This window comes from Anastrepha ludens, chromosome 5 (assembly GCF_028408465.1).
Source record: "Anastrepha ludens isolate Willacy chromosome 5, idAnaLude1.1, whole genome shotgun sequence".
NCBI classification, from domain to species: domain Eukaryota; kingdom Metazoa; phylum Arthropoda; class Insecta; order Diptera; family Tephritidae; genus Anastrepha; species Anastrepha ludens.
In genome coordinates this window covers 35,568,798-35,853,435 of record NC_071501.1, presented here as the reverse complement: position 1 = coordinate 35,853,435, position 284,638 = coordinate 35,568,798, and the positions used below count along the sequence as shown (strand labels likewise).

General features: G+C 34.3%; 57 protein-coding genes and 5 pseudogenes across 57 annotated transcripts; 27 read left to right on the top strand and 35 right to left on the bottom strand.

The window, feature by feature from the left end:
- Positions 1-3,684: 3,684 nt before the first annotated feature.
- Positions 3,685-13,992, bottom strand: LOC128864649 (pickpocket protein 11-like). The gene is made up of 6 exons (XM_054104406.1): positions 13,505-13,992; positions 11,864-12,169; positions 11,322-11,785; positions 11,032-11,200; positions 6,404-6,510; positions 3,685-3,897 (listed from the first exon to the last, which is right to left on the bottom strand). Exons 1-6 carry the CDS (start codon positions 13,990-13,992, stop codon positions 3,791-3,793), a joined length of 1,641 nt encoding a protein of 546 aa, XP_053960381.1. The 3' UTR covers positions 3,685-3,790.
- A 10,153-nt stretch (positions 13,993-24,145) lies between these two features.
- On the bottom strand, positions 24,146-31,995 carry LOC128864648 (pickpocket protein 11-like). Its single transcript, XM_054104405.1, has 6 exons — positions 31,508-31,995; positions 29,841-30,146; positions 29,278-29,741; positions 25,873-26,041; positions 24,452-24,558; positions 24,146-24,258 (listed from the first exon to the last, which is right to left on the bottom strand). Exons 1-6 carry the CDS (start codon positions 31,993-31,995, stop codon positions 24,146-24,148), a joined length of 1,647 nt encoding a protein of 548 aa, XP_053960380.1.
- Positions 31,996-32,446: 451 nt separating this feature from the next.
- LOC128864647 (pickpocket protein 11-like) lies at positions 32,447-49,374 on the bottom strand. Its single transcript, XM_054104404.1, has 5 exons — positions 48,737-49,374; positions 40,971-41,716; positions 40,708-40,876; positions 34,931-35,037; positions 32,447-32,619 (listed from the first exon to the last, which is right to left on the bottom strand). Exons 1-5 carry the CDS (start codon positions 49,372-49,374, stop codon positions 32,447-32,449), a joined length of 1,833 nt encoding a protein of 610 aa, XP_053960379.1.
- Positions 49,375-60,604: 11,230 nt separating this feature from the next.
- On the bottom strand, positions 60,605-61,027 carry LOC128864465 (histone H2B). Its single transcript, XM_054104137.1, has one exon. The coding sequence runs from the start codon at positions 60,974-60,976 to the stop codon at positions 60,605-60,607; it is 372 nt and encodes a 123-aa protein (XP_053960112.1). The 5' UTR covers positions 60,977-61,027.
- Positions 61,028-63,311: 2,284 nt separating this feature from the next.
- On the top strand, positions 63,312-69,477 carry LOC128864646 (uncharacterized). Its single transcript, XM_054104403.1, has 2 exons — positions 63,312-63,661; positions 69,121-69,477. The coding sequence occupies exons 1-2, from the start codon at positions 63,362-63,364 to the stop codon at positions 69,451-69,453; spliced, it is 633 nt and encodes a 210-aa protein (XP_053960378.1). The 5' UTR covers positions 63,312-63,361; the 3' UTR covers positions 69,454-69,477.
- A 5,392-nt stretch (positions 69,478-74,869) lies between these two features.
- Positions 74,870-81,032, top strand: LOC128864645 (uncharacterized). Its single transcript, XM_054104402.1, has 2 exons — positions 74,870-75,219; positions 80,665-81,032. The coding sequence occupies exons 1-2, from the start codon at positions 74,920-74,922 to the stop codon at positions 81,007-81,009; spliced, it is 645 nt and encodes a 214-aa protein (XP_053960377.1). The 5' UTR covers positions 74,870-74,919; the 3' UTR covers positions 81,010-81,032.
- A 5,397-nt stretch (positions 81,033-86,429) lies between these two features.
- LOC128864644 (uncharacterized) lies at positions 86,430-92,596 on the top strand. Its single transcript, XM_054104400.1, has 2 exons — positions 86,430-86,779; positions 92,229-92,596. The coding sequence occupies exons 1-2, from the start codon at positions 86,480-86,482 to the stop codon at positions 92,571-92,573; spliced, it is 645 nt and encodes a 214-aa protein (XP_053960375.1). The 5' UTR covers positions 86,430-86,479; the 3' UTR covers positions 92,574-92,596.
- A 5,393-nt stretch (positions 92,597-97,989) lies between these two features.
- LOC128864643 (uncharacterized) lies at positions 97,990-104,129 on the top strand. The gene is made up of 2 exons (XM_054104399.1): positions 97,990-98,339; positions 103,785-104,129. The coding sequence occupies exons 1-2, from the start codon at positions 98,040-98,042 to the stop codon at positions 104,127-104,129; spliced, it is 645 nt and encodes a 214-aa protein (XP_053960374.1). The 5' UTR covers positions 97,990-98,039.
- Positions 104,130-106,837: 2,708 nt separating this feature from the next.
- On the bottom strand, positions 106,838-107,249 carry LOC128864383 (histone H2B). The gene has a single exon (XM_054104015.1). The coding sequence runs from the start codon at positions 107,208-107,210 to the stop codon at positions 106,839-106,841; it is 372 nt and encodes a 123-aa protein (XP_053959990.1). The 5' UTR covers positions 107,211-107,249; the 3' UTR covers position 106,838.
- A 2,300-nt stretch (positions 107,250-109,549) lies between these two features.
- LOC128864642 (histone H4-like) lies at positions 109,550-115,689 on the top strand. The gene is made up of 2 exons (XM_054104398.1): positions 109,550-109,860; positions 115,345-115,689. The coding sequence occupies exons 1-2, from the start codon at positions 109,600-109,602 to the stop codon at positions 115,687-115,689; spliced, it is 606 nt and encodes a 201-aa protein (XP_053960373.1). The 5' UTR covers positions 109,550-109,599.
- On the bottom strand, positions 112,620-113,031 carry LOC128863439 (histone H2B). Its single transcript, XM_054102598.1, has one exon. It carries the CDS (start codon positions 112,990-112,992, stop codon positions 112,621-112,623), a length of 372 nt encoding a protein of 123 aa, XP_053958573.1. The 5' UTR covers positions 112,993-113,031; the 3' UTR covers position 112,620.
- A 2,708-nt stretch (positions 115,690-118,397) lies between the features above and the next one.
- Positions 118,398-118,809, bottom strand: LOC128864313 (histone H2B). The gene has a single exon (XM_054103918.1). The coding sequence runs from the start codon at positions 118,768-118,770 to the stop codon at positions 118,399-118,401; it is 372 nt and encodes a 123-aa protein (XP_053959893.1). The 5' UTR covers positions 118,771-118,809; the 3' UTR covers position 118,398.
- A 2,300-nt stretch (positions 118,810-121,109) lies between these two features.
- LOC128864640 (histone H4-like) lies at positions 121,110-127,253 on the top strand. Its single transcript, XM_054104397.1, has 2 exons — positions 121,110-121,420; positions 126,909-127,253. The coding sequence occupies exons 1-2, from the start codon at positions 121,160-121,162 to the stop codon at positions 127,251-127,253; spliced, it is 606 nt and encodes a 201-aa protein (XP_053960372.1). The 5' UTR covers positions 121,110-121,159.
- LOC128863438 (histone H2B) lies at positions 124,180-124,591 on the bottom strand. The gene has a single exon (XM_054102597.1). It carries the CDS (start codon positions 124,550-124,552, stop codon positions 124,181-124,183), a length of 372 nt encoding a protein of 123 aa, XP_053958572.1. The 5' UTR covers positions 124,553-124,591; the 3' UTR covers position 124,180.
- A 2,708-nt stretch (positions 127,254-129,961) lies between the features above and the next one.
- Positions 129,962-130,373, bottom strand: LOC128864310 (histone H2B). Its single transcript, XM_054103913.1, has one exon. The coding sequence runs from the start codon at positions 130,332-130,334 to the stop codon at positions 129,963-129,965; it is 372 nt and encodes a 123-aa protein (XP_053959888.1). The 5' UTR covers positions 130,335-130,373; the 3' UTR covers position 129,962.
- A 2,301-nt stretch (positions 130,374-132,674) lies between these two features.
- On the top strand, positions 132,675-138,857 carry LOC128864639 (uncharacterized; annotated as a pseudogene).
- Positions 135,745-136,156, bottom strand: LOC128863364 (histone H2B). Its single transcript, XM_054102492.1, has one exon. The coding sequence runs from the start codon at positions 136,115-136,117 to the stop codon at positions 135,746-135,748; it is 372 nt and encodes a 123-aa protein (XP_053958467.1). The 5' UTR covers positions 136,118-136,156; the 3' UTR covers position 135,745.
- Positions 138,858-141,522: 2,665 nt separating the features above from the next.
- LOC128864328 (histone H2B) lies at positions 141,523-141,918 on the bottom strand. The gene has a single exon (XM_054103939.1). It carries the CDS (start codon positions 141,893-141,895, stop codon positions 141,524-141,526), a length of 372 nt encoding a protein of 123 aa, XP_053959914.1. The 5' UTR covers positions 141,896-141,918; the 3' UTR covers position 141,523.
- Positions 141,919-144,230: 2,312 nt separating this feature from the next.
- On the top strand, positions 144,231-144,596 carry LOC128863260 (histone H4). The gene has a single exon (XM_054102350.1). The coding sequence runs from the start codon at positions 144,281-144,283 to the stop codon at positions 144,590-144,592; it is 312 nt and encodes a 103-aa protein (XP_053958325.1). The 5' UTR covers positions 144,231-144,280; the 3' UTR covers positions 144,593-144,596.
- A 2,704-nt stretch (positions 144,597-147,300) lies between these two features.
- Positions 147,301-147,696, bottom strand: LOC128863259 (histone H2B). Its single transcript, XM_054102349.1, has one exon. It carries the CDS (start codon positions 147,671-147,673, stop codon positions 147,302-147,304), a length of 372 nt encoding a protein of 123 aa, XP_053958324.1. The 5' UTR covers positions 147,674-147,696; the 3' UTR covers position 147,301.
- Positions 147,697-150,008: 2,312 nt separating this feature from the next.
- LOC128863261 (histone H4) lies at positions 150,009-150,370 on the top strand. Its single transcript, XM_054102351.1, has one exon. The coding sequence runs from the start codon at positions 150,059-150,061 to the stop codon at positions 150,368-150,370; it is 312 nt and encodes a 103-aa protein (XP_053958326.1). The 5' UTR covers positions 150,009-150,058.
- Positions 150,371-153,078: 2,708 nt separating this feature from the next.
- LOC128864335 (histone H2B) lies at positions 153,079-153,474 on the bottom strand. The gene has a single exon (XM_054103949.1). It carries the CDS (start codon positions 153,449-153,451, stop codon positions 153,080-153,082), a length of 372 nt encoding a protein of 123 aa, XP_053959924.1. The 5' UTR covers positions 153,452-153,474; the 3' UTR covers position 153,079.
- A 2,317-nt stretch (positions 153,475-155,791) lies between these two features.
- Positions 155,792-156,153, top strand: LOC128864326 (histone H4). The gene has a single exon (XM_054103937.1). It carries the CDS (start codon positions 155,842-155,844, stop codon positions 156,151-156,153), a length of 312 nt encoding a protein of 103 aa, XP_053959912.1. The 5' UTR covers positions 155,792-155,841.
- Positions 156,154-158,861: 2,708 nt separating this feature from the next.
- LOC128864334 (histone H2B) lies at positions 158,862-159,257 on the bottom strand. The gene has a single exon (XM_054103948.1). It carries the CDS (start codon positions 159,232-159,234, stop codon positions 158,863-158,865), a length of 372 nt encoding a protein of 123 aa, XP_053959923.1. The 5' UTR covers positions 159,235-159,257; the 3' UTR covers position 158,862.
- A 2,317-nt stretch (positions 159,258-161,574) lies between these two features.
- LOC128864638 (uncharacterized) lies at positions 161,575-167,757 on the top strand (annotated as a pseudogene).
- Positions 164,645-165,040, bottom strand: LOC128863241 (histone H2B). Its single transcript, XM_054102317.1, has one exon. The coding sequence runs from the start codon at positions 165,015-165,017 to the stop codon at positions 164,646-164,648; it is 372 nt and encodes a 123-aa protein (XP_053958292.1). The 5' UTR covers positions 165,018-165,040; the 3' UTR covers position 164,645.
- A 2,668-nt stretch (positions 167,758-170,425) lies between the features above and the next one.
- LOC128864348 (histone H2B) lies at positions 170,426-170,808 on the bottom strand. Its single transcript, XM_054103963.1, has one exon. The coding sequence runs from the start codon at positions 170,795-170,797 to the stop codon at positions 170,426-170,428; it is 372 nt and encodes a 123-aa protein (XP_053959938.1). The 5' UTR covers positions 170,798-170,808.
- A 2,324-nt stretch (positions 170,809-173,132) lies between these two features.
- LOC128863309 (histone H4) lies at positions 173,133-173,498 on the top strand. The gene has a single exon (XM_054102420.1). The coding sequence runs from the start codon at positions 173,183-173,185 to the stop codon at positions 173,492-173,494; it is 312 nt and encodes a 103-aa protein (XP_053958395.1). The 5' UTR covers positions 173,133-173,182; the 3' UTR covers positions 173,495-173,498.
- A 2,705-nt stretch (positions 173,499-176,203) lies between these two features.
- Positions 176,204-176,586, bottom strand: LOC128863308 (histone H2B). The gene has a single exon (XM_054102419.1). The coding sequence runs from the start codon at positions 176,573-176,575 to the stop codon at positions 176,204-176,206; it is 372 nt and encodes a 123-aa protein (XP_053958394.1). The 5' UTR covers positions 176,576-176,586.
- Positions 176,587-178,910: 2,324 nt separating this feature from the next.
- Positions 178,911-179,272, top strand: LOC128863310 (histone H4). The gene has a single exon (XM_054102421.1). It carries the CDS (start codon positions 178,961-178,963, stop codon positions 179,270-179,272), a length of 312 nt encoding a protein of 103 aa, XP_053958396.1. The 5' UTR covers positions 178,911-178,960.
- A 2,709-nt stretch (positions 179,273-181,981) lies between these two features.
- Positions 181,982-182,364, bottom strand: LOC128864350 (histone H2B). The gene has a single exon (XM_054103967.1). It carries the CDS (start codon positions 182,351-182,353, stop codon positions 181,982-181,984), a length of 372 nt encoding a protein of 123 aa, XP_053959942.1. The 5' UTR covers positions 182,354-182,364.
- Positions 182,365-184,688: 2,324 nt separating this feature from the next.
- LOC128864637 (uncharacterized) lies at positions 184,689-190,828 on the top strand (annotated as a pseudogene).
- On the bottom strand, positions 187,760-188,142 carry LOC128863307 (histone H2B). Its single transcript, XM_054102418.1, has one exon. It carries the CDS (start codon positions 188,129-188,131, stop codon positions 187,760-187,762), a length of 372 nt encoding a protein of 123 aa, XP_053958393.1. The 5' UTR covers positions 188,132-188,142.
- A 2,709-nt stretch (positions 190,829-193,537) lies between the features above and the next one.
- LOC128864024 (histone H2B) lies at positions 193,538-193,920 on the bottom strand. The gene has a single exon (XM_054103494.1). The coding sequence runs from the start codon at positions 193,907-193,909 to the stop codon at positions 193,538-193,540; it is 372 nt and encodes a 123-aa protein (XP_053959469.1). The 5' UTR covers positions 193,910-193,920.
- Positions 193,921-196,254: 2,334 nt separating this feature from the next.
- On the top strand, positions 196,255-202,415 carry LOC128864636 (uncharacterized; annotated as a pseudogene).
- Positions 202,416-205,098: 2,683 nt separating this feature from the next.
- On the bottom strand, positions 205,099-205,470 carry LOC128864343 (histone H2B). The gene has a single exon (XM_054103957.1). It carries the CDS (start codon positions 205,468-205,470, stop codon positions 205,099-205,101), a length of 372 nt encoding a protein of 123 aa, XP_053959932.1.
- Positions 205,471-207,792: 2,322 nt separating this feature from the next.
- Positions 207,793-213,945, top strand: LOC128864635 (uncharacterized; annotated as a pseudogene).
- On the bottom strand, positions 210,872-211,243 carry LOC128863156 (histone H2B). Its single transcript, XM_054102131.1, has one exon. The coding sequence runs from the start codon at positions 211,241-211,243 to the stop codon at positions 210,872-210,874; it is 372 nt and encodes a 123-aa protein (XP_053958106.1).
- Positions 213,946-216,630: 2,685 nt separating the features above from the next.
- LOC128864360 (histone H2B) lies at positions 216,631-217,002 on the bottom strand. Its single transcript, XM_054103983.1, has one exon. The coding sequence runs from the start codon at positions 217,000-217,002 to the stop codon at positions 216,631-216,633; it is 372 nt and encodes a 123-aa protein (XP_053959958.1).
- A 1,648-nt stretch (positions 217,003-218,650) lies between these two features.
- On the bottom strand, positions 218,651-230,773 carry LOC128864634 (histone H3-like). The gene is made up of 2 exons (XM_054104396.1): positions 230,218-230,773; positions 218,651-219,073 (listed from the first exon to the last, which is right to left on the bottom strand). The coding sequence occupies exons 1-2, from the start codon at positions 230,617-230,619 to the stop codon at positions 218,663-218,665; spliced, it is 813 nt and encodes a 270-aa protein (XP_053960371.1). The 5' UTR covers positions 230,620-230,773; the 3' UTR covers positions 218,651-218,662.
- Positions 219,336-219,731, top strand: LOC128864782 (histone H4). The gene has a single exon (XM_054104541.1). The coding sequence runs from the start codon at positions 219,394-219,396 to the stop codon at positions 219,703-219,705; it is 312 nt and encodes a 103-aa protein (XP_053960516.1). The 5' UTR covers positions 219,336-219,393; the 3' UTR covers positions 219,706-219,731.
- LOC128864779 (histone H2B) lies at positions 222,416-222,787 on the bottom strand. Its single transcript, XM_054104538.1, has one exon. It carries the CDS (start codon positions 222,785-222,787, stop codon positions 222,416-222,418), a length of 372 nt encoding a protein of 123 aa, XP_053960513.1.
- On the bottom strand, positions 224,419-224,901 carry LOC128864773 (histone H3). Its single transcript, XM_054104531.1, has one exon. It carries the CDS (start codon positions 224,839-224,841, stop codon positions 224,431-224,433), a length of 411 nt encoding a protein of 136 aa, XP_053960506.1. The 5' UTR covers positions 224,842-224,901; the 3' UTR covers positions 224,419-224,430.
- LOC128864780 (histone H4) lies at positions 225,094-225,489 on the top strand. The gene has a single exon (XM_054104539.1). The coding sequence runs from the start codon at positions 225,152-225,154 to the stop codon at positions 225,461-225,463; it is 312 nt and encodes a 103-aa protein (XP_053960514.1). The 5' UTR covers positions 225,094-225,151; the 3' UTR covers positions 225,464-225,489.
- LOC128864778 (histone H2B) lies at positions 228,173-228,544 on the bottom strand. The gene has a single exon (XM_054104537.1). The coding sequence runs from the start codon at positions 228,542-228,544 to the stop codon at positions 228,173-228,175; it is 372 nt and encodes a 123-aa protein (XP_053960512.1).
- A 108-nt stretch (positions 230,774-230,881) lies between the features above and the next one.
- LOC128864781 (histone H4) lies at positions 230,882-231,277 on the top strand. Its single transcript, XM_054104540.1, has one exon. The coding sequence runs from the start codon at positions 230,940-230,942 to the stop codon at positions 231,249-231,251; it is 312 nt and encodes a 103-aa protein (XP_053960515.1). The 5' UTR covers positions 230,882-230,939; the 3' UTR covers positions 231,252-231,277.
- Positions 231,278-233,958: 2,681 nt separating this feature from the next.
- Positions 233,959-234,330, bottom strand: LOC128864777 (histone H2B). The gene has a single exon (XM_054104536.1). The coding sequence runs from the start codon at positions 234,328-234,330 to the stop codon at positions 233,959-233,961; it is 372 nt and encodes a 123-aa protein (XP_053960511.1).
- A 1,634-nt stretch (positions 234,331-235,964) lies between these two features.
- LOC128864633 (histone H3-like) lies at positions 235,965-242,337 on the bottom strand. The gene is made up of 2 exons (XM_054104392.1): positions 241,782-242,337; positions 235,965-236,400 (listed from the first exon to the last, which is right to left on the bottom strand). Exons 1-2 carry the CDS (start codon positions 242,181-242,183, stop codon positions 235,990-235,992), a joined length of 813 nt encoding a protein of 270 aa, XP_053960367.1. The 5' UTR covers positions 242,184-242,337; the 3' UTR covers positions 235,965-235,989.
- Positions 236,663-237,058, top strand: LOC128864787 (histone H4). Its single transcript, XM_054104546.1, has one exon. The coding sequence runs from the start codon at positions 236,721-236,723 to the stop codon at positions 237,030-237,032; it is 312 nt and encodes a 103-aa protein (XP_053960521.1). The 5' UTR covers positions 236,663-236,720; the 3' UTR covers positions 237,033-237,058.
- On the bottom strand, positions 239,742-240,113 carry LOC128864776 (histone H2B). The gene has a single exon (XM_054104535.1). It carries the CDS (start codon positions 240,111-240,113, stop codon positions 239,742-239,744), a length of 372 nt encoding a protein of 123 aa, XP_053960510.1.
- Positions 242,338-242,445: 108 nt separating the features above from the next.
- LOC128864786 (histone H4) lies at positions 242,446-242,841 on the top strand. Its single transcript, XM_054104544.1, has one exon. The coding sequence runs from the start codon at positions 242,504-242,506 to the stop codon at positions 242,813-242,815; it is 312 nt and encodes a 103-aa protein (XP_053960519.1). The 5' UTR covers positions 242,446-242,503; the 3' UTR covers positions 242,816-242,841.
- Positions 242,842-245,524: 2,683 nt separating this feature from the next.
- LOC128864775 (histone H2B) lies at positions 245,525-245,896 on the bottom strand. The gene has a single exon (XM_054104533.1). The coding sequence runs from the start codon at positions 245,894-245,896 to the stop codon at positions 245,525-245,527; it is 372 nt and encodes a 123-aa protein (XP_053960508.1).
- A 1,634-nt stretch (positions 245,897-247,530) lies between these two features.
- On the bottom strand, positions 247,531-253,903 carry LOC128864632 (histone H3-like). The gene is made up of 2 exons (XM_054104391.1): positions 253,348-253,903; positions 247,531-247,966 (listed from the first exon to the last, which is right to left on the bottom strand). Exons 1-2 carry the CDS (start codon positions 253,747-253,749, stop codon positions 247,556-247,558), a joined length of 813 nt encoding a protein of 270 aa, XP_053960366.1. The 5' UTR covers positions 253,750-253,903; the 3' UTR covers positions 247,531-247,555.
- LOC128864785 (histone H4) lies at positions 248,229-248,624 on the top strand. Its single transcript, XM_054104543.1, has one exon. It carries the CDS (start codon positions 248,287-248,289, stop codon positions 248,596-248,598), a length of 312 nt encoding a protein of 103 aa, XP_053960518.1. The 5' UTR covers positions 248,229-248,286; the 3' UTR covers positions 248,599-248,624.
- Positions 251,308-251,679, bottom strand: LOC128864774 (histone H2B). The gene has a single exon (XM_054104532.1). The coding sequence runs from the start codon at positions 251,677-251,679 to the stop codon at positions 251,308-251,310; it is 372 nt and encodes a 123-aa protein (XP_053960507.1).
- Positions 253,904-254,011: 108 nt separating the features above from the next.
- On the top strand, positions 254,012-254,407 carry LOC128864790 (histone H4). The gene has a single exon (XM_054104549.1). It carries the CDS (start codon positions 254,070-254,072, stop codon positions 254,379-254,381), a length of 312 nt encoding a protein of 103 aa, XP_053960524.1. The 5' UTR covers positions 254,012-254,069; the 3' UTR covers positions 254,382-254,407.
- A 4,689-nt stretch (positions 254,408-259,096) lies between these two features.
- LOC128864631 (histone H3-like) lies at positions 259,097-265,474 on the bottom strand. Its single transcript, XM_054104390.1, has 2 exons — positions 264,914-265,474; positions 259,097-259,532 (listed from the first exon to the last, which is right to left on the bottom strand). The coding sequence occupies exons 1-2, from the start codon at positions 265,313-265,315 to the stop codon at positions 259,122-259,124; spliced, it is 813 nt and encodes a 270-aa protein (XP_053960365.1). The 5' UTR covers positions 265,316-265,474; the 3' UTR covers positions 259,097-259,121.
- Positions 259,795-260,190, top strand: LOC128864789 (histone H4). Its single transcript, XM_054104548.1, has one exon. It carries the CDS (start codon positions 259,853-259,855, stop codon positions 260,162-260,164), a length of 312 nt encoding a protein of 103 aa, XP_053960523.1. The 5' UTR covers positions 259,795-259,852; the 3' UTR covers positions 260,165-260,190.
- A 103-nt stretch (positions 265,475-265,577) lies between the features above and the next one.
- On the top strand, positions 265,578-265,973 carry LOC128864788 (histone H4). The gene has a single exon (XM_054104547.1). It carries the CDS (start codon positions 265,636-265,638, stop codon positions 265,945-265,947), a length of 312 nt encoding a protein of 103 aa, XP_053960522.1. The 5' UTR covers positions 265,578-265,635; the 3' UTR covers positions 265,948-265,973.
- Positions 265,974-270,659: 4,686 nt separating this feature from the next.
- Positions 270,660-276,932, bottom strand: LOC128864630 (histone H3-like). Its single transcript, XM_054104389.1, has 2 exons — positions 276,528-276,932; positions 270,660-271,082 (listed from the first exon to the last, which is right to left on the bottom strand). The coding sequence occupies exons 1-2, from the start codon at positions 276,888-276,890 to the stop codon at positions 270,672-270,674; spliced, it is 774 nt and encodes a 257-aa protein (XP_053960364.1). The 5' UTR covers positions 276,891-276,932; the 3' UTR covers positions 270,660-270,671.
- On the top strand, positions 271,335-271,730 carry LOC128864791 (histone H4). The gene has a single exon (XM_054104550.1). The coding sequence runs from the start codon at positions 271,393-271,395 to the stop codon at positions 271,702-271,704; it is 312 nt and encodes a 103-aa protein (XP_053960525.1). The 5' UTR covers positions 271,335-271,392; the 3' UTR covers positions 271,705-271,730.
- A 217-nt stretch (positions 276,933-277,149) lies between the features above and the next one.
- On the top strand, positions 277,150-277,533 carry LOC128864792 (histone H4). The gene has a single exon (XM_054104551.1). The coding sequence runs from the start codon at positions 277,193-277,195 to the stop codon at positions 277,502-277,504; it is 312 nt and encodes a 103-aa protein (XP_053960526.1). The 5' UTR covers positions 277,150-277,192; the 3' UTR covers positions 277,505-277,533.
- The last annotated feature ends 7,105 nt before the right edge of the window (positions 277,534-284,638 follow it).

Here is a 284,638-nt window from a genome sequence, read left to right as displayed (position 1 = left end):
TCCAAGATTTGGCGTATTGAGAATATTTGGTCGATGGTGGACTTTCCAGGTCTGAAGCCACACTGATAAGGTCCAATCAGTTGGTTTACGGTGGGCTTCAGCCTTTCACACAATACGCTCGCTAGAACCTTATAGGCGATATTTAGAAGACTAATCCCGCGGTAATTGGCACAAATTGCAGGATCGCTCTTCTTATGGATTGGGCAGAGCACACTTAAATTCCAATCGGCAGGCATGCTTTCATCCGACCATATTTTGCATAGGAGCTGATGCATGCACCTTACCAGCTCCTCGCCGCCATGTTTGAATAGCTCAGCCGGCAGTCCGTCGGCGCCCGCGGCTTTGTTGTTCTTTAGCCGTGATATTGCTATTCTCACCTCGTCATGGTCGGGTAACGGAACTACAATTCCGTCGTCATCGATTGGGGTATCGGGATCTTCACATTCTCTATGACATGCGCAGCTGTCATTGTTTAACAGGTTCGAGAAGTGTTCCCTCCATAATTTAAGATTGCTCCGTACGTCAGTCACCAGATCGCCGTCTTTGTTCTTACAGGAAAACGCCCCGGTCTTAAAACCTTCTGTAAGCCGCCGAACTTTCTGGTAGAATTTTCGGGCGTTGTTCCTATTGGCCAGCATCTCAAGCTCCTCGCACTCACGTATTTCGGCCTCTCGTTTCTTCTTTCGGATAATACGTCTCTCTTCCTTTTTCAGCTCTCTGTAGCGATCCCACATGGCTCGCGTTGCGCCCGATCGCAGCGTGGCTCTATAGGCGGCATCTTTTCTTTCTGCGGCAGCATGACATTCCTCGTCGTACCAATTGTTTTCTCGGGCTCGCCGGAATCCGATTTCTTCTTCGGCGGCGGTACGTAGGGAACGAGAAATGTTGCTCCATTGCTCGCGCATGCCGGTTTGTTGGGCAGGGCTTTCGGAGAGCAGGAGTGAGAGTCGAGTGGCGAATCTTCTGGCTGTCTGTTGTGATTGCAGCTTTTCGATGTCGAACATTCTTTGCGTAGGTAGATGTACGTTTTTTGCTGCACAGAGGCGGGTGCGCAGTTTGGCTGCAACAAGGTAATGATCCGAGTCGATGTTGGGTCCTCGGATCGTACGTACATCTAATACACTAGAAGCGTGTCTTCCATCTATCACAACATGATCGATCTGGTTTCGCGTTTTTCGATCAGGAGACAGCCAGGTAGCTTGGTGTATCTTCTTATGATGGAATCTGGTGCTGCAGACTACCATGTTTCGGGCCCCGGCGAAGTCGATCAGCCTCTGTCCGTTACCGGATGTTTCGTTGTGCAGGCTGAATTTTCCGACTGTGGGACCAAAAATTCCCTCCTTGCCCACCCTGGCGTTGAAGTCGCCAAGCACGATTTTTGTGTCGTGGCGGGGGCAGCGCTCATAGGAACGTTCCAAGCACTCATAGAAGGAATCTTTGGTCGTATCGTCCTTCTCTTCCGTCGGGGCGTGGGCGCAAATTAGCGAGATGTTAAAAAAACGCGCTTTGATGCGGATTATTGCGAGACGCTCGTCCACCGGAGTGAACGACAGTACTTGGCGACGAAGTCTCTCTCCCACAACAAATCCGACACCGAATTTGCGCTCCTTTACATGGCAGCTGTAGTAGACGTCGCAAGGTCCTATGTTTTTCTTACCTTGCCCCGTCCATCGCATCTCTTGGATGGCAGTGATGTCAGCCTTTACTCTCACGAGGACATCAACCAGCCGGGCAGAGGCACCTTTCCCATTAAGGGACCGGACATTCCAGGTGCATGCCCTCAAATCATATTCCTTATTTCGTTTGCAGGGGTCGTCATCAGTAAAGGCAGTTCTCATCCGAGGCTTTGTACTTCTTTTCATTGGGGGGGATTTTTAAGTGGCGGGTCCCAAACCCGGCGCACAACCAGCTATCCTGGAATGCTTCGCCTTCTCACGTTAGCTCACTCCCGAACGGGTGTTCGGAAGCTAACCAGAGGATACGTGGGCTAATCCCGAACGTTGTGAGCTGCTTGAACCATATGTAGAAGAATCGTCCTGGCCACTCCCAAGTGAATGGCGATCAGTAACTTTCCCCACTTGCGTGGACTTCTACACATGGAACCATCCTCCAAATAAATTATAGAAGTTTAATATACGTTATCTCCTTTTTAAGCCTTTTTTGGGAGAATACAAATAAAAAAAATAAATAAAAATAATAATCATAACCTATGGTATATTCAAAAGAAAAATAAGTTTAAACTCCTAGATAAATACAAATACAAATGTATGTTAGGATAATGCTAAACAATCTAATTTTATCATAACTTTGTAAACTCCTATGTTAAAATGATTTGGGCAATAAATGAAATGAAATGAAATGAAATATTTTGTGACATTCAAAGTTAAAGTTTATTTTTTTAAATTCAATATGATTGGGGAATTATCTTCCCAGAACAATTCTGTATTAGTCAACTTACTTTAAGAAGCAAAACATGCGTCTGGATTTTTAGTTTTTAATTATTTTAATTTTCAAATTATTTTTCGAAATGAATCCCGCTATACTGGTATTACATTCAAAATATTCCGAAATTTCGACATCAGCCATATCTGCTAATATTCTGTGTGCCTCTTAGCTCGCCCCAGGTCGTTCGCAAGTGTTCGAGACTACCCATTTTGTGCTTCTTTTGTCGTTTTTCGGGTTGAGATAGATAATTTGTGTTGCTCACTAGCCCCAAGTCGCCCAGGAAAATGGTTCGGGTGAGTTTGTGAAAATTGTCAATTGAATAGACAACTGTTTTATGTAAGAAGAAGAGGAGCTAAAAATAACACCAAACAATAAGAAATAGCTTTGATGTTTTGCTTCAGCTGAGAAATCGCGATATGGGGAATGCAAAAGAGGCGCCCAAGGGGATAGATTACCAGGTTTGGCCAATCCACTATAATGAATAACGAAATTGCAAAAACGACGGCGAGTATCGTATTTTTACTTGAGAAGAAGTAAGATACATATTTAAAATTTTAAGGTCGATTTTGAGAATATATTAATTTTTTTGGTGGGCGTGCTTCTGGCAAACATTCGATATGTTGAAGTTTCTACCCTCCATATCATATATTCTGATTGTGAGTGACTATCATTCAATTGGCGCAATTTCAAGAGTTCACTAAAGGTATGAAGCATCAAATAATAGAAAAAGATTTTTTATAAATAGGGGCTTCACAGGCCATGGCACACCTTCAAGCGTATTTCTGTCATGAAAAGGTATCTTGTTCCACAAATTGAGAGGCCTACCCTTTTATGCCGCCTCCGCTGCTGTTCGGCAGAAATATACTCAGAGGCTTAACACCACCTCCCGAGTGGCGACTGCTATTTGGTAAATCTTTCCGATTATTCATTGGCTTTCTAAAAATCGAATCAAGAAAAAATTTTCGCTCCTCGGTTTTTAAGATCAAGATGCCTAGTAATTATAAAATGATAAAAGAGCAGGTGAAAATATTTTTTTTTTTTGCATTTTTTTATATTTAGTAAATCGGGAAGTAAAATGTGTTCGATGGCAGAATTAAGAATTAAATAACGAAACCAATACAATCCCCTTCTCGCCCATATAGTCAGCGACTAGAGAGAAACTTTAAATTTAAAACCTACTTCTGCTACCGGGCACCCTGTATGTAGTTACATTTATGGCATATATGCATAGGTGTGTTTTTAAAAATTTCAATTTTTTTTTATTTATTTAAATACATTTTTTCTTAATCTAAAATTAGATTTTTTAATTAAAATTTAATTTTTGTTTTTATTTAAATTTCAACTTTCAATTTAATAAATTCAAAAGTGACCTAAAAGTAAGAAAGTAAATAAATTCGAAAGCAGCCACTATGCTAAAACCCATTATCAATCCTAAAAGACCGCCAAAAGAGCCTGAAATAAGAGAAAAGAGAGAGAGAGAGAGATACGAGTTCAATTTATCACAATTCTGGTAAATCTTGTAAATAATTTTAAAATATGTTCCAGAATCACATACTACTATGGGCAAAAAGTAAGGTGAATGTATTTGTCAAAGTTCGCGGGACTAAAATTTCGCTCTAGCTATTTTTTTCATGAGTTGGCAGCACTGTTAATAACATCTGGGCCAACTTTCATGTGAATGTCATTATCATTAATATATTTACGCTTGTGTTTACCAAACGACCAAGAGTGCATTTTTCGATTTTTACAATGTCTGATTTGATTGAGCAGAGAAGTGGCATCAAATTTAGTTTGCGGAATAAAATTTCGGCTGCCGAAACATTTAGCATGTTGTAGAAGGCATTTAGTGATTCGACCATGTCGCAGAAAATGTTTATAAGTGGTACAAAGACTTCAAAGAGGGTCGAGAACGTGTTGATGGCTTGGAGCGCTCCGGACGACCATCGACGTCAACAGATGACCAACACGTCAATAAAGTGAAGGAGTTAGTGCTCAAAAATCGTCGGTTGACTGTTAAAGACCTTACTGATATGATCGGAATATCAGAAGGATCTGTGACAACCATTTTGAAAGACCATTTGGGCCTACGAAAAGTCAAATCTCGTTTGGTACCGAAAACTCTCAATTTCTTCGAAAAAAGTCGTCGCGTTGATGTGTGTGAAACAATGCTTTCAGACTATCAGGACAAGCTCAAATGCATCATTACGGGAGATGAGACTGGGATTTATGCTTACGACCCTGAAACAATCGACCAATCAGGCGAATATCGTGCTAAAGGCGAGGCCAGACCGAAAAGAGCACGTCAAAGTCGTTCAAAAATAAAGTTCATGATGACAGTTTTTTTCGATATTCGTGGTGTGGTGCACTATAAATTCCTTCCACCTGGCCAAACTGTTAATAAGGAATATTATTTGAGCGTTATGCGTCATTTACGTGAAGCAATTCGTCTAAAAATACCAGAATTATGGGCCAACAACTCTTGGTTTTTGCATCACGATAATGCACCGTCTCACACTGCACTCGTTCTTCGTGACCATTTCGCCAAAAATTCCACGCATATCGTACCGCAACCACCGTATTCGCCTGATTGGGCTCCGTGTGACTTCTGGCTATTCCCAAAACTCAAGAGACCATTTCGGGGAACGCGTTTCGAGTCGATTGAGGAGATAAAAGCTGAATCGAAGAAGGTGCTGATGGCTATACCGGCATGTTTCGGGGATTAGAAAAATCGTTGGCATGAGTGTATTTCATCGAGAGGGGATTATTTTGAAGAGAATGAAATTGATTTACAAAAATAAATAAAGATTTTTCATTTTACAACCAAATTCACCTTACTTTTTGCCCACAGATACGTTCGAGTATTGCCATAAAAATACAGATTGGTTGAAAAGTATTGGAAACAATACCCTTTAACCGATAGGGGAATCTAAATTTATATCTCATTTTAAATAATATCTCCTCCTTCATTTGAACACAACAAATTTAATTTCGATCTGAGTAGATTCGAATGAGTGGTCTTCTTTGTTTATAAGCCTCTTGTAGTTGACGCATCAGTGTATTTTTTCTCAATGGCAACAACCGAATATAATGAAATAAGAGAGTTCCCGTTAAATTGAAAAATAAAATTAAAAAAAAAATTGAAGCATCGATGAGTTTAAGAGTTTACTAAGAACTTTTTGTTTATAGATTATTTTCGTAATTTCTGTTTTAGTGAGAGTAGCATTTTTCACTCTTTTGGAATATAAAGTTTTGGGTTATATTCCAATTCGTAAAGGTTGTTTAACAGATTCCTGCTCTGTGGCAGTACAGTTCCAAATAAGAAAAACTCACACACATAGGTTTCGTTAAAACTACGTAACTCAATTTATTTGCTGTGTACTCTTTGAAGAAGAAAACGCAAGTAAAGAAATTTCAATTGATGCTACATTTAAAATTTTAATATTTGGAATTGTACAGAGTTGCATGAATATGTGGATTGATTCAGCGTTGCATTTGAACAAAGGTCCTAATAAAGTTGGTTTTATAGGAATTCTTCAACTTTTTTGTTAATTACTTAGTTAAGTTATTTACTAAGCAAATTATATTTCTTATTATTTTTTCATGATTTGTTTCTTTGCTTGTTTGGTTATGTATTTTTTTTTTTTTTTTTTTTTTGTTAAATCATTTTCTTTCAATTTGGGAAATTTATTTTCTTTGTGCTAAATTAGATAGGGTGTATATGCAGTTGTAGTATCTAGGTGATCTTCTAATTCGAATTATGTTTTATTAGGAGGATTGCGAGCTGTTGCTCAAACTATTTTTTATGAAGTTAGAATGACTTTGATTTTATTATGTTTTGTTTTTATAATTGGAGGCTATAATGATTTAGACTTTTTTAATTATCTAAATTACATTTATTTTAATTTAATAATTTTCAACCAAGCTGTATGCCTCTAAGATGTGATCATTAAATATTTACCAAGTGACGACAACCAATCTTGATATACATCCTTGCGATGGCGTTTAGACATCAAATCGCTGAAGAAGACGTGTAAGATTGTCTGTTCATTAGCATTGACCGATTCGCTGTGGAAAAGTATTGAAAATGTTTAGCTCTTGAATTGTACATGCAACCCTAAAATACATACAAATGCTGTATTATATACATATACATTAGACTGGCCGCAGCTTGTATGGGAAAAATAAAAATTGAAAATCCAAAAGTTTTCGGGTCGTAAAACATGAGGTTAGATGCAATAAAGAACGGTATATTTTTTCAGCCCGATCCGATGATGTCTAACCGTGCCCATTTGATCCCAAAGTATGGAAAATTGGAAAAAATCACAATATTTACTAATATTTTTTCGTTTCAAATTTTTTTGTTCGAATCTTATATTTTTTGATGTGATGCGATTTTAATTAATGATCTTGTTTACTTTATTGCGGTATGGCCCAATTTATATCGCGAAAGCCACCTGACAAAAGGCGCTTTCAGCACACATAACTGATTAGTGATACGTGGAAAATATGTCACCGTCAGTTGAATAATAGAAATTGTGTTTTATGAACGGTGTGTTGAGCCAGCTGCTAAATGAAATAATTATTTTTAAATTTTATGCAAAGGTACATTTTAAATAATTTTTCACACTTCACTATAATAATAAAAATAAAAATTTGTTTCAACACTTTGGTGATCACTAAACTATTCATCAACTGTTGTGTTCGCTGAATACGCTAAACGTTTGGAATTTTTACTCGACATTTGAATTAGTAGGCTTTGACATTGCATTCTTATTCAATGTGAATTTTTTTCTCGATATTTGAATTGGTAGGCTATGGCATTGCATTTTTATTCAGTTTCAGTTGTCTTATGCGTTTAATAGTACAAAAGTAATTAGTTAGTGAAAAAATGAGTTCAAAATCATTATCAGGCATTCCGAAAAAAGATTACGTTCTGAGCAAAAAATATTTCTTGTGGGTGAATGTGAAAGTGTTATTTTGGGGACCAAGTTGCCATCAATGAAACAGGTGCTCCAATTATTGTTTTACAAAATGAGGCACGAAAACTTGACTTTGGAAAGCAGTATGAAATACACGATTGGTGCCACGATTGAATTTTTGAAAAAAGTTAAAATTCCCACGGCGCAAGAAAAAAATTGTATTAAAAAACTTAAAAATCTTTACGAGGAATGGAGAAATTTACAAAAATATTCCAAGACTCCTAACGAAAAGTGTCGTAAAAATGAAGCAGAGTTTAAGGATAAAATTGAAAACTTTATATTTGACATTGCAGCCATGGATGCCCTAGGTATACCGAAAATGCAGGAAGATAAAGACTTTCTTTTGCTCCAAAGAAATAGAGGACGTCCAAGTAGTATGTATGGGGCCGATACTGTACTCACAAGAAAAGAAAACGCAAAGAGCAACGAATGGAAGAAGAAAGAAAGCGCGTTGAAAAGCATTTAGTTCATAGTAAGTTTATTAAAGTTAAGCTTTACTGGTTCTTTTTTTTTAATATTTGAAGACTCTGATACCGAGGATGCTGAAAAGGATATTTCAGCTGGCGAAGAAAATGCAGCAAAAGATATGAATGAAGGCGAAGATACACACGGAAGTAACATTAATTTACTACCGAAAAAGGCAAATCGAGGAAAAATTAATTTTATTGATGATAGAATGCTTGCATGCATGGACAAATGTAACCTCTCAACAAGAGATGCCATGCATTTGGTGAGTGCAACGGTTGCTGCCTTCATAAATACCATGCAAAATGTTAATGGAACGCCGTCAATAAAAATGGAAGATTTAATTCTTAATCGAACAACATTACATTCGATGAGGAGAGATTATCGTCGCAGACAAGCTCAAGAGATTATTAATGGATTCAATGTAATGGGTTTACTGAATATGTTTATAAGATTTTGGATTATTGACCTTTCTTTTTACTTGTTTGTAGATTCCCGAAAGATAGATTGTTTCTCGTTGTCACAGGAGAAAATATGGAAAAACTGCTGGGGATACCAAAAATTGAAAGTTCAACGGGCGATGCAATAGCTGCAGAAATATATAATTTTTTGTGCAAGTGGAAGCTCGATGATTTAGTGGAAATTGTATTTGATACAACAGCTGCTAATACGGGAGTTAATAATGGAGCAGCGTTCTTGCTTGAAAAAAGGTTGGGCCGAAATCTACTTTTCTTTCCCTGTCATCACCATGTTAGTGAGTTGCTAGTCAAAGCAGTGTTCGAACTAAATTTTGGCAAATCATCAGCACCGGAAGTTCCCTTATTCAATCGTTTCTCTAACAGCTGGAAAAACATTAATTCTAAGTCATTCAAAAGTGGAATATCGGAAAATGAAGTTCGGAAAGTCTTTACAATAGCTGAAGTGGAAATATTTAAGAATTTTCGTCTAACTGCATTAAATAGTCACCACACTCGTGCCGATTATAAAGAATTACTACAACTATCGTTGCTCTTTGTTGGGGAAGACGTACCAAATTTTTCACAAGTACGGTCACCTGGTGCAACATCACACGCAAGGTTTATGTCGAAGTGCCTATATTGCTACAAAATGTTTCTGTTTCGCGAACAATTCGTGTTAACGACTTCAGAGATAAAGAGTCTAAGAAGCGTTTGTATTTTTTTAACCTGCATCTACGTTCCATATTGGTTTCGTTGTGTGGATCCAATAGCTGCTCCACGAAATTACCTTAAGCTCATTCAAGATGTGATTGTATATTTCGATAAGAATGTATCCAATGCCTTGTTACATAAAATTAAAAATCATTTATGGTATTTGTCGGAAGAGGCGGTTGGCCTTTCATTTTTTGTGCGAAAAATGGTGGAAGCAATTACTAGCGATAAACAGAAGGAAGATGCTGTTCCAAAGAGAGTTGTAGCAACAATGTCAGAAATAACGCTTTACGGCAGCAAGAATATAAATGATTTTATTTGATCAAGAACTAAAACATTCTTTACCCGCTTAGGAATTGAAACAAGTTTTTTGGAATCAGATCCTTCAACATGGCAAGAAAGTGAAGACTATATAGCGGGAAAACGAATTTGTCAGCATTTGTCTGTAGTTAATGACACTGCAGAGAGAGCATTGAAATTGATCACAGACTACAACAGATCGCTTACTTATAGTGAAGAAGATAAACAGTACTTACTGCAAGTTGTTGAGCACAGGCAATTGTATCCGTCTTACACCAAAACATCTCTCATTACAACAATCAAATTCTTTAATTAAAATTTTATTAAATTAAAATAAATTATATAAATAAAGTTAAATTATATACATATTAAATTAAATTAAATTATACAAATTGGAAACAAAAAAAAATTTTGTAAAAATTGTGATTTTTTGAAATTGCCCATACTTTGGGATCAAATGGGAACGGTTAGGCATCATCGGATCGGGTTAAAAAATTACACCGTTTTTCATTTCATTATTTCCCGAAAATTTATGGATTTCCACAAAAAAAAGTTACGGCCAGTCTAATATACATATATGCTATAATATATATTCAGCTAAAAAATCGTATATTCTCCAGTTCAAGCAGTTCAAGTAAGGCAAAGGTTGACATTTTTGCATCATTCTTCTCCTCCGTTAATGCTTAGGCGCTGATAAGCGAAATATAAGGTGGGCCATGTAAAATTTACTTTTTGAATCGGCTATAAAAAAAAACTAATCAATATTTTTTGAAACTTTTTTTTTTATTTTAAAGATTGAACATTGTCATTTATGAATGAAAAATAATATCGTTCAAATGACTGCCACGACTGGCTTTACAGTTGGCCATTCGATCAACCCAATTTTTAAGCACATTTTCGATTGTTTGGGCTCCAATTTCATGAATGGCAACTTTGATTTCGTGTTTTAAAGCATTAATCGTCTCTGGATGGTTTGCATAGCATTCGTCTTTAACGGCTCCCTACAAAAAATAGTCCAACGGGCTTAAATCACAGCTCCGAGGCGGCCAATTGATATCGGAATTTCGGCTGATTATTTGGTTTTCAAAAACGGTAGCCAAAAGTTCGAGTGTAACTTTGGCAGTGTGACAAGTTGCACCGTCCTGTTGAAACCAAATGTCGTCCATGTCATCCTCTGCAATTTTTGTAAACAAAAACTCGTTGAGCATGTCACGGTAACGCTCGCCATTTACTGTAACCGCGGAAGAAGGAGAGGACTCACCACTTTGGAAATAGGTTTTCAATATTTTCCAATTTTGTTCAAGCGTATAGCGTCCCATTTCGTAAATGTCAAACCTTTAAGTAAATTATGAACACATCTGACGTGTCATTTGTGTTACTATTCTCAAAAAAATAGGTGGTTCAAAAAGCAAACGCTATATGGCCCACCCTGTATTATAGCATATTGATTTAATGCAACTTATGGCCACACGCTCGTGCACCGTTCCTCGCTCGTTGCCCTTCTTTAAACAGCAGCGTTAATATATGTATGTATGTGAAAGAGGCTTTGGTCTAACAATTTTCTAATTTATTTATAGTTCTATCTCAGAACTCAAAAGTATTTTTTCGGCAAAACTTGTTAGACCGTTTTTTATTTAAATATTTTTTCACATTTCCTCTTTCAAAAAACTTACTTTCCATAGCGCTTCGTAGAAACATATCTCGAATCTAATCGTCCTCTAGTTAATTCTGATGGGTACGAAGCAAATTCGCAGTCCGGTAAGCAGCCACATGGAAATTCGTGAGTTTTCTGCAACTTCATTAGTGTTCGATTGATTGTTGGTATACCCAATGTGAAAATATCTAAAAATCAAGATAATTAAAACTAATAAATTGCTTGAGTCCAATTTATTTATTGTATATAGTTCAGTTATTTAATGGGGTTGGTGAACTTGTAAAAAAATTCTATTGCAACTCTGCTTACCTCTCGTCTTCATAATGCAGGGCATTTGACTCAAGTCACAATTCCGAAAGCTGCCATTATTCGGTAAACCCATAGGTATGCAACCACAACGATTATAGAGAATGCTTAGACGACACTCGGACATGCAATTGATAAATGTATAACGTTTCATCAACAACAATTTCCTTTCGTGGGGCAATAAACAGTTGCGCAATTTACTATTCACTTTCTTAGCGTCATTCGACGCATATGTCGATTCGGGACTTATGCGCACGAAACTTTCATGCCCCGAACTAACTACTTTTTTACTAGAATTTTCATCCGGTAAACTGTACGGTCTATGAAGTAACAAACGAAAGCCGTAACTGCTTAGATAAGTGCCGAAATAATCATTCACCATGGTATTGAGTTCAAGTGTGAGTCCGGTGGAATAACCACAGCCGCTAACGCGATAGGGGTCTTTCGGAATTTGATATGCGATTTTTCTGAAGTGAAAAATAATTATGTTGGAAATATAGAAAGAAGTAAAAAAGTATGTAAGAACGAGTGAAAAGTATACACACCTTCGAAAATTAGTAGTGGGACGTCCGTAATAGTTAAATGAGCAGCAGGCGCTCTCCACAGCCTGAATTGGCTGAAAGAAAAGATCGCAACGTGCGCCACTACCCTGCCACATACATTTCGTTATCATTTCCCTACAATCGGGTGTGAGTTGTAGAGTTAATTTAGACAGAGTTATATTGTTAGCAGTAAGAACTTCGTCGAGAGTGCGGTAATCTTCTATTGTGTAATCTACGGCGAAGCTGAAGGGCATTGTTATGCGAAAAAGGCTTAAAAGTTTCTCTTCAGATACATTTGAGGGGCGTTTACTGAAAATCGAAGAATGAATGCGCGTGTGAGTATAAGTAAATAAATGTTTGTGTGTACATAAATGCTATCAGCAGTGGAATGGTGGTGCAAAATTAATCATCGTATTTTGATTTTGATTCACTTTTTTACTGATTCAGTTAAATTCAATTTTTATTAATTAATAAAAATGATTTGGAGTGATGGAAATATTTACTTTGACCATTTGCTTCCATTGCTTCTTTGCTTAGTTGTTTGTATACTGAAGCTTTCTAGTTCACAGGTGCGAAATTTGATTGACGTACGACGCTATTCGCGAAAATTATAAATCTTCCGATAGGGAAATTAACTTGCCCAAAAAATATAACCGAACGTTGAAGGCGTAATCTTCTATTCTATCATTCTTGAATGGTATGCGTATCTGGAACTCTGCTCCAGTTTCAATTCGCAGCAAGAATAGTGTGTTGCATTCATTTTGCACTAACTCATACATGATATTACACTGTAAGTATTGATTACTACTGTTTTCTTATTATTTCCAGTTGTTTTATGGATATTCACCTACAACTTGTAATTTTCTCTACTTATTTTATTTGCTATAGTATAAAAGTTCAGTTCATGATTTTATTATTGTAACAAATTGTTGAAGTATATATGATATATACATATACATATAGGTATATCTATATATATATAAGTTAAACAACCCCTTCATTTCACCGTTTTCCGTAATTGACTCCCTGTATGCATATAATATATGTAAGTAAAAGTTATTTAACATAAGAGTTTACACTAACATTAACATTAGCATTTAAATGTATACGTACATAATTATTGTTGTGTGCCGTAAGCATTAACAACAGTGAAGCGCTCACATTTGGGATTTGCAGGTGAGCAACACTGTTAGGTGGATGTGTATGCTAGATTCTATAACATAATAATTTAATATTTTTTATTTTTTGCCTAAGACAATGGGAAGCCAATCCGAAAACAAAATTTCCAAAAATCGGTACAGCCGTTCTCGAGTTTTACGAACAGAAATGAACGTATGCAGCACAGCAAAATGCTTTTTAATAGTTTGTCGCGGAAATACTTGTAGTTCATAAAAATACATTTTTGAAAAACGATTTTTCTTTCGGAAAAGTGCATTCATTATTTTAGACTGACATTTTTTTTTTGTTTCTTGAAAAATTAAAAAAATCCAACAAATCAAAAATAACCAACTTTATGTAAAGCACAGTTCACTTTGTGAGGAAGCACTAGCATTTCATAGCTGATAGTGTTAGTTTTAGAAAATATTTGTTTGCACGAAAAAAAAATACTGTTTGCATTTTGATGATCACAAATTTTTCACTTACAAGGTTTTAGCCAAATTCATTGCACTTGTTTTCGATATCTTATTTAAATTGCAAATGGTTACTGCCGGAAATGGTATATTCCAAGTGGGATAATGCGCAGTCTCAATCACCGTCACGGTAAGGTCCTCTCGATTCGAAAACCATGAAACAGTCACCAAAACAATCGAGATGATAATCGATACAATAACAGTGGCTATCCAAAAGCGACGCTCATTCGCCGTGGAACCTTTGAGGGTGATATAATTGAAGCCATGCAGCGATGTGCTATTGCAGTAATTGCGGAGATTTTCTGCAAACCAATGGCGTACTGCCGAAAAGACGGCCAACTGACCGAGTCGTGACACTTTGCGTTTTCTTTCCTTAGTGTGATTATTGTTGGGCGTGGCTTTAGTTGATTCAACCAACTTTTTATGCTTTGAATGATGTTTTTGCACATTAAAAACACGATTACGCCGCTGACTGAATAATGAATTGTTAAAGGTGGGCATTTTTTTTTTCGCTTTAATAAAATATTTGTAGCAAAAGACAAATTTTGACCGCAATGCGCACCGGTGTAATGATAACTGAGCGGATAGGGTAATAATTAGTGTGTGTCTATAGGATTTCATTAAACTTAGTACTTTGCTGAGTTAATTTAATTATAGGCAATAAAAGTTAATAAATGGATTTTATATGAAAGCACAAATGAGTGTATGTGTGTATGAAAAGGTTAAGGAAGTGCGGCATCAATTAACATTAAAGTGTATTCACATATTTTTGGCTTCAAGGGGCAGCTAATGATTGAGCTTGAACGCATTCAGACTTTACTAGGCGTGCTGCTGTCGCTATTTCCAAACAAGTAATGGCGTAGGAAAAGAGAAATAGTAGATTATTGCTTTTAATGATACACTTTCAATTCTAGGTGTCAACTACTTGTTTATATTCAATTAATATCACTTTCCTAATGTGCCCGTCGTAGTAAGCTCCTTCTCATCAGCAAATTACACAGGTGGTGCACAAAAGTGCTGTTGTAGTAAATACAAAGGCCAGCCGAATATTCCACCAAATTGCCTAATACCTATGCGTTATATATATATATATATGTATGTTGGTGCGTGATTACCATTCGGAATTCACAGGGAGAACGTAGGTTCGAATCTCGGTGAAACACCAAAATTAAGAAAAATATTTTTCTAATAGCGGTCGCCCCCCGAGTGTACTTCTGCCATGAAAAAGCTCCTCATAAAAATATCTGCCGTTCGGAGTCGGCTTGAAACTGTAGGTCCCTCCATTTGTGGAACAACATCAAGACGCACACCACAAATAGGAGGAGGAGCTCGGCTAAACACCCAAAAAGGGTGTAAGCGCCAATTATATATATATAATATATATAATATAATATTTATATTTTTTAAATGAGGAGACTACGCCTTAGACCAACTATTAAAATAAAAAAAATGTAGTATTTATTTGAAGATTTCTGATATTTTTTTGTGTCGACGTGGCGCAATAGCCAAAAAATAATAACTGAATTTTATTAATGGCTCTTCGAGATCATTAGTTTTTTGATCTACAGTTTTATATATGGCTCCGAAAGGCAGTTGGTTTGTAATAAGGGGCTTTTTTATTGTAGCAAATTTCGCAGGATTCTTATTACCTCATGTGGAACAATTTTTAAAATGGAGCAAAATTTTCACATACTTTCACAAGGAAAAAACTGTAAGAAATCATCTCGTAATGGTCAAAATAGAGATTTCTGTCTCTCAAAATTACTTTTTATTTAGAATTTCTCTATTCTAAAATGTAAAAAATAATAAATAAAAAATAATAATAAATAATAAATTACATAAATAATAAATAAAATTAAATAACTAATAAATAAAAAAGTATAAATAATAAAAAATAGATAAAAAATAATGAATAATGATTAAAATATAAATAAAAAATAATGAATAATAAATAAAAGTAACTAAGTAACAAGTAAAAAATAATCTATACTATTAAGGTGAATGTCTGTACGTTGTCCGCGCATCACTACGAAACGACAACACCAAATGACGTAAAAATTTTTATACATTCATATTTTCACCCAATGAAGGTAATAGGCATGTTTTTATGATGGAACTCCCTTCTCACAGCCCCCAGGCCGCGCCACTACTCTCATTCGTCACTGATAATCGAATATTTGCTTAAATTTAATCTTAAAAATCTTAGTTTTTCCTATTTCCCGCTATTTATAGCACACTCTAGATTTCATAGTCCGCATAAGCTGTTCAACTATGACCCAAATGCAAAGTTCAAAAACGGTTTGAGATAGAAAATTAATAAAAATAATTTTGCTTGATATTTTTCTGATTGGTTGTTTTGATTTTATTCAACGAGGCATAGCAACGGATGCTGGGTTATGTAATATTATGGCTATTAATAAAAAAATATTTTATATGAAATTATTGTTTGTAATTCTTTTATATACATATCCTAAATCCCTCAAAACTACAACTACGCGAGCGGGGCCGCGGGTTAAGGCTAGTACATAATAAATAACAGATAAAAAATAATAAATAGAAATATTTATATAGATAATAAATAAAAAATAATAAAAAAAACTAAACAACTGATAAATAAAAAATGGTAAATAATAAATAATAAAAAATAAATAAAAAATAAAAAATAATGAAAAAAATTAAGAAATAAAAAATATAAATAAAAAATAATGAATAATGAATAATAAATAATAAATAATAGATAATAAATAAAAAATAATGAATAAAAAAAATAAATAAAAAAATGTACAATAAATAAAAAATAATAAATTATAAGAACACTACAGCAAAAATGGACAAAGTTGAACAATGGTCACGAATTCCCATACAACCCACGAAAACTAACGACGCGAAACTGTCGCACTTATGGCTAATTAATAAAGGAATTTCCACGGAAACAGAAAATGCTATATTTGCTATGTAAGGTGGAGTAGTACCCAAGCAAAATTATGTAAAGTACGTCATCAGACAGCCCAATGCTCCGGAAGACATATGTCGTAGATGTGGCGGCCACGGCGAAACTCTAAACCAATTCTAGCTGGGTGTACTCTATTAACAAACTCTTCCTACCTTAAACGGCACAACGATGTTGCAACTTGCGACTTGTTCAAAGGTACGAGTTTGCCATACCAATGCATGAAGATAACCCGTGCACAGAGAAAATCAACCTTCGAATTGGGGTTTGACATCAAGCGGCAGTGGAAATTAAGAAATTAAAAAATTATATAGCCACTGATCATATCGGCCCACGCACTCGTTCACGTATATCTGACGGAAAACCTCAAGAAGCACAAATTGGAGAAGCACCTTATCTATGACCTTCAAAAAGCGACTCTGCAGAATTCTTGCCACTTCATAAGAAATTTCCTTCAGTAAATTAGTAATACATATTTATTGTTATATTATTTACACCTATACCTAATAGTTCTATTTTAATTTAGAGTACGATAGTATAAAAGCTTATTAAAACAATGTGAACATTTGACTTGCAGCAAAGCTGCCGCCAAGTTGTGTAAGTGTCTCCCAAAGAATGGGATGTTTGTTGTTAAACTTAAATCGTTGCATTTTAAATAACATACTATCATAAAAATAAGAAAATATTCGTATAAACGGATCAACTTAATTTTTAAATAGAGATATTTACCGAACTTTTAATAATTAATTGGTTCTCCATTTTTATTAGTAACTTCAAAAACTCGTTTTGGCATTGACTTCACTAAATTTTGCAGCAAAGTACGGTCCCAATCTTTCCACGCTTCTCAATCATCAATTTGAGCTCTAGTACAGTCTTATACTGGCATCCTTCACTTTTTGTGTCCTCATGCATTCGCAGAGGATTCAAATTGAGTTTGCATGCAGACCAATTCATAATCGGTATGTTGTGTGCTCTTCAAACCATTTAAACGATTCTTTGGAAACGTGAATGGCAGCATTATTTTGTTGGTAAATGACGTCTTCATCCATTTCATCATCCAAAAATGAGGTAAGAGCGTCGTCCAACAATTTACTGTATATTTTAGAATTCATTTTGTTTGACTCAAAGCAAATATAGGGTCGGCCATGTAAAATTTGCTTTTTGAATCGGCTATAAAAAAAAAAAATCAATATTTTTTTAAACTTTTTTTTTATTTTAACGATTGAACATTGTCACTTATGAATAATATCGTTCAAATGACTGCCACGACTGGCTTTACAGTAGGCCATTCAATCAACCCAATTTTTAAGCACATTTTTGATTGTTTGGGCTCCAATTTCATGAATGGCAACTTCGATTTCGTGTTTTAAAGCATCAATCGTTTCCGGATGGTTCGCCTAGCATTTGTCCTTAACGACTCCCCACAAAAAATAGTCTAATGGGCTTAAATCGCAGCCTCGAGGCGGCCAATTGATATCGGAATTCAAAAACGGTAGCCAAAAGTTCGAGTGTAACTTTGGCAGTGTGACAAGTTGCACCGTCCTGTTGAAACCAAATGTCGTCCATGTCATCCTCTGCAATTTTTGGAAACAAAAACTCGTTGAGCATGTCACGGTAACGCTCGCCATTTACTGTAACCGCGGAAGAAGAATAGGACTCACCACTTTGGAAATAGGTTTTCCATATTCTCCAATTTTGTTCAAGCGTATAGCGTCCCATTTCGTAAATGTCAAACCTTTAAGTAAATTATGAACACATTTGACATGTCATTTGTGTTACCATTCTAAAAAAAAATAGGTGGTTCAAAAAGCAAACGCTATATGGCCCACCCTGCATTTGAAAATGTCCCCCTCACCATAACGCTGCCACCCACCAAAGTTTATTTTTGACAAACATTCGCCGTTGTTACGCGAATCGTATAAATCCACTGTACGAGTCTGGGCCATGGGTTGCATTTTTTTTTTTTTCAATGGAGAACGCGACATTTTCCCCCTGAGTTTTTCACTGTATGTGTTTTTGGGTGAACTCTAAACGCGCTTGTCTGTGATACGTTTTCAACACAGGCTTGCCACCGTTTTTTGCCATCTTACATACTCTGTGCTGCGTAAAATTTTGCGATGGGTCGGGTTGTCACTGCTTCTCTTTTATTTGTGTCGAATTTAAAAAACTTTTCGGGGCTTCCTTTTTAATTTGGTTTACTTGGCGGTTGGTTAGTTTTTATTGCATTTCGTAGGCTTTCTGACGCCATAACTCTTGCCTTTTTTAAAAGAGCTCACCACTGCCTCTTATCTTCCGATTTTTCGTCTAATCTATCGCTTTTCAGAATCGTTCAGGTAATTTTCCTTTGGCATATTGATAAAATTCTTAAAATGCATATTGATAAAATAATTTTGCATTTGAACTGTTAAAAAAGCTTATCAATTGTCAATTTAATCCAACAAATTGTTATTTTTTTTTATTCACTTCAATGTTTTCGGCTTTCTTATTCAAGTGTGTTTATATGAATGTGTTTTTATTTTTAGTATGGTATTTAAAAAGCGACGGTTTAAGTATAACGACAACACCAAAACTTTAATTTTGCATGTCATCTAAATTTCCGTTAGTTTGACGAGCAATATGAGTTAGAAGTTGTTGTGAGCAATGCATTGAGAGAGAAGGTAGTAAAGCTAAAATGAAGAGCGCGTTTATACGAACATATGCAGGCAGCATCAAAAATTTTAAGTTTTTATATTTTCACAGATTTATTCCATTTGTTCACAAAATAGCGAAACATAGCTGCGCTGTTTCCATTTTTTTAGAGTTAGAGCAAACTCTAAATGCAAAAAGTAATTTCGGGCTACTCAACGCACATCCGAGTATAGGGCTAATTTCACTTTAGATGTCTTATGTTAGCTGTTGGGCTAACATAGTTTATATGTACATATATCATAGTACCCTTTCCGCTCACTTTGCCGAAAGGTTTCAAATATCGCGTAATATTAATTGCCGATGTTATCTTGTTGTATGCAGTAACCAAGAATGATAGAAAGAAGATTGCTCCCATCAGAGAGTTTGCTGAGTTGTGCAGTATTGCCAACCATTTGCTCTTCGCAATAAATTAAGTGCTTTTTTATACCGAAAACGCGAAAATTTTGAAGTTTCGTGTTTGTTTATTTTTTTTTTAATTTAAAGCTACCGAAACTTTAGGTTAAAAAAAACTGTATTATTATACAAAAGAAGGTTAAAAAAGGTCCCTCTGAGAAGATTTTAGTGTTAATGAAAATTAGTTGGTTTTTATAAAATTTGATATTTTGAAAGTGTGAATTTAATTTTTTGCTCCTTTTAAGGTTATGGAAGAATATTAAATGTCCCTCTCTCAACTCTTCTTAAGATTGAAAACTTTTTACGCATTTTAAAAGGCGTTTGAATTTACTGAATGCGGATTAAAACCATAGAGGTGTAATCGTTTCTTCCGGCCATCAATCCTTAGTGGGACATAGGCCATCAGAAGGTGTATTCATTATAAAAATAAGCAACAAAATACCAGAAAATACTAAAGAAACCATACTGACATTTTTACAAAAAGAGTAACTTATCTAGTTACATAACCTCAAATATAGCAAATAAGTCGTTCCCTTAACAAAAGAGTCTGGCTTGGCAAAAATAACATATAAATTAAATTGTACATAAGCATAACACATTTATTAAAAAAAAACGCACAATCTAAAGACAATTTGTCACGCATACAAAATTCTTTAAATGATTCAATAAAAATTTGGTATTTTATATTCTTTAAATGGGCATTTTAGTGCGTTTTTATATCCAAAGTCAGGCAACACTGCAGTAGCGAGAGAGAGATTTGACTGCCGAAAGCAGAAGAACACCAACAACGCCTGCAATCGCGGGCAATGCCACCAGATGTTAAAAAAAGTGAAGCTAAATAAAACTAAGTGAATTATTGAACTAATTTAAAAAAAATGTATATTTTACAATATTATAAACATTACTTTTAATTAGAACAGGCTAGAAAAATGTCATGAAGAATGAACTAAAACTCTCAGACTAAATAACAAAAAAAAATGCTAAATCAAGTTACGAAAATGGTAATCTGGCCATACTGGAGCTAAAATCACATAACTCGTTGTCAAATTCGCTGAGAGCACAGTAACGGGACCACGATAGGCGCCATCTCATTATTCTTTCCATCATGAGCAGTAACATCATTGCAGATAGTGTTGTTGTTTTGTAGTTATGAAGCTCATGTTAGTCAATTCGACTAATAATTAGCATTTACGTAACTTTCAGCCTTCTGTTAGCAACATTTTGTTCTCGAATTAGAGAACAAAAAAAGCTTGGGTTTTTGCAATAAAAACATATGTAAATATGTGGAGAGCACACAAAGGTAACGTCTGTGACAACTGCTATTAAAATGAAGAAAGTATAATTTTATATTTTTTAAATTTATTTAATTTTTAAATTTAATTTTATTTTTTTATTTTTGCGTTTATTTCTTTTTTTTTTTCCTTACGGGCGTATATTTTAAATTTCAATATTTAAAGTTTAAATAATAACAAAAGGACAAATATTTTATTTTATTATACTTAGAACAAATAAAAGTAAAAACATATTAACTCCTTGTGGTCGTATGCCTACTCTCAGCTACCACAGCAAGGAACTATACTAATTTTATACTGTATTTCTTTCTAGAGTTAAAAATCTTGGTTATCCTTCATATTCTTACATGACATGCATCACTGCTCTTTCAACGGAAATTAATAATACGGCCGCAAAGGGTTCAACCTTTGTTGTTGATCGTTGCTCAAGAACCGTTGCTCAGGCAAACTTTCGTTTTTGTAGCTAACTAATACACTTATAAATATGTTTCTATGTATAAGTACATTAGGGCGCTGCTTATTTTTGAATCTTCGAAAAGTCGGCTCATCAACTCGCCATTTACTTTTATGAACCTAAGTAATGAACGCGTGATTTTTTTTATTTTATTTGGATCGACATTCAGAGGTTGCTACCCCACGTGCCGAAGTTTGAGAAAACTTCTACATTTGAATTAGTTATATGAACGTGATAAATAATCCCATTGAATATCATCTGACATAGCCGTAAGTTCTTATATACTTAACGAAATAGTGATCGGGCCAAAAGAAGTAAGCAAAAAAACTCGTATTTTTTATTTCGTAAAGAAATGAATGGTCATTTAATTTTCACTATACAGCTTATCTTAGTTTTTTGATGTAGCTAAAAACCAATTAGAGTGTTTTTAAACAATAACAATTGACTAAAAAATTTCGCGGAACTAAATAATGATAGGACCAAAAACAATAAATGTATAAATTTTATAAAAATTAACCGATTAAAATTAACGCCAACATTTTAATATTTTGTGGATGTTAGTTATGACTTGCTGCAGTCATCATGGCATTTAATTTGCCTGCTTTTTGGCGATATTTCGATCCATTCGACCGCACTCAGTTCGGATTACATCTTTCAATTGTTTAACATTTTCTAATTGTCGTCCATTGTTGAAAACTTGTTTTGATAGGATGTTCAAAAGATTTTTATTTATCCCGAATAAAGGTTTGGACTACAAGCTGGCCAATCTAATAATAGACTACCATGAGACTTAAAAAAACCCTAGTTCTTTCGCGCTGTGAACTGCTGCGTTATCCTGTTGAAATATCCATTCGGATTCACTTACTTTATATACGAAATCAATAAATACCTCGTCCAACAGCTCTACATATGTATTTTTTGGCATTCATTTTTGTAGAATTTACGCAAATGGAGGCTTCCCATAATACCCAATAGCAGTCCAAATCATTAGCGAATCGCCGCCGAAGTTTCGATTCATTGCGTTTCTTTAGCTTTCCGCTTGTCGTGTCAATATTTTTTATGATTTTCGGGACCATCAAGACAAAACTACTTCTCGTCAAAAAATATTACCCTTTGCCACTCTTCGTCCCAAAACTGGTATTTTTCTGTAAATTTAAGCCATGCTTCTTTATGGCGCATTTTCGGAGTGAGATTAATGTACTCACGTTCTGTCTGCTTTTAAAATGAGTTAAATACGTCTCACAGAAACAGGGCCGTAGAGAGCATATCCGGGCCCCGGGGGAAAATTGCAAATGCGGGCCCTTTCCAATGTTGTCTAATTCATATAAATACGTATAATCTCGAGTCCGGTCCCCTCTGAAAACTCCGGGCCCGAGGGGAAAAGTACCCGATCCACCCCCCCCCCCCCCCCCCCTCTCGTCGGGGGACGTTGAAGTTAAGTGAGTGCTCAATTGCATTTAAGCAGGCTGTGCATTTTATTCACAGCAAGCCGACGTATTTTTCTTAAGTCTCGTTGAGAAATTATTGATTTTCTGCCACAAATTTTCGTCTCCTGTTTTCTCCATAAATTTTACCTAATTTTAAATAATGAAGCACTGCATTTTGTGTCTATTTATTTTTGTGGACCCCACCAAAACGCAGTCTTGGGTATTAGAGTGTTAAAAACAACAAATGACTCTATAACTGTTTCGAACGGCAACATTGTTAAGGGGTCCTGGTGGTCTAGAATTTAGAAAAAATAGATATTTTCTTATATTTCGAAAGTATAGACTTTTAAGAATTTACTGTCAAATTTTTGGAAGGATATTCCTAGTATTTTCTATTCTACAGCCGATTTAGCAGGTAGAGTCAGATTCGTCACGCGGTCACTCCTATGTAAAACTTTAAACTCAACTATCTCAAACTACCAGGCCGAAGCGTTATCAAAAAAAAAAAACTATTCAACCGAATCGTCTGAAAATTTAATGTATTGTTCACAACATCAATGGCTATCGCCCGTACTAGAATCATATTATTATTTGAATTATTTGGTATCCAAAACTGAAAAACCCCCGATTTTTAGAGTGTCAAATTCAAAACCGCGTCATTTTGTAAATTTTTTATTTTTATTCTGGTACGGGACATAGCTACAGTCGTACTGATTAATATTTTTTTGAGGGTTTTGTGCGTCAGATAAATATAAGAGCCAAAATGGACAACACCATCTAGTTCAAAATGTTTCCATTTTTGTATGTAAAAGAAGTTAGATAAAAAGCCTAAAAAACTTAAATACCTAAAAAAAGCCTAAAAAAAATAAATTTTTTTATTGTAAAAAAAATTACTGAAAATGCCCTACCGGGGTCACTTAATCGCTTCTGCCAATAATAAAATAAGCTAAAAGTTCTAATAGGTTGCCGTTATATGGAAACAACTGTCAAAAAGTTGTAATAGAGTGTAACAAAACCAAGAGTTTTTGCTGCATATAGTCGAGAAATAGTATTTCATGACTGGCCTCATCATTATTTCCCTAAGTGTATCTGTCCACACAAGTATTGGCACGCCCCTGTCAGCTGTGATAAAGAGCGCACTTAAGTTCGGTTTTACCGGGCATTGCGTTTCACGTCGTTTCACATCCGCTATTAGCAGTAGTACTTCTTATCCTTCCTTAAAATAAAAGTTTGTTTTATGTCATATTAACCTTTGTTTTTATTTCATACTCGGAAAAATCCTAAAAATAATAACGTTAAAAATGCTTAACGTTGATTTTTATCTTAGAATCGAATAAAAGCATAAAAAGTGGCAAAAATTAAAAAAAAAAAGAAAAATTATTGGTTAAATAAGAAGCACCCTAATATATGAAGACTCATACTTTACAAGTTTTTATTTCTTAATTAACTCTCAGCCATCATTACAATAATTAAAGCTCGGTCTGAATGTAAGAAAGTATAGACACTCGAAAGCAGTCACTAAGCTAAAACCCATAATTAATCCTAAAAGTCCACCGAAAGAAGCTGAAATGGGAGACAAATAAAAAATTGAATTAACCATAATTCAGTTAATTCTTGTAAAAATTATTAAAATAAGTTTCAAAGATGCATAAAAGTTACTTTCGAACATCTACAGATTTTCAAGGCTTTTAAGTCCTTTCTGTGAATGCTCGATTTCTTGTGCAGATCTTTTAAGAAATTATTATTAAATATTTACCCAGTGACGACAGCCAGTCTTGGAATACATCCTTGCGATAGCGTTTAGACATCAAATCGCTGAAGAAAACGTGTAAGATTATTTGCTCATTAGCACTGACGGATTTGCTGCGGAAGAATATCAAAAATGTTTAGCTGTTGAATTGTGCTTAGGTACTATTCTAAAATATTATAAAAAGTTTATTTATATTTATATACATTTTTGTGATTATGATAATAAATATCCGAAATAGCTAATAAAGGTACCAGAAATGTCGGTTTTTATTATTATTATTTATTGTTTTTATACCGTATCGAGGACTTTTAGCGCTACAACAAAAGTTGTTCATTCCTGCCGAGTCCTCTCTAAAGCCTTTGGCTGGTTCCATGTTTACTAGAGAGCTGTCAACTGCTTGGAATTCAGATTGAATAGCTCCGCGCCAAGAACCCTCAGCTGGCCTAAAAGGTTACAATAATATTCAGAAGTAATCCACAAACAAAATTTCTTTCGCTTCCCAAAAAACGGGTGCTAGCACCTTCTTGCCCGATTTGTTTCGGAGTCGAAGAACCAAGTTCACACCATTCTTTAGCGTCTTGTTTTAATTTAGGATCATGGCGATAGACCCAAGTCTCATCTGCAGTGATGAACAAAATCTACTTTATTCTTTCGAAAACGCTCTAAATGTTGTTAAGAAAGTCACATTCTAATGTGTTTTTGTTCTATTCCAGCTTTCTGAAACCCAATACGTTAGCGAAAATATTGCTTATACTACCCCATGAGATGCCTAGGGCTTCTATTAAATCTCTTTCAGTCACTCGACGACTTCTTATACTTTTTCTACGATTCTTGTAGCTGTTGCTGTTTTTCGACGTCCTTGACAAAAAGTCTTTATAAACTTTCAACAATCATTCATAAATTTCCTTCGCTTTTAATCTTTGCAAAAATAAAAATTCAATCACTCCACGAACTTGATTTTTCCATTGTAGAAAATACTGTGATATGTCGATACTAAATGGCTTGTAAACATAGAATAAGTTGACAGATTGAGATGAAACTTCACATAGGTACGTTCGTACCTAAATATAGGCTAGTAGCAGTGCCCTCTCTTATGGAACCGCAAAGCTTATGGGGCAACCTAGTATGCACTTTGCAAAACCTAACATATTTTCTAATTTGCTTTATTTTCTCATACCCTTGGCAGTGATAAGTGCACTGTATGTTGTTAAGAGAACATCCCAACTTCAACACCCTTTCCGCTAAGAATATACGTATTACAATTGAAAGCCCTCTAAATGAAGCATTTCATTCGTTTCGCATTTTTTACGCGCTTAACTCAACGCAAAAGTTTTCTTACACTCAAATAAACTTTCCCAAACTGGTTTCATTACTTAGTTAAATTTATTTTTTTGTTTCAAATTATTTCTTAACATAATTTTACTTACTTTTCACGCCGTCTAGCAGTAATCAATTTCGAATCTAGTTGCCCCATAGTTATTTCTGAGGGATAGTTATTAAACTCACAATCCGGCAAGCAGCCACATGGAAATCCGTCAGTTTTTTGCATAACCGTTAGTGTTTTATTGTTTGTAGGTAAAGCCAATGAGAAAAAATCTGAAATTTAATTGTATGTATGTTTTATTGCTTAGAGGATCCTAATAAAATTGCAAAAACAAAAAAAAACACCATCGATTGGGCATTTAAATACATTTTGTACTGCAAAAATTGTTAAATTTTTTAATTATTGCTCAACGGGGTGCTGACGCGAATATACAGCCTATCCCACTCAACTATCAACCTCATCTTCAGGTGGTACTACTTGTCTGAGCGAGTGAGGCTCTACCCACTGAGCACAGGCGGCTATTCACATTAAACTCTTCAGTTTACTGAAACCACAACAGATAATAGAAACCAAACGGATCCTGCGCCTTAGCTGAAATGAAGTTAAGGGATTGCCGCAAAGCAGACCCGAATGGCAGAAGTTAGGTGTGGCCCTATGCTCCAGCTTGAAACTTTAGGGATTGATGATGAATTGAAATAAAGGCCTTTCTGATTTGTTCGTATTGCAGTTCAAAGTTTTCTCGTTGCAAAAGGTTATCAGATTCGAGGTGCTCTTTCTAATGGGGTTTTTCTGACAGATCACGCGTGGCCAGTGTCAAACTAAATACATAATTTTTTTAGTACTCGTTGACATTTCATCATGAAAAGACTTACGCCTCAGCAACTTTTAAAAATCGTACAATTATATTTCGAAAATCGACGCTTTGTGAAAAGTGTTCAGACCAACTTCTGGTACTCAGCGATGAGTTTCATTTTTGGCTTAATGGGTACGTCAATAAACGAAATTGCCATACTTGGGATGAAGAGCAACCCGAAGTCATTCAGAAACAGCCATTAAAGCCATTGAAAACAATTATTTGGTGCAGTCTATGGGCTGGAGGAATCGTTGGCCCTTATTTCTTGAAAGACGAAGCTGGCGCCATTGTACCAGTGAATGGCGAACGCTATCGCGACTTTTTGGTACTGGAAATTGAAGCCCGTGATCTCCAACAAGACGACGGGCGGCGCTACTTGCCATATAGCCAGACAGCCCGTGAAATGTTGGATTTACTGCGTCATAGTTTCGGGGTGCAATTTATCTCTCGCCTCAGACGATGGTGGATTGACCACCAAGATTGTGTGATCACACATTTGGTCTTTTATTTGTGGGGGTATGTACAGTCTAATTGTTTTGTGGACCAGCATCGATTGAGGCATTGGAAGCCAACATTACTAAAGTTATTCACGAGATACCGACTGAGGTCCTACAGCGAGTCATACAAAATTAGTGTTTATGGATGGCCGAATTACGGCCCAGTTGCGGCCAACATTTGAAAGGGATTATCTTTAAAAAATAAATTTAATTTCGGTCCAATTTCTGTAATTGAGGTGCAAAACTCGAATTTTATGATGTTATGTAAAAGTGAAAGTCATTAAGGAAAACCAAGTTTGCGTTAAAAATCTTAACCTAGGATGACCTTCGGAAAAATGTGAAGTATACATATGTTCTACTCAGTAGTGATGCAGCTGAACTTAAGTCTACGGCTACCTGACCACTGAAGCGTATTTCACGCTGAGTTAAAAGCCATAAAGCAGACAACGTTGTGGACCAGGAACTCGTCTGTAGAGAGTCAGAGTAGCAATTGAATGTATAGCTTTTCTTAATGAGCTGGCTAAGCAGAGCATCTCGAATATTTTTTGGGTTTCTAGTTACAGAGACGTTTCTGTAAATTTCATTGTAGGTGAGCTGGCTAGGAGAGAAACTAATCTGAAATCAGTCGATTCTACCCAATATGCGGGCGCCGTAGCCGAATGGGTTGGTGTGTGACTACCATTCGGAATTCACAGAGAGAACGTTAGTTCGAATCTCGGCAAAACACCAAAATTAAGAAAAACATTTTTCTAATAACGGTCGCCCCTCGGCAGGCAATGGCAAACCTCCGAGTGTATTTCTGCCATGAAAAAGCTCCTCATAAAAATATCTGCCGTTCGGAGTCGGCTTGAAACTGTAGGTCCCTCCATTTGTGGAGCAACATCAAGACGCACACCACAAATAGGAGGAGGAGCTCGGTCAAACACCCAAAACGGGTGTACGCGCCAATTATAAATAATAAAAGTTCTAGATAAGGTCGGTCAACATCACGCAAACCAACTGTAGGTAAATCACAGAGTCCACTTGTGATATAACTATAAAGGGAGATGGAGATGACATGGGCACAGAACTTAGACGCACCTTCTAGCTAAGTCAGGAATTGGCTAATGGGAACAAATGGGAAACGTTTGGAGTTTCCTTCAGAAGGCCGCTCTCGCCAGAACGTAATATTGGTACCAAAACGGTATTTTCTGTATAAACTCTTACTTCATTGAATAGCTAGCAGACTTGGAATGTCAGCCATACACAGTATTTTATCGTTTATGAGACTTGCCCTGAAATTAGTGGTATCCCAATGAGTCTCCAGATCTAAATGGGGCCCTTGTACACCCTTATGGAGAGTGGCAACCAACCTGCCCCGAAGAACACGAAACGGCGATACATATCCCGGTTCAATGCACGCGGTTCATTAATGAGCGAAATATGCTTGAGAGAGCGTTTGGTGTAAACATAACTGAGTCAAAGTTCAGGCACAGATAGAGGCATCAGAAGACGAACCTATAGCAGGAAGCTGGCTATAAATATGGTGGACCCAGACGAGGGTGAATAGAATTGGCCCTCCCGAAGTGATGCCAAAAATAGTTCCGGGAAGGTAGAATCCCCAGAAGAGGAGGAGAGGTTGTTTTAGTGGCCACACCAATCAACGCAGTAGATGGCGGTCGCTGTAAGTGCAAAGCTTTTGAGCCCTACCTCACCCACCAATAAAAAAACAAAATAAAATAAACGACATGTGCAGAGGCCGCAAACATATTGAACATCCTTTAATACGAGGAATATGCCCGTAGATCGTAAAAACAGCTCGTTAACGCATGTACTCACACGGACTGCCCGACATACTGATTAACGATGAGCGTCTGGGAGGACATACCGGTTGAGTTGCGTTTAAGTAACACCCACGACTTCGGCCATAGGCTTCCTCTCCTCTATATAAAACAAAAACGTACCATAACCTAACCTCACAAGCAAAAACAAAATTTCATAACACCTCAAAAAAGTTTGATAAATTAAAGGCAAACTGGATACCCAATGAGAGAAATCGATATGCCTTTTCTAAAAATCAAAATTTTTCGATTCACGCATTTTCAAAACCAAAAATCTTTTCAAAACTATTTAACTGAGATAAGCAACTCAAAATTCTATTACATTAACTCCTTCTTACCTCTCGTCTTCACAACACATTGCATTTTATTCAAGTCACAGGTTGAAAAGCTGCCATTATTCGGCAAATCCAAAGGTATGCAACCACAACGATTATAGAGAATAGTTGTACGACACTCGGACATGCAATTGACGAATGAATAACGTTGCATCCAAGACAACTCCCTTTCGTCGGAAAATAAACAACCACGCATTTTGACATCAATTTTTCTAATATCATTCGTCGCATATGTCGATTCGGGATTGATGCGCACGAAAGTTTCATGCCCGGAACTAACAACTTTTGAATCAGAATTTTCGTCGGGAAAATTGTACGCATCATGAATTAGCAGACGAAAGCCATAACTGCTCAGATAAGTGCCGAAATAGTCACTTGCCATGGGATTGAGTACAACAGAGAGGCCGGTGGCATAGCCGCAGCCAGTAACACGATATGGACGCTTCGGAATTTGATAAGCGATTTTTCTGAAACGAAATACGAATATGAAAATGAAAATCATGTTGAAATGAAAAATAGAGAAAGATGAAAAAAAGTGTGCCATTATATGAGTAGGAAATACTTACCTTGGAAAGTTATTGGTTGCCCGCGCATAATAGTTAAATGAGCAGCAGACACCCTCCATGGCTTTAACGGGCTGAAAGACACTGTCGCAACGCATACTAGTGCCCTTCCATATACATTTCGACATCATTTCCATACAATCGGGTTTCAGTTGTTCAGTTAATTGCGACATAGTGATATTGTTAGTGGTAAGAATATCTTTGAAAATGCGCAGATCTTCTTCTGGGTGATTTAAGGCAAAGTTGAAGAACATTGTTAAGCGAAAAAGACTTAAAAGTTTCTCTTCAGACACGGTTGAGGGACGTTTACTGAAAATCGAGCAAGGAATGAGTGTAAAAGATAAATCCATAGAGTATATGTGTACTTATGCATACAGTCTGCCTACAAAGAAGAGAAAGAATAAGCGAATGTGAGTAGATTGCATTTATTGATGTTGCTCATTCGTCAAATTTGCCAAAAATAAAATAACGGTATTCGGAAAGCGCCACCTTCTATATCCTCTATATCGTGCATATCTCAGATGTAAGAAATAAACTTATACCAAAATACCTAAAACTCAAATTGTAGTGGATTCCAGAAAAACACCAATCTCCCACCAAGCTGCCAAACATATACATACTCGTACATAAATGACTTATGTCTAACTGTAGAATTTCAATATGGTCTGATATATTAATACATTTCATATAATTATATACTTCAATCACATTGTCAAAGGTAACATTGTTTAATAGAGTGGATGGTACCATGTTCCAAATGCAGTGGTCCGTTTGGTGGTTAGTGTTGGACAGAGGTCTAGGATGTGTTGGATTGAGAGATGCCCTCCACGAAACTGACAAGTCCGGGAAGGAGAGCCGAGAAAAAGATGTTCGTGGGTTAATTTAATATGACCGAGTCTCAGACGTATGAAAGTGGTGATCTAGTGTTTGGAAAGAGAAGTTGGGAATAGGAATTTTTACAATCAGGGTTTATAAGAGTGTATGGATGATTACATTGAGACCATGCAACCTTTTTCAAGTGGGAAGAATGGAGGTTGATACATAGTTTTAAGGATGTCATTCGAGGAGATTGTGTCGAATGTGATGGACGGGTTGGAATATGTATATTTGGCTGCTGCATCAGCTTTTACATTTCCAGAGATGTCTATGTGGCTAGGTGTCCGCAGAAGCTTTATTTTGTGAGGATATTTTATTAATTTATCCCTGATTCCTCAAACGATGCGATTACCATTAAATATATTTTTTAGCGCTAGTCCAGAACACCACGTTTTCCTTTAAAGGCTAATTGGTTATAGCTAATAAGGGTGTTTTTAGAGATAAACCACATTAGACGTTGTGTTTATATAGTTTTGTAAAAAAGAAGATAGAACTATTTATCACATTTGTATTAAAATGAAGGAACAATTTATTACTGTGATGTTAGCGATCACAGTATTCTGTATTAAGAATTTGAAAATGAAAAAGAAGATATTAATACAGAGGTACTATAAGTATGTTTAATGAAGGATATATGAATATGTATAACAAAGTTAAGGCCTAGTTGATATAACTTCATCTAAAGTAGCTTTAGGATTAATTTTCATAAGCTAATTTGTCCTAAATAAATAAATGTATAAAGGATTATGTAAAAAATATTAAATGCATATTTTCATCTTTAATTTTCCACTTACAGTATTTTAGCCAAAATCAATGCTTTCATCTTGGATATCTTATTGAAATTGCAAATGGTTACTGCCGGAAATGGTATATTCCAAGTGGGATAATGCGCACTCTCAATCACCGTTACGGTAGGGTTCTCTCGATTCGAAAACCATGAAACAGTCACCAAAACAATCGAGATGATAATCGATACAATAACAGTGGCTATCCAAAAGCGACGCTCATTCGCCGTGGAGCCTTTGAGGGTGATATAATTGAAGCCATGCAGCGATGTGCTATTGCAGTAATTGCGGAGATTTTCTGCAAACCAACGGCGTACTGCCGAAAAGACGGTCAACTGGCGGGGTCGTGACACTTTGCGTTTTCGTTCCTTAGTGTGATTATTTTTGGGCGTGGCTTCACGTGATTCAACCAATTTTTTATGCTTTAAATAGTGTTGTTGTATATCAAAAATACGATTATGCTGCTGACTGAATAATGAACGCTTGAAAGCGGACATATTTTTTTTTTTTTTTAAATTTAATAAAATATTTATAGAATGAGACAGATTTCGACTGGAGTGCGCGCCGGTGTAATGATAACTGAACTGGCGGCATAACAAATCTTTTATTTTCTCGTTAATCCCTCAAAAAGTTAGTACATATTTTGCCATGTCAATTTAATTGTAGACCATAAAAGTAAACTGTCTTGTATGTTTGCAGTCATGAGCAGTGGCAATTTGTGTGGCTGCCAATTACTGTTACACGCACCAATTAATGTAGTACATACATATCTCTATACGTATATTTTTCTGATAGCAGAGGACAGTTAGTGATCCAAATAGGCTGCATTGAGGTTTGTCTAAGTGTGCTATTGCCTTCATTTTCAAAGAAATAACGGTGCAGGGAAAGCAGAAATATTCGTGTTGGTAGTGCTACTTTTTCACTTCTTTCATTTCTTTGTACAGTTTTTTATATTTTGTTATTTCTCCGCCTAATGTTATTCCTTTTCTGTTCGGTTTGATGTTGATTTGTCCTTCGCGTGAGCCAATTGCACATTGGCCGCACGAAAATGAAGAACATTATTTCAAACCCGGAAATGAAGCTATAACCCATGTACAAGCTGGTTATTCCACCAAAAATGCCTGTTAAATAAATAGTTTTAATTGAGTAATTAAGTTAAATGCAAATTTAAGTATCTGTTTTCAAATTAAGGTTCAAGTATTCCACTAAGGCTGCCTATTTCAAAATTAAAAAAATTGATGTTTGTTGTTCTAAATGTTGTTATAACACTCTTTGTCCTATTGGAGAATATTTAGGCATAGTGCCAAACAAGAATGATGAATCTCCCCTTCAACCTTTTTTTCATTGCTAGTCCTTTCAAAACAAAAGTGATGAGTGTCACAAGCATTGAAATACCAGGGCTTCACTAAACATAGTAAAAGTTCATGCTTTTTTCTTATTAATAAGAAATCGTATGTAAAAATGACTAATTGTCGCACTTTGATCGAGTATTTAGAGCTTCGTCAATTCAATTCAATATTTGATAATGTGCCAACTTACCGCATAAGAGTTGCGAGAGAATGTCTGACAATAAGCAAACTATTATTTCTTTTAAAAAGTATACAAATTTAAAATTTTAAATTTTAATAATCTAGGACTAGCAGCTCAAGGAAGGCCTTCGGCTAGCGTGTTTTGTTTTTGATTTGCGATTAATTTCGTTGCGCCATTCGCCATATTCGCCTAGTTTGGCATCCTGCGACTATTTTTTATTTCAAAACTGCATTGGGCGTCATGATTCGGCTGAACGCAGCATTCCTCAAAGGGCATTTGTCATACATCTACATTTTACTTTTACAGCTAGACTACTTATTCTTCTTCTTTTTGATTGGCGCTATAACCGCTAAGCGATTTTGGCCGAGTTTAACAAAGTGCGTTAGTCGTTTTTTTCTGGTGCTAATCGGTGCCAGTTGGACACACCAAGTGAAGCCAAGTCCTCCTCCACCTGAACGTTCCAACGCAGAGGCGGCCTTTCTTTCCCTCTACAACAACCAGTTGGTACTGCATCGAATACTTTCAGAGTTGGAGCGTTTGTATCCGTTCGGATGGCATGACGCAGCCAACGAAGCCGCTACATCTTTATTCGCAATGCCTATGGCGTCGTAATGCTCATACAGCTCATTGTTCGATCCCTTGCGATACGTGCAAAGATCCAAAAATCTTCCGCAGAAACTTTCTCTCAAACACTCCAAGGGACGCCTCGTAGGATATTGTTATCGTCCAAGCTTCTTCGCCATAGGCCAAGACTGACATTAATATCCACTTATTATATACATATACATATATATAATTGGCGCGTACACCCTTTTTGGGTGTTTGACCGAGCTCCTCCTCCTATTTGTCGTGCGCGTATTGATGTTGTTCCACAAATGGAGGGACCTACAGTTTCAAGCCGACTCCGAACGGCAGATATTTTTATGAGGAGCTTTTTCATGGCAAAAATACACTCGGAGGTTTGCCATTGCCTGCCGATGGGCGACCGCTAGTAGAAAAATGTTTTTCTTAATTTTGGTGTTTCGCCGAGTTTCGAACCTACGTTCTCTCTGTGAATTCCGAATGGTAGTCACACACCAATCCATTCGGCTACGGTGGCGTAAAATTCATCATCCAATGACTTATTACTTTGCTCCGCCTTGCATGTGTAAGCAGTTTTTTTTTGTTTTAACAGAGATGGGAGATAGAGCCCCTACTACTTTGACTTCTTTGAAAGATTTCCCTACAGTCTTAAGTTCTTCAGTTCGAGTGTTCTCTTCCAAATCCACATCCACTTCCTCTGCTTTATTTCAGTCTGGATGGGTAACTGCTCAGAATTTGCCTAAAGCTATCTGTTGTTCTCGGCCATCAAATCCACAATAAACGTCTTAAGCATTTGTTGACAAAAGCTTGCAGCTTATTTGCGCGAAAGTCTGTCATGAGTCAGGTTTCACAGCCATACAAAAGGACATTTGGAAAATAAGCAGCTTTGTATGTGTAGAAATCGATATAGAATTCCATATCTTTTTCAGCTAAGCAAGCTCCACGCGCGCCATTAGCGTCATTAAAATTTCAAGTGGTGAGGATACGAATCCAAGTGAAAGAATTTTGGTCAACACTCTCGCAGTAGTTAATGTTATTTTTGTTATTTGATAAGCCCAAGGTGCGTGAGTATAGATCGCTCCTCTAAGTTAGAAACTGTCTCAATTGCTCCAAATTGTTTCACAAATCATATTATGGCGAGAAGGTGAGCTAAGGTAGTGGATTCGGTAGTGGATTTCCGCAGTTTTCATATGTAATCCGCCGTAATTAAATCTTATTTTCCCCACACGACAGTTGCCGCTATAGGGGTGATGAAAAGCGTGCTAAAATAGGCTGCTTTATGGGGAAACTTGATACAATTTTTTTATTACGTTTACTCACCGAAATACGTAAGCCAACTATTGTAGACATCCAGTCGAAAGCGGTCACCAGACATATTCCCGTAGAAGAGATGTACCACTATATGATCTTTCAATTCAATACCGCGGCTATAGAAAAATTTATAGCAGATAAATAATACATCAAAATTTAGGACATGTATCTACTATACTCATATATCAAGCTAATATATACTACTGTGGGCAAAAAGTAAGGTGAATTTGGTTGTAAAATGAAAAATCTTTATTTATTCTTGTAAACCAATTTCATCCCCTTCAAAATAATCCCCTCTCGATGAAATACACCAACGATTTTTCCAATCCCCGAAACATGCCAAATAGTCCATTTCCGGTATAGCCATCAGCACCTTCTTCGATTCAGCTTTTATCTCCTCAATCGACTCGAAACGCGTTCCCCGGAGTGGTCTCTTGAGTTTTGGGAATAGCCAGAAGTCACACGGAGCCAAATCAGGCGAATACGGTGGTTGCGGAACGATATGCGTGGAATTTTTGGCGAAATGGTCACGAAGAACGAGTGCAGGTGGAAGGAATTCATAGTGCACCACACCACGAAAATCGAAAAAACTGTCATCATCACCTTTATTTTTGAACGACTTTGACGTGCTCTTTTCGGTCTGGCCTCGCCTTTAGCACGATATTCGCTTGATTGGTCGGTTGTTTCAGGGTCGTAAGCATAAATCCAAGTCTCATCTCCCGTAATGATGCATTTGAGCTTGTCCTGATAGTCTGAAAGCATTGATTCACACACATCAACGCGACGACTTTTTTCCAAGAAATTGAGAGTTTTCGGTACCAAACGAGATTTGACTTTTCGTAGGCCCAAATGGTCTTTCAAAATAGTTTTCACAGATCCTTCTGATATTCCTATCATATCAGTAAGGTCTTTAACAGTCAATCGACGATTTTTGAGCACTAACTCCTTCACTTTATTGACGTGTTGGTCATCTGTTGACGTCGATGGTCGTCCGGAGCGCTCCAAGTCATCAACACGTTCTCGACCCTCTTTGAAGTCTTTGTACCACTTATAAACATTTTGCGACATGGTCGAATCACCAAATGCCTTCTGCAACATGCCAAACGTTTCCGCAGCCGAAATTTCATTCCGCAAAACAAATTTGATGGCACTTATCTGCTCAATCAAATCAGACATTGTAAAAATCGAAAAATGCACTCTTGGTCGTTTGGTAAACACAAGCGCAAATATATTACTGATAATGACATTCACATGAAAATTGACCCAGATGTTATTAACAGTGCTGCCAACTCATGAAAAAAATAACTAGAGCGAAAATTTAATCCCGCGAAGTTTGACAAATAAATTCACCCTACTTTTCGCCCACAGGTAAATATATAAATGCGGTCACACCCTTTATCGGGTGGTGTGCGTTTTGATGTTGTTCCACAAATGGACAGAGCAGCAGATGGTTTTTTATGAGGAGCTTTTTCATGGTAAAAATACACACGGAGTTTAGCCATTTCCTGCCAAGGGGTGATCCATATTAGAAAAAATCTTTTCGATCATTTGGCGTTTCGTGCCCGGAGATTTGAATGCAGGTATTTCCGAATGGAATGGTAAACATTCGGCTGTGGCGACCGTAGAACTCACTTTATAATTAAGTGCGCTACTCTATTAAACATAAAAACTCTCGAAAAGGCAGGGATTGAAATATAAATTTATCGAAGAGAGAGCCAGTACTTTCTAACCTATTGACTAATAAAATGTTTAAGCAGATTCCAAACACCTTTACCTGTATAAATAGGCTATTCAAATGGTTAGTCTGTGTTTTCTTGTTGAAGGCGTTTGAAAGGCTGATTATTCTGCTTGAAATTCCTCGGTGGCAAATGTCGCATGTCCAATACGCTTATTGTAGACGCAAATCAATAAAATCGGCCCTTTACAACATTTTTAATGATATAGAGTCATCGCTATCTCGAAAAGAGCTCCCAGTGGGTGCCTTCCTCGACATAGTGGATGCTTTTAATAATGTCCTCCAGGAGTTAATCAATAAATCTCTGAATTTACTGCGGTTTAAACCGGTTTATCAAGATTATCTATAATATAAAATGCTTAGCGACAAAGCTGTCGAGACAGAATAGAACAGTGTATCTTTCTGCCGACGGCTGAGTGGGGCACTCGAAAGGCGGGGTTCTCTCACTGATACTCTGGATTGTCATAGTCATCGACTTCCTGAAGAAGCTTGGGGGAAGTGGATGCCAGGCGATTGCACCCACAGTCACCCATATAACTGCCACATTGTAAGGAGAAAGTTTCTGAATGCTCTGTGCGGGTTACCTAAATGCAGTTGTCAAATAAACCGCAGTCTGCTCAACCATCGTCAATATTGGGTGCTCCATTAATGCCGCCTGGTTGGGTGAAGCAACTGAGATCAATCCTGTCTTATATGGCTGTAGAGGCGCCATCAGTGAAAGATGAACCCTCTTACCTAGGGTCTCTTTTGATTCTAAAATACTATTCCGCAACCAATTATGTTGTATGGATTCCCCATCTGACGCAACTCGCTGAAGAAAATAATGTTAAGAAGGTGGGAAAAATCGTAAATCTACAATCATGGGAATAATTGGAGTGCTTTGGACCACTCCTACTATAGCGCTTAATGCAATCCTAAATGAGTAGCTGTGGACATTGCAAGCAAGATTGACACTGCACGAGCCACAATCAGACTGGGCTAAAAGCATATTAGTAGCATAATTTTGAGATCACCCGATGAACAGCTATGCTGGCCGCTGCGGGATATTCGCTATTCATATCCCCTCAACGGAAAAGTGGGTGGCTTGTAGCATTACCTAGGACCTGGTGAATTATAGCTGGGATGGCTCGAAGCTGAATGTAGGAGTTGGTATATATTCCAAGCAGATATAACCGCAATCAAAGAAGCAGTTAATTGTTTGATCACTTGTGTAACAACTGTCAAGGAAGTAAACTTTTACTCCAACAGCCAGCAGGCAATTAAGGAGCACTCAAAATTAATCGGGGAATGCCTGCCTCTTTTTCCGACCGCATCCGAATGCATTGTAGAAAAACTCTGGCCATCTGAGTTAGTTAGCCAGGGCTGATTTCCCCGCAAAATGAGCGCATTGGAGTTCCCTTGACTGCAGTTTACTTCTGGAATGGCGGATGAGTTAGTTAGCCAGGGCTGATTTCCATGCAAAATGAGTAGATTAGAATTTCTTTGACTAACTATGGTTTGCTCTTAGAGTAGCGCACTTCGTGTCAATTCAGCGAGTACTGGGAAAGCATACCAACTTGCAAGGTCGCCAACAAATTTTGTTCTCTCTCAACTCTTGAATTGTGTAAGTGCCCTTTCCGGACATAGTCCATTAGGCATCCGCACGGTGCAACTTGACATCAATTCGAGTTCCTATTGCAGTGCTGAATGAGGTGAATCATATGTATCTGCACTTTCTTCACATCTGTTCTGCTTGCGTGGGGCTAAGACCATGATGCCGGTTCTCAATGTTTTGCTACAGGGATAGCAGGTTCAGGACTTGCACACATAGCGGTTAACACAACCGTAAATAGTCATCGCTCGGTCATTTTTGTATTTGTGCTTTGTATTTATCCCAACCGTTAGTGGTTAGCGACTTGATCTTTGTAGCCGCTCCGTACTTTAGTCCCGATCGCAATTGTGTATTTGGAGAAGCAGAGAAAATAGGATAACCCTAGGAGGAGGAGGAGGAGCGGGGGCCTTTACAGTCAAATTCACCCCCCAGCACGAGGAAAGCTCCACGTGTGGACCACGTCAAACTCGACCAAAGTCTGCGATATTACCGTGCTTAGATCGCGGAACCTCATTTTGATGAGAGCTGTTCAGCATAGCCGCCACAGTCATTTAATTGATAGTAAATTCACTACTATTTAGAATAATAAATTTATGTCTCAAACATAATATTATGAGAGGGGTTCAATAAGTACCTGTGTTAGAAATGAGAACCTCATTTTTTTTTAATTTTAAAAAGACACACTTCACCCAAAAATAGGATTTGTTGGACTTTCCGAAATACGCCTCTGTCTCGGCGATGACTTCGTCGTTTGAACTAAATTTTTTTCCCGGGAGTCATTTCTTCATGTAAAGACCAAAAAAACGTCGCAGGGCGCCAGATCAGGTAAATACGGGGGGTGCGGGAGCAATTCATAACGCGATTCATGTAGTTTGGAGGCGACAACTCCGGATGCAAGTGCTGGTGCGTTATCGTAGTGGAACAGTACCTCCTTTTCGCCAAATGAGGCCGTGTCTTCTTAAATTTTTGTCAAAGCGGTCCAATAACTCACTGTAGTATTGTCCAGTGATCGTTCTTCCTTTTTCTGAAAAACCCATGAGGACGACGACGTTCGCATCCGAATAAATCGTCGCTATGGCCTTTCTGGCCAGACTCACCAGGAGAAATCCATTGTTTGGATTGTTGCTTAGCTTCTGGTGTGCAATGCTAGTTCAGCTGTCATCAACGGTGACAACTTGAAAAAATTCCATTGGACCTCGCTTATATTGCTCCAAACACTCCTTCGAAATTAACAGCCGCATCCGCTTGTTGTTGTTTGTGCACCCATCGGGCCGACAATTTTTTCATCGCCATCTTATCATGTAAGATATTAATTACCGTTCCGGTCGACACACCTATGTATGGCATCTGTTATTTCGTGCACTTTCGTTCGTCGACCAGCGTGAGTCATGTCGTGTACTTTTTGAATGATTTCTTCGGTAATCACGTCTGTCGGAAGTCCTGTTCACCCCTCGCCAAAAACAGATGTTCGTCCACGTTTAAATTTGTTGAACCAATACCTAACTGTACAGATGGCAAAGCGTCCCCATATACAGCATCCAACTTTGCTTTTATTTTCTCGCATTTTTTCCCATCCAAAAACAAAAAGCGAATTACCCAACGATACCACTATTCTACTTCTTACTCGAATAGCTGACAAATTCAAACTAACCTATCAATCAGTCTGAAATTTATTTTGCCGTCGTTTGATAGATATCCGCACACGATGCTAAGCTAACTTCCCTCAGAAACGCCCTCTGTCATCAAACACGAGTACTTATTGCCCCGCCCTCGTACTTAATTTGAAACTTAAAGCGAGTCGGGTTAAGTAAAGTGGGAGTCTAGATTTTTAATAACAAAGTTTGTAAAAAAATTTTAAAAATTATTCATGAAGCTATGAGGTAGGCCAGAACCTATGTATGTTAGTTATTCTGGAATTAGTTACGGGCCTATGTGTCATCACTATTGATCAGTCAATTTGGTTCAGCCTTAGAGAATCTGAGGTCTGAAATCGTTAAAAATATAAGTGTTTGGCGCTTACACCCTTTTTGGGTGTTTGGTGATGCTCCTCCTCCAATTTGTGATTTTGATTTTTTTTCTATAAATACAATTTTACATCGCCTCTGTAAGGCAGGTGATTCAAGAAGGAAATCATTACCCTTTTTTCATAGCGAATACACTCAGATGTTTGCCATTGTCTGCAGAGGACCGACCGCCATTAGAAAAAACTTTTTCTATTAATTAGAGTTTTGTGCCCGAGGCTTGGGACCTGTGCACCTGCGAATGTTAATCACACACCAACCAATTCGGCTACGGCGGCCGTCTAGTTTCACTTATGGCAAAAAAGATATTTTCTTTCGATTCTCTGATTGTTTTATTTCGATTTCGAGTTGGTCTAATAACAAACTATTTTGTTGCTACTAATTCCAATCCTCCAATAACAAAAATAATAATGAATTTTTAATAAATTTTGGGACTTACTAGAATTCCAGTTCATTCATAGAATAATTCCTATCCAAAGTAATTGTATCGAATTGTGTTTTGTATCGCGTGAAGCTACACTTCGGATAACAGTCGCAAATGTATTCTTCGGCATTGAGATTGGTTTTATAGTCCATACTGCTATTTGATAACATTTCCGTGAATTTATCTGCAAAAACGATTGAGAGTTTGTGAAATGAGCTGGCAAATATTTATAAGATATAATTTAAGAACCTACTGCAATATTTCCTTCCCATACTTACCAGAATTAGCGAGGACACAGCTCGCGTTCGTCAATGTGCAAATGGCCCAATTGGGCGCACGTGGCCATAATGGTGGCACACATCCACAAAGCTGCAACATTCTTTTGCTGCGACACTCGGCAAAGCAATTTGTTTGTGTGTATTTAGAAAATGTGATCAATTTATATTCATTAGGCATATAGCAACGACGCTCCTTCAAAGCGTATCCTCCGACATATTTAGTGGCATAAGTGACCAATGGTGTGAGATGGATATGGATATTATCGCGAATGAATGCCTTCTGATGTTTCGAATTCAGCGCAACAAATTCGAAAGGCACTAGAGCAAATATCTCATAGCCAGCCAATTTATGTTCTGAGGCGTAGTAGTCGTCTGCCTGCGGATCGATCAGCACTGTTAAACCCCATTTTTGGCCATACATATTCGAGTGTTTTTTCAAATTTTCCTGTGATTTATATTTGTTAATGACCGCCTCATAATTGAATAAACAGCAAAAGCCATGTTGAGTAGGTACGCGTTGAAAAAGACGATTACACGGACGGATCTGACCATGTAATTTGCACCTCAGTAGTTGACTCTCACAATCTGGAGAAATTTTTCTTAAAAATTCGTAGACTGTATAGTTTTCGTTGTTCAAAATCGTTTGCATTAAACGATGGTCAGTAGACTTGGCATTTACGGGCAATGTGCTGTATAGAAAGGATCGAACATGCGGGCGTATTTGCTCAGCTGCTTCCGGGCTAAAGCTGAGAGAAAAAGGGAAATTTATTTAATATTTTAGATACTAGTAAGTTATAGTTTTTAATGGTATATTTCCTAAAATAGTTTAGGTATCGGGGTGAATAATTAAAAATAATATTAGTTAAAATTATTGGACATAGGGAAGAAGAAATATAGCACATGGACTGAAAAGTCCCGGACCCAACACATAGAAAGCACTAGTTTTATTGCATTCACCTCTTTTACAGTTAGTACTAACCTTAAGAAAATAAAACAGCTATTTAAATTTCCTGATATTCTATTCATTAGTTCGTGAGTTATTGTGCTAAGAGTGACGCTACTTTTGTTACTTTTATCAAATTTTATTTTGGATAAAAAAAAATTGTGTGCTTTAATTTTACACTGCCTCTTGATGGGTAGAAATACCGTTCGAACAAAGCAATGGCTTGAAAAGTGTTATCATCAGAAACAACAACAAAACGATGGTTTGCTGACTTCAAACGTAGTCGTAGAGGCACCGATTATCCGATGATCAACGCAGTTGACGTCCAAGTGAAGCAGTAACACCAGAAAACATAAAAAAAGTCCACTAAATCGTTTTGAATGATCGAAAAGTGAAGTTGCGTGAGTTAACTGACATCGGCAAAGATATCAAAAGGACGTCGTGGCTTTATATTGCATGAGCATTTGACTATGAGAGAGCTCTGTTCAAAGTGTGTACCGCCTTTGCTCACTTTCGAGGCAAATCACCGTGTCACAAGTCAATCAAGACAATGGCAAAACTACATGAATTGAACTTCAAATTGCTCCCACACCCACCGTATCCGCCAGATTTGCCTCCCAGCGACTACTGGCTGGTAAGAAATTTCGTCCGAATGAAGAGGTTATCACTGAAACTGAAGCCTTTTTTTTTTGAGACAAAAGATAAATCCTTCTACAAAAGTGGTATTGAAATGTTAGAGCGGCGCTGGAATGATTGCGTTGTTCTTGATGGAAATTACTTTGATGAGTAAAGCAAGTTTTGAACAAAACAAAACGCGTTTTCTTTATTAGGCCCAGAACTTTTAAGCCCATGTGTTATAAGTTGAAGTATTTAATTTATTTGGGATTTACTTCGCTGAGCTAAGATGCCATGGGGAAAAGAATTCGGAAGGCCAAGATCAGACCGTTAATCGGCTTTCCGCGAATTCGAAAGAGGCAGCTGATTGGTTGAAGTCACCGGGGTCATGACAGCGGTTTGTTTACGAAAAAATTGAGATTGTATTGGTAATATATGAAAAATAAAAATCAACATAGTCTTCTTTCATGTTACTCCGCCTGAATGGCGACTGATTGGAAGAGTGTGTGAATACGTGTGAAATGAGAAGTGAGAACTCGGCTGCCACGTGACACGATGACATGACAGCAGTTTGGTCAAAGCTGGCTCTATCATCCTTATAAAATGCTACGAGTTAAGGTCAGGTGAGTTGAGGTGAATTCTGGTGAGTATAGGTCAGGTGCAAGGATGATAGATACCAGGTTTGCTCGTTAGGTATGATGAAAAAAACTAATTTTTGAAGGGAACTTTGGATTCTACGTCATCCGCTTTGTATTTCACAAAGTTTTGCTTTAGTTTTGAACTCAAAAAATAATTTTCATTTCTAAAACAAAAAATTTCGCTTTAGAAATGAGGTATATTTTCGATAAACTCGAAAAATAATCATTATATTTTATAAAAAATAGGCATCATTTTTATAAAAAAATAGTCATCATTTTTTTGGAAAAAAAAAATACGTTTTTCATGAAAAAATAATGATTATTTTTGATCAATCAAATACTACTTACAAAATAATTATAATCGCTAAGCAAAAAATTACCTTCGAAAAACAAGTTTTATTTTTGTTAAAAAAAATATACATAACTCGGTGTATGATTGTATTCTGTGAGCGATTAATAAAAAATCGAAATGTGGTGCTTAATAATAGTATTTATAGAAATCGCTAAACAATTTTCAAAACGTAAAAGATGCACAAAGAGTATTAAAGATCGTTTGAAAAGTCCGTGCAAAGTCAGAGAGATGACACTACTGGTGCTTACCGAGGTTATGTTTAAGTAGTAGCATCTCTTGGAAGAACACACATCCAGTTTCAGCGAGAACGATCTATATCTGGGTGTTAGACATCCCTTTAAGTCGAGGAAGTCGAGTGATTTTCCTTTTCCATGACGACAACGTACCAGCTCAGCAGTTATGGGCGCAAAATTATTGAAAATAGGATTCCAACTCGTTTCACATTCATTCTTTTCTTCAGACTTGGCTCTCTGGAATACCTCGAACGACTATTTGTGCCCGAATTTGAAGCAATGACTGGCGGAAAAAAATTTTTATTCAAACGAGGAAATGATTGCAGAAACGAGTGGCTATTTTTCAGACATGGACAAATCCTATTATTTGGATGGGATCACTTAACTAGAACAGCGTTGTACGAAGTATATAAGCCTAAAAGGAGGTTATGTCGAAAATTAAAAAAAGTTTGCCACAAACAATTAAGTATCTTTTATTTTTGCACGGACTTTTCAAACGACCCTCGTATGTATATTCGAAACTGTTCTACAATATTTGAAAGCATTTAATTATTTTTTTATTGAAAAAATTTAAATTTCAAAATAATTATCCTATTATTTTCCGTTTCGGGTTTTCATATATGTATTTATTTAACCCTTTTGCATCACTCGACGGAATAATACTCGATCAAAAACTCTCTCTTATCACCTAGAACGGAATAATAATAAATAAATGTTTTTGTTATTTGTGGAAAATAAATAATTTTGGTAATCCTGTAACATTCTTTTTCATTAGAACAAACAGTAAACGTCTTGTCGACGCAAGGTATTTTGAGTACATCGCGCGTTTCGAGCGGTGATGCAAAAGGATTAACCAATTTTCTACCGCCGTTGCGTTTTCACAACAGCAACTTTGAACCTTTGTGGCTACAGTAAAAAAAAAGATATCTCTAAAATGTTATATTTTATATTGTAATTTGGACTTTTGACATTATAATTATGCTCTAAGATTTTTTGTGTGCGGATTTGTTCCAAATCAGGATAAGTGTAGAAAAAAGTGTGCAAAATAATAACTTTTTCATAAAACTGTTTGAGAACCAAAAATAGTTTTTTTTTACGTTTTCTACTAGTTTCTTAAAAATAAGATATGAAATAATAACATTATCATACCAGCTGCTAATGCAGCTGAAGTTTTCTTGCAAAAATAAACTCCTAAAAACAGGTATTGCGAAAACGCAACGCTGGTTGAAACGATTCATATGACTTCAACGTTTTGATGACATTATTTTTGGCGGGAAAATTGATGTTTATGTCATTTTCATATGGCAATTTGTACCATAAGTGCTATTATTTTTATTTGTGCAAGTAAAAATACATTTAGAAGAATTTCGTTGAAAGCTTTTATCGTTTTGGTAAGACTAGTGTGCTCTTGATATTTTTTGTCAAAATTGTGTACCCTTAATTAATTCTTTATTGAAGAGTAATGGATCGCCGACGTTTTTTAATATTGGGGAAATAGAATCCTACATAAATACTTCGAGCAGTGAGGATGAAGGCGAAGTAGTTTCAGCTAAACGAATGAAAATTGTTAAGCCTATTTCGAAAAAAATAACTTCTGTCGTATATATTCCACCAGCAGATGTTGATGCTGTAAGTGACGAAGAACTTATTGACGATAATGAGATGATAACAGAGGTACCAGCTATGACGGATGGTTGTGGAGAGTTGGAGATCGAACATGAATCAGATGTGGAAGATTTTGCGTCGCCACCGTCATGCTTAGTTGGAATACCTGATGGTGGATCATCCTGTTCTGCAAAAACAACTAGGTACACAGCAGAAAAAGATTTCGTTACACCAAACTGGAAAAAAACCAAACGAATTGATTTTAAATTTGGACCCTCTGACGAATCAGGTGTGGAATCTTTAAAAAGCAATATTGTTGATTCTATGAGTGAATCTGAATATTTTATTCCTATGATAATTTTTGGCTCATAAAATTTTTCTTTCAGGTGGCAAAACACCATTTGAATTGTTTCTGCAGTTCTTCGACGAAGAAATAATGGAAATGCTGGTCGTGAATACAAATATGTATGCTCACCAAAATAATATCGTAGTGGATATTAGCAAACAACAGATATATCGTTTCATCGGAATTTTGATACTAAGTGGTTATCATAAAGTACCTCACGTTGAACATTATTGGAGTACACAGCAAACACTTGGTATACCTATAGTAAAGCAAGCTTTATCACGTAATAACTTCCAGTTGATCAAAAGAATATTTCATCTAATGGACAATTATGGCATTGATGCCACAGACAGATTTGCTAAAGTTCGTCCACTTATTGATGCACTGAATCGGAAGTACATGCAGTTTGGAGTTTTTGAAACGTTTCTGTCAATTGATGAACAAATGATACCATATTTTGGTCGACATTCGTGCAAAATGTTTATTCGTAACAAACCAATTCGATTTGGTTTCAAGTATTGGGCTCTTTGTTCAGACACCGGTTATTTATATGCAGTAGCACCATATGGAGGATCGAGTGTACCTTAAGACAAGAATGTAGGCTTAGGCGCTTCTGTTGTTCTATCATTGTTAGAAAACGTTCGAAATGCAGATAACCATGCCATATATTTTGATCATTTTTTTCGTCATACTATTTGTTTTGTTTGTTGAGTGAAAAACGTTTCAGAGCAACAGGAACTGTAAGATCAAATCGTCTTAGAGGTGCAGAGAAATTGCTAAGCACTGGGAAAAAACTGAAAAAACACCAATACGACTACTGCTCCGAGATAAATAATAAATTATTTGTTGCTTGTTCGCAAGATAATGCAGAAGTAACAGTCATTTCTAATTTCAAGTCTGTCGACCCACTAGCTGTCTCACAACGTTGGTGCAAAGCCGAGAAGAAAAAAGTATCTATTGAACAACCTGGACTTATTCATGACTACAATCAACACATGGGAGCGGTAGACCTACATGATAATGCCGTAGCTAACTATCGCGTTGGTATTCGTGGAAAAAAATGGTTGTGGCCGTTATGGACTAATTCAGTCAATAGTACCACTGTTAATGCATGGAAAATTCATTGCCTGATTTGTAAGGCAGAAGGAACTCGCCATATGTCTCAAATTTCTTTTAAAACTGAAATTGCAAAATCTTTACTTTTATATTGTGAAGAAGTTTCTGATGAAATAAGTGATTCATCAGACATCGAAGAAGCAGAGAGACCAGTCCATTTACCTCGCATAAATGTTCGTGATCAATCCGTATGGAAACCTAGCAAACCAGGCACCAAACGTAAAAGATGTGCTATGTGTCACTCACAAACTGCTTATGAATGTAAAAAATGTAATTTGAGATTACATCCAAAATGTTTTGATGAATACCATACAGATTTAGGAAATAAGAAAAAATAATGTTTTTTTTTAAATATTGCAAAACTATTACATTGTAAACTTAACAAAATACAACTACAGTGAAACCTCCCCTTGCGGACACCTCCAATAAGCGGGCACTCCCCATAACCGGACAAAAACTGAGGAACCAAGCTTTATGTTGTGTTTTTAGAACGAATTCTACTCTAATAACCGGACACTCTAATAACCGGACGCGGACACTTTTTCTCATTTTTTTTTTGTTCTAATCACCTCTCGAAAGCGGACGCGGACCTCTCGGTAACGGACAAGCAAAATATATTACTGAACAAATGTGAAAGAAAACAATAAAAACCCCTCATAAGCGGACGCGATACTCTAATCCGCGGACAACAAAGATAGTAGATAGACACTAGTTGAAATAAAAAAAGAATACATAACTAAACTAAACACACGAATCTACATGCTGAAACATGTGAACGTGTAACGGGATCCATGTGTAACAATGTGTAGCTTTTAGCATGAAAAGAACAGAAATTTTTGAATAATTTGATTTGTATTTTGCAAAACTTTTATATTGTGTTAATTGTTTCAATAGTGAAAATGTCACAGAAAACGAAAATGCTTTCCATTACGGAAAAAAATGGACGTATTAAATGTGGTTGATAAAGAAAATTTATCTGTTCGTGCTCTAGCAAAGAGGTTAGTACTACACAAAATTTTAAATATCTTTTTAACAGGTTTCGTTTTGTTTTGCTTTTCAAGGTTCAATATTGGAAAAACCCAAGCTGCCACTCTCGTGAAACAAAAGGAAGATATTAAAAGAATATGGATGGGCGGTGATAACGTCAACAAAAAGAAAAAGTTCTAAAACGCCAAGACTTTAGAATGTCATCTTGAAAACCTTTTTCTGAAGCATAAACAGGAAAATCTACGACAGACTACGGTATATGAATTTTTGAAGCCTAAAATACAAATATGTTCAATCAAATATGTATATTCAAATGTGTAAATATATTTATTGTTCCCAATATAAAAATGTGCATACATACATATACATATATATTTTTCAATAAATATGAAAAAAACTCAACGTACCATAAAAAAACATAAAAAACTTGTTTAAAGAGGTGGGATAGTAATTTTAACTTAGAGTTTTTTTCAACCCCCATAAGCGAACGAAAATTGTGGAACCGTGAGTGTCCGCTTGTGGGAGGTTTCACTGTATATTAATAAAGAGAATTCAAAAAAATACCCAACTACAACTCTGCGTAAGTTATATTATTTCTATGAATAAGATCACAGCGTTTCAACCAGCGTTGCGTTTTCGCAACAGTCTGTCCTGGTGCATCCGGAAGACCTATCGGTCTGAAAATTTGTAAAGGTGATCAGGAGTCCTTTAATACCAACCATACAAAATTTCACGCAATTATCTACACGGAATCTATTACCGGTAGAAGATGGGTTAAATTCAAGTATTTCTATTCCTAATTACATTATAGTCTAAATAAACAAAATAAAATCTCAGTTGAATTGAGATTTCTTTTCGAACTGCTATTTATATACAAATCAGCTTCACCATTGCTCATCGACATGTCATGTCCTTTGCATCTCATACTCACTCTTTATTTAGCAGTTCATTAAGATTCTTCTCCGAAATGCGATTAAAATTACATAGCGCAACAGATGGGAAGGATGAACCCCAAACAGTGGCTGTTGTAGTTTCCACATATAAAATAGTTGGATCATCGGCATTCAAATTTACTGACTGCATCAAAAGCGTTATAGACATCACAATCATAATGCACAAAATGAAATACCAAAAAATGCGTTGCCATGTTGAGGCGCCCAAGAAGTTACTAAAACCGTGTAAGCTTGTCACCTCACAGTAGATTTCGAAATCAGTCTTTGGTCTACAATTGTCTGTTCGATTTTCAGTGTGCCAATAATTGACTACTTTATTCTTCACTTTACTCGTAAGGGACTTAGTACTTCCTGTTTTTTGCTGAGCTGCCGTTTCACTTGCTTTTACACTATTCACTGGCTTCACTTTTAATACTCGTTTCCTTGTTTGTTTCTCCTTCAGAAGACGCCATCGTTCACGTATACTTGACTTTAAGTCGACGTCCTGTGAATGCACTCCATTAAATTGTGAGAATTCTTTAGTTTTTTTCGGTCTTAAATAATCATCAAAAATTATATAATATATGGGATCAGTATTATTTTGCGGTTGCGCTGCTGCTGATTTTTTTGCTAACATTTTGAGTTCCGCAATCGACAGCCAATGAAACTAAACTAGAAACTAAACTGCTTTCATACCATACGAAGACATATTAAATATTAGGAGTCGATTCTTACAATTTTAAGGAACCGCCTTTTCGGTGTTGTAAGAATTGTCACAAATAAACCTTCCGCACAAAAAGGTGTACTGTACAACATTGCGCGCCTGAAAGTAGGCTTTCAGAACAGCGACATTAATGAGCGAACATATGCGTGCAGTGTGAAAAAAAATGTAAACATATAAATTATAGTTGCGTTCGATAACACAAAATATTGTAATGGTTCTTTCTAATTTATTAAGTAGGCGTTCGATAACGTCAACAAAAATTATCCCTCAGATCCAAATTTTGAGAACAAAGTTAAAGTTTGATGCAAAAGAGACGTTCACTTTGTGCAATTGGCTAAAACAAACTCAGTTTTTGTCGAATAAGATCTTTTGTGCGCTTCTGCTTGCAGTCTGACTTGCGCCGATTTGGTGATTGCAGTTTACAATAAAAAACGATTAAGTGCAAAGTATAACCAGTGGCGGATTTACACTAAGTGCCAACGGTGCCTGCGCACAGGGCGGCAGATTCTAGAAGGGCGGCAAAACTAGGAGAAGAAAATTGGGAAAACGCTTATGGAGAAAATAAGAAGCTGATCTCGGATTAGTTTCTAACAGTTAGTGAAAGTTTAGACATTCATCTATGCGAGAAATAATTGTAAGAATAGAAAAGTTTATTTCTGAACGTTAATTAATCGTGCACGCAGAAATAATCGTTATCTATTGTTATATAGTACGTGGCCCACAATACCCGCCAGAGCGATTTTATTCATTGACTTCTCTAGGGCATACAAATTGATTTTATTCGCAATAACAAAAATATTTCGAAGCTGGAGAGAGTCCGGTTAGCGCAAATGTGGCGCAAGATGTAACTGAGAATGCTATAACGAGACAAAAAGCTAGAGTACTGAGGATTCAACTAGAGAGACTTGAGATAACATTCATGCACATTCTTCGGCATTTTTTACTATCACGATTCCACGCGGTTAGTAAAAGATTACAGAAAGTTGAAATCAACATTACTGATGTAGTTAATGACTATCGTGGACTAATAAAAGTAGTAGCAGATACAAGAATACAATTTGAAGTTTATGAAAAAGAAGCGTTGAAAATGTCAGAGAGTCAAGAATATCAGACGACTGTTTCGAGAAAAAGAAGAAGAAAGTTACAAGCTGACGAATCAAGAGATGGGGAAGTTCAATTGACAGGAAGCGATAATTTTCGAGTAAATACCTTCAATATCATACTAGACAACGTTGATTCAGAATTGAGAAAGAGAAGCCAAGCAGGGCAAAGAGGGCAAAAAGTAAAGTGAATTTATTTGTCAAACTTCGCGGGATTAAAATTTCGCTCTAGCTATTTTTTTCATAAGTTGGCAGCACTGTTAGTAACATCTGGGCCAACTTTCATGTGAATGTCATTATCAGTAATATATTTACGCTTGTGTTTACCAAACGACCAAGAGTGCATTTTTCGATTTTTACAATGTCTGATTTGATTGAGCAGAGAAGTGCCACCATGTCGCAGACCAATCAAGCGAGTATCGTCTAAAGGCGAGGCCAGACCGAAAAGAGCACGTCCAAGTCGTTCAAAAATAAAGGCCATGATGACAGTTTTTTTCGATTTTCGTGGTGTGGTCCACTATGAATTCCTTCCACCTGGCCAAACTGTTAATAAGGAATTTTATTTGAGCGTATGCGTCGTTTATGTGAAGCAATTCGTCTAAAAAGACCAGAATTATGGGTCAACAACTCTTGGTTTTTGCATCACGATAATGCACCGTCTCACACTGCACTCGTTCTTCGTGACCATTTCGCCAAAAATTCCACGCATATCGTTCCGCAACCACCGTATTTGCCTGATTTGGCTCCGTGTGATTTCTGGCTATTCCCAAAACTCAAGAGACCACTCCGGGGAACGCGTTTCGAGTCGATTGAGGAGATAAAAGCCGAATCAAAGAAGGTGCTAATGGCATGTTTCGGGGATTGGAAAAATCCTTGGCATAAGTGTATTTCATCGAGAGGGGATTATAAATAAAGATTTTTCATTTTACAACCAAATTCACCTTACTTTTTGCCCACATGTGTATGAAAGGTTATACGAGAAATTTTCAATGATTACTAATTTTGGAGGTTTGAATTTCAAAGAGCTTCGTGAAAGATCGGAATATTTGAGAAAAGCTTATACTTCAGACCTTGAGATTTCATTCACTGACGAAATGATTCATTTTCACGCGTACTGTTCTGAACGAAAAATAGAACGTAACTCGTCATCTGATTCTTCTGCGGTCGAACGAATTATATACTGAGTTTCCAAATGTGGAGATAGCATATCGAATATTTAACACATTAGCGGCAACAAACTGCAGTGCAGAACGTTCATTTTCATGTCTGAATAGAGTAAAAAATCATTTGCTGCGTTCAACAAGTCTGAAAACCGTCTGAATAGCATTGAGTCTGATTTACTTGAACGCTTGAATTGTGACAATTTAATACATCAGTTTGCAGTACGAACAGTCTGACGTGTTCGCATTTAAGGTGATGTGTCAAAACTTGATCTCATAAAAGCAATCATTCCTTTTTTTGCTCATCTAATAAAGATTGATAATATGTTTAAGCAAGTATGCTGTTCTATAGTTTCAATTGGATTCTATTATTTAAGATGTTCTACTATATTTTATGCTATTTATTACATTTTCTTGGCACCTAATTTATAATTAAACAATAAAATTTTGCTCAACAATAAAGGTTGAAATACATCAAATATTATTCTATAGCCTGTTAATTGATGGATAAAACTACCCAAAATTTGTTTTGTTACACCTGTTTATTGTGTAACGACGATTTTCTGTACTACAATACAAATACGCACACACAAATTTAAAAAATTAGGGCGGCATTCTTCATGGTGCACAGGGCGGCATTTTGTGTAAATCCGGGACTGAGTATAACAAAAACATTCGTTATACAAGCCAATGTACTTATAAAAAAATACCTTTTTTTTGTTCGTTCCATTCAGGCCAAAAAGAAAATTCGGTACATTTTACAGTTTTTCTTTGATAAAGGGCGAAAAAGCAAATGTTAGGCCGCTTAAATTGTGAATCTGCCTTAAATTGTGTTTGGTGCCGATGTTGTAACAGCTAATTACGTGCAATTTTGGTTTCGTCGATTCCGTTCTGTCGTTTTTTTCTCATGCTAACTGGCGCCAGTTGCATACATCAAATGAAAGCAAGTCCTTCTCGACCTGATATTTCCAACGCATATTTCCTCTGTTATCACCAGCTGGTACTGCATCATCGAATACTTTGAGAACAGAAGCTTTTGTATCCATTCAGTCGATATGACTACGACAGCGATGCCGCTGCACAATGTACAATATTATCAGCTCTTTGAATATATAAACACGAATATATAAACACTTACAGTTAGTAACATAAATAAGTATACAGGAGCCTGATTTATGGAATTGTTTGACGCTAACGCTTTCCTTAATGCATATGTAATCAAAATATTTTACACATGGTAATTGTGTACTGGGATAAGCTTTCATATGCGCCTTAATTTAGCTGTAAATTTTAGATACCGTTATCCAAACTTTGCTTTGTCGTTGATGCCAGCCAAATTTATGTCACAAAAGTTAGTTTACAGCAAACATTGTTCAGTTAGCATAACATTTATTTTTACGCATTGATTACATTTTTAGTAATGGCACCAAGAGGAAAAGAGCTTTCTGATGATTTAAAAAAACTGATTATAAAATATCACAAGGAATATAAACCATTGCGAGAAATCGGTTGTTTGATAGATAAAAGTTTTGCTACAGTTCAAAAGATTGTGAATAAATATAAAAGTGCCGGAAACACCACTAATAAAGAGCGTTGTGGCCGTCCGCCGCTCTTAAGTCCCAGAGAAAAAAGCTTAGTCGTACGAAAAATCAGGACAAACGCCAAAATAAGTGACCCCAAATCTGAAGTTGAAAATGAGCTTGGAAAACAAATTAGCAGCCAAACTATTCGCCGGGTTTTGCATAGTGCTAGTTATCATGGGAGCAATGTTGGGAAAAAATCCTTCGTGACTAGTGTCAATCGGAGTAAACGGATTTCATTTGCCAAAGATCATGAAAAATATGACCAAACGTTTTGGAACCAAGTCATATTTTCTGATGAGTGTAAGTTCAGTATCTGTGGATCTGATGGCCGTGAAAAAGTTTGGAAAAAAGTTAACACGGAATTGGATCCAAACAATATGACCGGCACTGTGAAGCATGTAGAGGGCTCTGCGATGGTTTGGGGATGTATGGCTGCAAACAGGGTTAGAAACTTGGTATTTATCGAAAATATTATGACCGATATGGTTATTTAAATATTTTGAAAAATAATTTAAGAGAAAGCGCTACGAAATTAGGCCTTGGAGGAACGTTTATCTTCCAGCAGGATAATGACCCGAAGCACACATCCAACATTGTACGAGAGTAGCTGTTATACAATGTGCGAAAACAGCTGAAAACACCGCCACAGTCCCCCGACACCGACCCAATCGAACATTTATGGGAACATTTAAAGCAGCAAATACGTAAACATCCGATTAGAAATAAGGAACAACTGAAAAACGTCCTTCAAGAGGAATGGAATAAAATACCACCAGCTGTAACTGAAAACTTGGTGAAATCAATGCCATCACGACTTAAAGCGATTGTAAAGTCTAATGGTTAAATAAAAATAAAATAAATAATTGGCGCGTACACTTCTGTTAGGTGTTTGGCCGAGCTCCTCCTCCTATTTGTGGTGTGCGTCTTGATGTTGTTTCACAAATTGAGGGACCTACAGTTTCAAGCCGACTCCGAACGGCAGATATTTTTATGAGGAGCTTTTTCATGGCAGAAATACACTCGGAGGTTTGCCATTGCCTGCCGAGGGGCGACCGCTATTAGAAAAATGTTTTTTTTTATTAATTTTGCTTTCACCGAGATTCGAACCAACGACCTCTCTGTGAATTCCGAATGGTAATCACGCACCAACCAATTCGGCTACGGCGGCCGCCATCTAATGGTTATCCTACCAAATACTAGGATTTGATTTTAATTATGTTTTTGATTTCACAGATTAATAATGGTATGAACTGTATACTTACTTCTGAGACATGAATTTTTATAAAGTTTATTATAAAAATTTTTGTATTTCATTCATGTAAATAAAACACAATTTTGTTATAACTTAGGTTGTTTGAAGGACTCGATTGGGGCTTATGGAAACGCGGTAAAAATTTGCACACTAAGTAACTCAAACGAAGAAGAAGGCATGTATCCCTTCTTAGGAAGGTGCCCTGTGCTGAAGGAAATCAGACAAAGATACTTAAATTCAGAGAAGCTAAACGACGCTGAAGTAATATAAAGCGTTTTTCAGTAAGAGCGCTTCAACTTTTTTTTTTAATAAAATACAAACGGTTTGACTTTTTTAACTAATTTTTATATTTTTTATTTTTTTATTATCGAGTTTGAACATATACATTTAAGTATGAAATTCGATTTCTTTTACATGACCACCGCGTGCACGTTTTACGAAGTCCAATCGTTGAACCCAATTTTCGACCACTCTTTTGCATAAATCGGCCGAAATTCCAGCAATTTCGCGTTCAATATTGGCTCTGAGCTCACAAATCGTCGCCAGCAAGTTACTGTAGACCAATGACTTCACATAACCCCAAAACGGGACGGCTTGTTAAATGGACTGTAAAATGGCCGTATGCTCTTAAAGTAGCAGCAACAGAACGATTATTTTCATAAAAAATTTGCACGATTTGCAATCGTTGCTCAAGTATGTATGTAGCGTTCCATGATGAAATGTATACTAATGAAGTTTACAAATGACAAGCGAAAAATAAAAAATATTGCGTCGTTCGCCCTCCCTATCGGAAAAAAGTTGAAGCGCACCTATTGAAAAACGCCTTATATATACTAAATGGCCAAAATTGGAGAACACTAACTGGTTTCATATACTCAGACTGGCACTATAGAGATTTTCTTATAGCAGAGTTCCATTATTAATTAATTTAAGAGCTGTGACAGACAACTTCGCTTTTGTCACAAACATATTTTTTATTTATTTCTTTATTTACTTTAATATATTAAATGAATTAATGTAATATATGAATCAAATCAATTGTTAAGCATTATTTTTTATAAATTAAATAAAGAATTCCCTTACTACTACTACATGTCGATTGTCGCATTAAACGAGAACTCAAGAGTTAATAGTTTGAGTTAAAACTTTGAAATTACATTAACAAAAACTTATTAAAAAACGCGAATATGTCTTTTGAGTATTTGGCTTATGACTTATCGCGTGGAGTGAGCCCTTAAACAGTGGATTGATGTTTGCTTCGGGATGTGGACAACCCATTCATTTAACTGCAGGGGAGTTCCAAAAACTATTCCAGATAACTCAAGACTTCACCGAGTGACTAATTTCTCAGGTTGATAGTCATCTCAAAAGCTCCAGAATAATACCGATTTCAACTGATAAACTGATGATATCCTTATTTCAAATAAATATTTATTTTATCTTGCTTCCTTTGTGCAAATATAATTGAAAAAATACTCCAAATTCAACTTACCTTGGCTAGAATGACCTTCTGTTATTCTTCTTTGCGCTATTCGCTAATTTTGGCATTTAATTTGACAAATTCTGTAGAGATATCATCAAATATTATTACAGAGTATGGTTTAACATTTTCAGGCGTTGGTAGAGATTGAATTGATAAACATTTTATGTCTTTAGATTCTAAATCATTTCTAATACTCAATTTATTAAATTGGATTATCATATCTTCTAAAAATTTATATTTTTCTTGATAGCAAGTTTTTGAACAAATTATTATATCAGAATAATAAATCTTTGATATACATTTGTTTTTTTTTAATAATACATTTGTTTTTCCACAATTACTTGGCCCACAAATAATTGCTCTTATAATATTTGGAAATAATTCATTTAATAGCACCGAAGGCCCTAGTAGCCAGTGTGCTAATTAAGTTAGGGTTATATTGTATAAATCCCCTACAAATAATAATAAATAAATAATTCATTTAATCTTTTTATTGTTTTATGAGCATCAAAATTTTTCATTGTTAATTTAGTTTTATGATCTAATTTGGTAACTTTTAAATGACCTTTCATATATTTGTTTTGCGAATCATTTAGAAACTTGTAAATTTTAGATAGATTTTTTAATCTATATATATAAAAGAAAGTAATGTTAGTTACACTATTTATAACTCGAGAACGGCTGAACCGATTTGGCTGAAAATTGGTGGTGAGGTAGCTTAGAATCAGGAGACGGACATAGGATACTTTTTATCCCATTCAAACGCGTTTCCGTGAAGTCATTATAAAATGTGGTATAACAAAAACGCATCTGATATGGAATAATAAAACGCAAATGACAGCTAAACGTAATTTTGATATGGTTAAGTAGAAAATTTGATAATATAAATTTTGTCAGAAATATATACAATAATAACAGTAATTTGTATTCTCTTCGAATCATCATTATCAATGCCGCGACCAAGACGATCGAATCTTTCCCGACAAAGCCGTAATGCAAGAAGAATACGAAACATTGCGAATGAAACGACTGAAGAAGCACAAGGAATTGCCCGTGAAGAGTGCCACGTTAGTATGGCTCGACTTCGTGCTTCTCAATCACAAGAGCAAAGCGAGGCAGCCCGTGAAACGGCTCGGTTGGCAATGCGAAATCGTCGAGCGAATAACACAGATCAACAAGTAGTTTTAGTAATTCAAACGAATGTACCACTGTTGAATCGCCAACAAAAAGAAGTTTATGAAACATTAATGAAGGCAATTGACGATAGAAATGGTAGTTTATATTTCCTTGAGGCCCTTGGTGGAACTGGTAAGACATTCCTCATGTCAGTAATTTTAGCCACTGTTCGTGCGAGATCCAACATTACGCTTGCAGTTGCTTCTTCTGGAATAGCAGCCACATTGTTAGAAGGATGCCGTACGGCTCATTCAGCATTAAAAGTGCCGTTAAATGCCGAAAATCATCATCTGGGACGAATGGTGCATAAACGTGCATCAGAAGCACTTAACCGAGCATTGAAAAATATACGCACTGGCTCAAGATGTTTTGGAGGCGCAATGATTTTACTGTCTGGCGACTTCCGCCAAACACTGCCAGTAATTCCAAGATCAACGGCTGCTGACGGAATAAACGCTTGCCTCAAATCATCGAATCTATGTCGCTATGTGAAGAAACTTCAGCTGACAACAAACATGAGAGTTGCATTACTTAATGATACATCTACTGAAGATTTCTCTGAGCAATTACTGACTACCGGTAATGATCGAGTACCAGTCGCCGAATCGAGCAGATTGATTTCATTTCCTCAGAATTTCTGTAACTTAGTCTCATCGAAAGACGAACTTATCAATAAAGTATTCCCAAACATCATTAATAACTACAAAAATAATGAATGGTTGAGTGAGCGAGAAATTTTAGTGGCTTAGAATAAAGATCTAGATGACCTAAACTGCATAATTCAAAATGATATCATTGGAACAATGCATTCATTCAAATCCATTGACTGTGTAACAAATGAAGATGAAGCCACCAACTACCCAATTGAATTTTTAAACTCCTTGGATGTGCCTGGCTTACCAACGCATAATTTACGCCTAAAAGTTGGCTCCGTAGTAATCATGCTTCGAACCATAAGCCCAGTAAAACTCTCAGCAACGGTACGCGTTTGGTGGTAAATAAATTGATGAACATTGAGATTTACGCGACGATACTCAAAGGAAAATTCGAAAGTGAAGAAGTTCTCCTTCCCAGGATCCCGATGATCCCAACCGATCTTCCGTTTGAGTTTAAAAGACTTCAATTTCCGATCCGTCTTACATTCGCCATTACCATTAACAAATCACAAGGCCAATCCTTGAAAGTTTGAAGTCTGAATCTAGAAAATCAATGTTTCTCACATGGTCAATTATATGTGGCATGTTCACACGTCGGAAAACCATCTGCGATATTTGTTCTTGCACCTGATAATAAAACAAAAAATGTCGAGCATCACAAGGTGCTTAACTGAAGAGTGCAATCTATTAAAGCTTCATTGAAATACTTGATTAATAAAAAAATTAACTTAATAAAATCAAAAATCTGCTTTTTTATTGCCTCTAGGGCGGAACAAAGTTAGCCGGGTCAGCTATAAGTATAAAGGTTGGTATTCAATAGTTATACTAGCCTCGTATACCACATATGTTCTTATTGTACATAAATTTTCATAGGTTTAGGTTTATGCATATAAATGTTGGGGCACCCGGCTGCTGCAATGATTCTCAAATTTTCCAGCAGTCGTTCTTAAAGCAAATTCCTCAAACCCCTCTTCTCAGCGAGGGGGAACCGACGTTCTATACTCAAGGCCGCAACTTCAGCGCAGAACACAAACCAGACTCAACCGCTCAGAGATTGTAAAAACATGTTTTTAAGTATTCTAAATAGAAACATTTATACCCGCCAATGATATGGTGTCCGTTACTGTCACACCTCCACTTCTACTTGTATGTAGTAGTCTGATAAAAGGCATGTACACCAAGGAATGAATGCCAACGATAAAAAAACAAAAAAAAAAAAAAACACATTTCCCGAGCAACCCTTCGGCATGTGTATCCGACGCTCTTCAATAGTATAGCACTCGGTGAGCATAGCGCCAAAGTCAATATATATGAAGGTGACATATTCATTTGTTGAATTAGTAAATTCAGTGAATTTTAGTGAATTAAATAAATCTTAAAGTTTGTCATATAGCAGCACTAAATAGCACTGGAACGTGAGAATTTGATTATCATCTTTTCGCTCTGCTTCTCAAATTTTAAACAGAGTTAAACAACATATTGAATTCCAGAAATTATCTTTATTTACCAGTGCTCTATTGGTATAGTGCGTACAGTGCATAAAGTGAGTGAAGTGTTTAAAGTGTATAATACATACGTGGAATTTTAATTGAGGTTTTAATCTACAATATATAAATAAAGATGTCTGATTCAGTTGCTGTTGTGAATGTAAGCTCCCCAGTAGCTACTGCTGCTACTATTGCTGAAAAAAAAGTTGTTGCCAAAAAGGTTAAGGCAGCTAAACCCAAAAAGCCGTCGGTTGCCCCTACCCATCCACCAACACAACAAATGGTCGACGCATCAATTAAGAATTTAAAGGAACGTGGCGGTTCATCACTTTTGGCGATTAAGAAATATATTAGTGCGACATACAAATGTGATGCCCAAAAATTGGCACCATTCATTAAACGCTATTTGAAATCGGCTGTTACAAGTGGCAAATTAATTCAAACCAAAGGAAAGGGTGCGTCCGGTTCATTCAAACTATCAGTTGCAGCTAGTAAATCAAGCGAGGGAAAATTGAAATCAAAAGCCGTAAAATCAGCAGAGAAGGTTAAGGCTAAAAAGAAGGCAGCAGATAGTGGTGCATCAAAGAAAAAATCATTGAGTAAAGTCAAAAAGGCGGCAAGTGGTGAGAAAAAGGTAAAAAAAGCTGTTGCCAGTAAGAAAACAGCTGAAAAGAAGAAAACTGAAAAGGCTAAGGCGAAAGATGCAAAAAAGGGTGGTGCATTAAAAGTGAAACCAACTAAAGCCAAATCTGCAACTGCTAAGCCAAAAGCAGCTAAAGCAAAAGCAACTGCTGCTAAATCCAAGAAGTCTGCATCGAATAAAAAGCCAGCCGCAAAAAAACCTACAGCAGCAGGTAAAAAGTAAATAATTTACGGTGTTTGTAAGTGAGTTACAAACGGAACCTCATGGTTAATTAATAATAAGCCCTTTTCAGGGCTACAAAATCTCTTAACAAAAAGATCAAAAGTGAATTTATTCCTTACAGTGTGTAGAAAACATTAAAAAAATAAAAACCAAGTAGTTCAACAAACTCAACAAAAAAATCATATTTAATAGACTAATGAAACCATATGAACATATTCTTCAATATTAAGAAATTTTAAAATTAATTTCAATGTGCATACATATGTAGAGATATATTAATGAAGACATTTTTTCATTCTCTTTGTTAATTTATATTTTATGGCCCTGAAAAGGGCCTTGTTTTGTTAATATATTTATATACCATTGGTTCAGTTGGAAAAATTATTTGGAACTGGTATATTTGGTAACAGCTTTGGTACCTTCACTGACGGCATGTTTGGCCAATTCACCGGGCAAGAGTAAACGTACAGCAGTTTGAATTTCGCGACTGGTGATGGTTGAACGTTTGTTATAGTGAGCTAAACGCGACGCTTCCGCAGCAATGCGCTCAAAGATGTCATTCACAAAACTATTCATAATGCTCATGGCCTTGGATGAAATACCGGTATCAGGATGTACTTGTTTCAACACTTTGTAGATGTAGATAGCATAACTTTCCTTCCTCTTACGCTTTTTTTTCTTATCATTTTTAGTAATATTCTTTTGAGCCTTACCGGCTTTCTTTGCTGCTTTTCCACTAGTTTTTGGCGGCATTTTAATTTCTTCACAACTTTGATGATTTTATGATTTTATTTTCACTCACACTATTTGTCACTTATTATACCTACCATGTGTCGTGTGCAGGCTTAAGTGTATATTTTCCGACCAACTCTTCGGCGAGACAATACGAAGTAGTAGTACACGCACGATGATCAACAGCACAGTATAAGGGTTGGTGCTCAGCATAGCGAGAAAGTATATAAGCAGCGCACATTTTGTGTATCAGTGAATAGTGTGCTTATACATTGAGTATAATACAGTACAGTGCTTTTTAGTGTAGTGAAGTGAACAATCTATAAGAGTGAAAATGTCAGGTCGCGGTAAAGGTGGTAAAGTTAAGGGAAAGGCAAAGTCCCGTTCAAATCGTGCTGGTCTTCAATTTCCAGTTGGTCGTATTCATCGTTTGTTGCGCAAAGGCAATTATGCTGAGCGTGTTGGTGCCGGTGCTCCAGTTTATCTAGCTGCAGTTATGGAATATTTAGCAGCTGAAGTTCTTGAATTGGCTGGTAATGCTGCTCGTGATAACAAAAAGACAAGAATCATCCCACGTCATTTACAATTGGCCATTCGCAACGATGAAGAATTGAATAAATTGTTGTCCGGCGTAACTATTGCTCAAGGTGGTGTTTTGCCTAATATTCAAGCTGTACTTTTGCCAAAGAAGACCGAAAAGAAAGCATAAAGTGAAAAATATAGGCGAATTATAATTATAAATACCGACGCAAACAAACCGTCCTTTTCAGGACGACAAAATACATTTACAAAGAGATTTAAATAATTTCTCACTAAATGTGTTATTTTTTCATACATATTATCGAATGTGAATAGACGCATGTATATTTGCGCCAAAACTGCGGCATATAAACTGGTTATGTATACATATTCATTCATACATGTGTATACATTCCTACAGACTGTACTAAAAAACGCTCGTGTATAAATGATGTGGAGTAGATAAAGAAATGCATATGTATGTTTGTACTACGTACATTAACGAAAACACAAAAATATCATATATGTTTACGCATAAATATTCCAACAAAATGTTTGATCTTTTTCGTTAAACAAATTGTGGTCCCGAAAAGGACCGTTTTTTTTATAATAGTTTTCTTATTCATTTAATATTCTTAATAAAGAACGTGGCATCCCATTAGGTGTATTATATGTTTATACATATTACCGAATTGCGCCAAAATTGCTGCTTATAAACTGGTTATGTGTGCATATACCTACATAAACGTGTATACATGCATGCCAACTATACTTAAAAGCACACGAGTAGAAACGATATGGAGTAGATAAAGAACTGTATAGGTATGTACTACATACATTTACGAAAACACAAAAATATCTACACATAGAGGCTATTCGTAAATTCATCACTGCGCTGCATAATATGATTATTCTGCACTGCCACTGCTAATCAGCACACATCTGTTGCATCAGCCATTTTTATGATTTGTGTTTTGCTACTATTTGCGCACAATATACTGCATTGTTGCATTTTCGACCACTTATGAGTTGCGGTGTTGCCAATTTTTGCATTTACGAACAGGCCCATATATATGCATAAATATTTCAATAAAATTTTTCATCTTTTTCGTTTAACAAATTGTGGTCCTGAAAAGGACCGTTTTTTCGTAAGTTTTCTTATTGATTTAAGCACGTTCACCACGAATACGTCTAGCCAATTGAATATCTTTTGGCATAATTGTAACACGCTTAGCATGGATGGCACACAAATTGGTATCTTCAAAAAGACCAACCAAGTATGCTTCACTTGCTTCTTGTAGAGCCATAACAGCAGAACTTTGGAAACGTAGATCAGTTTTGAAATCTTGCGCTATTTCACGAACCAAGCGCTGGAATGGCAATTTGCGTATCAATAATTCGGTACTCTTTTGATAGCGACGAATTTCACGCAACGCCACTGTACCTGGACGATAACGATGTGGCTTTTTAACTCCACCAGTTGCTGGTGCACTTTTGCGTGCAGCTTTTGTCGCCAATTGTTTACGTGGTGCCTTTCCACCAGTCGATTTTCGGGCTGTTTGCTTTGTACGAGCCATTTTTCGCTACTCACTTTATTATTTTCTCACACTTGAACACTATAGAACACTGTACACTGTACCTATAACAAATTGTATGACGTTCACATCTTAAGTAGCAATTTCAACTAATACGTTTCACAAGTCCATGTATTATGTAGGCATGTGTTGAAGCGAGATAGATGTATGGTGTACCTTTTGTCTTGGGTATTGCAGTTGTGAGATTTTGGTATAAATAGATGTGCTCTCGCTTCTGTTATTTCATTGGTGGTGAAGTGTTACAGTGTTAAAGTGTTAAATTCTTACTTGTGCAAATAGTAAATATCAAAAAATGACTGGTCGCGGCAAAGGTGGTAAAGGTTTGGGAAAAGGTGGTGCCAAACGCCATCGCAAAGTTTTACGTGATAACATCCAAGGTATCACTAAACCAGCTATTCGACGTTTAGCTCGTCGTGGTGGTGTAAAACGTATATCTGGTTTGATATATGAAGAAACTCGTGGTGTTTTAAAAGTATTTTTGGAGAATGTTATCCGTGATGCAGTTACCTATACTGAACATGCCAAAAGGAAAACAGTTACAGCTATGGATGTTGTGTACGCTTTAAAGAGACAAGGCCGTACTTTATACGGTTTCGGCGGTTAAATAATTTCTTGCGTACATATTTAAAAAACGGTCCTTTTCAGGACCACAATATTCTTTTAACAAAGATTCAAAATTTTGTACAATTAAAATTTTAAACAAACTCACAATTCTGTTGTGATTCTATATTTGATGTGCATGAGTACATATGTACATTCTCATTATACAATTAACACGTTCGCGGACGTGAATGCTATAGCATTCAAATTTTAAAGCCAAGTTTTATTCATTTAATTTCATGTAACTTTAAGTTTTTGTAATTAATATACATTTTAAAGTAATGACCACTTGATTCATTAAGTACTTTCATATAACAGTTAAAATACGATATTCTGACTACAGTTATAATACATGTGTAATCAGATTTAGGATATTACAACTAGTTTCAAAAATAATTGCCTATCTATTTTTGCAGCTTCCTGAATTTTTAAGTGTCCGCGAACGTGTTAAATAGATTATGGCTGTATTTTAACACCCAGGCCTCTAGCCTGATATATTTAATTGTTAAATAATTTTTTTCGCTACATAAATACAACTTTTTAAAAATATATATGTAGTTAAAATTATATTTTCATATTTATATTTATTTCTTTAACTTTGGAATACAATCATACTCTTACTACCTTTGCCTTTTGCCTTCGCCAAGCATACAAGTTGTATACGTGTATGTAAGCACGTATGTATGTACATATGGGAATTTTGTACCTTGCTTTGACATATATTGCAAACTTTTTAAAGAAAAAGTTAAATTTTTTTATAAAGTAAAATAATATTTAATTAATTAAATAAAAAATTTTGTATGCACACATATATATATATATATATATATATATACATATTTAAAAATGCGATTGATTAGTGAATATTTGCATTAATATAAAAAAATTAAATATTATATTAAAATAATTCACATTAGTGAAATTTATTTATTTCATTACCATCACTCATTTCAACCAAAATTAAAGTTTTCAATATTCATCAAAATATTGGATTATTTCATGCATCCAACTAACGCCACTGAGAATTGCTCTGGTGATACCATGGAGATATTTAATTTTATTTTTTCAAGCATATTATTTTAAGTAATATATAAAATAAACTGTTCAGATGATTGATAATTTGATATATTTTATATTTTCAATAGTAATAATTGATTTATATTAAGGAGTTTTAAGAAAATCGACTAAAACTAGCGAAAATGTAATATTTTGAGTACAAAGTTTCGACTAAAACACTCGTTACAAGAAAAATATTGACTTTATTCCAATTTAAGTATATTGATATGGAAGTGATACATGCATACTATCGTTATAGATATTCATTTGTTGAATTAGTAAATTCAGTGAATTTTAGTGAATTAAATAAATCTTAAAGTTTGTCATATAGCAGCACTAAATAGCACTGGAACGTGAAAATTTGATTATCATCTTTTCGCTCTGCTTCTCAAATTTTAAACCGAGTTAAACAACATATTGAATTCCAGAAATTATCTTTATTTACCAGTGCTCTATTGGTGTAGTGCGTACAGTGCATAAAGTGAGTGAAGTGTTTAAAGTGAGGTTTTAATCTACAATATATAAATAAAGATGTCTGATTCAGTTGCTGTTGTGAATGTAAGCTCCCCAGTAGCTACTGCTGCTACTATTGCTGAAAAAAAAGTTGTTGCCAAAAAGGTTAAGGCAGCTAAACCCAAAAAGCCGTCGGTTGCCCCTACCCATCCACCAACACAACAAATGGTCGACGCATCAATTAAGAATTTAAAGGAACGTGGCGGTTCATCACTTTTGGCGATTAAGAAATATATTAGTGCGACATACAAATGTGATGCCCAAAAATTGGCACCATTCATTAAACGCTATTTGAAATCGGCTGTTACAAGTGGCAAATTAATTCAAACCAAAGGAAAAGGTGCGTCCGGTTCATTCAAACTATCAGTTGCAGCTAGTAAATCAAGCGAGGGAAAATTGAAATCAAAAGCCGTAAAATCAGCAGAGAAGGTTAAGGCTAAAAAGAAGGCAGCAGATAGTGGTGCATCAAAGAAAAAATCATTGAGTAAAGTCAAAAAGGCGGCAAGTGGTGAGAAAAAGGTAAAAAAATCTGTTGCCAGTAAGAAAACAGCTGAAAAGAAGAAAACTGAAAAGGCTAAGGCGAAAGATGCAAAAAAGGGTGGTGCATTAAAAGTGAAACCAACTAAAGCCAAATCTGCAACTGCTAAGCCAAAAGCAGCTAAAGCAAAAGCAACTGCTGCTAAATCCAAGAAGTCTGCATCGAATAAAAAGCCAGCCGCAAAAAAACCTACAGCAGCAGGTAAAAAGTAAATAATTTACGGTGTTTGTAAGTGAGTTACAAACGGAACCTCATGGTTAATTAATAATAAGCCCTTTTCAGGGCTACAAAATCTCTTAACAAAAAGATCAAAAGTGAATTTATTCCTTACAGTGTGTAGAAAACATTTAAAAATTAAAAACCAAGTAGTTCAACAAACCAATATCATATTTAATAGACTAATGAAACCATATGAACATAGCTCTGGTATTCTTCAATATTAAGGAATTTTAAAATTAATTTCAATGTGCATACATACATACATATGTATGTATGTAGAGATATTAATGAAGACATTTTCTCATTCTCTTTGTTAATTTATATTTTGTGGCCCTGAAAAGGGCCTTGTTTGGTCAATCATTTATATACCATTAGTTCAGTTGGAAAAATTATTTGGAACTGGTATATTTGGTAACAGCTTTGGTACCTTCACTGACGGCATGTTTGGCCAATTCACCGGGCAAGAGTAAACGTACAGCAGTTTGAATTTCGCGACTGGTGATGGTTGAACGTTTGTTATAGTGAGCTAAACGCGACGCTTCCGCAGCAATGCGCTCAAAGATGTCATTCACAAAACTATTCATAATGCTCATGGCCTTGGATGAAATACCGGTATCAGGATGTACTTGTTTCAACACTTTATAGATGTAGATAGCATAACTTTCCTTCCTCTTACGCTTCTTTTTCTTATCATTTTTAGTAATATTCTTTTGAGCCTTACCGGCTTTCTTTGCTGCTTTTCCACTAGTTTTTGGCGGCATTTTAATTTCTTCACAACTTTGATGATTTTATGATTTTATTTTCACTCACACTATTTGTCACTTATTATACCTACCATGTGTCGTGTGCAGGCTTAAGTGTATATTTTCCGACCAACTCTTCGGCGAGACAATACGAAGTAGTAGTACACGCACGATGATCAACAGCACAGTATAAGGGTTGGTGCTCAGCATAGCGAGAAAGTATATAAGCAGCGCACATTTTGTGTATCAGTGAATAGTGTGCTTATACATTGAGTATAATACAGTACAGTGCTTTTTAGTGTAGTGAAGTGAACAATCTATAAGAGTGAAAATGTCAGGTCGCGGTAAAGGTGGTAAAGTTAAGGGAAAGGCAAAGTCCCGTTCAAATCGTGCTGGTCTTCAATTTCCAGTTGGTCGTATTCATCGTTTGTTGCGCAAAGGCAATTATGCTGAGCGTGTTGGTGCCGGTGCTCCAGTTTATCTAGCTGCAGTTATGGAATATTTAGCAGCTGAAGTTCTTGAATTGGCTGGTAATGCTGCTCGTGATAACAAAAAGACAAGAATCATCCCACGTCATTTACAATTGGCCATTCGCAACGATGAAGAATTGAATAAATTGTTGTCCGGCGTAACTATTGCTCAAGGTGGTGTTTTGCCTAATATTCAAGCTGTACTTTTGCCAAAGAAGACCGAAAAGAAAGCATAAAGTGAAAAATATAGGCGAATTATAATTATAAATACCGACGCAAACAAACCGTCCTTTTCAGGACGACAAAATACATTTACAAAGAGATTTAAATAATTTCTCACTAAATGTGTTATTTTTTCATACATATTATCGAATGTGAATAGACGCATGTATATTTGCGCCAAAACTGCGGCATATAAACTGGTTATGTATACATATTCATTCATACATGTGTATACATTCCTACAGACTGTACTAAAAAACGCTCGTGTATAAATGATGTGGAGTAGATAAAGAAATGCATATGTATGTTTGTACTACGTACATTAACGAAAACACAAAAATATCATATATGTTTACGCATAAATATTCCAACAAAATGTTTGATCTTTTTCGTTAAACAAATTGTGGTCCCGAAAAGGACCGTTTTTTTTATAATAGTTTTCTTATTCATTTAATATTCTTAATAAAGAACGTGGCATCCCATTAGGTGTATTATATGTTTATACATATTACCGAATTGCGCCAAAATTGCTGCTTATAAACTGGTTATGTGTGCATATACCTACATAAACGTGTATACATGCATGCCAACTATACTTAAAAGCACACGAGTAGAAACGATATGGAGTAGATAAAGAACTGTATAGGTATGTACTACATACATTTACGAAAACACAAAAATATCTACACATAGAGGCTATTCGTAAATTCATCACTGCGCTGCATAATATGATTATTCTGCACTGCCACTGCTAATCAGCACACATCTGTTGCATCAGCCATTTTTATGATTTGTGTTTTGCTACTATTTGCGCACAATATACTGCATTGTTGCATTTTCGACCACTTATGAGTTGCGGTGTTGCCAATTTTTGCATTTACGAACAGGCCCATATATATGCATAAATATTTCAATAAAATTTTTCATCTTTTTCGTTTAACAAATTGTGGTCCTGAAAAGGACCGTTTTTTCGTAAGTTTTCTTATTGATTTAAGCACGTTCACCACGAATACGTCTAGCCAATTGAATATCTTTTGGCATAATTGTAACACGCTTAGCATGGATGGCACACAAATTGGTATCTTCAAAAAGACCAACCAAGTATGCTTCACTTGCTTCTTGTAGAGCCATAACAGCAGAACTTTGGAAACGTAGATCAGTTTTGAAATCTTGCGCTATTTCACGAACCAAGCGCTGGAATGGCAATTTGCGTATCAATAATTCGGTACTCTTTTGATAGCGACGAATCTCACGCAACGCCACTGTACCTGGACGATAACGATGTGGCTTTTTAACTCCACCAGTTGCTGGTGCACTTTTGCGTGCAGCTTTTGTCGCCAATTGTTTACGTGGTGCCTTTCCACCAGTCGATTTTCGGGCTGTTTGCTTTGTACGAGCCATTTTTCACTACTCACTTTATTATTTTCTCACACTTGAACACTATAGAACACTGTACACTGTACCTATAACAAATTGTATGACGTTCACATCTTAAGTAGCAATTTCAACTAATACGTTTCACAAGTCCATGTATTATGTAGGCATGTGTTGAAGCGAGATAGATGTATGGTGTACCTTTTGTCTTGGGTATTGCAGTTGTGAGATTTTGGTATAAATAGATGTGCTCTCGCTTCTGTTATTTCATTGGTGGTGAAGTGTTACAGTGTTAAAGTGTTAAATTCTTACTTGTGCAAATAGTAAATATCAAAAAATGACTGGTCGCGGCAAAGGTGGTAAAGGTTTGGGAAAAGGTGGTGCCAAACGCCATCGCAAAGTTTTACGTGATAACATCCAAGGTATCACTAAACCAGCTATTCGACGTTTAGCTCGTCGTGGTGGTGTAAAACGTATATCTGGTTTGATATATGAAGAGACTCGTGGTGTTTTAAAAGTATTTTTGGAGAATGTTATCCGTGATGCAGTTACCTATACTGAACATGCCAAAAGGAAAACAGTTACAGCTATGGATGTTGTGTACGCTTTAAAGAGACAAGGCCGTACTTTATACGGTTTCGGCGGTTAAATAATTTCTTGCGTACATATTTAAAAAACGGTCCTTTTCAGGACCACAATATTCTTTTAACAAAGATTCAAAATTTTGTACAATTAAAATTTTAAACAAACTCACAATTCTGTTGTGATTCTATATTTGATGTGCATGAGTACATATGTTCATTCTCATTATACAATTAACACGTTCGCGGACGTGAATGCTATAGCATTCAAATTTTAAAGCCAAGTTTTATTCATTTAATTTCATGTAACTTTAAGTTTTTGTAATTAATATACATTTTAAAGTAATGACCACTTGATTCATTAAGTACTTTCATATAACAGTTAAAATACGATATTCTGACTACAGTTATAATACATGTGTAATCAGATTTAGGATATTACAACTAGTTTCAAAAATAATTGCCTATCTATTTTTGCAGCTTCCTGAATTTTTAAGTGTCCGCGAACGTGTTAAATAGATTATGGCTGTATTTTAACACCCAGGCCTCTAGCCTGATATATTTAATTGTTAAATAATTTTTTTCGCTACATAAATACAACTTTTTAAAAATATATATGTAGTTAAAATTATATTTTCATATTTATATTTATTTCTTTAACTTTGGAATACAATCATACTCTTACTACCTTTGCCTTTTGCCTTCGCCAAGCATACAAGTTGTATACGTGTATGTAAGCACGTATGTATGTACATATGGGAATTTTGTACCTTGCTTTGACATATATTGCAAACTTTTTAAAGAAAAAGTTAAATTTTTTTATAAAGTAAAATAATATTTAATTAATTAAATAAAAAATTTTGTATGCACACATATATATATATATATATATATATACATATTTAAAAATGCGATTGATTAGTGAATATTTGCATTAATATAAAAAAATTAAATATTATATTAAAATAATTCACATTAGTGAAATTTATTTATTTCATTACCATCACTCATTTCAACCAAAATTAAAGTTTTCAATATTCATCAAAATATTGGATTATTTCATGCATCCAACTAACGCCACTGAGAATTGCTCTGGTGATACCATGGAGATATTTAATTTTATTTTTTCAAGCATATTATTTTAAGTAATATATAAAATAAACTGTTCAGATGATTGATAATTTGATATATTTTATATTTTCAATAGTAATAATTGATTTATATTAAGGAGTTTTAAGAAAATCGACTAAAACTAGCGAAAATGTAATATTTTGAGTACAAAGTTTCGACTAAAACACTCGTTACAAGAAAAATATTGACTTTATTCCAATTTAAGTATATTGATATGGAAGTGATACATGCATACTATCGTTATAGATATTCATTTGTTGAATTAGTAAATTCAGTGAATTTTAGTGAATTAAATAAATCTTAAAGTTTGTCATATAGCAGCACTAAATAGCACTGGAACGTGAAAATTTGATTATCATCTTTTCGCTCTGCTTCTCAAATTTTAAACCGAGTTAAACAACATATTGAATTCCAGAAATTATCTTTATTTACCAGTGCTCTATTGGTGTAGTGCGTACAGTGCATAAAGTGAGTGAAGTGTTTAAAGTGAGGTTTTAATCTACAATATATAAATAAAGATGTCTGATTCAGTTGCTGTTGTGAATGTAAGCTCCCCAGTAGCTACTGCTGCTACTATTGCTGAAAAAAAAGTTGTTGCCAAAAAGGTTAAGGCAGCTAAACCCAAAAAGCCGTCGGTTGCCCCTACCCATCCACCAACACAACAAATGGTCGACGCATCAATTAAGAATTTAAAGGAACGTGGCGGTTCATCACTTTTGGCGATTAAGAAATATATTAGTGCGACATACAAATGTGATGCCCAAAAATTGGCACCATTCATTAAACGCTATTTGAAATCGGCTGTTACAAGTGGCAAATTAATTCAAACCAAAGGAAAAGGTGCGTCCGGTTCATTCAAACTATCAGTTGCAGCTAGTAAATCAAGCGAGGGAAAATTGAAATCAAAAGCCGTAAAATCAGCAGAGAAGGTTAAGGCTAAAAAGAAGGCAGCAGATAGTGGTGCATCAAAGAAAAAATCATTGAGTAAAGTCAAAAAGGCGGCAAGTGGTGAGAAAAAGGTAAAAAAATCTGTTGCCAGTAAGAAAACAGCTGAAAAGAAGAAAACTGAAAAGGCTAAGGCGAAAGATGCAAAAAAGGGTGGTGCATTAAAAGTGAAACCAACTAAAGCCAAATCTGCAACTGCTAAGCCAAAAGCAGCTAAAGCAAAAGCAACTGCTGCTAAATCCAAGAAGTCTGCATCGAATAAAAAGCCAGCCGCAAAAAAACCTACAGCAGCAGGTAAAAAGTAAATAATTTACGGTGTTTGTAAGTGAGTTACAAACGGAACCTCATGGTTAATTAATAATAAGCCCTTTTCAGGGCTACAAAATCTCTTAACAAAAAGATCAAAAGTGAATTTATTCCTTACAGTGTGTAGAAAACATTTAAAAATTAAAAACCAAGTAGTTCAACAAACCAATATCATATTTAATAGACTAATGAAACCATATGAACATAGCTCTGGTATTCTTCAATATTAAGGAATTTTAAAATTAATTTCAATGTGCATACATACATACATATGTATGTATGTAGAGATATTAATGAAGACATTTTCTCATTCTCTTTGTTAATTTATATTTTGTGGCCCTGAAAAGGGCCTTGTTTGGTCAATCATTTATATACCATTAGTTCAGTTGGAAAAATTATTTGGAACTGGTATATTTGGTAACAGCTTTGGTACCTTCACTGACGGCATGTTTGGCCAATTCACCGGGCAAGAGTAAACGTACAGCAGTTTGAATTTCGCGACTGGTGATGGTTGAACGTTTGTTATAGTGAGCTAAACGCGACGCTTCCGCAGCAATGCGCTCAAAGATGTCATTCACAAAACTATTCATAATGCTCATGGCCTTGGATGAAATACCGGTATCAGGATGTACTTGTTTCAACACTTTATAGATGTAGATAGCATAACTTTCCTTCCTCTTACGCTTCTTTTTCTTATCATTTTTAGTAATATTCTTTTGAGCCTTACCGGCTTTCTTTGCTGCTTTTCCACTAGTTTTTGGCGGCATTTTAATTTCTTCACAACTTTGATGATTTTATGATTTTATTTTCACTCACACTATTTGTCACTTATTATACCTACCATGTGTCGTGTGCAGGCTTAAGTGTATATTTTCCGACCAACTCTTCGGCGAGACAATACGAAGTAGTAGTACACGCACGATGATCAACAGCACAGTATAAGGGTTGGTGCTCAGCATAGCGAGAAAGTATATAAGCAGCGCACATTTTGTGTATCAGTGAATAGTGTGCTTATACATTGAGTATAATACAGTACAGTGCTTTTTAGTGTAGTGAAGTGAACAATCTATAAGAGTGAAAATGTCAGGTCGCGGTAAAGGTGGTAAAGTTAAGGGAAAGGCAAAGTCCCGTTCAAATCGTGCTGGTCTTCAATTTCCAGTTGGTCGTATTCATCGTTTGTTGCGCAAAGGCAATTATGCTGAGCGTGTTGGTGCCGGTGCTCCAGTTTATCTAGCTGCAGTTATGGAATATTTAGCAGCTGAAGTTCTTGAATTGGCTGGTAATGCTGCTCGTGATAACAAAAAGACAAGAATCATCCCACGTCATTTACAATTGGCCATTCGCAACGATGAAGAATTGAATAAATTGTTGTCCGGCGTAACTATTGCTCAAGGTGGTGTTTTGCCTAATATTCAAGCTGTACTTTTGCCAAAGAAGACCGAAAAGAAAGCATAAAGTGAAAAATATAGGCGAATTATAATTATAAATACCGACGCAAACAAACCGTCCTTTTCAGGACGACAAAATACATTTACAAAGAGATTTAAATAATTTCTCACTAAATGTGTTATTTTTTCATACATATTATCGAATGTGAATAGACGCATGTATATTTGCGCCAAAACTGCGGCATATAAACTGGTTATGTATACATATTCATTCATACATGTGTATACATTCCTACAGACTGTACTAAAAAACGCTCGTGTATAAATGATGTGGAGTAGATAAAGAAATGCATATGTATGTTTGTACTACGTACATTAACGAAAACACAAAAATATCATATATGTTTACGCATAAATATTCCAACAAAATGTTTGATCTTTTTCGTTAAACAAATTGTGGTCCCGAAAAGGACCGTTTTTTTTATAATAGTTTTCTTATTCATTTAATATTCTTAATAAAGAACGTGGCATCCCATTAGGTGTATTATATGTTTATACATATTACCGAATTGCGCCAAAATTGCTGCTTATAAACTGGTTATGTGTGCATATACCTACATAAACGTGTATACATGCATGCCAACTATACTTAAAAGCACACGAGTAGAAACGATATGGAGTAGATAAAGAACTGTATAGGTATGTACTACATACATTTACGAAAACACAAAAATATCTACACATAGAGGCTATTCGTAAATTCATCACTGCGCTGCATAATATGATTATTCTGCACTGCCACTGCTAATCAGCACACATCTGTTGCATCAGCCATTTTTATGATTTGTGTTTTGCTACTATTTGCGCACAATATACTGCATTGTTGCATTTTCGACCACTTATGAGTTGCGGTGTTGCCAATTTTTGCATTTACGAACAGGCCCATATATATGCATAAATATTTCAATAAAATTTTTCATCTTTTTCGTTTAACAAATTGTGGTCCTGAAAAGGACCGTTTTTTCGTAAGTTTTCTTATTGATTTAAGCACGTTCACCACGAATACGTCTAGCCAATTGAATATCTTTTGGCATAATTGTAACACGCTTAGCATGGATGGCACACAAATTGGTATCTTCAAAAAGACCAACCAAGTATGCTTCACTTGCTTCTTGTAGAGCCATAACAGCAGAACTTTGGAAACGTAGATCAGTTTTGAAATCTTGCGCTATTTCACGAACCAAGCGCTGGAATGGCAATTTGCGTATCAATAATTCGGTACTCTTTTGATAGCGACGAATCTCACGCAACGCCACTGTACCTGGACGATAACGATGTGGCTTTTTAACTCCACCAGTTGCTGGTGCACTTTTGCGTGCAGCTTTTGTCGCCAATTGTTTACGTGGTGCCTTTCCACCAGTCGATTTTCGGGCTGTTTGCTTTGTACGAGCCATTTTTCACTACTCACTTTATTATTTTCTCACACTTGAACACTATAGAACACTGTACACTGTACCTATAACAAATTGTATGACGTTCACATCTTAAGTAGCAATTTCAACTAATACGTTTCACAAGTCCATGTATTATGTAGGCATGTGTTGAAGCGAGATAGATGTATGGTGTACCTTTTGTCTTGGGTATTGCAGTTGTGAGATTTTGGTATAAATAGATGTGCTCTCGCTTCTGTTATTTCATTGGTGGTGAAGTGTTACAGTGTTAAAGTGTTAAATTCTTACTTGTGCAAATAGTAAATATCAAAAAATGACTGGTCGCGGCAAAGGTGGTAAAGGTTTGGGAAAAGGTGGTGCCAAACGCCATCGCAAAGTTTTACGTGATAACATCCAAGGTATCACTAAACCAGCTATTCGACGTTTAGCTCGTCGTGGTGGTGTAAAACGTATATCTGGTTTGATATATGAAGAAACTCGTGGTGTTTTAAAAGTATTTTTGGAGAATGTTATCCGTGATGCAGTTACCTATACTGAACATGCCAAAAGGAAAACAGTTACAGCTATGGATGTTGTGTACGCTTTAAAGAGACAAGGCCGTACTTTATACGGTTTCGGCGGTTAAATAATTTCTTGCGTACATATTTAAAAAACGGTCCTTTTCAGGACCACAATATTCTTTTAACAAAGATTCAAAATTTTGTACAATTAAAATTTTAAACAAACTCACAATTCTGTTGTGATTCTATATTTGATGTGCATGAGTACATATGTACATTCTCATTATACAATTAACACGTTCGCGGACGTGAATGCTATAGCATTCAAATTTTAAAGCCAAGTTTTATTCATTTAATTTCATGTAACTTTAAGTTTTTGTAATTAATATACATTTTAAAGTAATGACCACTTGATTCATTAAGTACTTTCATATAACAGTTAAAATACGATATTCTGACTACAGTTATAATACATGTGTAATCAGATTTAGGATATTACAACTAGTTTCAAAAATAATTGCCTATCTATTTTTGCAGCTTCCTGAATTTTTAAGTGTCCGCGAACGTGTTAAATAGATTATGGCTGTATTTTAACACCCAGGCCTCTAGCCTGATATATTTAATTGTTAAATAATTTTTTTCGCTACATAAATACAACTTTTTAAAAATATATATGTAGTTAAAATTATATTTTCATATTTATATTTATTTCTTTAACTTTGGAATACAATCATACTCTTACTACCTTTGCCTTTTGCCTTCGCCAAGCATACAAGTTGTATACGTGTATGTAAGCACGTATGTATGTACATATGGGAATTTTGTACCTTGCTTTGACATATATTGCAAACTTTTTAAAGAAAAAGTTAAATTTTTTTATAAAGTAAAATAATATTTAATTAATTAAATAAAAAATTTTGTATGCACACATATATATATATATATATATATATACATATTTAAAAATGCGATTGATTAGTGAATATTTGCATTAATATAAAAAAATTAAATATTATATTAAAATAATTCACATTAGTGAAATTTATTTATTTCATTACCATCACTCATTTCAACCAAAATTAAAGTTTTCAATATTCATCAAAATATTGGATTATTTCATGCATCCAACTAACGCCACTGAGAATTGCTCTGGTGATACCATGGAGATATTTAATTTTATTTTTTCAAGCATATTATTTTAAGTAATATATAAAATAAACTGTTCAGATGATTGATAATTTGATATATTTTATATTTTCAATAGTAATAATTGATTTATATTAAGGAGTTTTAAGAAAATCGACTAAAACTAGCGAAAATGTAATATTTTGAGTACAAAGTTTCGACTAAAACACTCGTTACAAGAAAAATATTGACTTTATTCCAATTTAAGTATATTGATATGGAAGTGATACATGCATACTATCGTTATAGATATTCATTTGTTGAATTAGTAAATTCAGTGAATTTTAGTGAATTAAATAAATCTTAAAGTTTGTCATATAGCAGCACTAAATAGCACTGGAACGTGAAAATTTGATTATCATCTTTTCGCTCTGCTTCTCAAATTTTAAACCGAGTTAAACAACATATTGAATTCCAGAAATTATCTTTATTTACCAGTGCTCTATTGGTGTAGTGCGTACAGTGCATAAAGTGAGTGAAGTGTTTAAAGTGAGGTTTTAATCTACAATATATAAATAAAGATGTCTGATTCAGTTGCTGTTGTGAATGTAAGCTCCCCAGTAGCTACTGCTGCTACTATTGCTGAAAAAAAAGTTGTTGCCAAAAAGGTTAAGGCAGCTAAACCCAAAAAGCCGTCGGTTGCCCCTACCCATCCACCAACACAACAAATGGTCGACGCATCAATTAAGAATTTAAAGGAACGTGGCGGTTCATCACTTTTGGCGATTAAGAAATATATTAGTGCGACATACAAATGTGATGCCCAAAAATTGGCACCATTCATTAAACGCTATTTGAAATCGGCTGTTACAAGTGGCAAATTAATTCAAACCAAAGGAAAAGGTGCGTCCGGTTCATTCAAACTATCAGTTGCAGCTAGTAAATCAAGCGAGGGAAAATTGAAATCAAAAGCCGTAAAATCAGCAGAGAAGGTTAAGGCTAAAAAGAAGGCAGCAGATAGTGGTGCATCAAAGAAAAAATCATTGAGTAAAGTCAAAAAGGCGGCAAGTGGTGAGAAAAAGGTAAAAAAATCTGTTGCCAGTAAGAAAACAGCTGAAAAGAAGAAAACTGAAAAGGCTAAGGCGAAAGATGCAAAAAAGGGTGGTGCATTAAAAGTGAAACCAACTAAAGCCAAATCTGCAACTGCTAAGCCAAAAGCAGCTAAAGCAAAAGCAACTGCTGCTAAATCCAAGAAGTCTGCATCGAATAAAAAGCCAGCCGCAAAAAAACCTACAGCAGCAGGTAAAAAGTAAATAATTTACGGTGTTTGTAAGTGAGTTACAAACGGAACCTCATGGTTAATTAATAATAAGCCCTTTTCAGGGCTACAAAATCTCTTAACAAAAAGATCAAAAGTGAATTTATTCCTTACAGTGTGTAGAAAACATTTAAAAATTAAAAACCAAGTAGTTCAACAAACCAATATCATATTTAATAGACTAATGAAACCATATGAACATAGCTCTGGTATTCTTCAATATTAAGGAATTTTAAAATTAATTTCAATGTGCATACATACATACATATGTATGTATGTAGAGATATTAATGAAGACATTTTCTCATTCTCTTTGTTAATTTATATTTTGTGGCCCTGAAAAGGGCCTTGTTTGGTCAATCATTTATATACCATTAGTTCAGTTGGAAAAATTATTTGGAACTGGTATATTTGGTAACAGCTTTGGTACCTTCACTGACGGCATGTTTGGCCAATTCACCGGGCAAGAGTAAACGTACAGCAGTTTGAATTTCGCGACTGGTGATGGTTGAACGTTTGTTATAGTGAGCTAAACGCGACGCTTCCGCAGCAATGCGCTCAAAGATGTCATTCACAAAACTATTCATAATGCTCATGGCCTTGGATGAAATACCGGTATCAGGATGTACTTGTTTCAACACTTTATAGATGTAGATAGCATAACTTTCCTTCCTCTTACGCTTCTTTTTCTTATCATTTTTAGTAATATTCTTTTGAGCCTTACCGGCTTTCTTTGCTGCTTTTCCACTAGTTTTTGGCGGCATTTTAATTTCTTCACAACTTTGATGATTTTATGATTTTATTTTCACTCACACTATTTGTCACTTATTATACCTACCATGTGTCGTGTGCAGGCTTAAGTGTATATTTTCCGACCAACTCTTCGGCGAGACAATACGAAGTAGTAGTACACGCACGATGATCAACAGCACAGTATAAGGGTTGGTGCTCAGCATAGCGAGAAAGTATATAAGCAGCGCACATTTTGTGTATCAGTGAATAGTGTGCTTATACATTGAGTATAATACAGTACAGTGCTTTTTAGTGTAGTGAAGTGAACAATCTATAAGAGTGAAAATGTCAGGTCGCGGTAAAGGTGGTAAAGTTAAGGGAAAGGCAAAGTCCCGTTCAAATCGTGCTGGTCTTCAATTTCCAGTTGGTCGTATTCATCGTTTGTTGCGCAAAGGCAATTATGCTGAGCGTGTTGGTGCCGGTGCTCCAGTTTATCTAGCTGCAGTTATGGAATATTTAGCAGCTGAAGTTCTTGAATTGGCTGGTAATGCTGCTCGTGATAACAAAAAGACAAGAATCATCCCACGTCATTTACAATTGGCCATTCGCAACGATGAAGAATTGAATAAATTGTTGTCCGGCGTAACTATTGCTCAAGGTGGTGTTTTGCCTAATATTCAAGCTGTACTTTTGCCAAAGAAGACCGAAAAGAAAGCATAAAGTGAAAAATATAGGCGAATTATAATTATAAATACCGACGCAAACAAACCGTCCTTTTCAGGACGACAAAATACATTTACAAAGAGATTTAAATAATTTCTCACTAAATGTGTTATTTTTTCATACATATTATCGAATGTGAATAGACGCATGTATATTTGCGCCAAAACTGCGGCATATAAACTGGTTATGTATACATATTCATTCATACATGTGTATACATTCCTACAGACTGTACTAAAAAACGCTCGTGTATAAATGATGTGGAGTAGATAAAGAAATGCATATGTATGTTTGTACTACGTACATTAACGAAAACACAAAAATATCATATATGTTTACGCATAAATATTCCAACAAAATGTTTGATCTTTTTCGTTAAACAAATTGTGGTCCCGAAAAGGACCGTTTTTTTTATAATAGTTTTCTTATTCATTTAATATTCTTAATAAAGAACGTGGCATCCCATTAGGTGTATTATATGTTTATACATATTACCGAATTGCGCCAAAATTGCTGCTTATAAACTGGTTATGTGTGCATATACCTACATAAACGTGTATACATGCATGCCAACTATACTTAAAAGCACACGAGTAGAAACGATATGGAGTAGATAAAGAACTGTATAGGTATGTACTACATACATTTACGAAAACACAAAAATATCTACACATAGAGGCTATTCGTAAATTCATCACTGCGCTGCATAATATGATTATTCTGCACTGCCACTGCTAATCAGCACACATCTGTTGCATCAGCCATTTTTATGATTTGTGTTTTGCTACTATTTGCGCACAATATACTGCATTGTTGCATTTTCGACCACTTATGAGTTGCGGTGTTGCCAATTTTTGCATTTACGAACAGGCCCATATATATGCATAAATATTTCAATAAAATTTTTCATCTTTTTCGTTTAACAAATTGTGGTCCTGAAAAGGACCGTTTTTTCGTAAGTTTTCTTATTGATTTAAGCACGTTCACCACGAATACGTCTAGCCAATTGAATATCTTTTGGCATAATTGTAACACGCTTAGCATGGATGGCACACAAATTGGTATCTTCAAAAAGACCAACCAAGTATGCTTCACTTGCTTCTTGTAGAGCCATAACAGCAGAACTTTGGAAACGTAGATCAGTTTTGAAATCTTGCGCTATTTCACGAACCAAGCGCTGGAATGGCAATTTGCGTATCAATAATTCGGTACTCTTTTGATAGCGACGAATCTCACGCAACGCCACTGTACCTGGACGATAACGATGTGGCTTTTTAACTCCACCAGTTGCTGGTGCACTTTTGCGTGCAGCTTTTGTCGCCAATTGTTTACGTGGTGCCTTTCCACCAGTCGATTTTCGGGCTGTTTGCTTTGTACGAGCCATTTTTCACTACTCACTTTATTATTTTCTCACACTTGAACACTATAGAACACTGTACACTGTACCTATAACAAATTGTATGACGTTCACATCTTAAGTAGCAATTTCAACTAATACGTTTCACAAGTCCATGTATTATGTAGGCATGTGTTGAAGCGAGATAGATGTATGGTGTACCTTTTGTCTTGGGTATTGCAGTTGTGAGATTTTGGTATAAATAGATGTGCTCTCGCTTCTGTTATTTCATTGGTGGTGAAGTGTTACAGTGTTAAAGTGTTAAATTCTTACTTGTGCAAATAGTAAATATCAAAAAATGACTGGTCGCGGCAAAGGTGGTAAAGGTTTGGGAAAAGGTGGTGCCAAACGCCATCGCAAAGTTTTACGTGATAACATCCAAGGTATCACTAAACCAGCTATTCGACGTTTAGCTCGTCGTGGTGGTGTAAAACGTATATCTGGTTTGATATATGAAGAAACTCGTGGTGTTTTAAAAGTATTTTTGGAGAATGTTATCCGTGATGCAGTTACCTATACTGAACATGCCAAAAGGAAAACAGTTACAGCTATGGATGTTGTGTACGCTTTAAAGAGACAAGGCCGTACTTTATACGGTTTCGGCGGTTAAATAATTTCTTGCGTACATATTTAAAAAACGGTCCTTTTCAGGACCACAATATTCTTTTAACAAAGATTCAAAATTTTGTACAATTAAAATTTTAAACAAACTCACAATTCTGTTGTGATTCTATATTTGATGTGCATGAGTACATATGTACATTCTCATTATACAATTAACACGTTCGCGGACGTGAATGCTATAGCATTCAAATTTTAAAGCCAAGTTTTATTCATTTAATTTCATGTAACTTTAAGTTTTTGTAATTAATATACATTTTAAAGTAATGACCACTTGATTCATTAAGTACTTTCATATAACAGTTAAAATACGATATTCTGACTACAGTTATAATACATGTGTAATCAGATTTAGGATATTACAACTAGTTTCAAAAATAATTGCCTATCTATTTTTGCAGCTTCCTGAATTTTTAAGTGTCCGCGAACGTGTTAAATAGATTATGGCTGTATTTTAACACCCAGGCCTCTAGCCTGATATATTTAATTGTTAAATAATTTTTTTCGCTACATAAATACAACTTTTTAAAAATATATATGTAGTTAAAATTATATTTTCATATTTATATTTATTTCTTTAACTTTGGAATACAATCATACTCTTACTACCTTTGCCTTTTGCCTTCGCCAAGCATACAAGTTGTATACGTGTATGTAAGCACGTATGTATGTACATATGGGAATTTTGTACCTTGCTTTGACATATATTGCAAACTTTTTAAAGAAAAAGTTAAATTTTTTTATAAAGTAAAATAATATTTAATTAATTAAATAAAAAATTTTGTATGCACACATATATATATATATATATATATATACATATTTAAAAATGCGATTGATTAGTGAATATTTGCATTAATATAAAAAAATTAAATATTATATTAAAATAATTCACATTAGTGAAATTTATTTATTTCATTACCATCACTCATTTCAACCAAAATTAAAGTTTTCAATATTCATCAAAATATTGGATTATTTCATGCATCCAACTAACGCCACTGAGAATTGCTCTGGTGATACCATGGAGATATTTAATTTTATTTTTTCAAGCATATTATTTTAAGTAATATATAAAATAAACTGTTCAGATGATTGATAATTTGATATATTTTATATTTTCAATAGTAATAATTGATTTATATTAAGGAGTTTTAAGAAAATCGACTAAAACTAGCGAAAATGTAATATTTTGAGTACAAAGTTTCGACTAAAACACTCGTTACAAGAAAAATATTGACTTTATTCCAATTTAAGTATATTGATATGGAAGTGATACATGCATACTATCGTTATAGATATTCATTTGTTGAATTAGTAAATTCAGTGAATTTTAGTGAATTAAATAAATCTTAAAGTTTGTCATATAGCAGCACTAAATAGCACTGGAACGTGAAAATTTGATTATCATCTTTTCGCTCTGCTTCTCAAATTTTAAACCGAGTTAAACAACATATTGAATTCCAGAAATTATCTTTATTTACCAGTGCTCTATTGGTGTAGTGCGTACAGTGCATAAAGTGAGTGAAGTGTTTAAAGTGAGGTTTTAATCTACAATATATAAATAAAGATGTCTGATTCAGTTGCTGTTGTGAATGTAAGCTCCCCAGTAGCTACTGCTGCTACTATTGCTGAAAAAAAAGTTGTTGCCAAAAAGGTTAAGGCAGCTAAACCCAAAAAGCCGTCGGTTGCCCCTACCCATCCACCAACACAACAAATGGTCGACGCATCAATTAAGAATTTAAAGGAACGTGGCGGTTCATCACTTTTGGCGATTAAGAAATATATTAGTGCGACATACAAATGTGATGCCCAAAAATTGGCACCATTCATTAAACGCTATTTGAAATCGGCTGTTACAAGTGGCAAATTAATTCAAACCAAAGGAAAAGGTGCGTCCGGTTCATTCAAACTATCAGTTGCAGCTAGTAAATCAAGCGAGGGAAAATTGAAATCAAAAGCCGTAAAATCAGCAGAGAAGGTTAAGGCTAAAAAGAAGGCAGCAGATAGTGGTGCATCAAAGAAAAAATCATTGAGTAAAGTCAAAAAGGCGGCAAGTGGTGAGAAAAAGGTAAAAAAATCTGTTGCCAGTAAGAAAACAGCTGAAAAGAAGAAAACTGAAAAGGCTAAGGCGAAAGATGCAAAAAAGGGTGGTGCATTAAAAGTGAAACCAACTAAAGCCAAATCTGCAACTGCTAAGCCAAAAGCAGCTAAAGCAAAAGCAACTGCTGCTAAATCCAAGAAGTCTGCATCGAATAAAAAGCCAGCCGCAAAAAAACCTACAGCAGCAGGTAAAAAGTAAATAATTTACGGTGTTTGTAAGTGAGTTACAAACGGAACCTCATGGTTAATTAATAATAAGCCCTTTTCAGGGCTACAAAATCTCTTAACAAAAAGATCAAAAGTGAATTTATTCCTTACAGTGTGTAGAAAACATTTAAAAATTAAAAACCAAGTAGTTCAACAAACCAATATCATATTTAATAGACTAATGAAACCATATGAACATAGCTCTGGTATTCTTCAATATTAAGGAATTTTAAAATTAATTTCAATGTGCATACATACATACATATGTATGTATGTAGAGATATTAATGAAGACATTTTCTCATTCTCTTTGTTAATTTATATTTTGTGGCCCTGAAAAGGGCCTTGTTTGGTCAATCATTTATATACCATTAGTTCAGTTGGAAAAATTATTTGGAACTGGTATATTTGGTAACAGCTTTGGTACCTTCACTGACGGCATGTTTGGCCAATTCACCGGGCAAGAGTAAACGTACAGCAGTTTGAATTTCGCGACTGGTGATGGTTGAACGTTTGTTATAGTGAGCTAAACGCGACGCTTCCGCAGCAATGCGCTCAAAGATGTCATTCACAAAACTATTCATAATGCTCATGGCCTTGGATGAAATACCGGTATCAGGATGTACTTGTTTCAACACTTTATAGATGTAGATAGCATAACTTTCCTTCCTCTTACGCTTCTTTTTCTTATCATTTTTAGTAATATTCTTTTGAGCCTTACCGGCTTTCTTTGCTGCTTTTCCACTAGTTTTTGGCGGCATTTTAATTTCTTCACAACTTTGATGATTTTATGATTTTATTTTCACTCACACTATTTGTCACTTATTATACCTACCATGTGTCGTGTGCAGGCTTAAGTGTATATTTTCCGACCAACTCTTCGGCGAGACAATACGAAGTAGTAGTACACGCACGATGATCAACAGCACAGTATAAGGGTTGGTGCTCAGCATAGCGAGAAAGTATATAAGCAGCGCACATTTTGTGTATCAGTGAATAGTGTGCTTATACATTGAGTATAATACAGTACAGTGCTCTTTAGTGTAGTGAAGTGAACAATCTATAAGAGTGAAAATGTCAGGTCGCGGTAAAGGTGGTAAAGTTAAGGGAAAGGCAAAGTCCCGTTCAAATCGTGCTGGTCTTCAATTTCCAGTTGGTCGTATTCATCGTTTGTTGCGCAAAGGCAATTATGCTGAGCGTGTTGGTGCCGGTGCTCCAGTTTATCTAGCTGCAGTTATGGAATATTTAGCAGCTGAAGTTCTTGAATTGGCTGGTAATGCTGCTCGTGATAACAAAAAGACAAGAATCATCCCACGTCATTTACAATTGGCCATTCGCAACGATGAAGAATTGAATAAATTGTTGTCCGGCGTAACTATTGCTCAAGGTGGTGTTTTGCCTAATATTCAAGCTGTACTTTTGCCAAAGAAGACCGAAAAGAAAGCATAAAGTGAAAAATATAGGCGAATTATAATTATAAATACCGACGCAAACAAACCGTCCTTTTCAGGACGACAAAATACATTTACAAAGAGATTTAAATAATTTCTCACTAAATGTGTTATTTTTTCATACATATTATCGAATGTGAATAGACGCATGTATATTTGCGCCAAAACTGCGGCATATAAACTGGTTATGTATACATATTCATTCATACATGTGTATACATTCCTACAGACTGTACTAAAAAACGCTCGTGTATAAATGATGTGGAGTAGATAAAGAAATGCATATGTATGTTTGTACTACGTACATTAACGAAAACACAAAAATATCATATATGTTTACGCATAAATATTCCAACAAAATGTTTGATCTTTTTCGTTAAACAAATTGTGGTCCCGAAAAGGACCGTTTTTTTTATAATAGTTTTCTTATTCATTTAATATTCTTAATAAAGAACGTGGCATCCCATTAGGTGTATTATATGTTTATACATATTACCGAATTGCGCCAAAATTGCTGCTTATAAACTGGTTATGTGTGCATATACCTACATAAACGTGTATACATGCATGCCAACTATACTTAAAAGCACACGAGTAGAAACGATATGGAGTAGATAAAGAACTGTATAGGTATGTACTATGTACATACATTTACGAAAACACAAAAATATCTACACATAGAGGCTATTCGTAAATTCATCACTGCGCTGCATAATATGATTATTCTGCACTGCCACTGCTAATCAGCACACATCTGTTGCATCAGCCATTTTTATGATTTGTGTTTTGCTACTATTTGCGCACAATATACTGCATTGTTGCATTTTCGACCACTTATGAGTTGCGGTGTTGCCAATTTTTGCATTTACGAACAGGCCCATATATATGCATAAATATTTCAATAAAATTTTTCATCTTTTTCGTTTAACAAATTGTGGTCCTGAAAAGGACCGTTTTTTCGTAAGTTTTCTTATTGATTTAAGCACGTTCACCACGAATACGTCTAGCCAATTGAATATCTTTTGGCATAATTGTAACACGCTTAGCATGGATGGCACACAAATTGGTATCTTCAAAAAGACCAACCAAGTATGCTTCACTTGCTTCTTGTAGAGCCATAACAGCAGAACTTTGGAAACGTAGATCAGTTTTGAAATCTTGCGCTATTTCACGAACCAAGCGCTGGAATGGCAATTTGCGTATCAATAATTCGGTACTCTTTTGATAGCGACGAATCTCACGCAACGCCACTGTACCTGGACGATAACGATGTGGCTTTTTAACTCCACCAGTTGCTGGTGCACTTTTGCGTGCAGCTTTTGTCGCCAATTGTTTACGTGGTGCCTTTCCACCAGTCGATTTTCGGGCTGTTTGCTTTGTACGAGCCATTTTTCACTACTCACTTTATTATTTTCTCACACTTGAACACTATAGAACACTGTACACTGTACCTATAACAAATTGTATGACGTTCACATCTTAAGTAGCAATTTCAACTAATACGTTTCACAAGTCCATGTATTATGTAGGCATGTGTTGAAGCGAGATAGATGTATGGTGTACCTTTTGTCTTGGGTATTGCAGTTGTGAGATTTTGGTATAAATAGATGTGCTCTCGCTTCTGTTATTTCATTGGTGGTGAAGTGTTACAGTGTTAAAGTGTTAAATTCTTACTTGTGCAAATAGTAAATATCAAAAAATGACTGGTCGCGGCAAAGGTGGTAAAGGTTTGGGAAAAGGTGGTGCCAAACGCCATCGCAAAGTTTTACGTGATAACATCCAAGGTATCACTAAACCAGCTATTCGACGTTTAGCTCGTCGTGGTGGTGTAAAACGTATATCTGGTTTGATATATGAAGAAACTCGTGGTGTTTTAAAAGTATTTTTGGAGAATGTTATCCGTGATGCAGTTACCTATACTGAACATGCCAAAAGGAAAACAGTTACAGCTATGGATGTTGTGTACGCTTTAAAGAGACAAGGCCGTACTTTATACGGTTTCGGCGGTTAAATAATTTCTTGCGTACATATTTAAAAAACGGTCCTTTTCAGGACCACAATATTCTTTTAACAAAGATTCAAAATTTTGTACAATTAAAATTTTAAACAAACTCACAATTCTGTTGTGATTCTATATTTGATGTGCATGAGTACATATGTACATTCTCATTATACAATTAACACGTTCGCGGACGTGAATGCTATAGCATTCAAATTTTAAAGCCAAGTTTTATTCATTTAATTTCATGTAACTTTAAGTTTTTGTAATTAATATACATTTTAAAGTAATGACCACTTGATTCATTAAGTACTTTCATATAACAGTTAAAATACGATATTCTGACTACAGTTATAATACATGTGTAATCAGATTTAGGATATTACAACTAGTTTCAAAAATAATTGCCTATCTATTTTTGCAGCTTCCTGAATTTTTAAGTGTCCGCGAACGTGTTAAATAGATTATGGCTGTATTTTAACACCCAGGCCTCTAGCCTGATATATTTAATTGTTAAATAATTTTTTTCGCTACATAAATACAACTTTTTAAAAATATATATGTAGTTAAAATTATATTTTCATATTTATATTTATTTCTTTAACTTTGGAATACAATCATACTCTTACTACCTTTGCCTTTTGCCTTCGCCAAGCATACAAGTTGTATACGTGTATGTAAGCACGTATGTATGTACATATGGGAATTTTGTACCTTGCTTTGACATATATTGCAAACTTTTTAAAGAAAAAGTTAAATTTTTTTATAAAGTAAAATAATATTTAATTAATTAAATAAAAAATTTTGTATGCACACATATATATATATATATATATATATACATATTTAAAAATGCGATTGATTAGTGAATATTTGCATTAATATAAAAAAATTAAATATTATATTAAAATAATTCACATTAGTGAAATTTATTTATTTCATTACCATCACTCATTTCAACCAAAATTAAAGTTTTCAATATTCATCAAAATATTGGATTATTTCATGCATCCAACTAACGCCACTGAGAATTGCTCTGGTGATACCATGGAGATATTTAATTTTATTTTTTCAAGCATATTATTTTAAGTAATATATAAAATAAACTGTTCAGATGATTGATAATTTGATATATTTTATATTTTCAATAGTAATAATTGATTTATATTAAGGAGTTTTAAGAAAATCGACTAAAACTAGCGAAAATGTAATATTTTGAGTACAAAGTTTCGACTAAAACACTCGTTACAAGAAAAATATTGACTTTATTCCAATTTAAGTATATTGATATGGAAGTGATACATGCATACTATCGTTATAGATATTCATTTGTTGAATTAGTAAATTCAGTGAATTTTAGTGAATTAAATAAATCTTAAAGTTTGTCATATAGCAGCACTAAATAGCACTGGAACGTGAAAATTTGATTATCATCTTTTCGCTCTGCTTCTCAAATTTTAAACCGAGTTAAACAACATATTGAATTCCAGAAATTATCTTTATTTACCAGTGCTCTATTGGTGTAGTGCGTACAGTGCATAAAGTGAGTGAAGTGTTTAAAGTGAGGTTTTAATCTACAATATATAAATAAAGATGTCTGATTCAGTTGCTGTTGTGAATGTAAGCTCCCCAGTAGCTACTGCTGCTACTATTGCTGAAAAAAAAGTTGTTGCCAAAAAGGTTAAGGCAGCTAAACCCAAAAAGCCGTCGGTTGCCCCTACCCATCCACCAACACAACAAATGGTCGACGCATCAATTAAGAATTTAAAGGAACGTGGCGGTTCATCACTTTTGGCGATTAAGAAATATATTAGTGCGACATACAAATGTGATGCCCAAAAATTGGCACCATTCATTAAACGCTATTTGAAATCGGCTGTTACAAGTGGCAAATTAATTCAAACCAAAGGAAAAGGTGCGTCCGGTTCATTCAAACTATCAGTTGCAGCTAGTAAATCAAGCGAGGGAAAATTGAAATCAAAAGCCGTAAAATCAGCAGAGAAGGTTAAGGCTAAAAAGAAGGCAGCAGATAGTGGTGCATCAAAGAAAAAATCATTGAGTAAAGTCAAAAAGGCGGCAAGTGGTGAGAAAAAGGTAAAAAAATCTGTTGCCAGTAAGAAAACAGCTGAAAAGAAGAAAACTGAAAAGGCTAAGGCGAAAGATGCAAAAAAGGGTGGTGCATTAAAAGTGAAACCAACTAAAGCCAAATCTGCAACTGCTAAGCCAAAAGCAGCTAAAGCAAAAGCAACTGCTGCTAAATCCAAGAAGTCTGCATCGAATAAAAAGCCAGCCGCAAAAAAACCTACAGCAGCAGGTAAAAAGTAAATAATTTACGGTGTTTGTAAGTGAGTTACAAACGGAACCTCATGGTTAATTAATAATAAGCCCTTTTCAGGGCTACAAAATCTCTTAACAAAAAGATCAAAAGTGAATTTATTCCTTACAGTGTGTAGAAAACATTTAAAAATTAAAAACCAAGTAGTTCAACAAACCAATATCATATTTAATAGACTAATGAAACCATATGAACATAGCTCTGGTATTCTTCAATATTAAGGAATTTTAAAATTAATTTCAATGTGCATACATACATACATATGTATGTATGTAGAGATATTAATGAAGACATTTTCTCATTCTCTTTGTTAATTTATATTTTGTGGCCCTGAAAAGGGCCTTGTTTGGTCAATCATTTATATACCATTAGTTCAGTTGGAAAAATTATTTGGAACTGGTATATTTGGTAACAGCTTTGGTACCTTCACTGACGGCATGTTTGGCCAATTCACCGGGCAAGAGTAAACGTACAGCAGTTTGAATTTCGCGACTGGTGATGGTTGAACGTTTGTTATAGTGAGCTAAACGCGACGCTTCCGCAGCAATGCGCTCAAAGATGTCATTCACAAAACTATTCATAATGCTCATGGCCTTGGATGAAATACCGGTATCAGGATGTACTTGTTTCAACACTTTATAGATGTAGATAGCATAACTTTCCTTCCTCTTACGCTTCTTTTTCTTATCATTTTTAGTAATATTCTTTTGAGCCTTACCGGCTTTCTTTGCTGCTTTTCCACTAGTTTTTGGCGGCATTTTAATTTCTTCACAACTTTGATGATTTTATGATTTTATTTTCACTCACACTATTTGTCACTTATTATACCTACCATGTGTCGTGTGCAGGCTTAAGTGTATATTTTCCGACCAACTCTTCGGCGAGACAATACGAAGTAGTAGTACACGCACGATGATCAACAGCACAGTATAAGGGTTGGTGCTCAGCATAGCGAGAAAGTATATAAGCAGCGCACATTTTGTGTATCAGTGAATAGTGTGCTTATACATTGAGTATAATACAGTACAGTGCTCTTTAGTGTAGTGAAGTGAACAATCTATAAGAGTGAAAATGTCAGGTCGCGGTAAAGGTGGTAAAGTTAAGGGAAAGGCAAAGTCCCGTTCAAATCGTGCTGGTCTTCAATTTCCAGTTGGTCGTATTCATCGTTTGTTGCGCAAAGGCAATTATGCTGAGCGTGTTGGTGCCGGTGCTCCAGTTTATCTAGCTGCAGTTATGGAATATTTAGCAGCTGAAGTTCTTGAATTGGCTGGTAATGCTGCTCGTGATAACAAAAAGACAAGAATCATCCCACGTCATTTACAATTGGCCATTCGCAACGATGAAGAATTAAATAAATTGTTGTCCGGCGTAACTATTGCTCAAGGTGGTGTTTTGCCTAATATTCAAGCTGTACTTTTGCCAAAGAAGACCGAAAAGAAAGCATAAAGTGAAAAATATAGGCGAATTATAATTATAAATACCGACGCAAACAAACCGTCCTTTTCAGGACGACAAAATACATTTACAAAGAGATTTAAATAATTTCTCACTAAATGTGTTATTTTTTCATACATATTATCGAATGTGAATAGACGCATGTATATTTGCGCCAAAACTGCGGCATATAAACTGGTTATGTATACATATTCATTCATACATGTGTATACATTCCTACAGACTGTACTAAAAAACGCTCGTGTATAAATGATGTGGAGTAGATAAAGAAATGCATATGTATGTTTGTACTACGTACATTAACGAAAACACAAAAATATCATATATGTTTACGCATAAATATTCCAACAAAATGTTTGATCTTTTTCGTTAAACAAATTGTGGTCCCGAAAAGGACCGTTTTTTTTATAATAGTTTTCTTATTCATTTAATATTCTTAATAAAGAACGTGGCATCCCATTAGGTGTATTATATGTTTATACATATTACCGAATTGCGCCAAAATTGCTGCTTATAAACTGGTTATGTGTGCATATACCTACATAAACGTGTATACATGCATGCCAACTATACTTAAAAGCACACGAGTAGAAACGATATGGAGTAGATAAAGAACTGTATAGGTATGTACTATGTACATACATTTACGAAAACACAAAAATATCTACACATAGAGGCTATTCGTAAATTCATCACTGCGCTGCATAATATGATTATTCTGCACTGCCACTGCTAATCAGCACACATCTGTTGCATCAGCCATTTTTATGATTTGTGTTTTGCTACTATTTGCGCACAATATACTGCATTGTTGCATTTTCGACCACTTATGAGTTGCGGTGTTGCCAATTTTTGCATTTACGAACAGGCCCATATATATGCATAAATATTTCAATAAAATTTTTCATCTTTTTCGTTTAACAAATTGTGGTCCTGAAAAGGACCGTTTTTTCGTAAGTTTTCTTATTGATTTAAGCACGTTCACCACGAATACGTCTAGCCAATTGAATATCTTTTGGCATAATTGTAACACGCTTAGCATGGATGGCACACAAATTGGTATCTTCAAAAAGACCAACCAAGTATGCTTCACTTGCTTCTTGTAGAGCCATAACAGCAGAACTTTGGAAACGTAGATCAGTTTTGAAATCTTGCGCTATTTCACGAACCAAGCGCTGGAATGGCAATTTGCGTATCAATAATTCGGTACTCTTTTGATAGCGACGAATCTCACGCAACGCCACTGTACCTGGACGATAACGATGTGGCTTTTTAACTCCACCAGTTGCTGGTGCACTTTTGCGTGCAGCTTTTGTCGCCAATTGTTTACGTGGTGCCTTTCCACCAGTCGATTTTCGGGCTGTTTGCTTTGTACGAGCCATTTTTCACTACTCACTTTATTATTTTCTCACACTTGAACACTATAGAACACTGTACACTGTACCTATAACAAATTGTATGACGTTCGCATCTTAAGTAGCAATTTCAACTAATACGTTTCACAAGTCCATGTATTATGTAGGCATGTGTTGAAGCGAGATAGATGTATGGTGTACCTTTTGTCTTGGGTATTGCAGTTGTGAGATTTTGGTATAAATAGATGTGCTCTCGCTTCTGTTATTTCATTGGTGGTGAAGTGTTACAGTGTTAAAGTGTTAAATTCTTACTTGTGCAAATAGTAAATATCAAAAAATGACTGGTCGCGGCAAAGGTGGTAAAGGTTTGGGAAAAGGTGGTGCCAAACGCCATCGCAAAGTTTTACGTGATAACATCCAAGGTATCACTAAACCAGCTATTCGACGTTTAGCTCGTCGTGGTGGTGTAAAACGTATATCTGGTTTGATATATGAAGAAACTCGTGGTGTTTTAAAAGTATTTTTGGAGAATGTTATCCGTGATGCAGTTACCTATACTGAACATGCCAAAAGGAAAACAGTTACAGCTATGGATGTTGTGTACGCTTTAAAGAGACAAGGCCGTACTTTATACGGTTTCGGCGGTTAAATAATTTCTTGCGTACATATTTAAAAAACGGTCCTTTTCAGGACCACAATATTCTTTTAACAAAGATTCAAAATTTTGTACAATTAAAATTTTAAACAAACTCACAATTCTGTTGTGATTCTATATTTGATGTGCATGAGTACATATGTACATTCTCATTATACAATTAACACGTTCGCGGACGTGAATGCTATAGCATTCAAATTTTAAAGCCAAGTTTTATTCATTTAATTTCATGTAACTTTAAGTTTTTGTAATTAATATACATTTTAAAGTAATGACCACTTGATTCATTAAGTACTTTCATATAACAGTTAAAATACGATATTCTGACTACAGTTATAATACATGTGTAATCAGATTTAGGATATTACAACTAGTTTCAAAAATAATTGCCTATCTATTTTTGCAGCTTCCTGAATTTTTAAGTGTCCGCGAACGTGTTAAATAGATTATGGCTGTATTTTAACACCCAGGCCTCTAGCCTGATATATTTAATTGTTAAATAATTTTTTTCGCTACATAAATACAACTTTTTAAAAATATATATGTAGTTAAAATTATATTTTCATATTTATATTTATTTCTTTAACTTTGGAATACAATCATACTCTTACTACCTTTGCCTTTTGCCTTCGCCAAGCATACAAGTTGTATACGTGTATGTAAGCACGTATGTATGTACATATGGGAATTTTGTACCTTGCTTTGACATATATTGCAAACTTTTTAAAGAAAAAGTTAAATTTTTTTATAAAGTAAAATAATATTTAATTAATTAAATAAAAAATTTTGTATGCACACATATATATATATATATATATATATACATATTTAAAAATGCGATTGATTAGTGAATATTTGCATTAATATAAAAAAATTAAATATTATATTAAAATAATTCACATTAGTGAAATTTATTTATTTCATTACCATCACTCATTTCAACCAAAATTAAAGTTTTCAATATTCATCAAAATATTGGATTATTTCATGCATCCAACTAACGCCACTGAGAATTGCTCTGGTGATACCATGGAGATATTTAATTTTATTTTTTCAAGCATATTATTTTAAGTAATATATAAAATAAACTGTTCAGATGATTGATAATTTGATATATTTTATATTTTCAATAGTAATAATTGATTTATATTAAGGAGTTTTAAGAAAATCGACTAAAACTAGCGAAAATGTAATATTTTGAGTACAAAGTTTCGACTAAAACACTCGTTACAAGAAAAATATTGACTTTATTCCAATTTAAGTATATTGATATGGAAGTGATACATGCATACTATCGTTATAGATATTCATTTGTTGAATTAGTAAATTCAGTGAATTTTAGTGAATTAAATAAATCTTAAAGTTTGTCATATAGCAGCACTAAATAGCACTGGAACGTGAAAATTTGATTATCATCTTTTCGCTCTGCTTCTCAAATTTTAAACCGAGTTAAACAACATATTGAATTCCAGAAATTATCTTTATTTACCAGTGCTCTATTGGTGTAGTGCGTACAGTGCATAAAGTGAGTGAAGTGTTTAAAGTGAGGTTTTAATCTACAATATATAAATAAAGATGTCTGATTCAGTTGCTGTTGTGAATGTAAGCTCCCCAGTAGCTACTGCTGCTACTATTGCTGAAAAAAAAGTTGTTGCCAAAAAGGTTAAGGCAGCTAAACCCAAAAAGCCGTCGGTTGCCCCTACCCATCCACCAACACAACAAATGGTCGACGCATCAATTAAGAATTTAAAGGAACGTGGCGGTTCATCACTTTTGGCGATTAAGAAATATATTAGTGCGACATACAAATGTGATGCCCAAAAATTGGCACCATTCATTAAACGCTATTTGAAATCGGCTGTTACAAGTGGCAAATTAATTCAAACCAAAGGAAAAGGTGCGTCCGGTTCATTCAAACTATCAGTTGCAGCTAGTAAATCAAGCGAGGGAAAATTGAAATCAAAAGCCGTAAAATCAGCAGAGAAGGTTAAGGCTAAAAAGAAGGCAGCAGATAGTGGTGCATCAAAGAAAAAATCATTGAGTAAAGTCAAAAAGGCGGCAAGTGGTGAGAAAAAGGTAAAAAAATCTGTTGCCAGTAAGAAAACAGCTGAAAAGAAGAAAACTGAAAAGGCTAAGGCGAAAGATGCAAAAAAGGGTGGTGCATTAAAAGTGAAACCAACTAAAGCCAAATCTGCAACTGCTAAGCCAAAAGCAGCTAAAGCAAAAGCAACTGCTGCTAAATCCAAGAAGTCTGCATCGAATAAAAAGCCAGCCGCAAAAAAACCTACAGCAGCAGGTAAAAAGTAAATAATTTACGGTGTTTGTAAGTGAGTTACAAACGGAACCTCATGGTTAATTAATAATAAGCCCTTTTCAGGGCTACAAAATCTCTTAACAAAAAGATCAAAAGTGAATTTATTCCTTACAGTGTGTAGAAAACATTTAAAAATTAAAAACCAAGTAGTTCAACAAACCAATATCATATTTAATAGACTAATGAAACCATATGAACATAGCTCTGGTATTCTTCAATATTAAGGAATTTTAAAATTAATTTCAATGTGCATACATACATACATATGTATGTATGTAGAGATATTAATGAAGACATTTTCTCATTCTCTTTGTTAATTTATATTTTGTGGCCCTGAAAAGGGCCTTGTTTGGTCAATCATTTATATACCATTAGTTCAGTTGGAAAAATTATTTGGAACTGGTATATTTGGTAACAGCTTTGGTACCTTCACTGACGGCATGTTTGGCCAATTCACCGGGCAAGAGTAAACGTACAGCAGTTTGAATTTCGCGACTGGTGATGGTTGAACGTTTGTTATAGTGAGCTAAACGCGACGCTTCCGCAGCAATGCGCTCAAAGATGTCATTCACAAAACTATTCATAATGCTCATGGCCTTGGATGAAATACCGGTATCAGGATGTACTTGTTTCAACACTTTATAGATGTAGATAGCATAACTTTCCTTCCTCTTACGCTTCTTTTTCTTATCATTTTTAGTAATATTCTTTTGAGCCTTACCGGCTTTCTTTGCTGCTTTTCCACTAGTTTTTGGCGGCATTTTAATTTCTTCACAACTTTGATGATTTTATGATTTTATTTTCACTCACACTATTTGTCACTTATTATACCTACCATGTGTCGTGTGCAGGCTTAAGTGTATATTTTCCGACCAACTCTTCGGCGAGACAATACGAAGTAGTAGTACACGCACGATGATCAACAGCACAGTATAAGGGTTGGTGCTCAGCATAGCGAGAAAGTATATAAGCAGCGCACATTTTGTGTATCAGTGAATAGTGTGCTTATACATTGAGTATAATACAGTACAGTGCTCTTTAGTGTAGTGAAGTGAACAATCTATAAGAGTGAAAATGTCAGGTCGCGGTAAAGGTGGTAAAGTTAAGGGAAAGGCAAAGTCCCGTTCAAATCGTGCTGGTCTTCAATTTCCAGTTGGTCGTATTCATCGTTTGTTGCGCAAAGGCAATTATGCTGAGCGTGTTGGTGCCGGTGCTCCAGTTTATCTAGCTGCAGTTATGGAATATTTAGCAGCTGAAGTTCTTGAATTGGCTGGTAATGCTGCTCGTGATAACAAAAAGACAAGAATCATCCCACGTCATTTACAATTGGCCATTCGCAACGATGAAGAATTAAATAAATTGTTGTCCGGCGTAACTATTGCTCAAGGTGGTGTTTTGCCTAATATTCAAGCTGTACTTTTGCCAAAGAAGACCGAAAAGAAAGCATAAAGTGAAAAATATAGGCGAATTATAATTATAAATACCGACGCAAACAAACCGTCCTTTTCAGGACGACAAAATACATTTACAAAGAGATTTAAATAATTTCTCACTAAATGTGTTATTTTTTCATACATATTATCGAATGTGAATAGACGCATGTATATTTGCGCCAAAACTGCGGCATATAAACTGGTTATGTATACATATTCATTCATACATGTGTATACATTCCTACAGACTGTACTAAAAAACGCTCGTGTATAAATGATGTGGAGTAGATAAAGAAATGCATATGTATGTTTGTACTACGTACATTAACGAAAACACAAAAATATCATATATGTTTACGCATAAATATTCCAACAAAATGTTTGATCTTTTTCGTTAAACAAATTGTGGTCCCGAAAAGGACCGTTTTTTTTATAATAGTTTTCTTATTCATTTAATATTCTTAATAAAGAACGTGGCATCCCATTAGGTGTATTATATGTTTATACATATTACCGAATTGCGCCAAAATTGCTGCTTATAAACTGGTTATGTGTGCATATACCTACATAAACGTGTATACATGCATGCCAACTATACTTAAAAGCACACGAGTAGAAACGATATGGAGTAGATAAAGAACTGTATAGGTATGTACTACATACATTTACGAAAACACAAAAATATCTACACATAGAGGCTATTCGTAAATTCATCACTGCGCTGCATAATATGATTATTCTGCACTGCCACTGCTAATCAGCACACATCTGTTGCATCAGCCATTTTTATGATTTGTGTTTTGCTACTATTTGCGCACAATATACTGCATTGTTGCATTTTCGACCACTTATGAGTTGCGGTGTTGCCAATTTTTGCATTTACGAACAGGCCCATATATATGCATAAATATTTCAATAAAATTTTTCATCTTTTTCGTTTAACAAATTGTGGTCCTGAAAAGGACCGTTTTTTCGTAAGTTTTCTTATTGATTTAAGCACGTTCACCACGAATACGTCTAGCCAATTGAATATCTTTTGGCATAATTGTAACACGCTTAGCATGGATGGCACACAAATTGGTATCTTCAAAAAGACCAACCAAGTATGCTTCACTTGCTTCTTGTAGAGCCATAACAGCAGAACTTTGGAAACGTAGATCAGTTTTGAAATCTTGCGCTATTTCACGAACCAAGCGCTGGAATGGCAATTTGCGTATCAATAATTCGGTACTCTTTTGATAGCGACGAATCTCACGCAACGCCACTGTACCTGGACGATAACGATGTGGCTTTTTAACTCCACCAGTTGCTGGTGCACTTTTGCGTGCAGCTTTTGTCGCCAATTGTTTACGTGGTGCCTTTCCACCAGTCGATTTTCGGGCTGTTTGCTTTGTACGAGCCATTTTTCACTACTCACTTTATTATTTTCTCACACTTGAACACTATAGAACACTGTACACTGTACCTATAACAAATTGTATGACGTTCACATCTTAAGTAGCAATTTCAACTAATACGTTTCACAAGTCCATGTATTATGTAGGCATGTGTTGAAGCGAGATAGATGTATGGTGTACCTTTTGTCTTGTGTATTGCAGTTGTGAGATTTTGGTATAAATAGATGTGCTCTCGCTTCTGTTATTTCATTGGTGGTGAAGTGTTACAGTGTTAAAGTGTTAAATTCTTACTTGTGCAAATAGTAAATATCAAAAAATGACTGGTCGCGGCAAAGGTGGTAAAGGTTTGGGAAAAGGTGGTGCCAAACGCCATCGCAAAGTTTTACGTGATAACATCCAAGGTATCACTAAACCAGCTATTCGACGTTTAGCTCGTCGTGGTGGTGTAAAACGTATATCTGGTTTGATATATGAAGAAACTCGTGGTGTTTTAAAAGTATTTTTGGAGAATGTTATCCGTGATGCAGTTACCTATACTGAACATGCCAAAAGGAAAACAGTTACAGCTATGGATGTTGTGTACGCTTTAAAGAGACAAGGCCGTACTTTATACGGTTTCGGCGGTTAAATAATTTCTTGCGTACATATTTAAAAAACGGTCCTTTTCAGGACCACAATATTCTTTTAACAAAGATTCAAAATTTTGTACAATTAAAATTTTAAACAAACTCACAATTCTGTTGTGATTCTATATTTGATGTGCATGAGTACATATGTACATTCTCATTATACAATTAACACGTTCGCGGACGTGAATGCTATAGCATTCAAATTTTAAAGCCAAGTTTTATTCATTTAATTTCATGTAACTTTAAGTTTTTGTAATTAATATACATTTTAAAGTAATGACCACTTGATTCATTAAGTACTTTCATATAACAGTTAAAATACGATATTCTGACTACAGTTATAATACATGTGTAATCAGATTTAGGATATTACAACTAGTTTCAAAAATAATTGCCTATCTATTTTTGCAGCTTCCTGAATTTTTAAGTGTCCGCGAACGTGTTAAATAGATTATGGCTGTATTTTAACACCCAGGCCTCTAGCCTGATATATTTAATTGTTAAATAATTTTTTTCGCTACATAAATACAACTTTTTAAAAATATATATGTAGTTAAAATTATATTTTCATATTTATATTTATTTCTTTAACTTTGGAATACAATCATACTCTTACTACCTTTGCCTTTTGCCTTCGCCAAGCATACAAGTTGTATACGTGTATGTAAGCACGTATGTATGTACATATGGGAATTTTGTACCTTGCTTTGACATATATTGCAAACTTTTTAAAGAAAAAGTTAAATTTTTTTATAAAGTAAAATAATATTTAATTAATTAAATAAAAAATTTTGTATGCACACATATATATATATATATATATATATACATATTTAAAAATGCGATTGATTAGTGAATATTTGCATTAATATAAAAAAATTAAATATTATATTAAAATAATTCACATTAGTGAAATTTATTTATTTCATTACCATCACTCATTTCAACCAAAATTAAAGTTTTCAATATTCATCAAAATATTGGATTATTTCATGCATCCAACTAACGCCACTGAGAATTGCTCTGGTGATACCATGGAGATATTTAATTTTATTTTTTCAAGCATATTATTTTAAGTAATATATAAAATAAACTGTTCAGATGATTGATAATTTGATATATTTTATATTTTCAATAGTAATAATTGATTTATATTAAGGAGTTTTAAGAAAATCGACTAAAACTAGCGAAAATGTAATATTTTGAGTACAAAGTTTCGACTAAAACACTCGTTACAAGAAAAATATTGACTTTATTCCAATTTAAGTATATTGATATGGAAGTGATACATGCATACTATCGTTATAGATATTCATTTGTTGAATTAGTAAATTCAGTGAATTTTAGTGAATTAAATAAATCTTAAAGTTTGTCATATAGCAGCACTAAATAGCACTGGAACGTGAAAATTTGATTATCATCTTTTCGCTCTGCTTCTCAAATTTTAAACCGAGTTAAACAACATATTGAATTCCAGAAATTATCTTTATTTACCAGTGCTCTATTGGTGTAGTGCGTACAGTGCATAAAGTGAGTGAAGTGTTTAAAGTGAGGTTTTAATCTACAATATATAAATAAAGATGTCTGATTCAGTTGCTGTTGTGAATGTAAGCTCCCCAGTAGCTACTGCTGCTACTATTGCTGAAAAAAAAGTTGTTGCCAAAAAGGTTAAGGCAGCTAAACCCAAAAAGCCGTCGGTTGCCCCTACCCATCCACCAACACAACAAATGGTCGACGCATCAATTAAGAATTTAAAGGAACGTGGCGGTTCATCACTTTTGGCGATTAAGAAATATATTAGTGCGACATACAAATGTGATGCCCAAAAATTGGCACCATTCATTAAACGCTATTTGAAATCGGCTGTTACAAGTGGCAAATTAATTCAAACCAAAGGAAAAGGTGCGTCCGGTTCATTCAAACTATCAGTTGCAGCTAGTAAATCAAGCGAGGGAAAATTGAAATCAAAAGCCGTAAAATCAGCAGAGAAGGTTAAGGCTAAAAAGAAGGCAGCAGATAGTGGTGCATCAAAGAAAAAATCATTGAGTAAAGTCAAAAAGGCGGCAAGTGGTGAGAAAAAGGTAAAAAAATCTGTTGCCAGTAAGAAAACAGCTGAAAAGAAGAAAACTGAAAAGGCTAAGGCGAAAGATGCAAAAAAGGGTGGTGCATTAAAAGTGAAACCAACTAAAGCCAAATCTGCAACTGCTAAGCCAAAAGCAGCTAAAGCAAAAGCAACTGCTGCTAAATCCAAGAAGTCTGCATCGAATAAAAAGCCAGCCGCAAAAAAACCTACAGCAGCAGGTAAAAAGTAAATAATTTACGGTGTTTGTAAGTGAGTTACAAACGGAACCTCATGGTTAATTAATAATAAGCCCTTTTCAGGGCTACAAAATCTCTTAACAAAAAGATCAAAAGTGAATTTATTCCTTACAGTGTGTAGAAAACATTTAAAAATTAAAAACCAAGTAGTTCAACAAACCAATATCATATTTAATAGACTAATGAAACCATATGAACATAGCTCTGGTATTCTTCAATATTAAGGAATTTTAAAATTAATTTCAATGTGCATACATACATACATATGTATGTATGTAGAGATATTAATGAAGACATTTTCTCATTCTCTTTGTTAATTTATATTTTGTGGCCCTGAAAAGGGCCTTGTTTGGTCAATCATTTATATACCATTAGTTCAGTTGGAAAAATTATTTGGAACTGGTATATTTGGTAACAGCTTTGGTACCTTCACTGACGGCATGTTTGGCCAATTCACCGGGCAAGAGTAAACGTACAGCAGTTTGAATTTCGCGACTGGTGATGGTTGAACGTTTGTTATAGTGAGCTAAACGCGACGCTTCCGCAGCAATGCGCTCAAAGATGTCATTCACAAAACTATTCATAATGCTCATGGCCTTGGATGAAATACCGGTATCAGGATGTACTTGTTTCAACACTTTATAGATGTAGATAGCATAACTTTCCTTCCTCTTACGCTTCTTTTTCTTATCATTTTTAGTAATATTCTTTTGAGCCTTACCGGCTTTCTTTGCTGCTTTTCCACTAGTTTTTGGCGGCATTTTAATTTCTTCACAACTTTGATGATTTTATGATTTTATTTTCACTCACACTATTTGTCACTTATTATACCTACCATGTGTCGTGTGCAGGCTTAAGTGTATATTTTCCGACCAACTCTTCGGCGAGACAATACGAAGTAGTAGTACACGCACGATGATCAACAGCACAGTATAAGGGTTGGTGCTCAGCATAGCGAGAAAGTATATAAGCAGCGCACATTTTGTGTATCAGTGAATAGTGTGCTTATACATTGAGTATAATACAGTACAGTGCTCTTTAGTGTAGTGAAGTGAACAATCTATAAGAGTGAAAATGTCAGGTCGCGGTAAAGGTGGTAAAGTTAAGGGAAAGGCAAAGTCCCGTTCAAATCGTGCTGGTCTTCAATTTCCAGTTGGTCGTATTCATCGTTTGTTGCGCAAAGGCAATTATGCTGAGCGTGTTGGTGCCGGTGCTCCAGTTTATCTAGCTGCAGTTATGGAATATTTAGCAGCTGAAGTTCTTGAATTGGCTGGTAATGCTGCTCGTGATAACAAAAAGACAAGAATCATCCCACGTCATTTACAATTGGCCATTCGCAACGATGAAGAATTAAATAAATTGTTGTCCGGCGTAACTATTGCTCAAGGTGGTGTTTTGCCTAATATTCAAGCTGTACTTTTGCCAAAGAAGACCGAAAAGAAAGCATAAAGTGAAAAATATAGGCGAATTATAATTATAAATACCGACGCAAACAAACCGTCCTTTTCAGGACGACAAAATACATTTACAAAGAGATTTAAATAATTTCTCACTAAATATGTTATTTTTTCATACATATTATCGAATGTGAATAGACGCATGTATATTTGCGCCAAAACTGCGGCATATAAACTGGTTATGTATACATATTCATTCATACATGTGTATACATTCCTACAGACTGTACTAAAAAACGCTCGTGTATAAATGATGTGGAGTAGATAAAGAAATGCATATGTATGTTTGTACTACGTACATTAACGAAAACACAAAAATATCATATATGTTTACGCATAAATATTCCAACAAAATGTTTGATCTTTTTCGTTAAACAAATTGTGGTCCCGAAAAGGACCGTTTTTTTTATAATAGTTTTCTTATTCATTTAATATTCTTAATAAAGAACGTGGCATCCCATTAGGTGTATTATATGTTTATACATATTACCGAATTGCGCCAAAATTGCTGCTTATAAACTGGTTATGTGTGCATATACCTACATAAACGTGTATACATGCATGCCAACTATACTTAAAAGCACACGAGTAGAAACGATATGGAGTAGATAAAGAACTGTATAGGTATGTACTACATACATTTACGAAAACACAAAAATATCTACACATAGAGGCTATTCGTAAATTCATCACTGCGCTGCATAATATGATTATTCTGCACTGCCACTGCTAATCAGCACACATCTGTTGCATCAGCCATTTTTATGATTTGTGTTTTGCTACTATTTGCGCACAATATACTGCATTGTTGCATTTTCGACCACTTATGAGTTGCGGTGTTGCCAATTTTTGCATTTACGAACAGGCCCATATATATGCATAAATATTTCAATAAAATTTTTCATCTTTTTCGTTTAACAAATTGTGGTCCTGAAAAGGACCGTTTTTTCGTAAGTTTTCTTATTGATTTAAGCACGTTCACCACGAATACGTCTAGCCAATTGAATATCTTTTGGCATAATTGTAACACGCTTAGCATGGATGGCACACAAATTGGTATCTTCAAAAAGACCAACCAAGTATGCTTCACTTGCTTCTTGTAGAGCCATAACAGCAGAACTTTGGAAACGTAGATCAGTTTTGAAATCTTGCGCTATTTCACGAACCAAGCGCTGGAATGGCAATTTGCGTATCAATAATTCGGTACTCTTTTGATAGCGACGAATCTCACGCAACGCCACTGTACCTGGACGATAACGATGTGGCTTTTTAACTCCACCAGTTGCTGGTGCACTTTTGCGTGCAGCTTTTGTCGCCAATTGTTTACGTGGTGCCTTTCCACCAGTCGATTTTCGGGCTGTTTGCTTTGTACGAGCCATTTTTCACTACTCACTTTATTATTTTCTCACACTTGAACACTATAGAACACTGTACACTGTACCTATAACAAATTGTATGACGTTCACATCTTAAGTAGCAATTTCAACTAATACGTTTCACAAGTCCATGTATTATGTAGGCATGTGTTGAAGCGAGATAGATGTATGGTGTACCTTTTGTCTTGGGTATTGCAGTTGTGAGATTTTGGTATAAATAGATGTGCTCTCGCTTCTGTTATTTCATTGGTGGTGAAGTGTTACAGTGTTAAAGTGTTAAATTCTTACTTGTGCAAATAGTAAATATCAAAAAATGACTGGTCGCGGCAAAGGTGGTAAAGGTTTGGGAAAAGGTGGTGCCAAACGCCATCGCAAAGTTTTACGTGATAACATCCAAGGTATCACTAAACCAGCTATTCGACGTTTAGCTCGTCGTGGTGGTGTAAAACGTATATCTGGTTTGATATATGAAGAAACTCGTGGTGTTTTAAAAGTATTTTTGGAGAATGTTATCCGTGATGCAGTTACCTATACTGAACATGCCAAAAGGAAAACAGTTACAGCTATGGATGTTGTGTACGCTTTAAAGAGACAAGGCCGTACTTTATACGGTTTCGGCGGTTAAATAATTTCTTGCGTACATATTTAAAAAACGGTCCTTTTCAGGACCACAATATTCTTTTAACAAAGATTCAAAATTTTGTACAATTAAAATTTTAAACAAACTCACAATTCTGTTGTGATTCTATATTTGATGTGCATGAGTACATATGTACATTCTCATTATACAATTAACACGTTCGCGGACGTGAATGCTATAGCATTCAAATTTTAAAGCCAAGTTTTATTCATTTAATTTCATGTAACTTTAAGTTTTTGTAATTAATATACATTTTAAAGTAATGACCACTTGATTCATTAAGTACTTTCATATAACAGTTAAAATACGATATTCTGACTACAGTTATAATACATGTGTAATCAGATTTAGGATATTACAACTAGTTTCAAAAATAATTGCCTATCTATTTTTGCAGCTTCCTGAATTTTTAAGTGTCCGCGAACGTGTTAAATAGATTATGGCTGTATTTTAACACCCAGGCCTCTAGCCTGATATATTTAATTGTTAAATAATTTTTTTCGCTACATAAATACAACTTTTTAAAAATATATATGTAGTTAAAATTATATTTTCATATTTATATTTATTTCTTTAACTTTGGAATACAATCATACTCTTACTACCTTTGCCTTTTGCCTTCGCCAAGCATACAAGTTGTATACGTGTATGTAAGCACGTATGTATGTACATATGGGAATTTTGTACCTTGCTTTGACATATATTGCAAACTTTTTAAAGAAAAAGTTAAATTTTTTTATAAAGTAAAATAATATTTAATTAATTAAATAAAAAATTTTGTATGCACACATATATATATATATATATATATATACATATTTAAAAATGCGATTGATTAGTGAATATTTGCATTAATATAAAAAAATTAAATATTATATTAAAATAATTCACATTAGTGAAATTTATTTATTTCATTACCATCACTCATTTCAACCAAAATTAAAGTTTTCAATATTCATCAAAATATTGGATTATTTCATGCATCCAACTAACGCCACTGAGAATTGCTCTGGTGATACCATGGAGATATTTAATTTTATTTTTTCAAGCATATTATTTTAAGTAATATATAAAATAAACTGTTCAGATGATTGATAATTTGATATATTTTATATTTTCAATAGTAATAATTGATTTATATTAAGGAGTTTTAAGAAAATCGACTAAAACTAGCGAAAATGTAATATTTTGAGTACAAAGTTTCGACTAAAACACTCGTTACAAGAAAAATATTGACTTTATTCCAATTTAAGTATATTGATATGGAAGTGATACATGCATACTATCGTTATAGATATTCATTTGTTGAATTAGTAAATTCAGTGAATTTTAGTGAATTAAATAAATCTTAAAGTTTGTCATATAGCAGCACTAAATAGCACTGGAACGTGAAAATTTGATTATCATCTTTTCGCTCTGCTTCTCAAATTTTAAACCGAGTTAAACAACATATTGAATTCCAGAAATTATCTTTATTTACCAGTGCTCTATTGGTGTAGTGCGTACAGTGCATAAAGTGAGTGAAGTGTTTAAAGTGAGGTTTTAATCTACAATATATAAATAAAGATGTCTGATTCAGTTGCTGTTGTGAATGTAAGCTCCCCAGTAGCTACTGCTGCTACTATTGCTGAAAAAAAAGTTGTTGCCAAAAAGGTTAAGGCAGCTAAACCCAAAAAGCCGTCGGTTGCCCCTACCCATCCACCAACACAACAAATGGTCGACGCATCAATTAAGAATTTAAAGGAACGTGGCGGTTCATCACTTTTGGCGATTAAGAAATATATTAGTGCGACATACAAATGTGATGCCCAAAAATTGGCACCATTCATTAAACGCTATTTGAAATCGGCTGTTACAAGTGGCAAATTAATTCAAACCAAAGGAAAAGGTGCGTCCGGTTCATTCAAACTATCAGTTGCAGCTAGTAAATCAAGCGAGGGAAAATTGAAATCAAAAGCCGTAAAATCAGCAGAGAAGGTTAAGGCTAAAAAGAAGGCAGCAGATAGTGGTGCATCAAAGAAAAAATCATTGAGTAAAGTCAAAAAGGCGGCAAGTGGTGAGAAAAAGGTAAAAAAATCTGTTGCCAGTAAGAAAACAGCTGAAAAGAAGAAAACTGAAAAGGCTAAGGCGAAAGATGCAAAAAAGGGTGGTGCATTAAAAGTGAAACCAACTAAAGCCAAATCTGCAACTGCTAAGCCAAAAGCAGCTAAAGCAAAAGCAACTGCTGCTAAATCCAAGAAGTCTGCATCGAATAAAAAGCCAGCCGCAAAAAAACCTACAGCAGCAGGTAAAAAGTAAATAATTTACGGTGTTTGTAAGTGAGTTACAAACGGAACCTCATGGTTAATTAATAATAAGCCCTTTTCAGGGCTACAAAATCTCTTAACAAAAAGATCAAAAGTGAATTTATTCCTTACAGTGTGTAGAAAACATTTAAAAATTAAAAACCAAGTAGTTCAACAAACCAATATCATATTTAATAGACTAATGAAACCATATGAACATAGCTCTGGTATTCTTCAATATTAAGGAATTTTAAAATTAATTTCAATGTGCATACATACATACATATGTATGTATGTAGAGATATTAATGAAGACATTTTCTCATTCTCTTTGTTAATTTATATTTTGTGGCCCTGAAAAGGGCCTTGTTTGGTCAATCATTTATATACCATTAGTTCAGTTGGAAAAATTATTTGGAACTGGTATATTTGGTAACAGCTTTGGTACCTTCACTGACGGCATGTTTGGCCAATTCACCGGGCAAGAGTAAACGTACAGCAGTTTGAATTTCGCGACTGGTGATGGTTGAACGTTTGTTATAGTGAGCTAAACGCGACGCTTCCGCAGCAATGCGCTCAAAGATGTCATTCACAAAACTATTCATAATGCTCATGGCCTTGGATGAAATACCGGTATCAGGATGTACTTGTTTCAACACTTTATAGATGTAGATAGCATAACTTTCCTTCCTCTTACGCTTCTTTTTCTTATCATTTTTAGTAATATTCTTTTGAGCCTTACCGGCTTTCTTTGCTGCTTTTCCACTAGTTTTTGGCGGCATTTTAATTTCTTCACAACTTTGATGATTTTATGATTTTATTTTCACTCACACTATTTGTCACTTATTATACCTACCATGTGTCGTGTGCAGGCTTAAGTGTATATTTTCCGACCAACTCTTCGGCGAGACAATACGAAGTAGTAGTACACGCACGATGATCAACAGCACAGTATAAGGGTTGGTGCTCAGCATAGCGAGAAAGTATATAAGCAGCGCACATTTTGTGTATCAGTGAATAGTGTGCTTATACATTGAGTATAATACAGTACAGTGCTCTTTAGTGTAGTGAAGTGAACAATCTATAAGAGTGAAAATGTCAGGTCGCGGTAAAGGTGGTAAAGTTAAGGGAAAGGCAAAGTCCCGTTCAAATCGTGCTGGTCTTCAATTTCCAGTTGGTCGTATTCATCGTTTGTTGCGCAAAGGCAATTATGCTGAGCGTGTTGGTGCCGGTGCTCCAGTTTATCTAGCTGCAGTTATGGAATATTTAGCAGCTGAAGTTCTTGAATTGGCTGGTAATGCTGCTCGTGATAACAAAAAGACAAGAATCATCCCACGTCATTTACAATTGGCCATTCGCAACGATGAAGAATTGAATAAATTGTTGTCCGGCGTAACTATTGCTCAAGGTGGTGTTTTGCCTAATATTCAAGCTGTACTTTTGCCAAAGAAGACCGAAAAGAAAGCATAAAGTGAAAAATATAGGCGAATTATAATTATAAATACCGACGCAAACAAACCGTCCTTTTCAGGACGACAAAATACATTTACAAAGAGATTTAAATAATTTCTCACTAAATGTGTTATTTTTTCATACATATTATCGAATGTGAATAGACGCATGTATATTTGCGCCAAAACTGCGGCATATAAACTGGTTATGTATACATATTCATTCATACATGTGTATACATTCCTACAGACTGTACTAAAAAACGCTCGTGTATAAATGATGTGGAGTAGATAAAGAAATGCATATGTATGTTTGTACTACGTACATTAACGAAAACACAAAAATATCATATATGTTTACGCATAAATATTCCAACAAAATGTTTGATCTTTTTCGTTAAACAAATTGTGGTCCCGAAAAGGACCGTTTTTTTTATATATTAATAGTTTTCTTATTCATTTAATATTCTTAATAAAGAACGTGGCATCCCATTAGGTGTATTATATGTTTATACATATTACCGAATTGCGCCAAAATTGCTGCTTATAAACTGGTTATGTGTGCATATACCTACATAAACGTGTATACATGCATGCCAACTATACTTAAAAGCACACGAGTAGAAACGATATGGAGTAGATAAAGAACTGTATAGGTATGTACTACATACATTTACGAAAACACAAAAATATCACACATAGAGGCTATTCGTAAATTCATCACTGCGCTGCATAATATGATTATTCTGCACTGCCACTGCTAATCAGCACACATCTGTTGCATCAGCCATTTTTATGATTTGTGTTTTGCTACTATTTGCGCACAATATACTGCATTGTTGCATTTTCGACCACTTATGAGTTGCGGTGTTGCCAATTTTTGCATTTACGAACAGGCCCATATATATGCATAAATATTTCAATAAAATTTTTCATCTTTTTCGTTTAACAAATTGTGGTCCTGAAAAGGACCGTTTTTTCGTAAGTTTTCTTATTGATTTAAGCACGTTCACCACGAATACGTCTAGCCAATTGAATATCTTTTGGCATAATTGTAACACGCTTAGCATGGATGGCACACAAATTGGTATCTTCAAAAAGACCAACCAAGTATGCTTCACTTGCTTCTTGTAGAGCCATAACAGCAGAACTTTGGAAACGTAGATCAGTTTTGAAATCTTGCGCTATTTCACGAACCAAGCGCTGGAATGGCAATTTGCGTATCAATAATTCGGTACTCTTTTGATAGCGACGAATCTCACGCAACGCCACTGTACCTGGACGATAACGATGTGGCTTTTTAACTACACCAGTTGCTGGTGCACTTTTGCGTGCAGCTTTTGTCGCCAATTGTTTACGTGGTGCCTTTCCACCAGTCGATTTTCGGGCTGTTTGCTTTGTACGAGCCATTTTTCACTACTCACTTTATTATTTTCTCACACTTGAACACTATAGAACACTGTACACTGTACCTATAACAAATTGTATGACGTTCACATCTTAAGTAGCAATTTCAACTAATACGTTTCACAAGTCCATGTATTATGTAGGCATGTGTTGAAGCGAGATAGATGTATGGTGTACCTTTTGTCTTGGGTATTGCAGTTGTGAGATTTTGGTATAAATAGATGTGCTCTCGCTTCTGTTATTTCATTGGTGGTGAAGTGTTACAGTGTTAAAGTGTTAAATTCTTACTTGTGCAAATAGTAAATATCAAAAAATGACTGGTCGCGGCAAAGGTGGTAAAGGTTTGGGAAAAGGTGGTGCCAAACGCCATCGCAAAGTTTTACGTGATAACATCCAAGGTATCACTAAACCAGCTATTCGACGTTTAGCTCGTCGTGGTGGTGTAAAACGTATATCTGGTTTGATATATGAAGAAACTCGTGGTGTTTTAAAAGTATTTTTGGAGAATGTTATCCGTGATGCAGTTACCTATACTGAACATGCCAAAAGGAAAACAGTTACAGCTATGGATGTTGTGTACGCTTTAAAGAGACAAGGCCGTACTTTATACGGTTTCGGCGGTTAAATAATTTCTTGCGTACATATTTAAAAAACGGTCCTTTTCAGGACCACAATATTCTTTTAACAAAGATTCAAAATTTTGTACAATTAAAATTTTAAACAAACTCACAATTCTGTTGTGATTCTATATTTGATGTGCATGAGTACATATGTACATTCTCATTATACAATTAACACGTTCGCGGACGTGAATGCTATAGCATTCAAATTTTAAAGCCAAGTTTTATTCATTTAATTTCATGTAACTTTAAGTTTTTGTAATTAATATACATTTTAAAGTAATGACCACTTGATTCATTAAGTACTTTCATATAACAGTTAAAATACGATATTCTGACTACAGTTATAATACATGTGTAATCAGATTTAGGATATTACAACTAGTTTCAAAAATAATTGCCTATCTATTTTTGCAGCTTCCTGAATTTTTAAGTGTCCGCGAACGTGTTAAATAGATTATGGCTGTATTTTAACACCCAGGCCTCTAGCCTGATATATTTAATTGTTAAATAATTTTTTTCGCTACATAAATACAACTTTTTAAAAATATATATGTAGTTAAAATTATATTTTCATATTTATATTTATTTCTTTAACTTTGGAATACAATCATACTCTTACTACCTTTGCCTTTTGCCTTCGCCAAGCATACAAGTTGTATACGTGTATGTAAGCACGTATGTATGTACATATGGGAATTTTGTACCTTGCTTTGACATATATTGCAAACTTTTTAAAGAAAAAGTTAAATTTTTTTATAAAGTAAAATAATATTTAATTAATTAAATAAAAAATTTTGTATGCACACATATATATATATATATATATATATACATATTTAAAAATGCGATTGATTAGTGAATATTTGCATTAATATAAAAAAATTAAATATTATATTAAAATAATTCACATTAGTGAAATTTATTTATTTCATTACCATCACTCATTTCAACCAAAATTAAAGTTTTCAATATTCATCAAAATATTGGATTATTTCATGCATCCAACTAACGCCACTGAGAATTGCTCTGGTGATACCATGGAGATATTTAATTTTATTTTTTCAAGCATATTATTTTAAGTAATATATAAAATAAACTGTTCAGATGATTGATAATTTGATATATTTTATATTTTCAATAGTAATAATTGATTTATATTAAGGAGTTTTAAGAAAATCGACTAAAACTAGCGAAAATGTAATATTTTGAGTACAAAGTTTCGACTAAAACACTCGTTACAAGAAAAATATTGACTTTATTCCAATTTAAGTATATTGATATGGAAGTGATACATGCATACTATCGTTATAGATATTCATTTGTTGAATTAGTAAATTCAGTGAATTTTAGTGAATTAAATAAATCTTAAAGTTTGTCATATAGCAGCACTAAATAGCACTGGAACGTGAAAATTTGATTATCATCTTTTCGCTCTGCTTCTCAAATTTTAAACCGAGTTAAACAACATATTGAATTCCAGAAATTATCTTTATTTACCAGTGCTCTATTGGTGTAGTGCGTACAGTGCATAAAGTGAGTGAAGTGTTTAAAGTGAGGTTTTAATCTACAATATATAAATAAAGATGTCTGATTCAGTTGCTGTTGTGAATGTAAGCTCCCCAGTAGCTACTGCTGCTACTATTGCTGAAAAAAAAGTTGTTGCCAAAAAGGTTAAGGCAGCTAAACCCAAAAAGCCGTCGGTTGCCCCTACCCATCCACCAACACAACAAATGGTCGACGCATCAATTAAGAATTTAAAGGAACGTGGCGGTTCATCACTTTTGGCGATTAAGAAATATATTAGTGCGACATACAAATGTGATGCCCAAAAATTGGCACCATTCATTAAACGCTATTTGAAATCGGCTGTTACAAGTGGCAAATTAATTCAAACCAAAGGAAAAGGTGCGTCCGGTTCATTCAAACTATCAGTTGCAGCTAGTAAATCAAGCGAGGGAAAATTGAAATCAAAAGCCGTAAAATCAGCAGAGAAGGTTAAGGCTAAAAAGAAGGCAGCAGATAGTGGTGCATCAAAGAAAAAATCATTGAGTAAAGTCAAAAAGGCGGCAAGTGGTGAGAAAAAGGTAAAAAAATCTGTTGCCAGTAAGAAAACAGCTGAAAAGAAGAAAACTGAAAAGGCTAAGGCGAAAGATGCAAAAAAGGGTGGTGCATTAAAAGTGAAACCAACTAAAGCCAAATCTGCAACTGCTAAGCCAAAAGCAGCTAAAGCAAAAGCAACTGCTGCTAAATCCAAGAAGTCTGCATCGAATAAAAAGCCAGCCGCAAAAAAACCTACAGCAGCAGGTAAAAAGTAAATAATTTACGGTGTTTGTAAGTGAGTTACAAACGGAACCTCATGGTTAATTAATAATAAGCCCTTTTCAGGGCTACAAAATCTCTTAACAAAAAGATCAAAAGTGAATTTATTCCTTACAGTGTGTAGAAAACATTTAAAAATTAAAAACCAAGTAGTTCAACAAACCAATATCATATTTAATAGACTAATGAAACCATATGAACATAGCTCTGGTATTCTTCAATATTAAGGAATTTTAAAATTAATTTCAATGTGCATACATACATACATATGTATGTATGTAGAGATATTAATGAAGACATTTTCTCATTCTCTTTGTTAATTTATATTTTGTGGCCCTGAAAAGGGCCTTGTTTGGTCAATCATTTATATACCATTAGTTCAGTTGGAAAAATTATTTGGAACTGGTATATTTGGTAACAGCTTTGGTACCTTCACTGACGGCATGTTTGGCCAATTCACCGGGCAAGAGTAAACGTACAGCAGTTTGAATTTCGCGACTGGTGATGGTTGAACGTTTGTTATAGTGAGCTAAACGCGACGCTTCCGCAGCAATGCGCTCAAAGATGTCATTCACAAAACTATTCATAATGCTCATGGCCTTGGATGAAATACCGGTATCAGGATGTACTTGTTTCAACACTTTATAGATGTAGATAGCATAACTTTCCTTCCTCTTACGCTTCTTTTTCTTATCATTTTTAGTAATATTCTTTTGAGCCTTACCGGCTTTCTTTGCTGCTTTTCCACTAGTTTTTGGCGGCATTTTAATTTCTTCACAACTTTGATGATTTTATGATTTTATTTTCACTCACACTATTTGTCACTTATTATACCTACCATGTGTCGTGTGCAGGCTTAAGTGTATATTTTCCGACCAACTCTTCGGCGAGACAATACGAAGTAGTAGTACACGCACGATGATCAACAGCACAGTATAAGGGTTGGTGCTCAGCATAGCGAGAAAGTATATAAGCAGCGCACATTTTGTGTATCAGTGAATAGTGTGCTTATACATTGAGTATAATACAGTACAGTGCTCTTTAGTGTAGTGAAGTGAACAATCTATAAGAGTGAAAATGTCAGGTCGCGGTAAAGGTGGTAAAGTTAAGGGAAAGGCAAAGTCCCGTTCAAATCGTGCTGGTCTTCAATTTCCAGTTGGTCGTATTCATCGTTTGTTGCGCAAAGGCAATTATGCTGAGCGTGTTGGTGCCGGTGCTCCAGTTTATCTAGCTGCAGTTATGGAATATTTAGCAGCTGAAGTTCTTGAATTGGCTGGTAATGCTGCTCGTGATAACAAAAAGACAAGAATCATCCCACGTCATTTACAATTGGCCATTCGCAACGATGAAGAATTAAATAAATTGTTGTCCGGCGTAACTATTGCTCAAGGTGGTGTTTTGCCTAATATTCAAGCTGTACTTTTGCCAAAGAAGACCGAAAAGAAAGCATAAAGTGAAAAATATAGGCGAATTATAATTATAAATACCGACGCAAACAAACCGTCCTTTTCAGGACGACAAAATACATTTACAAAGAGATTTAAATAATTTCTCACTAAATGTGTTATTTTTTCATACATATTATCGAATGTGAATAGACGCATGTATATTTGCGCCAAAACTGCGGCATATAAACTGGTTATGTATACATATTCATTCATACATGTGTATACATTCCTACAGACTGTACTAAAAAACGCTCGTGTATAAATGATGTGGAGTAGATAAAGAAATGCATATGTATGTTTGTACTACGTACATTAACGAAAACACAAAAATATCATATATGTTTACGCATAAATATTCCAACAAAATGTTTGATCTTTTTCGTTAAACAAATTGTGGTCCCGAAAAGGACCGTTTTTTTTATAATAGTTTTCTTATTCATTTAATATTCTTAATAAAGAACGTGGCATCCCATTAGGTGTATTATATGTTTATACATATTACCGAATTGCGCCAAAATTGCTGCTTATAAACTGGTTATGTGTGCATATACCTACATAAACGTGTATACATGCATGCCAACTATACTTAAAAGCACACGAGTAGAAACGATATGGAGTAGATAAAGAACTGTATAGGTATGTACTACATACATTTACGAAAACACAAAAATATCTACACATAGAGGCTATTCGTAAATTCATCACTGCGCTGCATAATATGATTATTCTGCACTGCCACTGCTAATCAGCACACATCTGTTGCATCAGCCATTTTTATGATTTGTGTTTTGCTACTATTTGCGCACAATATACTGCATTGTTGCATTTTCGACCACTTATGAGTTGCGGTGTTGCCAATTTTTGCATTTACGAACAGGCCCATATATATGCATAAATATTTCAATAAAATTTTTCATCTTTTTCGTTTAACAAATTGTGGTCCTGAAAAGGACCGTTTTTTCGTAAGTTTTCTTATTGATTTAAGCACGTTCACCACGAATACGTCTAGCCAATTGAATATCTTTTGGCATAATTGTAACACGCTTAGCATGGATGGCACACAAATTGGTATCTTCAAAAAGACCAACCAAGTATGCTTCACTTGCTTCTTGTAGAGCCATAACAGCAGAACTTTGGAAACGTAGATCAGTTTTGAAATCTTGCGCTATTTCACGAACCAAGCGCTGGAATGGCAATTTGCGTATCAATAATTCGGTACTCTTTTGATAGCGACGAATCTCACGCAACGCCACTGTACCTGGACGATAACGATGTGGCTTTTTAACTCCACCAGTTGCTGGTGCACTTTTGCGTGCAGCTTTTGTCGCCAATTGTTTACGTGGTGCCTTTCCACCAGTCGATTTTCGGGCTGTTTGCTTTGTACGAGCCATTTTTCACTACTCACTTTATTATTTTCTCACACTTGAACACTATAGAACACTGTACACTGTACCTATAACAAATTGTATGACGTTCACATCTTAAGTAGCAATTTCAACTAATACGTTTCACAAGTCCATGTATTATGTAGGCATGTGTTGAAGCGAGATAGATGTATGGTGTACCTTTTGTCTTGGGTATTGCAGTTGTGAGATTTTGGTATAAATAGATGTGCTCTCGCTTCTGTTATTTCATTGGTGGTGAAGTGTTACAGTGTTAAAGTGTTAAATTCTTACTTGTGCAAATAGTAAATATCAAAAAATGACTGGTCGCGGCAAAGGTGGTAAAGGTTTGGGAAAAGGTGGTGCCAAACGCCATCGCAAAGTTTTACGTGATAACATCCAAGGTATCACTAAACCAGCTATTCGACGTTTAGCTCGTCGTGGTGGTGTAAAACGTATATCTGGTTTGATATATGAAGAAACTCGTGGTGTTTTAAAAGTATTTTTGGAGAATGTTATCCGTGATGCAGTTACCTATACTGAACATGCCAAAAGGAAAACAGTTACAGCTATGGATGTTGTGTACGCTTTAAAGAGACAAGGCCGTACTTTATACGGTTTCGGCGGTTAAATAATTTCTTGCGTACATATTTAAAAAACGGTCCTTTTCAGGACCACAATATTCTTTTAACAAAGATTCAAAATTTTGTACAATTAAAATTTTAAACAAACTCACAATTCTGTTGTGATTCTATATTTGATGTGCATGAGTACATATGTACATTCTCATTATACAATTAACACGTTCGCGGACGTGAATGCTATAGCATTCAAATTTTAAAGCCAAGTTTTATTCATTTAATTTCATGTAACTTTAAGTTTTTGTAATTAATATACATTTTAAAGTAATGACCACTTGATTCATTAAGTACTTTCATATAACAGTTAAAATACGATATTCTGACTACAGTTATAATACATGTGTAATCAGATTTAGGATATTACAACTAGTTTCAAAAATAATTGCCTATCTATTTTTGCAGCTTCCTGAATTTTTAAGTGTCCGCGAACGTGTTAAATAGATTATGGCTGTATTTTAACACCCAGGCCTCTAGCCTGATATATTTAATTGTTAAATAATTTTTTTCGCTACATAAATACAACTTTTTAAAAATATATATGTAGTTAAAATTATATTTTCATATTTATATTTATTTCTTTAACTTTGGAATACAATCATACTCTTACTACCTTTGCCTTTTGCCTTCGCCAAGCATACAAGTTGTATACGTGTATGTAAGCACGTATGTATGTACATATGGGAATTTTGTACCTTGCTTTGACATATATTGCAAACTTTTTAAAGAAAAAGTTAAATTTTTTTATAAAGTAAAATAATATTTAATTAATTAAATAAAAAATTTTGTATGCACACATATATATATATATATATATATATACATATTTAAAAATGCGATTGATTAGTGAATATTTGCATTAATATAAAAAAATTAAATATTATATTAAAATAATTCACATTAGTGAAATTTATTTATTTCATTACCATCACTCATTTCAACCAAAATTAAAGTTTTCAATATTCATCAAAATATTGGATTATTTCATGCATCCAACTAACGCCACTGAGAATTGCTCTGGTGATACCATGGAGATATTTAATTTTATTTTTTCAAGCATATTATTTTAAGTAATATATAAAATAAACTGTTCAGATGATTGATAATTTGATATATTTTATATTTTCAATAGTAATAATTGATTTATATTAAGGAGTTTTAAGAAAATCGACTAAAACTAGCGAAAATGTAATATTTTGAGTACAAAGTTTCGACTAAAACACTCGTTACAAGAAAAATATTGACTTTATTCCAATTTAAGTATATTGATATGGAAGTGATACATGCATACTATCGTTATAGATATTCATTTGTTGAATTAGTAAATTCAGTGAATTTTAGTGAATTAAATAAATCTTAAAGTTTGTCATATAGCAGCACTAAATAGCACTGGAACGTGAAAATTTGATTATCATCTTTTCGCTCTGCTTCTCAAATTTTAAACCGAGTTAAACAACATATTGAATTCCAGAAATTATCTTTATTTACCAGTGCTCTATTGGTGTAGTGCGTACAGTGCATAAAGTGAGTGAAGTGTTTAAAGTGAGGTTTTAATCTACAATATATAAATAAAGATGTCTGATTCAGTTGCTGTTGTGAATGTAAGCTCCCCAGTAGCTACTGCTGCTACTATTGCTGAAAAAAAAGTTGTTGCCAAAAAGGTTAAGGCAGCTAAACCCAAAAAGCCGTCGGTTGCCCCTACCCATCCACCAACACAACAAATGGTCGACGCATCAATTAAGAATTTAAAGGAACGTGGCGGTTCATCACTTTTGGCGATTAAGAAATATATTAGTGCGACATACAAATGTGATGCCCAAAAATTGGCACCATTCATTAAACGCTATTTGAAATCGGCTGTTACAAGTGGCAAATTAATTCAAACCAAAGGAAAAGGTGCGTCCGGTTCATTCAAACTATCAGTTGCAGCTAGTAAATCAAGCGAGGGAAAATTGAAATCAAAAGCCGTAAAATCAGCAGAGAAGGTTAAGGCTAAAAAGAAGGCAGCAGATAGTGGTGCATCAAAGAAAAAATCATTGAGTAAAGTCAAAAAGGCGGCAAGTGGTGAGAAAAAGGTAAAAAAATCTGTTGCCAGTAAGAAAACAGCTGAAAAGAAGAAAACTGAAAAGGCTAAGGCGAAAGATGCAAAAAAGGGTGGTGCATTAAAAGTGAAACCAACTAAAGCCAAATCTGCAACTGCTAAGCCAAAAGCAGCTAAAGCAAAAGCAACTGCTGCTAAATCCAAGAAGTCTGCATCGAATAAAAAGCCAGCCGCAAAAAAACCTACAGCAGCAGGTAAAAAGTAAATAATTTACGGTGTTTGTAAGTGAGTTACAAACGGAACCTCATGGTTAATTAATAATAAGCCCTTTTCAGGGCTACAAAATCTCTTAACAAAAAGATCAAAAGTGAATTTATTCCTTACAGTGTGTAGAAAACATTTAAAAATTAAAAACCAAGTAGTTCAACAAACCAATATCATATTTAATAGACTAATGAAACCATATGAACATAGCTCTGGTATTCTTCAATATTAAGGAATTTTAAAATTAATTTCAATGTGCATACATACATACATATGTATGTATGTAGAGATATTAATGAAGACATTTTCTCATTCTCTTTGTTAATTTATATTTTGTGGCCCTGAAAAGGGCCTTGTTTGGTCAATCATTTATATACCATTAGTTCAGTTGGAAAAATTATTTGGAACTGGTATATTTGGTAACAGCTTTGGTACCTTCACTGACGGCATGTTTGGCCAATTCACCGGGCAAGAGTAAACGTACAGCAGTTTGAATTTCGCGACTGGTGATGGTTGAACGTTTGTTATAGTGAGCTAAACGCGACGCTTCCGCAGCAATGCGCTCAAAGATGTCATTCACAAAACTATTCATAATGCTCATGGCCTTGGATGAAATACCGGTATCAGGATGTACTTGTTTCAACACTTTATAGATGTAGATAGCATAACTTTCCTTCCTCTTACGCTTCTTTTTCTTATCATTTTTAGTAATATTCTTTTGAGCCTTACCGGCTTTCTTTGCTGCTTTTCCACTAGTTTTTGGCGGCATTTTAATTTCTTCACAACTTTGATGATTTTATGATTTTATTTTCACTCACACTATTTGTCACTTATTATACCTACCATGTGTCGTGTGCAGGCTTAAGTGTATATTTTCCGACCAACTCTTCGGCGAGACAATACGAAGTAGTAGTACACGCACGATGATCAACAGCACAGTATAAGGGTTGGTGCTCAGCATAGCGAGAAAGTATATAAGCAGCGCACATTTTGTGTATCAGTGAATAGTGTGCTTATACATTGAGTATAATACAGTACAGTGCTCTTTAGTGTAGTGAAGTGAACAATCTATAAGAGTGAAAATGTCAGGTCGCGGTAAAGGTGGTAAAGTTAAGGGAAAGGCAAAGTCCCGTTCAAATCGTGCTGGTCTTCAATTTCCAGTTGGTCGTATTCATCGTTTGTTGCGCAAAGGCAATTATGCTGAGCGTGTTGGTGCCGGTGCTCCAGTTTATCTAGCTGCAGTTATGGAATATTTAGCAGCTGAAGTTCTTGAATTGGCTGGTAATGCTGCTCGTGATAACAAAAAGACAAGAATCATCCCACGTCATTTACAATTGGCCATTCGCAACGATGAAGAATTAAATAAATTGTTGTCCGGCGTAACTATTGCTCAAGGTGGTGTTTTGCCTAATATTCAAGCTGTACTTTTGCCAAAGAAGACCGAAAAGAAAGCATAAAGTGAAAAATATAGGCGAATTATAATTATAAATACCGACGCAAACAAACCGTCCTTTTCAGGACGACAAAATACATTTACAAAGAGATTTAAATAATTTCTCACTAAATGTGTTATTTTTTCATACATATTATCGAATGTGAATAGACGCATGTATATTTGCGCCAAAACTGCGGCATATAAACTGGTTATGTATACATATTCATTCATACATGTGTATACATTCCTACAGACTGTACTAAAAAACGCTCGTGTATAAATGATGTGGAGTAGATAAAGAAATGCATATGTATGTTTGTACTACGTACATTAACGAAAACACAAAAATATCATATATGTTTACGCATAAATATTCCAACAAAATGTTTGATCTTTTTCGTTAAACAAATTGTGGTCCCGAAAAGGACCGTTTTTTTTATAATAGTTTTCTTATTCATTTAATATTCTTAATAAAGAACGTGGCATCCCATTAGGTGTATTATATGTTTATACATATTACCGAATTGCGCCAAAATTGCTGCTTATAAACTGGTTATGTGTGCATATACCTACATAAACGTGTATACATGCATGCCAACTATACTTAAAAGCACACGAGTAGAAACGATATGGAGTAGATAAAGAACTGTATAGGTATGTACTATGTACATACATTTACGAAAACACAAAAATATCTACACATAGAGGCTATTCGTAAATTCATCACTGCGCTGCATAATATGATTATTCTGCACTGCCACTGCTAATCAGCACACATCTGTTGCATCAGCCATTTTTATGATTTGTGTTTTGCTACTATTTGCGCACAATATACTGCATTGTTGCATTTTCGACCACTTATGAGTTGCGGTGTTGCCAATTTTTGCATTTACGAACAGGCCCATATATATGCATAAATATTTCAATAAAATTTTTCATCTTTTTCGTTTAACAAATTGTGGTCCTGAAAAGGACCGTTTTTTCGTAAGTTTTCTTATTGATTTAAGCACGTTCACCACGAATACGTCTAGCCAATTGAATATCTTTTGGCATAATTGTAACACGCTTAGCATGGATGGCACACAAATTGGTATCTTCAAAAAGACCAACCAAGTATGCTTCACTTGCTTCTTGTAGAGCCATAACAGCAGAACTTTGGAAACGTAGATCAGTTTTGAAATCTTGCGCTATTTCACGAACCAAGCGCTGGAATGGCAATTTGCGTATCAATAATTCGGTACTCTTTTGATAGCGACGAATCTCACGCAACGCCACTGTACCTGGACGATAACGATGTGGCTTTTTAACTCCACCAGTTGCTGGTGCACTTTTGCGTGCAGCTTTTGTCGCCAATTGTTTACGTGGTGCCTTTCCACCAGTCGATTTTCGGGCTGTTTGCTTTGTACGAGCCATTTTTCACTACTCACTTTATTATTTTCTCACACTTGAACACTATAGAACACTGTACACTGTACCTATAACAAATTGTATGACGTTCACATCTTAAGTAGCAATTTCAACTAATACGTTTCACAAGTCCATGTATTATGTAGGCATGTGTTGAAGCGAGATAGATGTATGGTGTACCTTTTGTCTTGGGTATTGCAGTTGTGAGATTTTGGTATAAATAGATGTGCTCTCGCTTCTGTTATTTCATTGGTGGTGAAGTGTTACAGTGTTAAAGTGTTAAATTCTTACTTGTGCAAATAGTAAATATCAAAAAATGACTGGTCGCGGCAAAGGTGGTAAAGGTTTGGGAAAAGGTGGTGCCAAACGCCATCGCAAAGTTTTACGTGATAACATCCAAGGTATCACTAAACCAGCTATTCGACGTTTAGCTCGTCGTGGTGGTGTAAAACGTATATCTGGTTTGATATATGAAGAAACTCGTGGTGTTTTAAAAGTATTTTTGGAGAATGTTATCCGTGATGCAGTTACCTATACTGAACATGCCAAAAGGAAAACAGTTACAGCTATGGATGTTGTGTACGCTTTAAAGAGACAAGGCCGTACTTTATACGGTTTCGGCGGTTAAATAATTTCTTGCGTACATATTTAAAAAACGGTCCTTTTCAGGACCACAATATTCTTTTAACAAAGATTCAAAATTTTGTACAATTAAAATTTTAAACAAACTCACAATTCTGTTGTGATTCTATATTTGATGTGCATGAGTACATATGTACATTCTCATTATACAATTAACACGTTCGCGGACGTGAATGCTATAGCATTCAAATTTTAAAGCCAAGTTTTATTCATTTAATTTCATGTAACTTTAAGTTTTTGTAATTAATATACATTTTAAAGTAATGACCACTTGATTCATTAAGTACTTTCATATAACAGTTAAAATACGATATTCTGACTACAGTTATAATACATGTGTAATCAGATTTAGGATATTACAACTAGTTTCAAAAATAATTGCCTATCTATTTTTGCAGCTTCCTGAATTTTTAAGTGTCCGCGAACGTGTTAAATAGATTATGGCTGTATTTTAACACCCAGGCCTCTAGCCTGATATATTTAATTGTTAAATAATTTTTTTCGCTACATAAATACAACTTTTTAAAAATATATATGTAGTTAAAATTATATTTTCATATTTATATTTATTTCTTTAACTTTGGAATACAATCATACTCTTACTACCTTTGCCTTTTGCCTTCGCCAAGCATACAAGTTGTATACGTGTATGTAAGCACGTATGTATGTACATATGGGAATTTTGTACCTTGCTTTGACATATATTGCAAACTTTTTAAAGAAAAAGTTAAATTTTTTTATAAAGTAAAATAATATTTAATTAATTAAATAAAAAATTTTGTATGCACACATATATATATATATATATATATATACATATTTAAAAATGCGATTGATTAGTGAATATTTGCATTAATATAAAAAAATTAAATATTATATTAAAATAATTCACATTAGTGAAATTTATTTATTTCATTACCATCACTCATTTCAACCAAAATTAAAGTTTTCAATATTCATCAAAATATTGGATTATTTCATGCATCCAACTAACGCCACTGAGAATTGCTCTGGTGATACCATGGAGATATTTAATTTTATTTTTTCAAGCATATTATTTTAAGTAATATATAAAATAAACTGTTCAGATGATTGATAATTTGATATATTTTATATTTTCAATAGTAATAATTGATTTATATTAAGGAGTTTTAAGAAAATCGACTAAAACTAGCGAAAATGTAATATTTTGAGTACAAAGTTTCGACTAAAACACTCGTTACAAGAAAAATATTGACTTTATTCCAATTTAAGTATATTGATATGGAAGTGATACATGCATACTATCGTTATAGATATTCATTTGTTGAATTAGTAAATTCAGTGAATTTTAGTGAATTAAATAAATCTTAAAGTTTGTCATATAGCAGCACTAAATAGCACTGGAACGTGAAAATTTGATTATCATCTTTTCGCTCTGCTTCTCAAATTTTAAACCGAGTTAAACAACATATTGAATTCCAGAAATTATCTTTATTTACCAGTGCTCTATTGGTGTAGTGCGTACAGTGCATAAAGTGAGTGAAGTGTTTAAAGTGAGGTTTTAATCTACAATATATAAATAAAGATGTCTGATTCAGTTGCTGTTGTGAATGTAAGCTCCCCAGTAGCTACTGCTGCTACTATTGCTGAAAAAAAAGTTGTTGCCAAAAAGGTTAAGGCAGCTAAACCCAAAAAGCCGTCGGTTGCCCCTACCCATCCACCAACACAACAAATGGTCGACGCATCAATTAAGAATTTAAAGGAACGTGGCGGTTCATCACTTTTGGCGATTAAGAAATATATTAGTGCGACATACAAATGTGATGCCCAAAAATTGGCACCATTCATTAAACGCTATTTGAAATCGGCTGTTACAAGTGGCAAATTAATTCAAACCAAAGGAAAAGGTGCGTCCGGTTCATTCAAACTATCAGTTGCAGCTAGTAAATCAAGCGAGGGAAAATTGAAATCAAAAGCCGTAAAATCAGCAGAGAAGGTTAAGGCTAAAAAGAAGGCAGCAGATAGTGGTGCATCAAAGAAAAAATCATTGAGTAAAGTCAAAAAGGCGGCAAGTGGTGAGAAAAAGGTAAAAAAATCTGTTGCCAGTAAGAAAACAGCTGAAAAGAAGAAAACTGAAAAGGCTAAGGCGAAAGATGCAAAAAAGGGTGGTGCATTAAAAGTGAAACCAACTAAAGCCAAATCTGCAACTGCTAAGCCAAAAGCAGCTAAAGCAAAAGCAACTGCTGCTAAATCCAAGAAGTCTGCATCGAATAAAAAGCCAGCCGCAAAAAAACCTACAGCAGCAGGTAAAAAGTAAATAATTTACGGTGTTTGTAAGTGAGTTACAAACGGAACCTCATGGTTAATTAATAATAAGCCCTTTTCAGGGCTACAAAATCTCTTAACAAAAAGATCAAAAGTGAATTTATTCCTTACAGTGTGTAGAAAACATTTAAAAATTAAAAACCAAGTAGTTCAACAAACCAATATCATATTTAATAGACTAATGAAACCATATGAACATAGCTCTGGTATTCTTCAATATTAAGGAATTTTAAAATTAATTTCAATGTGCATACATACATACATATGTATGTATGTAGAGATATTAATGAAGACATTTTCTCATTCTCTTTGTTAATTTATATTTTGTGGCCCTGAAAAGGGCCTTGTTTGGTCAATCATTTATATACCATTAGTTCAGTTGGAAAAATTATTTGGAACTGGTATATTTGGTAACAGCTTTGGTACCTTCACTGACGGCATGTTTGGCCAATTCACCGGGCAAGAGTAAACGTACAGCAGTTTGAATTTCGCGACTGGTGATGGTTGAACGTTTGTTATAGTGAGCTAAACGCGACGCTTCCGCAGCAATGCGCTCAAAGATGTCATTCACAAAACTATTCATAATGCTCATGGCCTTGGATGAAATACCGGTATCAGGATGTACTTGTTTCAACACTTTATAGATGTAGATAGCATAACTTTCCTTCCTCTTACGCTTCTTTTTCTTATCATTTTTAGTAATATTCTTTTGAGCCTTACCGGCTTTCTTTGCTGCTTTTCCACTAGTTTTTGGCGGCATTTTAATTTCTTCACAACTTTGATGATTTTATGATTTTATTTTCACTCACACTATTTGTCACTTATTATACCTACCATGTGTCGTGTGCAGGCTTAAGTGTATATTTTCCGACCAACTCTTCGGCGAGACAATACGAAGTAGTAGTACACGCACGATGATCAACAGCACAGTATAAGGGTTGGTGCTCAGCATAGCGAGAAAGTATATAAGCAGCGCACATTTTGTGTATCAGTGAATAGTGTGCTTATACATTGAGTATAATACAGTACAGTGCTCTTTAGTGTAGTGAAGTGAACAATCTATAAGAGTGAAAATGTCAGGTCGCGGTAAAGGTGGTAAAGTTAAGGGAAAGGCAAAGTCCCGTTCAAATCGTGCTGGTCTTCAATTTCCAGTTGGTCGTATTCATCGTTTGTTGCGCAAAGGCAATTATGCTGAGCGTGTTGGTGCCGGTGCTCCAGTTTATCTAGCTGCAGTTATGGAATATTTAGCAGCTGAAGTTCTTGAATTGGCTGGTAATGCTGCTCGTGATAACAAAAAGACAAGAATCATCCCACGTCATTTACAATTGGCCATTCGCAACGATGAAGAATTAAATAAATTGTTGTCCGGCGTAACTATTGCTCAAGGTGGTGTTTTGCCTAATATTCAAGCTGTACTTTTGCCAAAGAAGACCGAAAAGAAAGCATAAAGTGAAAAATATAGGCGAATTATAATTATAAATACCGACGCAAACAAACCGTCCTTTTCAGGACGACAAAATACATTTACAAAGAGATTTAAATAATTTCTCACTAAATGTGTTATTTTTTCATACATATTATCGAATGTGAATAGACGCATGTATATTTGCGCCAAAACTGCGGCATATAAACTGGTTATGTATACATATTCATTCATACATGTGTATACATTCCTACAGACTGTACTAAAAAACGCTCGTGTATAAATGATGTGGAGTAGATAAAGAAATGCATATGTATGTTTGTACTACGTACATTAACGAAAACACAAAAATATCATATATGTTTACGCATAAATATTCCAACAAAATGTTTGATCTTTTTCGTTAAACAAATTGTGGTCCCGAAAAGGACCGTTTTTTTTATAATAGTTTTCTTATTCATTTAATATTCTTAATAAAGAACGTGGCATCCCATTAGGTGTATTATATGTTTATACATATTACCGAATTGCGCCAAAATTGCTGCTTATAAACTGGTTATGTGTGCATATACCTACATAAACGTGTATACATGCATGCCAACTATACTTAAAAGCACACGAGTAGAAACGATATGGAGTAGATAAAGAACTGTATAGGTATGTACTATGTACATACATTTACGAAAACACAAAAATATCTACACATAGAGGCTATTCGTAAATTCATCACTGCGCTGCATAATATGATTATTCTGCACTGCCACTGCTAATCAGCACACATCTGTTGCATCAGCCATTTTTATGATTTGTGTTTTGCTACTATTTGCGCACAATATACTGCATTGTTGCATTTTCGACCACTTATGAGTTGCGGTGTTGCCAATTTTTGCATTTACGAACAGGCCCATATATATGCATAAATATTTCAATAAAATTTTTCATCTTTTTCGTTTAACAAATTGTGGTCCTGAAAAGGACCGTTTTTTCGTAAGTTTTCTTATTGATTTAAGCACGTTCACCACGAATACGTCTAGCCAATTGAATATCTTTTGGCATAATTGTAACACGCTTAGCATGGATGGCACACAAATTGGTATCTTCAAAAAGACCAACCAAGTATGCTTCACTTGCTTCTTGTAGAGCCATAACAGCAGAACTTTGGAAACGTAGATCAGTTTTGAAATCTTGCGCTATTTCACGAACCAAGCGCTGGAATGGCAATTTGCGTATCAATAATTCGGTACTCTTTTGATAGCGACGAATCTCACGCAACGCCACTGTACCTGGACGATAACGATGTGGCTTTTTAACTCCACCAGTTGCTGGTGCACTTTTGCGTGCAGCTTTTGTCGCCAATTGTTTACGTGGTGCCTTTCCACCAGTCGATTTTCGGGCTGTTTGCTTTGTACGAGCCATTTTTCACTACTCACTTTATTATTTTCTCACACTTGAACACTATAGAACACTGTACACTGTACCTATAACAAATTGTATGACGTTCACATCTTAAGTAGCAATTTCAACTAATACGTTTCACAAGTCCATGTATTATGTAGGCATGTGTTGAAGCGAGATAGATGTATGGTGTACCTTTTGTCTTGGGTATTGCAGTTGTGAGATTTTGGTATAAATAGATGTGCTCTCGCTTCTGTTATTTCATTGGTGGTGAAGTGTTACAGTGTTAAAGTGTTAAATTCTTACTTGTGCAAATAGTAAATATCAAAAAATGACTGGTCGCGGCAAAGGTGGTAAAGGTTTGGGAAAAGGTGGTGCCAAACGCCATCGCAAAGTTTTACGTGATAACATCCAAGGTATCACTAAACCAGCTATTCGACGTTTAGCTCGTCGTGGTGGTGTAAAACGTATATCTGGTTTGATATATGAAGAAACTCGTGGTGTTTTAAAAGTATTTTTGGAGAATGTTATCCGTGATGCAGTTACCTATACTGAACATGCCAAAAGGAAAACAGTTACAGCTATGGATGTTGTGTACGCTTTAAAGAGACAAGGCCGTACTTTATACGGTTTCGGCGGTTAAATAATTTCTTGCGTACATATTTAAAAAACGGTCCTTTTCAGGACCACAATATTCTTTTAACAAAGATTCAAAATTTTGTACAATTAAAATTTTAAACAAACTCACAATTCTGTTGTGATTCTATATTTGATGTGCATGAGTACATATGTACATTCTCATTATACAATTAACACGTTCGCGGACGTGAATGCTATAGCATTCAAATTTTAAAGCCAAGTTTTATTCATTTAATTTCATGTAACTTTAAGTTTTTGTAATTAATATACATTTTAAAGTAATGACCACTTGATTCATTAAGTACTTTCATATAACAGTTAAAATACGATATTCTGACTACAGTTATAATACATGTGTAATCAGATTTAGGATATTACAACTAGTTTCAAAAATAATTGCCTATCTATTTTTGCAGCTTCCTGAATTTTTAAGTGTCCGCGAACGTGTTAAATAGATTATGGCTGTATTTTAACACCCAGGCCTCTAGCCTGATATATTTAATTGTTAAATAATTTTTTTCGCTACATAAATACAACTTTTTAAAAATATATATGTAGTTAAAATTATATTTTCATATTTATATTTATTTCTTTAACTTTGGAATACAATCATACTCTTACTACCTTTGCCTTTTGCCTTCGCCAAGCATACAAGTTGTATACGTGTATGTAAGCACGTATGTATGTACATATGGGAATTTTGTACCTTGCTTTGACATATATTGCAAACTTTTTAAAGAAAAAGTTAAATTTTTTTATAAAGTAAAATAATATTTAATTAATTAAATAAAAAATTTTGTATGCACACATATATATATATATATATATATATACATATTTAAAAATGCGATTGATTAGTGAATATTTGCATTAATATAAAAAAATTAAATATTATATTAAAATAATTCACATTAGTGAAATTTATTTATTTCATTACCATCACTCATTTCAACCAAAATTAAAGTTTTCAATATTCATCAAAATATTGGATTATTTCATGCATCCAACTAACGCCACTGAGAATTGCTCTGGTGATACCATGGAGATATTTAATTTTATTTTTTCAAGCATATTATTTTAAGTAATATATAAAATAAACTGTTCAGATGATTGATAATTTGATATATTTTATATTTTCAATAGTAATAATTGATTTATATTAAGGAGTTTTAAGAAAATCGACTAAAACTAGCGAAAATGTAATATTTTGAGTACAAAGTTTCGACTAAAACACTCGTTACAAGAAAAATATTGACTTTATTCCAATTTAAGTATATTGATATGGAAGTGATACATGCATACTATCGTTATAGATATTCATTTGTTGAATTAGTAAATTCAGTGAATTTTAGTGAATTAAATAAATCTTAAAGTTTGTCATATAGCAGCACTAAATAGCACTGGAACGTGAAAATTTGATTATCATCTTTTCGCTCTGCTTCTCAAATTTTAAACCGAGTTAAACAACATATTGAATTCCAGAAATTATCTTTATTTACCAGTGCTCTATTGGTGTAGTGCGTACAGTGCATAAAGTGAGTGAAGTGTTTAAAGTGAGGTTTTAATCTACAATATATAAATAAAGATGTCTGATTCAGTTGCTGTTGTGAATGTAAGCTCCCCAGTAGCTACTGCTGCTACTATTGCTGAAAAAAAAGTTGTTGCCAAAAAGGTTAAGGCAGCTAAACCCAAAAAGCCGTCGGTTGCCCCTACCCATCCACCAACACAACAAATGGTCGACGCATCAATTAAGAATTTAAAGGAACGTGGCGGTTCATCACTTTTGGCGATTAAGAAATATATTAGTGCGACATACAAATGTGATGCCCAAAAATTGGCACCATTCATTAAACGCTATTTGAAATCGGCTGTTACAAGTGGCAAATTAATTCAAACCAAAGGAAAAGGTGCGTCCGGTTCATTCAAACTATCAGTTGCAGCTAGTAAATCAAGCGAGGGAAAATTGAAATCAAAAGCCGTAAAATCAGCAGAGAAGGTTAAGGCTAAAAAGAAGGCAGCAGATAGTGGTGCATCAAAGAAAAAATCATTGAGTAAAGTCAAAAAGGCGGCAAGTGGTGAGAAAAAGGTAAAAAAATCTGTTGCCAGTAAGAAAACAGCTGAAAAGAAGAAAACTGAAAAGGCTAAGGCGAAAGATGCAAAAAAGGGTGGTGCATTAAAAGTGAAACCAACTAAAGCCAAATCTGCAACTGCTAAGCCAAAAGCAGCTAAAGCAAAAGCAACTGCTGCTAAATCCAAGAAGTCTGCATCGAATAAAAAGCCAGCCGCAAAAAAACCTACAGCAGCAGGTAAAAAGTAAATAATTTACGGTGTTTGTAAGTGAGTTACAAACGGAACCTCATGGTTAATTAATAATAAGCCCTTTTCAGGGCTACAAAATCTCTTAACAAAAAGATCAAAAGTGAATTTATTCCTTACAGTGTGTAGAAAACATTTAAAAATTAAAAACCAAGTAGTTCAACAAACCAATATCATATTTAATAGACTAATGAAACCATATGAACATAGCTCTGGTATTCTTCAATATTAAGGAATTTTAAAATTAATTTCAATGTGCATACATACATACATATGTATGTATGTAGAGATATTAATGAAGACATTTTCTCATTCTCTTTGTTAATTTATATTTTGTGGCCCTGAAAAGGGCCTTGTTTGGTCAATCATTTATATACCATTAGTTCAGTTGGAAAAATTATTTGGAACTGGTATATTTGGTAACAGCTTTGGTACCTTCACTGACGGCATGTTTGGCCAATTCACCGGGCAAGAGTAAACGTACAGCAGTTTGAATTTCGCGACTGGTGATGGTTGAACGTTTGTTATAGTGAGCTAAACGCGACGCTTCCGCAGCAATGCGCTCAAAGATGTCATTCACAAAACTATTCATAATGCTCATGGCCTTGGATGAAATACCGGTATCAGGATGTACTTGTTTCAACACTTTATAGATGTAGATAGCATAACTTTCCTTCCTCTTACGCTTCTTTTTCTTATCATTTTTAGTAATATTCTTTTGAGCCTTACCGGCTTTCTTTGCTGCTTTTCCACTAGTTTTTGGCGGCATTTTAATTTCTTCACAACTTTGATGATTTTATGATTTTATTTTCACTCACACTATTTGTCACTTATTATACCTACCATGTGTCGTGTGCAGGCTTAAGTGTATATTTTCCGACCAACTCTTCGGCGAGACAATACGAAGTAGTAGTACACGCACGATGATCAACAGCACAGTATAAGGGTTGGTGCTCAGCATAGCGAGAAAGTATATAAGCAGCGCACATTTTGTGTATCAGTGAATAGTGTGCTTATACATTGAGTATAATACAGTACAGTGCTCTTTAGTGTAGTGAAGTGAACAATCTATAAGAGTGAAAATGTCAGGTCGCGGTAAAGGTGGTAAAGTTAAGGGAAAGGCAAAGTCCCGTTCAAATCGTGCTGGTCTTCAATTTCCAGTTGGTCGTATTCATCGTTTGTTGCGCAAAGGCAATTATGCTGAGCGTGTTGGTGCCGGTGCTCCAGTTTATCTAGCTGCAGTTATGGAATATTTAGCAGCTGAAGTTCTTGAATTGGCTGGTAATGCTGCTCGTGATAACAAAAAGACAAGAATCATCCCACGTCATTTACAATTGGCCATTCGCAACGATGAAGAATTGAATAAATTGTTGTCCGGCGTAACTATTGCTCAAGGTGGTGTTTTGCCTAATATTCAAGCTGTACTTTTGCCAAAGAAGACCGAAAAGAAAGCATAAAGTGAAAAATATAGGCGAATTATAATTATAAATACCGACGCAAACAAACCGTCCTTTTCAGGACGACAAAATACATTTACAAAGAGATTTAAATAATTTCTCACTAAATGTGTTATTTTTTCATACATATTATCGAATGTGAATAGACGCATGTATATTTGCGCCAAAACTGCGGCATATAAACTGGTTATGTATACATATTCATTCATACATGTGTATACATTCCTACAGACTGTACTAAAAAACGCTCGTGTATAAATGATGTGGAGTAGATAAAGAAATGCATATGTATGTTTGTACTACGTACATTAACGAAAACACAAAAATATCATATATGTTTACGCATAAATATTCCAACAAAATGTTTGATCTTTTTCGTTAAACAAATTGTGGTCCCGAAAAGGACCGTTTTTTTTATATATTAATAGTTTTCTTATTCATTTAATATTCTTAATAAAGAACGTGGCATCCCATTAGGTGTATTATATGTTTATACATATTACCGAATTGCGCCAAAATTGCTGCTTATAAACTGGTTATGTGTGCATATACCTACATAAACGTGTATACATGCATGCCAACTATACTTAAAAGCACACGAGTAGAAACGATATGGAGTAGATAAAGAACTGTATAGGTATGTACTACATACATTTACGAAAACACAAAAATATCTACACATAGAGGCTATTCGTAAATTCATCACTGCGCTGCATAATATGATTATTCTGCACTGCCACTGCTAATCAGCACACATCTGTTGCATCAGCCATTTTTATGATTTGTGTTTTGCTACTATTTGCGCACAATATACTGCATTGTTGCATTTTCGACCACTTATGAGTTGCGGTGTTGCCAATTTTTGCATTTACGAACAGGCCCATATATATGCATAAATATTTCAATAAAATTTTTCATCTTTTTCGTTTAACAAATTGTGGTCCTGAAAAGGACCGTTTTTTCGTAAGTTTTCTTATTGATTTAAGCACGTTCACCACGAATACGTCTAGCCAATTGAATATCTTTTGGCATAATTGTAACACGCTTAGCATGGATGGCACACAAATTGGTATCTTCAAAAAGACCAACCAAGTATGCTTCACTTGCTTCTTGTAGAGCCATAACAGCAGAACTTTGGAAACGTAGATCAGTTTTGAAATCTTGCGCTATTTCACGAACCAAGCGCTGGAATGGCAATTTGCGTATCAATAATTCGGTACTCTTTTGATAGCGACGAATCTCACGCAACGCCACTGTACCTGGACGATAACGATGTGGCTTTTTAACTCCACCAGTTGCTGGTGCACTTTTGCGTGCAGCTTTTGTCGCCAATTGTTTACGTGGTGCCTTTCCACCAGTCGATTTTCGGGCTGTTTGCTTTGTACGAGCCATTTTTCACTACTCACTTTATTATTTTCCCACACTTGAACACTGTAGAACACTAAACACTGTACCTATAACAAATTGTATGACGTTCACATCTTAAGTAGCAATTTCAACTAATACGTTTCACAAGTCCATGTATTATGTAGGCATGTGTTGAAGCGAGATAGATGTATGGTGTACCTTTTGTCTTGGGTATTGCAGTTGTGAGATTTTGGTATAAATAGATGTGCTCTCGCTTCTGTTATTTCATTGGTGGTGAAGTGTTACAGTGTTAAAGTGTTAAATTCTTACTTGTGCAAATAGTAAATATCAAAAAATGACTGGTCGCGGCAAAGGTGGTAAAGGTTTGGGAAAAGGTGGTGCCAAACGCCATCGCAAAGTTTTACGTGATAACATCCAAGGTATCACTAAACCAGCTATTCGACGTTTAGCTCGTCGTGGTGGTGTAAAACGTATATCTGGTTTGATATATGAAGAAACTCGTGGTGTTTTAAAAGTATTTTTGGAGAATGTTATCCGTGATGCAGTTACCTATACTGAACATGCCAAAAGGAAAACAGTTACAGCTATGGATGTTGTGTACGCTTTAAAGAGACAAGGCCGTACTTTATACGGTTTCGGCGGTTAAATAATTTCTTGCGTACATATTTAAAAAACGGTCCTTTTCAGGACCACAATATTCTTTTAACAAAGATTCAAAATTTTGTACAATTAAAATTTTAAACAAACTCACAATTCTGTTGTGATTCTATATTTGATGTGCATGAGTACATATGTACATTCTCATTATACAATTAACACGTTCGCGGACGTGAATGCTATAGCATTCAAATTTTAAAGCCAAGTTTTATTCATTTAATTTCATGTAACTTTAAGTTTTTGTAATTAATATACATTTTAAAGTAATGACCACTTGATTCATTAAGTACTTTCATATAACAGTTAAAATACGATATTCTGACTACAGTTATAATACATGTGTAATCAGATTTAGGATATTACAACTAGTTTCAAAAATAATTGCCTATCTATTTTTGCAGCTTCCTGAATTTTTAAGTGTCCGCGAACGTGTTAAATAGATTATGGCTGTATTTTAACACCCAGGCCTCTAGCCTGATATATTTAATTGTTAAATAATTTTTTTCGCTACATAAATACAACTTTTTAAAAATATATATGTAGTTAAAATTATATTTTCATATTTATATTTATTTCTTTAACTTTGGAATACAATCATACTCTTACTACCTTTGCCTTTTGCCTTCGCCAAGCATACAAGTTGTATACGTGTATGTAAGCACGTATGTATGTACATATGGGAATTTTGTACCTTGCTTTGACATATATTGCAAACTTTTTAAAGAAAAAGTTAAATTTTTTTATAAAGTAAAATAATATTTAATTAATTAAATAAAAAATTTTGTATGCACACATATATATATATATATATATATATACATATTTAAAAATGCGATTGATTAGTGAATATTTGCATTAATATAAAAAAATTAAATATTATATTAAAATAATTCACATTAGTGAAATTTATTTATTTCATTACCATCACTCATTTCAACCAAAATTAAAGTTTTCAATATTCATCAAAATATTGGATTATTTCATGCATCCAACTAACGCCACTGAGAATTGCTCTGGTGATACCATGGAGATATTTAATTTTATTTTTTCAAGCATATTATTTTAAGTAATATATAAAATAAACTGTTCAGATGATTGATAATTTGATATATTTTATATTTTCAATAGTAATAATTGATTTATATTAAGGAGTTTTAAGAAAATCGACTAAAACTAGCGAAAATGTAATATTTTGAGTACAAAGTTTCGACTAAAACACTCGTTACAAGAAAAATATTGACTTTATTCCAATTTAAGTATATTGATATGGAAGTGATACATGCATACTATCGTTATAGATATTCATTTGTTGAATTAGTAAATTCAGTGAATTTTAGTGAATTAAATAAATCTTAAAGTTTGTCATATAGCAGCACTAAATAGCACTGGAACGTGAAAATTTGATTATCATCTTTTCGCTCTGCTTCTCAAATTTTAAACCGAGTTAAACAACATATTGAATTCCAGAAATTATCTTTATTTACCAGTGCTCTATTGGTGTAGTGCGTACAGTGCATAAAGTGAGTGAAGTGTTTAAAGTGAGGTTTTAATCTACAATATATAAATAAAGATGTCTGATTCAGTTGCTGTTGTGAATGTAAGCTCCCCAGTAGCTACTGCTGCTACTATTGCTGAAAAAAAAGTTGTTGCCAAAAAGGTTAAGGCAGCTAAACCCAAAAAGCCGTCGGTTGCCCCTACCCATCCACCAACACAACAAATGGTCGACGCATCAATTAAGAATTTAAAGGAACGTGGCGGTTCATCACTTTTGGCGATTAAGAAATATATTAGTGCGACATACAAATGTGATGCCCAAAAATTGGCACCATTCATTAAACGCTATTTGAAATCGGCTGTTACAAGTGGCAAATTAATTCAAACCAAAGGAAAAGGTGCGTCCGGTTCATTCAAACTATCAGTTGCAGCTAGTAAATCAAGCGAGGGAAAATTGAAATCAAAAGCCGTAAAATCAGCAGAGAAGGTTAAGGCTAAAAAGAAGGCAGCAGATAGTGGTGCATCAAAGAAAAAATCATTGAGTAAAGTCAAAAAGGCGGCAAGTGGTGAGAAAAAGGTAAAAAAATCTGTTGCCAGTAAGAAAACAGCTGAAAAGAAGAAAACTGAAAAGGCTAAGGCGAAAGATGCAAAAAAGGGTGGTGCATTAAAAGTGAAACCAACTAAAGCCAAATCTGCAACTGCTAAGCCAAAAGCAGCTAAAGCAAAAGCAACTGCTGCTAAATCCAAGAAGTCTGCATCGAATAAAAAGCCAGCCGCAAAAAAACCTACAGCAGCAGGTAAAAAGTAAATAATTTACGGTGTTTGTAAGTGAGTTACAAACGGAACCTCATGGTTAATTAATAATAAGCCCTTTTCAGGGCTACAAAATCTCTTAACAAAAAGATCAAAAGTGAATTTATTCCTTACAGTGTGTAGAAAACATTTAAAAATTAAAAACCAAGTAGTTCAACAAACCAATATCATATTTAATAGACTAATGAAACCATATGAACATAGCTCTGGTATTCTTCAATATTAAGGAATTTTAAAATTAATTTCAATGTGCATACATACATACATATGTATGTATGTAGAGATATTAATGAAGACATTTTCTCATTCTCTTTGTTAATTTATATTTTGTGGCCCTGAAAAGGGCCTTGTTTGGTCAATCATTTATATACCATTAGTTCAGTTGGAAAAATTATTTGGAACTGGTATATTTGGTAACAGCTTTGGTACCTTCACTGACGGCATGTTTGGCCAATTCACCGGGCAAGAGTAAACGTACAGCAGTTTGAATTTCGCGACTGGTGATGGTTGAACGTTTGTTATAGTGAGCTAAACGCGACGCTTCCGCAGCAATGCGCTCAAAGATGTCATTCACAAAACTATTCATAATGCTCATGGCCTTGGATGAAATACCGGTATCAGGATGTACTTGTTTCAACACTTTATAGATGTAGATAGCATAACTTTCCTTCCTCTTACGCTTCTTTTTCTTATCATTTTTAGTAATATTCTTTTGAGCCTTACCGGCTTTCTTTGCTGCTTTTCCACTAGTTTTTGGCGGCATTTTAATTTCTTCACAACTTTGATGATTTTATGATTTTATTTTCACTCACACTATTTGTCACTTATTATACCTACCATGTGTCGTGTGCAGGCTTAAGTGTATATTTTCCGACCAACTCTTCGGCGAGACAATACGAAGTAGTAGTACACGCACGATGATCAACAGCACAGTATAAGGGTTGGTGCTCAGCATAGCGAGAAAGTATATAAGCAGCGCACATTTTGTGTATCAGTGAATAGTGTGCTTATACATTGAGTATAATACAGTACAGTGCTTTTTAGTGTAGTGAAGTGAACAATCTATAAGAGTGAAAATGTCAGGTCGCGGTAAAGGTGGTAAAGTTAAGGGAAAGGCAAAGTCCCGTTCAAATCGTGCTGGTCTTCAATTTCCAGTTGGTCGTATTCATCGTTTGTTGCGCAAAGGCAATTATGCTGAGCGTGTTGGTGCCGGTGCTCCAGTTTATCTAGCTGCAGTTATGGAATATTTAGCAGCTGAAGTTCTTGAATTGGCTGGTAATGCTGCTCGTGATAACAAAAAGACAAGAATCATCCCACGTCATTTACAATTGGCCATTCGCAACGATGAAGAATTGAATAAATTGTTGTCCGGCGTAACTATTGCTCAAGGTGGTGTTTTGCCTAATATTCAAGCTGTACTTTTGCCAAAGAAGACCGAAAAGAAAGCATAAAGTGAAAAATATAGGCGAATTATAATTATAAATACCGACGCAAACAAACCGTCCTTTTCAGGACGACAAAATACATTTACAAAGAGATTTAAATAATTTCTCACTAAATGTGTTATTTTTTCATACATATTATCGAATGTGAATAGACGCATGTATATTTGCGCCAAAACTGCGGCATATAAACTGGTTATGTATACATATTCATTCATACATGTGTATACATTCCTACAGACTGTACTAAAAAACGCTCGTGTATAAATGATGTGGAGTAGATAAAGAAATGCATATGTATGTTTGTACTACGTACATTAACGAAAACACAAAAATATCATATATGTTTACGCATAAATATTCCAACAAAATGTTTGATCTTTTTCGTTAAACAAATTGTGGTCCCGAAAAGGACCGTTTTTTTTATAATAGTTTTCTTATTCATTTAATATTCTTAATAAAGAACGTGGCATCCCATTAGGTGTATTATATGTTTATACATATTACCGAATTGCGCCAAAATTGCTGCTTATAAACTGGTTATGTGTGCATATACCTACATAAACGTGTATACATGCATGCCAACTATACTTAAAAGCACACGAGTAGAAACGATATGGAGTAGATAAAGAACTGTATAGGTATGTACTACATACATTTACGAAAACACAAAAATATCTACACATAGAGGCTATTCGTAAATTCATCACTGCGCTGCATAATATGATTATTCTGCACTGCCACTGCTAATCAGCACACATCTGTTGCATCAGCCATTTTTATGATTTGTGTTTTGCTACTATTTGCGCACAATATACTGCATTGTTGCATTTTCGACCACTTATGAGTTGCGGTGTTGCCAATTTTTGCATTTACGAACAGGCCCATATATATGCATAAATATTTCAATAAAATTTTTCATCTTTTTCGTTTAACAAATTGTGGTCCTGAAAAGGACCGTTTTTTCGTAAGTTTTCTTATTGATTTAAGCACGTTCACCACGAATACGTCTAGCCAATTGAATATCTTTTGGCATAATTGTAACACGCTTAGCATGGATGGCACACAAATTGGTATCTTCAAAAAGACCAACCAAGTATGCTTCACTTGCTTCTTGTAGAGCCATAACAGCAGAACTTTGGAAACGTAGATCAGTTTTGAAATCTTGCGCTATTTCACGAACCAAGCGCTGGAATGGCAATTTGCGTATCAATAATTCGGTACTCTTTTGATAGCGACGAATTTCACGCAACGCCACTGTACCTGGACGATAACGATGTGGCTTTTTAACTCCACCAGTTGCTGGTGCACTTTTGCGTGCAGCTTTTGTCGCCAATTGTTTACGTGGTGCCTTTCCACCAGTCGATTTTCGGGCTGTTTGCTTTGTACGAGCCATTTTTCACTACTCACTTTATTATTTTCTCACACTTGAACACTATAGAACACTGTACACTGTACCTATAACAAATTGTATGACGTTCACATCTTAAGTAGCAATTTCAACTAATACGTTTCACAAGTCCATGTATTATGTAGGCATGTGTTGAAGCGAGATAGATGTATGGTGTACCTTTTGTCTTGGGTATTGCAGTTGTGAGATTTTGGTATAAATAGATGTGCTCTCGCTTCTGTTATTTCATTGGTGGTGAAGTGTTACAGTGTTAAAGTGTTAAATTCTTACTTGTGCAAATAGTAAATATCAAAAAATGACTGGTCGCGGCAAAGGTGGTAAAGGTTTGGGAAAAGGTGGTGCCAAACGCCATCGCAAAGTTTTACGTGATAACATCCAAGGTATCACTAAACCAGCTATTCGACGTTTAGCTCGTCGTGGTGGTGTAAAACGTATATCTGGTTTGATATATGAAGAAACTCGTGGTGTTTTAAAAGTATTTTTGGAGAATGTTATCCGTGATGCAGTTACCTATACTGAACATGCCAAAAGGAAAACAGTTACAGCTATGGATGTTGTGTACGCTTTAAAGAGACAAGGCCGTACTTTATACGGTTTCGGCGGTTAAATAATTTCTTACGTACATATTTAAAAAACGGTCCTTTTCAGGACCACAATATTCTTTTAACAAAGATTCAAAATTTTGTACAATTAAAATTTTAAACAAACTCACAATTCTGTTGTGATTCTATATTTGATGTGCATGAGTACATATGTACATTCTCATTATACAATTAACACGTTCGCGGACGTGAATGCTATAGCATTCAAATTTTAAAGCCAAGTTTTATTCATTTAATTTCATGTAACTTTAAGTTTTTGTAATTAATATACATTTTAAAGTAATGACCACTTGATTCATTAAGTACTTTCATATAACAGTTAAAATACGATATTCTGACTACAGTTATAATACATGTGTAATCAGATTTAGGATATTACAACTAGTTTCAAAAATAATTGCCTATCTATTTTTGCAGCTTCCTGAATTTTTAAGTGTCCGCGAACGTGTTAAATAGATTATGGCTGTATTTTAACACCCAGGCCTCTAGCCTGATATATTTAATTGTTAAATAATTTTTTTCGCTACATAAATACAACTTTTTAAAAATATATATGTAGTTAAAATTATATTTTCATATTTATATTTATTTCTTTAACTTTGGAATACAATCATACTCTTACTACCTTTGCCTTTTGCCTTCGCCAAGCATACAAGTTGTATACGTGTATGTAAGCACGTATGTATGTACATATGGGAATTTTGTACCTTGCTTGGACATATATTGCAAACTTTTTAAAGAAAAAGTTAAATTTTTTTATAAAGTAAAATAATATTTAATTAATTAAATAAAAAATTTTGTATGCACACATATATATATATATATATATATATACATATTTAAAAATGCGATTGATTAGTGAATATTTGCATTAATATAAAAAAATTAAATATTATATTAAAATAATTCACATTAGTGAAATTTATTTATTTCATTACCATCACTCATTTCAACCAAAATTAAAGTTTTCAATATTCATCAAAATATTGGATTATTTCATGCATCCAACTAACGCCACTGAGAATTGCTCTGGTGATACCATGGAGATATTTAATTTTATTTTTTCAAGCATATTATTTTAAGTAATATATAAAATAAACTGTTCAGATGATTGATAATTTGATATATTTTATATTTTCAATAGTAATAATTGATTTATATTAAGGAGTTTTAAGAAAATCGACTAAAACTAGCGAAAATGTAATATTTTGAGTACAAAGTTTCGACTAAAACACTCGTTACAAGAAAAATATTGACTTTATTCCAATTTAAGTATATTGATATGGAAGTGATACATGCATACTATCGTTATAGATATTCATTTGTTGAATTAGTAAATTCAGTGAATTTTAGTGAATTAAATAAATCTTAAAGTTTGTCATATAGCAGCACTAAATAGCACTGGAACGTGAAAATTTGATTATCATCTTTTCGCTCTGCTTCTCAAATTTTAAACCGAGTTAAACAACATATTGAATTCCAGAAATTATCTTTATTTACCAGTGCTCTATTGGTGTAGTGCGTACAGTGCATAAAGTGAGTGAAGTGTTTAAAGTGAGGTTTTAATCTACAATATATAAATAAAGATGTCTGATTCAGTTGCTGTTGTGAATGTAAGCTCCCCAGTAGCTACTGCTGCTACTATTGCTGAAAAAAAAGTTGTTGCCAAAAAGGTTAAGGCAGCTAAACCCAAAAAGCCGTCGGTTGCCCCTACCCATCCACCAACACAACAAATGGTCGACGCATCAATTAAGAATTTAAAGGAACGTGGCGGTTCATCACTTTTGGCGATTAAGAAATATATTAGTGCGACATACAAATGTGATGCCCAAAAATTGGCACCATTCATTAAACGCTATTTGAAATCGGCTGTTACAAGTGGCAAATTAATTCAAACCAAAGGAAAAGGTGCGTCCGGTTCATTCAAACTATCAGTTGCAGCTAGTAAATCAAGCGAGGGAAAATTGAAATCAAAAGCCGTAAAATCAGCAGAGAAGGTTAAGGCTAAAAAGAAGGCAGCAGATAGTGGTGCATCAAAGAAAAAATCATTGAGTAAAGTCAAAAAGGCGGCAAGTGGTGAGAAAAAGGTAAAAAAATCTGTTGCCAGTAAGAAAACAGCTGAAAAGAAGAAAACTGAAAAGGCTAAGGCGAAAGATGCAAAAAAGGGTGGTGCATTAAAAGTGAAACCAACTAAAGCCAAATCTGCAACTGCTAAGCCAAAAGCAGCTAAAGCAAAAGCAACTGCTGCTAAATCCAAGAAGTCTGCATCGAATAAAAAGCCAGCCGCAAAAAAACCTACAGCAGCAGGTAAAAAGTAAATAATTTACGGTGTTTGTAAGTGAGTTACAAACGGAACCTCATGGTTAATTAATAATAAGCCCTTTTCAGGGCTACAAAATCTCTTAACAAAAAGATCAAAAGTGAATTTATTCCTTACAGTGTGTAGAAAACATTTAAAAATTAAAAACCAAGTAGTTCAACAAACCAATATCATATTTAATAGACTAATGAAACCATATGAACATAGCTCTGGTATTCTTCAATATTAAGGAATTTTAAAATTAATTTCAATGTGCATACATACATACATATGTATGTATGTAGAGATATTAATGAAGACATTTTCTCATTCTCTTTGTTAATTTATATTTTGTGGCCCTGAAAAGGGCCTTGTTTGGTCAATCATTTATATACCATTAGTTCAGTTGGAAAAATTATTTGGAACTGGTATATTTGGTAACAGCTTTGGTACCTTCACTGACGGCATGTTTGGCCAATTCACCGGGCAAGAGTAAACGTACAGCAGTTTGAATTTCGCGACTGGTGATGGTTGAACGTTTGTTATAGTGAGCTAAACGCGACGCTTCCGCAGCAATGCGCTCAAAGATGTCATTCACAAAACTATTCATAATGCTCATGGCCTTGGATGAAATACCGGTATCAGGATGTACTTGTTTCAACACTTTATAGATGTAGATAGCATAACTTTCCTTCCTCTTACGCTTCTTTTTCTTATCATTTTTAGTAATATTCTTTTGAGCCTTACCGGCTTTCTTTGCTGCTTTTCCACTAGTTTTTGGCGGCATTTTAATTTCTTCACAACTTTGATGATTTTATGATTTTATTTTCACTCACACTATTTGTCACTTATTATACCTACCATGTGTCGTGTGCAGGCTTAAGTGTATATTTTCCGACCAACTCTTCGGCGAGACAATACGAAGTAGTAGTACACGCACGATGATCAACAGCACAGTATAAGGGTTGGTGCTCAGCATAGCGAGAAAGTATATAAGCAGCGCACATTTTGTGTATCAGTGAATAGTGTGCTTATACATTGAGTATAATACAGTACAGTGCTTTTTAGTGTAGTGAAGTGAACAATCTATAAGAGTGAAAATGTCAGGTCGCGGTAAAGGTGGTAAAGTTAAGGGAAAGGCAAAGTCCCGTTCAAATCGTGCTGGTCTTCAATTTCCAGTTGGTCGTATTCATCGTTTGTTGCGCAAAGGCAATTATGCTGAGCGTGTTGGTGCCGGTGCTCCAGTTTATCTAGCTGCAGTTATGGAATATTTAGCAGCTGAAGTTCTTGAATTGGCTGGTAATGCTGCTCGTGATAACAAAAAGACAAGAATCATCCCACGTCATTTACAATTGGCCATTCGCAACGATGAAGAATTGAATAAATTGTTGTCCGGCGTAACTATTGCTCAAGGTGGTGTTTTGCCTAATATTCAAGCTGTACTTTTGCCAAAGAAGACCGAAAAGAAAGCATAAAGTGAAAAATATAGGCGAATTATAATTATAAATACCGACGCAAACAAACCGTCCTTTTCAGGACGACAAAATACATTTACAAAGAGATTTAAATAATTTCTCACTAAATGTGTTATTTTTTCATACATATTATCGAATGTGAATAGACGCATGTATATTTGCGCCAAAACTGCGGCATATAAACTGGTTATGTATACATATTCATTCATACATGTGTATACATTCCTACAGACTGTACTAAAAAACGCTCGTGTATAAATGATGTGGAGTAGATAAAGAAATGCATATGTATGTTTGTACTACGTACATTAACGAAAACACAAAAATATCATATATGTTTACGCATAAATATTCCAACAAAATGTTTGATCTTTTTCGTTAAACAAATTGTGGTCCCGAAAAGGACCGTTTTTTTTATAATAGTTTTCTTATTCATTTAATATTCTTAATAAAGAACGTGGCATCCCATTAGGTGTATTATATGTTTATACATATTACCGAATTGCGCCAAAATTGCTGCTTATAAACTGGTTATGTGTGCATATACCTACATAAACGTGTATACATGCATGCCAACTATACTTAAAAGCACACGAGTAGAAACGATATGGAGTAGATAAAGAACTGTATAGGTATGTACTACATACATTTACGAAAACACAAAAATATCTACACATAGAGGCTATTCGTAAATTCATCACTGCGCTGCATAATATGATTATTCTGCACTGCCACTGCTAATCAGCACACATCTGTTGCATCAGCCATTTTTATGATTTGTGTTTTGCTACTATTTGCGCACAATATACTGCATTGTTGCATTTTCGACCACTTATGAGTTGCGGTGTTGCCAATTTTTGCATTTACGAACAGGCCCATATATATGCATAAATATTTCAATAAAATTTTTCATCTTTTTCGTTTAACAAATTGTGGTCCTGAAAAGGACCGTTTTTTCGTAAGTTTTCTTATTGATTTAAGCACGTTCACCACGAATACGTCTAGCCAATTGAATATCTTTTGGCATAATTGTAACACGCTTAGCATGGATGGCACACAAATTGGTATCTTCAAAAAGACCAACCAAGTATGCTTCACTTGCTTCTTGTAGAGCCATAACAGCAGAACTTTGGAAACGTAGATCAGTTTTGAAATCTTGCGCTATTTCACGAACCAAGCGCTGGAATGGCAATTTGCGTATCAATAATTCGGTACTCTTTTGATAGCGACGAATTTCACGCAACGCCACTGTACCTGGACGATAACGATGTGGCTTTTTAACTCCACCAGTTGCTGGTGCACTTTTGCGTGCAGCTTTTGTCGCCAATTGTTTACGTGGTGCCTTTCCACCAGTCGATTTTCGGGCTGTTTGCTTTGTACGAGCCATTTTTCGCTACTCACTTTATTATTTTCTCACACTTGAACACTATAGAACACTGTACACTGTACCTATAACAAATTGTATGACGTTCACATCTTAAGTAGCAATTTCAACTAATACGTTTCACAAGTCCATGTATTATGTAGGCATGTGTTGAAGCGAGATAGATGTATGGTGTACCTTTTGTCTTGGGTATTGCAGTTGTGAGATTTTGGTATAAATAGATGTGCTCTCGCTTCTGTTATTTCATTGGTGGTGAAGTGTTACAGTGTTAAAGTGTTAAATTCTTACTTGTGCAAATAGTAAATATCAAAAAATGACTGGTCGCGGCAAAGGTGGTAAAGGTTTGGGAAAAGGTGGTGCCAAACGCCATCGCAAAGTTTTACGTGATAACATCCAAGGTATCACTAAACCAGCTATTCGACGTTTAGCTCGTCGTGGTGGTGTAAAACGTATATCTGGTTTGATATATGAAGAAACTCGTGGTGTTTTAAAAGTATTTTTGGAGAATGTTATCCGTGATGCAGTTACCTATACTGAACATGCCAAAAGGAAAACAGTTACAGCTATGGATGTTGTGTACGCTTTAAAGAGACAAGGCCGTACTTTATACGGTTTCGGCGGTTAAATAATTTCTTGCGTACATATTTAAAAAACGGTCCTTTTCAGGACCACAATATTCTTTTAACAAAGATTCAAAATTTTGTACAATTAAAATTTTAAACAAACTCACAATTCTGTTGTGATTCTATATTTGATGTGCATGAGTACATATGTACATTCTCATTATACAATTAACACGTTCGCGGACGTGAATGCTATAGCATTCAAATTTTAAAGCCAAGTTTTATTCATTTAATTTCATGTAACTTTAAGTTTTTGTAATTAATATACATTTTAAAGTAATGACCACTTGATTCATTAAGTACTTTCATATAACAGTTAAAATACGATATTCTGACTACAGTTATAATACATGTGTAATCAGATTTAGGATATTACAACTAGTTTCAAAAATAATTGCCTATCTATTTTTGCAGCTTCCTGAATTTTTAAGTGTCCGCGAACGTGTTAAATAGATTATGGCTGTATTTTAACACCCAGGCCTCTAGCCTGATATATTTAATTGTTAAATAATTTTTTTCGCTACATAAATACAACTTTTTAAAAATATATATGTAGTTAAAATTATATTTTCATATTTATATTTATTTCTTTAACTTTGGAATACAATCATACTCTTACTACCTTTGCCTTTTGCCTTCGCCAAGCATACAAGTTGTATACGTGTATGTAAGCACGTATGTATGTACATATGGGAATTTTGTACCTTGCTTTGACATATATTGCAAACTTTTTAAAGAAAAAGTTAAATTTTTTTATAAAGTAAAATAATATTTAATTAATTAAATAAAAAATTTTGTATGCACACATATATATATATATATATATATATACATATTTAAAAATGCGATTGATTAGTGAATATTTGCATTAATATAAAAAAATTAAATATTATATTAAAATAATTCACATTAGTGAAATTTATTTATTTCATTACCATCACTCATTTCAACCAAAATTAAAGTTTTCAATATTCATCAAAATATTGGATTATTTCATGCATCCAACTAACGCCACTGAGAATTGCTCTGGTGATACCATGGAGATATTTAATTTTATTTTTTCAAGCATATTATTTTAAGTAATATATAAAATAAACTGTTCAGATGATTGATAATTTGATATATTTTATATTTTCAATAGTAATAATTGATTTATATTAAGGAGTTTTAAGAAAATCGACTAAAACTAGCGAAAATGTAATATTTTGAGTACAAAGTTTCGACTAAAACACTCGTTACAAGAAAAATATTGACTTTATTCCAATTTAAGTATATTGATATGGAAGTGATACATGCATACTATCGTTATAGATATTCATTTGTTGAATTAGTAAATTCAGTGAATTTTAGTGAATTAAATAAATCTTAAAGTTTGTCATATAGCAGCACTAAATAGCACTGGAACGTGAAAATTTGATTATCATCTTTTCGCTCTGCTTCTCAAATTTTAAACAGAGTTAAACAACATATTGAATTCCAGAAATTATCTTTATTTACCAGTGCTCTATTGGTGTAGTGCGTACAGTGCATAAAGTGAGTGAAGTGTTTAAAGTGAGGTTTTAATCTACAATATATAAATAAAGATGTCTGATTCAGTTGCTGTTGTGAATGTAAGCTCCCCAGTAGCTACTGCTGCTACTATTGCTGAAAAAAAAGTTGTTGCCAAAAAGGTTAAGGCAGCTAAACCCAAAAAGCCGTCGGTTGCCCCTACCCATCCACCAACACAACAAATGGTCGACGCATCAATTAAGAATTTAAAGGAACGTGGCGGTTCATCACTTTTGGCGATTAAGAAATATATTAGTGCGACATACAAATGTGATGCCCAAAAATTGGCACCATTCATTAAACGCTATTTGAAATCGGCTGTTACAAGTGGCAAATTAATTCAAACCAAAGGAAAAGGTGCGTCCGGTTCATTCAAACTATCAGTTGCAGCTAGTAAATCAAGCGAGGGAAAATTGAAATCAAAAGCCGTAAAATCAGCAGAGAAGGTTAAGGCTAAAAAGAAGGCAGCAGATAGTGGTGCATCAAAGAAAAAATCATTGAGTAAAGTCAAAAAGGCAGCAAGTGGTGAGAAAAAGGTAAAAAAATCTGTTGCCAGTAAGAAAACAGCTGAAAAGAAGAAAACTGAAAAGGCTAAGGCGAAAGATGCAAAAAAGGGTGGTGCATTAAAAGTGAAACCAACTAAAGCCAAATCTGCAACTGCTAAGCCAAAAGCAGCTAAAGCAAAAGCAACTGCTGCTAAATCCAAGAAGTCTGCATCGAATAAAAAGCCAGCCGCAAAAAAACCTACAGCAGCAGGTAAAAAGTAAATAATTTACGGTGTTTGTAAGTGAGTTACAAACGGAACCTCATGGTTAATTAATAATAAGCCCTTTTCAGGGCTACAAAATCTCTTAACAAAAAGATCAAAAGTGAATTTATTCCTTACAGTGTGTAGAAAACATTTAAAAATTAAAAACCAAGTAGTTCAACAAACCAATATCATATTTAATAGACTAATGAAACCATATGAACATAGCTCTGGTATTCTTCAATATTAAGGAATTTTAAAATTAATTTCAATGTGCATACATACATACATATGTATGTATGTAGAGATATTAATGAAGACATTTTCTCATTCTCTTTGTTAATTTATATTTTGTGGCCCTGAAAAGGGCCTTGTTTGGTCAATCATTTATATACCATTAGTTCAGTTGGAAAAATTATTTGGAACTGGTATATTTGGTAACAGCTTTGGTACCTTCACTGACGGCATGTTTGGCCAATTCACCGGGCAAGAGTAAACGTACAGCAGTTTGAATTTCGCGACTGGTGATGGTTGAACGTTTGTTATAGTGAGCTAAACGCGACGCTTCCGCAGCAATGCGCTCAAAGATGTCATTCACAAAACTATTCATAATGCTCATGGCCTTGGATGAAATACCGGTATCAGGATGTACTTGTTTCAACACTTTATAGATGTAGATAGCATAACTTTCCTTCCTCTTACGCTTCTTTTTCTTATCATTTTTAGTAATATTCTTTTGAGCCTTACCGGCTTTCTTTGCTGCTTTTCCACTAGTTTTTGGCGGCATTTTAATTTCTTCACAACTTTGATGATTTTATGATTTTATTTTCACTCACACTATTTGTCACTTATTATACCTACCATGTGTCGTGTGCAGGCTTAAGTGTATATTTTCCGACCAACTCTTCGGCGAGACAATACGAAGTAGTAGTACACGCACGATGATCAACAGCACAGTATAAGGGTTGGTGCTCAGCATAGCGAGAAAGTATATAAGCAGCGCACATTTTGTGTATCAGTGAATAGTGTGCTTATACATTGAGTATAATACAGTACAGTGCTTTTTAGTGTAGTGAAGTGAACAATCTATAAGAGTGAAAATGTCAGGTCGCGGTAAAGGTGGTAAAGTTAAGGGAAAGGCAAAGTCCCGTTCAAATCGTGCTGGTCTTCAATTTCCAGTTGGTCGTATTCATCGTTTGTTGCGCAAAGGCAATTATGCTGAGCGTGTTGGTGCCGGTGCTCCAGTTTATCTAGCTGCAGTTATGGAATATTTAGCAGCTGAAGTTCTTGAATTGGCTGGTAATGCTGCTCGTGATAACAAAAAGACAAGAATCATCCCACGTCATTTACAATTGGCCATTCGCAACGATGAAGAATTGAATAAATTGTTGTCCGGCGTAACTATTGCTCAAGGTGGTGTTTTGCCTAATATTCAAGCTGTACTTTTGCCAAAGAAGACCGAAAAGAAAGCATAAAGTGAAAAATATAGGCGAATTATAATTATAAATACCGACGCAAACAAACCGTCCTTTTCAGGACGACAAAATACATTTACAAAGAGATTTAAATAATTTCTCACTAAATGTGTTATTTTTTCATACATATTATCGAATGTGAATAGACGCATGTATATTTGCGCCAAAACTGCGGCATATAAACTGGTTATGTATACATATTCATTCATACATGTGTATACATTCCTACAGACTGTACTAAAAAACGCTCGTGTATAAATGATGTGGAGTAGATAAAGAAATGCATATGTATGTTTGTACTACGTACATTAACGAAAACACAAAAATATCATATATGTTTACGCATAAATATTCCAACAAAATGTTTGATCTTTTTCGTTAAACAAATTGTGGTCCCGAAAAGGACCGTTTTTTTTATAATAGTTTTCTTATTCATTTAATATTCTTAATAAAGAACGTGGCATCCCATTAGGTGTATTATATGTTTATACATATTACCGAATTGCGCCAAAATTGCTGCTTATAAACTGGTTATGTGTGCATATACCTACATAAACGTGTATACATGCATGCCAACTATACTTAAAAGCACACGAGTAGAAACGATATGGAGTAGATAAAGAACTGTATAGGTATGTACTACATACATTTACGAAAACACAAAAATATCTACACATAGAGGCTATTCGTAAATTCATCACTGCGCTGCATAATATGATTATTCTGCACTGCCACTGCTAATCAGCACACATCTGTTGCATCAGCCATTTTTATGATTTGTGTTTTGCTACTATTTGCGCACAATATACTGCATTGTTGCATTTTCGACCACTTATGAGTTGCGGTGTTGCCAATTTTTGCATTTACGAACAGGCCCATATATATGCATAAATATTTCAATAAAATTTTTCATCTTTTTCGTTTAACAAATTGTGGTCCTGAAAAGGACCGTTTTTTCGTAAGTTTTCTTATTGATTTAAGCACGTTCACCACGAATACGTCTAGCCAATTGAATATCTTTTGGCATAATTGTAACACGCTTAGCATGGATGGCACACAAATTGGTATCTTCAAAAAGACCAACCAAGTATGCTTCACTTGCTTCTTGTAGAGCCATAACAGCAGAACTTTGGAAACGTAGATCAGTTTTGAAATCTTGCGCTATTTCACGAACCAAGCGCTGGAATGGCAATTTGCGTATCAATAATTCGGTACTCTTTTGATAGCGACGAATCTCACGCAACGCCACTGTACCTGGACGATAACGATGTGGCTTTTTAACTCCACCAGTTGCTGGTGCACTTTTGCGTGCAGCTTTTGTCGCCAATTGTTTACGTGGTGCCTTTCCACCAGTCGATTTTCGGGCTGTTTGCTTTGTACGAGCCATTTTTCACTACTCACTTTATTATTTTCTCACACTTGAACACTATAGAACACTGTACACTGTACCTATAACAAATTGTATGACGTTCACATCTTAAGTAGCAATTTCAACTAATACGTTTCACAAGTCCATGTATTATGTAGGCATGTGTTGAAGCGAGATAGATGTATGGTGTACCTTTTGTCTTGGGTATTGCAGTTGTGAGATTTTGGTATAAATAGATGTGCTCTCGCTTCTGTTATTTCATTGGTGGTGAAGTGTTACAGTGTTAAAGTGTTAAATTCTTACTTGTGCAAATAGTAAATATCAAAAAATGACTGGTCGCGGCAAAGGTGGTAAAGGTTTGGGAAAAGGTGGTGCCAAACGCCATCGCAAAGTTTTACGTGATAACATCCAAGGTATCACTAAACCAGCTATTCGACGTTTAGCTCGTCGTGGTGGTGTAAAACGTATATCTGGTTTGATATATGAAGAAACTCGTGGTGTTTTAAAAGTATTTTTGGAGAATGTTATCCGTGATGCAGTTACCTATACTGAACATGCCAAAAGGAAAACAGTTACAGCTATGGATGTTGTGTACGCTTTAAAGAGACAAGGCCGTACTTTATACGGTTTCGGCGGTTAAATAATTTCTTGCGTACATATTTAAAAAACGGTCCTTTTCAGGACCACAATATTCTTTTAACAAAGATTCAAAATTTTGTACAATTAAAATTTTAAACAAACTCACAATTCTGTTGTGATTCTATATTTGATGTGCATGAGTACATATGTACATTCTCATTATACAATTAACACGTTCGCGGACGTGAATGCTATAGCATTCAAATTTTAAAGCCAAGTTTTATTCATTTAATTTCATGTAACTTTAAGTTTTTGTAATTAATATACATTTTAAAGTAATGACCACTTGATTCATTAAGTACTTTCATATAACAGTTAAAATACGATATTCTGACTACAGTTATAATACATGTGTAATCAGATTTAGGATATTACAACTAGTTTCAAAAATAATTGCCTATCTATTTTTGCAGCTTCCTGAATTTTTAAGTGTCCGCGAACGTGTTAAATAGATTATGGCTGTATTTTAACACCCAGGCCTCTAGCCTGATATATTTAATTGTTAAATAATTTTTTTCGCTACATAAATACAACTTTTTAAAAATATATATGTAGTTAAAATTATATTTTCATATTTATATTTATTTCTTTAACTTTGGAATACAATCATACTCTTACTACCTTTGCCTTTTGCCTTCGCCAAGCATACAAGTTGTATACGTGTATGTAAGCACGTATGTATGTACATATGGGAATTTTGTACCTTGCTTTGACATATATTGCAAACTTTTTAAAGAAAAAGTTAAATTTTTTTATAAAGTAAAATAATATTTAATTAATTAAATAAAAAATTTTGTATGCACACATATATATATATATATATATATATACATATTTAAAAATGCGATTGATTAGTGAATATTTGCATTAATATAAAAAAATTAAATATTATATTAAAATAATTCACATTAGTGAAATTTATTTATTTCATTACCATCACTCATTTCAACCAAAATTAAAGTTTTCAATATTCATCAAAATATTGGATTATTTCATGCATCCAACTAACGCCACTGAGAATTGCTCTGGTGATACCATGGAGATATTTAATTTTATTTTTTCAAGCATATTATTTTAAGTAATATATAAAATAAACTGTTCAGATGATTGATAATTTGATATATTTTATATTTTCAATAGTAATAATTGATTTATATTAAGGAGTTTTAAGAAAATCGACTAAAACTAGCGAAAATGTAATATTTTGAGTACAAAGTTTCGACTAAAACACTCGTTACAAGAAAAATATTGACTTTATTCCAATTTAAGTATATTGATATGGAAGTGATACATGCATACTATCGTTATAGATATTCATTTGTTGAATTAGTAAATTCAGTGAATTTTAGTGAATTAAATAAATCTTAAAGTTTGTCATATAGCAGCACTAAATAGCACTGGAACGTGAAAATTTGATTATCATCTTTTCGCTCTGCTTCTCAAATTTTAAACCGAGTTAAACAACATATTGAATTCCAGAAATTATCTTTATTTACCAGTGCTCTATTGGTGTAGTGCGTACAGTGCATAAAGTGAGTGAAGTGTTTAAAGTGAGGTTTTAATCTACAATATATAAATAAAGATGTCTGATTCAGTTGCTGTTGTGAATGTAAGCTCCCCAGTAGCTACTGCTGCTACTATTGCTGAAAAAAAAGTTGTTGCCAAAAAGGTTAAGGCAGCTAAACCCAAAAAGCCGTCGGTTGCCCCTACCCATCCACCAACACAACAAATGGTCGACGCATCAATTAAGAATTTAAAGGAACGTGGCGGTTCATCACTTTTGGCGATTAAGAAATATATTAGTGCGACATACAAATGTGATGCCCAAAAATTGGCACCATTCATTAAACGCTATTTGAAATCGGCTGTTACAAGTGGCAAATTAATTCAAACCAAAGGAAAAGGTGCGTCCGGTTCATTCAAACTATCAGTTGCAGCTAGTAAATCAAGCGAGGGAAAATTGAAATCAAAAGCCGTAAAATCAGCAGAGAAGGTTAAGGCTAAAAAGAAGGCAGCAGATAGTGGTGCATCAAAGAAAAAATCATTGAGTAAAGTCAAAAAGGCGGCAAGTGGTGAGAAAAAGGTAAAAAAATCTGTTGCCAGTAAGAAAACAGCTGAAAAGAAGAAAACTGAAAAGGCTAAGGCGAAAGATGCAAAAAAGGGTGGTGCATTAAAAGTGAAACCAACTAAAGCCAAATCTGCAACTGCTAAGCCAAAAGCAGCTAAAGCAAAAGCAACTGCTGCTAAATCCAAGAAGTCTGCATCGAATAAAAAGCCAGCCGCAAAAAAACCTACAGCAGCAGGTAAAAAGTAAATAATTTACGGTGTTTGTAAGTGAGTTACAAACGGAACCTCATGGTTAATTAATAATAAGCCCTTTTCAGGGCTACAAAATCTCTTAACAAAAAGATCAAAAGTGAATTTATTCCTTACAGTGTGTAGAAAACATTTAAAAATTAAAAACCAAGTAGTTCAACAAACCAATATCATATTTAATAGACTAATGAAACCATATGAACATAGCTCTGGTATTCTTCAATATTAAGGAATTTTAAAATTAATTTCAATGTGCATACATACATACATATGTATGTATGTAGAGATATTAATGAAGACATTTTCTCATTCTCTTTGTTAATTTATATTTTGTGGCCCTGAAAAGGGCCTTGTTTGGTCAATCATTTATATACCATTAGTTCAGTTGGAAAAATTATTTGGAACTGGTATATTTGGTAACAGCTTTGGTACCTTCACTGACGGCATGTTTGGCCAATTCACCGGGCAAGAGTAAACGTACAGCAGTTTGAATTTCGCGACTGGTGATGGTTGAACGTTTGTTATAGTGAGCTAAACGCGACGCTTCCGCAGCAATGCGCTCAAAGATGTCATTCACAAAACTATTCATAATGCTCATGGCCTTGGATGAAATACCGGTATCAGGATGTACTTGTTTCAACACTTTATAGATGTAGATAGCATAACTTTCCTTCCTCTTACGCTTCTTTTTCTTATCATTTTTAGTAATATTCTTTTGAGCCTTACCGGCTTTCTTTGCTGCTTTTCCACTAGTTTTTGGCGGCATTTTAATTTCTTCACAACTTTGATGATTTTATGATTTTATTTTCACTCACACTATTTGTCACTTATTATACCTACCATGTGTCGTGTGCAGGCTTAAGTGTATATTTTCCGACCAACTCTTCGGCGAGACAATACGAAGTAGTAGTACACGCACGATGATCAACAGCACAGTATAAGGGTTGGTGCTCAGCATAGCGAGAAAGTATATAAGCAGCGCACATTTTGTGTATCAGTGAATAGTGTGCTTATACATTGAGTATAATACAGTACAGTGCTCTTTAGTGTAGTGAAGTGAACAATCTATAAGAGTGAAAATGTCAGGTCGCGGTAAAGGTGGTAAAGTTAAGGGAAAGGCAAAGTCCCGTTCAAATCGTGCTGGTCTTCAATTTCCAGTTGGTCGTATTCATCGTTTGTTGCGCAAAGGCAATTATGCTGAGCGTGTTGGTGCCGGTGCTCCAGTTTATCTAGCTGCAGTTATGGAATATTTAGCAGCTGAAGTTCTTGAATTGGCTGGTAATGCTGCTCGTGATAACAAAAAGACAAGAATCATCCCACGTCATTTACAATTGGCCATTCGCAACGATGAAGAATTGAATAAATTGTTGTCCGGCGTAACTATTGCTCAAGGTGGTGTTTTGCCTAATATTCAAGCTGTACTTTTGCCAAAGAAGACCGAAAAGAAAGCATAAAGTGAAAAATATAGGCGAATTATAATTATAAATACCGACGCAAACAAACCGTCCTTTTCAGGACGACAAAATACATTTACAAAGAGATTTAAATAATTTCTCACTAAATGTGTTATTTTTTCATACATATTATCGAATGTGAATAGACGCATGTATATTTGCGCCAAAACTGCGGCATATAAACTGGTTATGTATACATATTCATTCATACATGTGTATACATTCCTACAGACTGTACTAAAAAACGCTCGTGTATAAATGATGTGGAGTAGATAAAGAAATGCATATGTATGTTTGTACTACGTACATTAACGAAAACACAAAAATATCATATATGTTTACGCATAAATATTCCAACAAAATGTTTGATCTTTTTCGTTAAACAAATTGTGGTCCCGAAAAGGACCGTTTTTTTTATATATTAATAGTTTTCTTATTCATTTAATATTCTTAATAAAGAACGTGGCATCCCATTAGGTGTATTATATGTTTATACATATTACCGAATTGCGCCAAAATTGCTGCTTATAAACTGGTTATGTGTGCATATACCTACATAAACGTGTATACATGCATGCCAACTATACTTAAAAGCACACGAGTAGAAACGATATGGAGTAGATAAAGAACTGTATAGGTATGTACTACATACATTTACGAAAACACAAAAATATCTACACATAGAGGCTATTCGTAAATTCATCACTGCGCTGCATAATATGATTATTCTGCACTGCCACTGCTAATCAGCACACATCTGTTGCATCAGCCATTTTTATGATTTGTGTTTTGCTACTATTTGCGCACAATATACTGCATTGTTGCATTTTCGACCACTTATGAGTTGCGGTGTTGCCAATTTTTGCATTTACGAACAGGCCCATATATATGCATAAATATTTCAATAAAATTTTTCATCTTTTTCGTTTAACAAATTGTGGTCCTGAAAAGGACCGTTTTTTCGTAAGTTTTCTTATTGATTTAAGCACGTTCACCACGAATACGTCTAGCCAATTGAATATCTTTTGGCATAATTGTAACACGCTTAGCATGGATGGCACACAAATTGGTATCTTCAAAAAGACCAACCAAGTATGCTTCACTTGCTTCTTGTAGAGCCATAACAGCAGAACTTTGGAAACGTAGATCAGTTTTGAAATCTTGCGCTATTTCACGAACCAAGCGCTGGAATGGCAATTTGCGTATCAATAATTCGGTACTCTTTTGATAGCGACGAATCTCACGCAACGCCACTGTACCTGGACGATAACGATGTGGCTTTTTAACTCCACCAGTTGCTGGTGCACTTTTGCGTGCAGCTTTTGTCGCCAATTGTTTACGTGGTGCCTTTCCACCAGTCGATTTTCGGGCTGTTTGCTTTGTACGAGCCATTTTTCACTACTCACTTTATTATTTTCCCACACTTGAACACTGTAGAACACTAAACACTGTACCTATAACAAATTGTATGACGTTCACATCTTAAGTAGCAATTTCAACTAATACGTTTCACAAGTCCATGTATTATGTAGGCATGTGTTGAAGCGAGATAGATGTATGGTGTACCTTTTGTCTTGGGTATTGCAGTTGTGAGATTTTGGTATAAATAGATGTGCTCTCGCTTCTGTTATTTCATTGGTGGTGAAGTGTTACAGTGTTAAAGTGTTAAATTCTTACTTGTGCAAATAGTAAATATCAAAAAATGACTGGTCGCGGCAAAGGTGGTAAAGGTTTGGGAAAAGGTGGTGCCAAACGCCATCGCAAAGTTTTACGTGATAACATCCAAGGTATCACTAAACCAGCTATTCGACGTTTAGCTCGTCGTGGTGGTGTAAAACGTATATCTGGTTTGATATATGAAGAAACTCGTGGTGTTTTAAAAGTATTTTTGGAGAATGTTATCCGTGATGCAGTTACCTATACTGAACATGCCAAAAGGAAAACAGTTACAGCTATGGATGTTGTGTACGCTTTAAAGAGACAAGGCCGTACTTTATACGGTTTCGGCGGTTAAATAATTTCTTGCGTACATATTTAAAAAACGGTCCTTTTCAGGACCACAATATTCTTTTAACAAAGATTCAAAATTTTGTACAATTAAAATTTTAAACAAACTCACAATTCTGTTGTGATTCTATATTTGATGTGCATGAGTACATATGTACATTCTCATTATACAATTAACACGTTCGCGGACGTGAATGCTATAGCATTCAAATTTTAAAGCCAAGTTTTATTCATTTAATTTCATGTAACTTTAAGTTTTTGTAATTAATATACATTTTAAAGTAATGACCACTTGATTCATTAAGTACTTTCATATAACAGTTAAAATACGATATTCTGACTACAGTTATAATACATGTGTAATCAGATTTAGGATATTACAACTAGTTTCAAAAATAATTGCCTATCTATTTTTGCAGCTTCCTGAATTTTTAAGTGTCCGCGAACGTGTTAAATAGATTATGGCTGTATTTTAACACCCAGGCCTCTAGCCTGATATATTTAATTGTTAAATAATTTTTTTCGCTACATAAATACAACTTTTTAAAAATATATATGTAGTTAAAATTATATTTTCATATTTATATTTATTTCTTTAACTTTGGAATACAATCATACTCTTACTACCTTTGCCTTTTGCCTTCGCCAAGCATACAAGTTGTATACGTGTATGTAAGCACGTATGTATGTACATATGGGAATTTTGTACCTTGCTTTGACATATATTGCAAACTTTTTAAAGAAAAAGTTAAATTTTTTTATAAAGTAAAATAATATTTAATTAATTAAATAAAAAATTTTGTATGCACACATATATATATATATATATATATATACATATTTAAAAATGCGATTGATTAGTGAATATTTGCATTAATATAAAAAAATTAAATATTATATTAAAATAATTCACATTAGTGAAATTTATTTATTTCATTACCATCACTCATTTCAACCAAAATTAAAGTTTTCAATATTCATCAAAATATTGGATTATTTCATGCATCCAACTAACGCCACTGAGAATTGCTCTGGTGATACCATGGAGATATTTAATTTTATTTTTTCAAGCATATTATTTTAAGTAATATATAAAATAAACTGTTCAGATGATTGATAATTTGATATATTTTATATTTTCAATAGTAATAATTGATTTATATTAAGGAGTTTTAAGAAAATCGACTAAAACTAGCGAAAATGTAATATTTTGAGTACAAAGTTTCGACTAAAACACTCGTTACAAGAAAAATATTGACTTTATTCCAATTTAAGTATATTGATATGGAAGTGATACATGCATACTATCGTTATAGATATTCATTTGTTGAATTAGTAAATTCAGTGAATTTTAGTGAATTAAATAAATCTTAAAGTTTGTCATATAGCAGCACTAAATAGCACTGGAACGTGAAAATTTGATTATCATCTTTTCGCTCTGCTTCTCAAATTTTAAACCGAGTTAAACAACATATTGAATTCCAGAAATTATCTTTATTTACCAGTGCTCTATTGGTGTAGTGCGTACAGTGCATAAAGTGAGTGAAGTGTTTAAAGTGAGGTTTTAATCTACAATATATAAATAAAGATGTCTGATTCAGTTGCTGTTGTGAATGTAAGCTCCCCAGTAGCTACTGCTGCTACTATTGCTGAAAAAAAAGTTGTTGCCAAAAAGGTTAAGGCAGCTAAACCCAAAAAGCCGTCGGTTGCCCCTACCCATCCACCAACACAACAAATGGTCGACGCATCAATTAAGAATTTAAAGGAACGTGGCGGTTCATCACTTTTGGCGATTAAGAAATATATTAGTGCGACATACAAATGTGATGCCCAAAAATTGGCACCATTCATTAAACGCTATTTGAAATCGGCTGTTACAAGTGGCAAATTAATTCAAACCAAAGGAAAAGGTGCGTCCGGTTCATTCAAACTATCAGTTGCAGCTAGTAAATCAAGCGAGGGAAAATTGAAATCAAAAGCCGTAAAATCAGCAGAGAAGGTTAAGGCTAAAAAGAAGGCAGCAGATAGTGGTGCATCAAAGAAAAAATCATTGAGTAAAGTCAAAAAGGCGGCAAGTGGTGAGAAAAAGGTAAAAAAATCTGTTGCCAGTAAGAAAACAGCTGAAAAGAAGAAAACTGAAAAGGCTAAGGCGAAAGATGCAAAAAAGGGTGGTGCATTAAAAGTGAAACCAACTAAAGCCAAATCTGCAACTGCTAAGCCAAAAGCAGCTAAAGCAAAAGCAACTGCTGCTAAATCCAAGAAGTCTGCATCGAATAAAAAGCCAGCCGCAAAAAAACCTACAGCAGCAGGTAAAAAGTAAATAATTTACGGTGTTTGTAAGTGAGTTACAAACGGAACCTCATGGTTAATTAATAATAAGCCCTTTTCAGGGCTACAAAATCTCTTAACAAAAAGATCAAAAGTGAATTTATTCCTTACAGTGTGTAGAAAACATTTAAAAATTAAAAACCAAGTAGTTCAACAAACCAATATCATATTTAATAGACTAATGAAACCATATGAACATAGCTCTGGTATTCTTCAATATTAAGGAATTTTAAAATTAATTTCAATGTGCATACATACATACATATGTATGTATGTAGAGATATTAATGAAGACATTTTCTCATTCTCTTTGTTAATTTATATTTTGTGGCCCTGAAAAGGGCCTTGTTTGGTCAATCATTTATATACCATTAGTTCAGTTGGAAAAATTATTTGGAACTGGTATATTTGGTAACAGCTTTGGTACCTTCACTGACGGCATGTTTGGCCAATTCACCGGGCAAGAGTAAACGTACAGCAGTTTGAATTTCGCGACTGGTGATGGTTGAACGTTTGTTATAGTGAGCTAAACGCGACGCTTCCGCAGCAATGCGCTCAAAGATGTCATTCACAAAACTATTCATAATGCTCATGGCCTTGGATGAAATACCGGTATCAGGATGTACTTGTTTCAACACTTTATAGATGTAGATAGCATAACTTTCCTTCCTCTTACGCTTCTTTTTCTTATCATTTTTAGTAATATTCTTTTGAGCCTTACCGGCTTTCTTTGCTGCTTTTCCACTAGTTTTTGGCGGCATTTTAATTTCTTCACAACTTTGATGATTTTATGATTTTATTTTCACTCACACTATTTGTCACTTATTATACCTACCATGTGTCGTGTGCAGGCTTAAGTGTATATTTTCCGACCAACTCTTCGGCGAGACAATACGAAGTAGTAGTACACGCACGATGATCAACAGCACAGTATAAGGGTTGGTGCTCAGCATAGCGAGAAAGTATATAAGCAGCGCACATTTTGTGTATCAGTGAATAGTGTGCTTATACATTGAGTATAATACAGTACAGTGCTCTTTAGTGTAGTGAAGTGAACAATCTATAAGAGTGAAAATGTCAGGTCGCGGTAAAGGTGGTAAAGTTAAGGGAAAGGCAAAGTCCCGTTCAAATCGTGCTGGTCTTCAATTTCCAGTTGGTCGTATTCATCGTTTGTTGCGCAAAGGCAATTATGCTGAGCGTGTTGGTGCCGGTGCTCCAGTTTATCTAGCTGCAGTTATGGAATATTTAGCAGCTGAAGTTCTTGAATTGGCTGGTAATGCTGCTCGTGATAACAAAAAGACAAGAATCATCCCACGTCATTTACAATTGGCCATTCGCAACGATGAAGAATTGAATAAATTGTTGTCCGGCGTAACTATTGCTCAAGGTGGTGTTTTGCCTAATATTCAAGCTGTACTTTTGCCAAAGAAGACCGAAAAGAAAGCATAAAGTGAAAAATATAGGCGAATTATAATTATAAATACCGACGCAAACAAACCGTCCTTTTCAGGACGACAAAATACATTTACAAAGAGATTTAAATAATTTCTCACTAAATGTGTTATTTTTTCATACATATTATCGAATGTGAATAGACGCATGTATATTTGCGCCAAAACTGCGGCATATAAACTGGTTATGTATACATATTCATTCATACATGTGTATACATTCCTACAGACTGTACTAAAAAACGCTCGTGTATAAATGATGTGGAGTAGATAAAGAAATGCATATGTATGTTTGTACTACGTACATTAACGAAAACACAAAAATATCATATATGTTTACGCATAAATATTCCAACAAAATGTTTGATCTTTTTCGTTAAACAAATTGTGGTCCCGAAAAGGACCGTTTTTTTTATATATTAATAGTTTTCTTATTCATTTAATATTCTTAATAAAGAACGTGGCATCCCATTAGGTGTATTATATGTTTATACATATTACCGAATTGCGCCAAAATTGCTGCTTATAAACTGGTTATGTGTGCATATACCTACATAAACGTGTATACATGCATGCCAACTATACTTAAAAGCACACGAGTAGAAACGATATGGAGTAGATAAAGAACTGTATAGGTATGTACTACATACATTTACGAAAACACAAAAATATCTACACATAGAGGCTATTCGTAAATTCATCACTGCGCTGCATAATATGATTATTCTGCACTGCCACTGCTAATCAGCACACATCTGTTGCATCAGCCATTTTTATGATTTGTGTTTTGCTACTATTTGCGCACAATATACTGCATTGTTGCATTTTCGACCACTTATGAGTTGCGGTGTTGCCAATTTTTGCATTTACGAACAGGCCCATATATATGCATAAATATTTCAATAAAATTTTTCATCTTTTTCGTTTAACAAATTGTGGTCCTGAAAAGGACCGTTTTTTCGTAAGTTTTCTTATTGATTTAAGCACGTTCACCACGAATACGTCTAGCCAATTGAATATCTTTTGGCATAATTGTAACACGCTTAGCATGGATGGCACACAAATTGGTATCTTCAAAAAGACCAACCAAGTATGCTTCACTTGCTTCTTGTAGAGCCATAACAGCAGAACTTTGGAAACGTAGATCAGTTTTGAAATCTTGCGCTATTTCACGAACCAAGCGCTGGAATGGCAATTTGCGTATCAATAATTCGGTACTCTTTTGATAGCGACGAATCTCACGCAACGCCACTGTACCTGGACGATAACGATGTGGCTTTTTAACTCCACCAGTTGCTGGTGCACTTTTGCGTGCAGCTTTTGTCGCCAATTGTTTACGTGGTGCCTTTCCACCAGTCGATTTTCGGGCTGTTTGCTTTGTGCGAGCCATTTTTCACTACTCACTTTATTATTTTCCCACACTTGAACACTGTAGAACACTAAACACTGTACCTATAACAAATTGTATGACGTTCACATCTTAAGTAGCAATTTCAACTAATACGTTTCACAAGTCCATGTATTATGTAGGCATGTGTTGAAGCGAGATAGATGTATGGTGTACCTTTTGTCTTGGGTATTGCAGTTGTGAGATTTTGGTATAAATAGATGTGCTCTCGCTTCTGTTATTTCATTGGTGGTGAAGTGTTACAGTGTTAAAGTGTTAAATTCTTACTTGTGCAAATAGTAAATATCAAAAAATGACTGGTCGCGGCAAAGGTGGTAAAGGTTTGGGAAAAGGTGGTGCCAAACGCCATCGCAAAGTTTTACGTGATAACATCCAAGGTATCACTAAACCAGCTATTCGACGTTTAGCTCGTCGTGGTGGTGTAAAACGTATATCTGGTTTGATATATGAAGAAACTCGTGGTGTTTTAAAAGTATTTTTGGAGAATGTTATCCGTGATGCAGTTACCTATACTGAACATGCCAAAAGGAAAACAGTTACAGCTATGGATGTTGTGTACGCTTTAAAGAGACAAGGCCGTACTTTATACGGTTTCGGCGGTTAAATAATTTCTTGCGTACATATTTAAAAAACGGTCCTTTTCAGGACCACAATATTCTTTTAACAAAGATTCAAAATTTTGTACAATTAAAATTTTAAACAAACTCACAATTCTGTTGTGATTCTATATTTGATGTGCATGAGTACATATGTACATTCTCATTATACAATTAACACGTTCGCGGACGTGAATGCTATAGCATTCAAATTTTAAAGCCAAGTTTTATTCATTTAATTTCATGTAACTTTAAGTTTTTGTAATTAATATACATTTTAAAGTAATGACCACTTGATTCATTAAGTACTTTCATATAACAGTTAAAATACGATATTCTGACTACAGTTATAATACATGTGTAATCAGATTTAGGATATTACAACTAGTTTCAAAAATAATTGCCTATCTATTTTTGCAGCTTCCTGAATTTTTAAGTGTCCGCGAACGTGTTAAATAGATTATGGCTGTATTTTAACACCCAGGCCTCTAGCCTGATATATTTAATTGTTAAATAATTTTTTTCGCTACATAAATACAACTTTTTAAAAATATATATGTAGTTAAAATTATATTTTCATATTTATATTTATTTCTTTAACTTTGGAATACAATCATACTCTTACTACCTTTGCCTTTTGCCTTCGCCAAGCATACAAGTTGTATACGTGTATGTAAGCACGTATGTATGTACATATGGGAATTTTGTACCTTGCTTTGACATATATTGCAAACTTTTTAAAGAAAAAGTTAAATTTTTTTATAAAGTAAAATAATATTTAATTAATTAAATAAAAAATTTTGTATGCACACATATATATATATATATATATATATACATATTTAAAAATGCGATTGATTAGTGAATATTTGCATTAATATAAAAAAATTAAATATTATATTAAAATAATTCACATTAGTGAAATTTATTTATTTCATTACCATCACTCATTTCAACCAAAATTAAAGTTTTCAATATTCATCAAAATATTGGATTATTTCATGCATCCAACTAACGCCACTGAGAATTGCTCTGGTGATACCATGGAGATATTTAATTTTATTTTTTCAAGCATATTATTTTAAGTAATATATAAAATAAACTGTTCAGATGATTGATAATTTGATATATTTTATATTTTCAATAGTAATAATTGATTTATATTAAGGAGTTTTAAGAAAATCGACTAAAACTAGCGAAAATGTAATATTTTGAGTACAAAGTTTCGACTAAAACACTCGTTACAAGAAAAATATTGACTTTATTCCAATTTAAGTATATTGATATGGAAGTGATACATGCATACTATCGTTATAGATATTCATTTGTTGAATTAGTAAATTCAGTGAATTTTAGTGAATTAAATAAATCTTAAAGTTTGTCATATAGCAGCACTAAATAGCACTGGAACGTGAAAATTTGATTATCATCTTTTCGCTCTGCTTCTCAAATTTTAAACCGAGTTAAACAACATATTGAATTCCAGAAATTATCTTTATTTACCAGTGCTCTATTGGTGTAGTGCGTACAGTGCATAAAGTGAGTGAAGTGTTTAAAGTGAGGTTTTAATCTACAATATATAAATAAAGATGTCTGATTCAGTTGCTGTTGTGAATGTAAGCTCCCCAGTAGCTACTGCTGCTACTATTGCTGAAAAAAAAGTTGTTGCCAAAAAGGTTAAGGCAGCTAAACCCAAAAAGCCGTCGGTTGCCCCTACCCATCCACCAACACAACAAATGGTCGACGCATCAATTAAGAATTTAAAGGAACGTGGCGGTTCATCACTTTTGGCGATTAAGAAATATATTAGTGCGACATACAAATGTGATGCCCAAAAATTGGCACCATTCATTAAACGCTATTTGAAATCGGCTGTTACAAGTGGCAAATTAATTCAAACCAAAGGAAAAGGTGCGTCCGGTTCATTCAAACTATCAGTTGCAGCTAGTAAATCAAGCGAGGGAAAATTGAAATCAAAAGCCGTAAAATCAGCAGAGAAGGTTAAGGCTAAAAAGAAGGCAGCAGATAGTGGTGCATCAAAGAAAAAATCATTGAGTAAAGTCAAAAAGGCGGCAAGTGGTGAGAAAAAGGTAAAAAAATCTGTTGCCAGTAAGAAAACAGCTGAAAAGAAGAAAACTGAAAAGGCTAAGGCGAAAGATGCAAAAAAGGGTGGTGCATTAAAAGTGAAACCAACTAAAGCCAAATCTGCAACTGCTAAGCCAAAAGCAGCTAAAGCAAAAGCAACTGCTGCTAAATCCAAGAAGTCTGCATCGAATAAAAAGCCAGCCGCAAAAAAACCTACAGCAGCAGGTAAAAAGTAAATAATTTACGGTGTTTGTAAGTGAGTTACAAACGGAACCTCATGGTTAATTAATAATAAGCCCTTTTCAGGGCTACAAAATCTCTTAACAAAAAGATCAAAAGTGAATTTATTCCTTACAGTGTGTAGAAAACATTTAAAAATTAAAAACCAAGTAGTTCAACAAACCAATATCATATTTAATAGACTAATGAAACCATATGAACATAGCTCTGGTATTCTTCAATATTAAGGAATTTTAAAATTAATTTCAATGTGCATACATACATACATATGTATGTATGTAGAGATATTAATGAAGACATTTTCTCATTCTCTTTGTTAATTTATATTTTGTGGCCCTGAAAAGGGCCTTGTTTGGTCAATCATTTATATACCATTAGTTCAGTTGGAAAAATTATTTGGAACTGGTATATTTGGTAACAGCTTTGGTACCTTCACTGACGGCATGTTTGGCCAATTCACCGGGCAAGAGTAAACGTACAGCAGTTTGAATTTCGCGACTGGTGATGGTTGAACGTTTGTTATAGTGAGCTAAACGCGACGCTTCCGCAGCAATGCGCTCAAAGATGTCATTCACAAAACTATTCATAATGCTCATGGCCTTGGATGAAATACCGGTATCAGGATGTACTTGTTTCAACACTTTATAGATGTAGATAGCATAACTTTCCTTCCTCTTACGCTTCTTTTTCTTATCATTTTTAGTAATATTCTTTTGAGCCTTACCGGCTTTCTTTGCTGCTTTTCCACTAGTTTTTGGCGGCATTTTAATTTCTTCACAACTTTGATGATTTTATGATTTTATTTTCACTCACACTATTTGTCACTTATTATACCTACCATGTGTCGTGTGCAGGCTTAAGTGTATATTTTCCGACCAACTCTTCGGCGAGACAATACGAAGTAGTAGTACACGCACGATGATCAACAGCACAGTATAAGGGTTGGTGCTCAGCATAGCGAGAAAGTATATAAGCAGCGCACATTTTGTGTATCAGTGAATAGTGTGCTTATACATTGAGTATAATACAGTACAGTGCTTTTTAGTGTAGTGAAGTGAACAATCTATAAGAGTGAAAATGTCAGGTCGCGGTAAAGGTGGTAAAGTTAAGGGAAAGGCAAAGTCCCGTTCAAATCGTGCTGGTCTTCAATTTCCAGTTGGTCGTATTCATCGTTTGTTGCGCAAAGGCAATTATGCTGAGCGTGTTGGTGCCGGTGCTCCAGTTTATCTAGCTGCAGTTATGGAATATTTAGCAGCTGAAGTTCTTGAATTGGCTGGTAATGCTGCTCGTGATAACAAAAAGACAAGAATCATCCCACGTCATTTACAATTGGCCATTCGCAACGATGAAGAATTGAATAAATTGTTGTCCGGCGTAACTATTGCTCAAGGTGGTGTTTTGCCTAATATTCAAGCTGTACTTTTGCCAAAGAAGACCGAAAAGAAAGCATAAAGTGAAAAATATAGGCGAATTATAATTATAAATACCGACGCAAACAAACCGTCCTTTTCAGGACGACAAAATACATTTACAAAGAGATTTAAATAATTTCTCACTAAATGTGTTATTTTTTCATACATATTATCGAATGTGAATATACGCATGTATATTTGCGCCAAAACTGCGGCATATAAACTGGTTATGTATACATATTCATTCATACATGTGTATACATTCCTACAGACTGTACTAAAAAACGCTCGTGTATAAATGATGTGGAGTAGATAAAGAAATGCATATGTATGTTTGTACTACGTACATTAACGAAAACACAAAAATATCATATATGTTTACGCATAAATATTCCAACAAAATGTTTGATCTTTTTCGTTAAACAAATTGTGGTCCCGAAAAGGACCGTTTTTTTTATAATAGTTTTCTTATTCATTTAATATTCTTAATAAAGAACGTGGCATCCCATTAGGTGTATTATATGTTTATACATATTACCGAATTGCGCCAAAATTGCTGCTTATAAACTGGTTATGTGTGCATATACCTACATAAACGTGTATACATGCATGCCAACTATACTTAAAAGCACACGAGTAGAAACGATATGGAGTAGATAAAGAACTGTATAGGTATGTACTACATACATTTACGAAAACACAAAAATATCTACACATAGAGGCTATTCGTAAATTCATCACTGCGCTGCATAATATGATTATTCTGCACTGCCACTGCTAATCAGCACACATCTGTTGCATCAGCCATTTTTATGATTTGTGTTTTGCTACTATTTGCGCACAATATACTGCATTGTTGCATTTTCGACCACTTATGAGTTGCGGTGTTGCCAATTTTTGCATTTACGAACAGGCCCATATATATGCATAAATATTTCAATAAAATTTTTCATCTTTTTCGTTTAACAAATTGTGGTCCTGAAAAGGACCGTTTTTTCGTAAGTTTTCTTATTGATTTAAGCACGTTCACCACGAATACGTCTAGCCAATTGAATATCTTTTGGCATAATTGTAACACGCTTAGCATGGATGGCACACAAATTGGTATCTTCAAAAAGACCAACCAAGTATGCTTCACTTGCTTCTTGTAGAGCCATAACAGCAGAACTTTGGAAACGTAGATCAGTTTTGAAATCTTGCGCTATTTCACGAACCAAGCGCTGGAATGGCAATTTGCGTATCAATAATTCGGTACTCTTTTGATAGCGACGAATTTCACGCAACGCCACTGTACCTGGACGATAACGATGTGGCTTTTTAACTCCACCAGTTGCTGGTGCACTTTTGCGTGCAGCTTTTGTCGCCAATTGTTTACGTGGTGCCTTTCCACCAGTCGATTTTCGGGCTGTTTGCTTTGTACGAGCCATTTTTCACTACTCACTTTATTATTTTCTCACACTTGAACACTATAGAACACTGTACACTGTACCTATAACAAATTGTATGACGTTCACATCTTAAGTAGCAATTTCAACTAATACGTTTCACAAGTCCATGTATTATGTAGGCATGTGTTGAAGCGAGATAGATGTATGGTGTACCTTTTGTCTTGGGTATTGCAGTTGTGAGATTTTGGTATAAATAGATGTGCTCTCGCTTCTGTTATTTCATTGGTGGTGAAGTGTTACAGTGTTAAAGTGTTAAATTCTTACTTGTGCAAATAGTAAATATCAAAAAATGACTGGTCGCGGCAAAGGTGGTAAAGGTTTGGGAAAAGGTGGTGCCAAACGCCATCGCAAAGTTTTACGTGATAACATCCAAGGTATCACTAAACCAGCTATTCGACGTTTAGCTCGTCGTGGTGGTGTAAAACGTATATCTGGTTTGATATATGAAGAAACTCGTGGTGTTTTAAAAGTATTTTTGGAGAATGTTATCCGTGATGCAGTTACCTATACTGAACATGCCAAAAGGAAAACAGTTACAGCTATGGATGTTGTGTACGCTTTAAAGAGACAAGGCCGTACTTTATACGGTTTCGGCGGTTAAATAATTTCTTACGTACATATTTAAAAAACGGTCCTTTTCAGGACCACAATATTCTTTTAACAAAGATTCAAAATTTTGTACAATTAAAATTTTAAACAAACTCACAATTCTGTTGTGATTCTATATTTGATGTGCATGAGTACATATGTACATTCTCATTATACAATTAACACGTTCGCGGACGTGAATGCTATAGCATTCAAATTTTAAAGCCAAGTTTTATTCATTTAATTTCATGTAACTTTAAGTTTTTGTAATTAATATACATTTTAAAGTAATGACCACTTGATTCATTAAGTACTTTCATATAACAGTTAAAATACGATATTCTGACTACAGTTATAATACATGTGTAATCAGATTTAGGATATTACAACTAGTTTCAAAAATAATTGCCTATCTATTTTTGCAGCTTCCTGAATTTTTAAGTGTCCGCGAACGTGTTAAATAGATTATGGCTGTATTTTAACACCCAGGCCTCTAGCCTGATATATTTAATTGTTAAATAATTTTTTTCGCTACATAAATACAACTTTTTAAAAATATATATGTAGTTAAAATTATATTTTCATATTTATATTTATTTCTTTAACTTTGGAATACAATCATACTCTTACTACCTTTGCCTTTTGCCTTCGCCAAGCATACAAGTTGTATACGTGTATGTAAGCACGTATGTATGTACATATGGGAATTTTGTACCTTGCTTGGACATATATTGCAAACTTTTTAAAGAAAAAGTTAAATTTTTTTATAAAGTAAAATAATATTTAATTAATTAAATAAAAAATTTTGTATGCACACATATATATATATATATATATATATATACATATTTAAAAATGCGATTGATTAGTGAATATTTGCATTAATATAAAAAAATTAAATATTATATTAAAATAATTCACATTAGTGAAATTTATTTATTTCATTACCATCACTCATTTCAACCAAAATTAAAGTTTTCAATATTCATCAAAATATTGGATTATTTCATGCATCCAACTAACGCCACTGAGAATTGCTCTGGTGATACCATGGAGATATTTAATTTTATTTTTTCAAGCATATTATTTTAAGTAATATATAAAATAAACTGTTCAGATGATTGATAATTTGATATATTTTATATTTTCAATAGTAATAATTGATTTATATTAAGGAGTTTTAAGAAAATCGACTAAAACTAGCGAAAATGTAATATTTTGAGTACAAAGTTTCGACTAAAACACTCGTTACAAGAAAAATATTGACTTTATTCCAATTTAAGTATATTGATATGGAAGTGATACATGCATACTATCGTTATAGATATTCATTTGTTGAATTAGTAAATTCAGTGAATTTTAGTGAATTAAATAAATCTTAAAGTTTGTCATATAGCAGCACTAAATAGCACTGGAACGTGAAAATTTGATTATCATCTTTTCGCTCTGCTTCTCAAATTTTAAACCGAGTTAAACAACATATTGAATTCCAGAAATTATCTTTATTTACCAGTGCTCTATTGGTGTAGTGCGTACAGTGCATAAAGTGAGTGAAGTGTTTAAAGTGAGGTTTTAATCTACAATATATAAATAAAGATGTCTGATTCAGTTGCTGTTGTGAATGTAAGCTCCCCAGTAGCTACTGCTGCTACTATTGCTGAAAAAAAAGTTGTTGCCAAAAAGGTTAAGGCAGCTAAACCCAAAAAGCCGTCGGTTGCCCCTACCCATCCACCAACACAACAAATGGTCGACGCATCAATTAAGAATTTAAAGGAACGTGGCGGTTCATCACTTTTGGCGATTAAGAAATATATTAGTGCGACATACAAATGTGATGCCCAAAAATTGGCACCATTCATTAAACGCTATTTGAAATCGGCTGTTACAAGTGGCAAATTAATTCAAACCAAAGGAAAAGGTGCGTCCGGTTCATTCAAACTATCAGTTGCAGCTAGTAAATCAAGCGAGGGAAAATTGAAATCAAAAGCCGTAAAATTAGCAGAGAAGGTTAAGGCTAAAAAGAAGGCAGCAGATAGTGGTGCATCAAAGAAAAAATCATTGAGTAAAGTCAAAAAGGCGGCAAGTGGTGAGAAAAAGGTAAAAAAATCTGTTGCCAGTAAGAAAACAGCTGAAAAGAAGAAAACTGAAAAGGCTAAGGCGAAAGATGCAAAAAAGGGTGGTGCATTAAAAGTGAAACCAACTAAAGCCAAATCTGCAACTGCTAAGCCAAAAGCAGCTAAAGCAAAAGCAACTGCTGCTAAATCCAAGAAGTCTGCATCGAATAAAAAGCCAGCCGCAAAAAAACCTACAGCAGCAGGTAAAAAGTAAATAATTTACGGTGTTTGTAAGTGAGTTACAAACGGAACCTCATGGTTAATTAATAATAAGCCCTTTTCAGGGCTACAAAATCTCTTAACAAAAAGATCAAAAGTGAATTTATTCCTTACAGTGTGTAGAAAACATTTAAAAATTAAAAACCAAGTAGTTCAACAAACCAATATCATATTTAATAGACTAATGAAACCATATGAACATAGCTCTGGTATTCTTCAATATTAAGGAATTTTAAAATTAATTTCAATGTGCATACATACATACATATGTATGTATGTAGAGATATTAATGAAGACATTTTCTCATTCTCTTTGTTAATTTATATTTTGTGGCCCTGAAAAGGGCCTTGTTTGGTCAATCATTTATATACCATTAGTTCAGTTGGAAAAATTATTTGGAACTGGTATATTTGGTAACAGCTTTGGTACCTTCACTGACGGCATGTTTGGCCAATTCACCGGGCAAGAGTAAACGTACAGCAGTTTGAATTTCGCGACTGGTGATGGTTGAACGTTTGTTATAGTGAGCTAAACGCGACGCTTCCGCAGCAATGCGCTCAAAGATGTCATTCACAAAACTATTCATAATGCTCATGGCCTTGGATGAAATACCGGTATCAGGATGTACTTGTTTCAACACTTTATAGATGTAGATAGCATAACTTTCCTTCCTCTTACGCTTCTTTTTCTTATCATTTTTAGTAATATTCTTTTGAGCCTTACCGGCTTTCTTTGCTGCTTTTCCACTAGTTTTTGGCGGCATTTTAATTTCTTCACAACTTTGATGATTTTATGATTTTATTTTCACTCACACTATTTGTCACTTATTATACCTACCATGTGTCGTGTGCAGGCTTAAGTGTATATTTTCCGACCAACTCTTCGGCGAGACAATACGAAGTAGTAGTACACGCACGATGATCAACAGCACAGTATAAGGGTTGGTGCTCAGCATAGCGAGAAAGTATATAAGCAGCGCACATTTTGTGTATCAGTGAATAGTGTGCTTATACATTGAGTATAATACAGTACAGTGCTTTTTAGTGTAGTGAAGTGAACAATCTATAAGAGTGAAAATGTCAGGTCGCGGTAAAGGTGGTAAAGTTAAGGGAAAGGCAAAGTCCCGTTCAAATCGTGCTGGTCTTCAATTTCCAGTTGGTCGTATTCATCGTTTGTTGCGCAAAGGCAATTATGCTGAGCGTGTTGGTGCCGGTGCTCCAGTTTATCTAGCTGCAGTTATGGAATATTTAGCAGCTGAAGTTCTTGAATTGGCTGGTAATGCTGCTCGTGATAACAAAAAGACAAGAATCATCCCACGTCATTTACAATTGGCCATTCGCAACGATGAAGAATTGAATAAATTGTTGTCCGGCGTAACTATTGCTCAAGGTGGTGTTTTGCCTAATATTCAAGCTGTACTTTTGCCAAAGAAGACCGAAAAGAAAGCATAAAGTGAAAAATATAGGCGAATTATAATTATAAATACCGACGCAAACAAACCGTCCTTTTCAGGACGACAAAATACATTTACAAAGAGATTTAAATAATTTCTCACTAAATGTGTTATTTTTTCATACATATTATCGAATGTGAATAGACGCATGTATATTTGCGCCAAAACTGCGGCATATAAACTGGTTATGTATACATATTCATTCATACATGTGTATACATTCCTACAGACTGTACTAAAAAACGCTCGTGTATAAATGATGTGGAGTAGATAAAGAAATGCATATGTATGTTTGTACTACGTACATTAACGAAAACACAAAAATATCATATATGTTTACGCATAAATATTCCAACAAAATGTTTGATCTTTTTCGTTAAACAAATTGTGGTCCCGAAAAGGACCGTTTTTTTTATAATAGTTTTCTTATTCATTTAATATTCTTAATAAAGAACGTGGCATCCCATTAGGTGTATTATATGTTTATACATATTACCGAATTGCGCCAAAATTGCTGCTTATAAACTGGTTATGTGTGCATATACCTACATAAACGTGTATACATGCATGCCAACTATACTTAAAAGCACACGAGTAGAAACGATATGGAGTAGATAAAGAACTGTATAGGTATGTACTACATACATTTACGAAAACACAAAAATATCTACACATAGAGGCTATTCGTAAATTCATCACTGCGCTGCATAATATGATTATTCTGCACTGCCACTGCTAATCAGCACACATCTGTTGCATCAGCCATTTTTATGATTTGTGTTTTGCTACTATTTGCGCACAATATACTGCATTGTTGCATTTTCGACCACTTATGAGTTGCGGTGTTGCCAATTTTTGCATTTACGAACAGGCCCATATATATGCATAAATATTTCAATAAAATTTTTCATCTTTTTCGTTTAACAAATTGTGGTCCTGAAAAGGACCGTTTTTTCGTAAGTTTTCTTATTGATTTAAGCACGTTCACCACGAATACGTCTAGCCAATTGAATATCTTTTGGCATAATTGTAACACGCTTAGCATGGATGGCACACAAATTGGTATCTTCAAAAAGACCAACCAAGTATGCTTCACTTGCTTCTTGTAGAGCCATAACAGCAGAACTTTGGAAACGTAGATCAGTTTTGAAATCTTGCGCTATTTCACGAACCAAGCGCTGGAATGGCAATTTGCGTATCAATAATTCGGTACTCTTTTGATAGCGACGAATTTCACGCAACGCCACTGTACCTGGACGATAACGATGTGGCTTTTTAACTCCACCAGTTGCTGGTGCACTTTTGCGTGCAGCTTTTGTCGCCAATTGTTTACGTGGTGCCTTTCCACCAGTCGATTTTCGGGCTGTTTGCTTTGTACGAGCCATTTTTCGCTACTCACTTTATTATTTTCTCACACTTGAACACTATAGAACACTGTACACTGTACCTATAACAAATTGTATGACGTTCACATCTTAAGTAGCAATTTCAACTAATACGTTTCACAAGTCCATGTATTATGTAGGCATGTGTTGAAGCGAGATAGATGTATGGTGTACCTTTTGTCTTGGGTATTGCAGTTGTGAGATTTTGGTATAAATAGATGTGCTCTCGCTTCTGTTATTTCATTGGTGGTGAAGTGTTACAGTGTTAAAGTGTTAAATTCTTACTTGTGCAAATAGTAAATATCAAAAAATGACTGGTCGCGGCAAAGGTGGTAAAGGTTTGGGAAAAGGTGGTGCCAAACGCCATCGCAAAGTTTTACGTGATAACATCCAAGGTATCACTAAACCAGCTATTCGACGTTTAGCTCGTCGTGGTGGTGTAAAACGTATATCTGGTTTGATATATGAAGAAACTCGTGGTGTTTTAAAAGTATTTTTGGAGAATGTTATCCGTGATGCAGTTACCTATACTGAACATGCCAAAAGGAAAACAGTTACAGCTATGGATGTTGTGTACGCTTTAAAGAGACAAGGCCGTACTTTATACGGTTTCGGCGGTTAAATAATTTCTTGCGTACATATTTAAAAAACGGTCCTTTTCAGGACCACAATATTCTTTTAACAAAGATTCAAAATTTTGTACAATTAAAATTTTAAACAAACTCACAATTCTGTTGTGATTCTATATTTGATGTGCATGAGTACATATGTACATTCTCATTATACAATTAACACGTTCGCGGACGTGAATGCTATAGCATTCAAATTTTAAAGCCAAGTTTTATTCATTTAATTTCATGTAACTTTAAGTTTTTGTAATTAATATACATTTTAAAGTAATGACCACTTGATTCATTAAGTACTTTCATATAACAGTTAAAATACGATATTCTGACTACAGTTATAATACATGTGTAATCAGATTTAGGATATTACAACTAGTTTCAAAAATAATTGCCTATCTATTTTTGCAGCTTCCTGAATTTTTAAGTGTCCGCGAACGTGTTAAATAGATTATGGCTGTATTTTAACACCCAGGCCTCTAGCCTGATATATTTAATTGTTAAATAATTTTTTTCGCTACATAAATACAACTTTTTAAAAATATATATGTAGTTAAAATTATATTTTCATATTTATATTTATTTCTTTAACTTTGGAATACAATCATACTCTTACTACCTTTGCCTTTTGCCTTCGCCAAGCATACAAGTTGTATACGTGTATGTAAGCACGTATGTATGTACATATGGGAATTTTGTACCTTGCTTTGACATATATTGCAAACTTTTTAAAGAAAAAGTTAAATTTTTTTATAAAGTAAAATAATATTTAATTAATTAAATAAAAAATTTTGTATGCACACATATATATATATATATATATATATACATATTTAAAAATGCGATTGATTAGTGAATATTTGCATTAATATAAAAAAATTAAATATTATATTAAAATAATTCACATTAGTGAAATTTATTTATTTCATTACCATCACTCATTTCAACCAAAATTAAAGTTTTCAATATTCATCAAAATATTGGATTATTTCATGCATCCAACTAACGCCACTGAGAATTGCTCTGGTGATACCATGGAGATATTTAATTTTATTTTTTCAAGCATATTATTTTAAGTAATATATAAAATAAACTGTTCAGATGATTGATAATTTGATATATTTTATATTTTCAATAGTAATAATTGATTTATATTAAGGAGTTTTAAGAAAATCGACTAAAACTAGCGAAAATGTAATATTTTGAGTACAAAGTTTCGACTAAAACACTCGTTACAAGAAAAATATTGACTTTATTCCAATTTAAGTATATTGATATGGAAGTGATACATGCATACTATCGTTATAGATATTCATTTGTTGAATTAGTAAATTCAGTGAATTTTAGTGAATTAAATAAATCTTAAAGTTTGTCATATAGCAGCACTAAATAGCACTGGAACGTGAAAATTTGATTATCATCTTTTCGCTCTGCTTCTCAAATTTTAAACAGAGTTAAACAACATATTGAATTCCAGAAATTATCTTTATTTACCAGTGCTCTATTGGTGTAGTGCGTACAGTGCATAAAGTGAGTGAAGTGTTTAAAGTGAGGTTTTAATCTACAATATATAAATAAAGATGTCTGATTCAGTTGCTGTTGTGAATGTAAGCTCCCCAGTAGCTACTGCTGCTACTATTGCTGAAAAAAAAGTTGTTGCCAAAAAGGTTAAGGCAGCTAAACCCAAAAAGCCGTCGGTTGCCCCTACCCATCCACCAACACAACAAATGGTCGACGCATCAATTAAGAATTTAAAGGAACGTGGCGGTTCATCACTTTTGGCGATTAAGAAATATATTAGTGCGACATACAAATGTGATGCCCAAAAATTGGCACCATTCATTAAACGCTATTTGAAATCGGCTGTTACAAGTGGCAAATTAATTCAAACCAAAGGAAAGGGTGCGTCCGGTTCATTCAAACTATCAGTTGCAGCTAGTAAATCAAGCGAGGGAAAATTGAAATCAAAAGCCGTAAAATCAGCAGAGAAGGTTAAGGCTAAAAAGAAGGCAGCAGATAGTGGTGCATCAAAGAAAAAATCATTGAGTAAAGTCAAAAAGGCAGCAAGTGGTGAGAAAAAGGTAAAAAAATCTGTTGCCAGTAAGAAAACAGCTGAAAAGAAGAAAACTGAAAAGGCTAAGGCGAAAGATGCAAAAAAGGGTGGTGCATTAAAAGTGAAACCAACTAAAGCCAAATCTGCAACTGCTAAGCCAAAAGCAGCTAAAGCAAAAGCAACTGCTGCTAAATCCAAGAAGTCTGCATCGAATAAAAAGCCAGCCGCAAAAAAACCTACAGCAGCAGGTAAAAAGTAAATAATTTACGGTGTTTGTAAGTGAGTTACAAACGGAACCTCATGGTTAATTAATAATAAGCCCTTTTCAGGGCTACAAAATCTCTTAACAAAAAGATCAAAAGTGAATTTATTCCTTACAGTGTGTAGAAAACATTTAAAAATTAAAAACCAAGTAGTTCAACAAACCAATATCATATTTAATAGACTAATGAAACCATATGAACATAGCTCTGGTATTCTTCAATATTAAGGAATTTTAAAATTAATTTCAATGTGCATACATACATACATATGTATGTATGTAGAGATATTAATGAAGACATTTTCTCATTCTCTTTGTTAATTTATATTTTGTGGCCCTGAAAAGGGCCTTGTTTGGTCAATCATTTATATACCATTAGTTCAGTTGGAAAAATTATTTGGAACTGGTATATTTGGTAACAGCTTTGGTACCTTCACTGACGGCATGTTTGGCCAATTCACCGGGCAAGAGTAAACGTACAGCAGTTTGAATTTCGCGACTGGTGATGGTTGAACGTTTGTTATAGTGAGCTAAACGCGACGCTTCCGCAGCAATGCGCTCAAAGATGTCATTCACAAAACTATTCATAATGCTCATGGCCTTGGATGAAATACCGGTATCAGGATGTACTTGTTTCAACACTTTATAGATGTAGATAGCATAACTTTCCTTCCTCTTACGCTTCTTTTTCTTATCATTTTTAGTAATATTCTTTTGAGCCTTACCGGCTTTCTTTGCTGCTTTTCCACTAGTTTTTGGCGGCATTTTAATTTCTTCACAACTTTGATGATTTTATGATTTTATTTTCACTCACACTATTTGTCACTTATTATACCTACCATGTGTCGTGTGCAGGCTTAAGTGTATATTTTCCGACCAACTCTTCGGCGAGACAATACGAAGTAGTAGTACACGCACGATGATCAACAGCACAGTATAAGGGTTGGTGCTCAGCATAGCGAGAAAGTATATAAGCAGCGCACATTTTGTGTATCAGTGAATAGTGTGCTTATACATTGAGTATAATACAGTACAGTGCTTTTTAGTGTAGTGAAGTGAACAATCTATAAGAGTGAAAATGTCAGGTCGCGGTAAAGGTGGTAAAGTTAAGGGAAAGGCAAAGTCCCGTTCAAATCGTGCTGGTCTTCAATTTCCAGTTGGTCGTATTCATCGTTTGTTGCGCAAAGGCAATTATGCTGAGCGTGTTGGTGCCGGTGCTCCAGTTTATCTAGCTGCAGTTATGGAATATTTAGCAGCTGAAGTTCTTGAATTGGCTGGTAATGCTGCTCGTGATAACAAAAAGACAAGAATCATCCCACGTCATTTACAATTGGCCATTCGCAACGATGAAGAATTGAATAAATTGTTGTCCGGCGTAACTATTGCTCAAGGTGGTGTTTTGCCTAATATTCAAGCTGTACTTTTGCCAAAGAAGACCGAAAAGAAAGCATAAAGTGAAAAATATAGGCGAATTATAATTATAAATACCGACGCAAACAAACCGTCCTTTTCAGGACGACAAAATACATTTACAAAGAGATTTAAATAATTTCTCACTAAATGTGTTATTTTTTCATACATATTATCGAATGTGAATAGACGCATGTATATTTGCGCCAAAACTGCGGCATATAAACTGGTTATGTATACATATTCATTCATACATGTGTATACATTCCTACAGACTGTACTAAAAAACGCTCGTGTATAAATGATGTGGAGTAGATAAAGAAATGCATATGTATGTTTGTACTACGTACATTAACGAAAACACAAAAATATCATATATGTTTACGCATAAATATTCCAACAAAATGTTTGATCTTTTTCGTTAAACAAATTGTGGTCCCGAAAAGGACCGTTTTTTTTATAATAGTTTTCTTATTCATTTAATATTCTTAATAAAGAACGTGGCATCCCATTAGGTGTATTATATGTTTATACATATTACCGAATTGCGCCAAAATTGCTGCTTATAAACTGGTTATGTGTGCATATACCTACATAAACGTGTATACATGCATGCCAACTATACTTAAAAGCACACGAGTAGAAACGATATGGAGTAGATAAAGAACTGTATAGGTATGTACTACATACATTTACGAAAACACAAAAATATCTACACATAGAGGCTATTCGTAAATTCATCACTGCGCTGCATAATATGATTATTCTGCACTGCCACTGCTAATCAGCACACATCTGTTGCATCAGCCATTTTTATGATTTGTGTTTTGCTACTATTTGCGCACAATATACTGCATTGTTGCATTTTCGACCACTTATGAGTTGCGGTGTTGCCAATTTTTGCATTTACGAACAGGCCCATATATATGCATAAATATTTCAATAAAATTTTTCATCTTTTTCGTTTAACAAATTGTGGTCCTGAAAAGGACCGTTTTTTCGTAAGTTTTCTTATTGATTTAAGCACGTTCACCACGAATACGTCTAGCCAATTGAATATCTTTTGGCATAATTGTAACACGCTTAGCATGGATGGCACACAAATTGGTATCTTCAAAAAGACCAACCAAGTATGCTTCACTTGCTTCTTGTAGAGCCATAACAGCAGAACTTTGGAAACGTAGATCAGTTTTGAAATCTTGCGCTATTTCACGAACCAAGCGCTGGAATGGCAATTTGCGTATCAATAATTCGGTACTCTTTTGATAGCGACGAATTTCACGCAACGCCACTGTACCTGGACGATAACGATGTGGCTTTTTAACTCCACCAGTTGCTGGTGCACTTTTGCGTGCAGCTTTTGTCGCCAATTGTTTACGTGGTGCCTTTCCACCAGTCGATTTTCGGGCTGTTTGCTTTGTACGAGCCATTTTTCGCTACTCACTTTATTATTTTCTCACACTTGAACACTATAGAACACTGTACACTGTACCTATAACAAATTGTATGACGTTCACATCTTAAGTAGCAATTTCAACTAATACGTTTCACAAGTCCATGTATTATGTAGGCATGTGTTGAAGCGAGATAGATGTATGGTGTACCTTTTGTCTTGGGTATTGCAGTTGTGAGATTTTGGTATAAATAGATGTGCTCTCGCTTCTGTTATTTCATTGGTGGTGAAGTGTTACAGTGTTAAAGTGTTAAATTCTTACTTGTGCAAATAGTAAATATCAAAAAATGACTGGTCGCGGCAAAGGTGGTAAAGGTTTGGGAAAAGGTGGTGCCAAACGCCATCGCAAAGTTTTACGTGATAACATCCAAGGTATCACTAAACCAGCTATTCGACGTTTAGCTCGTCGTGGTGGTGTAAAACGTATATCTGGTTTGATATATGAAGAAACTCGTGGTGTTTTAAAAGTATTTTTGGAGAATGTTATCCGTGATGCAGTTACCTATACTGAACATGCCAAAAGGAAAACAGTTACAGCTATGGATGTTGTGTACGCTTTAAAGAGACAAGGCCGTACTTTATACGGTTTCGGCGGTTAAATAATTTCTTGCGTACATATTTAAAAAACGGTCCTTTTCAGGACCACAATATTCTTTTAACAAAGATTCAAAATTTTGTACAATTAAAATTTTAAACAAACTCACAATTCTGTTGTGATTCTATATTTGATGTGCATGAGTACATATGTACATTCTCATTATACAATTAACACGTTCGCGGACGTGAATGCTATAGCATTCAAATTTTAAAGCCAAGTTTTATTCATTTAATTTCATGTAACTTTAAGTTTTTGTAATTAATATACATTTTAAAGTAATGACCACTTGATTCATTAAGTACTTTCATATAACAGTTAAAATACGATATTCTGACTACAGTTATAATACATGTGTAATCAGATTTAGGATATTACAACTAGTTTCAAAAATAATTGCCTATCTATTTTTGCAGCTTCCTGAATTTTTAAGTGTCCGCGAACGTGTTAAATAGATTATGGCTGTATTTTAACACCCAGGCCTCTAGCCTGATATATTTAATTGTTAAATAATTTTTTTCGCTACATAAATACAACTTTTTAAAAATATATATGTAGTTAAAATTATATTTTCATATTTATATTTATTTCTTTAACTTTGGAATACAATCATACTCTTACTACCTTTGCCTTTTGCCTTCGCCAAGCATACAAGTTGTATACGTGTATGTAAGCACGTATGTATGTACATATGGGAATTTTGTACCTTGCTTTGACATATATTGCAAACTTTTTAAAGAAAAAGTTAAATTTTTTTATAAAGTAAAATAATATTTAATTAATTAAATAAAAAATTTTGTATGCACACATATATATATATATATATATATATACATATTTAAAAATGCGATTGATTAGTGAATATTTGCATTAATATAAAAAAATTAAATATTATATTAAAATAATTCACATTAGTGAAATTTATTTATTTCATTACCATCACTCATTTCAACCAAAATTAAAGTTTTCAATATTCATCAAAATATTGGATTATTTCATGCATCCAACTAACGCCACTGAGAATTGCTCTGGTGATACCATGGAGATATTTAATTTTATTTTTTCAAGCATATTATTTTAAGTAATATATAAAATAAACTGTTCAGATGATTGATAATTTGATATATTTTATATTTTCAATAGTAATAATTGATTTATATTAAGGAGTTTTAAGAAAATCGACTAAAACTAGCGAAAATGTAATATTTTGAGTACAAAGTTTCGACTAAAACACTCGTTACAAGAAAAATATTGACTTTATTCCAATTTAAGTATATTGATATGGAAGTGATACATGCATACTATCGTTATAGATATTCATTTGTTGAATTAGTAAATTCAGTGAATTTTAGTGAATTAAATAAATCTTAAAGTTTGTCATATAGCAGCACTAAATAGCACTGGAACGTGAAAATTTGATTATCATCTTTTCGCTCTGCTTCTCAAATTTTAAACAGAGTTAAACAACATATTGAATTCCAGAAATTATCTTTATTTACCAGTGCTCTATTGGTGTAGTGCGTACAGTGCATAAAGTGAGTGAAGTGTTTAAAGTGAGGTTTTAATCTACAATATATAAATAAAGATGTCTGATTCAGTTGCTGTTGTGAATGTAAGCTCCCCAGTAGCTACTGCTGCTACTATTGCTGAAAAAAAAGTTGTTGCCAAAAAGGTTAAGGCAGCTAAACCCAAAAAGCCGTCGGTTGCCCCTACCCATCCACCAACACAACAAATGGTCGACGCATCAATTAAGAATTTAAAGGAACGTGGCGGTTCATCACTTTTGGCGATTAAGAAATATATTAGTGCGACATACAAATGTGATGCCCAAAAATTGGCACCATTCATTAAACGCTATTTGAAATCGGCTGTTACAAGTGGCAAATTAATTCAAACCAAAGGAAAAGGTGCGTCCGGTTCATTCAAACTATCAGTTGCAGCTAGTAAATCAAGCGAGGGAAAATTGAAATCAAAAGCCGTAAAATCAGCAGAGAAGGTTAAGGCTAAAAAGAAGGCAGCAGATAGTGGTGCATCAAAGAAAAAATCATTGAGTAAAGTCAAAAAGGCGGCAAGTGGTGAGAAAAAGGTAAAAAAATCTGTTGCCAGTAAGAAAACAGCTGAAAAGAAGAAAACTGAAAAGGCTAAGGCGAAAGATGCAAAAAAGGGTGGTGCATTAAAAGTGAAACCAACTAAAGCCAAATCTGCAACTGCTAAGCCAAAAGCAGCTAAAGCAAAAGCAACTGCTGCTAAATCCAAGAAGTCTGCATCGAATAAAAAGCCAGCCGCAAAAAAACCTACAGCAGCAGGTAAAAAGTAAATAATTTACGGTGTTTGTAAGTGAGTTACAAACGGAACCTCATGGTTAATTAATAATAAGCCCTTTTCAGGGCTACAAAATCTCTTAACAAAAAGATCAAAAGTGAATTTATTCCTTACAGTGTGTAGAAAACATTTAAAAATTAAAAACCAAGTAGTTCAACAAACCAATATCATATTTAATAGACTAATGAAACCATATGAACATAGCTCTGGTATTCTTCAATATTAAGGAATTTTAAAATTAATTTCAATGTGCATACATACATACATATGTATGTATGTAGAGATATTAATGAAGACATTTTCTCATTCTCTTTGTTAATTTATATTTTGTGGCCCTGAAAAGGGCCTTGTTTGGTCAATCATTTATATACCATTAGTTCAGTTGGAAAAATTATTTGGAACTGGTATATTTGGTAACAGCTTTGGTACCTTCACTGACGGCATGTTTGGCCAATTCACCGGGCAAGAGTAAACGTACAGCAGTTTGAATTTCGCGACTGGTGATGGTTGAACGTTTGTTATAGTGAGCTAAACGCGACGCTTCCGCAGCAATGCGCTCAAAGATGTCATTCACAAAACTATTCATAATGCTCATGGCCTTGGATGAAATACCGGTATCAGGATGTACTTGTTTCAACACTTTATAGATGTAGATAGCATAACTTTCCTTCCTCTTACGCTTCTTTTTCTTATCATTTTTAGTAATATTCTTTTGAGCCTTACCGGCTTTCTTTGCTGCTTTTCCACTAGTTTTTGGCGGCATTTTAATTTCTTCACAACTTTGATGATTTTATGATTTTATTTTCACTCACACTATTTGTCACTTATTATACCTACCATGTGTCGTGTGCAGGCTTAAGTGTATATTTTCCGACCAACTCTTCGGCGAGACAATACGAAGTAGTAGTACACGCACGATGATCAACAGCACAGTATAAGGGTTGGTGCTCAGCATAGCGAGAAAGTATATAAGCAGCGCACATTTTGTGTATCAGTGAATAGTGTGCTTATACATTGAGTATAATACAGTACAGTGCTTTTTAGTGTAGTGAAGTGAACAATCTATAAGAGTGAAAATGTCAGGTCGCGGTAAAGGTGGTAAAGTTAAGGGAAAGGCAAAGTCCCGTTCAAATCGTGCTGGTCTTCAATTTCCAGTTGGTCGTATTCATCGTTTGTTGCGCAAAGGCAATTATGCTGAGCGTGTTGGTGCCGGTGCTCCAGTTTATCTAGCTGCAGTTATGGAATATTTAGCAGCTGAAGTTCTTGAATTGGCTGGTAATGCTGCTCGTGATAACAAAAAGACAAGAATCATCCCACGTCATTTACAATTGGCCATTCGCAACGATGAAGAATTGAATAAATTGTTGTCCGGCGTAACTATTGCTCAAGGTGGTGTTTTGCCTAATATTCAAGCTGTACTTTTGCCAAAGAAGACCGAAAAGAAAGCATAAAGTGAAAAATATAGGCGAATTATAATTATAAATACCGACGCAAACAAACCGTCCTTTTCAGGACGACAAAATACATTTACAAAGAGATTTAAATAATTTCTCACTAAATGTGTTATTTTTTCATACATATTATCGAATGTGAATAGACGCATGTATATTTGCGCCAAAACTGCGGCATATAAACTGGTTATGTATACATATTCATTCATACATGTGTATACATTCCTACAGACTGTACTAAAAAACGCTCGTGTATAAATGATGTGGAGTAGATAAAGAAATGCATATGTATGTTTGTACTACGTACATTAACGAAAACACAAAAATATCATATATGTTTACGCATAAATATTCCAACAAAATGTTTGATCTTTTTCGTTAAACAAATTGTGGTCCCGAAAAGGACCGTTTTTTTTATAATAGTTTTCTTATTCATTTAATATTCTTAATAAAGAACGTGGCATCCCATTAGGTGTATTATATGTTTATACATATTACCGAATTGCGCCAAAATTGCTGCTTATAAACTGGTTATGTGTGCATATACCTACATAAACGTGTATACATGCATGCCAACTATACTTAAAAGCACACGAGTAGAAACGATATGGAGTAGATAAAGAACTGTATAGGTATGTACTACATACATTTACGAAAACACAAAAATATCTACACATAGAGGCTATTCGTAAATTCATCACTGCGCTGCATAATATGATTATTCTGCACTGCCACTGCTAATCAGCACACATCTGTTGCATCAGCCATTTTTATGATTTGTGTTTTGCTACTATTTGCGCACAATATACTGCATTGTTGCATTTTCGACCACTTATGAGTTGCGGTGTTGCCAATTTTTGCATTTACGAACAGGCCCATATATATGCATAAATATTTCAATAAAATTTTTCATCTTTTTCGTTTAACAAATTGTGGTCCTGAAAAGGACCGTTTTTTCGTAAGTTTTCTTATTGATTTAAGCACGTTCACCACGAATACGTCTAGCCAATTGAATATCTTTTGGCATAATTGTAACACGCTTAGCATGGATGGCACACAAATTGGTATCTTCAAAAAGACCAACCAAGTATGCTTCACTTGCTTCTTGTAGAGCCATAACAGCAGAACTTTGGAAACGTAGATCAGTTTTGAAATCTTGCGCTATTTCACGAACCAAGCGCTGGAATGGCAATTTGCGTATCAATAATTCGGTACTCTTTTGATAGCGACGAATTTCACGCAACGCCACTGTACCTGGACGATAACGATGTGGCTTTTTAACTCCACCAGTTGCTGGTGCACTTTTGCGTGCAGCTTTTGTCGCCAATTGTTTACGTGGTGCCTTTCCACCAGTCGATTTTCGGGCTGTTTGCTTTGTACGAGCCATTTTTCGCTACTCACTTTATTATTTTCTCACACTTGAACACTATAGAACACTGTACACTGTACCTATAACAAATTGTATGACGTTCACATCTTAAGTAGCAATTTCAACTAATACGTTTCACAAGTCCATGTATTATGTAGGCATGTGTTGAAGCGAGATAGATGTATGGTGTACCTTTTGTCTTGGGTATTGCAGTTGTGAGATTTTGGTATAAATAGATGTGCTCTCGCTTCTGTTATTTCATTGGTGGTGAAGTGTTACAGTGTTAAAGTGTTAAATTCTTACTTGTGCAAATAGTAAATATCAAAAAATGACTGGTCGCGGCAAAGGTGGTAAAGGTTTGGGAAAAGGTGGTGCCAAACGCCATCGCAAAGTTTTACGTGATAACATCCAAGGTATCACTAAACCAGCTATTCGACGTTTAGCTCGTCGTGGTGGTGTAAAACGTATATCTGGTTTGATATATGAAGAAACTCGTGGTGTTTTAAAAGTATTTTTGGAGAATGTTATCCGTGATGCAGTTACCTATACTGAACATGCCAAAAGGAAAACAGTTACAGCTATGGATGTTGTGTACGCTTTAAAGAGACAAGGCCGTACTTTATACGGTTTCGGCGGTTAAATAATTTCTTGCGTACATATTTAAAAAACGGTCCTTTTCAGGACCACAATATTCTTTTAACAAAGATTCAAAATTTTGTACAATTAAAATTTTAAACAAACTCACAATTCTGTTGTGATTCTATATTTGATGTGCATGAGTACATATGTACATTCTCATTATACAATTAACACGTTCGCGGACGTGAATGCTATAGCATTCAAATTTTAAAGCCAAGTTTTATTCATTTAATTTCATGTAACTTTAAGTTTTTGTAATTAATATACATTTTAAAGTAATGACCACTTGATTCATTAAGTACTTTCATATAACAGTTAAAATACGATATTCTGACTACAGTTATAATACATGTGTAATCAGATTTAGGATATTACAACTAGTTTCAAAAATAATTGCCTATCTATTTTTGCAGCTTCCTGAATTTTTAAGTGTCCGCGAACGTGTTAAATAGATTATGGCTGTATTTTAACACCCAGGCCTCTAGCCTGATATATTTAATTGTTAAATAATTTTTTTCGCTACATAAATACAACTTTTTAAAAATATATATGTAGTTAAAATTATATTTTCATATTTATATTTATTTCTTTAACTTTGGAATACAATCATACTCTTACTACCTTTGCCTTTTGCCTTCGCCAAGCATACAAGTTGTATACGTGTATGTAAGCACGTATGTATGTACATATGGGAATTTTGTACCTTGCTTTGACATATATTGCAAACTTTTTAAAGAAAAAGTTAAATTTTTTTATAAAGTAAAATAATATTTAATTAATTAAATAAAAAATTTTGTATGCACACATATATATATATATATATATATATACATATTTAAAAATGCGATTGATTAGTGAATATTTGCATTAATATAAAAAAATTAAATATTATATTAAAATAATTCACATTAGTGAAATTTATTTATTTCATTACCATCACTCATTTCAACCAAAATTAAAGTTTTCAATATTCATCAAAATATTGGATTATTTCATGCATCCAACTAACGCCACTGAGAATTGCTCTGGTGATACCATGGAGATATTTAATTTTATTTTTTCAAGCATATTATTTTAAGTAATATATAAAATAAACTGTTCAGATGATTGATAATTTGATATATTTTATATTTTCAATAGTAATAATTGATTTATATTAAGGAGTTTTAAGAAAATCGACTAAAACTAGCGAAAATGTAATATTTTGAGTACAAAGTTTCGACTAAAACACTCGTTACAAGAAAAATATTGACTTTATTCCAATTTAAGTATATTGATATGGAAGTGATACATGCATACTATCGTTATAGATATTCATTTGTTGAATTAGTAAATTCAGTGAATTTTAGTGAATTAAATAAATCTTAAAGTTTGTCATATAGCAGCACTAAATAGCACTGGAACGTGAAAATTTGATTATCATCTTTTCGCTCTGCTTCTCAAATTTTAAACAGAGTTAAACAACATATTGAATTCCAGAAATTATCTTTATTTACCAGTGCTCTATTGGTGTAGTGCGTACAGTGCATAAAGTGAGTGAAGTGTTTAAAGTGAGGTTTTAATCTACAATATATAAATAAAGATGTCTGATTCAGTTGCTGTTGTGAATGTAAGCTCCCCAGTAGCTACTGCTGCTACTATTGCTGAAAAAAAAGTTGTTGCCAAAAAGGTTAAGGCAGCTAAACCCAAAAAGCCGTCGGTTGCCCCTACCCATCCACCAACACAACAAATGGTCGACGCATCAATTAAGAATTTAAAGGAACGTGGCGGTTCATCACTTTTGGCGATTAAGAAATATATTAGTGCGACATACAAATGTGATGCCCAAAAATTGGCACCATTCATTAAACGCTATTTGAAATCGGCTGTTACAAGTGGCAAATTAATTCAAACCAAAGGAAAGGGTGCGTCCGGTTCATTCAAACTATCAGTTGCAGCTAGTAAATCAAGCGAGGGAAAATTGAAATCAAAAGCCGTAAAATCAGCAGAGAAGGTTAAGGCTAAAAAGAAGGCAGCAGATAGTGGTGCATCAAAGAAAAAATCATTGAGTAAAGTCAAAAAGGCAGCAAGTGGTGAGAAAAAGGTAAAAAAATCTGTTGCCAGTAAGAAAACAGCTGAAAAGAAGAAAACTGAAAAGGCTAAGGCGAAAGATGCAAAAAAGGGTGGTGCATTAAAAGTGAAACCAACTAAAGCCAAATCTGCAACTGCTAAGCCAAAAGCAGCTAAAGCAAAAGCAACTGCTGCTAAATCCAAGAAGTCTGCATCGAATAAAAAGCCAGCCGCAAAAAAACCTACAGCAGCAGGTAAAAAGTAAATAATTTACGGTGTTTGTAAGTGAGTTACAAACGGAACCTCATGGTTAATTAATAATAAGCCCTTTTCAGGGCTACAAAATCTCTTAACAAAAAGATCAAAAGTGAATTTATTCCTTACAGTGTGTAGAAAACATTTAAAAATTAAAAACCAAGTAGTTCAACAAACCAATATCATATTTAATAGACTAATGAAACCATATGAACATAGCTCTGGTATTCTTCAATATTAAGGAATTTTAAAATTAATTTCAATGTGCATACATACATACATATGTATGTATGTAGAGATATTAATGAAGACATTTTCTCATTCTCTTTGTTAATTTATATTTTGTGGCCCTGAAAAGGGCCTTGTTTGGTCAATCATTTATATACCATTAGTTCAGTTGGAAAAATTATTTGGAACTGGTATATTTGGTAACAGCTTTGGTACCTTCACTGACGGCATGTTTGGCCAATTCACCGGGCAAGAGTAAACGTACAGCAGTTTGAATTTCGCGACTGGTGATGGTTGAACGTTTGTTATAGTGAGCTAAACGCGACGCTTCCGCAGCAATGCGCTCAAAGATGTCATTCACAAAACTATTCATAATGCTCATGGCCTTGGATGAAATACCGGTATCAGGATGTACTTGTTTCAACACTTTATAGATGTAGATAGCATAACTTTCCTTCCTCTTACGCTTCTTTTTCTTATCATTTTTAGTAATATTCTTTTGAGCCTTACCGGCTTTCTTTGCTGCTTTTCCACTAGTTTTTGGCGGCATTTTAATTTCTTCACAACTTTGATGATTTTATGATTTTATTTTCACTCACACTATTTGTCACTTATTATACCTACCATGTGTCGTGTGCAGGCTTAAGTGTATATTTTCCGACCAACTCTTCGGCGAGACAATACGAAGTAGTAGTACACGCACGATGATCAACAGCACAGTATAAGGGTTGGTGCTCAGCATAGCGAGAAAGTATATAAGCAGCGCACATTTTGTGTATCAGTGAATAGTGTGCTTATACATTGAGTATAATACAGTACAGTGCTTTTTAGTGTAGTGAAGTGAACAATCTATAAGAGTGAAAATGTCAGGTCGCGGTAAAGGTGGTAAAGTTAAGGGAAAGGCAAAGTCCCGTTCAAATCGTGCTGGTCTTCAATTTCCAGTTGGTCGTATTCATCGTTTGTTGCGCAAAGGCAATTATGCTGAGCGTGTTGGTGCCGGTGCTCCAGTTTATCTAGCTGCAGTTATGGAATATTTAGCAGCTGAAGTTCTTGAATTGGCTGGTAATGCTGCTCGTGATAACAAAAAGACAAGAATCATCCCACGTCATTTACAATTGGCCATTCGCAACGATGAAGAATTGAATAAATTGTTGTCCGGCGTAACTATTGCTCAAGGTGGTGTTTTGCCTAATATTCAAGCTGTACTTTTGCCAAAGAAGACCGAAAAGAAAGCATAAAGTGAAAAATATAGGCGAATTATAATTATAAATACCGACGCAAACAAACCGTCCTTTTCAGGACGACAAAATACATTTACAAAGAGATTTAAATAATTTCTCACTAAATGTGTTATTTTTTCATACATATTATCGAATGTGAATAGACGCATGTATATTTGCGCCAAAACTGCGGCATATAAACTGGTTATGTATACATATTCATTCATACATGTGTATACATTCCTACAGACTGTACTAAAAAACGCTCGTGTATAAATGATGTGGAGTAGATAAAGAAATGCATATGTATGTTTGTACTACGTACATTAACGAAAACACAAAAATATCATATATGTTTACGCATAAATATTCCAACAAAATGTTTGATCTTTTTCGTTAAACAAATTGTGGTCCCGAAAAGGACCGTTTTTTTTATAATAGTTTTCTTATTCATTTAATATTCTTAATAAAGAACGTGGCATCCCATTAGGTGTATTATATGTTTATACATATTACCGAATTGCGCCAAAATTGCTGCTTATAAACTGGTTATGTGTGCATATACCTACATAAACGTGTATACATGCATGCCAACTATACTTAAAAGCACACGAGTAGAAACGATATGGAGTAGATAAAGAACTGTATAGGTATGTACTACATACATTTACGAAAACACAAAAATATCTACACATAGAGGCTATTCGTAAATTCATCACTGCGCTGCATAATATGATTATTCTGCACTGCCACTGCTAATCAGCACACATCTGTTGCATCAGCCATTTTTATGATTTGTGTTTTGCTACTATTTGCGCACAATATACTGCATTGTTGCATTTTCGACCACTTATGAGTTGCGGTGTTGCCAATTTTTGCATTTACGAACAGGCCCATATATATGCATAAATATTTCAATAAAATTTTTCATCTTTTTCGTTTAACAAATTGTGGTCCTGAAAAGGACCGTTTTTTCGTAAGTTTTCTTATTGATTTAAGCACGTTCACCACGAATACGTCTAGCCAATTGAATATCTTTTGGCATAATTGTAACACGCTTAGCATGGATGGCACACAAATTGGTATCTTCAAAAAGACCAACCAAGTATGCTTCACTTGCTTCTTGTAGAGCCATAACAGCAGAACTTTGGAAACGTAGATCAGTTTTGAAATCTTGCGCTATTTCACGAACCAAGCGCTGGAATGGCAATTTGCGTATCAATAATTCGGTACTCTTTTGATAGCGACGAATTTCACGCAACGCCACTGTACCTGGACGATAACGATGTGGCTTTTTAACTCCACCAGTTGCTGGTGCACTTTTGCGTGCAGCTTTTGTCGCCAATTGTTTACGTGGTGCCTTTCCACCAGTCGATTTTCGGGCTGTTTGCTTTGTACGAGCCATTTTTCGCTACTCACTTTATTATTTTCTCACACTTGAACACTATAGAACACTGTACACTGTACCTATAACAAATTGTATGACGTTCACATCTTAAGTAGCAATTTCAACTAATACGTTTCACAAGTCCATGTATTATGTAGGCATGTGTTGAAGCGAGATAGATGTATGGTGTACCTTTTGTCTTGGGTATTGCAGTTGTGAGATTTTGGTATAAATAGATGTGCTCTCGCTTCTGTTATTTCATTGGTGGTGAAGTGTTACAGTGTTAAAGTGTTAAATTCTTACTTGTGCAAATAGTAAATATCAAAAAATGACTGGTCGCGGCAAAGGTGGTAAAGGTTTGGGAAAAGGTGGTGCCAAACGCCATCGCAAAGTTTTACGTGATAACATCCAAGGTATCACTAAACCAGCTATTCGACGTTTAGCTCGTCGTGGTGGTGTAAAACGTATATCTGGTTTGATATATGAAGAAACTCGTGGTGTTTTAAAAGTATTTTTGGAGAATGTTATCCGTGATGCAGTTACCTATACTGAACATGCCAAAAGGAAAACAGTTACAGCTATGGATGTTGTGTACGCTTTAAAGAGACAAGGCCGTACTTTATACGGTTTCGGCGGTTAAATAATTTCTTGCGTACATATTTAAAAAACGGTCCTTTTCAGGACCACAATATTCTTTTAACAAAGATTCAAAATTTTGTACAATTAAAATTTTAAACAAACTCACAATTCTGTTGTGATTCTATATTTGATGTGCATGAGTACATATGTACATTCTCATTATACAATTAACACGTTCGCGGACGTGAATGCTATAGCATTCAAATTTTAAAGCCAAGTTTTATTCATTTAATTTCATGTAACTTTAAGTTTTTGTAATTAATATACATTTTAAAGTAATGACCACTTGATTCATTAAGTACTTTCATATAACAGTTAAAATACGATATTCTGACTACAGTTATAATACATGTGTAATCAGATTTAGGATATTACAACTAGTTTCAAAAATAATTGCCTATCTATTTTTGCAGCTTCCTGAATTTTTAAGTGTCCGCGAACGTGTTAAATAGATTATGGCTGTATTTTAACACCCAGGCCTCTAGCCTGATATATTTAATTGTTAAATAATTTTTTTCGCTACATAAATACAACTTTTTAAAAATATATATGTAGTTAAAATTATATTTTCATATTTATATTTATTTCTTTAACTTTGGAATACAATCATACTCTTACTACCTTTGCCTTTTGCCTTCGCCAAGCATACAAGTTGTATACGTGTATGTAAGCACGTATGTATGTACATATGGGAATTTTGTACCTTGCTTTGACATATATTGCAAACTTTTTAAAGAAAAAGTTAAATTTTTTTATAAAGTAAAATAATATTTAATTAATTAAATAAAAAATTTTGTATGCACACATATATATATATATATATATATATACATATTTAAAAATGCGATTGATTAGTGAATATTTGCATTAATATAAAAAAATTAAATATTATATTAAAATAATTCACATTAGTGAAATTTATTTATTTCATTACCATCACTCATTTCAACCAAAATTAAAGTTTTCAATATTCATCAAAATATTGGATTATTTCATGCATCCAACTAACGCCACTGAGAATTGCTCTGGTGATACCATGGAGATATTTAATTTTATTTTTTCAAGCATATTATTTTAAGTAATATATAAAATAAACTGTTCAGATGATTGATAATTTGATATATTTTATATTTTCAATAGTAATAATTGATTTATATTAAGGAGTTTTAAGAAAATCGACTAAAACTAGCGAAAATGTAATATTTTGAGTACAAAGTTTCGACTAAAACACTCGTTACAAGAAAAATATTGACTTTATTCCAATTTAAGTATATTGATATGGAAGTGATACATGCATACTATCGTTATAGATATTCATTTGTTGAATTAGTAAATTCAGTGAATTTTAGTGAATTAAATAAATCTTAAAGTTTGTCATATAGCAGCACTAAATAGCACTGGAACGTGAAAATTTGATTATCATCTTTTCGCTCTGCTTCTCAAATTTTAAACAGAGTTAAACAACATATTGAATTCCAGAAATTATCTTTATTTACCAGTGCTCTATTGGTGTAGTGCGTACAGTGCATAAAGTGAGTGAAGTGTTTAAAGTGAGGTTTTAATCTACAATATATAAATAAAGATGTCTGATTCAGTTGCTGTTGTGAATGTAAGCTCCCCAGTAGCTACTGCTGCTACTATTGCTGAAAAAAAAGTTGTTGCCAAAAAGGTTAAGGCAGCTAAACCCAAAAAGCCGTCGGTTGCCCCTACCCATCCACCAACACAACAAATGGTCGACGCATCAATTAAGAATTTAAAGGAACGTGGCGGTTCATCACTTTTGGCGATTAAGAAATATATTAGTGCGACATACAAATGTGATGCCCAAAAATTGGCACCATTCATTAAACGCTATTTGAAATCGGCTGTTACAAGTGGCAAATTAATTCAAACCAAAGGAAAAGGTGCGTCCGGTTCATTCAAACTATCAGTTGCAGCTAGTAAATCAAGCGAGGGAAAATTGAAATCAAAAGCCGTAAAATCAGCAGAGAAGGTTAAGGCTAAAAAGAAGGCAGCAGATAGTGGTGCATCAAAGAAAAAATCATTGAGTAAAGTCAAAAAGGCAGCAAGTGGTGAGAAAAAGGTAAAAAAATCTGTTGCCAGTAAGAAAACAGCTGAAAAGAAGAAAACTGAAAAGGCTAAGGCGAAAGATGCAAAAAAGGGTGGTGCATTAAAAGTGAAACCAACTAAAGCCAAATCTGCAACTGCTAAGCCAAAAGCAGCTAAAGCAAAAGCAACTGCTGCTAAATCCAAGAAGTCTGCATCGAATAAAAAGCCAGCCGCAAAAAAACCTACAGCAGCAGGTAAAAAGTAAATAATTTACGGTGTTTGTAAGTGAGTTACAAACGGAACCTCATGGTTAATTAATAATAAGCCCTTTTCAGGGCTACAAAATCTCTTAACAAAAAGATCAAAAGTGAATTTATTCCTTACAGTGTGTAGAAAACATTTAAAAATTAAAAACCAAGTAGTTCAACAAACCAATATCATATTTAATAGACTAATGAAACCATATGAACATAGCTCTGGTATTCTTCAATATTAAGGAATTTTAAAATTAATTTCAATGTGCATACATACATACATATGTATGTATGTAGAGATATTAATGAAGACATTTTCTCATTCTCTTTGTTAATTTATATTTTGTGGCCCTGAAAAGGGCCTTGTTTGGTCAATCATTTATATACCATTAGTTCAGTTGGAAAAATTATTTGGAACTGGTATATTTGGTAACAGCTTTGGTACCTTCACTGACGGCATGTTTGGCCAATTCACCGGGCAAGAGTAAACGTACAGCAGTTTGAATTTCGCGACTGGTGATGGTTGAACGTTTGTTATAGTGAGCTAAACGCGACGCTTCCGCAGCAATGCGCTCAAAGATGTCATTCACAAAACTATTCATAATGCTCATGGCCTTGGATGAAATACCGGTATCAGGATGTACTTGTTTCAACACTTTATAGATGTAGATAGCATAACTTTCCTTCCTCTTACGCTTCTTTTTCTTATCATTTTTAGTAATATTCTTTTGAGCCTTACCGGCTTTCTTTGCTGCTTTTCCACTAGTTTTTGGCGGCATTTTAATTTCTTCACAACTTTGATGATTTTATGATTTTATTTTCACTCACACTATTTGTCACTTATTATACCTACCATGTGTCGTGTGCAGGCTTAAGTGTATATTTTCCGACCAACTCTTCGGCGAGACAATACGAAGTAGTAGTACACGCACGATGATCAACAGCACAGTATAAGGGTTGGTGCTCAGCATAGCGAGAAAGTATATAAGCAGCGCACATTTTGTGTATCAGTGAATAGTGTGCTTATACATTGAGTATAATACAGTACAGTGCTTTTTAGTGTAGTGAAGTGAACAATCTATAAGAGTGAAAATGTCAGGTCGCGGTAAAGGTGGTAAAGTTAAGGGAAAGGCAAAGTCCCGTTCAAATCGTGCTGGTCTTCAATTTCCAGTTGGTCGTATTCATCGTTTGTTGCGCAAAGGCAATTATGCTGAGCGTGTTGGTGCCGGTGCTCCAGTTTATCTAGCTGCAGTTATGGAATATTTAGCAGCTGAAGTTCTTGAATTGGCTGGTAATGCTGCTCGTGATAACAAAAAGACAAGAATCATCCCACGTCATTTACAATTGGCCATTCGCAACGATGAAGAATTGAATAAATTGTTGTCCGGCGTAACTATTGCTCAAGGTGGTGTTTTGCCTAATATTCAAGCTGTACTTTTGCCAAAGAAGACCGAAAAGAAAGCATAAAGTGAAAAATATAGGCGAATTATAATTATAAATACCGACGCAAACAAACCGTCCTTTTCAGGACGACAAAATACATTTACAAAGAGATTTAAATAATTTCTCACTAAATGTGTTATTTTTTCATACATATTATCGAATGTGAATAGACGCATGTATATTTGCGCCAAAACTGCGGCATATAAACTGGTTATGTATACATATTCATTCATACATGTGTATACATTCCTACAGACTGTACTAAAAAACGCTCGTGTATAAATGATGTGGAGTAGATAAAGAAATGCATATGTATGTTTGTACTACGTACATTAACGAAAACACAAAAATATCATATATGTTTACGCATAAATATTCCAACAAAATGTTTGATCTTTTTCGTTAAACAAATTGTGGTCCCGAAAAGGACCGTTTTTTTTATAATAGTTTTCTTATTCATTTAATATTCTTAATAAAGAACGTGGCATCCCATTAGGTGTATTATATGTTTATACATATTACCGAATTGCGCCAAAATTGCTGCTTATAAACTGGTTATGTGTGCATATACCTACATAAACGTGTATACATGCATGCCAACTATACTTAAAAGCACACGAGTAGAAACGATATGGAGTAGATAAAGAACTGTATAGGTATGTACTACATACATTTACGAAAACACAAAAATATCTACACATAGAGGCTATTCGTAAATTCATCACTGCGCTGCATAATATGATTATTCTGCACTGCCACTGCTAATCAGCACACATCTGTTGCATCAGCCATTTTTATGATTTGTGTTTTGCTACTATTTGCGCACAATATACTGCATTGTTGCATTTTCGACCACTTATGAGTTGCGGTGTTGCCAATTTTTGCATTTACGAACAGGCCCATATATATGCATAAATATTTCAATAAAATTTTTCATCTTTTTCGTTTAACAAATTGTGGTCCTGAAAAGGACCGTTTTTTCGTAAGTTTTCTTATTGATTTAAGCACGTTCACCACGAATACGTCTAGCCAATTGAATATCTTTTGGCATAATTGTAACACGCTTAGCATGGATGGCACACAAATTGGTATCTTCAAAAAGACCAACCAAGTATGCTTCACTTGCTTCTTGTAGAGCCATAACAGCAGAACTTTGGAAACGTAGATCAGTTTTGAAATCTTGCGCTATTTCACGAACCAAGCGCTGGAATGGCAATTTGCGTATCAATAATTCGGTACTCTTTTGATAGCGACGAATCTCACGCAACGCCACTGTACCTGGACGATAACGATGTGGCTTTTTAACTCCACCAGTTGCTGGTGCACTTTTGCGTGCAGCTTTTGTCGCCAATTGTTTACGTGGTGCCTTTCCACCAGTCGATTTTCGGGCTGTTTGCTTTGTACGAGCCATTTTTCACTACTCACTTTATTATTTTCCCACACTTGAACACTGTAGAACACTATAGAACACTAAACACTGTACCTATAACAAATTGTATGACGTTCACATCTTAAGTAGCAATTTCAACTAATACGTTTCACAAGTCCATGTATTATGTAGGCATGTGTTGAAGCGAGATAGATGTATGGTGTACCTTTTGTCTTGGGTATTGCAGTTGTGAGATTTTGGTATAAATAGATGTGCTCTCGCTTCTGTTATTTCATTGGTGGTGAAGTGTTACAGTGTTAAAGTGTTAAATTCTTACTTGTGCAAATAGTAAATATCAAAAAATGACTGGTCGCGGCAAAGGTGGTAAAGGTTTGGGAAAAGGTGGTGCCAAACGCCATCGCAAAGTTTTACGTGATAACATCCAAGGTATCACTAAACCAGCTATTCGACGTTTAGCTCGTCGTGGTGGTGTAAAACGTATATCTGGTTTGATATATGAAGAAACTCGTGGTGTTTTAAAAGTATTTTTGGAGAATGTTATCCGTGATGCAGTTACCTATACTGAACATGCCAAAAGGAAAACAGTTACAGCTATGGATGTTGTGTACGCTTTAAAGAGACAAGGCCGTACTTTATACGGTTTCGGCGGTTAAATAATTTCTTGCGTACATATTTAAAAAACGGTCCTTTTCAGGACCACAATATTCTTTTAACAAAGATTCAAAATTTTGTACAATTAAAATTTTAAACAAACTCACAATTCTGTTGTGATTCTATATTTGATGTGCATGAGTACATATGTACATTCTCATTATACAATTAACACGTTCGCGGACGTGAATGCTATAGCTTTCAAATTTTAAAGCCAAGTTTTATTCATTTAATTTCATGTAACTTTAAGTTTTTGTAATTAATATACATTTTAAAGTAATGACCACTTGATTCATTAAGTACTTTCATATAACAGTTAAAATACGATATTCTGACTACAGTTATAATACATGTGTAATCAGATTTAGGATATTACAACTAGTTTCAAAAATAATTGCCTATCTATTTTTGCAGCTTCCTGAATTTTTAAGTGTCCGCGAACGTGTTAAATAGATTATGGCTGTATTTTAACACCCAGGCCTCTAGCCTGATATATTTAATTGTTAAATAATTTTTTTCGCTACATAAATACAACTTTTTAAAAATATATATGTAGTTAAAATTATATTTTCATATTTATATTTATTTCTTTAACTTTGGAATACAATCATACTCTTACTACCTTTGCCTTTTGCCTTCGCCAAGCATACAAGTTGTATACGTGTATGTAAGCACGTATGTATGTACATATGGGAATTTTGTACCTTGCTTTGACATATATTGCAAACTTTTTAAAGAAAAAGTTAAATTTTTTTATAAAGTAAAATAATATTTAATTAATTAAATAAAAAATTTTGTATGCACACATATATATATATATATATATATATACATATTTAAAAATGCGATTGATTAGTGAATATTTGCATTAATATAAAAAAATTAAATATTATATTAAAATAATTCACATTAGTGAAATTTATTTATTTCATTACCATCACTCATTTCAACCAAAATTAAAGTTTTCAATATTCATCAAAATATTGGATTATTTCATGCATCCAACTAACGCCACTGAGAATTGCTCTGGTGATACCATGGAGATATTTAATTTTATTTTTTCAAGCATATTATTTTAAGTAATATATAAAATAAACTGTTCAGATGATTGATAATTTGATATATTTTATATTTTCAATAGTAATAATTGATTTATATTAAGGAGTTTTAAGAAAATCGACTAAAACTAGCGAAAATGTAATATTTTGAGTACAAAGTTTCGACTAAAACACTCGTTACAAGAAAAATATTGACTTTATTCCAATTTAAGTATATTGATATGGAAGTGATACATGCATACTATCGTTATAGATATTCATTTGTTGAATTAGTAAATTCAGTGAATTTTAGTGAATTAAATAAATCTTAAAGTTTGTCATATAGCAGCACTAAATAGCACTGGAACGTGAAAATTTGATTATCATCTTTTCGCTCTGCTTCTCAAATTTTAAACCGAGTTAAACAACATATTGAATTCCAGAAATTATCTTTATTTACCAGTGCTCTATTGGTGTAGTGCGTACAGTGCATAAAGTGAGTGAAGTGTTTAAAGTGAGGTTTTAATCTACAATATATAAATAAAGATGTCTGATTCAGTTGCTGTTGTGAATGTAAGCTCCCCAGTAGCTACTGCTGCTACTATTGCTGAAAAAAAAGTTGTTGCCAAAAAGGTTAAGGCAGCTAAACCCAAAAAGCCGTCGGTTGCCCCTACCCATCCACCAACACAACAAATGGTCGACGCATCAATTAAGAATTTAAAGGAACGTGGCGGTTCATCACTTTTGGCGATTAAGAAATATATTAGTGCGACATACAAATGTGATGCCCAAAAATTGGCACCATTCATTAAACGCTATTTGAAATCGGCTGTTACAAGTGGCAAATTAATTCAAACCAAAGGAAAAGGTGCGTCCGGTTCATTCAAACTATCAGTTGCAGCTAGTAAATCAAGCGAGGGAAAATTGAAATCAAAAGCCGTAAAATCAGCAGAGAAGGTTAAGGCTAAAAAGAAGGCAGCAGATAGTGGTGCATCAAAGAAAAAATCATTGAGTAAAGTCAAAAAGGCGGCAAGTGGTGAGAAAAAGGTAAAAAAATCTGTTGCCAGTAAGAAAACAGCTGAAAAGAAGAAAACTGAAAAGGCTAAGGCGAAAGATGCAAAAAAGGGTGGTGCATTAAAAGTGAAACCAACTAAAGCCAAATCTGCAACTGCTAAGCCAAAAGCAGCTAAAGCAAAAGCAACTGCTGCTAAATCCAAGAAGTCTGCATCGAATAAAAAGCCAGCCGCAAAAAAACCTACAGCAGCAGGTAAAAAGTAAATAATTTACGGTGTTTGTAAGTGAGTTACAAACGGAACCTCATGGTTAATTAATAATAAGCCCTTTTCAGGGCTACAAAATCTCTTAACAAAAAGATCAAAAGTGAATTTATTCCTTACAGTGTGTAGAAAACATTTAAAAATTAAAAACCAAGTAGTTCAACAAACCAATATCATATTTAATAGACTAATGAAACCATATGAACATAGCTCTGGTATTCTTCAATATTAAGGAATTTTAAAATTAATTTCAATGTGCATACATACATACATATGTATGTATGTAGAGATATTAATGAAGACATTTTCTCATTCTCTTTGTTAATTTATATTTTGTGGCCCTGAAAAGGGCCTTGTTTGGTCAATCATTTATATACCATTAGTTCAGTTGGAAAAATTATTTGGAACTGGTATATTTGGTAACAGCTTTGGTACCTTCACTGACGGCATGTTTGGCCAATTCACCGGGCAAGAGTAAACGTACAGCAGTTTGAATTTCGCGACTGGTGATGGTTGAACGTTTGTATTAGTGAGCTAAACGCGACGCTTCCGCAGCAATGCGCTCAAAGATGTCATTCACAAAACTATTCATAATGCTCATGGCCTTGGATGAAATACCGGTATCAGGATGTACTTGTTTCAACACTTTATAGATGTAGATAGCATAACTTTCCTTCCTCTTACGCTTCTTTTTCTTATCATTTTTAGTAATATTCTTTTGAGCCTTACCGGCTTTCTTTGCTGCTTTTCCACTAGTTTTTGGCGGCATTTTAATTTCTTCACAACTTTGATGATTTTATGATTTTATTTTCACTCACACTATTTGTCACTTATTATACCTACCATGTGTCGTGTGCAGGCTTAAGTGTATATTTTCCGACCAACTCTTCGGCGAGACAATACGAAGTAGTAGTACACGCACGATGATCAACAGCACAGTATAAGGGTTGGTGCTCAGCATAGCGAGAAAGTATATAAGCAGCGCACATTTTGTGTATCAGTGAATAGTGTGCTTATACATTGAGTATAATACAGTACAGTGCTTTTTAGTGTAGTGAAGTGAACAATCTATAAGAGTGAAAATGTCAGGTCGCGGTAAAGGTGGTAAAGTTAAGGGAAAGGCAAAGTCCCGTTCAAATCGTGCTGGTCTTCAATTTCCAGTTGGTCGTATTCATCGTTTGTTGCGCAAAGGCAATTATGCTGAGCGTGTTGGTGCCGGTGCTCCAGTTTATCTAGCTGCAGTTATGGAATATTTAGCAGCTGAAGTTCTTGAATTGGCTGGTAATGCTGCTCGTGATAACAAAAAGACAAGAATCATCCCACGTCATTTACAATTGGCCATCCGCAACGATGAAGAATTGAATAAATTGTTGTCCGGTGTAACTATTGCTCAAGGTGGTGTTTTGCCTAATATTCAAGCTGTACTTTTGCCAAAGAAGACCGAAAAGAAAGCATAAAGTGAAAAATATAGGCGAATTATAATTATAAATACCGACGCAAACAAACCGTCCTTTTCAGGACGACAAAATACATTTACAAAGAGATTTAAATAATTTCTCACTAAATGTGTTATTTTTTCATACATATTATCGAATGTGAATAGACGCATGTATATTTGCGCCAAAACTGCGGCATATAAACTGGTTATGTATACATATTCATTCATACATGTGTATACATGCCTACAGACTGTACTAAAAACCGCTCGTGTATAAATGATGTGGAGTAGATAAAAACATGTGTATGTATGTACTACGTACATTAACGAAAACACAAAAATATCATATATGTTTACGCATAAATATTCCAACAAAATGTTTGATCTTTTTCATTAAACAAATTGTGGTCCCAAAAAGGACCGTTTTTTTATAATAGTTTTCTTATTCATTTAATATTCTTAATAAAGAACGTGGCATCCCATTAGGTGTATTACATTTTTATACATATTACCGAATTGCGCCAAAATTGCTGCTTATAAACTGGTTATGTGTGCATATACCTACATAAACGTGTATACATGCATGCCGACTATACTTAAAAGCACACGAGTAGAAACGATATGGAGTAGATAAAGAACTGTATAGGTATGTACTACATACATTTACGAAAAAACAAAAATATCTACACATAAAGGCTATTCGTAAATTCATCACTGCGCTGCATAATATGATTATTCTGCACTGCCACTGCTAATCAGCACACATCTGTTGCATCAGCCATTTTTATGATTTGTGTTTTGCTACTATTTGCGCACAATATACTGCATTGTTGCATTTTCGACCACTTATGAGTTGCGGTGTTGCCAATTTTTGCATTTACGAACAGGCCCATATATATGCATAAATATTTCAATAAAATTTTTCATCTTTTTCGTTTAACAAATTGTGGTCCTGAAAAGGACCGTTTTTTCGTAAGTTTTCTTATTGATTTAAGCACGTTCACCACGAATACGTCTAGCCAATTGAATATCTTTTGGCATAATTGTAACACGCTTAGCATGGATGGCACACAAATTGGTATCTTCAAAAAGACCAACCAAGTATGCTTCACTTGCTTCTTGTAGAGCCATAACAGCAGAACTTTGGAAACGTAGATCAGTTTTGAAATCTTGCGCTATTTCACGAACCAAGCGCTGGAATGGCAATTTGCGTATCAATAATTCGGTACTCTTTTGATAGCGACGAATTTCACGCAACGCCACTGTACCTGGACGATAACGATGTGGCTTTTTAACTCCACCAGTTGCTGGTGCACTTTTGCGTGCAGCTTTTGTCGCCAATTGTTTACGTGGTGCCTTTCCACCAGTCGATTTTCGGGCTGTTTGCTTTGTACGAGCCATTTTTCGCTACTCACTTTATTATTTTCTCACACTTGAACACTATAGAACACTGTACACTGTACCTATAACAAATTGTATGACGTTCACATCTTAAGTAGCAATTTCAACTAATACGTTTCACAAGTCCATGTATTATGTAGGCATGTGTTGAAGCGAGATAGATGTATGGTGTACCTTTTGTCTTGGGTATTGCAGTTGTGAGATTTTGGTATAAATAGATGTGCTCTCGCTTCTGTTATTTCATTGGTGGTGAAGTGTTACAGTGTTAAAGTGTTAAATTCTTACTTGTGCAAATAGTAAATATCAAAAAATGACTGGTCGCGGCAAAGGTGGTAAAGGTTTGGGAAAAGGTGGAGCCAAACGCCATCGCAAAGTTTTACGTGATAACATCCAAGGTATCACTAAACCAGCTATTCGACGTTTAGCTCGTCGTGGTGGTGTAAAACGTATATCTGGTTTGATATATGAAGAAACTCGTGGTGTTTTAAAAGTATTTTTGGAGAATGTTATCCGTGATGCAGTTACCTATACTGAACATGCCAAAAGGAAAACAGTTACAGCTATGGATGTTGTGTACGCTTTAAAGAGACAAGGCCGTACTTTATACGGTTTCGGCGGTTAAATAATTTCTTGCGTACATATTTAAAAAACGGTCCTTTTCAGGACCACAATATTCTTTTAACAAAGATTCAAAATTTTGTACAATTAAAATTTTAAACAAACTCACAATTCTGTTGTGATTCTATATTTGATGTGCATGAGTACATATGTACATTCTCATTATACAATTAACACATTCGCGGACGTGAATGCTATAGCATTCAAATTTTAAAGCCAAGTTTTATTCATTTAATTTCATGTAACTTTAAGTTTTTGTAATTAATATACATTTTAAAGTAATGACCACTTGATTCATTAAGTACTTTCATATAACAGTTAAAATACGATATTCTGACTACAGTTATAATACATGTGTAATCAGATTTAGGATATTACAACTAGTTTCAAAAATAATTGCCTATCTATTTTTGCAGCTTCCTGAATTTTTAAGTGTCCGCGAACGTGTTAAATAGATTATGGCTGTATTTTAACACCCAGGCCTCTAGCCTGATATATTTAATTGTTAAATAATTTTTTTCGCTACATAAATACAACTTTTTAAAAATATATATGTAGTTAAAATTATATTTTCATATTTATATTTATTTCTTTAACTTTGGAATACAATCATACTCTTACTACCTTTGCCTTTTGCCTTCGCCAAGCATACAAGTTGTATACGTGTATGTAAGCACGTATGTATGTACATATGGGAATTTTGTACCTTGCTTTGACATATATTGCAAACTTTTTAAAGAAAAAGTTAAATTTTTTTATAAAGTAAAATAATATTTAATTAATTAAATAAAAAATTTTGTATGCACACATATATATATATATATATATATATACATATTTAAAAATGCGATTGATTAGTGAATATTTGCATTAATATAAAAAAATTAAATATTATATTAAAATAATTCACATTAGTGAAATTTATTTATTTCATTACCATCACTCATTTCAACCAAAATTAAAGTTTTCAATATTCATCAAAATATTGGATTATTTCATGCATCCAACTAACGCCACTGAGAATTGCTCTGGTGATACCATGGAGATATTTAATTTTATTTTTTCAAGCATATTATTTTAAGTAATATATAAAATAAACTGTTCAGATGATTGATAATTTGATATATTTTATATTTTCAATAGTAATAATTGATTTATATTAAGGAGTTTTAAGAAAATCGACTAAAACTAGCGAAAATGTAATATTTTGAGTACAAAGTTTCGACTAAAACACTCGTTACAAGAAAAATATTGACTTTATTCCAATTTAAGTATATTGATATGGAAGTGATACATGCATACTATCGTTATAGATATTCATTTGTTGAATTAGTAAATTCAGTGAATTTTAGTGAATTAAATAAATCTTAAAGTTTGTCATATAGCAGCACTAAATAGCACTGGAACGTGAAAATTTGATTATCATCTTTTCGCTCTGCTTCTCAAATTTTAAACAGAGTTAAACAACATATTGAATTCCAGAAATTATCTTTATTTACCAGTGCTCTATTGGTGTAGTGCGTACAGTGCATAAAGTGAGTGAAGTGTTTAAAGTGAGGTTTTAATCTACAATATATAAATAAAGATGTCTGATTCAGTTGCTGTTGTGAATGTAAGCTCCCCAGTAGCTACTGCTGCTACTATTGCTGAAAAAAAAGTTGTTGCCAAAAAGGTTAAGGCAGCTAAACCCAAAAAGCCGTCGGTTGCCCCTACCCATCCACCAACACAACAAATGGTCGACGCATCAATTAAGAATTTAAAGGAACGTGGCGGTTCATCACTTTTGGCGATTAAGAAATATATTAGTGCGACATACAAATGTGATGCCCAAAAATTGGCACCATTCATTAAACGCTATTTGAAATCGGCTGTTACAAGTGGCAAATTAATTCAAACCAAAGGAAAAGGTGCGTCCGGTTCATTCAAACTATCAGTTGCAGCTAGTAAATCAAGCGAGGGAAAATTGAAATCAAAAGCCGTAAAATCAGCAGAGAAGGTTAAGGCTAAAAAGAAGGCAGCAGATAGTGGTGCATCAAAGAAAAAATCATTGAGTAAAGTCAAAAAGGCGGCAAGTGGTGAGAAAAAGGTAAAAAAATCTGTTGCCAGTAAGAAAACAGCTGAAAAGAAGAAAACTGAAAAGGCTAAGGCGAAAGATGCAAAAAAGGGTGGTGCATTAAAAGTGAAACCAACTAAAGCCAAATCTGCAACTGCTAAGCCAAAAGCAGCTAAAGCAAAAGCAACTGCTGCTAAATCCAAGAAGTCTGCATCGAATAAAAAGCCAGCCGCAAAAAAACCTACAGCAGCAGGTAAAAAGTAAATAATTTACGGTGTTTGTAAGTGAGTTACAAACGGAACCTCATGGTTAATTAATAATAAGCCCTTTTCAGGGCTACAAAATCTCTTAACAAAAAGATCAAAAGTGAATTTATTCCTTACAGTGTGTAGAAAACATTTAAAAATTAAAAACCAAGTAGTTCAACAAACCAATATCATATTTAATAGACTAATGAAACCATATGAACATAGCTCTGGTATTCTTCAATATTAAGGAATTTTAAAATTAATTTCAATGTGCATACATACATACATATGTATGTATGTAGAGATATTAATGAAGACATTTTCTCATTCTCTTTGTTAATTTATATTTTGTGGCCCTGAAAAGGGCCTTGTTTGGTCAATCATTTATATACCATTAGTTCAGTTGGAAAAATTATTTGGAACTGGTATATTTGGTAACAGCTTTGGTACCTTCACTGACGGCATGTTTGGCCAATTCACCGGGCAAGAGTAAACGTACAGCAGTTTGAATTTCGCGACTGGTGATGGTTGAACGTTTGTTATAGTGAGCTAAACGCGACGCTTCCGCAGCAATGCGCTCAAAGATGTCATTCACAAAACTATTCATAATGCTCATGGCCTTGGATGAAATACCGGTATCAGGATGTACTTGTTTCAACACTTTATAGATGTAGATAGCATAACTTTCCTTCCTCTTACGCTTCTTTTTCTTATCATTTTTAGTAATATTCTTTTGAGCCTTACCGGCTTTCTTTGCTGCTTTTCCACTAGTTTTTGGCGGCATTTTAATTTCTTCACAACTTTGATGATTTTATGATTTTATTTTCACTCACACTATTTGTCACTTATTATACCTACCATGTGTCGTGTGCAGGCTTAAGTGTATATTTTCCGACCAACTCTTCGGCGAGACAATACGAAGTAGTAGTACACGCACGATGATCAACAGCACAGTATAAGGGTTGGTGCTCAGCATAGCGAGAAAGTATATAAGCAGCGCACATTTTGTGTATCAGTGAATAGTGTGCTTATACATTGAGTATAATACAGTACAGTGCTTTTTAGTGTAGTGAAGTGAACAATCTATAAGAGTGAAAATGTCAGGTCGCGGTAAAGGTGGTAAAGTTAAGGGAAAGGCAAAGTCCCGTTCAAATCGTGCTGGTCTTCAATTTCCAGTTGGTCGTATTCATCGTTTGTTGCGCAAAGGCAATTATGCTGAGCGTGTTGGTGCCGGTGCTCCAGTTTATCTAGCTGCAGTTATGGAATATTTAGCAGCTGAAGTTCTTGAATTGGCTGGTAATGCTGCTCGTGATAACAAAAAGACAAGAATCATCCCACGTCATTTACAATTGGCCATCCGCAACGATGAAGAATTGAATAAATTGTTGTCCGGTGTAACTATTGCTCAAGGTGGTGTTTTGCCTAATATTCAAGCTGTACTTTTGCCAAAGAAGACCGAAAAGAAAGCATAAAGTGAAAAATATAGGCGAATTATAATTATAAATACCGACGCAAACAAACCGTCCTTTTCAGGACGACAAAATACATTTACAAAGAGATTTAAATAATTTCTCACTAAATGTGTTATTTTTTCATACATATTATCGAATGTGAATAGACGCATGTATATTTGCGCCAAAACTGCGGCATATAAACTGGTTATGTATACATATTCATTCATACATGTGTATACATGCCTACAGACTGTACTAAAAACCGCTCGTGTATAAATGATGTGGAGTAGATAAAAACATGTGTATGTATGTACTACGTACATTAACGAAAACACAAAAATATCATATATGTTTACGCATAAATATTCCAACAAAATGTTTGATCTTTTTCATTAAACAAATTGTGGTCCCAAAAAGGACCGTTTTTTTATAATAGTTTTCTTATTCATTTAATATTCTTAATAAAGAACGTGGCATCCCATTAGGTGTATTACATTTTTATACATATTACCGAATTGCGCCAAAATTGCTGCTTATAAACTGGTTATGTGTGCATATACCTACATAAACGTGTATACATGCATGCCGACTATACTTAAAAGCACACGAGTAGAAACGATATGGAGTAGATAAAGAACTGTATAGGTATGTACTACATACATTTACGAAAAAACAAAAATATCTACACATAAAGGCTATTCGTAAATTCATCACTGCGCTGCATAATATGATTATTCTGCACTGCCACTGCTAATCAGCACACATCTGTTGCATCAGCCATTTTTATGATTTGTGTTTTGCTACTATTTGCGCACAATATACTGCATTGTTGCATTTTCGACCACTTATGAGTTGCGGTGTTGCCAATTTTTGCATTTACGAACAGGCCCATATATATGCATAAATATTTCAATAAAATTTTTCATCTTTTTCGTTTAACAAATTGTGGTCCTGAAAAGGACCGTTTTTTCGTAAGTTTTCTTATTGATTTAAGCACGTTCACCACGAATACGTCTAGCCAATTGAATATCTTTTGGCATAATTGTAACACGCTTAGCATGGATGGCACACAAATTGGTATCTTCAAAAAGACCAACCAAGTATGCTTCACTTGCTTCTTGTAGAGCCATAACAGCAGAACTTTGGAAACGTAGATCAGTTTTGAAATCTTGCGCTATTTCACGAACCAAGCGCTGGAATGGCAATTTGCGTATCAATAATTCGGTACTCTTTTGATAGCGACGAATTTCACGCAACGCCACTGTACCTGGACGATAACGATGTGGCTTTTTAACTCCACCAGTTGCTGGTGCACTTTTGCGTGCAGCTTTTGTCGCCAATTGTTTACGTGGTGCCTTTCCACCAGTCGATTTTCGGGCTGTTTGCTTTGTACGAGCCATTTTTCGCTACTCACTTTATTATTTTCTCACACTTGAACACTATAGAACACTGTACACTGTACCTATAACAAATTGTATGACGTTCACATCTTAAGTAGCAATTTCAACTAATACGTTTCACAAGTCCATGTATTATGTAGGCATGTGTTGAAGCGAGATAGATGTATGGTGTACCTTTTGTCTTGGGTATTGCAGTTGTGAGATTTTGGTATAAATAGATGTGCTCTCGCTTCTGTTATTTCATTGGTGGTGAAGTGTTACAGTGTTAAAGTGTTAAATTCTTACTTGTGCAAATAGTAAATATCAAAAAATGACTGGTCGCGGCAAAGGTGGTAAAGGTTTGGGAAAAGGTGGAGCCAAACGCCATCGCAAAGTTTTACGTGATAACATCCAAGGTATCACTAAACCAGCTATTCGACGTTTAGCTCGTCGTGGTGGTGTAAAACGTATATCTGGTTTGATATATGAAGAAACTCGTGGTGTTTTAAAAGTATTTTTGGAGAATGTTATCCGTGATGCAGTTACCTATACTGAACATGCCAAAAGGAAAACAGTTACAGCTATGGATGTTGTGTACGCTTTAAAGAGACAAGGCCGTACTTTATACGGTTTCGGCGGTTAAATAATTTCTTGCGTACATATTTAAAAAACGGTCCTTTTCAGGACCACAATATTCTTTTAACAAAGATTCAAAATTTTGTACAATTAAAATTTTAAACAAACTCACAATTCTGTTGTGATTCTATATTTGATGTGCATGAGTACATATGTACATTCTCATTATACAATTAACACATTCGCGGACGTGAATGCTATAGCATTCAAATTTTAAAGCCAAGTTTTATTCATTTAATTTCATGTAACTTTAAGTTTTTGTAATTAATATACATTTTAAAGTAATGACCACTTGATTCATTAAGTACTTTCATATAACAGTTAAAATACGATATTCTGACTACAGTTATAATACATGTGTAATCAGATTTAGGATATTACAACTAGTTTCAAAAATAATTGCCTATCTATTTTTGCAGCTTCCTGAATTTTTAAGTGTCCGCGAACGTGTTAAATAGATTATGGCTGTATTTTAACACCCAGGCCTCTAGCCTGATATATTTAATTGTTAAATAATTTTTTTCGCTACATAAATACAACTTTTTAAAAATATATATGTAGTTAAAATTATATTTTCATATTTATATTTATTTCTTTAACTTTGGAATACAATCATACTCTTACTACCTTTGCCTTTTGCCTTCGCCAAGCATACAAGTTGTATACGTGTATGTAAGCACGTATGTATGTACATATGGGAATTTTGTACCTTGCTTTGACATATATTGCAAACTTTTTAAAGAAAAAGTTAAATTTTTTTATAAAGTAAAATAATATTTAATTAATTAAATAAAAAATTTTGTATGCACACATATATATATATATATATATATATACATATTTAAAAATGCGATTGATTAGTGAATATTTGCATTAATATAAAAAAATTAAATATTATATTAAAATAATTCACATTAGTGAAATTTATTTATTTCATTACCATCACTCATTTCAACCAAAATTAAAGTTTTCAATATTCATCAAAATATTGGATTATTTCATGCATCCAACTAACGCCACTGAGAATTGCTCTGGTGATACCATGGAGATATTTAATTTTATTTTTTCAAGCATATTATTTTAAGTAATATATAAAATAAACTGTTCAGATGATTGATAATTTGATATATTTTATATTTTCAATAGTAATAATTGATTTATATTAAGGAGTTTTAAGAAAATCGACTAAAACTAGCGAAAATGTAATATTTTGAGTACAAAGTTTCGACTAAAACACTCGTTACAAGAAAAATATTGACTTTATTCCAATTTAAGTATATTGATATGGAAGTGATACATGCATACTATCGTTATAGATATTCATTTGTTGAATTAGTAAATTCAGTGAATTTTAGTGAATTAAATAAATCTTAAAGTTTGTCATATAGCAGCACTAAATAGCACTGGAACGTGAAAATTTGATTATCATCTTTTCGCTCTGCTTCTCAAATTTTAAACAGAGTTAAACAACATATTGAATTCCAGAAATTATCTTTATTTACCAGTGCTCTATTGGTGTAGTGCGTACAGTGCATAAAGTGAGTGAAGTGTTTAAAGTGAGGTTTTAATCTACAATATATAAATAAAGATGTCTGATTCAGTTGCTGTTGTGAATGTAAGCTCCCCAGTAGCTACTGCTGCTACTATTGCTGAAAAAAAAGTTGTTGCCAAAAAGGTTAAGGCAGCTAAACCCAAAAAGCCGTCGGTTGCCCCTACCCATCCACCAACACAACAAATGGTCGACGCATCAATTAAGAATTTAAAGGAACGTGGCGGTTCATCACTTTTGGCGATTAAGAAATATATTAGTGCGACATACAAATGTGATGCCCAAAAATTGGCACCATTCATTAAACGCTATTTGAAATCGGCTGTTACAAGTGGCAAATTAATTCAAACCAAAGGAAAAGGTGCGTCCGGTTCATTCAAACTATCAGTTGCAGCTAGTAAATCAAGCGAGGGAAAATTGAAATCAAAAGCCGTAAAATCAGCAGAGAAGGTTAAGGCTAAAAAGAAGGCAGCAGATAGTGGTGCATCAAAGAAAAAATCATTGAGTAAAGTCAAAAAGGCGGCAAGTGGTGAGAAAAAGGTAAAAAAATCTGTTGCCAGTAAGAAAACAGCTGAAAAGAAGAAAACTGAAAAGGCTAAGGCGAAAGATGCAAAAAAGGGTGGTGCATTAAAAGTGAAACCAACTAAAGCCAAATCTGCAACTGCTAAGCCAAAAGCAGCTAAAGCAAAAGCAACTGCTGCTAAATCCAAGAAGTCTGCATCGAATAAAAAGCCAGCCGCAAAAAAACCTACAGCAGCAGGTAAAAAGTAAATAATTTACGGTGTTTGTAAGTGAGTTACAAACGGAACCTCATGGTTAATTAATAATAAGCCCTTTTCAGGGCTACAAAATCTCTTAACAAAAAGATCAAAAGTGAATTTATTCCTTACAGTGTGTAGAAAACATTTAAAAATTAAAAACCAAGTAGTTCAACAAACCAATATCATATTTAATAGACTAATGAAACCATATGAACATAGCTCTGGTATTCTTCAATATTAAGGAATTTTAAAATTAATTTCAATGTGCATACATACATACATATGTATGTATGTAGAGATATTAATGAAGACATTTTCTCATTCTCTTTGTTAATTTATATTTTGTGGCCCTGAAAAGGGCCTTGTTTGGTCAATCATTTATATACCATTAGTTCAGTTGGAAAAATTATTTGGAACTGGTATATTTGGTAACAGCTTTGGTACCTTCACTGACGGCATGTTTGGCCAATTCACCGGGCAAGAGTAAACGTACAGCAGTTTGAATTTCGCGACTGGTGATGGTTGAACGTTTGTTATAGTGAGCTAAACGCGACGCTTCCGCAGCAATGCGCTCAAAGATGTCATTCACAAAACTATTCATAATGCTCATGGCCTTGGATGAAATACCGGTATCAGGATGTACTTGTTTCAACACTTTATAGATGTAGATAGCATAACTTTCCTTCCTCTTACGCTTCTTTTTCTTATCATTTTTAGTAATATTCTTTTGAGCCTTACCGGCTTTCTTTGCTGCTTTTCCACTAGTTTTTGGCGGCATTTTAATTTCTTCACAACTTTGATGATTTTATGATTTTATTTTCACTCACACTATTTGTCACTTATTATACCTACCATGTGTCGTGTGCAGGCTTAAGTGTATATTTTCCGACCAACTCTTCGGCGAGACAATACGAAGTAGTAGTACACGCACGATGATCAACAGCACAGTATAAGGGTTGGTGCTCAGCATAGCGAGAAAGTATATAAGCAGCGCACATTTTGTGTATCAGTGAATAGTGTGCTTATACATTGAGTATAATACAGTACAGTGCTTTTTAGTGTAGTGAAGTGAACAATCTATAAGAGTGAAAATGTCAGGTCGCGGTAAAGGTGGTAAAGTTAAGGGAAAGGCAAAGTCCCGTTCAAATCGTGCTGGTCTTCAATTTCCAGTTGGTCGTATTCATCGTTTGTTGCGCAAAGGCAATTATGCTGAGCGTGTTGGTGCCGGTGCTCCAGTTTATCTAGCTGCAGTTATGGAATATTTAGCAGCTGAAGTTCTTGAATTGGCTGGTAATGCTGCTCGTGATAACAAAAAGACAAGAATCATCCCACGTCATTTACAATTGGCCATCCGCAACGATGAAGAATTGAATAAATTGTTGTCCGGTGTAACTATTGCTCAAGGTGGTGTTTTGCCTAATATTCAAGCTGTACTTTTGCCAAAGAAGACCGAAAAGAAAGCATAAAGTGAAAAATATAGGCGAATTATAATTATAAATACCGACGCAAACAAACCGTCCTTTTCAGGACGACAAAATACATTTACAAAGAGATTTAAATAATTTCTCACTAAATGTGTTATTTTTTCATACATATTATCGAATGTGAATAGACGCATGTATATTTGCGCCAAAACTGCGGCATATAAACTGGTTATGTATACATATTCATTCATACATGTGTATACATGCCTACAGACTGTACTAAAAACCGCTCGTGTATAAATGATGTGGAGTAGATAAAAACATGTGTATGTATGTACTACGTACATTAACGAAAACACAAAAATATCATATATGTTTACGCATAAATATTCCAACAAAATGTTTGATCTTTTTCATTAAACAAATTGTGGTCCCAAAAAGGACCGTTTTTTTATAATAGTTTTCTTATTCATTTAATATTCTTAATAAAGAACGTGGCATCCCATTAGGTGTATTACATTTTTATACATATTACCGAATTGCGCCAAAATTGCTGCTTATAAACTGGTTATGTGTGCATATACCTACATAAACGTGTATACATGCATGCCGACTATACTTAAAAGCACACGAGTAGATAAAGAACTGTATAGGTATGTACTACATACATTTACGAAAAAACAAAAATATCTACACATAAAGGCTATTCGTAAATTCATCACTGCGCTGCATAATATGATTATTCTGCACTGCCACTGCTAATCAGCACACATCTGTTGCATCAGCCATTTTTATGATTTGTGTTTTGCTACTATTTGCGCACAATATACTGCATTGTTGCATTTTCGACCACTTATGAGTTGCGGTGTTGCCAATTTTTGCATTTACGAACAGGCCCATATATATGCATAAATATTTCAATAAAATTTTTCATCTTTTTCGTTTAACAAATTGTGGTCCTGAAAAGGACCGTTTTTTCGTAAGTTTTCTTATTGATTTAAGCACGTTCACCACGAATACGTCTAGCCAATTGAATATCTTTTGGCATAATTGTAACACGCTTAGCATGGATGGCACACAAATTGGTATCTTCAAAAAGACCAACCAAGTATGCTTCACTTGCTTCTTGTAGAGCCATAACAGCAGAACTTTGGAAACGTAGATCAGTTTTGAAATCTTGCGCTATTTCACGAACCAAGCGCTGGAATGGCAATTTGCGTATCAATAATTCGGTACTCTTTTGATAGCGACGAATTTCACGCAACGCCACTGTACCTGGACGATAACGATGTGGCTTTTTAACTCCACCAGTTGCTGGTGCACTTTTGCGTGCAGCTTTTGTCGCCAATTGTTTACGTGGTGCCTTTCCACCAGTCGATTTTCGGGCTGTTTGCTTTGTACGAGCCATTTTTCACTACTCACTTTATTATTTTCTCACACTTGAACACTATAGAACACTGTACACTGTACCTATAACAAATTGTATGACGTTCACATCTTAAGTAGCAATTTCAACTAATACGTTTCACAAGTCCATGTATTATGTAGGCATGTGTTGAAGCGAGATAGATGTATGGTGTACCTTTTGTCTTGGGTATTGCAGTTGTGAGATTTTGGTATAAATAGATGTGCTCTCGCTTCTGTTATTTCATTGGTGGTGAAGTGTTACAGTGTTAAAGTGTTAAATTCTTACTTGTGCAAATAGTAAATATCAAAAAATGACTGGTCGCGGCAAAGGTGGTAAAGGTTTGGGAAAAGGTGGAGCCAAACGCCATCGCAAAGTTTTACGTGATAACATCCAAGGTATCACTAAACCAGCTATTCGACGTTTAGCTCGTCGTGGTGGTGTAAAACGTATATCTGGTTTGATATATGAAGAAACTCGTGGTGTTTTAAAAGTATTTTTGGAGAATGTTATCCGTGATGCAGTTACCTATACTGAACATGCCAAAAGGAAAACAGTTACAGCTATGGATGTTGTGTACGCTTTAAAGAGACAAGGCCGTACTTTATACGGTTTCGGCGGTTAAATAATTTCTTGCGTACATATTTAAAAAACGGTCCTTTTCAGGACCACAATATTCTTTTAACAAAGATTCAAAATTTTGTACAATTAAAATTTTAAACAAACTCACAATTCTGTTGTGATTCTATATTTGATGTGCATGAGTACATATGTACATTCTCATTATACAATTAACACGTTCGCGGACGTGAATGCTATAGCATTCAAATTTTAAAGCCAAGTTTTATTCATTTAATTTCATGTAACTTTAAGTTTTTGTAATTAATATACATTTTAAAGTAATGACCACTTGATTCATTAAGTACTTTCATATAACAGTTAAAATACGATATTCTGACTACAGTTATAATACATGTGTAATCAGATTTAGGATATTACAACTAGTTTCAAAAATAATTGCCTATCTATTTTTGCAGCTTCCTGAATTTTTAAGTGTCCGCGAACGTGTTAAATAGATTATGGCTGTATTTTAACACCCAGGCCTCTAGCCTGATATATTTAATTGTTAAATAATTTTTTTCGCTACATAAATACAACTTTTTAAAAATATATATGTAGTTAAAATTATATTTTCATATTTATATTTATTTCTTTAACTTTGGAATACAATCATACTCTTACTACCTTTGCCTTTTGCCTTCGCCAAGCATACAAGTTGTATACGTGTATGTAAGCACGTATGTATGTACATATGGGAATTTTGTACCTTGCTTTGACATATATTGCAAACTTTTTAAAGAAAAAGTTAAATTTTTTTATAAAGTAAAATAATATTTAATTAATTAAATAAAAAATTTTGTATGCACACATATATATATATATATATATATATATACATATTTAAAAATGCGATTGATTAGTGAATATTTGCATTAATATAAAAAAATTAAATATTATATTAAAATAATTCACATTAGTGAAATTTATTTATTTCATTACCATCACTCATTTCAACCAAAATTAAAGTTTTCAATATTCATCAAAATATTGGATTATTTCATGCATCCAACTAACGCCACTGAGAATTGCTCTGGTGATACCATGGAGATATTTAATTTTATTTTTTCAAGCATATTATTTTAAGTAATATATAAAATAAACTGTTCAGATGATTGATAATTTGATATATTTTATATTTTCAATAGTAATAATTGATTTATATTAAGGAGTTTTAAGAAAATCGACTAAAACTAGCGAAAATGTAATATTTTGAGTACAAAGTTTCGACTAAAACACTCGTTACAAGAAAAATATTGACTTTATTCCAATTTAAGTATATTGATATGGAAGTGATACATGCATACTATCGTTATAGATATTCATTTGTTGAATTAGTAAATTCAGTGAATTTTAGTGAATTAAATAAATCTTAAAGTTTGTCATATAGCAGCACTAAATAGCACTGGAACGTGAAAATTTGATTATCATCTTTTCGCTCTGCTTCTCAAATTTTAAACAGAGTTAAACAACATATTGAATTCCAGAAATTATCTTTATTTACCAGTGCTCTATTGGTGTAGTGCGTACAGTGCATAAAGTGAGTGAAGTGTTTAAAGTGAGGTTTTAATCTACAATATATAAATAAAGATGTCTGATTCAGTTGCTGTTGTGAATGTAAGCTCCCCAGTAGCTACTGCTGCTACTATTGCTGAAAAAAAAGTTGTTGCCAAAAAGGTTAAGGCAGCTAAACCCAAAAAGCCGTCGGTTGCCCCTACCCATCCACCAACACAACAAATGGTCGACGCATCAATTAAGAATTTAAAGGAACGTGGCGGTTCATCACTTTTGGCGATTAAGAAATATATTAGTGCGACATACAAATGTGATGCCCAAAAATTGGCACCATTCATTAAACGCTATTTGAAATCGGCTGTTACAAGTGGCAAATTAATTCAAACCAAAGGAAAAGGTGCGTCCGGTTCATTCAAACTATCAGTTGCAGCTAGTAAATCAAGCGAGGGAAAATTGAAATCAAAAGCCGTAAAATCAGCAGAGAAGGTTAAGGCTAAAAAGAAGGCAGCAGATAGTGGTGCATCAAAGAAAAAATCATTGAGTAAAGTCAAAAAGGCAGCAAGTGGTGAGAAAAAGGTAAAAAAATCTGTTGCCAGTAAGAAAACAGCTGAAAAGAAGAAAACTGAAAAGGCTAAGGCGAAAGATGCAAAAAAGGGTGGTGCATTAAAAGTGAAACCAACTAAAGCCAAATCTGCAACTGCTAAGCCAAAAGCAGCTAAAGCAAAAGCAACTGCTGCTAAATCCAAGAAGTCTGCATCGAATAAAAAGCCAGCCGCAAAAAAACCTACAGCAGCAGGTAAAAAGTAAATAATTTACGGTGTTTGTAAGTGAGTTACAAACGGAACCTCATGGTTAATTAATAATAAGCCCTTTTCAGGGCTACAAAATCTCTTAACAAAAAGATCAAAAGTGAATTTATTCCTTACAGTGTGTAGAAAACATTTAAAAATTAAAAACCAAGTAGTTCAACAAACCAATATCATATTTAATAGACTAATGAAACCATATGAACATAGCTCTGGTATTCTTCAATATTAAGGAATTTTAAAATTAATTTCAATGTGCATACATACATACATATGTATGTATGTAGAGATATTAATGAAGACATTTTCTCATTCTCTTTGTTAATTTATATTTTGTGGCCCTGAAAAGGGCCTTGTTTGGTCAATCATTTATATACCATTAGTTCAGTTGGAAAAATTATTTGGAACTGGTATATTTGGTAACAGCTTTGGTACCTTCACTGACGGCATGTTTGGCCAATTCACCGGGCAAGAGTAAACGTACAGCAGTTTGAATTTCGCGACTGGTGATGGTTGAACGTTTGTTATAGTGAGCTAAACGCGACGCTTCCGCAGCAATGCGCTCAAAGATGTCATTCACAAAACTATTCATAATGCTCATGGCCTTGGATGAAATACCGGTATCAGGATGTACTTGTTTCAACACTTTATAGATGTAGATAGCATAACTTTCCTTCCTCTTACGCTTCTTTTTCTTATCATTTTTAGTAATATTCTTTTGAGCCTTACCGGCTTTCTTTGCTGCTTTTCCACTAGTTTTTGGCGGCATTTTAATTTCTTCACAACTTTGATGATTTTATGATTTTATTTTCACTCACACTATTTGTCACTTATTATACCTACCATGTGTCGTGTGCAGGCTTAAGTGTATATTTTCCGACCAACTCTTCGGCGAGACAATACGAAGTAGTAGTACACGCACGATGATCAACAGCACAGTATAAGGGTTGGTGCTCAGCATAGCGAGAAAGTATATAAGCAGCGCACATTTTGTGTATCAGTGAATAGTGTGCTTATACATTGAGTATAATACAGTACAGTGCTTTTTAGTGTAGTGAAGTGAACAATCTATAAGAGTGAAAATGTCAGGTCGCGGTAAAGGTGGTAAAGTTAAGGGAAAGGCAAAGTCCCGTTCAAATCGTGCTGGTCTTCAATTTCCAGTTGGTCGTATTCATCGTTTGTTGCGCAAAGGCAATTATGCTGAGCGTGTTGGTGCCGGTGCTCCAGTTTATCTAGCTGCAGTTATGGAATATTTAGCAGCTGAAGTTCTTGAATTGGCTGGTAATGCTGCTCGTGATAACAAAAAGACAAGAATCATCCCACGTCATTTACAATTGGCCATCCGCAACGATGAAGAATTGAATAAATTGTTGTCCGGTGTAACTATTGCTCAAGGTGGTGTTTTGCCTAATATTCAAGCTGTACTTTTGCCAAAGAAGACCGAAAAGAAAGCATAAAGTGAAAAATATAGGCGAATTATAATTATAAATACCGACGCAAACAAACCGTCCTTTTCAGGACGACAAAATACATTTACAAAGAGATTTAAATAATTTCTCACTAAATGTGTTATTTTTTCATACATATTATCGAATGTGAATAGACGCATGTATATTTGCGCCAAAACTGCGGCATATAAACTGGTTATGTATACATATTCATTCATACATGTGTATACATGCCTACAGACTGTACTAAAAACCGCTCGTGTATAAATGATGTGGAGTAGATAAAAACATGTGTATGTATGTACTACGTACATTAACGAAAACACAAAAATATCATATATGTTTACGCATAAATATTCCAACAAAATGTTTGATCTTTTTCGTTAAACAAATTGTGGTCCCGAAAAGGACCGTTTTTTTTATAATAGTTTTCTTATTCATTTAATATTCTTAATAAAGAACGTGGCATCCCATTAGGTGTATTATATGTTTATACATATTACCGAATTGCGCCAAAATTGCTGCTTATAAACTGGTTATGTGTGCATATACCTACATAAACGTGTATACATGCATGCCAACTATACTTAAAAGCACACGAGTAGAAACGATATGGAGTAGATAAAGAACTGTATAGGTATGTACTACATACATTTACGAAAACACAAAAATATCTACACATAGAGGCTATTCGTAAATTCATCACTGCGCTGCATAATATGATTATTCTGCACTGCCACTGCTAATCAGCACACATCTGTTGCATCAGCCATTTTTATGATTTGTGTTTTGCTACTATTTGCGCACAATATACTGCATTGTTGCATTTTCGACCACTTATGAGTTGCGGTGTTGCCAATTTTTGCATTTACGAACAGGCCCATATATATGCATAAATATTTCAATAAAATTTTTCATCTTTTTCGTTTAACAAATTGTGGTCCTGAAAAGGACCGTTTTTTCGTAAGTTTTCTTATTGATTTAAGCACGTTCACCACGAATACGTCTAGCCAATTGAATATCTTTTGGCATAATTGTAACACGCTTAGCATGGATGGCACACAAATTGGTATCTTCAAAAAGACCAACCAAGTATGCTTCACTTGCTTCTTGTAGAGCCATAACAGCAGAACTTTGGAAACGTAGATCAGTTTTGAAATCTTGCGCTATTTCACGAACCAAGCGCTGGAATGGCAATTTGCGTATCAATAATTCGGTACTCTTTTGATAGCGACGAATTTCACGCAACGCCACTGTACCTGGACGATAACGATGTGGCTTTTTAACTCCACCAGTTGCTGGTGCACTTTTGCGTGCAGCTTTTGTCGCCAATTGTTTACGTGGTGCCTTTCCACCAGTCGATTTTCGGGCTGTTTGCTTTGTACGAGCCATTTTTCACTACTCACTTTATTATTTTCCCACACTTGAACACTGTAGAACACTATAGAACACTAAACACTGTACCTATAACAAATTGTATGACTTTCACATCTTAAGTAGCAGTTTCAACTAATACGTTTCACAAGTCCATGTATTATGTAGGCATGTGTTGAAGCGAGATAGATGTATGGTGTACCTTTTGGCTTGGGTATTGTAGTTGTGAGATTTTGGTATAAATAGATGTGCTCTCGCTTCTGTTATTTCATTGGTGGTGAAGTGTTACAGTGTTAAAGTGTTAAATTCTTACTTGTGCAAATAGTAAATATCAAAAAATGACTGGTCGCGGCAAAGGTGGTAAAGGTTTGGGAAAAGGTGGAGCCAAACGCCATCGCAAAGTTTTACGTGATAACATCCAAGGTATCACTAAACCAGCTATTCGACGTTTAGCTCGTCGTGGTGGTGTAAAACGTATATCTGGTTTGATATATGAAGAAACTCGTGGTGTTTTAAAAGTATTTTTGGAGAATGTTATCCGTGATGCAGTTACCTATACTGAACATGCCAAAAGGAAAACAGTTACAGCTATGGATGTTGTGTACGCTTTAAAGAGACAAGGCCGTACTTTATACGGTTTCGGCGGTTAAATAATTTCTTGCGTACATATTTAAAAAACGGTCCTTTTCAGGACCACAATATTCTTTTAACAAAGATTCAAAATTTTGTAGAATTAAAATTTTAAACAAACTCACAATTCTGTTGTGATTCTATATTTGATGTGCATGAGTACATATGTACATTCTCATTATACAATTAACACGTTCGCGGACGTGAATGCTATAGCATTCAAATTTTAAAGCCAAGTTTTATTCATTTAATTTCATGTAACTTTAAGTTTTTGTAATTAATATACATTTTAAAGTAATGACCACTTGATTCATTAAGTACTTTCATATAACAGTTAAAATACGATATTCTGACTACAGTTATAATACATGTGTAATCAGATTTAGGATATTACAACTAGTTTCAAAAATAATTGCCTATCTATTTTTGCAGCTTCCTGAATTTTTAAGTGTCCGCGAACGTGTTAAATAGATTATGGCTGTATTTTAACACCCAGGCCTCTAGCCTGATATATTTAATTGTTAAATAATTTTTTTCGCTACATAAATACAACTTTTTAAAAATATATATGTAGTTAAAATTATATTTTCATATTTATATTTATTTCTTTAACTTTGGAATACAATCATACTCTTACTACCTTTGCCTTTTGCCTTCGCCAAGCATACAAGTTGTATACGTGTATGTAAGCACGTATGTATGTACATATGGGAATTTTGTACCTTGCTTTGACATATATTGCAAACTTTTTAAAGAAAAAGTTAAATTTTTTTATAAAGTAAAATAATATTTAATTAATTAAATAAAAAAATTTTGTATGCACACATATATATATATATATATATATATACATATTTAAAAATGCGATTGATTAGTGAATATTTGCATTAATATAAAAAAATTAAATATTATATTAAAATAATTCACATTAGTGAAATTTATTTATTTCATTACCATCACTCATTTCAACCAAAATTAAAGTTTTCAATATTCATCAAAATATTGGATTATTTCATGCATCCACCTAACGCCACTGAGAATTGCTCTGGTGATACCATGGAGATATTTAATTTTATTTTTTCAAGCATATTATTTTAAGTAATATATAAAATAAACTGTTCAGATGATTGATAATTTGATATATTTTATATTTTCAATAGTAATAATTGATTTATATTAAGGAGTTTTAAGAAAATCGACTAAAACTAGCGAAAATGTAATATTTTGAGTACAAAGTTTCGACTAAAACACTCGTTACAAGAAAAATATTGACTTTATTCCAATTTAAGTATATTGATATGGAAGTGATACATGCATACTATCGTTATAGATATTCATTTGTTGAATTAGTAAATTCAGTGAATTTTAGTGAATTAAATAAATCTTAAAGTTTGTCATATAGCAGCACTAAATAGCACTGGAACGTGAAAATTTGATTATCATCTTTTCGCTCTGCTTCTCAAATTTTAAACAGAGTTAAACAACATATTGAATTCCAGAAATTATCTTTATTTACCAGTGCTCTATTGGTGTAGTGCGTACAGTGCATAAAGTGAGTGAAGTGTTTAAAGTGAGGTTTTAATCTACAATATATAAATAAAGATGTCTGATTCAGTTGCTGTTGTGAATGTAAGCTCCCCAGTAGCTACTGCTGCTACTATTGCTGAAAAAAAAGTTGTTGCCAAAAAGGTTAAGGCAGCTAAACCCAAAAAGCCGTCGGTTGCCCCTACCCATCCACCAACACAACAAATGGTCGACGCATCAATTAAGAATTTAAAGGAACGTGGCGGTTCATCACTTTTGGCGATTAAGAAATATATTAGTGCGACATACAAATGTGATGCCCAAAAATTGGCACCATTCATTAAACGCTATTTGAAATCGGCTGTTACAAGTGGCAAATTAATTCAAACCAAAGGAAAAGGTGCGTCCGGTTCATTCAAACTATCAGTTGCAGCTAGTAAATCAAGCGAGGGAAAATTGAAATCAAAAGCCGTAAAATCAGCAGAGAAGGTTAAGGCTAAAAAGAAGGCAGCAGATAGTGGTGCATCAAAGAAAAAATCATTGAGTAAAGTCAAAAAGGCGGCAAGTGGTGAGAAAAAGGTAAAAAAATCTGTTGCCAGTAAGAAAACAGCTGAAAAGAAGAAAACTGAAAAGGCTAAGGCGAAAGATGCAAAAAAGGGTGGTGCATTAAAAGTGAAACCAACTAAAGCCAAATCTGCAACTGCTAAGCCAAAAGCAGCTAAAGCAAAAGCAACTGCTGCTAAATCCAAGAAGTCTGCATCGAATAAAAAGCCAGCCGCAAAAAAACCTACAGCAGCAGGTAAAAAGTAAATAATTTACGGTGTTTGTAAGTGAGTTACAAACGGAACCTCATGGTTAATTAATAATAAGCCCTTTTCAGGGCTACAAAATCTCTTAACAAAAAGATCAAAAGTGAATTTATTCCTTACAGTGTGTAGAAAACATTTAAAAATTAAAAACCAAGTAGTTCAACAAACCAATATCATATTTAATAGACTAATGAAACCATATGAACATAGCTCTGGTATTCTTCAATATTAAGGAATTTTAAAATTAATTTCAATGTGCATACATACATACATATGTATGTATGTAGAGATATTAATGAAGACATTTTTTCATTCTCTTTGTTAATTTATATTTTGTGGCCCTGAAAAGGGCCTTGTTTGGTCAATCATTTATATACCATTAGTTCAGTTGGAAAAATTATTTGGAACTGGTATATTTGGTAACAGCTTTGGTACCTTCACTGACGGCATGTTTGGCCAATTCACCGGGCAAGAGTAAACGTACAGCAGTTTGAATTTCGCGACTGGTGATGGTTGAACGTTTGTTATAGTGAGCTAAACGCGACGCTTCCGCAGCAATGCGCTCAAAGATGTCATTCACAAAACTATTCATAATGCTCATGGCCTTGGATGAAATACCGGTATCAGGATGTACTTGTTTCAACACTTTATAGATGTAGATAGCATAACTTTCCTTCCTCTTACGCTTCTTTTTCTTATCATTTTTAGTAATATTCTTTTGAGCCTTACCGGCTTTCTTTGCTGCTTTTCCACTAGTTTTTGGCGGCATTTTAATTTCTTCACAACTTTGATGATTTTATGATTTTATTTTCACTCACACTATTTGTCACTTATTATACCTACCATGTGTCGTGTGCAGGCTTAAGTGTATATTTTCCGACCAACTCTTCGGCGAGACAATACGAAGTAGTAGTACACGCACGATGATCAACAGCACAGTATAAGGGTTGGTGCTCAGCATAGCGAGAAAGTATATAAGCAGCGCACATTTTGTGTATCAGTGAATAGTGTGCTTATACATTGAGTATAATACAGTACAGTGCTTTTTAGTGTAGTGAAGTGAACAATCTATAAGAGTGAAAATGTCAGGTCGCGGTAAAGGTGGTAAAGTTAAGGGAAAGGCAAAGTCCCGTTCAAATCGTGCTGGTCTTCAATTTCCAGTTGGTCGTATTCATCGTTTGTTGCGCAAAGGCAATTATGCTGAGCGTGTTGGTGCCGGTGCTCCAGTTTATCTAGCTGCAGTTATGGAATATTTAGCAGCTGAAGTTCTTGAATTGGCTGGTAATGCTGCTCGTGATAACAAAAAGACAAGAATCATCCCACGTCATTTACAATTGGCCATTCGCAACGATGAAGAATTGAATAAATTGTTGTCCGGCGTAACTATTGCTCAAGGTGGTGTTTTGCCTAATATTCAAGCTGTACTTTTGCCAAAGAAGACCGAAAAGAAAGCATAAAGTGAAAAATATAGGCGAATTATAATTATAAATACCGACGCAAACAAACCGTCCTTTTCAGGACGACAAAATACATTTACAAAGAGATTTAAATAATTTCTCACTAAATGTGTTATTTTTTCATACATATTATCGAATGTGAATAGACGCATGTATATTTGCGCCAAAACTGCGGCATATAAACTGGTTATGTATACATATTCATTCATACATGTGTATACATGCCTACAGACTGTACTAAAAACCGCTCGTGTATAAATGATGTGGAGTAGATAAAAACATGTGTATGTATGTACTACGTACATTAACGAAAACACAAAAATATCATATATGTTTACGCATAAATATTCCAACAAAATGTTTGATCTTTTTCATTAAACAAATTGTGGTCCCAAAAAGGACCGTTTTTTTATAATAGTTTTCTTATTCATTTAATATTCTTAATAAAGAACGTGGCATCCCATTAGGTGTATTACATTTTTATACATATTACCGAATTGCGCCAAAATTGCTGCTTATAAACTGGTTATGTGTGCATATACCTACATAAACGTGTATACATGCATGCCGACTATACTTAAAAGCACACGAGTAGATAAAGAACTGTATAGGTATGTACTACATACATTTACGAAAAAACAAAAATATCTACACATAAAGGCTATTCGTAAATTCATCACTGCGCTGCATAATATGATTATTCTGCACTGCCACTGCTAATCAGCACACATCTGTTGCATCAGCCATTTTTATGATTTGTGTTTTGCTACTATTTGCGCACAATATACTGCATTGTTGCATTTTCGACCACTTATGAGTTGCGGTGTTGCCAATTTTTGCATTTACGAACAGGCCCATATATATGCATAAATATTTCAATAAAATTTTTCATCTTTTTCGTTTAACAAATTGTGGTCCTGAAAAGGACCGTTTTTTCGTAAGTTTTCTTATTGATTTAAGCACGTTCACCACGAATACGTCTAGCCAATTGAATATCTTTTGGCATAATTGTAACACGCTTAGCATGGATGGCACACAAATTGGTATCTTCAAAAAGACCAACCAAGTATGCTTCACTTGCTTCTTGTAGAGCCATAACAGCAGAACTTTGGAAACGTAGATCAGTTTTGAAATCTTGCGCTATTTCACGAACCAAGCGCTGGAATGGCAATTTGCGTATCAATAATTCGGTACTCTTTTGATAGCGACGAATTTCACGCAACGCCACTGTACCTGGACGATAACGATGTGGCTTTTTAACTCCACCAGTTGCTGGTGCACTTTTGCGTGCAGCTTTTGTCGCCAATTGTTTACGTGGTGCCTTTCCACCAGTCGATTTTCGGGCTGTTTGCTTTGTACGAGCCATTTTTCACTACTCACTTTATTATTTTCTCACACTTGAACACTATAGAACACTGTACACTGTACCTATAACAAATTGTATGACGTTCACATCTTAAGTAGCAATTTCAACTAATACGTTTCACAAGTCCATGTATTATGTAGGCATGTGTTGAAGCGAGATAGATGTATGGTGTACCTTTTGTCTTGGGTATTGCAGTTGTGAGATTTTGGTATAAATAGATGTGCTCTCGCTTCTGTTATTTCATTGGTGGTGAAGTGTTACAGTGTTAAAGTGTTAAATTCTTACTTGTGCAAATAGTAAATATCAAAAAATGACTGGTCGCGGCAAAGGTGGTAAAGGTTTGGGAAAAGGTGGAGCCAAACGCCATCGCAAAGTTTTACGTGATAACATCCAAGGTATCACTAAACCAGCTATTCGACGTTTAGCTCGTCGTGGTGGTGTAAAACGTATATCTGGTTTGATATATGAAGAAACTCGTGGTGTTTTAAAAGTATTTTTGGAGAATGTTATCCGTGATGCAGTTACCTATACTGAACATGCCAAAAGGAAAACAGTTACAGCTATGGATGTTGTGTACGCTTTAAAGAGACAAGGCCGTACTTTATACGGTTTCGGCGGTTAAATAATTTCTTGCGTACATATTTAAAAAACGGTCCTTTTCAGGACCACAATATTCTTTTAACAAAGATTCAAAATTTTGTACAATTAAAATTTTAAACAAACTCACAATTCTGTTGTGATTCTATATTTGATGTGCATGAGTACATATGTACATTCTCATTATACAATTAACACGTTCGCGGACGTGAATGCTATAGCATTCAAATTTTAAAGCCAAGTTTTATTCATTTAATTTCATGTAACTTTAAGTTTTTGTAATTAATATACATTTTAAAGTAATGACCACTTGATTCATTAAGTACTTTCATATAACAGTTAAAATACGATATTCTGACTACAGTTATAATACATGTGTAATCAGATTTAGGATATTACAACTAGTTTCAAAAATAATTGCCTATCTATTTTTGCAGCTTCCTGAATTTTTAAGTGTCCGCGAACGTGTTAAATAGATTATGGCTGTATTTTAACACCCAGGCCTCTAGCCTGATATATTTAATTGTTAAATAATTTTTTTCGCTACATAAATACAACTTTTTAAAAATATATATGTAGTTAAAATTATATTTTCATATTTATATTTATTTCTTTAACTTTGGAATACAATCATACTCTTACTACCTTTGCCTTTTGCCTTCGCCAAGCATACAAGTTGTATACGTGTATGTAAGCACGTATGTATGTACATATGGGAATTTTGTACCTTGCTTTGACATATATTGCAAACTTTTTAAAGAAAAAGTTAAATTTTTTTATAAAGTAAAATAATATTTAATTAATTAAATAAAAAATTTTGTATGCACACATATATATATATATATATATATATACATATTTAAAAATGCGATTGATTAGTGAATATTTGCATTAATATAAAAAAATTAAATATTATATTAAAATAATTCACATTAGTGAAATTTATTTATTTCATTACCATCACTCATTTCAACCAAAATTAAAGTTTTCAATATTCATCAAAATATTGGATTATTTCATGCATCCACCTAACGCCACTGAGAATTGCTCTGGTGATACCATGGAGATATTTAATTTTATTTTTTCAAGCATATTATTTTAAGTAATATATAAAATAAACTGTTCAGATGATTGATAATTTGATATATTTTATATTTTCAATAGTAATAATTGATTTATATTAAGGAGTTTTAAGAAAATCGACTAAAACTAGCGAAAATGTAATATTTTGAGTACAAAGTTTCGACTAAAACACTCGTTACAAGAAAAATATTGACTTTATTCCAATTTAAGTATATTGATATGGAAGTGATACATGCATACTATCGTTATAGATATTCATTTGTTGAATTAGTAAATTCAGTGAATTTTAGTGAATTAAATAAATCTTAAAGTTTGTCATATAGCAGCACTAAATAGCACTGGAACGTGAAAATTTGATTATCATCTTTTCGCTCTGCTTCTCAAATTTTAAACAGAGTTAAACAACATATTGAATTCCAGAAATTATCTTTATTTACCAGTGCTCTATTGGTGTAGTGCGTACAGTGCATAAAGTGAGTGAAGTGTTTAAAGTGAGGTTTTAATCTACAATATATAAATAAAGATGTCTGATTCAGTTGCTGTTGTGAATGTAAGCTCCCCAGTAGCTACTGCTGCTACTATTGCTGAAAAAAAAGTTGTTGCCAAAAAGGTTAAGGCAGCTAAACCCAAAAAGCCGTCGGTTGCCCCTACCCATCCACCAACACAACAAATGGTCGACGCATCAATTAAGAATTTAAAGGAACGTGGCGGTTCATCACTTTTGGCGATTAAGAAATATATTAGTGCGACATACAAATGTGATGCCCAAAAATTGGCACCATTCATTAAACGCTATTTGAAATCGGCTGTTACAAGTGGCAAATTAATTCAAACCAAAGGAAAAGGTGCGTCCGGTTCATTCAAACTATCAGTTGCAGCTAGTAAATCAAGCGAGGGAAAATTGAAATCAAAAGCCGTAAAATCAGCAGAGAAGGTTAAGGCTAAAAAGAAGGCAGCAGATAGTGGTGCATCAAAGAAAAAATCATTGAGTAAAGTCAAAAAGGCGGCAAGTGGTGAGAAAAAGGTAAAAAAATCTGTTGCCAGTAAGAAAACAGCTGAAAAGAAGAAAACTGAAAAGGCTAAGGCGAAAGATGCAAAAAAGGGTGGTGCATTAAAAGTGAAACCAACTAAAGCCAAATCTGCAACTGCTAAGCCAAAAGCAGCTAAAGCAAAAGCAACTGCTGCTAAATCCAAGAAGTCTGCATCGAATAAAAAGCCAGCCGCAAAAAAACCTACAGCAGCAGGTAAAAAGTAAATAATTTACGGTGTTTGTAAGTGAGTTACAAACGGAACCTCATGGTTAATTAATAATAAGCCCTTTTCAGGGCTACAAAATCTCTTAACAAAAAGATCAAAAGTGAATTTATTCCTTACAGTGTGTAGAAAACATTTAAAAATTAAAAACCAAGTAGTTCAACAAACCAATATCATATTTAATAGACTAATGAAACCATATGAACATAGCTCTGGTATTCTTCAATATTAAGGAATTTTAAAATTAATTTCAATGTGCATACATACATACATATGTATGTATGTAGAGATATTAATGAAGACATTTTCTCATTCTCTTTGTTAATTTATATTTTGTGGCCCTGAAAAGGGCCTTGTTTGGTCAATCATTTATATACCATTAGTTCAGTTGGAAAAATTATTTGGAACTGGTATATTTGGTAACAGCTTTGGTACCTTCACTGACGGCATGTTTGGCCAATTCACCGGGCAAGAGTAAACGTACAGCAGTTTGAATTTCGCGACTGGTGATGGTTGAACGTTTGTTATAGTGAGCTAAACGCGACGCTTCCGCAGCAATGCGCTCAAAGATGTCATTCACAAAACTATTCATAATGCTCATGGCCTTGGATGAAATACCGGTATCAGGATGTACTTGTTTCAACACTTTATAGATGTAGATAGCATAACTTTCCTTCCTCTTACGCTTCTTTTTCTTATCATTTTTAGTAATATTCTTTTGAGCCTTACCGGCTTTCTTTGCTGCTTTTCCACTAGTTTTTGGCGGCATTTTAATTTCTTCACAACTTTGATGATTTTATGATTTTATTTTCACTCACACTATTTGTCACTTATTATACCTACCATGTGTCGTGTGCAGGCTTAAGTGTATATTTTCCGACCAACTCTTCGGCGAGACAATACGAAGTAGTAGTACACGCACGATGATCAACAGCACAGTATAAGGGTTGGTGCTCAGCATAGCGAGAAAGTATATAAGCAGCGCACATTTTGTGTATCAGTGAATAGTGTGCTTATACATTGAGTATAATACAGTACAGTGCTTTTTAGTGTAGTGAAGTGAACAATCTATAAGAGTGAAAATGTCAGGTCGCGGTAAAGGTGGTAAAGTTAAGGGAAAGGCAAAGTCCCGTTCAAATCGTGCTGGTCTTCAATTTCCAGTTGGTCGTATTCATCGTTTGTTGCGCAAAGGCAATTATGCTGAGCGTGTTGGTGCCGGTGCTCCAGTTTATCTAGCTGCAGTTATGGAATATTTAGCAGCTGAAGTTCTTGAATTGGCTGGTAATGCTGCTCGTGATAACAAAAAGACAAGAATCATCCCACGTCATTTACAATTGGCCATCCGCAACGATGAAGAATTGAATAAATTGTTGTCCGGCGTAACTATTGCTCAAGGTGGTGTTTTGCCTAATATTCAAGCTGTACTTTTGCCAAAGAAGACCGAAAAGAAAGCATAAAGTGAAAAATATAGGCGAATTATAATTATAAATACCGACGCAAACAAACCGTCCTTTTCAGGACGACAAAATACATTTACAAAGAGATTTAAATAATTTCTCACTAAATGTGTTATTTTTTCATACATATTATCGAATGTGAATAGACGCATGTATATTTGCGCCAAAACTGCGGCATATAAACTGGTTATGTATACATATTCATTCATACATGTGTATACATTCCTACAGACTGTACTAAAAAACGCTCGTGTATAAATGATGTGGAGTAGATAAAGAAATGCATATGTATGTTTGTACTACGTACATTAACGAAAACACAAAAATATCATATATGTTTACGCATAAATATTCCAACAAAATGTTTGATCTTTTTCGTTAAACAAATTGTGGTCCCGAAAAGGACCGTTTTTTTTATAATAGTTTTCTTATTCATTTAATATTCTTAATAAAGAACGTGGCATCCCATTAGGTGTATTATATGTTTATACATATTACCGAATTGCGCCAAAATTGCTGCTTATAAACTGGTTATGTGTGCATATACCTACATAAACGTGTATACATGCATGCCAACTATACTTAAAAGCACACGAGTAGAAACGATATGGAGTAGATAAAGAACTGTATAGGTATGTACTACATACATTTACGAAAACACAAAAATATCTACACATAGAGGCTATTCGTAAATTCATCACTGCGCTGCATAATATGATTATTCTGCACTGCCACTGCTAATCAGCACACATCTGTTGCATCAGCCATTTTTATGATTTGTGTTTTGCTACTATTTGCGCACAATATACTGCATTGTTGCATTTTCGACCACTTATGAGTTGCGGTGTTGCCAATTTTTGCATTTACGAACAGGCCCATATATATGCATAAATATTTCAATAAAATTTTTCATCTTTTTCGTTTAACAAATTGTGGTCCTGAAAAGGACCGTTTTTTCGTAAGTTTTCTTATTGATTTAAGCACGTTCACCACGAATACGTCTAGCCAATTGAATATCTTTTGGCATAATTGTAACACGCTTAGCATGGATGGCACACAAATTGGTATCTTCAAAAAGACCAACCAAGTATGCTTCACTTGCTTCTTGTAGAGCCATAACAGCAGAACTTTGGAAACGTAGATCAGTTTTGAAATCTTGCGCTATTTCACGAACCAAGCGCTGGAATGGCAATTTGCGTATCAATAATTCGGTACTCTTTTGATAGCGACGAATTTCACGCAACGCCACTGTACCTGGACGATAACGATGTGGCTTTTTAACTCCACCAGTTGCTGGTGCACTTTTGCGTGCAGCTTTTGTCGCCAATTGTTTACGTGGTGCCTTTCCACCAGTCGATTTTCGGGCTGTTTGCTTTGTACGAGCCATTTTTCACTACTCACTTTATTATTTTCCCACACTTGAACACTGTAGAACACTATAGAACACTAAACACTGTACCTATAACAAATTGTATGACTTTCACATCTTAAGTAGCAGTTTCAACTAATACGTTTCACAAGTCCATGTATTATGTAGGCATGTGTTGAAGCGAGATAGATGTATGGTGTACCTTTTGGCTTGGGTATTGTAGTTGTGAGATTTTGGTATAAATAGATGTGCTCTCGCTTCTGTTATTTCATTGGTGGTGAAGTGTTACAGTGTTAAAGTGTTAAATTCTTACTTGTGCAAATAGTAAATATCAAAAAATGACTGGTCGCGGCAAAGGTGGTAAAGGTTTGGGAAAAGGTGGAGCCAAACGCCATCGCAAAGTTTTACGTGATAACATCCAAGGTATCACTAAACCAGCTATTCGACGTTTAGCTCGTCGTGGTGGTGTAAAACGTATATCTGGTTTGATATATGAAGAAACTCGTGGTGTTTTAAAAGTATTTTTGGAGAATGTTATCCGTGATGCAGTTACCTATACTGAACATGCCAAAAGGAAAACAGTTACAGCTATGGATGTTGTGTACGCTTTAAAGAGACAAGGCCGTACTTTATACGGTTTCGGCGGTTAAATAATTTCTTGCGTACATATTTAAAAAACGGTCCTTTTCAGGACCACAATATTCTTTTAACAAAGATTCAAAATTTTGTACAATTAAAATTTTAAACAAACTCACAATTCTGTTGTGATTCTATATTTGATGTGCATGAGTACATATGTACATTCTCATTATACAATTAACACGTTCGCGGACGTGAATGCTATAGCATTCAAATTTTAAAGCCAAGTTTTATTCATTTAATTTCATGTAACTTTAAGTTTTTGTAATTAATATACATTTTAAAGTAATGACCACTTGATTCATTAAGTACTTTCATATAACAGTTAAAATACGATATTCTGACTACAGTTATAATACATGTGTAATCAGATTTAGGATATTACAACTAGTTTCAAAAATAATTGCCTATCTATTTTTGCAGCTTCCTGAATTTTTAAGTGTCCGCGAACGTGTTAAATAGATTATGGCTGTATTTTAACACCCAGGCCTCTAGCCTGATATATTTAATTGTTAAATAATTTTTTTCGCTACATAAATACAACTTTTTAAAAATATATATGTAGTTAAAATTATATTTTCATATTTATATTTATTTCTTTAACTTTGGAATACAATCATACTCTTACTACCTTTGCCTTTTGCCTTCGCCAAGCATACAAGTTGTATACGTGTATGTAAGCACGTATGTATGTACATATGGGAATTTTGTACCTTGCTTTGACATATATTGCAAACTTTTTAAAGAAAAAGTTAAATTTTTTTATAAAGTAAAATAATATTTAATTAATTAAATAAAAAATTTTGTATGCACACATATATATATATATATATATATACATATTTAAAAATGCGATTGATTAGTGAATATTTGCATTAATATAAAAAAATTAAATATTATATTAAAATAATTCACATTAGTGAAATTTATTTATTTCATTACCATCACTCATTTCAACCAAAATTAAAGTTTTCAATATTCATCAAAATATTGGATTATTTCATGCATCCACCTAACGCCACTGAGAATTGCTCTGGTGATACCATGGAGATATTTAATTTTATTTTTTCAAGCATATTATTTTAAGTAATATATAAAATAAACTGTTCAGATGATTGATAATTTGATATATTTTATATTTTCAATAGTAATAATTGATTTATATTAAGGAGTTTTAAGAAAATCGACTAAAACTAGCGAAAATGTAATATTTTGAGTACAAAGTTTCGACTAAAACACTCGTTACAAGAAAAATATTGACTTTATTCCAATTTAAGTATATTGATATGGAAGTGATACATGCATACTATCGTTATAGATATTCATTTGTTGAATTAGTAAATTCAGTGAATTTTAGTGAATTAAATAAATCTTAAAGTTTGTCATATAGCAGCACTAAATAGCACTGGAACGTGAAAATTTGATTATCATCTTTTCGCTCTGCTTCTCAAATTTTAAACAGAGTTAAACAACATATTGAATTCCAGAAATTATCTTTATTTACCAGTGCTCTATTGGTGTAGTGCGTACAGTGCATAAAGTGAGTGAAGTGTTTAAAGTGAGGTTTTAATCTACAATATATAAATAAAGATGTCTGATTCAGTTGCTGTTGTGAATGTAAGCTCCCCAGTAGCTACTGCTGCTACTATTGCTGAAAAAAAAGTTGTTGCCAAAAAGGTTAAGGCAGCTAAACCCAAAAAGCCGTCGGTTGCCCCTACCCATCCACCAACACAACAAATGGTCGACGCATCAATTAAGAATTTAAAGGAACGTGGCGGTTCATCACTTTTGGCGATTAAGAAATATATTAGTGCGACATACAAATGTGATGCCCAAAAATTGGCACCATTCATTAAACGCTATTTGAAATCGGCTGTTACAAGTGGCAAATTAATTCAAACCAAAGGAAAAGGTGCGTCCGGTTCATTCAAACTATCAGTTGCAGCTAGTAAATCAAGCGAGGGAAAATTGAAATCAAAAGCCGTAAAATCAGCAGAGAAGGTTAAGGCTAAAAAGAAGGCAGCAGATAGTGGTGCATCAAAGAAAAAATCATTGAGTAAAGTCAAAAAGGCAGCAAGTGGTGAGAAAAAGGTAAAAAAATCTGTTGCCAGTAAGAAAACAGCTGAAAAGAAGAAAACTGAAAAGGCTAAGGCGAAAGATGCAAAAAAGGGTGGTGCATTAAAAGTGAAACCAACTAAAGCCAAATCTGCAACTGCTAAGCCAAAAGCAGCTAAAGCAAAAGCAACTGCTGCTAAATCCAAGAAGTCTGCATCGAATAAAAAGCCAGCCGCAAAAAAACCTACAGCAGCAGGTAAAAAGTAAATAATTTACGGTGTTTGTAAGTGAGTTACAAACGGAACCTCATGGTTAATTAATAATAAGCCCTTTTCAGGGCTACAAAATCTCTTAACAAAAAGATCAAAAGTGAATTTATTCCTTACAGTGTGTAGAAAACATTTAAAAATTAAAAACCAAGTAGTTCAACAAACCAATATCATATTTAATAGACTAATGAAACCATATGAACATAGCTCTGGTATTCTTCAATATTAAGGAATTTTAAAATTAATTTCAATGTGCATACATACATACATATGTATGTATGTAGAGATATTAATGAAGACATTTTCTCATTCTCTTTGTTAATTTATATTTTGTGGCCCTGAAAAGGGCCTTGTTTGGTCAATCATTTATATACCATTAGTTCAGTTGGAAAAATTATTTGGAACTGGTATATTTGGTAACAGCTTTGGTACCTTCACTGACGGCATGTTTGGCCAATTCACCGGGCAAGAGTAAACGTACAGCAGTTTGAATTTCGCGACTGGTGATGGTTGAACGTTTGTTATAGTGAGCTAAACGCGACGCTTCCGCAGCAATGCGCTCAAAGATGTCATTCACAAAACTATTCATAATGCTCATGGCCTTGGATGAAATACCGGTATCAGGATGTACTTGTTTCAACACTTTATAGATGTAGATAGCATAACTTTCCTTCCTCTTACGCTTCTTTTTCTTATCATTTTTAGTAATATTCTTTTGAGCCTTACCGGCTTTCTTTGCTGCTTTTCCACTAGTTTTTGGCGGCATTTTAATTTCTTCACAACTTTGATGATTTTATGATTTTATTTTCACTCACACTATTTGTCACTTATTATACCTACCATGTGTCGTGTGCAGGCTTAAGTGTATATTTTCCGACCAACTCTTCGGCGAGACAATACGAAGTAGTAGTACACGCACGATGATCAACAGCACAGTATAAGGGTTGGTGCTCAGCATAGCGAGAAAGTATATAAGCAGCGCACATTTTGTGTATCAGTGAATAGTGTGCTTATACATTGAGTATAATACAGTACAGTGCTTTTTAGTGTAGTGAAGTGAACAATCTATAAGAGTGAAAATGTCAGGTCGCGGTAAAGGTGGTAAAGTTAAGGGAAAGGCAAAGTCCCGTTCAAATCGTGCTGGTCTTCAATTTCCAGTTGGTCGTATTCATCGTTTGTTGCGCAAAGGCAATTATGCTGAGCGTGTTGGTGCCGGTGCTCCAGTTTATCTAGCTGCAGTTATGGAATATTTAGCAGCTGAAGTTCTTGAATTGGCTGGTAATGCTGCTCGTGATAACAAAAAGACAAGAATCATCCCACGTCATTTACAATTGGCCATCCGCAACGATGAAGAATTGAATAAATTGTTGTCCGGTGTAACTATTGCTCAAGGTGGTGTTTTGCCTAATATTCAAGCTGTACTTTTGCCAAAGAAGACCGAAAAGAAAGCATAAAGTGAAAAATATAGGCGAATTATAATTATAAATACCGACGCAAACAAACCGTCCTTTTCAGGACGACAAAATACATTTACAAAGAGATTTAAATAATTTCTCACTAAATGTGTTATTTTTTCATACATATTATCGAATGTGAATAGACGCATGTATATTTGCGCCAAAACTGCGGCATATAAACTGGTTATGTATACATATTCATTCATACATGTGTATACATGCCTACAGACTGTACTAAAAACCGCTCGTGTATAAATGTTGTGGAGTAGATAAAAACATGTGTATGTATGTACTACGTACATTAACGAAAACACAAAAATATCATATATGTTTACGCATAAATATTCCAACAAAATGTTTGATCTTTTTCATTAAACAAATTGTGGTCCCAAAAAGGACCGTTTTTTTATAATAGTTTTCTTATTCATTTAATATTCTTAATAAAGAACGTGGCATCCCATTAGGTGTATTACATTTTTATACATATTACCGAATTGCGCCAAAATTGCTGCTTATAAACTGGTTATGTGTGCATATACCTACATAAACGTGTATACATGCATGCCGACTATACTTAAAAGCACACGAGTAGAAACGATATGGAGTAGATAAAGAACTGTATAGGTATGTACTACATACATTTACGAAAACACAAAAATATCTACACATAAAGGCTATTCGTAAATTCATCACTGCGCTGCATAATATGATTATTCTGCACTGCCACTGCTAATCAGCACACATCTGTTGCATCAGCCATTTTTATGATTTGTGTTTTGCTACTATTTGCGCACAATATACTGCATTGTTGCATTTTCGACCACTTATGAGTTGCGGTGTTGCCAATTTTTGCATTTACGAACAGGCCCATATATATGCATAAATATTTCAATAAAATTTTTCATCTTTTTCGTTTAACAAATTGTGGTCCTGAAAAGGACCGTTTTTTCGTAAGTTTTCTTATTGATTTAAGCACGTTCACCACGAATACGTCTAGCCAATTGAATATCTTTTGGCATAATTGTAACACGCTTAGCATGGATGGCACACAAATTGGTATCTTCAAAAAGACCAACCAAGTATGCTTCACTTGCTTCTTGTAGAGCCATAACAGCAGAACTTTGGAAACGTAGATCAGTTTTGAAATCTTGCGCTATTTCACGAACCAAGCGCTGGAATGGCAATTTGCGTATCAATAATTCGGTACTCTTTTGATAGCGACGAATTTCACGCAACGCCACTGTACCTGGACGATAACGATGTGGCTTTTTAACTCCACCAGTTGCTGGTGCACTTTTGCGTGCAGCTTTTGTCGCCAATTGTTTACGTGGTGCCTTTCCACCAGTCGATTTTCGGGCTGTTTGCTTTGTACGAGCCATTTTTCACTACTCACTTTATTATTTTCCCACACTTGAACACTGTAGAACACTATAGAACACTAAACACTGTACCTATAACAAATTGTATGACTTTCACATCTTAAGTAGCAGTTTCAACTAATACGTTTCACAAGTCCATGTATTATGTAGGCATGTGTTGAAGCGAGATAGATGTATGGTGTACCTTTTGGCTTGGGTATTGTAGTTGTGAGATTTTGGTATAAATAGATGTGCTCTCGCTTCTGTTATTTCATTGGTGGTGAAGTGTTACAGTGTTAAAGTGTTAAATTCTTACTTGTGCAAATAGTAAATATCAAAAAATGACTGGTCGCGGCAAAGGTGGTAAAGGTTTGGGAAAAGGTGGAGCCAAACGCCATCGCAAAGTTTTACGTGATAACATCCAAGGTATCACTAAACCAGCTATTCGACGTTTAGCTCGTCGTGGTGGTGTAAAACGTATATCTGGTTTGATATATGAAGAAACTCGTGGTGTTTTAAAAGTATTTTTGGAGAATGTTATCCGTGATGCAGTTACCTATACTGAACATGCCAAAAGGAAAACAGTTACAGCTATGGATGTTGTGTACGCTTTAAAGAGACAAGGCCGTACTTTATACGGTTTCGGCGGTTAAATAATTTCTTGCGTACATATTTAAAAAACGGTCCTTTTCAGGACCACAATATTCTTTTAACAAAGATTCAAAATTTTGTACAATTAAAATTTTAAACAAACTCACAATTCTGTTGTGATTCTATATTTGATGTGCATGAGTACATATGTACATTCTCATTATACAATTAACACGTTCGCGGACGTGAATGCTATAGCATTCAAATTTTAAAGCCAAGTTTTATTCATTTAATTTCATGTAACTTTAAGTTTTTGTAATTAATATACATTTTAAAGTAATGACCACTTGATTCATTAAGTACTTTCATATAACAGTTAAAATACGATATTCTGACTACAGTTATAATACATGTGTAATCAGATTTAGGATATTACAACTAGTTTCAAAAATAATTGCCTATCTATTTTTGCAGCTTCCTGAATTTTTAAGTGTCCGCGAACGTGTTAAATAGATTATGGCTGTATTTTAACACCCAGGCCTCTAGCCTGATATATTTAATTGTTAAATAATTTTTTTCGCTACATAAATACAACTTTTTAAAAATATATATGTAGTTAAAATTATATTTTCATATTTATATTTATTTCTTTAACTTTGGAATACAATCATACTCTTACTACCTTTGCCTTTTGCCTTCGCCAAGCATACAAGTTGTATACGTGTATGTAAGCACGTATGTATGTACATATGGGAATTTTGTACCTTGCTTTGACATATATTGCAAACTTTTTAAAGAAAAAGTTAAATTTTTTTATAAAGTAAAATAATATTTAATTAATTAAATAAAAAATTTTGTATGCACACATATATATATATATATATATATATACATATTTAAAAATGCGATTGATTAGTGAATATTTGCATTAATATAAAAAAATTAAATATTATATTAAAATAATTCACATTAGTGAAATTTATTTATTTCATTACCATCACTCATTTCAACCAAAATTAAAGTTTTCAATATTCATCAAAATATTGGATTATTTCATGCATCCACCTAACGCCACTGAGAATTGCTCTGGTGATACCATGGAGATATTTAATTTTATTTTTTCAAGCATATTATTTTAAGTAATATATAAAATAAACTGTTCAGATGATTGATAATTTGATATATTTTATATTTTCAATAGTAATAATTGATTTATATTAAGGAGTTTTAAGAAAATCGACTAAAACTAGCGAAAATGTAATATTTTGAGTACAAAGTTTCGACTAAAACACTCGTTACAAGAAAAATATTGACTTTATTCCAATTTAAGTATATTGATATGGAAGTGATACATGCATACTATCGTTATAGATATTCATTTGTTGAATTAGTAAATTCAGTGAATTTTAGTGAATTAAATAAATCTTAAAGTTTGTCATATAGCAGCACTAAATAGCACTGGAACGTGAAAATTTGATTATCATCTTTTCGCTCTGCTTCTCAAATTTTAAACAGAGTTAAACAACATATTGAATTCCAGAAATTATCTTTATTTACCAGTGCTCTATTGGTGTAGTGCGTACAGTGCATAAAGTGAGTGAAGTGTTTAAAGTGAGGTTTTAATCTACAATATATAAATAAAGATGTCTGATTCAGTTGCTGTTGTGAATGTAAGCTCCCCAGTAGCTACTGCTGCTACTATTGCTGAAAAAAAAGTTGTTGCCAAAAAGGTTAAGGCAGCTAAACCCAAAAAGCCGTCGGTTGCCCCTACCCATCCACCAACACAACAAATGGTCGACGCATCAATTAAGAATTTAAAGGAACGTGGCGGTTCATCACTTTTGGCGATTAAGAAATATATTAGTGCGACATACAAATGTGATGCCCAAAAATTGGCACCATTCATTAAACGCTATTTGAAATCGGCTGTTACAAGTGGCAAATTAATTCAAACCAAAGGAAAAGGTGCGTCCGGTTCATTCAAACTATCAGTTGCAGCTAGTAAATCAAGCGAGGGAAAATTGAAATCAAAAGCCGTAAAATCAGCAGAGAAGGTTAAGGCTAAAAAGAAGGCAGCAGATAGTGGTGCATCAAAGAAAAAATCATTGAGTAAAGTTAAAAAGGCGGCAAGTGGTGAGAAAAAGGTAAAAAAATCTGTTGCCAGTAAGAAAACAGCTGAAAAGAAGAAAACTGAAAAGGCTAAGGCGAAAGATGCAAAAAAGGGTGGTGCATTAAAAGTGAAACCAACTAAAGCCAAATCTGCAACTGCTAAGCCAAAAGCAGCTAAAGCAAAAGCAACTGCTGCTAAATCCAAGAAGTCTGCATCGAATAAAAAGCCAGCCGCAAAAAAACCTACAGCAGCAGGTAAAAAGTAAATAATTTACGGTGTTTGTAAGTGAGTTACAAACGGAACCTCATGGTTAATTAATAATAAGCCCTTTTCAGGGCTACAAAATCTCTTAACAAAAAGATCAAAAGTGAATTTATTCCTTACAGTGTGTAGAAAACATTTAAAAATTAAAAACCAAGTAGTTCAACAAACCAATATCATATTTAATAGACTAATGAAACCATATGAACATAGCTCTGGTATTCTTCAATATTAAGGAATTTTAAAATTAATTTCAATGTGCATACATACATACATATGTATGTATGTAGAGATATTAATGAAGACATTTTCTCATTCTCTTTGTTAATTTATATTTTGTGGCCCTGAAAAGGGCCTTGTTTGGTCAATCATTTATATACCATTAGTTCAGTTGGAAAAATTATTTGGAACTGGTATATTTGGTAACAGCTTTGGTACCTTCACTGACGGCATGTTTGGCCAATTCACCGGGCAAGAGTAAACGTACAGCAGTTTGAATTTCGCGACTGGTGATGGTTGAACGTTTGTTATAGTGAGCTAAACGCGACGCTTCCGCAGCAATGCGCTCAAAGATGTCATTCACAAAACTATTCATAATGCTCATGGCCTTGGATGAAATACCGGTATCAGGATGTACTTGTTTCAACACTTTATAGATGTAGATAGCATAACTTTCCTTCCTCTTACGCTTCTTTTTCTTATCATTTTTAGTAATATTCTTTTGAGCCTTACCGGCTTTCTTTGCTGCTTTTCCACTAGTTTTTGGCGGCATTTTAATTTCTTCACAACTTTGATGATTTTATGATTTTATTTTCACTCACACTATTTGTCACTTATTATACCTACCATGTGTCGTGTGCAGGCTTAAGTGTATATTTTCCGACCAACTCTTCGGCGAGACAATACGAAGTAGTAGTACACGCACGATGATCAACAGCACAGTATAAGGGTTGGTGCTCAGCATAGCGAGAAAGTATATAAGCAGCGCACATTTTGTGTATCAGTGAATAGTGTGCTTATACATTGAGTATAATACAGTACAGTGCTTTTTAGTGTAGTGAAGTGAACAATCTATAAGAGTGAAAATGTCAGGTCGCGGTAAAGGTGGTAAAGTTAAGGGAAAGGCAAAGTCCCGTTCAAATCGTGCTGGTCTTCAATTTCCAGTTGGTCGTATTCATCGTTTGTTGCGCAAAGGCAATTATGCTGAGCGTGTTGGTGCCGGTGCTCCAGTTTATCTAGCTGCAGTTATGGAATATTTAGCAGCTGAAGTTCTTGAATTGGCTGGTAATGCTGCTCGTGATAACAAAAAGACAAGAATCATCCCACGTCATTTACAATTGGCCATCCGCAACGATGAAGAATTGAATAAATTGTTGTCCGGTGTAACTATTGCTCAAGGTGGTGTTTTGCCTAATATTCAAGCTGTACTTTTGCCAAAGAAGACCGAAAAGAAAGCATAAAGTGAAAAATATAGGCGAATTATAATTATAAATACCGACGCAAACAAACCGTCCTTTTCAGGACGACAAAATACATTTACAAAGAGATTTAAATAATTTCTCACTAAATGTGTTATTTTTTCATACATATTATCGAATGTGAATAGACGCATGTATATTTGCGCCAAAACTGCGGCATATAAACTGGTTATGTATACATATTCATTCATACATGTGTATACATGCCTACAGACTGTACTAAAAACCGCTCGTGTATAAATGATGTGGAGTAGATAAAAACATGTGTATGTATGTACTACGTACATTAACGAAAACACAAAAATATCATATATGTTTACGCATAAATATTCCAACAAAATGTTTGATCTTTTTCATTAAACAAATTGTGGTCCCAAAAAGGACCGTTTTTTTATAATAGTTTTCTTATTCATTTAATATTCTTAATAAAGAACGTGGCATCCCATTAGGTGTATTACATTTTTATACATATTACCGAATTGCGCCAAAATTGCTGCTTATAAACTGGTTATGTGTGCATATACCTACATAAACGTGTATACATGCATGCCGACTATACTTAAAAGCACACGAGTAGAAACGATATGGAGTAGATAAAGAACTGTATAGGTATGTACTACATACATTTACGAAAACACAAAAATATCTACACATAAAGGCTATTCGTAAATTCATCACTGCGCTGCATAATATGATTATTCTGCACTGCCACTGCTAATCAGCACACATCTGTTGCATCAGCCATTTTTATGATTTGTGTTTTGCTACTATTTGCGCACAATATACTGCATTGTTGCATTTTCGACCACTTATGAGTTGCGGTGTTGCCAATTTTTGCATTTACGAACAGGCCCATATATATGCATAAATATTTCAATAAAATTTTTCATCTTTTTCGTTTAACAAATTGTGGTCCTGAAAAGGACCGTTTTTTCGTAAGTTTTCTTATTGATTTAAGCACGTTCACCACGAATACGTCTAGCCAATTGAATATCTTTTGGCATAATTGTAACACGCTTAGCATGGATGGCACACAAATTGGTATCTTCAAAAAGACCAACCAAGTATGCTTCACTTGCTTCTTGTAGAGCCATAACAGCAGAACTTTGGAAACGTAGATCAGTTTTGAAATCTTGCGCTATTTCACGAACCAAGCGCTGGAATGGCAATTTGCGTATCAATAATTCGGTACTCTTTTGATAGCGACGAATTTCACGCAACGCCACTGTACCTGGACGATAACGATGTGGCTTTTTAACTCCACCAGTTGCTGGTGCACTTTTGCGTGCAGCTTTTGTCGCCAATTGTTTACGTGGTGCCTTTCCACCAGTCGATTTTCGGGCTGTTTGCTTTGTACGAGCCATTTTTCACTACTCACTTTATTATTTTCCCACACTTGAACACTGTAGAACACTATAGAACACTAAACACTGTACCTATAACAAATTGTATGACTTTCACATCTTAAGTAGCAGTTTCAACTAATACGTTTCACAAGTCCATGTATTATGTAGGCATGTGTTGAAGCGAGATAGATGTATGGTGTACCTTTTGGCTTGGGTATTGTAGTTGTGAGATTTTGGTATAAATAGATGTGCTCTCGCTTCTGTTATTTCATTGGTGGTGAAGTGTTACAGTGTTAAAGTGTTAAATTCTTACTTGTGCAAATAGTAAATATCAAAAAATGACTGGTCGCGGCAAAGGTGGTAAAGGTTTGGGAAAAGGTGGAGCCAAACGCCATCGCAAAGTTTTACGTGATAACATCCAAGGTATCACTAAACCAGCTATTCGACGTTTAGCTCGTCGTGGTGGTGTAAAACGTATATCTGGTTTGATATATGAAGAAACTCGTGGTGTTTTAAAAGTATTTTTGGAGAATGTTATCCGTGATGCAGTTACCTATACTGAACATGCCAAAAGGAAAACAGTTACAGCTATGGATGTTGTGTACGCTTTAAAGAGACAAGGCCGTACTTTATACGGTTTCGGCGGTTAAATAATTTCTTGCGTACATATTTAAAAAACGGTCCTTTTCAGGACCACAATATTCTTTTAACAAAGATTCAAAATTTTGTACAATTAAAATTTTAAACAAACTCACAATTCTGTTGTGATTCTATATTTGATGTGCATGAGTACATATGTACATTCTCATTATACAATTAACACGTTCGCGGACGTGAATGCTATAGCATTCAAATTTTAAAGCCAAGTTTTATTCATTTAATTTCATGTAACTTTAAGTTTTTGTAATTAATATACATTTTAAAGTAATGACCACTTGATTCATTAAGTACTTTCATATAACAGTTAAAATACGATATTCTGACTACAGTTATAATACATGTGTAATCAGATTTAGGATATTACAACTAGTTTCAAAAATAATTGCCTATCTATTTTTGCAGCTTCCTGAATTTTTAAGTGTCCGCGAACGTGTTAAATAGATTATGGCTGTATTTTAACACCCAGGCCTCTAGCCTGATATATTTAATTGTTAAATAATTTTTTTCGCTACATAAATACAACTTTTTAAAAATATATATGTAGTTAAAATTATATTTTCATATTTATATTTATTTCTTTAACTTTGGAATACAATCATACTCTTACTACCTTTGCCTTTTGCCTTCGCCAAGCATACAAGTTGTATACGTGTATGTAAGCACGTATGTATGTACATATGGGAATTTTGTACCTTGCTTTGACATATATTGCAAACTTTTTAAAGAAAAAGTTAAATTTTTTTATAAAGTAAAATAATATTTAATTAATTAAATAAAAAATTTTGTATGCACACATATATATATATATATATATATATACATATTTAAAAATGCGATTGATTAGTGAATATTTGCATTAATATAAAAAAATTAAATATTATATTAAAATAATTCACATTAGTGAAATTTATTTATTTCATTACCATCACTCATTTCAACCAAAATTAAAGTTTTCAATATTCATCAAAATATTGGATTATTTCATGCATCCACCTAACGCCACTGAGAATTGCTCTGGTGATACCATGGAGATATTTAATTTTATTTTTTCAAGCATATTATTTTAAGTAATATATAAAATAAACTGTTCAGATGATTGATAATTTGATATATTTTATATTTTCAATAGTAATAATTGATTTATATTAAGGAGTTTTAAGAAAATCGACTAAAACTAGCGAAAATGTAATATTTTGAGTACAAAGTTTCGACTAAAACACTCGTTACAAGAAAAATATTGACTTTATTCCAATTTAAGTATATTGATATGGAAGTGATACATGCATACTATCGTTATAGATATTCATTTGTTGAATTAGTAAATTCAGTGAATTTTAGTGAATTAAATAAATCTTAAAGTTTGTCATATAGCAGCACTAAATAGCACTGGAACGTGAAAATTTGATTATCATCTTTTCGCTCTGCTTCTCAAATTTTAAACAGAGTTAAACAACATATTGAATTCCAGAAATTATCTTTATTTACCAGTGCTCTATTGGTGTAGTGCGTACAGTGCATAAAGTGAGTGAAGTGTTTAAAGTGAGGTTTTAATCTACAATATATAAATAAAGATGTCTGATTCAGTTGCTGTTGTGAATGTAAGCTCCCCAGTAGCTACTGCTGCTACTATTGCTGAAAAAAAAGTTGTTGCCAAAAAGGTTAAGGCAGCTAAACCCAAAAAGCCGTCGGTTGCCCCTACCCATCCACCAACACAACAAATGGTCGACGCATCAATTAAGAATTTAAAGGAACGTGGCGGTTCATCACTTTTGGCGATTAAGAAATATATTAGTGCGACATACAAATGTGATGCCCAAAAATTGGCACCATTCATTAAACGCTATTTGAAATCGGCTGTTACAAGTGGCAAATTAATTCAAACCAAAGGAAAAGGTGCGTCCGGTTCATTCAAACTATCAGTTGCAGCTAGTAAATCAAGCGAGGGAAAATTGAAATCAAAAGCCGTAAAATCAGCAGAGAAGGTTAAGGCTAAAAAGAAGGCAGCAGATAGTGGTGCATCAAAGAAAAAATCATTGAGTAAAGTCAAAAAGGCGGCAAGTGGTGAGAAAAAGGTAAAAAAATCTGTTGCCAGTAAGAAAACAGCTGAAAAGAAGAAAACTGAAAAGGCTAAGGCGAAAGATGCAAAAAAGGGTGGTGCATTAAAAGTGAAACCAACTAAAGCCAAATCTGCAACTGCTAAGCCAAAAGCAGCTAAAGCAAAAGCAACTGCTGCTAAATCCAAGAAGTCTGCATCGAATAAAAAGCCAGCCGCAAAAAAACCTACAGCAGCAGGTAAAAAGTAAATAATTTACGGTGTTTGTAAGTGAGTTACAAACGGAACCTCATGGTTAATTAATAATAAGCCCTTTTCAGGGCTACAAAATCTCTTAACAAAAAGATCAAAAGTGAATTTATTCCTTACAGTGTGTAGAAAACATTTAAAAATTAAAAACCAAGTAGTTCAACAAACCAATATCATATTTAATAGACTAATGAAACCATATGAACATAGCTCTGGTATTCTTCAATATTAAGGAATTTTAAAATTAATTTCAATGTGCATACATACATACATATGTATGTATGTAGAGATATTAATGAAGACATTTTCTCATTCTCTTTGTTAATTTATATTTTGTGGCCCTGAAAAGGGCCTTGTTTGGTCAATCATTTATATACCATTAGTTCAGTTGGAAAAATTATTTGGAACTGGTATATTTGGTAACAGCTTTGGTACCTTCACTGACGGCATGTTTGGCCAATTCACCGGGCAAGAGTAAACGTACAGCAGTTTGAATTTCGCGACTGGTGATGGTTGAACGTTTGTTATAGTGAGCTAAACGCGACGCTTCCGCAGCAATGCGCTCAAAGATGTCATTCACAAAACTATTCATAATGCTCATGGCCTTGGATGAAATACCGGTATCAGGATGTACTTGTTTCAACACTTTATAGATGTAGATAGCATAACTTTCCTTCCTCTTACGCTTCTTTTTCTTATCATTTTTAGTAATATTCTTTTGAGCCTTACCGGCTTTCTTTGCTGCTTTTCCACTAGTTTTTGGCGGCATTTTAATTTCTTCACAACTTTGATGATTTTATGATTTTATTTTCACTCACACTATTTGTCACTTATTATACCTACCATGTGTCGTGTGCAGGCTTAAGTGTATATTTTCCGACCAACTCTTCGGCGAGACAATACGAAGTAGTAGTACACGCACGATGATCAACAGCACAGTATAAGGGTTGGTGCTCAGCATAGCGAGAAAGTATATAAGCAGCGCACATTTTGTGTATCAGTGAATAGTGTGCTTATACATTGAGTATAATACAGTACAGTGCTTTTTAGTGTAGTGAAGTGAACAATCTATAAGAGTGAAAATGTCAGGTCGCGGTAAAGGTGGTAAAGTTAAGGGAAAGGCAAAGTCCCGTTCAAATCGTGCTGGTCTTCAATTTCCAGTTGGTCGTATTCATCGTTTGTTGCGCAAAGGCAATTATGCTGAGCGTGTTGGTGCCGGTGCTCCAGTTTATCTAGCTGCAGTTATGGAATATTTAGCAGCTGAAGTTCTTGAATTGGCTGGTAATGCTGCTCGTGATAACAAAAAGACAAGAATCATCCCACGTCATTTACAATTGGCCATCCGCAACGATGAAGAATTGAATAAATTGTTGTCCGGTGTAACTATTGCTCAAGGTGGTGTTTTGCCTAATATTCAAGCTGTACTTTTGCCAAAGAAGACCGAAAAGAAAGCATAAAGTGAAAAATATAGGCGAATTATAATTATAAATACCGACGCAAACAAACCGTCCTTTTCAGGACGACAAAATACATTTACAAAGAGATTTAAATAATTTCTCACTAAATGTGTTATTTTTTCATACATATTATCGAATGTGAATAGACGCATGTATATTTGCGCCAAAACTGCGGCATATAAACTGGTTATGTATACATATTCATTCATACATGTGTATACATGCCTACAGACTGTACTAAAAACCGCTCGTGTATAAATGATGTGGAGTAGATAAAAACATGTGTATGTATGTACTACGTACATTAACGAAAACACAAAAATATCATATATGTTTACGCATAAATATTCCAACAAAATGTTTGATCTTTTTCATTAAACAAATTGTGGTCCCAAAAAGGACCGTTTTTTTATAATAGTTTTCTTATTCATTTAATATTCTTAATAAAGAACGTGGCATCCCATTAGGTGTATTACATTTTTATACATATTACCGAATTGCGCCAAAATTGCTGCTTATAAACTGGTTATGTGTGCATATACCTACATAAACGTGTATACATGCATGCCGACTATACTTAAAAGCACACGAGTAGAAACGATATGGAGTAGATAAAGAACTGTATAGGTATGTACTACATACATTTACGAAAACACAAAAATATCTACACATAAAGGCTATTCGTAAATTCATCACTGCGCTGCATAATATGATTATTCTGCACTGCCACTGCTAATCAGCACACATCTGTTGCATCAGCCATTTTTATGATTTGTGTTTTGCTACTATTTGCGCACAATATACTGCATTGTTGCATTTTCGACCACTTATGAGTTGCGGTGTTGCCAATTTTTGCATTTACGAACAGGCCCATATATATGCATAAATATTTCAATAAAATTTTTCATCTTTTTCGTTTAACAAATTGTGGTCCTGAAAAGGACCGTTTTTTCGTAAGTTTTCTTATTGATTTAAGCACGTTCACCACGAATACGTCTAGCCAATTGAATATCTTTTGGCATAATTGTAACACGCTTAGCATGGATGGCACACAAATTGGTATCTTCAAAAAGACCAACCAAGTATGCTTCACTTGCTTCTTGTAGAGCCATAACAGCAGAACTTTGGAAACGTAGATCAGTTTTGAAATCTTGCGCTATTTCACGAACCAAGCGCTGGAATGGCAATTTGCGTATCAATAATTCGGTACTCTTTTGATAGCGACGAATTTCACGCAACGCCACTGTACCTGGACGATAACGATGTGGCTTTTTAACTCCACCAGTTGCTGGTGCACTTTTGCGTGCAGCTTTTGTCGCCAATTGTTTACGTGGTGCCTTTCCACCAGTCGATTTTCGGGCTGTTTGCTTTGTACGAGCCATTTTTCACTACTCACTTTATTATTTTCCCACACTTGAACACTGTAGAACACTATAGAACACTAAACACTGTACCTATAACAAATTGTATGACTTTCACATCTTAAGTAGCAGTTTCAACTAATACGTTTCACAAGTCCATGTATTATGTAGGCATGTGTTGAAGCGAGATAGATGTATGGTGTACCTTTTGGCTTGGGTATTGTAGTTGTGAGATTTTGGTATAAATAGATGTGCTCTCGCTTCTGTTATTTCATTGGTGGTGAAGTGTTACAGTGTTAAAGTGTTAAATTCTTACTTGTGCAAATAGTAAATATCAAAAAATGACTGGTCGCGGCAAAGGTGGTAAAGGTTTGGGAAAAGGTGGAGCCAAACGCCATCGCAAAGTTTTACGTGATAACATCCAAGGTATCACTAAACCAGCTATTCGACGTTTAGCTCGTCGTGGTGGTGTAAAACGTATATCTGGTTTGATATATGAAGAAACTCGTGGTGTTTTAAAAGTATTTTTGGAGAATGTTATCCGTGATGCAGTTACCTATACTGAACATGCCAAAAGGAAAACAGTTACAGCTATGGATGTTGTGTACGCTTTAAAGAGACAAGGCCGTACTTTATACGGTTTCGGCGGTTAAATAATTTCTTGCGTACATATTTAAAAAACGGTCCTTTTCAGGACCACAATATTCTTTTAACAAAGATTCAAAATTTTGTACAATTAAAATTTTAAACAAACTCACAATTCTGTTGTGATTCTATATTTGATGTGCATGAGTACATATGTACATTCTCATTATACAATTAACACGTTCGCGGACGTGAATGCTATAGCATTCAAATTTTAAAGCCAAGTTTTATTCATTTAATTTCATGTAACTTTAAGTTTTTGTAATTAATATACATTTTAAAGTAATGACCACTTGATTCATTAAGTACTTTCATATAACAGTTAAAATACGATATTCTGACTACAGTTATAATACATGTGTAATCAGATTTAGGATATTACAACTAGTTTCAAAAATAATTGCCTATCTATTTTTGCAGCTTCCTGAATTTTTAAGTGTCCGCGAACGTGTTAAATAGATTATGGCTGTATTTTAACACCCAGGCCTCTAGCCTGATATATTTAATTGTTAAATAATTTTTTTCGCTACATAAATACAACTTTTTAAAAATATATATGTAGTTAAAATTATATTTTCATATTTATATTTATTTCTTTAACTTTGGAATACAATCATACTCTTACTACCTTTGCCTTTTGCCTTCGCCAAGCATACAAGTTGTATACGTGTATGTAAGCACGTATGTATGTACATATGGGAATTTTGTACCTTGCTTTGACATATATTGCAAACTTTTTAAAGAAAAAGTTAAATTTTTTTATAAAGTAAAATAATATTTAATTAATTAAATAAAAAATTTTGTATGCACACATATATATATATATATATATATATACATATTTAAAAATGCGATTGATTAGTGAATATTTGCATTAATATAAAAAAATTAAATATTATATTAAAATAATTCACATTAGTGAAATTTATTTATTTCATTACCATCACTCATTTCAACCAAAATTAAAGTTTTCAATATTCATCAAAATATTGGATTATTTCATGCATCCACCTAACGCCACTGAGAATTGCTCTGGTGATACCATGGAGATATTTAATTTTATTTTTTCAAGCATATTATTTTAAGTAATATATAAAATAAACTGTTCAGATGATTGATAATTTGATATATTTTATATTTTCAATAGTAATAATTGATTTATATTAAGGAGTTTTAAGAAAATCGACTAAAACTAGCGAAAATGTAATATTTTGAGTACAAAGTTTCGACTAAAACACTCGTTACAAGAAAAATATTGACTTTATTCCAATTTAAGTATATTGATATGGAAGTGATACATGCATACTATCGTTATAGATATTCATTTGTTGAATTAGTAAATTCAGTGAATTTTAGTGAATTAAATAAATCTTAAAGTTTGTCATATAGCAGCACTAAATAGCACTGGAACGTGAAAATTTGATTATCATCTTTTCGCTCTGCTTCTCAAATTTTAAACAGAGTTAAACAACATATTGAATTCCAGAAATTATCTTTATTTACCAGTGCTCTATTGGTGTAGTGCGTACAGTGCATAAAGTGAGTGAAGTGTTTAAAGTGAGGTTTTAATCTACAATATATAAATAAAGATGTCTGATTCAGTTGCTGTTGTGAATGTAAGCTCCCCAGTAGCTACTGCTGCTACTATTGCTGAAAAAAAAGTTGTTGCCAAAAAGGTTAAGGCAGCTAAACCCAAAAAGCCGTCGGTTGCCCCTACCCATCCACCAACACAACAAATGGTCGACGCATCAATTAAGAATTTAAAGGAACGTGGCGGTTCATCACTTTTGGCGATTAAGAAATATATTAGTGCGACATACAAATGTGATGCCCAAAAATTGGCACCATTCATTAAACGCTATTTGAAATCGGCTGTTACAAGTGGCAAATTAATTCAAACCAAAGGAAAAGGTGCGTCCGGTTCATTCAAACTATCAGTTGCAGCTAGTAAATCAAGCGAGGGAAAATTGAAATCAAAAGCCGTAAAATCAGCAGAGAAGGTTAAGGCTAAAAAGAAGGCAGCAGATAGTGGTGCATCAAAGAAAAAATCATTGAGTAAAGTTAAAAAGGCGGCAAGTGGTGAGAAAAAGGTAAAAAAATCTGTTGCCAGTAAGAAAACAGCTGAAAAGAAGAAAACTGAAAAGGCTAAGGCGAAAGATGCAAAAAAGGGTGGTGCATTAAAAGTGAAACCAACTAAAGCCAAATCTGCAACTGCTAAGCCAAAAGCAGCTAAAGCAAAAGCAACTGCTGCTAAATCCAAGAAGTCTGCATCGAATAAAAAGCCAGCCGCAAAAAAACCTACAGCAGCAGGTAAAAAGTAAATAATTTACGGTGTTTGTAAGTGAGTTACAAACGGAACCTCATGGTTAATTAATAATAAGCCCTTTTCAGGGCTACAAAATCTCTTAACAAAAAGATCAAAAGTGAATTTATTCCTTACAGTGTGTAGAAAACATTTAAAAATTAAAAACCAAGTAGTTCAACAAACCAATATCATATTTAATAGACTAATGAAACCATATGAACATAGCTCTGGTATTCTTCAATATTAAGGAATTTTAAAATTAATTTCAATGTGCATACATACATACATATGTATGTATGTAGAGATATTAATGAAGACATTTTCTCATTCTCTTTGTTAATTTATATTTTGTGGCCCTGAAAAGGGCCTTGTTTGGTCAATCATTTATATACCATTAGTTCAGTTGGAAAAATTATTTGGAACTGGTATATTTGGTAACAGCTTTGGTACCTTCACTGACGGCATGTTTGGCCAATTCACCGGGCAAGAGTAAACGTACAGCAGTTTGAATTTCGCGACTGGTGATGGTTGAACGTTTGTTATAGTGAGCTAAACGCGACGCTTCCGCAGCAATGCGCTCAAAGATGTCATTCACAAAACTATTCATAATGCTCATGGCCTTGGATGAAATACCGGTATCAGGATGTACTTGTTTCAACACTTTATAGATGTAGATAGCATAACTTTCCTTCCTCTTACGCTTCTTTTTCTTATCATTTTTAGTAATATTCTTTTGAGCCTTACCGGCTTTCTTTGCTGCTTTTCCACTAGTTTTTGGCGGCATTTTAATTTCTTCACAACTTTGATGATTTTATGATTTTATTTTCACTCACACTATTTGTCACTTATTATACCTACCATGTGTCGTGTGCAGGCTTAAGTGTATATTTTCCGACCAACTCTTCGGCGAGACAATACGAAGTAGTAGTACACGCACGATGATCAACAGCACAGTATAAGGGTTGGTGCTCAGCATAGCGAGAAAGTATATAAGCAGCGCACATTTTGTGTATCAGTGAATAGTGTGCTTATACATTGAGTATAATACAGTACAGTGCTTTTTAGTGTAGTGAAGTGAACAATCTATAAGAGTGAAAATGTCAGGTCGCGGTAAAGGTGGTAAAGTTAAGGGAAAGGCAAAGTCCCGTTCAAATCGTGCTGGTCTTCAATTTCCAGTTGGTCGTATTCATCGTTTGTTGCGCAAAGGCAATTATGCTGAGCGTGTTGGTGCCGGTGCTCCAGTTTATCTAGCTGCAGTTATGGAATATTTAGCAGCTGAAGTTCTTGAATTGGCTGGTAATGCTGCTCGTGATAACAAAAAGACAAGAATCATCCCACGTCATTTACAATTGGCCATCCGCAACGATGAAGAATTGAATAAATTGTTGTCCGGTGTAACTATTGCTCAAGGTGGTGTTTTGCCTAATATTCAAGCTGTACTTTTGCCAAAGAAGACCGAAAAGAAAGCATAAAGTGAAAAATATAGGCGAATTATAATTATAAATACCGACGCAAACAAACCGTCCTTTTCAGGACGACAAAATACATTTACAAAGAGATTTAAATAATTTCTCACTAAATGTGTTATTTTTTCATACATATTATCGAATGTGAATAGACGCATGTATATTTGCGCCAAAACTGCGGCATATAAACTGGTTATGTATACATATTCATTCATACATGTGTATACATGCCTACAGACTGTACTAAAAACCGCTCGTGTATAAATGATGTGGAGTAGATAAAAACATGTGTATGTATGTACTACGTACATTAACGAAAACACAAAAATATCATATATGTTTACGCATAAATATTCCAACAAAATGTTTGATCTTTTTCATTAAACAAATTGTGGTCCCAAAAAGGACCGTTTTTTTATAATAGTTTTCTTATTCATTTAATATTCTTAATAAAGAACGTGGCATCCCATTAGGTGTATTACATTTTTATACATATTACCGAATTGCGCCAAAATTGCTGCTTATAAACTGGTTATGTGTGCATATACCTACATAAACGTGTATACATGCATGCCGACTATACTTAAAAGCACACGAGTAGAAACGATATGGAGTAGATAAAGAACTGTATAGGTATGTACTACATACATTTACGAAAACACAAAAATATCTACACATAAAGGCTATTCGTAAATTCATCACTGCGCTGCATAATATGATTATTCTGCACTGCCACTGCTAATCAGCACACATCTGTTGCATCAGCCATTTTTATGATTTGTGTTTTGCTACTATTTGCGCACAATATACTGCATTGTTGCATTTTCGACCACTTATGAGTTGCGGTGTTGCCAATTTTTGCATTTACGAACAGGCCCATATATATGCATAAATATTTCAATAAAATTTTTCATCTTTTTCGTTTAACAAATTGTGGTCCTGAAAAGGACCGTTTTTTCGTAAGTTTTCTTATTGATTTAAGCACGTTCACCACGAATACGTCTAGCCAATTGAATATCTTTTGGCATAATTGTAACACGCTTAGCATGGATGGCACACAAATTGGTATCTTCAAAAAGACCAACCAAGTATGCTTCACTTGCTTCTTGTAGAGCCATAACAGCAGAACTTTGGAAACGTAGATCAGTTTTGAAATCTTGCGCTATTTCACGAACCAAGCGCTGGAATGGCAATTTGCGTATCAATAATTCGGTACTCTTTTGATAGCGACGAATTTCACGCAACGCCACTGTACCTGGACGATAACGATGTGGCTTTTTAACTCCACCAGTTGCTGGTGCACTTTTGCGTGCAGCTTTTGTCGCCAATTGTTTACGTGGTGCCTTTCCACCAGTCGATTTTCGGGCTGTTTGCTTTGTACGAGCCATTTTTCACTACTCACTTTATTATTTTCCCACACTTGAACACTGTAGAACACTATAGAACACTAAACACTGTACCTATAACAAATTGTATGACTTTCACATCTTAAGTAGCAGTTTCAACTAATACGTTTCACAAGTCCATGTATTATGTAGGCATGTGTTGAAGCGAGATAGATGTATGGTGTACCTTTTGGCTTGGGTATTGTAGTTGTGAGATTTTGGTATAAATAGATGTGCTCTCGCTTCTGTTATTTCATTGGTGGTGAAGTGTTACAGTGTTAAAGTGTTAAATTCTTACTTGTGCAAATAGTAAATATCAAAAAATGACTGGTCGCGGCAAAGGTGGTAAAGGTTTGGGAAAAGGTGGAGCCAAACGCCATCGCAAAGTTTTACGTGATAACATCCAAGGTATCACTAAACCAGCTATTCGACGTTTAGCTCGTCGTGGTGGTGTAAAACGTATATCTGGTTTGATATATGAAGAAACTCGTGGTGTTTTAAAAGTATTTTTGGAGAATGTTATCCGTGATGCAGTTACCTATACTGAACATGCCAAAAGGAAAACAGTTACAGCTATGGATGTTGTGTACGCTTTAAAGAGACAAGGCCGTACTTTATACGGTTTCGGCGGTTAAATAATTTCTTGCGTACATATTTAAAAAACGGTCCTTTTCAGGACCACAATATTCTTTTAACAAAGATTCAAAATTTTGTACAATTAAAATTTTAAACAAACTCACAATTCTGTTGTGATTCTATATTTGATGTGCATGAGTACATATGTACATTCTCATTATACAATTAACACGTTCGCGGACGTGAATGCTATAGCATTCAAATTTTAAAGCCAAGTTTTATTCATTTAATTTCATGTAACTTTAAGTTTTTGTAATTAATATACATTTTAAAGTAATGACCACTTGATTCATTAAGTACTTTCATATAACAGTTAAAATACGATATTCTGACTACAGTTATAATACATGTGTAATCAGATTTAGGATATTACAACTAGTTTCAAAAATAATTGCCTATCTATTTTTGCAGCTTCCTGAATTTTTAAGTGTCCGCGAACGTGTTAAATAGATTATGGCTGTATTTTAACACCCAGGCCTCTAGCCTGATATATTTAATTGTTAAATAATTTTTTTCGCTACATAAATACAACTTTTTAAAAATATATATGTAGTTAAAATTATATTTTCATATTTATATTTATTTCTTTAACTTTGGAATACAATCATACTCTTACTACCTTTGCCTTTTGCCTTCGCCAAGCATACAAGTTGTATACGTGTATGTAAGCACGTATGTATGTACATATGGGAATTTTGTACCTTGCTTTGACATATATTGCAAACTTTTTAAAGAAAAAGTTAAATTTTTTTATAAAGTAAAATAATATTTAATTAATTAAATAAAAAATTTTGTATGCACACATATATATATATATATATATATATACATATTTAAAAATGCGATTGATTAGTGAATATTTGCATTAATATAAAAAAATTAAATATTATATTAAAATAATTCACATTAGTGAAATTTATTTATTTCATTACCATCACTCATTTCAACCAAAATTAAAGTTTTCAATATTCATCAAAATATTGGATTATTTCATGCATCCAACTAACGCCACTGAGAATTGCTCTGGTGATACCATGGAGATATTTAATTTTATTTTTTCAAGCATATTATTTTAAGTAATATATAAAATAAACTGTTCAGATGATTGATAATTTGATATATTTTATATTTTCAATAGTAATAATTGATTTATATTAAGGAGTTTTAAGAAAATCGACTAAAACTAGCGAAAATGTAATATTTTGAGTACAAAGTTTCGACTAAAACACTCGTTACAAGAAAAATATTGACTTTATTCCAATTTAAGTATATTGATATGGAAGTGATACATGCATACTATCGTTATAGATATTCATTTGTTGAATTAGTAAATTCAGTGAATTTTAGTGAATTAAATAAATCTTAAAGTTTGTCATATAGCAGCACTAAATAGCACTGGAACGTGAAAATTTGATTATCATCTTTTCGCTCTGCTTCTCAAATTTTAAACAGAGTTAAACAACATATTGAATTCCAGAAATTATCTTTATTTACCAGTGCTCTATTGGTATAGTGCGTACAGTACATAAAGTGAGTGAAGTGTTTAAAGTGAGGTTTTAATCTACAATATATAAATAAAGATGTCTGATTCAGTTGCTGTTGTGAATGTAAGCTCCCCAGTAGCTACTGCTGCTACTATTGCTGAAAAAAAAGTTGTTGCCAAAAAGGTTAAGGCAGCTAAACCCAAAAAGCCGTCGGTTGCCCCTACCCATCCACCAACACAACAAATGGTCGACGCATCAATTAAGAATTTAAAGGAACGTGGCGGTTCATCACTTTTGGCGATTAAGAAATATATTAGTGCGACATACAAATGTGATGCCCAAAAATTGGCACCATTCATTAAACGCTATTTGAAATCGGCTGTTACAAGTGGCAAATTAATTCAAACCAAAGGAAAAGGTGCGTCCGGTTCATTCAAACTATCAGTTGCAGCTAGTAAATCAAGCGAGGGAAAATTGAAATCAAAAGCCGTAAAATCAGCAGAGAAGGTTAAGGCTAAAAAGAAGGCAGCAGATAGTGGTGCATCAAAGAAAAAATCATTGAGTAAAGTCAAAAAGGCGGCAAGTGGTGAGAAAAAGGTAAAAAAATCTGTTGCCAGTAAGAAAACAGCTGAAAAGAAGAAAACTGAAAAGGCTAAGGCGAAAGATGCAAAAAAGGGTGGTGCATTAAAAGTGAAACCAACTAAAGCCAAATCTGCAACTGCTAAGCCAAAAGCAGCTAAAGCAAAAGCAACTGCTGCTAAATCCAAGAAGTCTGCATCGAATAAAAAGCCAGCCGCAAAAAAACCTACAGCAGCAGGTAAAAAGTAAATAATTTACGGTGTTTGTAAGTGAGTTACAAACGGAACCTCATGGTTAATTAATAATAAGCCCTTTTCAGGGCTACAAAATCTCTTAACAAAAAGATCAAAAGTGAATTTATTCCTTACAGTGTGTAGAAAACATTTAAAAATTAAAAACCAAGTAGTTCAACAAACCAATATCATATTTAATAGACTAATGAAACCATATGAACATAGCTCTGGTATTCTTCAATATTAAGGAATTTTAAAATTAATTTCAATGTGCATACATACATACATATGTATGTATGTAGAGATATTAATGAAGACATTTTCTCATTCTCTTTGTTAATTTATATTTTGTGGCCCTGAAAAGGGCCTTGTTTGGTCAATCATTTATATACCATTAGTTCAGTTGGAAAAATTATTTGGAACTGGTATATTTGGTAACAGCTTTGGTACCTTCACTGACGGCATGTTTGGCCAATTCACCGGGCAAGAGTAAACGTACAGCAGTTTGAATTTCGCGACTGGTGATGGTTGAACGTTTGTTATAGTGAGCTAAACGCGACGCTTCCGCAGCAATGCGCTCAAAGATGTCATTCACAAAACTATTCATAATGCTCATGGCCTTGGATGAAATACCGGTATCAGGATGTACTTGTTTCAACACTTTATAGATGTAGATAGCATAACTTTCCTTCCTCTTACGCTTCTTTTTCTTATCATTTTTAGTAATATTCTTTTGAGCCTTACCGGCTTTCTTTGCTGCTTTTCCACTAGTTTTTGGCGGCATTTTAATTTCTTCACAACTTTGATGATTTTATGATTTTATTTTCACTCACACTATTTGTCACTTATTATACCTACCATGTGTCGTGTGCAGGCTTAAGTGTATATTTTCCGACCAACTCTTCGGCGAGACAATACGAAGTAGTAGTACACGCACGATGATCAACAGCACAGTATAAGGGTTGGTGCTCAGCATAGCGAGAAAGTATATAAGCAGCGCACATTTTGTGTATCAGTGAATAGTGTGCTTATACATTGAGTATAATACAGTACAGTGCTTTTTAGTGTAGTGAAGTGAACAATCTATAAGAGTGAAAATGTCAGGTCGCGGTAAAGGTGGTAAAGTTAAGGGAAAGGCAAAGTCCCGTTCAAATCGTGCTGGTCTTCAATTTCCAGTTGGTCGTATTCATCGTTTGTTGCGCAAAGGCAATTATGCTGAGCGTGTTGGTGCCGGTGCTCCAGTTTATCTAGCTGCAGTTATGGAATATTTAGCAGCTGAAGTTCTTGAATTGGCTGGTAATGCTGCTCGTGATAACAAAAAGACAAGAATCATCCCACGTCATTTACAATTGGCCATCCGCAACGATGAAGAATTGAATAAATTGTTGTCCGGTGTAACTATTGCTCAAGGTGGTGTTTTGCCTAATATTCAAGCTGTACTTTTGCCAAAGAAGACCGAAAAGAAAGCATAAAGTGAAAAATATAGGCGAATTATAATTATAAATACCGACGCAAACAAACCGTCCTTTTCAGGACGACAAAATACATTTACAAAGAGATTTAAATAATTTCTCACTAAATGTGTTATTTTTTCATACATATTATCGAATGTGAATAGACGCATGTATATTTGCGCCAAAACTGCGGCATATAAACTGGTTATGTATACATATTCATTCATACATGTGTATACATGCCTACAGACTGTACTAAAAACCGCTCGTGTATAAATGATGTGGAGTAGATAAAAACATGTGTATGTATGTACTACGTACATTAACGAAAACACAAAAATATCATATATGTTTACGCATAAATATTCCAACAAAATGTTTGATCTTTTTCATTAAACAAATTGTGGTCCCAAAAAGGACCGTTTTTTTATAATAGTTTTCTTATTCATTTAATATTCTTAATAAAGAACGTGGCATCCCATTAGGTGTATTACATTTTTATACATATTACCGAATTGCGCCAAAATTGCTGCTTATAAACTGGTTATGTGTGCATATACCTACATAAACGTGTATACATGCATGCCGACTATACTTAAAAGCACACGAGTAGAAACGATATGGAGTAGATAAAGAACTGTATAGGTATGTACTACATACATTTACGAAAACACAAAAATATCTACACATAAAGGCTATTCGTAAATTCATCACTGCGCTGCATAATATGATTATTCTGCACTGCCACTGCTAATCAGCACACATCTGTTGCATCAGCCATTTTTATGATTTGTGTTTTGCTACTATTTGCGCACAATATACTGCATTGTTGCATTTTCGACCACTTATGAGTTGCGGTGTTGCCAATTTTTGCATTTACGAACAGGCCCATATATATGCATAAATATTTCAATAAAATTTTTCATCTTTTTCGTTTAACAAATTGTGGTCCTGAAAAGGACCGTTTTTTCGTAAGTTTTCTTATTGATTTAAGCACGTTCACCACGAATACGTCTAGCCAATTGAATATCTTTTGGCATAATTGTAACACGCTTAGCATGGATGGCACACAAATTGGTATCTTCAAAAAGACCAACCAAGTATGCTTCACTTGCTTCTTGTAGAGCCATAACAGCAGAACTTTGGAAACGTAGATCAGTTTTGAAATCTTGCGCTATTTCACGAACCAAGCGCTGGAATGGCAATTTGCGTATCAATAATTCGGTACTCTTTTGATAGCGACGAATTTCACGCAACGCCACTGTACCTGGACGATAACGATGTGGCTTTTTAACTCCACCAGTTGCTGGTGCACTTTTGCGTGCAGCTTTTGTCGCCAATTGTTTACGTGGTGCCTTTCCACCAGTCGATTTTCGGGCTGTTTGCTTTGTACGAGCCATTTTTCACTACTCACTTTATTATTTTCCCACACTTGAACACTGTAGAACACTATAGAACACTAAACACTGTACCTATAACAAATTGTATGACTTTCACATCTTAAGTAGCAGTTTCAACTAATACGTTTCACAAGTCCATGTATTATGTAGGCATGTGTTGAAGCGAGATAGATGTATGGTGTACCTTTTGGCTTGGGTATTGTAGTTGTGAGATTTTGGTATAAATAGATGTGCTCTCGCTTCTGTTATTTCATTGGTGGTGAAGTGTTACAGTGTTAAAGTGTTAAATTCTTACTTGTGCAAATAGTAAATATCAAAAAATGACTGGTCGCGGCAAAGGTGGTAAAGGTTTGGGAAAAGGTGGAGCCAAACGCCATCGCAAAGTTTTACGTGATAACATCCAAGGTATCACTAAACCAGCTATTCGACGTTTAGCTCGTCGTGGTGGTGTAAAACGTATATCTGGTTTGATATATGAAGAAACTCGTGGTGTTTTAAAAGTATTTTTGGAGAATGTTATCCGTGATGCAGTTACCTATACTGAACATGCCAAAAGGAAAACAGTTACAGCTATGGATGTTGTGTACGCTTTAAAGAGACAAGGCCGTACTTTATACGGTTTCGGCGGTTAAATAATTTCTTGCGTACATATTTAAAAAACGGTCCTTTTCAGGACCACAATATTCTTTTAACAAAGATTCAAAATTTTGTACAATTAAAATTTTAAACAAACTCACAATTCTGTTGTGATTCTATATTTGATGTGCATGAGTACATATGTACATTCTCATTATACAATTAACACGTTCGCGGACGTGAATGCTATAGCATTCAAATTTTAAAGCCAAGTTTTATTCATTTAATTTCATGTAACTTTAAGTTTTTGTAATTAATATACATTTTAAAGTAATGACCACTTGATTCATTAAGTACTTTCATATAACAGTTAAAATACGATATTCTGACTACAGTTATAATACATGTGTAATCAGATTTAGGATATTACAACTAGTTTCAAAAATAATTGCCTATCTATTTTTGCAGCTTCCTGAATTTTTAAGTGTCCGCGAACGTGTTAAATAGATTATGGCTGTATTTTAACACCCAGGCCTCTAGCCTGATATATTTAATTGTTAAATAATTTTTTTCGCTACATAAATACAACTTTTTAAAAATATATATGTAGTTAAAATTATATTTTCATATTTATATTTATTTCTTTAACTTTGGAATACAATCATACTCTTACTACCTTTGCCTTTTGCCTTCGCCAAGCATACAAGTTGTATACGTGTATGTAAGCACGTATGTATGTACATATGGGAATTTTGTACCTTGCTTTGACATATATTGCAAACTTTTTAAAGAAAAAGTTAAATTTTTTTATAAAGTAAAATAATATTTAATTAATTAAATAAAAAATTTTGTATGCACACATATATATATATATATATATATATACATATTTAAAAATGCGATTGATTAGTGAATATTTGCATTAATATAAAAAAATTAAATATTATATTAAAATAATTCACATTAGTGAAATTTATTTATTTCATTACCATCACTCATTTCAACCAAAATTAAAGTTTTCAATATTCATCAAAATATTGGATTATTTCATGCATCCAACTAACGCCACTGAGAATTGCTCTGGTGATACCATGGAGATATTTAATTTTATTTTTTCAAGCATATTATTTTAAGTAATATATAAAATAAACTGTTCAGATGATTGATAATTTGATATATTTTATATTTTCAATAGTAATAATTGATTTATATTAAGGAGTTTTAAGAAAATCGACTAAAACTAGCGAAAATGTAATATTTTGAGTACAAAGTTTCGACTAAAACACTCGTTACAAGAAAAATATTGACTTTATTCCAATTTAAGTATATTGATATGGAAGTGATACATGCATACTATCGTTATAGATATTCATTTGTTGAATTAGTAAATTCAGTGAATTTTAGTGAATTAAATAAATCTTAAAGTTTGTCATATAGCAGCACTAAATAGCACTGGAACGTGAAAATTTGATTATCATCTTTTCGCTCTGCTTCTCAAATTTTAAACAGAGTTAAACAACATATTGAATTCCAGAAATTATCTTTATTTACCAGTGCTCTATTGGTATAGTGCGTACAGTACATAAAGTGAGTGAAGTGTTTAAAGTGAGGTTTTAATCTACAATATATAAATAAAGATGTCTGATTCAGTTGCTGTTGTGAATGTAAGCTCCCCAGTAGCTACTGCTGCTACTATTGCTGAAAAAAAAGTTGTTGCCAAAAAGGTTAAGGCAGCTAAACCCAAAAAGCCGTCGGTTGCCCCTACCCATCCACCAACACAACAAATGGTCGACGCATCAATTAAGAATTTAAAGGAACGTGGCGGTTCATCACTTTTGGCGATTAAGAAATATATTAGTGCGACATACAAATGTGATGCCCAAAAATTGGCACCATTCATTAAACGCTATTTGAAATCGGCTGTTACAAGTGGCAAATTAATTCAAACCAAAGGAAAAGGTGCGTCCGGTTCATTCAAACTATCAGTTGCAGCTAGTAAATCAAGCGAGGGAAAATTGAAATCAAAAGCCGTAAAATCAGCAGAGAAGGTTAAGGCTAAAAAGAAGGCAGCAGATAGTGGTGCATCAAAGAAAAAATCATTGAGTAAAGTCAAAAAGGCGGCAAGTGGTGAGAAAAAGGTAAAAAAATCTGTTGCCAGTAAGAAAACAGCTGAAAAGAAGAAAACTGAAAAGGCTAAGGCGAAAGATGCAAAAAAGGGTGGTGCATTAAAAGTGAAACCAACTAAAGCCAAATCTGCAACTGCTAAGCCAAAAGCAGCTAAAGCAAAAGCAACTGCTGCTAAATCCAAGAAGTCTGCATCGAATAAAAAGCCAGCCGCAAAAAAACCTACAGCAGCAGGTAAAAAGTAAATAATTTACGGTGTTTGTAAGTGAGTTACAAACGGAACCTCATGGTTAATTAATAATAAGCCCTTTTCAGGGCTACAAAATCTCTTAACAAAAAGATCAAAAGTGAATTTATTCCTTACAGTGTGTAGAAAACATTTAAAAATTAAAAACCAAGTAGTTCAACAAACCAATATCATATTTAATAGACTAATGAAACCATATGAACATAGCTCTGGTATTCTTCAATATTAAGGAATTTTAAAATTAATTTCAATGTGCATACATACATACATATGTATGTATGTAGAGATATTAATGAAGACATTTTCTCATTCTCTTTGTTAATTTATATTTTGTGGCCCTGAAAAGGGCCTTGTTTGGTCAATCATTTATATACCATTAGTTCAGTTGGAAAAATTATTTGGAACTGGTATATTTGGTAACAGCTTTGGTACCTTCACTGACGGCATGTTTGGCCAATTCACCGGGCAAGAGTAAACGTACAGCAGTTTGAATTTCGCGACTGGTGATGGTTGAACGTTTGTTATAGTGAGCTAAACGCGACGCTTCCGCAGCAATGCGCTCAAAGATGTCATTCACAAAACTATTCATAATGCTCATGGCCTTGGATGAAATACCGGTATCAGGATGTACTTGTTTCAACACTTTATAGATGTAGATAGCATAACTTTCCTTCCTCTTACGCTTCTTTTTCTTATCATTTTTAGTAATATTCTTTTGAGCCTTACCGGCTTTCTTTGCTGCTTTTCCACTAGTTTTTGGCGGCATTTTAATTTCTTCACAACTTTGATGATTTTATGATTTTATTTTCACTCACACTATTTGTCACTTATTATACCTACCATGTGTCGTGTGCAGGCTTAAGTGTATATTTTCCGACCAACTCTTCGGCGAGACAATACGAAGTAGTAGTACACGCACGATGATCAACAGCACAGTATAAGGGTTGGTGCTCAGCATAGCGAGAAAGTATATAAGCAGCGCACATTTTGTGTATCAGTGAATAGTGTGCTTATACATTGAGTATAATACAGTACAGTGCTTTTTAGTGTAGTGAAGTGAACAATCTATAAGAGTGAAAATGTCAGGTCGCGGTAAAGGTGGTAAAGTTAAGGGAAAGGCAAAGTCCCGTTCAAATCGTGCTGGTCTTCAATTTCCAGTTGGTCGTATTCATCGTTTGTTGCGCAAAGGCAATTATGCTGAGCGTGTTGGTGCCGGTGCTCCAGTTTATCTAGCTGCAGTTATGGAATATTTAGCAGCTGAAGTTCTTGAATTGGCTGGTAATGCTGCTCGTGATAACAAAAAGACAAGAATCATCCCACGTCATTTACAATTGGCCATCCGCAACGATGAAGAATTGAATAAATTGTTGTCCGGTGTAACTATTGCTCAAGGTGGTGTTTTGCCTAATATTCAAGCTGTACTTTTGCCAAAGAAGACCGAAAAGAAAGCATAAAGTGAAAAATATAGGCGAATTATAATTATAAATACCGACGCAAACAAACCGTCCTTTTCAGGACGACAAAATACATTTACAAAGAGATTTAAATAATTTCTCACTAAATGTGTTATTTTTTCATACATATTATCGAATGTGAATAGACGCATGTATATTTGCGCCAAAACTGCGGCATATAAACTGGTTATGTATACATATTCATTCATACATGTGTATACATGCCTACAGACTGTACTAAAAACCGCTCGTGTATAAATGATGTGGAGTAGATAAAAACATGTGTATGTATGTACTACGTACATTAACGAAAACACAAAAATATCATATATGTTTACGCATAAATATTCCAACAAAATGTTTGATCTTTTTCATTAAACAAATTGTGGTCCCAAAAAGGACCGTTTTTTTATAATAGTTTTCTTATTCATTTAATATTCTTAATAAAGAACGTGGCATCCCATTAGGTGTATTACATTTTTATACATATTACCGAATTGCGCCAAAATTGCTGCTTATAAACTGGTTATGTGTGCATATACCTACATAAACGTGTATACATGCATGCCGACTATACTTAAAAGCACACGAGTAGAAACGATATGGAGTAGATAAAGAACTGTATAGGTATGTACTACATACATTTACGAAAACACAAAAATATCTACACATAAAGGCTATTCGTAAATTCATCACTGCGCTGCATAATATGATTATTCTGCACTGCCACTGCTAATCAGCACACATCTGTTGCATCAGCCATTTTTATGATTTGTGTTTTGCTACTATTTGCGCACAATATACTGCATTGTTGCATTTTCGACCACTTATGAGTTGCGGTGTTGCCAATTTTTGCATTTACGAACAGGCCCATATATATGCATAAATATTTCAATAAAATTTTTCATCTTTTTCGTTTAACAAATTGTGGTCCTGAAAAGGACCGTTTTTTCGTAAGTTTTCTTATTGATTTAAGCACGTTCACCACGAATACGTCTAGCCAATTGAATATCTTTTGGCATAATTGTAACACGCTTAGCATGGATGGCACACAAATTGGTATCTTCAAAAAGACCAACCAAGTATGCTTCACTTGCTTCTTGTAGAGCCATAACAGCAGAACTTTGGAAACGTAGATCAGTTTTGAAATCTTGCGCTATTTCACGAACCAAGCGCTGGAATGGCAATTTGCGTATCAATAATTCGGTACTCTTTTGATAGCGACGAATTTCACGCAACGCCACTATACCTGGACGATAACGATGTGGCTTTTTAACTCCACCAGTTGCTGGTGCACTTTTGCGTGCAGCTTTTGTCGCCAATTGTTTACGTGGTGCCTTTCCACCAGTCGATTTTCGGGCTGTTTGCTTTGTACGAGCCATTTTTCACTACTCACTTTATTATTTTCCCACACTTGAACACTGTAGAACACTATAGAACACTAAACACTGTACCTATAACAAATTGTATGACTTTCACATCTTAAGTAGCAGTTTCAACTAATACGTTTCACAAGTCCATGTATTATGTAGGCATGTGTTGAAGCGAGATAGATGTATGGTGTACCTTTTGGCTTGGGTATTGTAGTTGTGAGATTTTGGTATAAATAGATGTGCTCTCGCTTCTGTTATTTCATTGGTGGTGAAGTGTTACAGTGTTAAAGTGTTAAATTCTTACTTGTGCAAATAGTAAATATCAAAAAATGACTGGTCGCGGCAAAGGTGGTAAAGGTTTGGGAAAAGGTGGAGCCAAACGCCATCGCAAAGTTTTACGTGATAACATCCAAGGTATCACTAAACCAGCTATTCGACGTTTAGCTCGTCGTGGTGGTGTAAAACGTATATCTGGTTTGATATATGAAGAAACTCGTGGTGTTTTAAAAGTATTTTTGGAGAATGTTATCCGTGATGCAGTTACCTATACTGAACATGCCAAAAGGAAAACAGTTACAGCTATGGATGTTGTGTACGCTTTAAAGAGACAAGGCCGTACTTTATACGGTTTCGGCGGTTAAATAATTTCTTGCGTACATATTTAAAAAACGGTCCTTTTCAGGACCACAATATTCTTTTAACAAAGATTCAAAATTTTGTACAATTAAAATTTTAAACAAACTCACAATTCTGTTGTGATTCTATATTTGATGTGCATGAGTACATATGTACATTCTCATTATACAATTAACACGTTCGCGGACGTGAATGCTATAGCATTCAAATTTTAAAGCCAAGTTTTATTCATTTAATTTCATGTAACTTTAAGTTTTTGTAATTAATATACATTTTAAAGTAATGACCACTTGATTCATTAAGTACTTTCATATAACAGTTAAAATACGATATTCTGACTACAGTTATAATACATGTGTAATCAGATTTAGGATATTACAACTAGTTTCAAAAATAATTGCCTATCTATTTTTGCAGCTTCCTGAATTTTTAAGTGTCCGCGAACGTGTTAAATAGATTATGGCTGTATTTTAACACCCAGGCCTCTAGCCTGATATATTTAATTGTTAAATAATTTTTTTCGCTACATAAATACAACTTTTTAAAAATATATATGTAGTTAAAATTATATTTTCATATTTATATTTATTTCTTTAACTTTGGAATACAATCATACTCTTACTACCTTTGCCTTTTGCCTTCGCCAAGCATACAAGTTGTATACGTGTATGTAAGCACGTATGTATGTACATATGGGAATTTTGTACCTTGCTTTGACATATATTGCAAACTTTTTAAAGAAAAAGTTAAATTTTTTTATAAAGTAAAATAATATTTAATTAATTAAATAAAAAATTTTGTATGCACACATATATATATATATATATATATATACATATTTAAAAATGCGATTGATTAGTGAATATTTGCATTAATATAAAAAAATTAAATATTATATTAAAATAATTCACATTAGTGAAATTTATTTATTTCATTACCATCACTCATTTCAACCAAAATTAAAGTTTTCAATATTCATCAAAATATTGGATTATTTCATGCATCCAACTAACGCCACTGAGAATTGCTCTGGTGATACCATGGAGATATTTAATTTTATTTTTTCAAGCATATTATTTTAAGTAATATATAAAATAAACTGTTCAGATGATTGATAATTTGATATATTTTATATTTTCAATAGTAATAATTGATTTATATTAAGGAGTTTTAAGAAAATCGACTAAAACTAGCGAAAATGTAATATTTTGAGTACAAAGTTTCGACTAAAACACTCGTTACAAGAAAAATATTGACTTTATTCCAATTTAAGTATATTGATATGGAAGTGATACATGCATACTATCGTTATAGATATTCATTTGTTGAATTAGTAAATTCAGTGAATTTTAGTGAATTAAATAAATCTTAAAGTTTGTCATATAGCAGCACTAAATAGCACTGGAACGTGAAAATTTGATTATCATCTTTTCGCTCTGCTTCTCAAATTTTAAACAGAGTTAAACAACATATTGAATTCCAGAAATTATCTTTATTTACCAGTGCTCTATTGGTATAGTGCGTACAGTACATAAAGTGAGTGAAGTGTTTAAAGTGAGGTTTTAATCTACAATATATAAATAAAGATGTCTGATTCAGTTGCTGTTGTGAATGTAAGCTCCCCAGTAGCTACTGCTGCTACTATTGCTGAAAAAAAAGTTGTTGCCAAAAAGGTTAAGGCAGCTAAACCCAAAAAGCCGTCGGTTGCCCCTACCCATCCACCAACACAACAAATGGTCGACGCATCAATTAAGAATTTAAAGGAACGTGGCGGTTCATCACTTTTGGCGATTAAGAAATATATTAGTGCGACATACAAATGTGATGCCCAAAAATTGGCACCATTCATTAAACGCTATTTGAAATCGGCTGTTACAAGTGGCAAATTAATTCAAACCAAAGGAAAAGGTGCGTCCGGTTCATTCAAACTATCAGTTGCAGCTAGTAAATCAAGCGAGGGAAAATTGAAATCAAAAGCCGTAAAATCAGCAGAGAAGGTTAAGGCTAAAAAGAAGGCAGCAGATAGTGGTGCATCAAAGAAAAAATCATTGAGTAAAGTCAAAAAGGCGGCAAGTGGTGAGAAAAAGGTAAAAAAATCTGTTGCCAGTAAGAAAACAGCTGAAAAGAAGAAAACTGAAAAGGCTAAGGCGAAAGATGCAAAAAAGGGTGGTGCATTAAAAGTGAAACCAACTAAAGCCAAATCTGCAACTGCTAAGCCAAAAGCAGCTAAAGCAAAAGCAACTGCTGCTAAATCCAAGAAGTCTGCATCGAATAAAAAGCCAGCCGCAAAAAAACCTACAGCAGCAGGTAAAAAGTAAATAATTTACGGTGTTTGTAAGTGAGTTACAAACGGAACCTCATGGTTAATTAATAATAAGCCCTTTTCAGGGCTACAAAATCTCTTAACAAAAAGATCAAAAGTGAATTTATTCCTTACAGTGTGTAGAAAACATTTAAAAATTAAAAACCAAGTAGTTCAACAAACCAATATCATATTTAATAGACTAATGAAACCATATGAACATAGCTCTGGTATTCTTCAATATTAAGGAATTTTAAAATTAATTTCAATGTGCATACATACATACATATGTATGTATGTAGAGATATTAATGAAGACATTTTCTCATTCTCTTTGTTAATTTATATTTTGTGGCCCTGAAAAGGGCCTTGTTTGGTCAATCATTTATATACCATTAGTTCAGTTGGAAAAATTATTTGGAACTGGTATATTTGGTAACAGCTTTGGTACCTTCACTGACGGCATGTTTGGCCAATTCACCGGGCAAGAGTAAACGTACAGCAGTTTGAATTTCGCGACTGGTGATGGTTGAACGTTTGTTATAGTGAGCTAAACGCGACGCTTCCGCAGCAATGCGCTCAAAGATGTCATTCACAAAACTATTCATAATGCTCATGGCCTTGGATGAAATACCGGTATCAGGATGTACTTGTTTCAACACTTTATAGATGTAGATAGCATAACTTTCCTTCCTCTTACGCTTCTTTTTCTTATCATTTTTAGTAATATTCTTTTGAGCCTTACCGGCTTTCTTTGCTGCTTTTCCACTAGTTTTTGGCGGCATTTTAATTTCTTCACAACTTTGATGATTTTATGATTTTATTTTCACTCACACTATTTGTCACTTATTATACCTACCATGTGTCGTGTGCAGGCTTAAGTGTATATTTTCCGACCAACTCTTCGGCGAGACAATACGAAGTAGTAGTACACGCACGATGATCAACAGCACAGTATAAGGGTTGGTGCTCAGCATAGCGAGAAAGTATATAAGCAGCGCACATTTTGTGTATCAGTGAATAGTGTGCTTATACATTGAGTATAATACAGTACAGTGCTTTTTAGTGTAGTGAAGTGAACAATCTATAAGAGTGAAAATGTCAGGTCGCGGTAAAGGTGGTAAAGTTAAGGGAAAGGCAAAGTCCCGTTCAAATCGTGCTGGTCTTCAATTTCCAGTTGGTCGTATTCATCGTTTGTTGCGCAAAGGCAATTATGCTGAGCGTGTTGGTGCCGGTGCTCCAGTTTATCTAGCTGCAGTTATGGAATATTTAGCAGCTGAAGTTCTTGAATTGGCTGGTAATGCTGCTCGTGATAACAAAAAGACAAGAATCATCCCACGTCATTTACAATTGGCCATCCGCAACGATGAAGAATTGAATAAATTGTTGTCCGGTGTAACTATTGCTCAAGGTGGTGTTTTGCCTAATATTCAAGCTGTACTTTTGCCAAAGAAGACCGAAAAGAAAGCATAAAGTGAAAAATATAGGCGAATTATAATTATAAATACCGACGCAAACAAACCGTCCTTTTCAGGACGACAAAATACATTTACAAAGAGATTTAAATAATTTCTCACTAAATGTGTTATTTTTTCATACATATTATCGAATGTGAATAGACGCATGTATATTTGCGCCAAAACTGCGGCATATAAACTGGTTATGTATACATATTCATTCATACATGTGTATACATGCCTACAGACTGTACTAAAAACCGCTCGTGTATAAATGATGTGGAGTAGATAAAAACATGTGTATGTATGTACTACGTACATTAACGAAAACACAAAAATATCATATATGTTTACGCATAAATATTCCAACAAAATGTTTGATCTTTTTCATTAAACAAATTGTGGTCCCAAAAAGGACCGTTTTTTTATAATAGTTTTCTTATTCATTTAATATTCTTAATAAAGAACGTGGCATCCCATTAGGTGTATTACATTTTTATACATATTACCGAATTGCGCCAAAATTGCTGCTTATAAACTGGTTATGTGTGCATATACCTACATAAACGTGTATACATGCATGCCGACTATACTTAAAAGCACACGAGTAGATAAAGAACTGTATAGGTATGTACTACATACATTTACGAAAAAACAAAAATATCTACACATAAAGGCTATTCGTAAATTCATCACTGCGCTGCATAATATGATTATTCTGCACTGCCACTGCTAATCAGCACACATCTGTTGCATCAGCCATTTTTATGATTTGTGTTTTGCTACTATTTGCGCACAATATACTGCATTGTTGCATTTTCGACCACTTATGAGTTGCGGTGTTGCCAATTTTTGCATTTACGAACAGGCCCATATATATGCATAAATATTTCAATAAAATTTTTCATCTTTTTCGTTTAACAAATTGTGGTCCTGAAAAGGACCGTTTTTTCGTAAGTTTTCTTATTGATTTAAGCACGTTCACCACGAATACGTCTAGCCAATTGAATATCTTTTGGCATAATTGTAACACGCTTAGCATGGATGGCACACAAATTGGTATCTTCAAAAAGACCAACCAAGTATGCTTCACTTGCTTCTTGTAGAGCCATAACAGCAGAACTTTGGAAACGTAGATCAGTTTTGAAATCTTGCGCTATTTCACGAACCAAGCGCTGGAATGGCAATTTGCGTATCAATAATTCGGTACTCTTTTGATAGCGACGAATTTCACGCAACGCCACTGTACCTGGACGATAACGATGTGGCTTTTTAACTCCACCAGTTGCTGGTGCACTTTTGCGTGCAGCTTTTGTCGCCAATTGTTTACGTGGTGCCTTTCCACCAGTCGATTTTCGGGCTGTTTGCTTTGTACGAGCCATTTTTCACTACTCACTTTATTATTTTCTCACACTTGAACACTATAGAACACTGTACACTGTACCTATAACAAATTGTATGACGTTCACATCTTAAGTAGCAATTTCAACTAATACGTTTCACAAGTCCATGTATTATGTAGGCATGTGTTGAAGCGAGATAGATGTATGGTGTACCTTTTGTCTTGGGTATTGCAGTTGTGAGATTTTGGTATAAATAGATGTGCTCTCGCTTCTGTTATTTCATTGGTGGTGAAGTGTTACAGTGTTAAAGTGTTAAATTCTTACTTGTGCAAATAGTAAATATCAAAAAATGACTGGTCGCGGCAAAGGTGGTAAAGGTTTGGGAAAAGGTGGAGCCAAACGCCATCGCAAAGTTTTACGTGATAACATCCAAGGTATCACTAAACCAGCTATTCGACGTTTAGCTCGTCGTGGTGGTGTAAAACGTATATCTGGTTTGATATATGAAGAAACTCGTGGTGTTTTAAAAGTATTTTTGGAGAATGTTATCCGTGATGCAGTTACCTATACTGAACATGCCAAAAGGAAAACAGTTACAGCTATGGATGTTGTGTACGCTTTAAAGAGACAAGGCCGTACTTTATACGGTTTCGGCGGTTAAATAATTTCTTGCGTACATATTTAAAAAACGGTCCTTTTCAGGACCACAATATTCTTTTAACAAAGATTCAAAATTTTGTAGAATTAAAATTTTAAACAAACTCACAATTCTGTTGTGATTCTATATTTGATGTGCATGAGTACATATGTACATTCTCATTATACAATTAACACGTTCGCGGACGTGAATGCTATAGCATTCAAATTTTAAAGCCAAGTTTTATTCATTTAATTTCATGTAACTTTAAGTTTTTGTAATTAATATACATTTTAAAGTAATGACCACTTGATTCATTAAGTACTTTCATATAACAGTTAAAATACGATATTCTGACTACAGTTATAATACATGTGTAATCAGATTTAGGATATTACAACTAGTTTCAAAAATAATTGCCTATCTATTTTTGCAGCTTCCTGAATTTTTAAGTGTCCGCGAACGTGTTAAATAGATTATGGCTGTATTTTAACACCCAGGCCTCTAGCCTGATATATTTAATTGTTAAATAATTTTTTTCGCTACATAAATACAACTTTTTAAAAATATATATGTAGTTAAAATTATATTTTCATATTTATATTTATTTCTTTAACTTTGGAATACAATCATACTCTTACTACCTTTGCCTTTTGCCTTCGCCAAGCATACAAGTTGTATACGTGTATGTAAGCACGTATGTATGTACATATGGGAATTTTGTACCTTGCTTTGACATATATTGCAAACTTTTTAAAGAAAAAGTTAAATTTTTTTATAAAGTAAAATAATATTTAATTAATTAAATAAAAAAATTTTGTATGCACACATATATATATATATATATATATATACATATTTAAAAATGCGATTGATTAGTGAATATTTGCATTAATATAAAAAAATTAAATATTATATTAAAATAATTCACATTAGTGAAATTTATTTATTTCATTACCATCACTCATTTCAACCAAAATTAAAGTTTTCAATATTCATCAAAATATTGGATTATTTCATGCATCCACCTAACGCCACTGAGAATTGCTCTGGTGATACCATGGAGATATTTAATTTTATTTTTTCAAGCATATTATTTTAAGTAATATATAAAATAAACTGTTCAGATGATTGATAATTTGATATATTTTATATTTTCAATAGTAATAATTGATTTATATTAAGGAGTTTTAAGAAAATCGACTAAAACTAGCGAAAATGTAATATTTTGAGTACAAAGTTTCGACTAAAACACTCGTTACAAGAAAAATATTGACTTTATTCCAATTTAAGTATATTGATATGGAAGTGATACATGCATACTATCGTTATAGATATTCATTTGTTGAATTAGTAAATTCAGTGAATTTTAGTGAATTAAATAAATCTTAAAGTTTGTCATATAGCAGCACTAAATAGCACTGGAACGTGAAAATTTGATTATCATCTTTTCGCTCTGCTTCTCAAATTTTAAACAGAGTTAAACAACATATTGAATTCCAGAAATTATCTTTATTTACCAGTGCTCTATTGGTATAGTGCGTACAGTACATAAAGTGAGTGAAGTGTTTAAAGTGAGGTTTTAATCTACAATATATAAATAAAGATGTCTGATTCAGTTGCTGTTGTGAATGTAAGCTCCCCAGTAGCTACTGCTGCTACTATTGCTGAAAAAAAAGTTGTTGCCAAAAAGGTTAAGGCAGCTAAACCCAAAAAGCCGTCGGTTGCCCCTACCCATCCACCAACACAACAAATGGTCGACGCATCAATTAAGAATTTAAAGGAACGTGGCGGTTCATCACTTTTGGCGATTAAGAAATATATTAGTGCGACATACAAATGTGATGCCCAAAAATTGGCACCATTCATTAAACGCTATTTGAAATCGGCTGTTACAAGTGGCAAATTAATTCAAACCAAAGGAAAAGGTGCGTCCGGTTCATTCAAACTATCAGTTGCAGCTAGTAAATCAAGCGAGGGAAAATTGAAATCAAAAGCCGTAAAATCAGCAGAGAAGGTTAAGGCTAAAAAGAAGGCAGCAGATAGTGGTGCATCAAAGAAAAAATCATTGAGTAAAGTCAAAAAGGCGGCAAGTGGTGAGAAAAAGGTAAAAAAATCTGTTGCCAGTAAGAAAACAGCTGAAAAGAAGAAAACTGAAAAGGCTAAGGCGAAAGATGCAAAAAAGGGTGGTGCATTAAAAGTGAAACCAACTAAAGCCAAATCTGCAACTGCTAAGCCAAAAGCAGCTAAAGCAAAAGCAACTGCTGCTAAATCCAAGAAGTCTGCATCGAATAAAAAGCCAGCCGCAAAAAAACCTACAGCAGCAGGTAAAAAGTAAATAATTTACGGTGTTTGTAAGTGAGTTACAAACGGAACCTCATGGTTAATTAATAATAAGCCCTTTTCAGGGCTACAAAATCTCTTAACAAAAAGATCAAAAGTGAATTTATTCCTTACAGTGTGTAGAAAACATTTAAAAATTAAAAACCAAGTAGTTCAACAAACCAATATCATATTTAATAGACTAATGAAACCATATGAACATAGCTCTGGTATTCTTCAATATTAAGGAATTTTAAAATTAATTTCAATGTGCATACATACATACATATGTATGTATGTAGAGATATTAATGAAGACATTTTCTCATTCTCTTTGTTAATTTATATTTTGTGGCCCTGAAAAGGGCCTTGTTTGGTCAATCATTTATATACCATTAGTTCAGTTGGAAAAATTATTTGGAACTGGTATATTTGGTAACAGCTTTGGTACCTTCACTGACGGCATGTTTGGCCAATTCACCGGGCAAGAGTAAACGTACAGCAGTTTGAATTTCGCGACTGGTGATGGTTGAACGTTTGTTATAGTGAGCTAAACGCGACGCTTCCGCAGCAATGCGCTCAAAGATGTCATTCACAAAACTATTCATAATGCTCATGGCCTTGGATGAAATACCGGTATCAGGATGTACTTGTTTCAACACTTTATAGATGTAGATAGCATAACTTTCCTTCCTCTTACGCTTCTTTTTCTTATCATTTTTAGTAATATTCTTTTGAGCCTTACCGGCTTTCTTTGCTGCTTTTCCACTAGTTTTTGGCGGCATTTTAATTTCTTCACAACTTTGATGATTTTATGATTTTATTTTCACTCACACTATTTGTCACTTATTATACCTACCATGTGTCGTGTGCAGGCTTAAGTGTATATTTTCCGACCAACTCTTCGGCGAGACAATACGAAGTAGTAGTACACGCACGATGATCAACAGCACAGTATAAGGGTTGGTGCTCAGCATAGCGAGAAAGTATATAAGCAGCGCACATTTTGTGTATCAGTGAATAGTGTGCTTATACATTGAGTATAATACAGTACAGTGCTTTTTAGTGTAGTGAAGTGAACAATCTATAAGAGTGAAAATGTCAGGTCGCGGTAAAGGTGGTAAAGTTAAGGGAAAGGCAAAGTCCCGTTCAAATCGTGCTGGTCTTCAATTTCCAGTTGGTCGTATTCATCGTTTGTTGCGCAAAGGCAATTATGCTGAGCGTGTTGGTGCCGGTGCTCCAGTTTATCTAGCTGCAGTTATGGAATATTTAGCAGCTGAAGTTCTTGAATTGGCTGGTAATGCTGCTCGTGATAACAAAAAGACAAGAATCATCCCACGTCATTTACAATTGGCCATCCGCAACGATGAAGAATTGAATAAATTGTTGTCCGGTGTAACTATTGCTCAAGGTGGTGTTTTGCCTAATATTCAAGCTGTACTTTTGCCAAAGAAGACCGAAAAGAAAGCATAAAGTGAAAAATATAGGCGAATTATAATTATAAATACCGACGCAAACAAACCGTCCTTTTCAGGACGACAAAATACATTTACAAAGAGATTTAAATAATTTCTCACTAAATGTGTTATTTTTTCATACATATTATCGAATGTGAATAGACGCATGTATATTTGCGCCAAAACTGCGGCATATAAACTGGTTATGTATACATATTCATTCATACATGTGTATACATGCCTACAGACTGTACTAAAAACCGCTCGTGTATAAATGATGTGGAGTAGATAAAAACATGTGTATGTATGTACTACGTACATTAACGAAAACACAAAAATATCATATATGTTTACGCATAAATATTCCAACAAAATGTTTGATCTTTTTCATTAAACAAATTGTGGTCCCAAAAAGGACCGTTTTTTTATAATAGTTTTCTTATTCATTTAATATTCTTAATAAAGAACGTGGCATCCCATTAGGTGTATTACATTTTTATACATATTACCGAATTGCGCCAAAATTGCTGCTTATAAACTGGTTATGTGTGCATATACCTACATAAACGTGTATACATGCATGCCGACTATACTTAAAAGCACACGAGTAGATAAAGAACTGTATAGGTATGTACTACATACATTTACGAAAAAACAAAAATATCTACACATAAAGGCTATTCGTAAATTCATCACTGCGCTGCATAATATGATTATTCTGCACTGCCACTGCTAATCAGCACACATCTGTTGCATCAGCCATTTTTATGATTTGTGTTTTGCTACTATTTGCGCACAATATACTGCATTGTTGCATTTTCGACCACTTATGAGTTGCGGTGTTGCCAATTTTTGCATTTACGAACAGGCCCATATATATGCATAAATATTTCAATAAAATTTTTCATCTTTTTCGTTTAACAAATTGTGGTCCTGAAAAGGACCGTTTTTTCGTAAGTTTTCTTATTGATTTAAGCACGTTCACCACGAATACGTCTAGCCAATTGAATATCTTTTGGCATAATTGTAACACGCTTAGCATGGATGGCACACAAATTGGTATCTTTGGCATAATTGTAACACGCTTAGCATGGATGGCACACAAATTGGTATCTTCAAAAAGACCAACCAAGTATGCTTCACTTGCTTCTTGTAGAGCCATAACAGCAAAACTTTGGAAACGTAGATCAGTTTTGAAATCTTGCGCTATTTCACGAACTAAGCGCTGAAATGGCAATTTGCGTATCAATAATTCGGTACTCTTTTGATAGCGACGAATTTCACGCAACGCCACTGTACCTGGACGATAACGATGTGGCTTTTTAACTCCACCAGTTGCCGGTGCACTTTCGCGTGCAGCTTTTGTCGCCAATTGTTTACGTGGTGCTTTTCCACCAGTCGATTTTCGGGCTGTTTGCTTTGTACGAGCCATTTTTCACTACTCACTTTGTTATTTTCTCACACTTGAACACTATAGAACACTGTACACTGTACCTATAACAAATTGTATGACGTTCACATCTTAAGTAGCAATTTCAACAACAACGTTTCACAAGTCCATGTATTATGTAGGCATGTGTTGAAGCGAGATAGATGTATGGTGTACCTTTTGGCTTGGGTATTGTAGTTGTGAGATTTTGGTATAAATAGATGTGCTCTCGCTTCTGTTATTTCATTGGTGGTGAAGTGTTAAAGTGTTAAATTCTAACTTGTGCAAATAGTAAATATCAAAAAATGACTGGTCGCGGCAAAGGTGGTAAAGGTTTGGGAAAAGGTGGAGCCAAACGTCATCGCAAAGTTTTACGTGATAACATCCAAGGTATCACTAAACCAGCTATTCGACGTTTAGCTCGTCGTGGTGGTGTAAAACGTATATCTGGTTTGATATATGAAGAAACTCGTGGTGTTTTAAAAGTATTTTTGGAGAATGTTATCCGTGATGCAGTTACCTATACTGAACATGCCAAAAGGAAAACAGTTACAGCTATGGATGTTGTGTACGCTTTAAAGAGACAAGGCCGTACTTTATACGGTTTCGGCGGTTAAATAATTTCTTGCGTACATATTTAAAAAACGGTCCTTTTCAGGACCACAATATTCTTTTAACAAAGATTCAAAATTTTGTACAATTAAAATTTCTAACAAACGCACAATTCTGTTGTCATTCTATATTTCATGTGCACAAATACATATGTACATACTCATTACAGTGAAATTCCCCATTACGGACAGTCCTTATAACCGGACAGCTCCAATAACCGGACAAATTTTGGGCACACAGGTTTTTCATTCATTTTTTCATACAAATATCATCCTAATAAACGGACACTCTAATAACCGGACGCGGACAAAGTATTTCAAACCATTTTCATAAAAAAATTTCTCATAAACGGACAAAATTCAAAAATATCACAAGCAAGCTTTGTTGTTCATTATAAAAATGAAATAGGTGATTCCCCTTTTATGTGAGCACGTATGTATGTATATATGGGAATTTTGTACCTTGCTTTGACATATATTGCAAATTTTTTAAAGAAAAAGTTAAATTGTTTTATTAATTAAAATAATATTAAATATTTATTTATTTAAAAAATGTTGTATGCACACATATGTATGTATATATATATATATACATATTTAAAAACGCGATTGATTAGTGAATATTTGCTTCAATATCAAAAAATTAAGTATTATATTAAATAAAATTTACATAATTCACATTAGTGAAATTTATTTATTTCATTACCATCATTCATTTCAACCAAAATTAAAGTTTTCAATATTCATCAAAATATTGGATTATTTCATGCATCCAACTAACGCCACTGAGAATTGCTCTGGTGATACCATTGAGATATTTAATTTTATTTTTTCAAACATATTATTTTAAGTAATATAATATATAAAATAAACTGTTCAGATGATTGATAATTTGATATATTTTATATTTTCAATAGTAATAATTGATTTATATTAAGGAGTTTTAAGAAAATCGACTAAAACTAGCGAAAATTTAATATTTTGAGTACAAAGTTTCGACTAAAACACTCGTTACAAGAAAAATATTGACTTTATTCCAATTTAAGTATATTGATATGGAAGTGATACATGCATACTATCGTTATAGATATTCATTTGTTGAATTAGTAAATTCAGTGAATTTTAGTGAATTAAATAAATCTTAAAGTTTGTCATATAGCAGCACTAAATAGCACTGGAACGTGAAAATTTGATTATCATCTTTTCGTTCTGCTTCTCAAATTTTAAAGGGAGTTAAACAACATATTGGATTCCAGAAATTATCTATTGGTCTAGTGCGTACAGTGCATAAAGTGAGTGAAGTGTTGAAAGTGTATAATACATACGTGGAATTTAAACTGAGGTTTTAATCTACAATATATAAGGCGTTTTTCAATATGTGCGCTTCAACTTTTTTCCGATAGGGAGGGCGAACGACGCAATATTTTTTATTTTTCGCTTGTCATTTGTTAACTTCATTAGTATACATTTCATCATGGAACGCTACACACTTGAGCAACGATTGCAAATCGTGCAAATTTTTTATGAAAATAATCGTTCTGTTGCTGCTACTTTAAGAGCATTACGGCCATTTTACGGTCCATTTAACCAGCCATCCCGTTCGACAATCGACCGTATAGTGAAAAAATTGGAATCTACGTTTTCGCTACATAATGTTCCGGTGCCAGTGAGAGCAAGAAGTGCACTAAGTGTTGAAAATGATTCTGATTCAGTTGCTGTTGTGAATGTAAGCTCCCCAGTAGCTACTGCTGCTACTATTGCTGAAAAGAAAGTTGTTGCCAAAAAGGTTAAGGCAGCTAAACCCAAAACGCCGTCGGTTGCCCCTACCCATCCACCAACACAACAAATGGTCGACGCATCAATTAAGAATTTAAAGGAACGTGGCGGCTCATCACTTTTGGCGATTAAGAAATATATTAGTGCGACATACAAATGTGATGCCCAAAAATTGGCACCATTCATTAAACGCTATTTGAAATCGGCTGTTACAAGTGGCAAATTAATTCAAACCAAAGGAAAAGGTGCGTCCGGTTCATTCAAACTATCAGTTGCAGCCAGTAAATCAAGCGAGGGAAAATTGAAATCAAAAGCCGTAAAATCAGCAGAGAAGGTTAAGGCTGAAAAGAAGGCAGCAGATAGTGGTGCATCAAAGAAAAAATCGTTGAGTAAAGTCAAAAAGGCGGCAAGTGGTGAGAAAAAAGTGAAAAAAGCTGTAGCCAGTAAGAAAACAGCTGAAAAGAAGAAAAGTGAAAAGGCTAAGGCGAAAGATGCAAAAAAGGGTGGTGTATTAAAAGTGAAACCAACTAAAGCCAAATCTGCAACTGCTAAGCCAAAAGCAACTAAAGCAAAAGCAACTGCTGCTAAATGGATTTGGAAGAAGTCTACATCTAATAAAAAGCCAGCCGCAAAAAAACCTACAGCAGCAGGTAAAAAGTAAATAATTTACGGTGTTTGTAAGTGAGTTACAAACGGAACCTCATGGTTAATTAATAATAAGCCCTTTTCAGGGCTACAAAATCTCTTAACAAAAAGATCAAAAGTGAATTAATTCCTTATAGTGTGTAGAAAACATTAAAAAAATAAAAACCAAGTAGTTCAACAAACCAATATCATATTTAATAGACTAATGAGACCATATGAACATAGCTCTGGTATTCTTCAATATTAAGGAATTTTAAAATTAATTTCAATTCAATTAGATACTAGTTAGTTACAGTCTTTCAATGGTATATTTCCTAAAACGGTTTAGGTATCGGGGTGAATAATTAAAAAAAAAAATTAATTAAAATTACTGCACATAGGGAAGAAGAAATATAGCACATGGACTGAACAGTTCCGGGCCCAACACATAGAAAGCACTAGAGATTGTATTGGTGATATATGAAAAATAAAAATCAACATAGCCTTTCTTCATGTTACTCCGCCTCAATGACGACTGATTGGAAGAGTGTGTGAATACGTATCAAATGAGAGGCAAGAATTCGGCTGCCATGTACACGATGATGTGGCAGCAGTTTGGTCAAAGTTGGTAATCTATCATCCTTATAAAATGCCGTGAGTTAAGGTCAGGTTAGTTGAGGTGAATTCTGGTGAGTATAAGTCAGGTGCAAGGATGATAGATACCAGGTTTGCTCGTTAGGTATGGTGAAAAAATCAAATTTTTGAGGGGAACTTTGGATTCTACGTCATTCGTTTTGTGTTTCACAAAATTTTGCTTTAGCTTAGTGAAACACAAAACGCATGACGTCGGCATATCTGCTAAATTCGCTCAGAGTCGAATAACGGTCTGCTAGGTAGTACACATTTAAAAATATTTTCACCATGGATAGGGCAGGTGTGGAGTTTTGAGTACTTCGATCTGCCAAATAAATATAACTCAAAAAATAAGTTTCATTTCTAAAATAAAAAATATCGCTGGAGAAATGAGTTATATTTTCGATAAACTCGAAAAATAATCATTATTTTTTATAAAAAAATAGTCATAATTTTTTTGTCAACAAATGCTACTTTGGACTAAGTAGGCAACTGAGCAGTAAAGTCCTCTCTCGACGAACAAAACTAACACTCTACAAGACTCTCATCATGCCCGTCCTAACGTATGGCGCAGAAGCTTGGACGATGACAACATCCGATTAAGCGACGCTTGGAGTGTTTGAGAGAAAGATTCTGCGCAAGATTTTTGGACCTTTGCACGTTAGCAGCGGCGAATATCGCAGGCGATGAAACGAAAAGCTGTATGAGCTTTACGACGTATAAAGATCCAGTGGATACGCTGGCTGGGTCATGTCGTCCGAATGGATACAAACGCTCCGGCTTTGAAAGTATTCGATGCGGTACCAGCTGGTGGTAGTAGAGAAAGAGGAAGGCCTCCTCTGCGTTGGAAAGATCAGGTGGAGAAGGACTTAGCTTCACTTGGTGTGTCCAACTGGCGCCGGTTAGCACGAGAAAGAAACGACTGGCGCGCTTTGTTAAATTCGGCCAAAATCGCGTAAGCGGTTATAGCGCCATTTAAGAAGAAGAAGAAGAAAAGATGCACAAAGAGTATTAAAGGTCGTTTGAAAAGTCCGTGCAAAGTCGGAGAGATGGCACCACCGGCGAGTATCGAGTTTATGTTTAGTTAGTAGCATCTCTTGGAAGAACACACATCAAGTTTCAGCGATAAAGATCTATTTATGGATGTTAGACATTCCTTTAAGTCGAGGAAGTCGAGTGATTTTTCCTTTCCATCTCGACAACGTACCAGCTCACGCCTCAGCAGTTGTGGGCGTAAAATTAATGGAAATAGGATTTCAACTCGTTTCAATTCCCTTTAATCTCCAGACTTGCCTGTCTCGGATATCTCGAACTACTATTTGTGCCCGAATTTGAAACAATGACTGGCGGAAAAAAGATTTTATTTAAACGAGGAAGTCATTGCAGAAACGAGCGGCTATTTGTCAGACTTGGACAAATCCTATATCGGATGGGATCACAAAACTAGAACAGCGTTGGACGAAGTATATAAGTCTAAAAGGAGACTATGTCGAAAAATAAAAAGGGTTTGCCCCAAAAAATTATGTAGTATTTATTTTCGCACAGACTTTTCAAACAATCCTCGTATGTATATTCGAAACTGTTCTGCAAATAATATATTTGAAAAATTTTGATTATTTTTTTATTGAAAAAATTGAAATTTAAAATTAATAATTATTTTCCGTTCCGGTTTTTAATATTTTTATTTAATCCTTTTGCATTATTCGACGGAATAATTTGCGAACAAAAACTCTCTCTTATCCAGGAACGGTATAATAATAAATTAACAAATAACAAGGAAAATAAATAATTTTATAATTTTGGCAATCCTGTAACATTCCTTTTCATTAGAACAAACAGTAAACGTCTTGCCGACGCAAGGTATTTTGAGCACATCGTGCGTTTCGAGCGGTGATGTAAAAGGGTTAAATTCAAGTATTTCTATTCCTAAATTCATTTTAGTCTTAATAAACAAAATAAAATCTCAGTTGAATTGAGATTTCTTTTCGAACTGCTATTTATATACAAATCAGCTTCAACATTGCTCATCGACTCGTCGCCTCCTTCGCATCTCATACTTACACTTTCTTTAGCAGCTCATTAAGATTCTTCTGCGAAATGCGATTAAAATTACATAGCGCAACAGATGGGAAGGACGAACCCCAAACCGTAGCTGTCGTAGTTTCCACATATAAAATTGTTGGATCATCGGCATTCAAATTTACTGACTGCATCAAAAGCGTTATAGACATCACAATCATAATGCACAAGATGAAATACCAAAAAATGCGTTGCCATGTTGAGGCGCCCAAGAAGTTGCTAAAACCGTGTAAACTTGTCACCTCACAGTAGATTTCGCAATCAGTCTTTGGCCTAGAATTGTCTGTATGCCAATAATTGACTACTTTATTCTTCACTTTACTCGTAATGGACTTGTACTTCCTGTTTTTTGCAGGGTCTCCGTTTCACTTGCTTTTACACTATTGAGTGGTTTCACTTTTAATACTCGTTTCATTGTTTGTTTCTCCTTTAGAAGACACCATCGTTCACGTATACTTGACTTTAAGCCGACAATCTGTGAATGCACTCCATCAAATTGTGAGAATTCTTTAGTTTTTTTCAGTTTCAAATAATCATCAAAAATTATATAATGTATGGGATCAGTTTTATTTTGCGGTTGCGCTGCTGCTGATTTGTTAGCTAACATTTTGTGTTCCGAATGCGACAGTCAATGAAACCTATCTGGTTAGTTTTTATGCTTTAATCCATACGAAGACATAAAATATTCGGCGTCGATTGTTAGAATTTTAAGGAACCGCCTTTTTGCTGTTACTAGCGTTATCACAATTACAACTTCCACACAAAAAGGTGTACTGTACAACATTTAGCGCCTAAAAGTAGGCTTTCAGAACAGCGATATTAATGAGCGAACATATGCGTGCGCTGTGGAAAAAAATGTAAACATATAAAATTACACTTGCGTTCGATAACACAAAATATTGTAATGGTTCTTTCTAATTTATTAAGGCGTTCGATAATGTCAGCAAAAATTATGCCTCACATGAAAATTTTGAGAACAAAGTTAAAGTTTGATGCAAGAGAGACGTTCATTTTGTGCTGGATAACTTTTGGCCAGCAAAAATGAACGATCACGACAACTTATGATCTGCAAGCATTTGACTGAAACAAACTCACTCGGTTTTTGTGGAATAAGGGGCTTGTTCGAGGTACGTAAAAAAAGCGATTAACCTGCTGCATTGATGACAATTTGGAACACTGTTGCAATTGCTCAACTGATTCTTTTCTTGCAGCCGATTTATTTGTATCCGCGCGCAACATTTTTGACACTTCAAACGTGACGCTTTTGACAATGTTGCAAGAATTTTACATCGAACGTGACACTTTCACAAATCATGCAACACTGCGGTTGTGATTGAAGCTCGAACAAGCCGAAGATCTTTTGTGCGCTTCTGCTTGCTGTCTGACTTGCGCCGATTTGGTGATTGCAGTTTACAATGAAAAACGATTAGGTGCAAATTTAACAAAAAAAAATGTGTAATACAAGCCAATGTACTTATAAATAAAAAATAGTTAAAAAAAAAAACTAAAAAGCACGCTTTTATTGCTAATCGAACTAAAAAGTAGAAAATAAATTTTAATGACAAAGAGACCTATAATGAAGTAATAGCAAATCGAACGATCAGTCATAGTCAACTACCTCAGAACAGAATTATAACAAAAATTAAGATACAAATAGAATAATTCAAATTAGAGTTAAAAGCGTGGGATGCTTGGTATAGTAAATATTACAATCATTCTATTGGCAACTACCTATGTAAAGAGGGTTATGAAAGTGGGTTTTCAATTCAATTAATTGGCGCGCCACTGTGATAATTCAAAAAAATCGATTTTTTTGTTTTGCATAAATTGTTAGTATAACTACTCAAGAAAATGTGGTAAAAATATTAAAGCGAAAATCGAAACCCGATTCTATATGCCCGTCGGTTCGGCCCCGTAGCGCTTACGATACGATGCTTTATTTCAAACGCGTTTTTCTCGAAACGACTTTTTTTGATACGGTGGCAACGATTTCGCGAAGACTAATGAACTGATTTTAATTTTCGTTTT

Excerpts from the sequence above, each read along its gene's own strand:
- LOC128864649 (XM_054104406.1), bottom strand. The coding sequence starts at position 13,992 with ATGCCCACCTTTAACAATTCATTATTCAGTCAGCGGCGTAATCGTGTT. Across the intron at positions 11,786-11,863 it reads CCCACTACTAATTTTCGAAG|AAAAATCGCATATCAAATTC; the intron begins GTGTGTATACTT and ends TTTTCACTTCAG. Across the intron at positions 6,511-11,031 it reads TCTACGAAGCGCTATGGAAA|CGAATCGGTCAATGCTAATG; the intron begins GTAAGTTTTTTG and ends ACTTTTCCACAG.
- LOC128864648 (XM_054104405.1), bottom strand. The coding sequence starts at position 31,995 with ATGTCCGCTTTCAAGCGTTCATTATTCAGTCAGCAGCATAATCGTATT. Across the intron at positions 24,559-25,872 it reads ACTGCTAGACGGCGTGAAAA|CAAATCCGTCAGTGCTAATG; the intron begins GTAAGTAAAATT and ends ATTCTTCCGCAG. Across the intron at positions 24,259-24,451 it reads AGACTGGCTGTCGTCACTGG|CTTCTTTCGGTGGACTTTTA; the intron begins GTAAATATTTAA and ends CTCCCATTTCAG.
- LOC128864647 (XM_054104404.1), bottom strand. The coding sequence starts at position 49,374 with ATGTTAGCAAAAAAATCAGCAGCAGCGCAACCGCAAAATAATACTGAT. Across the intron at positions 35,038-40,707 it reads ATGAATGAACTGGAATTCTA|CCGCGGTATTGAATTGAAAG; the intron begins GTAAGTCCCAAA and ends ATTTTTCTATAG. Across the intron at positions 32,620-34,930 it reads TAGTTGGCTTACGTATTTCG|GCATTTTTGGTGGAATAACC; the intron begins GTGAGTAAACGT and ends TTTATTTAACAG.
- LOC128864465 (XM_054104137.1), bottom strand. The coding sequence starts at position 60,976 with ATGCCGCCAAAAACTAGTGGAAAAGCAGCAAAGAAAGCCGGTAAGGCT.
- LOC128864646 (XM_054104403.1), top strand. The coding sequence starts at position 63,362 with ATGACTGGTCGCGGCAAAGGTGGTAAAGGTTTGGGAAAAGGTGGTGCC. Across the intron at positions 63,662-69,120 it reads AAGGCCGTACTTTATACGGT|GCAAATAGTAAATATCAAAA; the intron begins TTCGGCGGTTAA and ends ATTCTTACTTGT.
- LOC128864645 (XM_054104402.1), top strand. The coding sequence starts at position 74,920 with ATGACTGGTCGCGGCAAAGGTGGTAAAGGTTTGGGAAAAGGTGGTGCC. Across the intron at positions 75,220-80,664 it reads AAGGCCGTACTTTATACGGT|ATTCTTACTTGTGCAAATAG; the intron begins TTCGGCGGTTAA and ends TTAAAGTGTTAA.
- LOC128864644 (XM_054104400.1), top strand. The coding sequence starts at position 86,480 with ATGACTGGTCGCGGCAAAGGTGGTAAAGGTTTGGGAAAAGGTGGTGCC. Across the intron at positions 86,780-92,228 it reads AAGGCCGTACTTTATACGGT|ATTCTTACTTGTGCAAATAG; the intron begins TTCGGCGGTTAA and ends TTAAAGTGTTAA.
- LOC128864643 (XM_054104399.1), top strand. The coding sequence starts at position 98,040 with ATGACTGGTCGCGGCAAAGGTGGTAAAGGTTTGGGAAAAGGTGGTGCC. Across the intron at positions 98,340-103,784 it reads AAGGCCGTACTTTATACGGT|ATTCTTACTTGTGCAAATAG; the intron begins TTCGGCGGTTAA and ends TTAAAGTGTTAA.
- LOC128864383 (XM_054104015.1), bottom strand. The coding sequence starts at position 107,210 with ATGCCGCCAAAAACTAGTGGAAAAGCAGCAAAGAAAGCCGGTAAGGCT.
- LOC128864642 (XM_054104398.1), top strand. The coding sequence starts at position 109,600 with ATGACTGGTCGCGGCAAAGGTGGTAAAGGTTTGGGAAAAGGTGGTGCC. Across the intron at positions 109,861-115,344 it reads CAGTTACAGCTATGGATGTT|ATTCTTACTTGTGCAAATAG; the intron begins GTGTACGCTTTA and ends TTAAAGTGTTAA.
- LOC128863439 (XM_054102598.1), bottom strand. The coding sequence starts at position 112,992 with ATGCCGCCAAAAACTAGTGGAAAAGCAGCAAAGAAAGCCGGTAAGGCT.
- LOC128864313 (XM_054103918.1), bottom strand. The coding sequence starts at position 118,770 with ATGCCGCCAAAAACTAGTGGAAAAGCAGCAAAGAAAGCCGGTAAGGCT.
- LOC128864640 (XM_054104397.1), top strand. The coding sequence starts at position 121,160 with ATGACTGGTCGCGGCAAAGGTGGTAAAGGTTTGGGAAAAGGTGGTGCC. Across the intron at positions 121,421-126,908 it reads CAGTTACAGCTATGGATGTT|ATTCTTACTTGTGCAAATAG; the intron begins GTGTACGCTTTA and ends TTAAAGTGTTAA.
- LOC128863438 (XM_054102597.1), bottom strand. The coding sequence starts at position 124,552 with ATGCCGCCAAAAACTAGTGGAAAAGCAGCAAAGAAAGCCGGTAAGGCT.
- LOC128864310 (XM_054103913.1), bottom strand. The coding sequence starts at position 130,334 with ATGCCGCCAAAAACTAGTGGAAAAGCAGCAAAGAAAGCCGGTAAGGCT.
- LOC128863364 (XM_054102492.1), bottom strand. The coding sequence starts at position 136,117 with ATGCCGCCAAAAACTAGTGGAAAAGCAGCAAAGAAAGCCGGTAAGGCT.
- LOC128864328 (XM_054103939.1), bottom strand. The coding sequence starts at position 141,895 with ATGCCGCCAAAAACTAGTGGAAAAGCAGCAAAGAAAGCCGGTAAGGCT.
- LOC128863260 (XM_054102350.1), top strand. The coding sequence starts at position 144,281 with ATGACTGGTCGCGGCAAAGGTGGTAAAGGTTTGGGAAAAGGTGGTGCC.
- LOC128863259 (XM_054102349.1), bottom strand. The coding sequence starts at position 147,673 with ATGCCGCCAAAAACTAGTGGAAAAGCAGCAAAGAAAGCCGGTAAGGCT.
- LOC128863261 (XM_054102351.1), top strand. The coding sequence starts at position 150,059 with ATGACTGGTCGCGGCAAAGGTGGTAAAGGTTTGGGAAAAGGTGGTGCC.
- LOC128864335 (XM_054103949.1), bottom strand. The coding sequence starts at position 153,451 with ATGCCGCCAAAAACTAGTGGAAAAGCAGCAAAGAAAGCCGGTAAGGCT.
- LOC128864326 (XM_054103937.1), top strand. The coding sequence starts at position 155,842 with ATGACTGGTCGCGGCAAAGGTGGTAAAGGTTTGGGAAAAGGTGGTGCC.
- LOC128864334 (XM_054103948.1), bottom strand. The coding sequence starts at position 159,234 with ATGCCGCCAAAAACTAGTGGAAAAGCAGCAAAGAAAGCCGGTAAGGCT.
- LOC128863241 (XM_054102317.1), bottom strand. The coding sequence starts at position 165,017 with ATGCCGCCAAAAACTAGTGGAAAAGCAGCAAAGAAAGCCGGTAAGGCT.
- LOC128864348 (XM_054103963.1), bottom strand. The coding sequence starts at position 170,797 with ATGCCGCCAAAAACTAGTGGAAAAGCAGCAAAGAAAGCCGGTAAGGCT.
- LOC128863309 (XM_054102420.1), top strand. The coding sequence starts at position 173,183 with ATGACTGGTCGCGGCAAAGGTGGTAAAGGTTTGGGAAAAGGTGGTGCC.
- LOC128863308 (XM_054102419.1), bottom strand. The coding sequence starts at position 176,575 with ATGCCGCCAAAAACTAGTGGAAAAGCAGCAAAGAAAGCCGGTAAGGCT.
- LOC128863310 (XM_054102421.1), top strand. The coding sequence starts at position 178,961 with ATGACTGGTCGCGGCAAAGGTGGTAAAGGTTTGGGAAAAGGTGGTGCC.
- LOC128864350 (XM_054103967.1), bottom strand. The coding sequence starts at position 182,353 with ATGCCGCCAAAAACTAGTGGAAAAGCAGCAAAGAAAGCCGGTAAGGCT.
- LOC128863307 (XM_054102418.1), bottom strand. The coding sequence starts at position 188,131 with ATGCCGCCAAAAACTAGTGGAAAAGCAGCAAAGAAAGCCGGTAAGGCT.
- LOC128864024 (XM_054103494.1), bottom strand. The coding sequence starts at position 193,909 with ATGCCGCCAAAAACTAGTGGAAAAGCAGCAAAGAAAGCCGGTAAGGCT.
- LOC128864343 (XM_054103957.1), bottom strand. The coding sequence starts at position 205,470 with ATGCCGCCAAAAACTAGTGGAAAAGCAGCAAAGAAAGCCGGTAAGGCT.
- LOC128863156 (XM_054102131.1), bottom strand. The coding sequence starts at position 211,243 with ATGCCGCCAAAAACTAGTGGAAAAGCAGCAAAGAAAGCCGGTAAGGCT.
- LOC128864360 (XM_054103983.1), bottom strand. The coding sequence starts at position 217,002 with ATGCCGCCAAAAACTAGTGGAAAAGCAGCAAAGAAAGCCGGTAAGGCT.
- LOC128864782 (XM_054104541.1), top strand. The coding sequence starts at position 219,394 with ATGACTGGTCGCGGCAAAGGTGGTAAAGGTTTGGGAAAAGGTGGAGCC.
- LOC128864779 (XM_054104538.1), bottom strand. The coding sequence starts at position 222,787 with ATGCCGCCAAAAACTAGTGGAAAAGCAGCAAAGAAAGCCGGTAAGGCT.
- LOC128864773 (XM_054104531.1), bottom strand. The coding sequence starts at position 224,841 with ATGGCTCGTACAAAGCAAACAGCCCGAAAATCGACTGGTGGAAAGGCA.
- LOC128864780 (XM_054104539.1), top strand. The coding sequence starts at position 225,152 with ATGACTGGTCGCGGCAAAGGTGGTAAAGGTTTGGGAAAAGGTGGAGCC.
- LOC128864778 (XM_054104537.1), bottom strand. The coding sequence starts at position 228,544 with ATGCCGCCAAAAACTAGTGGAAAAGCAGCAAAGAAAGCCGGTAAGGCT.
- LOC128864634 (XM_054104396.1), bottom strand. The coding sequence starts at position 230,619 with ATGGCTCGTACAAAGCAAACAGCCCGAAAATCGACTGGTGGAAAGGCA. Across the intron at positions 219,074-230,217 it reads CTAGACGTATTCGTGGTGAA|ATGGCTCGTACAAAGCAAAC; the intron begins CGTGCTTAAATC and ends GAGTAGTGAAAA.
- LOC128864781 (XM_054104540.1), top strand. The coding sequence starts at position 230,940 with ATGACTGGTCGCGGCAAAGGTGGTAAAGGTTTGGGAAAAGGTGGAGCC.
- LOC128864777 (XM_054104536.1), bottom strand. The coding sequence starts at position 234,330 with ATGCCGCCAAAAACTAGTGGAAAAGCAGCAAAGAAAGCCGGTAAGGCT.
- LOC128864787 (XM_054104546.1), top strand. The coding sequence starts at position 236,721 with ATGACTGGTCGCGGCAAAGGTGGTAAAGGTTTGGGAAAAGGTGGAGCC.
- LOC128864776 (XM_054104535.1), bottom strand. The coding sequence starts at position 240,113 with ATGCCGCCAAAAACTAGTGGAAAAGCAGCAAAGAAAGCCGGTAAGGCT.
- LOC128864633 (XM_054104392.1), bottom strand. The coding sequence starts at position 242,183 with ATGGCTCGTACAAAGCAAACAGCCCGAAAATCGACTGGTGGAAAGGCA. Across the intron at positions 236,401-241,781 it reads CTAGACGTATTCGTGGTGAA|ATGGCTCGTACAAAGCAAAC; the intron begins CGTGCTTAAATC and ends GAGTAGTGAAAA.
- LOC128864786 (XM_054104544.1), top strand. The coding sequence starts at position 242,504 with ATGACTGGTCGCGGCAAAGGTGGTAAAGGTTTGGGAAAAGGTGGAGCC.
- LOC128864775 (XM_054104533.1), bottom strand. The coding sequence starts at position 245,896 with ATGCCGCCAAAAACTAGTGGAAAAGCAGCAAAGAAAGCCGGTAAGGCT.
- LOC128864785 (XM_054104543.1), top strand. The coding sequence starts at position 248,287 with ATGACTGGTCGCGGCAAAGGTGGTAAAGGTTTGGGAAAAGGTGGAGCC.
- LOC128864774 (XM_054104532.1), bottom strand. The coding sequence starts at position 251,679 with ATGCCGCCAAAAACTAGTGGAAAAGCAGCAAAGAAAGCCGGTAAGGCT.
- LOC128864632 (XM_054104391.1), bottom strand. The coding sequence starts at position 253,749 with ATGGCTCGTACAAAGCAAACAGCCCGAAAATCGACTGGTGGAAAGGCA. Across the intron at positions 247,967-253,347 it reads CTAGACGTATTCGTGGTGAA|ATGGCTCGTACAAAGCAAAC; the intron begins CGTGCTTAAATC and ends GAGTAGTGAAAA.
- LOC128864790 (XM_054104549.1), top strand. The coding sequence starts at position 254,070 with ATGACTGGTCGCGGCAAAGGTGGTAAAGGTTTGGGAAAAGGTGGAGCC.
- LOC128864789 (XM_054104548.1), top strand. The coding sequence starts at position 259,853 with ATGACTGGTCGCGGCAAAGGTGGTAAAGGTTTGGGAAAAGGTGGAGCC.
- LOC128864631 (XM_054104390.1), bottom strand. The coding sequence starts at position 265,315 with ATGGCTCGTACAAAGCAAACAGCCCGAAAATCGACTGGTGGAAAGGCA. Across the intron at positions 259,533-264,913 it reads CTAGACGTATTCGTGGTGAA|ATGGCTCGTACAAAGCAAAC; the intron begins CGTGCTTAAATC and ends GAGTAGTGAAAA.
- LOC128864788 (XM_054104547.1), top strand. The coding sequence starts at position 265,636 with ATGACTGGTCGCGGCAAAGGTGGTAAAGGTTTGGGAAAAGGTGGAGCC.
- LOC128864791 (XM_054104550.1), top strand. The coding sequence starts at position 271,393 with ATGACTGGTCGCGGCAAAGGTGGTAAAGGTTTGGGAAAAGGTGGAGCC.
- LOC128864630 (XM_054104389.1), bottom strand. The coding sequence starts at position 276,890 with ATGGCTCGTACAAAGCAAACAGCCCGAAAATCGACTGGTGGAAAAGCA. Across the intron at positions 271,083-276,527 it reads CTAAGCGTGTTACAATTATG|ATGGCTCGTACAAAGCAAAC; the intron begins CCAAAGATACCA and ends GAGTAGTGAAAA.
- LOC128864792 (XM_054104551.1), top strand. The coding sequence starts at position 277,193 with ATGACTGGTCGCGGCAAAGGTGGTAAAGGTTTGGGAAAAGGTGGAGCC.